This window comes from Besnoitia besnoiti, chromosome V, assembly GCF_002563875.1.
Source record: "Besnoitia besnoiti strain Bb-Ger1 chromosome V, whole genome shotgun sequence".
In the NCBI taxonomy this organism is placed as follows: Eukaryota; Apicomplexa; class Conoidasida; order Eucoccidiorida; family Sarcocystidae; genus Besnoitia; species Besnoitia besnoiti.
This window is the reverse complement of record NC_042360.1, coordinates 2402218-2623790: the sequence shown is the minus strand read 5'-3', so window position 1 is coordinate 2623790 and position 221573 is coordinate 2402218. Positions and strand designations below refer to the sequence as shown.

Genomic DNA, 221573 nt, shown 5'->3' with positions numbered 1-221573 from the left:
GGGCGGCTGATCTAACCTGTAGGACACACCTATTCACGCAGTGGAAGGGGGTTAACGCCGGGTATTTCCAGGCTTATTCCCACGATGCTAACGATGGAGCCATCCTACGTCACGCCGAATACGGTACCGTTAGGTTTTGTTGCCGAAGAAGAGAATGCCGGTGTGCCAAGGAGGCCACGTGAGATAAACAGTCCGAGAAGGCAAGGACGCATCTAGAGATTGCCTCTCGACAGTTCTTCGCCACCAAACTGTTCCCTGTCAGCTCACGAGCGAAATCAGGAAATAGCGCGGCACGGACAATCTCGCGCCGAACTCACCTACAGACCTGGAACCCATCGGCTCCGCTTCTGGCTCAGGTTCTTCCATGCCTGCTGGAGTACGATGGACGTTGGCAACACGACTATATATACTAACTTCGTATTCCGTTCACCGCCCCGAGTATCACGAGGCTTCCTGTCTTCGCAGTATCGAATTTACCAGCCATTCAGTAAAGCCCATCACGGCAGCCTGAAGGCCTGGCCTGGGCCCCCCTGAGAGGTTGTGGAAGTCGTGGTGATAGGAAATACTCTCTAACAAGATCAGCTGGATAGGATATGTTTCTTCTGCGAGAATGCTGGGAGCGAGGCATTTCGTGCGGCAGGGGTGTGCGACATGCGTTTGCGGGGCTCGTCGCAGCCAAACCGAGAAAACCCATTACCTGTAAAAAGCTGCAAACTCGTTCCGCTACTTCTGCGTGAGGCGCTGCAAACGCATGGTAATAAGCCTATTCTCTAGAAAAGGCAATGGATAGCGGCGTCGCGTGTGGTTTTCCCTCCCGGTTTGCTCTCCTGACTATCGAGACTTGCTGCTCACGCTCGCATGCACATACGGTGATCAAACTGCCATTGGCTGCCCGCGGAACGCTCGAGCCTTGTAACTCCCTCTCTAACGGAACTACGAAATTCATACGGGACAGCCCGCGCTGCCACACTCGAAAATACGTGTGTCTTTCTTCAGTGAATCATTCCGAAGTCTCTGACCGTAGACGGCCACCCAAACTGTGCGGCGGTCGACGGCCTCCGATGCGTTTCGGTGAAACTGCAACCCAATCTTTCGTTGATCTCGTACGTTTTTTTTGTCCGTTGCCGATAAATTGGCTCGCCCCGAGACGGTTTAGTCATCTCCTGTTCACCTCTTCGATTCAAGAGGGAGAATCTGTGTCGAGACCCGCTGCGTTTGTGCGAAAGCACCGCACGCCGTCACACACCTGTCGCACAGAACTCCACTTCTCTTGTGTATTTCCTCCGAGTTTCCAGTCTGAACTGGACAGGCGAATTCCATCGGGCGGGCCTGCTTGCTGGAAGAATGGACGGCTCGAGGTCACTCGGCAGAGACGCGGGCGAGCTGAGCCCAGCGGCCTCCATGGCGCCTGCTGGCTCCGCCGCTGTCTCTCCTTCGCCGATCCTTCTGCCTGAAGGGAGCTTGACTGCGTCCGAAGGCCCCGGCGCACGTGGAAAGTGCTCTTCGCGTCAACGCCTCGAGCTGTCTGCTTCAGCTTCCGCCACCCTCTCTTCGCCCTCCTCGTCTTCGCCCTCGTCCTCCTCTAGCAGTAGTCACTCTTCTTCGTCCTCGTCTTCGTCATCCACCTCCCCTTCGCTTTCTTCGCAGTCTTCTCCGCAGTCGACACTGTCATCACCCACTTCGTGGAACGCAGTCTTCGCACCCTCGCTTCCCTCGTCCGCCTCGCCCGACGTGGCGGCCTCGCTGGCGCTCGGGGCGTCTCCGTCTGCGCCAGACTCCGGACTCCCCCGCACCGAGCCGCGGTCGCCGAGCTCTTCGCTGTCTTCCGCTCCAGGCGTTCACTTCCCCCTTTTGCCTTCCTTTGCGCAAGCAGGCTCTCCCGCGGCGCCCAGCGCTGCCCGGGCACAGATGCAGCGCCCCAGCGCTTCTTCTGACCCGTCGACGAGCCCTGCGGGGAGGATGGCGGGCGAGAGGCTTCGCGGCAGACCGCAGGTGAATGATCCAATGCAGCGCCACGCGGCAGCCGAAGGGCAACAGCCGCTCGGTTCGGGAGCCAAGCGAGAGAGCGATCTCTGCTCCCGTGCGGGGGAGCGCAGCGCTCCAGGCACACCCGGCAAGATCGCACGCAAATCGATCGCGGAGTCCAAGAAAACGCCGTCGGAGCAAACGCTGGCGGCACTCGAGGCGGTGTCTGCAGCTCGAGCATCGCCCCACAAGACTCCGCCTGACGCGTCAAAACACCCTTCTGGGACTTCACCGTCGGCTGCGTCCCCCTCGGGAACTGCCGACTCCGGGGTGGATCTTACTGTCGCCTCGGAGCGGCTGGACGGCAGTCGGTCGAGACTCTGCGACACTTTGGCTACCGAGCTTGCGCAGCAGCTGGAGATGATTGTGGAAGACACGCCTGGGCTCTTGTCAACGCTGAATCAAGACGCGACAGACAAGAGCGACGCCCTTCCCATTGAGCTCGAAATTGAAGGACGCCTCGGTGTGTTGATCGATCTGGACACGGGCTCCCGACTGCGTCTTCCGCTGTCTTCTCTGGCCCTCCTCAGTTCGAGCTTTTGCTCTGGGGGCGGCGGGGCCCCCTCTGGATCGTCCGGCCTCCGCTTTGAGGCTGGCGTCAGCCAGAAACAGTTTACGTCTATCCAGGAGTTTATCGTGGACACAGTTGTTGGGAAGGCCGCACCGGGGCAGACCGGCGGGGCGGGTGCGCAGACAGCCGGGATGCCCAGGGCGGCGGGACAGTCCCCTGGCGGGCAAAAGAGAACCCGCGACCAGATCGCCTCGAATGCGCGGGCCTATTCCAGTGGAGTAAGGTCGCAGGCGCCGGAGGAGGAGGACTATCTAAGCGACTGGGCGTCGTTGATTGACGACGACTCGAGCAGTGAAGACGACGCAGACGGCAGGGCCTCGTCGCGACTTCGGCAGAGGAAGCGGGGCAAGCTGCGTGTGCGGCGAGAGAGATCGCCTTCGCGGGCCGTCGCGTCAGCTCCGCCGCCGGAGGCCGCCGCGTGGGTCCAGTTGCCGATTCAAGCGACGGAAGAAGAATATCACAGTCTGTCCTGCATGCCGGACACAGCGATTCGTGTGTCGTATCCTCACCCGCGGTCGCTTCCAGGCAGCCTTCTTCCACTAGGCGCCATTTGGAAAAGCAATCAGATGACTTGGAACCTGTACGCGGGTCAAGACAGCGAGCAGGAGTGGGCCGACGACGCGGCTCGCGGCGGCGGTCCCGACGAGGGGTGCTCTGCGTGGGGGGACGACGACAGCGGAAGACGGCGCGTCGACTGCAGGCTGGCGATCAACATTGAGCACCACCCGAACCTGAGAGAAGTCGTGCGCGATTTGGAGCGGAGAAGCAAAATGGGCGGCAGGCCCCTCACGGGGCAAGGAAGCCAGGGCCCCGTGATGCGCAGAATTCGAAAGCGACAGAGCTTCGTCCATCCCTGCGGAGTGCGAATCGATCTCACCGAAGTCCGCATGGACATGGGCGGCGGTGGCAAGGGCCCTGGAGGCAAAGGCAGAGAGCGGCTGCTTTTCGAAGTTGAAACGGAGTTGAACTCCGTTCTTGTCCTTCAGGTTCGTAAGCGCCGCCGCAAAGACTCGCGCGCGAAAGACAGAGGAGCGGCGGGGCGCGCACGCCGGAGAATAGTGACGCGGAAAGCAAAGCGCCGGCCTTGCCCTCAGTGCGACACATCACAGCAGTGTCGAGTTTACCCGGGCAAACCGCAACTGATCGAAGCATGTAGCGTGATGTTTTTTGCTCTGCGGCCTCCTTCTGTGCAACGCATGCGGCTCGCGAGGGGCCCGTCCCACCCTGTAAATCTCGGTGTTGACAGGGGTTTTTGGCTAACGAGCAGCCAGGTAGCCGCGCACCCTGGCTTCCAGTGATGGCGCACTATACTCACAGAACGAGGCGTTGGGGGGCGTGATCTTTTCACTCGAAGGCCAGGACTGTGTGTCTCTGCAGCAGGGCGACCTGCGTGGCCGCATGCTCCACTCTCTGTTGTACTACCTATTGCAGAGGCTGTCTCTGTGAGGAGTTTCCATTTTTTGAGAGTGTGTACGATTTTGTTGGTGGCTGTGTGTGTGCTGTTTGTCTCTTCTGTCCACAGGCCATACAGTATAAACAAATGACAGGGGACAGTCTGCCCCTGCTTTCGCTCTGCGTCTCATTCCTTACGGTTTTGGAGGATTTGTCTGTGCACCTAAACGCAGTGCTTGTCGCTGCGTCGTCCGGTTCAGGGAGCTTCTCTCAAGCCGCCGGGTTGTTGACAGGTCCTGCCTTGTCGCCAGCTGGTGAGCCGCGCTTCGCAGATCTCTCTCAGTGTTTCCCTCCGTCTCCGTCGGTGGCCTTATTCAAAGAGTATTTGTCGCCGTGTCTGCCTCTCATCGGAGATTACGCGTTCCGAGCTGTGGCCAAGGAGCTCGCGAAGAAGGGAGAGGAGAGGCTGCAAGACTACCTCACGAAAATTGACGTGGATGAGAAATCGCTCTACACAAATGACACGGTGAGTCGCAGACAGCGAGCCCCGAAACGGGCGCACAACACACCGCCGTCGGGCCTTCCTTCGAAAGAAATCGTAGATGCGGCGAGGCCAACAGAGTTTTGACCGCGTGCACCAAGGGGAGACTGATCTCCGCCAACCGCATGCGGGCCGACTTGCGTCGGCGACCTTCCTTTGAATATTTTCTGGGAGCCAGAGCCTAGGGGGTGGCTGTTTCGCGTCGCGAATGAAGGCTTTTTCTACATTGTCCACGAGGCCCTCCGCCTTGCAAACGCGCCCTGTCGAGTGCGGGGCGGTTTCTTGGGATTAGACAGCACCGCGAGGGCAGCACACATGTTGCGGATCGCGCCGTGGGAGTTGCAGCTGATTCGTCCACGCGTGCATTTCAATCGCACGGGACGTGCAGTGCGACTCCTCTTTGCCTTTCTGTGTCTTGCGCGTCTCAGGTGACCATCGTCGGGCCCTGGGTGCCGTGCCTCAACGAGGAGGGTCGCCTGGAATTCGCTGTCCCTGTCGCGCGCCCGAGCCAGCCGTGAGTGGGCAAGACTCTGTGGGGTTGCCTTTGCTCGAGCGTTTTTCCTCCTACTGTCAAAGTGAATTCTAGACGTTTAGGACCCCCGGGGGGGGGGGGGGGGGGGGGGGGGGGGGGGAACGCGTAAATCAGATAGTGGGTTTTCGCTTCATGGGCGGCGAACTGGCTCCGCTCGCGAGCGCGCTTGTGCGGGTCGACGCCAAGGTTTTGTGTGGTCGGTGCTTGGCGGACTCACGACAACTTTTTGTTTTTCTGCCACTAAAATTGTAATTTCTGAGTGTCAGGGCTATGAGGAATGAGCGCAACGGTTTCGGCTGTTGACGCTTCCCTGAGCCGCGCGCGGTGCCTTTCGCGATTCGAGTGCAAACGCCCGCGAGCCCGATCGCCACTGTGGCAGCACACGTTAGGATTGCTGTTTCTGCTCCAGCGTGTGATTTTTGGAGTTCACACCATTTTCAAAGAACAGAATCCATTGAAGGCACAACACGGCATGCATCTCAGCCGACAGGCGCGACCGTGGGTTCGAATATGTTGCCGCGTGTGTCCACGTGAATCCAAACGAAATATGGAAACCCGCCGCACTGGCGGGATCGTCCGATCGTAATGATCGAAAGGGAAACATCCACAGATGGAGGGTATAGTCACCAAGGAAACAAGTCGATAGTGACTCCAAGCGCTCACTCAAGAGTCGAGTTAGCACGACCGCTGTTTGGCACTGGACTTACGGTTTAGGGTGCAAACGACATCGCCGCTCTGCAGACACAACACAAAAAGACCCCGTGCTTCCTAGAAACGACTGCGAACTCCTTCATGTACAGGGCCTGGGAAAATAAAGCTTACATGCTTGCAAAGCAGCCGCATAACGCCAGCGGCACAAACGCGTCACCGAAACAGCGAAGTCACAGTTTTCATGAGCTGTCCCAGAGGACATGAGCGTAACGCCATAGATTTCGGGGGACTTGTGTTGCGCCGCGAGACTCGGGGCTCCCCATCGATCTGCAAGAATCGACATTTACCAGAAACGCGAGTTTCGGTGGGGGCTATCCCGCGTCTTTTCTCCTGTACTCGCTTCCACGGTCACACACACACGTGACCGCCTGACCAGAATGCTGCTCCGAAGAGGTGGACTCAGCCTCCCTCCCTCCATGTACGCTTGCGCATTCAACTCTGAAGAGGGGCCCCCAGAAATGCGTCTCCTCCGCGGTTAGAAAATGAGATTACATTTCGCTGACAAGCGGTTCGAGTGGCGGTTGTTGCTCCCCCCCTTCGGGAAGTTCAATAGCTGGTACGAGATGCGGTAGCAGCGACACAAAGGAAGCAAGCGCATATCATTAGGACGAGTATCCACGATGGGATAGCATCGGTGGAAAGCAGCCAAAGCGAAATCAGATGCCAGAGACAAAATTTGTGAAGTCGGTCGCTCCGTCGAAACGAAACTGAGCGGTCTTTCCCTCGAGTGCGCGCGTCAGACAGCGGCGCTCCACGCTCGCGACTGCGAAAAGTGAAGATCGACACTGGTGCTGGGAGCACTGTATCAGAAACAAGACAGGAATGGAAATCTGTTCCAATCGAAATACGTTGCCGTCTGGGTGCTGCGGTGTTGCCCTTCGTGGCTCGCGCTGCATGTAGTGATCCATGTGTGAGTAATTTACACGTGCCTGCAGCGATGCGAGAGGCGTGAGTTGCGCCTCAGTCGCATCCCCAGAAACTGCTAGATTTCTGCTTGACTAACGAAGCCGCGCGCAGCAGTGACGGCGCAAACGGGAGCAGCGAGCCAGATACGTGCGGCCGTGTGAGATTGCCCAGCCACGTGAAGAGGCAGTTTTTCTTCTGTGGCTCTTCCGGCCTTCCTGGGTTAGACCGCCTTGAAGCGTGTTTCTCACAAATCCCACCAAGCTGCTGTTTTCACCCATACGCCCTTCAGACAAAGCAGGCCGCGTTGTGGCGGTGTCTCTATCTGTTGCGTTACTGCGTCTGGCTTCCCCCCCGTGCGCGCCTTCATCGCCGATGAACCTCTGCTGTGACGCGGTCTAGCGCGACGTTGAGATAGCGGAGCATGGAGCCCACAACAGCCCGGTAGTCGAGGAGGGGCGTGGCTCTGGCTGGCGGCGCCTGCGTGCCGACCGCGGGGACACTCTCGAGGAGCTGCCGGACGCGTTCTTTGCATGCTTCGGGGCTGAAGGTACTGCAGTCCAGGGGAACCCCCAGATTCGTGCTTGCGCTTGACTGGCGCCCGCCCCGCGCTCCCGCCGGATCTTTTCTGCCGGCCTCCTTGCCGCCTCCTCCCCGTTGTTGAGGAGACTCGTCGCCCGCGGCCTGATTCGGAAGGAGCTCGGGAAGGCGCGGAAGGTGCGGGACCGCAGCACCAGGCGCCCCCGACGCGCTCGTATGCGCCAGCAGATGCCTTCGCCTTCTGCTCTTGGTAGAGATTCCCTTCCCTCCTCCCCCGTCCGCGCTGCGTGTCTGGCCTGCGAAGACGACCCGTCTCTCGCGAGGCTGCCGTGGCCTCTGCGAAGCGCCTCGCTCTCCACCGCCCTCGGATCCCTTCGCGTCCCCTGCGCTCGTTTCACTCTGCACGGAGACTCCGTCGCCCCCCGCCCCGTGGTCCTCAGAGCCTGGGCTCGCCCCCACGCCGGGCGCAGCCTGCGAGAACAACCGCTTCAACGAGGCGAGCTGCTCTTGAACTCGACAGGCGGCGGCTGCGTCTTGACTTCCTTCCGGCGCGTCGGTCGCAGGCCCCGAGGCCCCGACAACTCCCCCCCCGCTTTCGTCCGCTCCGCCCCCCTCCGCTCGCTTTCGGGACGGCGAGGAGTCCCCTCCAAAGTCACTGTCGCTGCTGCTGCTGGCGCTGTCGTCGCTGCTGTCGTAGCTGCTTGACGAGGTGCCGCTGCCGCTCTCCTCGCCGTCCGAAGTCGCTCCATCGCTAGAGTCACTCGACCCGCCCGAGCTGCTGCTGCTGCCGCTCTCGTGCAGGCGGACGCGTTCTCTCTTGTGCTTCGCCTTCCCCTGGCGGCCCTTCTCAACGGCAATGACTGGAGGTGCCGGCTCTGACGCCGGAGGCGACGACTGAAGGAAATCCGAGTCCTCGAGGACGGGCTCGATGCCCTTGTGCGTCTTGCGCAGACGCGCCAAGGCCGTCACGGGCGTCTCATGCAGAAGAACTGCTTGCCGGAAGTGGCGTTCACGCTCCTCCTCACGTTCCTTCCGCACAAACGAAGGGGCGAGCTCGGCGGACTCCATCGTGACCAAGCGGTTGACGGAAATCTGACCCGTCAGCACTTTCTTCCTGAGCTCCTGGTTGTTTTCTCGCTTCAAGTTCGAGAGAAGCTCGAAGAACCGCTGCTTCTGTCGGCGCGAATTCAAAGTCCTGTGCTGAGACATGAAGGCCGCATTCACGGCCTTCGCGCACGCCTCCCCAGTAGAGAAACGGAGGCCCCGCAGCATCCTTGCGACAGGATCTTCTGTCTCGGACGCCTTGGCTCCGCCGTCGGTCGATTCAGAGGAAGCGGAGTCTCCTGTCCTGCTTTCTGCTGCAGCGCCTCCGTCGTCTTGCACCTTGACGACTGGGGCGACTTCTTCTTTGGCCGCCGCCCCCGGCGTTGCGGACGCCTTCGCGCGGCCTGCGCCGGCCGCAGCGGCCTTCGCCTCCTGCGCGAGCTCTCGAATCCCCAGGCGAAACGCTTCTGCGAGGCGATCAACGCGCGCCTGGTTGCCTGCGTGCCAGTCCGTGGAAGCGGGTTTTCGAGGCACTCCCGCTGAAGCGGCGACGCTGGACGCCGCCGCACCGCTAGATGGCCTGCGCGACGAGGTGGCTGCCGAGGCCTTGACCCGCGACCCTGACGCGGTCGCTGCAGAGGCCCCGGCAGTCGAGGCCCCGGCAGTCGAGGCCCCGGCAGTCGAGGCCCCGTTCGTCATCCCTCCGTCTTTCCTGACTTTTCGAGAGAGGAAGGGGGCAGAGAGGCCGTCTGCGTGCCCTGTCGATCCTCCTTGGCGGACTGGGCGCTTGGATTTCTCGTGGTCGCGATCCTCCGTTGGCGCGTGCTCGGGTTGCACGCCTTCGCCGCCACTTTCCTCGTCGCTCTCCGCGACAAAGTCTCCATCTGAATCCTCTTTCTGCCCTGCATCGCTCGAAGAGGAAGCCTCTGCGGCCATCGCGGCTGCTGCGGCTCGCGCGACGCCACGCGCTGCCTTCCGACGCTTCCGTCCCCGCTCGGCCTCGGTTCCATCTTGCCGCTTCCTCGACTCCTGCGTCGTTTTTTCTGCATCGGTGTCGTCGCCGCTACGCGCGTTTTCACTGGCGCTCCCCGTCGCCGCCTCGCCTTCCGCTTCACGTCGCCGTTTCTGCGCGCGCGACGGCGAGCCCTCCTCCTTATCCTGGCGCTCTGAAAGCGTCTTCTTCAGCAGCCGCCCAGCATCTCGCTGCTGCGACTCCGAACGAGGGCCCTTCTCGCCTCCAGAGGCGCCGCCTCGCCGCGCGTCGCCCCCTGCCGCATCCACCTCGTCGGCCGAGTCGTCTCGGCGCTTCCTTCGGCTGACCACACCGCTCTTTCGTTCCGCGCGCGGCGTCTCGGATTCCCGCCTCGGTTTCAGCTTCTCCGTCACGCCTTCGCGCTTCCGGCGCCGCTTGCCTTTGCACTTCCAGCAGAGAATGGTGAAGTCGCCCTCCGCAGGGAACCGCCTCCAGACGAAAGGGAGCTGCGCGGGCGCGAGGACGCGGACGGGCGCCTCGTCTGTCGACTGAAGGAATTCAGCCAGCGGCAGGAGCTCGAGTTCGGGGAGCGGCGGGCTCGTTCCGCCCGCTGGCGCAACCAAGGCGGGGTGGTACGACGCCGCCGGACCATGAGACCCCGGGCCCCCCCCCGCCTCCCCCTCGGGCCACGCCGGAGGCGAGATGTCGTCCGGAGGCGCGAAGGTGCTTTGACAGTGGCAACAGAAGAAATGCCGCACGTCGGGATTCCGCGCACACTGGTACCTGCGGTAGGCGGGCACAGCGGAGCGACTCCCCCCCCCTTCAGGCACGCCGCTTCCGGTCGCGAGCGCCGATCCCTGCTCGCCTTCCTCGGCGCACAAGTCAATCACCGGCGCCTTCGCGACCCCGCCGGGGAACTCCGCCGCTGAACCTGGAGAGGGCAACTGTGGAATAGGTGAGTCTCCCGTGGTCGGCGAGGCCGCTGCCGCGGAGAGAGAACGACTGATTCCCTTGAACCGATAGACGTCTGCCAAAAGCGAGGGATGGAAGCCGGTCTCGATCTCGTGGCAGTGCCGAAAAAACAGAACGGAGGGCATTCCCGCGCGGCCTGCTTCCTCCGGTGCGGACGCGGCACCGGCGCTCTCTCGAGCCGCGTGCTTCTCTTCATCCTCTTCGTCTGCCGCGCAGCGAACGAGGGGCGGATACGAGGTCCGAAGCCTCCACTTCTCGTAGCGCTCCACGCGGACCTTGGCCTTGATGCTTTGAATGGGGTTTTCGTCGCAAAAGTTGATCGCCGGGATGACCTCGAAACGGCTGTAGGATTGCAGCGGCAACGCCGGGCAGGCCTCCTTTCGAAGATCCCGAGGATCCCAGCCCCACCGACACAGAATGCGGCCTCCGCCGCCGCTCTCGCCGTCTGCATCCTCCGCGCCATCCCCTAAGTCACTCGCGTCTGACCCTGGAAAGTATGCGACGATCTGCGCCACCCAGTCTCGCTCGCCCGAGCTCTTAAGGCGAACCCAGTCCCCGAGATAAAACGTCTCGCCAGCTAGCTGAAACAGACACACGGGGGGGCTTCTGGCGCCCCGACCTGATCCCGCTACTTCTCCGGGCGACGGGGGCGAGGACGGGGACTCTGGAGCCTCCAAAGTCGGTCCCGTCAAGTCCTCCACCTCAGGGCCATCTGTCCCGCCAGACTCAGCTGGGGGGAGGTCGCGCTCCGGCCGAAAACCGGGAGGCAAGAGCTCGCGTGCAGGGGCGACCTGACACCCATAATTCTGTGAACCGAGCATGGGGACCTCCAGCTGCTGCGGCGCCGCATACGGGGCCTGAAGAGACACGGCCGCCGGCTGCCCAGGAATGGAAGGCCCCGCCGCGAGCCCGCCAGGAATCATCGGCGGAGAAGAGGAGCGAGCCACGTATTGCAGCGGAAGCTGCGCTTGCCCAGCGACGAAATGGACAGATGAAGGCGCTTCAGTCTGCATAGGCGGAGGCAGAGGCGCTGAGCACACGAGCAACTGAAAGAAGAAGACTGGCTGGATCGAGAAGCGGCGCTGAGGCACGGGAAGGTGGTGCTGTCATCCCTGACGAGGATCAGACGGTGAGCCGCGACTTCATCTTATTCTGGCAGATTCGTCCCGGTTTTGGCTCGCGTGGCCTCACGAGTAAGCTCTAGCCCCCAGTCAGATGCCGGAAGAAATCTGCACTCGGTCAGGGCTTCGAGGCTTAATTCAGTCGCGAGTACGAGCCAACCCGCGAGAGGTTCCTTCGCCAAACTTGCTGCGTCTTCCATGCAACGTTCTCACAACGGCAGCTTCCAGGGGTTGAAACAACTCCGAGACGCAGCGAACCCGCCCAAACTGTTCACCAGCCATGCTCGAGCTGAGAAGTCTGAGCAACCGTCCTCGAAGCCACCAGACAACTGGGGCTGCGCCCGTGTTGAAAACAAAGCGATTCAAGGTGTGTGCGGGTCGGCCAGAGGACCGGAGAAAAATTGCCGTTCGCAAAGTCTCTTTCCTCGGTGGCAGCAAAAAGCTACGTCGCTCTCTGTCCCTTAACAGGGTGGATGGACTTTTCGCTGGAAGGTGTCACCAACTGAAGGAGGACTGAGAGATGTTAAATGCGTCGGAGGCGCCGTAATCTGTTTTCTCCCCTCCCTCCTGTCCGCGTCTCCAGCACTCCACTATGGCGACGTTCGGTGCCTGCAATGCTACACAGCAGTTTCCAGCTGTAAAATACGCCGAACCAAACTTGCGTGCTTTCCAGGGGAGCAAAGCGCAAAACTGACAAAAAAAAAGAGGAACTTATCTCTGGTTTCCGCTCTGCCCCACCTTTTCTTCAGTTCAGGCGGGCCGACACCACGCAGCAGTCGGCAAGCTCTCCCACTTCAGCCGTTGCTGCCAGGTGCGAAGGAACCGGTTCCTTGGCGGGCTTCGAAAAGCCGGCCACGCGTGCCATGGTCCCTCGCGTGAAACTGTGCTGTTTCCTGTCATACGATGGCAAATCCTTAAACGCCCTTAAGACATGAACAGAGATTTGCATGTTCCTCTGGCCTTGTCAATACACCTCATATTCGCGTGCAGTAAAGGCTCTTGTCTGGCCTGGGAACGCCGTCGGCGGTCCGAACTGAGATTTTTGCTGTGCATGCCAGTCGCATGCCGTTTGACGGATGAAGAAGCCATGTCATCAACCATCGTTTTTGGTGAACCCGGATGGAAGTGAAGCCCCCGTCTCAAGCTTTTCAGTTATGATCCTGCTGAGGTGTACGGACACTTCAGTCTGTGCGGTACGCAACACGCTCGTGTGAAAAAAAATCGGCTCCGCGCGACGCTTCATTTTCAAATACGTGCTCTGCTGAGTGAGGTGTGAGAGCCCAGCTTGCGGCTTGAGATCTCTCTGCCTCCTGCTTACTGTGAGAGTGCTACGAAGCTCTCTGCATGCCGACAAGCCAGGTTTCCAGCCGCCTGTGCGGAGTGTGCGTGACCAAGAAACTCCCGAGAGCGCCTGGGCTAGGTTATGGGGCGAGAGTTGGCTCTCGCGCAGCAGGTTTCACCACGAGCCGTGTTCGCTGTGGCCTCTTTTGTGCCGCACGGCTGCAGGTCAGAAGTCAGCCATGACGCCTGTGGCGGAACTCCAGCTCCTGGAGCGCAGCTCGAGATCGTGCCGTCTAATTCCCCCATCCCCTGCGGAACTGCGTCTGTCGGTCGTCCGCTTGACAGCGTCCACGCCCGGTAATATGTCTCGTGCGCACGCGCGATGGAAAACTTAAACACGCCTCCAATGGGGCGAGCCAAACCAGAGATGGTGGGCGGCTCGCCTTCCGGCTCCGCACCGGAGCAGCAATTACTTCTTAAGAAGCTCATGCTGCAGATGCAGGAACAGCAGCGGCAGCTGCAACAGCAGATGCAACAGATTCAGCGCCTGCAGGTGGAGCTTGCTGAAAGATCTCAGAACTCTCCCGGGGAGAGTGACAGCTGTCGCGCCGGTCACACTGCCGACTCGCCCCAGGGTGGTGCTGGAGGGTCGTCTACATCGTCGGCGCCTTCGGCGAACTGTGTAGGATCTGCTTCCTCTGCAACGGCGAGCGCTTTCGGGACAGCCCTCCCACGTAAAGACGCGTCCGCCGCTCCAAGAGAACTCGGCAGTGCAGCATTGCTGACAGACGTGGCTGCTGCGCGTGGCGGTCACCGCAGTCCCAATCTGCAGCACCATGCCCTTCCAGCGTCGTTGCCTCGGCATCCAGGAGTTCCTCTCCGACCGCTTTCTAGACAGCAGTTCGTTGCAGATGTGGTCGCCGCGACGGCCTCAGCAGCAGCGCCTGCGGCCCTGAGCCCCAGGCATTCAGAGGCCGCGTCCGTGTCCGGACCCCGGATGATGTCCGCCGTCCGCCTTTGGAGGCCTCCCTTGACCGCCCCTGTCTGCATCTCGTTTGTGGCGCCAGCCTCTTCTGCTTTCGAAGCTCAGGAAACGACCTCGGCAGCCTCGTCAGCCTCTTCTGGCCGCATCCCGCCGATGCCGCTGTCTGCTTCTTCAAACAGCTCCTCGCAGGAGATTGCGTCCTGCGCGCCACCCGCCGCGTCCTGCGCGCCACCCGCCGCGTCCTGCGCGCCACCCGCCGCGTCCTGCGCGCCACCCGCCGCGTCCTGCGCGCCACCCGCCGCGTCCTGCGCGCCACCCACCGCGTCCTGCGCGCCACCCGCCGCGTCCTGCGCGCCACCCGCCGCGTCCTACGCGCCACCCGCCGCGTCTCGTACAGCCCTCCGCGACCTGCGTAGCGACCGTCCCCGGTCGCAGGGCCCGTCGTGCGTGCCGCCAGCTAAGGCGACGGACGAAAGAATCCTTCCGCGTGTGGGCCTTGCCCACGACGCCCTACAGCGGGCGCCCTCCGCAACCGTGACCGGCGCGCCGGCTGTCGCAGGCCGCACAGTCCTCCTCTCGGCAGAACTTGTGCGCGGAGCTGAGGGGGGCCAGAGCCTGCAGTGCCAGAGTCTGCAGTCGTCTGCCACAGGGGGACTGCCTTCGCGAGCACTTCCACAAGGCACAGGCGCTTGTCGCGCCGCCGCGGGGGGAGCCACAGGCCGCTCCTCCACGGCGACTCCGCCTTCTGCGGCGCCTCAGGGGTGCCCGCCTTCCGGCTTCCGGCCGTCTTCCCTCGCAGGTCGAGCCCCCCTCCGCGTTCCCCGCCTGCCCCCGGGCCTCCGGCGGCGCTCAGCAGGGCCCTTGGTGGCCCTGCGACGCCCCGTCAGGCGCCGCCCTGCGCGCCGGAGGAGGCGGAGACAGGAGAATGTGCCCGCTCGCCAAATGGATCGAGAACGCAGCGCGGCGAGTCTCGTTCTGAGCAAACCGCGAGGGCGCGCAACGCTCGGCCTGCGCAGCAGCAGCGTGTCGCTTCCCGAGACTCGCCTGCTGTGGACGCGGAGGCCACCAAAAGTGAGTCAGGGTGTCTGGAGCGGAGGACCCTCCCTGCAGAGTTTGGCGCGGATTTCGAGCTGGTTGAAGAAGTGCTGAAGGAAGCCAGGGCCTGTCTCTCTGATTCCCCGCCCGCTGCGGTCGCGGGCCGACACCAGGAGGAGGACGCAGACTGCGACACGCTCCTCCAGGAGCTGCTGGGTGGCGTTCCAGGCTCCGTGGAGAAGGAGAAGAAGCCGCGCGCGCGGCGGATGACGGAGAAGAAGGAACCTAAGGGGCGCGGATGCACGAAGGGCGACAAGAAACGCGAGGAGACTCCGGAGCTTGGGGAGGGGAGAGAGCCCCGCGACAGAGACCCTGAAACACGCGCGGAGGAAGGCGGTCAAGCCTGTCGAAGGACCCGGAGAGGAAAGCCAGCTGTTTCCAAGACAAAAGATGAGGCAGCACGCGACGGGCAGGCTGCAGAAGCTGAGTCGATGCTGCACTTGCCTGAGGTGACCTCGGGGCCTGCCTCAGAGACAGCGAAGCCGGCGACTCCGGGCGGGACGACTGCCCTCTCGAGGCCGTCGGACGACGCAGATGAAGATGCGGAGGAGTTCCTTACGTTCATTGGGGCGTCGCCGGCGCGACCGAGTTGCCGCGGGCGAGCGGCAAACGCGTGGAGAGGCCACCCATACCCTCTCTGTCCTGTGGCCGCTCCGGCTACACGCCACCGAGTCGACTCTAGGCGTCAGGCCGTGTGCATGTGCAGAGGAGACAACGGCTCCTCGTCTCCTTTGTCATCCTTGGGGCCTTCATACTTCTGTCTCCCCCTGCGCGGGCCTGCTCACCACGGCCCGGGGGCGTCTCGCGGCGTACCGCGGGGGCGGCGCGGCCGGCTCCACGACCGCAGTCGGAGTGCTTCTCCAGCGGTATGCAGTTCGCGGTATTCCCTTCCGTGCTCGCCCCTCGTACGAGAGGAGCTAAGCTCACGCGTGTCTCCTTTTCCGCCTCAGCCCCCGTGCTGTCCCTTGGGTGCCCTGGTTCCCTCCGCTGCGTCGCCGTCGTCCTGCCTCTCGCCTTTGCCTATTTCAGCGTCTTCTTCGGGCCTCCGCCCCGGCGTGGCTCGCCGCGGCGGCAGCGGGACTGACCTTGCCTGCGCGGGTGCCGCTCCACTCGCCAGGAAGGGCCCCGCCCCGGTCTTCGGGCGATGTCCGGGCGGGCACGCTGTCTCTTCGCCCAGAAGAGAGAACGAGTCTTTTTCGCCGCGTCCTCGCGGGGCTTCAGGCCGCGGAGGGCCGAGGGACTTCCCCAGACGTGGAGTGGGACGAGGAAGGGCCTGGCGCAGGGAGGAGAGGCGCCGTCACCACGCGTCGTTGCGTCCTCAACAAAGAAGCAGGAGCTGCAGCCCTGCGCGACACGCGCGCGATTCCTCTCCGTCCTCCCCCTCTTCCTCTTTCCGTTTCCCGGCGGCACGCGACTTTGCAGGCAGCCGGGCGCCGGCGGTGGCGCCGACCGCCGGGACCGACCTCAGCGTCTCCGCCCCCCCTCTGTTTCATCTTTCTGCCCTCGAGACTACGTCCACCTCTGCAGGGGGGCTTGGAGCGTTCCCCGCCTCGACTTCGGGATCCCCACAGGTGAATGAAGAATGCGGCATGGAGGAGGACAGCAAAATGCAGGTCCTCCGCCACGAGCTGAGGATCGCGCTAGCGGCCTCGTCGAGCGTCAAATCTGAAGCTGCGTGTGCAGCGTCTGCTTCGCTCTCGCGGGCTCCGGAGTCCCCCGACAAACGTGAACAAACCATAAACCCTTCAAAGCTCAGTCCATCTCGGCATGCGCCGTCGAAAACGACAAAGGCAGGTGCACCAGTGAATGCTTTTTCCGCTGTGCCTTCTGCCTTAGGGAGTGTGACCGCTGCTGCAACGGCTCGGAAGGCTGAGACGGCTGAGCAACACGCGGCTGCGACATCCTCAGCAGCTGCCGACGCCTCGCAGAGTGCCTCAGCTAGCTCGCCGCCACCACCGCCGGGGCAAGGTGCTGCTGAGAGCGGATGTGGGGCTGTGGAGGTCGAGAGAGACCGCGCGAGCGGATCTACTCGCACAGTTGTCGATGCAGAAAAGAGGCCGGGCGCCCCGCGACCGAAGGCAAGGGCGCCTGCGCCCGAGCGTGAGCCTCTGTCCGCCCCGGGGGACGACGCTGGAGCCGCTCAACGGAGCGCCGGCGAGACAGAGCGAACGTCGCCGCCGAGCCGCGACAAGACTCCTGATGGTTTGCGTGGTGTACCTACGCCCCACGCGGCGCCGCGCTGTGCATCGACAGTTCGCTGCGGCGAAGGCCGGGGCGCGCGCGTGAGGCCTTCGGCGGGGCGCCCTGCGGCAGGCCTTGGGCCGGTGAGCAGTGAAGCGTCGAGAGAGAGCCGAGGTTACCTCCTCTCTGCGGATGCGCGCTTGCGCTCGCGAGGGGAGGACGGACTGAATGCATCCGTGCGTCCAGCGCAGAAGTGCGAGGCTTCGCGGCCTCCTCTCGCCCAGGCTCGAGAGGAAGCCGCGAAGAGACAGCCCTGCGCGGAGGCTGCGCCGCACGTGTCGCCCGACCTTCTGGCGTATGCGTCTCCTTCGCTCACCTCCTTGTCGCCTTCTCGTTCTCCTGAGGCGGCCTCACGCGACTCTCTCTCTCCCTCGAGCAGACCAGCGGGGGAAGTCCAAGAGGCACACGTCGAAATGGCGAAAGGAGAAGGCAACGCAGGGGTTCGAGGTGCGGCGACCGAGGGGGACACCCGCGACGGAACGCGGAATGATTCTCCTCTGGTCTCCACAGCTCTCTCGCCTTGCCGGCATGTGCCTCCGCCGCCGGAGCGTGAGGCTACGGGGTCGGTGGAGGAGGAAGCATCCGTGGACGGGAGTCAAGAGTTCATTCCGGGGGAGGGAAGCAGCCCACGCACCCAAGAAGGGGAGTATCGAAGTGCGCGAGGCGTGCCTCCTGAAGCTTCCACTGCGAATGCATGCACTTTGCCGCAGAGCCAAGCGAGGGCGACTCTCTCGGGGAAGGCGCCTGCGCCGGCGGACGCCCAGCCGCGCAGGAACAACCAGAGAACCGGCGAGCGCACTGCGAATGAAGCAGAGGGGAGCGACGCATGCGGGCGTGCATCGCCGCATGCGACGGGCGACAGCGAGGCGGGGCGGAGATCTCCAACTGGAAGCCAAGACGTGAAGACCTCGAATAAACGGAGTGATGCGAGGTCTGTACCGGCGGCTGAGAGAGACACCGAGACGCAGAAACGCGATGAGCCGGTCACGCAGCGAGAGAGACCGGTGCGGGCCGCCAAAGAATCGAGCGAGCAAACTGTCGACGCGTCTGCGGCCATGCAACTGTACCATCGGGAGTTGATGCGAGAAGTCGACTCTTGTCTGCAGGCCGGCCGCAGTGTATCTGCATCCTCAGCTTGGGCGCCGCCGTCCGCGTCCTCCGCGGCCCTGATTCTCGACTCCCAGCCCTCAGCGACTTCGCATTCGGCGGCTTCCTCCCACCTCGCTTCATCTTCCTCGGCCCTGCCCTCCTCTTCATTTACTTCTTCCTTGTCTTCTACTTCTTCCTCATCACCTGCGACGCCCTTCGGTCGCGATACCTTGCGAGCAGCGGCTGATCCCGACAGCATGGCCTCCGCGACGCGGCAGAGCCTCTCGGCGGCACCCGTCCAGCCGCTGTCTCCTCCACAGCCGGCGGCGAGGGCTGTGTATCCGCTGTCTCCGCTGGCGGCGAAGGAGCTCGCAGCGGGGGGCGCGGGGAGTGGAGGCCTGTCTCCATCCGCGCGTGCGGGCACCGCGGCCGCCGAAGCGGATGCGCAGGGAGACTCCGCTGGGCGGAGTGCGTCGGCGACGCGGCAGGAAGACCAGCGGCAGGAACATAGCCGGAACAAAGCAGACGTGGATGGCGACCCTGAAGAGAAGGCGGCGGTCGCGACGCCCTCGCATGGAGGAGAGCGCACGCAAGAGACTGGCGAGACGACGTGGGGTCGCGTAGGCCGTGTTGCACAGGGCGGCGCAGCGGAGAAGAGGAAGGGAAGAAAAGAAGAGGAGACACAGGCAAACGGGGCTGCCTCGCTGGAGCAGGAAACGACAACGAACTTAGTGAACAAGAAGAGAAAAGAGAGGGAAGACGGAGGAGAGAAAGCGCGACCGCACGGGAAGGCACCCAGGAGCTACAAAGAAGCAGACGCGGTGGCGAGGGAGCTCGCAAGGTCGTCAGAGGGCGAGAGAGACCGGGGCCCTCACAGTCAGACTGGAGCACCCGCGAGGGACGCCACCGCGGCGGAGAGGACTCAGAGAGAAGGGTGCGCTATCGAAACAGAAATGCAGCAAGGTGTGCTCAATGTAGGCAGCAATGTGGGATCCAAGTCTCGCACGAAACGGACAGCAGAACGTAGCCACGAGAACGCAGAGTCGAAAGGACTCCGGAAGACCAAGATGGCCAAGAGAGACGGGCACGGCAGAGGACAGGCAGGAAGCCACGCAGCGGGAGAGGGGCCCCGCGAGGAACTGGAGGCCCCGAATGGCGCTGGCGACACGAAGGGCAGCAAATCCGTGGAGTCGAAACGCGGACGCGCGGTCAAGAAAGAGGGACGCGGCAAGCGACAGCGAGCCCCCGGGGTGGACTGCGCTGGAGATGGAGAGAGAAAGCCTCAGGGTGAGGGAGAGCGAGGAAAGCGAGACAAGGCCGAGGCAGGAGGCGGCAGGAAAGAGGCTGGCAGAGTTCCTGTCCGCGTTATCGAAGACGATGACTCTCACGTCAGCGGCGATGCGACACACGAGCCTGAGAGACGGGGGACTCAAGCGCATGTGCGGTTTCAAAATGGCACGGCCGCGCATCCGCCCGCGGCCAAGGAGGTGATTGTCATCGATGAGGACTCTCCGGACATGCCAGAACTCCGCGCTGAGCCGAGTTTGCCGGCCTCCTCCCAGCGGGCGAAAGTCCGAAGCAAAACTGGATCTGTAGCACACAAGGCGGCGGCCGCTGCGGAGCTCGCGCACAGTAGAGATCCCTCTGCGGTTGTGGGCTGGTCGTCGGCGAGCGCCAAACCGCCGGGCACTGGTCTTCCGGGGGGGACTGTCCCTTCGTCGCCCGTTTTGTCCGGCAGCCCGTTCAAACGAACCTTTTTCCCGTCTCCTAGAGTCCCTGGCGGCTTCCGCCTGGATGTGCCGGAGGGCGAGGCGGCTTTTTGCTTGGTGTGGGGTGCCCACCCTGCGGAGGCGCGGCCGGGGCCTTCAGCCCCCGACGGCGTGCCGTCGGGGAGGCCGAGCGCGACCCCTGGCAGCGACGACGCAGGAGCGCCGGCGTCGCCGTCCGCCCCTCAGAGCGGCTCGGGGGGCGTCTGCCCCCTGCACGGGCCCAGCGCCGGGGCGGCAGCGGCCGGCGGCAGGCGAGCGGGAGAGCGGAGGGCGTCGGCGGCGGCGGAGACAGGGCGGGACGCGGCGGCCGAGCGACGACGAGCCGAGGAGGCTGGGCCCAAGACACCCGGAGGGAGCTCCTGTTCCTCCTGCTTAAAGATCGTCAGTCTGTTCAGGTGAGGGCGCCGGAAATTCGAATCCGCGCTTTTTTTCAAGCGCTAAATTCGAACAAAACACTCTCCTCTGTTCGCCTGAACTGGGAGGCGACGGCCCTCCCTGCGTGTGTGTGCGTGCGCCGCGGCGTCTGGAGGCAGGTGACTTTCCATGCATGTAGGCATATTCCTTTTTTCCATGCATGCGTGCGAATGACGTGCGCGTGCATGCCTTCACAAAAGCAGGCGCCTGTGAGTTATATGCGCCGCGCATGCTATGACACGCGAGTTTGCCTCGACCAACGCGTTTGTTACAAGCCGTGTTAGACTGGCGGCAGAGCCGCGCGCGGCAAGTCTCTCGCGTCTGGCGGTGTCTCCTCATTCTCCCCTCCTGCCTGGTGTCTCTTCTCTGACAGGCAATTTTGTTTCGCTCGGCGTGCGCCCGACGGCTCTCTCCAGCCACTTGGCCTGGCAGCCGCTTCCTCGCAGCCGGCCCCGTCGAGCCCCACCCGCCGCGCGTCGTCCTCAGCTTTCCCTCCTCTTTCCTCCTCCGTTTCTGTCCCCTCGTCGACTCCACCCTCGCCCCCCGGCTGGTCGCGCTGGGTGTTCTCGCCGCGGCAGAAGGCCCTCGTGCGGAGAGGTTCGCTGCTGCATGTGCATTGGCGCTTCGCCAGCGGAGAGCCGAAAGCAGGGCTGGGGCTGGCGCCGCTGTCTGGCAAGGGTCGAGAGGCGCGGAGTGAGCGGGCCTCCAGTCGCGCGCAGGGACCCGAGGCTGGCGTCGCTGCAGAGACGGCTCCTCCGCGGGACCCTGCCTCTGCGTGCGCGAGGACAAAGCAAAGCGGAGGCGCATCGCGAAAAGGAGGGGCTGAGTCAGGGGCCGCGGAAGGCGGGGGGGGCGGGGTGACGGTCTCGCGTGCCGCTCCATCCGACTCGCAGAGAGGCAACACTCCGTTGGGCGAGGCCGAAGAGGGGCGAGAAAAACCAGGCGCGCCTGAGTCGCCTCTGAAGCTTTCCAGCCTCGTCGCAGGCTGGAGCGCCACATACACCTGCCTGGAGGGGCACCTTTTTGACCGCGCCTACGATGAGCTCGAAGCTGGACGATGGTAGGCTGACGCGCGGCATTTTCTGTCTCCACAGAGTCGTGGAAGGCGCGCGCCTCGTCTGCGGAGTCTCCGCGCAGGGAGCGGCGCAGACACGCGGTTTCAGCGGGCGTTGCAGCGCCAGGGAATGCAGGGGGTGGGGCGGTATGCGCGGCGATGTGTCTCGAGACAAGGTTGAGAAAAGGAGGAGGAAGGGGAGGGTGACGTTGTCGAGGTGCCAGGGGCGGAAACGGGACATCCAGGGACGCGCGGGGGAGGGGGGGGGCGTCGGCTCACACGGGCTCGGGGCAGAGGCACATGCCTCAGTCGCACAGAGGTTCCGGTGCGATTCGTCTGCCGGTGTTGCGTCAGGCCGACAGCGAATCCGTAGAAGAGCGCCTGCCTCAACAGGCCTTGGGAGCCTGGAGCGGAAACCGTTTGTTCTTCGCGTCTGTGGTGTGTGTCTCGCTGCAGGTGTTCAGTCTGCAGTGCAGCGGCGCTGCTGACCTCAGCGGCGAAGCGGCGGGCGATGCGCCACGACCGGCATGTGAGGACCCCCAAGCCACGGAAATTTGAGCACGGCAGACACTGGCGGGAGTCCTTCGGCCGAGACAGGCAGGCTCGCCTTCCTTAGGCGAGAACGAACCCTCCAAACGAGCTGTATGCGACGGATTTCTTCGCAGACGACACCTCGTAATAATGGCTGCACTTATTTGACTTGTCTGCGTCTGCCCTTTCAGGTTGAAGAGAAGTTTCGGGAGAGACAGCAGAAACTCATTCAAGAGGCGCACCAGCAGTTCGCAGCGACAGCGGCAGTCATCTCCGGCACTCCAGGTGAGGCTGAGGATACCGCTTTCTCGTCCATGCCGATTTTGCGAGAAGGGCCTGGACGGTGAATGGGGCGTGAGGAGGGGGACGGCGGTGCCTCTTCCTGGTAAGACTCTGAGGCACGGGGAGTCGGCCTCACGTCCACATAAGTCACAGACCTAACACAGGCAGTCTAAATCCATTTTCACGCCTCCTGGGAGCCCCATAGCTGAATCATCTGGAGTAAATGTGTAGGGTGTCGTTTCGTCTTGGTATATGCAGCGGGGCGTTCTGTCTCTGCTTTTTTGTTCGGCGATACCTTGACGCCCATGAGCGTGGCGGGGGGCGAACAGCTGTGAGGTATATTTTTTTCTACGTGCATTGCTTTGCTCGAAGGCCTTTCGGTCCTCCGCGATTTTTTTGCATTGCTGCTTTCTTCTCTGTGCTGGCCGTCGATGTGCTTTGATACGCCGTGTGCACTACCTCGACGCGTCCTCTCTCTTGTGCTGGGGTGCCTCTTGTGCTGCAGGGACCGGTGGCTCAGGAGGCTCGCGGCCGATTCCTCCGTGCATGGCCAGACGGCGAGGCGTCGCTGGCGCGGTCCCCTTTGCGACCGCGGTCGGCCAGGGCCCGGCGCATGCGACCGGGCGAGGTGGAGCCTCCAGGACGGAGGCCAGCGCCGAGTGTTTCCGGCACCTGTTCGCGGGACTTGACAAGGATGTGCAAGGTGAGAGAGAAAGATCCGCCGTCGATGTCTACGCCGTTCATCTCCTTGTCATGAAGCAGCGATGCCTTTTTTGTGTGCGCGCCTCGCTTGGCGCTGGCAGCAACCTCGTCGCGCGGCGTCGGCGCGGGCAACGTTGGTGGTTTAGCTCCGCGGGCATCTGGGCAGGAATAGCTCAGAAAGCGGCTCTTCACACAGGGGTGTCGCTTTATTGCCCCTCACTCTCTCATGGCATTCTGCCAGGCTGCTTTCGCGGCCAGGCCGGTTGGCGAGGTGTTATGGACCCTCACGGAGTTTGCGGGGTTTTGGCTACTTCTCGTGTTTCGTGTCACAGCGGAGTTCCTCAACTCGGTGGCCTATCTCGACAAAGAATCGATTTACGACGTCGCCTGCCTTGCCTGCTTGTTGTGTCTCCTTTGTCCTCTGTTTTTCGTTCGCGTGCGTCTTGCTCAGAGCGGCTGCGAATGCAGGCCCAGGAGGATGTACGTCTCTTCTCCTCTTCTTCTGGCAGGCGCAAGGAAGCGGCGAAGCCTCCAGGCAGTCCCATTGTGTCCTATGCCACGCAGTACCCACCAACTGTCTCTGCGGCGGCCGCCGCGACCGCAGCGGCGTTTGCAGCCCGGGCGGCCGGAGGCGCGGCCACGGTCGGAGGCGAGGGGTGCGCGGGTGCGGGGCGACGAGACGCCGCCGGCGCAGAGAGCACGCATGGCGGCTCGGGCGAGCCCGCGGCTGCGTGTTCAGGCAAGACGAAAACAAGCAAAGACGAAGGGACAAGTTCGCTTCATCCTGCTGCGAGGGAAGGCTCCGGAGGCGAGGGCGGCGAAGACAGGGGAAGCGCGTCCGGAAAAGCACTCACAGAAGAACAAGCTCTGGCTGTTCGTCGGGTACTCGCATGCAAGCAGAACAGTGCTTGGTACATTTTGCAGGTAAAATCATTGAAGGCATTCCTACCCCTTTCCGACATGTGGATATCTAGCGTCCTTCTGTTTTTGCTGTCCTATTGGCTTATTCATTCTTGCTCGATGAGGCCTCCGTCGTATGAGGAACCGGCTTCAAAAGCGAATGCAGGCGTGAGCAAGGATGAGGGGCTTTTTGTCTTTGTATGTGGTTCAGATTGAGCAGCCCTCCAAAGAGACGGCGCCGCACGTTCTCAGAAGTCAGGCTCGGGCCGCGTTCCGACATCTCGCACTCCTTGTTCACCCAGACAAAAATCCGCACCCCAGAGTAAGCTACCCAGAGGTGAAAACATAAAATGCTGGTTTCCTGTATCGACGTATGAGTCTGTGTGACGTCGTCGCACGCGTAGCTTTAAATCCTTGCGCCCGTAGATCTTCCTCCGGATGCATGTATGCGTAGAAGTCGACGGGGGAGCCTGCTGTACGGATGCGGTTTCGGGAAGGAACAAATGCGGAGTGCATCGAGGAGCCGGTGACGCTGGGCGTCGGTCCTGAGCTTTCTGAAGAGCGCAGGTAGCGGTAACACAAAATTTGGCGGACATCCTCTCATATGTTTAAGTGTTCCATGCTTCGTCTTTTCTTGCCTCCCAGGCAGCAGACGCAATGCGTGCGGTGACCGGCGCGTTCCAGCAGATCGCTGGCAAGCGATGAGAAGGCGCTTTGAAGGTCTTTTTGGTTGCGCCTTGGATGCCAGGACCTCAAGTACCAGCTTTTACTAGCTTTTTGTCTTCTTTTCGTATTCTGAATGGTGTAGCATTTGGAGTGGGAAACCTGTTCACGCGGTGCTTCGTCAAGTCGAGCGTAGAAGATGCGTAGCCTCCGTCAAAAGAGGAAACAGGCCAGCAGGGAAAAACATATTTGTTTCGCCGTTTATGACCGACCTAGTCATGTTTTGTTTGTTCTGTCGTATTCACGGAAACAGGGGACACGAGTTCTGTACTTACACTTACTTGTATGTTGTATATAGTGTGTGTATACACCCCCGTCTGCGTGTTTGGGTCTAACTGGTTTTTGACGGGATGCACAGAGACGGCGTGCTTTGTTACAAAAGCCATTTTTGAAGCGTTTTGCGGCTTTGGGAATTCTCAACATACTCTTATTCAGCGATCAAGTTTTGGTCTCCGACTTCGATCTCGCCCTGCGCGCGTCGCCTGGCGTTGCCACATACGCACGTGTATTCATGTTTATATTTGGTGATATGTGCGCATATATTCGTGAATACATAAAGCCGTATGAAGTGTCTCACTCACGGCCCAGCGTCCTCCGGACTATATTTGCTCTGCGGGCGCCCCGGCGCTCTTCTGAAAGGGAGACAGTCAGGCGGCCGCAAGTTTCAGCGTTCCCGGTTTCGCCGACCTAGCCGCCGAAGAAGGAGAGCACAGCCAGTACAGAGTACTTTCAATGCTTCTGTGCAACACCGACACTGCGTGGAGCATCATGCCATGCTTAGCATGCAAGGAGCCGTGAGTTGCATCGAGTTGCACGCATACGCAGAGCCCGCCAGAGTTGTGAGGCACATTGCGCTGAACGTTTACGTATGCTTATATACACTTGTATTTAGAATGATGAGAGGGGGATATGGCATATACCGGTTAACGGACACATCAGGATATGCAGCACATGCGCGCGAGCAGAGAACCGTAAACGAATAGATCGATGAAGTCCCCCCCTTCCGAACGCCTTCTGTAGCGCGACGGCGCTGGGACTCACAGTTGTACTTCCTGTGGCATGTCGAAGAGGGCGTTTCGTGCATGGCTAGCTCTCTAAGCAAGGACGGTTTATGTCGTAAGTTCTTGGTTGCCCCGGCGTGCTAGGGGGGGCTCCGTCTTCATCATCTCCGACCGGCGAACTAGCTGCTGGGGGGGCCTTGAAGCTTCCGCTGATAGCTATCGGAGGTCTCCAGACGCTCAAACTCAGCGTGGCAGCGCCTAGGCTCTCGAGTGCTTTTCTAGTATTCGCTATCCTTGATCCCCGGACGGATCTCTTCCCCCGAATCGTTTCTGGATTTTGCTGAAATAGTGACGATATGCACCACCACCGTAGAGTACACAGGACGCGCACAGAAAAAACATCGTCAATGCAGGATTTATGCGAGAACTCAGGTCATAAGCGGTGCATCTGTCGTTGAAGTTTCTCCAGCTGTTGAAGGTATCGAGACCAACAGAATGATATGCATATTTGCAAGGAAGTCCGTTGTAAAGTGCTCTTCGCTCGTCAAATACAGCTAACGTCGTGTCATATGTGGTCAGAAAAGACCGTGACATGGTGCACCCGACCAATGATCTTGCTCACTGTCTAACAATATCATTGGTTCAGCCACGTTGCTCAGAGTTTCCCAGCGTTTGTATGTTCTTGAGATAATGGCATGACCCTTGTTGCCGAACCGAAGGCGATATCTTCTGTTCGGCTGCACGTCTAACTCAACACGTGGAAATAAAAGCAAAACCACCATAAAGGCCTGCTGGAGTCTCCTGTTGCTCCATCGCCTGTTAAGCTCCAATAATCCTCCATGCATCTAGACGTCCCTGCATATGAATACGTTTATTTGTGTATTCACGTAATAATATATATATACATGCATTTCGCGAGGAAGGAATGATTAGCGAGAGACCGGTTGCCGTAATCTCCGGGATACAACGATTCAATTCGCTTGTTTACTCTGCTGCATGCTCGCATCTAAAATCCACGAAATTCCCTTTTTTCCCCGGTTCCCTGACACAAGGGAAGGGTACACGCAAGTCCCAAGTTGTCTGTGGAAGTGTTCTGCCGCTGCTAAGGCAGCTTCGGACTAACAGAGTTCTGCGCAGTTTCCAGAGAGTGGAGTTTTTGTTTCGTCTGTTTAGAGGCGGCGGCAGGCCACGTAATGCCGCGTTAGCTCTATCGCAAACCTGCGGACCCAGAAGTTCTGAGGTATTGAATGAATTTCTATTTCCTTCGCTCGTCCGTGCAACTATCATCTCTTGCCTTGAAAAGGAGAAGGAAGAGTTGAGAGCAAGTTTTTCGCAAGAATTTGTGATGTTCGCGCTTGCAAGTGGTAAACCTAGTGTACCTCAATATGCCCTGTATTTCAAATTCCTGTTCCAGTCAAATGCCCTCTTGCTAGGGCTCTTCACACCGGTTGCTTAAGTTTCACGGTACAGCAGGTTGAGCTGTTGTGAGTCTGCCGCCTGCCTGTTAGTTATCCCCGAGTCCCATTTCAGAGTTTTCTTTCTAGACGGCGTTAGTGTGGGCAAGCTCCCAAGCAAATTGAGGAGTCTGGCCAGCGTGCAAAACCAGAAAGGAGGTGTCTGTTCTCTTAACAGCACGCGCCTCTCATGTGCCTCTCACGTTCTTTAACTTTCTCTTAAAATCCCTGCTTCCAACTTTTTGTCAAGTTTGTCGTCGCTCCTCTCCAGCCATTCGTCACCCGGAGAACAGGGCGTGAGAACCTGGGTTGTCAGCGGATGCGGATCCGTGTGTGGTGTATGTGCTTTCACCAGTGTACAAGCACGTCACATTTGTCTGTTTTCGGTTTGAGCGGGCAGCACGTGCTCCCTATTGCCTCAGGCAGTACGGTTAACTTGAGTGCGTGTGCTGTTACATGCACATCTCACGCCACGAAAGCGGCTTCACAACGTCTGAAGACGCGTGAAGTCCTCGCTTTCCCCCGATCTCGGCAGCGCCTGCTCCCACATGAGTTCTTGTATGTGCACGTATCTATGAGGTTAATATAACAATATATATATATATATATATATATTTATATGTTGTATGTTAAGTCGTGGAGACATGCGTGCGCGCGAAGCCGACGTGTGTGTTTTCAGTGGGGGGCACGCACGGCTTGAGCTGCTGCCGGTTTGAAAGGACTGTGAGCAGATGCGATTCCACATGCGCCGTGATGGAGATTTTGAACTTTGGGCGTTCTCCAGTAGTGGATAGAAAGCGACGGCATGGCGCGACGTCTTTCTCAGTGAGGGGCTGGACATGCGGAGACACAACAATGGGTGTTGCCCGGAAACATACGAACCCTGCAGTCAAGCGGACGCCGCAGGAAGACCGAAGGTTACAGGGAAACAGATTTCTCAAGGCGAAGAGTCGGGTCGCTCGGTCGTTGCCTCTGCTGGTTTTTGCTCTCGTGCTTGTCTTTCCTTTTGGCGTCAACGGGAAAGAGAAAAAACACGAAGAGACTGACGTCGAGTTTGATGTCGCCGCGCCTCAGCTCTCGCTGCCGTCATGCCCAGATGGATTCGCCTTCGACCGAGAGACGGTCAGTCTCAACCGGCGGTATCGGACACTCGTGCGCATTTATGTACACATACCGGTCTCCGCGTGTGCGGGCATGCGTGTTGAACCGTTCCTTCTAAACACGTGCTTGCATTCTCACGCATGCGTGGACTCGCCCGTAGCCAGACGTGTCGAGTTGAGTTTCAGCGCCTACAGAGAGTCGTGGATTCGTATTTGCCGGCATGCTTGAGTACGCACGACACTACTTCCCGGCAGAGGGCCTCTCAAGGGAGGCGCCTGTGTGGCAGGGGAAGCGGAGCTTCCTAGCCATCCTTCTCGTTTCAGTCTGGACTCGTGGTTTCCCAATGACAACGTGGTGTTTACCCTCTCGCCCTGTTGCAGTTCAGATGCGTTCAAGTCGTCTCCCATCGGCCTCTGAAGAAATGCGTCGTCGGAGTCCTCAACGAAGACAAGTGCCTCCACTTCGTCCATCCGCTCTCCAAGACCTGTCCCCCGGGCTACCACGAGAAGTTCGTCGGCGACAGCACTCCGAAGTGCGCCAAAGTTAACTACGCACAAAAGCTTCTTGGGTGTCATCCGCAAGAAGACATGATAGACGGCCTCTGCATCCGCGTAAGGCTCCGCGCTGCTAGAAACTAAAAATCGAGAGCAGAGTCAACCGAACGATTCTCCTGCGCACAGGCAGGGACGGCCAGGCACCCGCCCCCGTCTTCACGGTATCGCTGGCGACTTTTTCCCCTATACATACACATGCATGAAACGACAAATATACGCACATGGGTACTCCCCCACTTTCGTTTCATATGCGACAGGGGTTGGCTCCTTTCCGCAGTGTTGGCTATGCGTTTGCGTCTCTCAGCGAACCTACAAGGAGATCGGTTACGTCTGCAGAAAGGGGCACTTGGACCCTGAAAACCGATGCGTTCTCAAGCAGCTCCTCCCTCCGGTGCTCACGTGCCCTGAAGACTACAAGGTCCTCGACGGCGCGTGTGTGCTGTATAAGGCGATTTCTTGCGCAGGCGAGGGCGTGAAGGTGGAACCCGCCGCTGTGGCGTCGTCGCGCGAGGAGATTCTTGGGCACCTTCCCTCCGGTTCGCCTCACCCGCTCGCGCAGGCCTCTCTGCCTTCTCAACCCGGGTCGCCGCCCTCGCGAGCAGCGGACAGCGCACACGCGCTCAGTGTCGAAGAGGCTGCGAGCGTCTCCCCCCACAGGCAAGCGGGACGCCGTGGGCGTCTCGTTTCTATCGAAACTAGTGCAGAGAGAGACGGGCGCGCAGCCCACTCGCCCGGCGGCGCGACCTCACTTGCGCCGAGCTCCCTCAGCCTCCACCGCGAGGGAGTTCCAGCTGGCCGTCCTATGGCAGGCAGCTTCACGGGCCCCCCATCCGTGCCGTATGGCTCTCACTTCGAGGAGGCGAGCCACGAGGCGATCGCGCATGTGCATTCCGCAGACCTGCGCGGTTGGCGCGCGACGGAGGCGCCGGCGCGTGAGTTTCTTCCCGGAGACTTTGCACCGCACGAAGGCGACCACGAGCTGTACGACGCACACTCTGACGCACAGCCGGCGGCCCTGCCCCCCTTTCACGCCACGGCCAGTCTTTCCTTCTCCCTTGAGGGCGGGTCGGCGTCCGCCAGCCCCTCCTTCGGCAGCGACCTCCCTGTCTGGCCGTCGCCGCGCGCGGCGGACGGGCTAGGGTTCAGCAGCGACAGCCCTGCGGGTTTGTCAGTCTTGACGCTGTTGAGGGACGGGAGTGTGGAGGAGAGTCTCGTCCCTCTTGTGTCTCTGCATGACTCTACTTCCGAGGCGCTGCTCTTACCGGACGCGCCTTACCTCGTTCAGGAGCGAGCTCCGGCGGCCGGCGCCGAGAAATTGGACTCTCGGGAGTCCTCTCTTTGGCTCGCGCCTTCGCAGTCCACGGCGGCGTCGCCGCATGCTTTTCTCGCGCGGCCGTCAGCTGTGCGGAGGGCGGAAGCGGCGCCAAGCCGCGAGGACGACCAGAGAGGAGTGCTGGTTCAAGAGAAAAGCGGCGTGTCTCTGCGTGAGCGAACGAGGCCGGCGGACGCCACGCGACAGAGCTCCAGTGGAGCCACGGCGGCGCCGACACGCAGAGAAGAGACTTCGAGAACACGCCAGGGGCGGGAGAGCAAGTCGCTGCTGGAAATCTTAAAAAAGACAACGGAAAGCGGCTTGCCCAGGCGCCTCTTGGGCGGGCCTTTGCATACGCCGTCCACTCTGGACGACCACTGCTTCGAGGTAGGAGACTTTATGAATAACTGAGCGTTCGCTTTCGGATTTGAAGTGGCGACTGAAAGAAAACCGAAGGCGGAGCGCTCACGCGCGTCTTCGTATGCAGACGCACCAGCGCCACTCATCAACCCGCGAGAGACATATCCGCATATATACATATATATACATATACATGTATACTTGTATATGCTTTTATATATTTCAATGCTTGGTGTGTGTCATATGGGCATGTGTTCGCGCCTGTCCTTTAGCCCCTGGCGCCCCTCGGTTTTTCCCGTGGTGCGCCGATCCGCGGTGGGGCCGTATTTTGTATTGTCCTTTCGCCCTCTTTTCTGGCTCGTTTTAGATCACTCGCGTAGACGCAAGCCGGAAGTGCCCGTATGATTTCACTCTGGAGATCTACAAAGACGACACGATGAATTCGCCGGTCCTGGTGTGCCTGGGGTCGCGGATTTTGCCTTCGGAGGCCGTATGCGCCGGCAGGATTGTGGGATCGAGGTGTCTCGTCGAGGTAAGCAAACCCTTTTTTCGAACGGAGAGAGAGGAAGAAAGAGGCGATTCATACGCTGCAAGGCAGAGCCACTTCGGCTAGTGCCTTCAGATTTGGTTATTGAAGTCACTCCGAGGCACACCACAGAGCCAGAAACCCTGGTTGGGTTTGGGGTCCTCTGCATTGCACGCCTCTCGTTCGACACTCCGCTTTGACGCTAGAAGAACGGCAGAGGCAGTCGGGTATCCCACAGGACTGATGCCCGGAAAGTCCTCTCCACCTGATCCAAGTTATCTTGTGCTTTTGATGACCATCATTTGAGTGCATTCAAGGCCTGGATAGACTCAAGAGGGATCAGTACATTATCGGGGAACGCTGCCTCCGTGCGCCATCAACAACTGCTTGGTGCAGCGTCAACTCCACCTAGAAATAAGCACAATTCAACATGTACTCTGCGTGCGGAAAACCCCGCTAACATGTTTTCGACCCTCGACGACGCGTTCGGAGTCTCTCTTTTCCTTTGCAGACGCGAACGCACGCAAAGTGGTTTTGTCCCCTGGACGTCCACACCGAGGAACCGCCGAAGGCGAAGAAACCGAAACGTAAGGGTCGCAACTCTCCCGCTGCGTCCCTTTCCCTGTCTCAGAGATCGCTGCAAGGCTGCCATACCTCTGTGCGCCTCTTTTGTCTTTGGCATCTACGTCTACATATATATATATATATATATATGCATATATATTTTTTTTTATTTGTAGGGACGGATGAGAGGAGAGCCCGTGATACATGTTCGGAAACACTTCACCCTCCAGTAGAGCAGCTGCTCCCTGTGTGAACCTGCACTGATGAATCGAGATGGTATCTCTCTGCATTCTGCGAAGCTCTGTTAGTGGCGCGTGCGACAGCCTCTCCCTGGCTCTGACTGACTGGTGCTGCACGTACACGAATATATAGGGGGTGTCCATGCCGCAGGACTCATCTTCAGTTTTTTAGGATCTAAAATGTTGTTGTTTATTCGGTTTGATGTATACAGCACTGGCGCGATTTTCTCGCCATTTAGAGGCATCTAGAGCGTCTGTGTCAGCTCTCTGTTTTGTGCTCCGCGTGATTTTCCAGCGCTCCCTCCTCCATCCCCGCCAGCGCCTGAGGATTCGAAGAAAGCGCCGGCAAGTCACACGGGCAAACGGCCGGAGAGAATGGAGGCGAAGGAAGTTCCAGGCAAAGATAAATCAGACAAGGAGGAAGCTTCCGTGCCCTCTTCAGAGAAAAAGCGGGGCTCATCGCCGACTTTTGCGGAGGTGAAGACCACAGACAAATCGCCGAAAACCGCCGGAACCGCGACAACGAACAAGGAGAGAGCGGAAACGCCGAATTTGGAGGAGAGGGAGCGCGAGCAGACCGAGGGCGACCCGAAGGGCCGCCATTTGGCATCTACAGAAAGGCCGAGCCAGAATGGAGGAGGGGAAACGGGTACAGGAGAAGGGAGGGCTGCACAGAAAGATAGTCAGCGGGGCGCGAGTCACGAGGAAGGAGACGGCGGCGAAGACGACGACGAGGCGTCGCGCCGCCAGGTGGAGCAGACGTCTTTGTCGTCCTCTCTTCGGCAGCTTGGTCGCTTGCCGTTCGCTCTGCTTCTCATGGAGATTAACGAGCGGCGGAGAACGTCGGACCCGAAACAGCGGATGAAGGAGGAAGTCGAGCAAATGAAGCAAGCGAGGCACGCTGGCGCGGCAGTGGTGCGTCCTTCGCCCCCGCCCAGCCTCCCGCCGGGCATGCTTCCGTTTCTGGGAGAGAATGAAAAAAAGACGAAAGACTTAAAGACCAAAAAGCTCACCGACACCGTGGAAGCTCCGCCAACCGGTCTCTGCTACAGAGAACAAATCGTGGATCAGATTGTCGTCTGCCCAAACGGATACAACGTCACGCCCGCACAAGTCTGCGCAGCAGTCAGTGCCCCGGTGCTCACTTGCCACGCGGTAAGCCAAAAGAAAAGGTCATCTTTCAGACTCGAGAGAAAAGGGGAGACAGAGAGGAAAAGGGGGCCTTTACAATGCTTCCATTGTGTTTGCACATCTGATTCCTCCCGGGCTCACACAGGCATCAAAGGGGGACGCCTGGCTTCCTAGTACCGGTGGTGACTGTTTAATCCGAACTCCCGGTGGGTGAGGCCAACTCGAGAAACCGTAGGTATATATATATATATATATGAAATATTGCATGCATGGGCTAATCGGTGTTTCCGTGCGAGGAGCGACGGAGAAAAAAGGGCCGTGGCCGCGGAGATACCTGCCTGAACCTCTTTAGGGGTTGCTTGCTTGTCTGCCACGATGGCGAACGGAGACGGTCGCCCGATGAACGCGCCTGATTGAGCGCATCCCCTTTTTTCGCAGGGTTTCAAGTACCTTCCGGAAGGTCTATGCGTGCAATATGTGTATTCTGAGCTAGTCGACATCCTAGGACTTCATGAGCCCAATGAGACGAAGCCAAAAATCCTCAATAAGCTGAAGAAAAGTTGAGATGCGCATGGGAGCCACGTGACTCGGCGAAAAGCTTGGTTTCTGCAATGAAAGGGCAAGGCTGCCTCTCTGTAGAGTCGAAAACCAGGCGACGCCCCTCTCAGTGTTTCTAAGTTGATACGTGCCTGTGGATTTATGTGTAGTGGCACGTAGGGGTGGCGCATGTGGTGCCTCCTCATACGTATGCACGAGCGTCTGTCCTTTGTCAGCCAGGCTTCGCTCGCTTCTCTAAGTGAGGTAGTCTGCCCCCCCCTTCCCCCATCTCCTCCTCGTCGTGCCAGTTGCGGACTCTGCACGTATCCTCGCCTGTTGTCGTGCTTTGCCTCTTAGCAATGGTCCCTTGGCACTGCAGTGTAATCGCCTGCAGCCACACACTCGTTTGAACCCTTGCACGTTAGCAGCCGCCTCAGTGCCCTCTAACGAGGGTGTCTGCCGGCAACGCCGTCTCCCGCGGCAGTCTGATAAGCGGAAGACCAGCAAGAATAGTGCTGCTACAGCGAGCTGCCTTCGTACATCAACGCATAGGCTTCCTGCCTTCTTCAGGAATTGTATCGACCGAAGAAAGCCGCCAGAGGACTCTCAGCACGCGCTGTCGTGCCTGCTCCCTCCGCTCTCTTTTCCGCGTCCTGCGCCGAGAAACACCTGGGTGCTGCAGCCACCCTGACACTCTATCCCTGACTTCGCGCGGCTGCCCAGAAAGGGACGACACTGAACCCGCTGCGCTGTTTCTCTGGAATAGCGAAAAGATATTACTAAATCTTCAGCGAGTCCAGCAAGTGTTTTGACTAGCGTGATCGACTTCCCTTCCCATTGTGGTGACTCCCCCAGTGAACAGTAGTCCATGTAGACTATATTTGTATGTTATTCGCCTTCCGTCCTCATATGCATCTGCTGACGATCGAAGCGCACTTGGAATCGTCCCGGAGTCGTCAGCACGCAAGGCATGGATAGCCTGGGCCTGTCCTACGTACCGAATAGAAGAAAGAAGGGCGTCTAATGTGGCTTCGGCACTCATCCGGTCGACGCGATGCTTGGCAGCAAGCTACAATCAGCGGTTGCTCAAGCGATAGAGCCTCATACCAGCAGCAGCCGCACAGTGCCTACAGTACTGGCACTCACGTAAGGCTACCCAACGGGAAGATTTTCTCTCGGCGGCAACACGGCCATGAAAGTGGAAAATATGTCTGCTGCCTCATTTTTGAAGACGCAGTGCGGGTCGCGACGCTGCGATTCTCATATAGTCAACAGAAAGATACGGGCACCTTGGTTTGTCAATTTCCGCGCATTCCGTACGCAGCACCTTGTACACTCAACCCATCCGGTGTTTCTGTCCCTCTCCAAGTAAGTGAATCTTGCACCGCAGACAACGCAACCAACGCGGAAGCGTCTCCGAAAGAGTGTCTGCCTGCTTCTTTTCGACTCAGTCAGCCACGTTATGCTGTCTCTGCCACATGGTTTTCAGAAAAAAGCAAATGAGTCATAAGAAGACTCATTTGCTCCCTTGCAACACATAGAGGCCCCTCGTTGTCTTGTGACGTAGGTTAGGACACGCGAACCGCACGCGCGCGGCTTGACGGGTCTCTTTTCAGTGGAAACCACGGGGAACAGCAAAGGAATTACGGTCAAGAGCCGGTGAAGGGCCGAGAAAAAGCCGGAAAGACGCGCAACACGGGGTAAAGGGAATAGAGGGGCGTGGGCGGCAGTATCCGCCGAAGCATGTGCAAGTGTCGCAGAGCAAAGTTCGTTGCGCATTTGAGACCGGGCGTCGAGCGATCGCGTTGCCGCATAGCTTGCTCAAGGTCTGCTGTGCGTTTTCTCATGTCGCTTTCGAATCGGACATGAGAATACCGTGCGAGGCCTATTTTGCCCATATTTTTCCTTCACAGGCGCAAAAAACCGGCGACTTCGTTATCCATCGACTCCCTTGTTCGTATATATATTTCCGCACCCAGCTGTCTTCAAATGCGAGTGTCGACTTCGACGCGCGCCCTTCCGGATTTGTATCCATTTTGTCGTGTGTTCCTGTGCTCATGCGCCGAATTTTTCGCGGGCACTTTGGCATTTGTTTCCTCTGGTTTTCGGTCTCCAATCGCTTGTTAAGACCTCTGAGAAACTCGAGTTTCGTGCCGTTGCAGCGCCGCGCCGCCATGCCGGAGTGGACGGGGTGAATCGATGCTCGAGAGCGGACGACTTTTGCGTTGAGTCTCAGGCACCTGCGCGTTTTCGTCGTTTCCACCGAATGAAGAAGCTAGTTCCAAGGGAGGTTTGATTTGCCATTTTCTACGTAACTGCTGTCGATCCGGGCGTCGGATGCCGAGCTCCATTTCTTCCCTACGCCGCCACAGGCCTCGTCCATGATTGAGCCAGTCTCTTGCTAGGCTCTCTTTTCTCTCGGGAAGAGGGCGTTCCTAAGCTCTCAGGTCAGCACTCCAGATTCGGTTGGCTGTTTATCCAGGGTGATTCTCTCTCTTTTTTTTCGCCAAGTCGTCACCCTCAGGCGTCTTGGCTCGACGCGGTGAAGTCTGCTTCGGAGATCTTGTCCTCGTTTTTAGCGGCGCGAGCTTGCCTCGGTCTGCGCGGGCGCAACCGTCCCCGCCGTTCCCCCCAGCCCACAGGCCCGCCGCGGCCTTGGAGGTTTGCGTGGCCTCAGCTATTTAATGCAGTTGGAGAGGCGTTCAGGCTGTCGCCCTCTCCTCTCAAGGCGTTCGACGCAGCGCCACCCACAGAGTGCCTTCAAGGCTGCTGTCCGACTCGTCTCCCGCACCGAGGATGGCCTGACTGCTCACATCTATACAGGCGCGAGTCAAGTAGCTCATGCAGCACAGTGTGGTGGCACACACGTGACGGAAACGTGCATGCAGCAAGAGCGCGTAACGTTTCAGGAATGGAGCGGGAAACTCTGGACCCGTGACGCGTCGTGCACTTCGTTAATTCGACTTTGTCCATTCTCATGTGGAGAGACTCAGTTTGTTGTGTTCCTATTTTTTTCTCTGTGAAGGTCTATGGCGCGTCGCCTCGTGCTGGCCCCCTGCGTCCACTTCCTTCTCTCCGCACCCTACACCTGAGGGATCTGCGTAGATCCTGTTAGAGGACGCGGACAATGCTTACGAACGAGTGACACGTCTTCAGATCTCGAGCATTACAGTTAAGGAAGCTGACCGCGTATCATGTCTGAGTCTCCTGTGGCCAGGAGAAATCATCGTGCAACTCTGGTGTGCCAAGCTGCTCACTCCAACTCGGAGCCTCAATGTCTTTCGCACGACTCGCTGGACGTCCACTCTCCGCCTGAATCTGTCTACTGTTCGAAGAACTGCGACGCGTTTTCTAGGTCCTCTCTGTCTGTGGAGGCCTCTAACTATAACGGATCAGGTTCTCCTGGTGTCTGTTCCTTGTCTCCGAGCCTGGATCAGTCTGCTCTTGAATCCTCAACTTCGTCGCCTCTCGATTTGAGGTCGTCCGACTCTGGGAAGCAGCCGTTCTCGCCTCCGCGCAGCCCCTCGCTGCGTCAGCGAACCTCGGGGCTCGTCTCGCCGCGTTTCATCGGGAGCCACGAGGACGGCTGCCGTGCCTCTCGCGTCTCTGCGTCGGTGCGGTCGACAGTGTCCTCAGAGGGCCCTGCTCGCCCGGGGCTGGAGTCGTCCTCGCGGAGGGCGAGCCATTCACATCCCACGTATTCTTTCGACGCTTACCCGCCAGAGGTCTTCTCGCGCTGGAAAGGGAGAGACCGCACAGGAGCATCCTGTGGACTGGCGCCTGCTGCGAAGAGCCGCGGCAGGTCGCCCGCCCCCTCAGGTCTGTCTCCCACGTCAATTCTCCGCTGCGGTCCGGCAAGTCACGCAGAGCTCTCCCCGTCTCCGGAGCCTCGCCTGCAGTCTTCCGGTTCGCCTACGGCGCTCCCGTCTCCGCTGTCGCAACCCAAGTCCTACGCGGAAGAGGGGAGTGTCGCGCGACAGACTCAGCCTAGCTATCTGGCAACGCCCGAAGAGCTCGGCCGGCGTTCTGCGCCTCGTCTTGTACTCGCCTCCTTTCCTGCTATCCCGCCAAGCGCCAGTCGTCCTCCCCTACAGCCCACCGAGAGAGCGAGCGAGCCGCAGCCTGTGGATGAACCGCGGGCGCTCATCGAGTACAGCACTCGGGGCCTGAGTAGCATAGTGGTTACCGATATCGGCGGCAGCCAGCTTCGTGTGTCGCCGTATTCGGAGACGCTGCCTCGCAGTGCTCACCCGCTAGTCCTTCCAGCCCCCCCAAGAGGGGCCTCGTCCGTGGCAGCCTGTTCGGGCGGGAGCCCAGAGAAAACAGGCTCAGGCACTCGAGCACACAGGGACTCGCTGCATTCAGACGGCGGAGCGGATCTGGCGGCTGGTGCGGGCGTCGCATTACCCCGCGGATGTCCCGAAGAAAGAATCGCTTCCGAATCCGAGCTTCAGTCTCATTCGCGCGCTTACAGCGGAAAACACGTGCCTCTAGCTGCCGTCCCCTTCTGTGGTGCCGCTGGAGTTCTCAGCGGGCTGCGTCAAGGAGACAGAATCCGTGCGGCGGACTCGAGCGTGCGCTGTTTCCAGCAGACTCTTCGTTCCGCTTCTGCGTCTGCCCGCCAAGCTGACCCTGCCGCGGCCTCACGATCCAAGCAGACGCCGAGGGCCGACAAGGAGCGCCTCGCCCTGATTCCTGCGCACAGGCAGCCTCGTGGGCTGTCCGACGTCCCTATCGGGCGCCGCGACAGCATGGCCTCAGCTCGAGGCGGAGTCGCACCGCCCACCTGCGCAGGCTCGCGATCGCTGCGGCATGATGCGGCAGTGCTTCGTCAGGAGGGAATCCGACTCAGTCAGCGAGACCCCACTGTGTTGAGGAGTGCTGGGGCGGGACGAGTTGGTGCGGCACAGACAGCGCAGAGAGGTACCTCGAAATGTCGACGCCCTTTCGATTCTGGCTCACTAGGTTATACGATGCAGGGGGGCGGCGAGGAGCGACAGAGGGGTCGAGGCTTTCTCCCCTTTTCCACAACGTCTGGCTACTCGGGGACGCCCTTCGGAGCCCACGGGGGGCAAGTGAACAGTGGCCTCCCCAGGGGTTTCGCAGGGTCGGCCTCACGCGTTAAGTTGCCGAAGTGGATGCACGATTACGGCGTCGCGGATCCCTCCCTTCAAACCAATCGCCACAGCTGGCAAGACACCAGCAACTCTTTGCGAGACACGAGCTCGTATAATTCGCACGACGCCCTCCTCCCGCAGGCGCGCCCCACGCCTGACTTGGCGCTTCCGTACAGAGAGGGACCTTTTGTGTGCGGAGCGCGAGCTGGCGGGAGCGACGACCAGGGCGGCGCTGCTGTGTGCGTTGCAGATCCCTCGTGTTTCGCGCCGCAACTCGCCGATGCCTATCCGAGCAGCCTCAGGGGCGTCTCACGAGGCAGCGCTGTTGCGCCTGGCTCCTACCCGTCTCCCCAGTCCTGTGGCTTCGCGTGCGGCAACCCTTCTGCTGTCGGCTTTCCGGTTGCTCACTTCATCTGCAGCAATTGTGGTGCCTCTGCGGTGCCTCCGCACTGCCCCGTCTGTGGGGCCTTCATCATTCAGGTCGACGGGGCGCTTCCCCCGCCGAGCACGGCGCATCTGGTGAATGACGCGTCTCTCCGAGGCTCTGGGTCCCAGCCAAGTCTGCGCGACAGCGCCAGGCCTCGCCGAGGCGACGTCGAGGACGAGCCTCAGGGTCGCCCCTACGCGCCCTACGACCTTTCCCCGCCGCGATGCCGAGGCGCCCCAGTGCCGCGCCGTCCTCATAAACTCGGAGAAGACGCGCAGGAGCGCCCGCGCGGCCTTTCAAGCGCAGTCCTGCGGGCCTCCGTCACTGCCACCACACACACCGGGGCAGACGAGCCCTTGAAGGGGGAGAAGAGCAGCCCGCCGGCTAAACAACAGTCCACGTCTTCTTCGACTTCTCGTCTGCTGTCGACCAAAAACCTCGCAGCTCAGGTGTGGGGCTCGCCCCGGGTCTGTGCTCTCCTCTGCTCGTTCCTCCGTCTCCCTCAACTCCTTGTCATTCGGCGCTGCAACAAGAATCTCCTTGTGGCTGCGCAGTTCGAAATGCGGTATGTCCTCTACGCGACGTTACAGCACCGGCTTCGCGAAGAGGAGCGAACTGAGAGGCCGATCAGAAGTCCGCGGCCAAAGAGCTGTGAGCCCTCGAGTCCCTGCGAGCGAGAGGGGGAGCGTGGAAGAGGCTTGACGCCAGGCGGGCCTCTCGTTCGTCAGAAGCGCAACCAGTCTCTGCCCGCCTGTCCCTTCAACGCGGAGACTCTCACACGGCTCCTGCAGCTGTCAGAGACGGAGCTGAACGCGCTGAAGAGCGGAAAACTACCAGAGCGGCGAGCCGCAGACGCCAACACGCCAAGAAAGGAGGAGCTTCGAGCTCGGGCTCGTCGTTTCCTGAGCGACCGAGATGAGTGGCTTGAAGCACACCGGAAGCGTAAACCCGCGAAGAGTCTCCCACAACTGTCAGACAGCGACAAGGCGCCTCTCGAGCGAGGTCTGGATGAAGAGATCCAGCTGCGTCGAGAGATACAGCTCCAGCACGAGGAAGAACTGCGTCGGCGGGAGCAAAAACTCCAACAGCAGGAACGCGAGCTCCTTCAGAAGGAACAGGCTCTCTGGCTACAGGAAAACCAGCAGCGCCTTCAGCAGCAAGCGGTTCGTGGGATACCGCCGCGTTTTTCTAGGGAGCAGGCTGCTGGCTTCGTGGGCGCATGGCCTTACGAAAGTGTCCCTCCGCTGTGTGGCGCTGGTCCGCACAGCAATTACTTTGAAGAAGAAAGCGACCAGAATGCCGCACCAGTGTAAGAAACCTTTCGCGATGGGGGGGCGTCCCTGAACATGGGATTTGGGGCCTACTTTTCGCAGTCTTGCAGAGCAGGCAACGCCACTCGTGCTGCCAAAAGGTCTGAGCAGATGGCATCTACGGACTGCGAGGAGGGCGCTGTAGAACCTTTCGAGATATTTTCAGGTATGGGGTCTAGGGCGTGAAACAAAGTGCAAATACGCATGTCATCCATAGTGCACTAGCAAGGTATTTGATCAGTCTATGCCGTGCCGCCGCAAAGCCGAAGTTGTGTATCTACGGAGATGGCTGGTCGGCGATCTGTTTCCTGCATCAGTATAGACGTGTGCTGTTTCTCGCGCTGGACTCTGTGGCGCCAGGATCGACTACGAGGCCGAGCCGCCAACATTTCGCCGACTGCGCCACGCCTTCCTCAAGCTCTGGAACTACAACGATGCTCAGTTCAAGTGAGTCTTTCACAGTCCGGTTCCTCCATGCTGGATCGTAGTTGCGTGCCTACCTTCATACGAGAGTCTGCGCCTAGCCTGCCCACGCCCCCCCCCCCCCCCCCCCGCGCCCCTCTCCGCCCTAGTCACAAGGGGGCGCTCACAGGCCGAGAGCGCCTGGATGCACTGCCACGGGAACTTGTGTCCCCTAAAAAACGGTGTGGGGGTCGAAGACCCTCGACAAACACCGGGATGAGGCGGCAAGTAACCCATCGGCTTCGACATGTGTGACCGCTACATGCTTCTCCGCATACGCTTTTCAGTGCGAGTGCACGCAAAATCAAGTGGCCCGCGCGAATAAATTAATGCAGTTGTGGACGACAGGCAGTGCCGCTGCGTCCGCTGAAGTGACAGCGACGGAAGGAAGCCTTTGCCAGATTGCTACATCACGCGGTCGTCTTTCAGGAGCGCGTCTCCTCGACTTTGTCTTGTCCTGACTCTCTTCTGGTGTGCATGGCGTTGCTGCTGTTCACAGGGCTGCTCTTTACCGGCACGCCTTCTCCTCCTTCCCAGCGTACAGCTACGACACCGCGGCCATTCTGTGTCGCTGTGTCTACCAGCTGTGCGCGGACGCGACGTCCTCGTTGCCTCTCAACTCGATTCTCCTTCTCCTCACGGACCGTCAGTCGTACCTCTGGCGTCGCATGGCGCGCCTGTCCGGCTACCTGCTCAGCTCGTTTGTCGTAGAAGGCTCGCGGCGGGAGTTTGTCTCGGGCGCTTCCCCAGCGATTCAGCGCGTGACGCCTATATTCCTGGGAAGCGACGGCTTCGGGGACTCGCCCGTGCGCACAGCCGACCCGGGATTGCATGTGAGAAGCAGGGGTGGATATGGCTCTGCTGGACGCCCTGCAGCGAGTTCGAGTGCGAACGACGCTCTTGAAGAAGCGACTTCGCCGTGCACGTTGGCGCGGGGCGTTCGAGGGGCAGTTCTTGAGTCGATGGAGCTGAAACTGGCGAAACTCTCTCCAGAGTTCATCGACGAATTCGTGCTCTACGGGCGCCAGCAGGTGCTCTTCACACAGCTGCAGGCTACGGAGGGAGGCGCCGACCGAGCGCTACTCGCCACGACGTTTCGGCGGTTTCGCAAACAAGCTGAAGACCGCTACGTGCTGATGGACCTCTACGAATGGCTTGCTGCGGCGTTGACATTCGCACAAAAATGCATGAAAGTGAAGCAGATGGCAACGCGACAGGCCTCGCCCGCTCGGGGCCGCCCCAGACGCACAGCCGCCGGCGGGCTGGCCTATGAGAGCGCCGGCGGCACCAGAGAGCGATTTACGACTCCCGACGAGGGCGCGGGGTCGCGATGGCGATCCGGAGATCCACGGGGGCGGGAAACGCCTGGAGCCACGGGGGCCACGCTACGAGGAAGTGAGTCCCCAACATGAGATAGGCATCTAGGGTGCTTTTCACGTAGGGCTGGTCGTCTGTAGGGAGCCTCCATCTCGAGGCGACCAGATCTTCACGCATGGGGGAGTAGGTCGTGGGGCGAGGCCAGCGTTTGTTAACGATGTTGAGCATCAGGGAAGTTGCAGCAGAGACGGACATATCGCTAGGCGTGCATTTCCCCATGTGTTTTCGCGCTCCCCTTCGAACCCGGACCGCTTATGGCTCAAACGTGCGCTTGTTGATATGGCATGAAGCCGACGTCTGTCTCGAGCCTCTGCAGCGCGAAATGTACGGGGACTTGGCGGACCGGTGTCTGAGCGCAGACCCGGAGTTTGCGTACTGTTTAGCGCAGGCGGTCTCAGAGTGACCTATTCAGCGCCTCGAGCTCTGTCTCTTATTCTGTAGGAAGTGTCTCGCGGGCTCCCGCAGCTGCCGGTCGAAGCTTCGGCTCCGACAAAAGAGACTCTTCTCAGGTGGTCCACGGCTACTGCGTTCGCAGCAGGGAGCAAGAAGACGCCGCCACCAGGAGGAAGAGGACACCCGGTAAGCAGAGGGGCCATGAGGCGTGAAGATTCGGTTCTAGAACGCGAGGTCTCGAACCAGGTGCTGTACTGTTCTGCGTCTGTCTGCCACCGCGCGTGTCTGGCATAGGGGAGACGTTCGCAGCCATCATCTGCCCACTGACAGCAATCCCTGAGGAGCCGCCGTTGCGCAAGGTGAACCGCCTCATCGTGTCTGTGGCTGTATCTTGTAAAGTAGTATAGAGTTATTTTCTTGTGCTGAGGCGCTGGCGAGTGACTGTTGGGTGTCGCCTCCTGCTGTGTCTACCAATGCGTGACTGTAGGCAGAGGCACGGAGGCTGCGACGCGATCCCGCTCAATCCTACGCGGAACGGGGACGGCAGAGTGTCAACGGGCCATGCTGGGGCGCGTACCTTTCGCCTCGCCGGCGCAGGGAAGGTCTGTAACCTTTCGCGGGCGAACTGAAGCCCGCCCGGCGTCTGGGCCCCGGATGAGGAGCGGCGGAGTCTCCAGAGAGCGGCTGGTGCCGGCGACCGCAAACTGTCTGACGGCTAAAGAGGTGAGAGAACGATGTCTCGCACGAGTGTAGCGCACACCTGACTTGTTGCAGAAATTGCTTGGAAGTGGTCCGAAATCTTTGTGGGGGGAAACATCGATAGTCGGAGCTCTCTCTATGTAGCGTGGCGCTTCATTTTTAGAAACCGATGATAACAGGGGACTGGAGGCACGTGGTATGACAAACTCCAAGCTGCGTCGAAAGTGAATCGGGTGCCTGCATATTCGGTTGGCTCTGTGCTTGCCCCTTTGTTTTCTTCGCCCAAACTCCACATCCGTGCGGGGGTTCCGGCCCTCCCGAGGCTCGTGCACGAGGCGGAGAAGATGAGTGATAGCGGCTACACGGGGGTGGCGGAGGTGTCTCATTGACGGTCAACTTCTACTAACTGAGGCTGCCTGAAAACGACAAACATAGACTCAGCAGAATATATTTGCACTGCCACGTGAGCATTTCCAGTTGCCTGGACTCGCAGACGCCGGCGCATGTGTGCTCATGTCGTCGGTCGAGTGTGCTCTGTACAGGCCGCGACCCTGTGCAAGCTTCTGCAGAGCCAGGGGGAAATTCTTGACGAAGTCAAACAGATTCTGAAGCACATGGCTGCGCCGGGATCTAAGGCAGCTCGCGGGCCGTAGCGCTCTGCCTCGCCTGAATGCATGGAGGTGAACGCGGAGCTGTGTACTCTCAGTCCACTGCAGGCCAACGAGAGAGTGCATCGTGAAAACGAGATGACCCACGAAAAATAAGCAACACAAAGAGGAAATTTCAAGATGCGTTTTCGCGGTAGCAGCAGGATGATCAAGTAGCCGTTTTCCTCATATATGTGTTTCATACAGCAGGTACATAGCCGGTGTACAATGTATGGGAAGGATTCGTTTGTACTAAAGAACCGCAAGCGGCTCCCGCCTCTGACCGGTTTCGTTCTTGCGGATTCCTGCATCTCAGTCAGCCGGAACGGAGGGGCGGGGGTGGAAGGCAGGATGGCAGGCTTTTTCTGACCACCTAATGGAGGATATTCTGTTGTAAGTCCCCGTAGATGACTGGTAATATGAAGCTCACAAAGGAGCGTGGCGTCGGTAGGGCACGCGCGAGCCCTGCATGTCTAAAAGTATACACCCGCCCTGTTCGTTCTCAGGCCGCACAGGCATTGTGTGGAGGCTTTTTCTTTTAAAAGCATTCAATTTTTTCAATTGTGTGGAACAGTCCCTTTTCAACGTCGTGCAAACGCACTGATGGCTGCTGGATAACGATGTGTACCGACGTTCCCGTGAAGGGGAGCGGAGCCGTCACTCACGTATGAACGGCTCGCCTCCCGTTGTCAGGGAAGCTGAATTCCGAGGGAATCAACACTTTACGCGCTCGTGCAAAGAAGCTGCACTGAACAAGCACGACACACTTCGTCACAGCTTCTTTGAGCACCAAGTACACACACAAGTAGACATGCGTCACGTACGCACAGGGCAAAGTGCTGTTCACTGCTCTACGCATGAAGAACAGGAGAGGAGAGCTTCCAACAGAATACGCAACGGCTGCAGTTGGAGCTTACCCTTTGCATTCTGTGTGTCTGTAATGTATTGAGAAATCGCCGTAACGTACCTGTTTCGCCGCATGTGACTTGGGGAACTCAGCCGGTGACTTCACCGGCGCGGGGCGTTCGGCTCACACCACATCTCCACGTAGAAGCTGAGAGTCCTACTCATTTTTCCTGTCTTGCACGAAGCCTGACGAGTCAGTCTTTGAAGCTACAGTTTGAGGAACTGGCTGAGGAAGGAGACGGCAATAAGAGCAAGTCAAAGGCTGTACCATCACAGTCCGCTTACGAGCATCAACTAGCCACGGGTCGGAATCAAGGCTCAGTTCTGAGGCATGTACGAGTCGCACGGTGCTAGCAATGGGTAATATAAAGTTCACGCGTGCCTGCACTAAAATGCTGCTCGGCCCGTTAGCCAGTTTCCTCTTCTACCAGATGACGAGGGCGTGGAAATCGTTATGGCTACGTCATCATCCTGTCAGCGAGGATAACGCCCAAGTCGAGTGTGCACGGGCGTGCAGACGATGGCGGCGGGTTCGAGGGTTTTCGGAGGAGTCTAGATCTCCCCACATATAGTTTTTCTCGTTAAAAGTCGTAGTCGGAGCGCCTGTCATTGTTTATTAGTGAAATCCCGTTCCTCCGAGGTCAGGTTTGCAGGACACTTTCCCGCTGTATTGCTGTTCTCACAACCTGCAGCTGGCTCTGAACTCCTCGTTACGTGGAGCATGAGCCCATTGAGTTCACCAGTTCAGGTTGCCACGCAGAAGTTCACTACGCGTTTTGACGCTTTTCTCCCGTCAGGTGTACGCGTAATTTGGTGACGCCATCTGAGGGTCTCACCTTACACGCTTCAAACAGCGTTACCCATTTGTCCAGTGAGTGATGCGCAACCCCGACTACGCCAAAATGTGTATCAGACCAAACCGAGCATCGGGTTTGGTCGCCATAGCCGTCCTCTCTTTAATGAGGGGCGTGGCGGCACAAATAATGATTGTAGAACCTGCTGGTGCTGTTCGGAAAAACAATGCAACAATGATCGAAGGTTCAACAGCCTCATTTGGAGCTCCAGTAAGTGTGCGTTCCTTCCGTCTGAATGCTGCTACCATTTGAAACAGAGCAGTCTTCGGGCCCTCGCACCTTCCCACCAATCTCATACAGGACGTGAAGGCACGATTTGTTTTGTTCGCGACCAAGAGGCGGCTCCTCGTCCATAGCGCGGATCCATCACTCCACAATACTAGTCATGGACTTCCCACCTGTTCATATTCTGCCTCCTCTACTTCCTTGCGCAGTTCTACGGGGAACGCGTCGAAGGAGAGTTGCTGTTTTTCGATACCACCGGATGCCACGACGACCAGTACGAACTACCTAGCGAGGCTGTGAACGTGACAGATGCGAGGCCTGCGTCGCCTATCATCGTCATGGTTCGACGCGGCGGGTGTAACTTTGTTAACAAGGTCAAAGTTGCTCAGAGGAAAGGTGCTAAAGCTGTGATTGTGGCAGACACGAAGGGCTCGCTATCTTCCAAGAAAGACGTGAAGAAGGTCATTGTCTCGGACGGTAAGAACACAGAGTAATCTTCACGCGGGTTCAGGATGGCGGCATCCCCACGTTAAACGCTGCCTCAAACCACGATTTGATGCGAGAAAGGACTCGAGAAACTTCATGCGCCATTCTCGGAAAGAGGGATTATACACCAAGAGCAAACGTGCGGTAACTCTAGGAGACGCAAACGGGGCTGGCATTCACATCGCGTCAAGCCTCCTTCGGACGCCGGATTCTTTGGCGTCGCGCAGCGCGTGTGAATCACTTGAGAAGCGCGGACATGTTCAAAGAAGTCAGCAGGTCCTCCCTTGCATGAGTCGCGGGTTCTTAACCATGGCTCTGCTACCCCTAAATTCTTAAGGCTTCGCAAGACGGCAACTGCCTTCTCCGCTGGCAATATTAACGTTTGAGGCGTGTGCCCTGCGTATTTCCTCGCAGATGGCTGGGGAGAATCTGTGAAGATTCCGTCGCTTCTACTGAGCGAGGAAGACTCCAACTTCTTGATTTCTGCGGGAGATGGTCTTTTTGAAGATGATGTCACAGACGTGGCTCGACCAACCCGCGACGGTGGCAGAGGTCGGAAAACTGTCATCATCGAACTCGTGTGGTCGCTGCCGAAGGACCACGCAGTTCAAATTGACGTTTGGTCAACGCCCTCTAGTACCCAGTCGACCAAGTTTCTCAAGGAGTTTGCTCCGTACGCGCATGCGTTCAAGGACAAGGTATGTGTCGGTATTCCTCCAAGACGCACACCTGTGCATGGGCGTGGGGCTTCCACACCGACAGAACTGCACCTGTGTTCTCCGCAGAGCTTCTAGAGCGCGCTAGCGACTTCCTCTTTGGCGTTGTGCGTACCTCAGTTCTGTCGCATCTCACGCAAAACTCCGAGATATTCGTGTGCTGTCGCTCACGCCCGGACCGTCACTAACTTGCCCAAAATGTGCTGTTCTTTGAACCCCCGGTCTTCAGATCGACTTTCAGCCTCATTACTGGGTCATGTCGATGGCAAGGGATTTCCACGAAATGTGCACGGATGCAACTGCGGATTTCTGCGCATTCGACCCCGACTTTGGTGGCAAGACGACAGGGAAAATGGTTTTGCAGGAGTCAGTGAGGTGAGCGTCTTGGCGGGGAGGACGTATAGCACAGAAGCCTGAATGCGCCACGAACTGTGTATCGCGGCCTCTTCATACCGAAAAAGTTTTACGAGGTCGTAATGGTGGTCACTTATGTCGGTGTGTCCCTTTCGGTTTCCCGCGATTCACTCCAGACAATTGTGTCTCTGGGACACCACGAAGAAGCTGCATCCTGAGAACCCGCACAGCGGTTTCTACAGCGCTGAATGGTGGTCCTACATGGAAGCCGTCCCAGACCACTGCCCGCATGAGGATACGGATGACGAGCATCGGTTCGGCGAAGCATGCAGCTACAAGCTCATGGAGTCTCTAAACGTTAACACTCGGCAGGTGAAGAAGTGCTTCGACGAGAAGTTCAACACGATCCTCGCACATGAGCTTGTCAACCGCGCTTGGGCTCCCAATGCAATTATTATCAATAAGACACGATACAGTGGATCTCTCGACCCCGAGCTCGTCACACGCGCCATCTGCACGGGTAAGGTCCATGGAGCTGAGCCGGCTCCACCTCAGTTTGTTTTGCGATACGGTTGACCTGCCGCAGCATGTGGCATCTAGAATGAGTTGCCGGGAGACTGCTACCATTCCCCGGGCTCGGCTGCACGGGGGCTTGCAGTGTAGTAAGCGTAGATCCTGAAAGCGCATCTGTAGGCTACGGTAGTTCTGTATCACCACCTCGTATGTGAGCAGCCTATCGAAGTCCCTTCACCTGTTAAAGACGTTCTGTCTGGTCCGGCGCCCATGTTCTCAGCTTTTGCCACGACGCAGCCGGAGTGCGAAAACTTTCTGAAGAATGGTCAGCTGATAATGATGGAAGGGCAGGGTCTCACCGAGCGCCAGATCTTCCTCATCGCTGCAGGCGTAGTCCTGGTCTTCGGCACACTGTGTTTCTTCCTTGTCTGGTGCTTAATACTACCCTACGCGAAGCACCGATGGCGCGGAGCCTATGCGATGTTCGGAAGGGGAAGGACGGCAACAGACTCTTCGAACGCGCCACCTACAGCTGTCTACTTGTCTGAACAGACAGATTCTACCTCTTCGGATCGAGTACTTCCAATGCCTAAAGTCTGAACGAGAGCTCTGCGGCAAGGAAAGAGACTGGGGTGGTGTCCAAGTCGAGTATGCTTGATGCGTGACTTGCATCTTAATCTTGAGTTCGAGATTTGCACTGTGGGGTCTTTGTAGGATGTGTAAGGAGAGTACGGCGTCTCAGCCTTTCATTTCAAACAGACAACATCCTGTCCAGTCAAGATCGCAGTAGAAGAACCCAATGTGTATTAAGCCGTTCAGTGACCGAGTTCCGCTCTGAAGACGGTCCTACTACTCATCTGCGGCTGGAGCTTCAGCAAAAAGCTGATGAGACCACCGGGCGCCTGTTTAGATCTCCATAGCCCTCTCTTTCATCGAATAATAAAGCCAGCGCGTGAGGACTGTGTGCAGCACCCCGCACACAGGTTCTTCAGAGGGAGTCACCTCGGTGTAGCGTTTGCGAGACTCGTGGAAGTCTCTTCCACGTTCGCAGAAACAAGCTGGTTGCTTCATCCTTTCCGCTGCGTGAGATCTGTGCTTGTGAGAAGGAGCGCGAAATCTGCGCATTTCACTGAGTTGGAGACAGTAATCGATACAGGGAACTACTCCAGCACCCCAGTGTCTTGAGTCGCTGCTGGCAGGCCGGGACAGGAATGGTGAAGGTGCTGATCAAGATGTGTACGGCGAGGCCCAAAGTCCTTCTTAGACAGAGTTACAGTTGTGCGTTTGATTGCAGCTCTTCTTGAGAACTCATTTCTTGTTTGCGGGTGCGGGTACATCCTCCTCGCGCCGACTCCGCTTGCGCAGGAGAGGTGCTCTTGAGGCAGACGCTACCTGTGCGCGTGGAATGTTCAGGTGCGCTTGGCATTTTACTTCCTCTTGTCCGGGTCTTTCTCGCCCCGTGCCCATGCGAAACCGCCGACTCTACGTGTGTCGCAGACAAACGTGCACACGCTGCGAAGCAGTGGAGGCAAGCTTCGATTCCTCCTGGCTTTTTCCCCCTCCAGTCGCGTTTAAAGAAGCAAGAGATGCCATGGCCTTTCTTGTTTCAGCTGGGTTTATGGCACTAGAAAAAGTACGGCAGACAATGGACTCCCGTTCTTGGTTGTACGCTGTCGAGGCAACTGAATTCACATCGGGTGTTGCTGTGCCTTTCTCCAGCTCGTCTTTTTTTCGCGGATTCGCATGCCCCTTCCACTTGGTCATGTTCGATAAGACCGCCGGTCGCATCCATCTATCGTCTCTTGTGGATACAGAGAGAATTTCTTTCCCTTTTATGTATCTGTGAATTCCCGCTTTTCGCTTTTGGCAGCGAGCCATTCGCCGCTTCCGCTCGGTGGAATATTTTTGTATAGAAAGGCGCCCCGGGGCGCAATTGTTGATTCCGTTTTCGATCCCTTTCTGCTGCGTTTTCCTTTGCTAGAATTCGTGGCAGGGTCTGCAGTTTGTTTCAAATAGCAGTGTTTCCGCGTTTTCGTGCCACATGCATTTTTCCCTCTGGAGGAACACCTCCCGCCTCTCGACGGCGTATCATCCTGTTCGTGTTCCCTTCTGTAGTTTTGTCTTCGCAGCAGAGTGAAATTCACGCTCTGCTTCTTAGTTGAACACAGACTCTTGTGAACTGTCCTTTGATGTTTGGCGCGTAGATTCCGGGTTTTTCTCGCATGATGTCTGGCGCAGTCTAAGTTTCGCTCCACGCTCTCTGGGGACTCAAACGGCGCTCCGCTTCTCCTCTCAAGTCCGGTGTGCGCTCCTTCTGTATGGGCCTGCTTTTGTGCGTCGTATTTCCTTTCCTTTTACATTCGTGCTGGGGCTCTGTTGCGGGCCTTATTCCTTTCTATGGCAGCCGGTCTATAGTTCTTATCTCTCATGCGTCCGGCGGCTGACCTCCGCTGCCTCGTAGACAAGCCAGCAAGCGCCGGTCCCTCGCTTTTGCCTTCTTTGCGGAGTCCCGGTCTCAGGTTCCTGAGTCAGACACGCAGCGAACGAACCGCCTAACGCAGCAGCTGCCCCCCCTCCGTCGATTCCTTGCGTGAGCCCCTGTAACGACCAGGCCACGGCGTGCTCGCCTTTTTCTGTCTGCCTGCCTGTCCTTTGTTTTTGTCTCCGCCGTCTCCCGAGGTCGGTCCCCAGGTTTCGCGCCCGTCAGCGAAGCTATGGAGATGCCGTACGGGCTGCCGCCAGGCTTCGAATTCCCGCCTGGCGCGCTCGCGCCCTCGCCAGCCGCGAGCAATCCTTCTCTGATGCAGATGCCGCCCTCCTTTGCGCAGCAGGACGGGCATCCGCCGCACTTTGCTTTCTCTGGATACCCACCCCTCCACCTGGCGGCTGCTGGGGCAGGCATGCCGCTGCCGGTCGCCGGCAGGCCGGTGGGTGTCGCAGCCGCGCATCCGCTGGCGGCAGCCGGCGCAGTGCCAGAGGCAGAAGCCGCCGCCTCGAAACAACAAAACGCTCACCACAGCACAGCTGCCGGCGGCAGACCGCACGAGGACCGCGACAGCAGAGACGGCGGGCGGCACGAAGGCCGAGGGGGTGGCGGCAGAAGAGAGGAGCGAGAGAGGCCGCTGGGGCCGGAAGGCGCGCGGAATCTGTACATCCACAACGTCCCGCGGGATGCTTCTGAGGACGACGTGCGACAGTTCTTCTCAAAGTGCGGAGAAGTCGAAAACGTCTTCTTGAGAGTCAACCAAAAAATCGGGCCAAACGCTGTCTACGCCTTCGTCCTGTACAGACACCCCGAAGACGCGCGGAGGTGCTTCGATACCATGAACGGCGCTCAGTTCGGTGAGGCGCATCTTTTTCCGAAGACACCTCCGCGGCTCCTGTGTGCAGACAAATTGCGTCGTTGAGTCGCTGTCACGAAGCACGACAACGACAACCCTGCGACGGCGATCGCACACTCAACCTGCGTAGCTGCGTCACATATATATGTATATACTTATTTATTGCGTGAGTAGAGCTCGACATGCATGTTTCATGGCGGATGTGCTTCACTGTCCCGGGTTGCCGCTATGAGTCATACCTCGATTCTGGAGGCGCGAGATCCGCTAGAAGATACGCACGCCAGCGTGGCAAAGAGATGCATGTGTCCGGTGTCATCCTCTCTTTTTCTTTCTTGTTTGAGGGCGTGGATTTGCTTTTGCCCTCGTACGTGGTTTTTCTTTGGAGGTTCGTTGCGCGTGTTGAAGTCTCCTTGCTGCGTTGCGTCGCTTCGTGTCTCCTTTTTCAGGCGGTCGCTGCATCCGCGTAGAGTATCAGAGAGGGCGGCGAGGAGGCGCGGGGGCGGGGCAAGACGGTCACCACGCGGGAAGCAAAGACAACGACGCGGGCAACTCGAGCGCGGGCAGGAACGATCACGACTACCATCGGTCCTCTGAGTATGCCTCGCGGGAGTCTTGGAACCGCAGCGACCGCGAACGCGACAGAGGCGACGGCGGCAGCGACAGCCGCTGGCGCCCGACGCCGAGTGGGCGCGGCGCGGGCGGCGACCGGGACGACAGCCGGAGGTCCCAGGAGCCTCGAGGCGGCAGGGGCGGCGACAGAGGCGCCAGCAGCCGAGACGACGATGGCCGCGGAAGCAGATATGCAGATGAGCACGGTCGCCGCGGGTCACGCAGAGGCACGACGACGGATCGCGCAAGTCGCGACAGAGAAGTGAGTCGCCCCACGAGCTCGCGCGAGTTTGGGTTTTACCAGCTGAAGCTGTCACGTCTACTTACGCGTCTACACATGTAGAGGCGTGGGGGTCATGCTCTCTGCGCATGAGAAATGCGCGTGTCGCCGCGGGGGCGGAAAGATTCAAGAGCGGCTTTGCTTGCGTGCGACGACACGTGCGACGCCGGTTTCCCACAGTTTCTCGCGTGCAGGGGTGCGTTGTCCGGATGTCTTTCCTTTGTTCTCTGTAGACAACGCAGGGCGGCGCGTGGGCGCGGCAGCCGCTTTACCTCAGTGCGCTTCTGCAAGAGCGAAAGCCTCACCTGCGCATTCCGTCTATGGGCGGCAAAGGTGCGCCGGCGCCGACCCTCGCGGGCGTCCCACCAAGCAGTCCGCCGCCGGCGAGCACAGGCTTCGGAGGCGCCAGGACCCCCGAGGGCCCGCAGGCAGCGGCAGACCGACCGCCCGCGAGCCAGCCTCTCGCGCCGCAACTCCCTCCTGCGACGGCCGGCGCCTCGGTGCTGGGTAGCGCCTGGGAGTGGACCCTGGGGCGGAACGACAAACGAAGAGTTCAAGTTCGCGCATCTCTCTGCCGCGGAGAAGTCCCCGCTTCTCTAGTGCACGTGAGTCCGCAGGTGGCGTGGTGTGGGGGGGGAGGGGGGGGAAGGAGAGAGGGGGAGAGAAGGCAGCTCCTCTCCTCAGCTTCGCTGCAAGGCGAAACGCGGTCGCGTCGCCTGCGCGCGCTGAGTGCTCTCCTGCAGGGGCGTGCGTGGCTCCACTTGCGCTGGCTGCCGGCCGCAGAAGGAAGCCAGGCTGCTGGCCCGTATTCAGTTCTGCAAGCGTGAACGTGAACTCGGATATCGGCTCTGTCTCTTCCTGCTTTCTGCAGCTCTCGGGCTTGTTGAACGTGAGTCACCGCAGCAAGTGGGAAGAAGTGGCGGCCAAGACCATCCACGCGGTTGTGACTCTCGAAGCTGCGCACCCTGACCAGCAGGTCGCTCTCGACGAATACATCAGTTACTTCACCTCCAAGGAACGCGTAAGACGCACACGAGAGAGGGACGCAGACGATCGCGAGAAGAACTCGATGTGTGTCGAGGGCCTCCCGCTTCGAACGACGCTTGGACACGGGACGTGCAGAAAAGAAGTGCACTCGCGCGTGTCGGGAGGGGGGGGGAGAGAGGGGCGGACTGATGCACGAGGAAGGCGTGCATCATCGTGTGAGTGTTGAGAGTGTGGCTGCAACGCCGTCCATCGCGCTGTGAAGCTCTTTGCAGAGATGGGGGCAGCAGTTTCCGTGCCGGAGGGCGAGTCGGCCTGCTCCCTGTTCTCCGTGTGCGCGCCTGGGAATAGCTAGGCAAGTCGAATGGTCGTGTAGACGGCCGGTCAGCAGACTTCATCCGCTTTCTTTTACGTTTTTTAGAGGTTGGGGCCAGCCTGTTTTTCAGAGGACAACGCGAGGTCAGACTCTCTTGCAAAGAGAAGGATTTGTCGTGCGCTTCCGTTGCCTTCAGGCTGGCGTCGCCAACGCGAGCACGCACTACGTTTACCTCGTGCCGCCCAGCTGCAGTCTCTTCGCGCGCTACAAATGCGTCCTGCCCGCTCGCCTGCAGCAGGCCACAAACTTGTGAGTATCGTTGGAGCCTGAACTCGCAGTCGCGCTACCGTATATATATATATATATATATATATATATATATATATATATATATATATATATATATATACGTGGAAATGACTGTTCGAAATTGCTCTGCATGCGCATGTGCTAACGTGTGTCTCTCCCTCTCCACACCTACATTTGTACGATGTATATATATATATATATATATATGTATGTACAAGTGATTGGTTCTGCCCGGGGCTGGGCAGGGGGACAAGCGCCGGCGTTTCCGCGTCTGCGTGTCGATATTCTTTTCTGTCGGCGAAGCGACCAGGCGAGACGCGCAGTGCTTTTGCTTTCCATTGTCCCGGGCGGCGTGTCTTTCTGCTGTTTTGTTTGTTCTTTACAGCCTTCTCGGGCTCGTCGGGCCGCAGTACAGTTCGGCAGCCCCCAGCGCGCCGGCGGTCGCGGAGGGCGCGCAGCCCGCGCCTGCTGCGGCCGCGCCGCAGCCGCCGCATGCGGCTCAGCATGCCTTCTCAGAGTTCCAGGGCGGCGTGGCGTATGCGCCAGCAGCGAGCTCGGCCAACGCGCAGTCAGCGAGCTTGATGGGTTTGCCGCCGTCGCACCAGCTGCCTGTCCACCCCGCCCCCAGCGCGGCAGCGGCCCTTCCCACGACGACCCCAGCTCTTGACGCTTCCTTCGCCGCGCCTCAGCAGCCAGCGCCAGCTCCCGCTGCGGCCGCTTCAGGTAATGCACAGGGTGCTCGTCTCGAATGCACGTCTCTTTTTTCGGCGGCAGGCGTGCACGGGATTCCTCACACAGCGCTGAGCGTAGCTGTCGGAGGCTTCCACTCTTGCCGCTGCTGCGCCGCGTCTCGCCCTCGCACGGGGCCTGCGCCCGCTGCGGCCGCGGCCTCCGCTCCGTGTCATCCCTCACCGTCCTGGTTCTGCTTTCTTTGGATTTTTTCGTGCTCTGGCCGTGGAAAAGCGTGGCGCGTTCTCTGGTCGGGTGCATGTGTGTTCGTAGGAGCGGGCGGCGTGCCTCTCGCTGGCCTAGGTCAGGGGGCGACCGCGAACTGGATGCAGCAGCTGAGCACCATGGCGGCCTTCCTGGGGGGAAAGAAGTAGAGGCGCCGAAGCAGAGACTTCGAAGATTTACAGTCTTCGAAGAAGCAGAGGCTGCGCGCGAGGAGACTCAAACTTGGTTCAAGCCTCGCTGGCGGCGTGGGCACGCAGACTCACGCAACGCAGGGCACACAGTCCACAGACCCACCTTTCGCTGTCGGCGGTCGGCTGTAGCGATCGGTGTGTAGACAGGCAAAGTAGCTGTCTTCATGGAAAGCAGAAGGCAAGCGACGAAAGCAGCGGAAAACGAGCAGCCAGTCTGGGTGCCGCCAGCTGCCCGCGTGTGGTGTCTCGTGTGCATATTTTCTTGTGGTGCGTGTGTCTCTGTTCGAATGTATACTTGTATATATGTATATGCATATGTATATGCATATATCATATATGTGCGCGTCTTTGCCGCGGTTGCTCCCGAGGGAAGGAGGAACAAGAACTGAGGCGTCGTGGAGAGGAGCGTGTGCTCACGGGAAGGGTTAGCAGCGGCTGAGGCGTCTACGCCTGTGTCGCTGGAAAGCGTCCCTGGCACCGCAGGAGAGAAGGCGAGAAGGCGAGGCTGGTGCCCTGGGGCCCTCCGGTTCTCCTTCAGGGTCGTAGCCGTCGCCCCCCAGCGCCTGTTTATATTGCGTTTGCGCCAGGCGGAGGTGCGCATTGAGTAGCAAGAAGCGAAAATTCAGCGTTAGGAGGAGGAATCGCACGCATCACTGTGGCTGGCTAGGAGACAGCCTCTAGCCAGGGGTAGCAGCACTTGACGCACGCATCTGTCTGCGTCGAGAAGAGCGAGGGAAGGACTACACACACTTCTGCCACGCTACAAAAGCTGCGGAGAGTGCGTTCACGCGGAGACGGAAAAAGGGAGGAAACGCGAAGTTCTCTGTGAGGAGAGGGCAGCGCCCTGCGGTCTGCGCAGCAGGGAAGAAAGAGGAGGACGGAACGTGGGAGCGAGAGAGGACGTTCCCTAGGCTGAATCCAAACACATTAGAGAGACAGAACGCGCTTCCTTCGATGTAGACACACGAGAAAGCGCAGCAGCTGCTGCTCCAAAAACGCTGCAGAGACACTAACTGCGCCCTCTAGGCTCCGGGAGTAGGGTTGCGCCCACGAAGCAAACGGTGAGCAGCGGAGAGAGCCATGTCGGCTAGAAGCGGAGGGCCCGTCAGGGCGCAGGCTCGCACCGCTGCGCCCCACCCCACATGTGGAGACTGCGACTTCAGAGTTCCTTCAGTTGCGTCGCATTTGCCGCGCTTTTCCCTCTCGCCTCTTGAGGGCAAAGGGATACTGCCTCTGAGCTGTCTGCCCATCGGTGACTTGAAATTCGAAGAAAACGGCCCCAAGCGAGTGCCCGAAGAGGGCGCGACTCGCCGCTGCTGATCGCGTGCTCCACCCTCCTCTGGCGATAGATTTCCCAGAAGTGCGAGGAAGCAGGTCTCGCCTGAAGTTGGTCGCAGACACGCTGTCCATTGGGGCATACAAGCGACTCGCTCCTGTTCCAGCCTCTTGAATACGTAGGCACACGTAGACGCATGAATATGGATGTCGCTCGCTGTTGATACACCGTAGCTACGTGAATCGGGCGCCTTCGGGTAAGCGAACCCGCGCGTGGCTCTAAGCGGCTCCACAGCAGCGTGGCGGAAACTACGGGTAAACACTCCTACCGCCGAATGCGCCTACAGTAACCTGAAAAGCGTCCACGTGGCTTCCTCGCCTGTTGGCTTGTCCAGGACTTCATTGAGCTCATATGCTGCCTACCTTCGGTGGGCGTATACTTGAATAATTGCGTATGTCTGTCGGAGGGCACGCCCGCCAACAAAGGGGGGGGTGTAGGGGCTAGAGAACTCGAGTGATGGCTGTTCGCGAAAGGCTGCTCTGAGGATCGCTGGTTCAGTGGACAGGCTGGTGCAGCCGCAGAGAGACACGCGAAGGGAAGACTGAGACAAACTTGAGTCTTGAATCTGGACATCCGAGGGGGGAAAAGCAGTTCGCGCTTAGCAGAAGTTGGCTGGGGGGGAAAGGAAGCTCGGAATATCTAGATTTGTCAACGGGGAGTTTTCACGAAAACAGCGGCTGATGGAACAGCCGTTTTTTATCTTTCTTGACTCAGTCAAGCTTGTTTCTAGCGGCCTCTTCAAGCACCTCCTTGGCGACAATGAGCCCAACGTCGGAGAGCGAATCCCGCAGTTCCCGCTTAAGCGGCTGCGCAGCTGCTTCAAGCCATTTTTCGTACCTGCGCAGGAAGCCGGAGAAAACTCTCAAACATACTACCCGATGGACTATACCCGCACATATAGATATATAATTCCTATGAAAATTTACACAAGTATATAAAAAGATATATATAAATCGACCCAAGGCACGCACGGGCAGCACACTCGGCGGCCGGCGGAGTCTGTCGCCGAAAAAAATCGATGAGCGAAACAGGAATCGTGTCGGACGCGTTGGTCCTTTGCTGGACGTCGCGGATGAGGAAAGGCGGGCACAAAAGAGATGAGGTTGACAGAGCCCTCATCCCGCGCATCTGTGCAGACGTCACGTCGAGTGCGAAGGATCCCAAGTTTTCCTCACATTAAATAATACCCGAACATATAACGCCTCGAAGACACGCCGAAGGTGCACTGCGCTCGCTGAGCGCGCCGCCGTTTCGTCCGATCCCCCCTCAAGACTTCAAAATGCAAATACGAGATGCGACGAAAACAGAGAAACGAAGGCCGCGGCGGTAACTTTTTCGCACGTCCCTGGTCACGTAGCAAATGTAGAGTCGTCCTGTGAACTATTTTTGTCAACAGCTGATCTCCGAAGAGGTCACAGTACACACTTCCTAAAGAGAACTTACATCTGAAAAACGAGGCCCTCGTTCTGCGCGACAACTGCCTTCTCAAAGGCTGTCGGCTCGTTAGAAACCTCGCCCTGGTGCCTCGCCGGAGACGCGCTGACAGACTCTGAGCAGGCAGCAGCGCTTGCCTCCTCTCTCTCGCCATCTCCAGAAGAGCCTGCTGCCTCCACATGACCTTCAGAAGAGGCTGCCAAGGGAGAAGGGGACGAAGGCGAACTTGAAAAAGACTGTGAGGAGGTAGAAGGGGCAGCTGCACTTTCAGACGGCAGACCTGCGTCGCCTGCCTGCTCTGCAGCTATGACGAGGGCGTCAAAGTCGTCGGGTGCCGCGGCTGCGAAGCTCGCTTCCCAGAAACGCCCTTCATCGCTTGTCTGCATTTGAACACACATTCAGATCAGAAGGAAGGAGGCGACGCGCACGCTTGTCGCGGAAGGGCGATGTCTAAAGTACAAAACGCGAAACTAGATGCGCATGCGCCTGCGGCGCCATTCACGCTGGCACGCGAGCGGAGAAGGCAAAAACAAAACTGGGAGAAGGACCCCCCGCTACTGCAAACGTGTGGGCGGCACCAGCCGCGAGAAAGTACATTCATGCACGTCAGAACGTGTCGCTGGGCTCGCAGCCTCACGCGGAGAGCAGCCGCTGCTTCCAACTTGTCGGCGAGATCTGAGTCAAAGTCCGCGATAAAATCCTGAAAATAACAAAAAACTTACGAAAAATGTAAACATAAAACGGACGGACACCGCATTGCTGGCCGCGCAGCGCGCAAGGGAGATGAAAGAAAGGAAACACGGGGCGGTGTCCAGCAAGGCGCGAATACTTCCTTGTTGTGCACGCGCGCAGACACGTAACTTCGCATAGGCATTTGTGCGTTCTTCTCAGTCTTCTTTCCTCGCCCATATAGACCTGTAAATCTGCACGTCGAACTGCCTCAATGCAGATCTCAAGATATCTCCTCTCCAGGTCACCTGGACTTCCTGCAGCCACGGTTCGAAGTCTTCCTCCGCCGTCGCCTGCGCCACGCGAAGCAGCGCGGTGTTGTCTGTTCCAGCGTGTTCGACCTCTGCACGCCGGAAGAGAAGACAACGCATTCGCAGGCAATCGCCACACGGCGTGTTGAGATTCACCCTGCCCTCAGCACATCGGTTCCGCGCCAACGAACCAGCGCGCGTGTGAGTCTGTTTGTAGGACTAACTACGCGCGGCACGGGATCGAAAGGGGTGAAATAAATCCTCTCCTGCATCACGCAAAGCACACATATAGCTCCATATATATATATATATATATATATATATATATATGCTCATACCGATATTTCCAATTTCTGCCTGGTAGCATCTTGGAGGTCGTCGAGGCATGCCAGGTCGCCCCTTCAAACTCTTCCCTAAGAAGGCACAGCGACACCCCGCGTGACTGGAGTGTCTACACGTATGAGTCGATGTCTGTCTGCATCGTGGATCACTCTGCGCAGCAGAAATGACCGCGTGAGAGGGAGGGGCCTTCATCTTGCCTTTAAGGCGCAGCGCACAGGCGCAGCAGAGAAAAAATTCGCCGAGCTTCGCTTGCGCCTCGGAGTTCACAATCATGCCTGCCGGCTGAAAAGAAACCGACAGAAAACGCTTCGCTGTGAGGAATTCGGATGAAAATGTCCACAGCGGTGTAAGATGCTGACACGAATCTACACAAAGACCAGAAAAAAGAAAGCAGTGAAGTGCTGTGTAAGGAAGAAAGAGTCACCTGCGCAGAAGACTGCGCGCTGCAGCAGCCGAGAGCGCTAATTTCCAGATTCTTGTCTCTTATTAATTCAAAGGAAATACGGGCAACTGCACGGGTACATATGTATTTCTATCTATGCGCGTGTCTATCCAACTGTATCTATTTATTTGCCTATCTATATATGTTTCCATCTACCTTTCTGTGCATCTATCTATCAGTCTATCTATCTTTATATTTGTAAATATATATATATATATATATGTTTCTGTAAGCTTGCCAACGTATACGGCCTGTATGCGCTGCTGCGGCGTGCAAGGCTGCGCATAGACGCGACAGCAGACAAAGCAGAGTACAGGTTCAATCCGGACACGCCTCCCACCGTGCGTGGTGGAGTACAGCCACAGACAGAGAGACATGCTTTCTGTTTGTGTCTGTATTCTGGCGAGAGACGGTCTCGCGTGTCGCGGGGCACTACTGCTCCGTGCTGCATGCCTTCCCCTGCACGTTCGTGTCCTTAGAAATATCGTCTCTTCACGTTGGCTGTCTGCCTTGCGAGTCACTTTACGAGGTTCGCGGGCGCGGCTGTCTTCCGTCGTTCGCTTGTCCCTCCGGGTCCGCTCTCCACGTGTGTCGCTGGCTTCCGCAGCGAAGTTCCTCTGCGTTTTCGCCTTTGCTGCGCCCGTCTCGCTCTCACCTTGAAGTCAGCTTTGTCCATGGCGCCGAGGACCTCTCGGTAGATCGGGAAGCAGGGTTGGAGTTTATGGAGCATGGGAAAGTGCCGCTCTTCGCAAGCTGCCGCCCAGCGCGGCTTCTGCAGGGGGTTCACCAGCTCCGTAACGGCGCTCTGGGTCGCAGAGACTGCCGGCGCAGCGAGGCGCGCGCGCGCCGCTTGCGCAGCCGCGAGAGCGAGGCGCGGTCTGCAGATACCCGCCATCCTCGTCGTAGGCTAGAGAAGCGGAATGAAGGGCGACAGAATGCCAAGGCGGCGCGTTGGGCGGTCTCCGCAGCGGGCGCAGAGGAGAGGTGGAAGGAAGGAGAGGAAGTTATACGGCCAAAAATCGACAAGGAAAAGCAGGGCGACAAGAACGAAGAAGCGACGGTGATTTCTATATTGATGGATACGAAATACGTGGTGTATGTACACCGAGCACTCGACGAATGCATGCACACGTTGGCAGCGATCGAAGTCAACGGATCTTTCAACGTGACTTCTCTCTCCTCAGGAAAGCCTTTTCAACGTTTGGGTTTCGTCCCCTTCGCCAGATGGTATTGTTTTGTTCCCGAAGGAAACGATACTTTTTGTTCCCATTCCGTTCTGCGCATGACGTTGCGCATCGACGCGCGTGCATGCACAGTATCTTTCCGCGAGAAAAGAAGACCGTTGCGACTACACACTAGACCGTTTACACCATAAGCAAGGAGGCCGAAACCATTGACCGAGTTTCTTTCATGTCTCGCTTTTTTTCCAACCGGTTGACTTTGCGTCGTCTGCCTCTTCTTGTCTCGTCTCTCAGCAGCCAGGCGCCGTCGCTGTCTGTTCTCTCAAGGCGAGTTGAGAAGTCGCGCGCAGTTGAGCCGCGGTCAGGCATTGCTTTTTCTCCGCATTCGCTTGTCGTTTCTCTTCTTTTCCTAAATTTTTTGCCGCATTCGTGGCCTCCAACTTGTTGCCTTCCGTCGAGTTCGGTCTCTCACTCTGATGGTCGCCTCGCTGCCCTGGCTAAGCGTCTGCCTCCACTCCTCGTTTTCTCGGGTTCTTTTGCGCATCTCGCCCGAATCTGCGAGTCCACTCGCTTCCAATTCTTTGTCTCGAGGGCCCCTTGTGCAGCGAGAGACCGGCATCGAGGGAACAGCTGAAGCGAGAGGAAGGCTCCTTGACGCTGCGGCTGTCGGCGCGTGTGCTGGTTTCTCTTGCGAGAAAGATACCTCTACTATCTCTTTCGGCAGTTCGTTTTCTCAGCTCCTTCGTTCCGCTCTTTCGGCAGCATGAGGGAGAGGGAGAGCGAGGAGTTGAGCAACTCCGAGAGTAGTGAACAGAAGCGAAGAAAGAGAGACAGCAGCGACGAAACGGAGAGCAGCGACAGCTCGTCTGACTCCAGTAGCGATGAGGACAAGAGAAAGAAGAAGAGGAAGCAGGGAAAGAAGAGCAAGAAGAAGGAGAAAAAGGAGAAGAAGAAAAAGAAGCAGAAAAAGGGAAAAAAGAAAAAGGCGAAGAAAGAAAAGGAGAAAGCCGAGGAGGTGGAAGCTTTTGACGTCGCTGCTGTAAGGATTTCTTCTCCTTCGTGCGTTCCCGGGTCCACCCTGCGTAGGCATTTGCACATCGGCAACTTAGTGAACCTCCATTGAAAACGCTCACCTCGTCTCTACTTGTGCGACCCGTCCTCTTTTTTGCATTATCTCGTCTCCTTCCACGAGCCTTCCCTGTCTGTATGCGGAGTGCTCCACTTCCCGCTCTTTGCTCTGCTTAGTTTTGCGTCTCCCTCTTTCTGCGGTTTTTTTCGCGGAGCCATCGCCGGGATCCATCTTTTTTTCCTCTGTTTGCTGCTCTCTGACGCGTTCAAAGAGAGGTAGCATCCTCAAGGAAACGCGCATTTATACACCCGACACGTATCTGATACCCTACCTGCGGTGCTCGGGCGCAGTGCCTCAGAGGCCGTGTGTCGCGGATGCAGCTTTTATTTCGAGTGTTTGAAGGTTCCAGATTTCAATCCGGCTGCGGTTCCATGCCTCTTGCCTTCTTGGCGACGTCGAGGATGAATCGAGGCGTTGCGTGGTGACTGAGTTATTCATCTGTTTGCAATAAAGGGCATGGTGCACGTATATACGAGAGCTGATTACTAAGTTAATCGAAGTCCATAACATATTTTCAGCTTTCTAGTGCTAACATCATTTGGTAGGCCGCAAGGCGTATTCGGATCCGCCGTCACGCGTTTTTCGTTCTTCGCGGTGCGGAGGCTCCTGCGGCCGCCTCCGTGGTGTCGTGCGTGCGTGTGTAAAAGGTATCTCTAGATGTGAAGCGCCCGTGCGAGGTCCATTTCAGCAGATCCGCTTTCTGAATCTCTTCAGCTTTTTCGTTTGCGGGAGTCCGCTTGCGGTGTGTGCAGCCGCAGCTCTACGACGAATTCGAAGTGCGGCGGCTCCTTACGAATTTGCTGACAAAGAGTCGCTCTCTCGATACAGAGGTAAGCATCTTTTAACTTGTCTCAATCGCGGCGCCGTCTTTCTTCTGTTCCATGTGTGGGTTTTCCTCCCATTCGCCGCGCCTGTCTCAGAGGTATTCGTCTCCTTTGATTGATTTCACGCATCGCGGCCGGTGTTTCGCTATCCTTCGGCTCTGAGAAAACAGCAAGGGGGGCGGAGGCGACTTGTGAGTGGCTTCGTTTTCTCTCTCTCCCCGCGAGAGTCCTCAGTCGTCGCAACTCTCGTCGCGCGCTGCTGCCTGGCGCCTGCGCGAGGCGTCGCTGACAGCCTTTTTCGCAACGCGCGCGTGTCGCCTTTGTCTTTTTTCAGAGCGCCGCGTGTGTATGTGTCTCTCTGTGTGTATGCGGGATTTGCTTGCAGCTCGAGTCTCTCTTCAGCAACCTCGACGAGAAGCAAACTGTTTTTTTGGATGGCCTGCCTGACGCGACGCTCCGCAAGAAACTCCGCCACCTCTTCAGGGCCCTGAATCTCACGGGAGTACGCGGAGGCCTTTTTCAATCCCACAGCGCCGCGAAGACACTCTTCCGCGCTGCAGCACTCACACGCACACCTTCTTGGAGGCTGTTGCCTGCCGGTGTCTGCCCACGTAGATGAATGAATCTGTATCTCTGTACAAATATGTCTATGAATACACGCGCGCGCTTACGAGTCATATGCGTACTTTCATCTGCGTCACGCCCGTGCTTCCCTGGGAGTTTTGCGAGGAGAAAAAGTTTTTTATTCGGCCGACGCGCCGTTTCTCCTTTTGGGGCACTCGCGTGCACTCCTCCGGCGCTCACTTCGTCCCAAAGTTTTCATACCTGCACAAAACATGTATATGTGTACGTGTATTGGCTCAACGCGTCGGTTTACTCCGGCGTCTTTTTGCGCCTTCGTAGCGCCACAGACGCCTGGAGAAAGGTCTTCTTTGCTCGCGTGTGACTGTGCCTCAACGTTTCGCTCTTCCCGCATCAGGTCTTCTCACGAGTGCGAATCGCTTCGTTGCAGTCTCCCTACGCAGCCGGCTGGCGAGCTCCTGGTTGATTCCTTTGTCGCTGGTGTGCCTGCAGGTGAAGGAGGAGGCGAGCGTTGGCTTCAAGAAAGGCAAGGCGCTCTCTTCGCTGTCTCTGCGTCGCCTCGTGCGGTCGCTCTGCCGAGAAATCAAGGCGGAGCTGCCACCGCCGACCGGGCTGCCGCCGGCAGCCGAGACTCCGCCTCAGCAGCTTACTGAAGAGGAGCTGAGGAGGCTGCGGCGCGGGGACAGCCCAGTCATCGTTGACGCCGCGGAGCTCGCGGGCGCCGCTGCTCCGGTGGGGCCTGCGCCGCCTCCAGGCCGCGAAGGCGGACAAGACAAGGGGAAGCGAGAGGCGTGCCGACAACGCGACGCAGAGCGAAGCGCCGAAGACGCCATCGAGACGTGGCGCAGGAGCGCGCCGACGGGCGCCCATGCGCTACCCGAGAGCCTCTTTTGGGGGCGAGCCGACGAAGCTCGCGCCAAGTCTGAAAACGACGGAGACGACGTAAGTGCGGCCGCCGCGAAACGGCCGGAGGATTTTGACGGGTGAGGAGGGCGCAGAAAGCGAAGAAAAAGAAGAAAGCAAAAGGGGGGAGAGAGGAGGCAGAGGGGTTGGGCGACGAGCTGAGGTGGTCGCGGAGGCCTCGCCAATCAAGCACAGGAGGGGGAGGGCGGTTGAAGGGTGAAGACGCGCCTTTGCGTCCCCAAAAGAGTGCTATGTCACACACAGCTGAACTCTGAGGAGTATAACCGACGAAGACGACGCGTCAGTCGATGCGCAAGAACGAATCGGGCTTACAGCAACAGCCTGCCCGCAGCGAGCGACGGACGGGCGCGTTACTCGCGGGAGTGGCAATCCCGCGGAGAACTCTCTCGTCTGTTTCGCGTGGTCTCCGCGTTTCTCTCCACGCTTCTCTATCAGCGGCGTCTGGGGGTGCGTCTCTCTCTCGACTTTCGTCCGCTTGCTGCAGGCCGGCCCGTCTCCTCTCGACGCAGACGAGGCGAGCCGCAAGCGCGGCCGCGAGGAGTGGATGCTCGAGGCTCCGGCGTACTTGAAGAAGGCTTTCACAGCGAACAGCAGGATGGAGAGTGAGACGCACCCGCGAACTCGACAGTGGCAGCCGCCGCCAGACGAAGTGGCTACAAGAGAAGTCGAGAGGTTCTTCGAGAGTGCAGAAAGAGGGGGCGAACGAGCAATTGGCGCGCGAGGGAGGATAGAAGAGCAGATCAGCCAGCTGCAAGGAAGCTAGAACCTGAGTGGAGAGCGCGGTAGAGGATGATGCGGTGCCAGGATTGGCGCGAGCCTCTGGCGTTGACCTCGTCTTTCTCCGCATCGGTCGTTTGCATCGCAGAGTTTTCGTGGACTGTATGAGCTTCTGCCGTGTTCGCAGGAACCAGCCCAGCGTTTTTTCTTTTTGTCGTTTGACGTTTCAGAGATGTTGGAGCAGAAGCGGCGAGAGGACGCCGAGGCTGAGCAGATGCGCGCTGCGATGGAAGAATGGAACCGCAAGCACCGCGCCAGGAGCCTCAGGGAAATGACCGCATCAGGTTTGTCGTCTCTTTCTTCTCTCCTCTCTGCTTTTTACTCCGACTCCCACTATCTCTCTTCTGCGTAGTGCTCGCTCTCCAGTTGCTGGCGTGTCTCTGTTTCGTTCTACAGTGTGCTGTCTTTTGACAGTCTGTTTTTTCCTAGGTTTTACGCTGCGTTTCGCTTCTCGTCGCATTGCCTTTTTCGTTTTTGTCTCTGTTCGCTAATCGCTCTCGCAACTTCGTCTGCGTCGCGGCTTGAGGCTGCATGCCGCTGCTGCGCGGTGCGCCGCGAATGGCAACGAGAGAGAAAGACGCCGGCATCCGATCTGTGAAAGAAAGCAAAGAGCAAGAAAGAGCAAGAAACCCGCGCACTGAGGAACACATCATGCCCCTGTTTCGTGGCTTTGGAGCGACACTTTCCGCCGTTTCCTCTTTGCTCGTCTTTTTCTCTCGTTTGGTTCCTCCCTCTCTTTGGGGATGTAGCTCCGGGGCTCTGGACGCTTGCACGTGTGCCTCAGGAGACCTCCGCGGCAACGGATTTTCTTGATTTGTGTAATTTTTTCGTCTGTGTTTTCAGGCGAAATCAAAGATGCGCAGGAAACGTACAAGAAGTGGAAACAGGCCATGTGGGCTCAGAACCTCTGGGGGAAGTCCGCCGCGGAGCAGCGCGCCATCGAGGAGGGAGTAAGCGAGGCAGCGGGGATGTCTTTCGCTTTTAAGGAGCGAAACGCAAGTGAATGTTCAAATAGCGTTTTTTTAGGCCGCAAAACACGAGTTTTCCCGGCGCTGAAGGCGCGTTTGGATGCAAACATTTGTTCAAATACTGATGCATACATGCGCAAGTAGATAGACCGATTCTTCTACTTTTAGAATCGTGGATACATCGCACCTAGGCCGATTGAAGCCCCGCTGTTTTTCGGCATGAACGCTTAGGCTGGTATCGCCCCTTGCAGGGGGGGTCGTCGGCGTACTCTCTCTGCTATATATATATATATATATATATATATATATATATATATATATATATATATATATATATATATATGCGAGCAGGTATGTCTTCGTGTATGTATGTATGTATGTGTATGCGTATATATGTATATGTATGCGCATGTATGTATGTGTATGTGTGGATGTATGCGTATGTGTGCCTGAGCATGCATATGCGTATGCACCTGACTGCGTAGAGCGACCATCAGACTCTTCTTGTGTCTGTTTCTTGCTGTGTTTGCGTGCGCAGAAGGGTGAAGAGAATGCTGGTCAGCCCTGGAGGCGCTTCGATCGCGAGCGAGATCTCGACGTGAGTTCTTTTTCCTGTTTGACTGGCAGATGCCGTCCCACGCAGAACTGCTGCTGAAAGCAAAAGTCTCCGCAGAGTTCGCACCTGGATTCCGGTGATGCGCGATTGGCTTCCTAAGCCGAGACGCATGCATGCCCTCCATGTAGTTAAATGTCAGCATATATACACATATATATGAATATATGGAGCAGTGTGAATTTGATGGCGCACGCAAAGTTGGGTGTCTCTCGAGGCCTTCGTTGGAGCCAGCGGCAGTCCTGTTGAGCCGCCAGTCGCCCTAGGTGCGGCGTATGCGAGCGCGCCTACGGAGCCGTGCAGACGCCCAGGCGTCAGCGGCGGAAAGGCTCTTCTGTTTTTTCATTTTCAGACGCGGCAAACGACGCGCGAAGACTACAACAAGTTGGTGAGTTTCCTCTGATACTCGACACGCGACGCGAGAGCATCCGTTCGTCTCAGCGGCGCTCGGATGCAGGGAAATGCGAAAGCATGGCTCCCGCGAAGCCTGTGGGCGTGCCCACGGCGAGACGCTGGTGCTGGGGGAGGAGGGAGGCTGGCAGATGCATGTGACCGCATGCATGCGCCTCCCGTCGCCTGGAGTGCAGATTCGTGGCTGAGAGAGCGGAGCGGAGACTCTCATGCGCAGCATGCCCCCCTGATTTTTGCGCAGGGGGCTGGCGCTTAATGTCTCAATCGCGCCAAGCGTGTCTCCAGTCTTTTCCAAGCGGCTGAACAGGCGCCGTGTGGATGCCTCTGCGGAGACTGAGCGTTACCTGCGGCGCGGAGTTGGAGCTAAACACTTTCTTTGTTGCAGGCGCCTTTGTACTCGAAATACTTACAGGTATCACTTTAGCGTTCCAATATACTGAAGCATGTGCATCACATACATATCTATTGCCCCGTGCGGACTTGCGCGTCCCGCGATTGATTTTTACGTGTCATCTTCGCGAGCTGCGTTCTCCGGCAGGCTCCTTGTCCTCCGTTGCGCCTCTCCAGACGCACACGTCAAGACACCCGCATATTTGTGTCCAAGAATAGCTCTTCCTGCTAGGGACTCGCTGCATATCCATATAAATATACATATATATATATCTGTGTTGGATTTCCGCAGCCGTTCTGTGTCTGTGGTCTGATTTTTGGGTGTAGGTGGCGAAGGCGTCCGAGCTCAATAACCGCTTTCACTCGACTTGGCAGTCCAGCTTCTTGTAAATTTATTTTGAAAAACTCTCTTTTCTCTGTGCAGTGCGGCCTTTGACGATTCTTCTCTGTTTCGTGTTCTTTTGCATTGCGGCTAAACGTCTCTGTGCATGCCGCTTTCTAAGAACAGCTCCGCGTGGGTGCGTCCTGTCTGGTGTCAGTGCCCTGGGTATTCAACAGTCTTGGCTTCCTCTCCCTTTTCTTTGCTTTCCCCGTTGTGTTGGCTCTCTGTTTTCTTTCCTCGTTTCTGCCTGGCGAGTCTCGCTCAAGCACAGCTCCCAACGCGTGCAAATGGAGAGGCGATTGCCGGCGGAATGTTGGTTTCTTGTCTTTTCTGTTTCATTTTTCTCCCAGTTTTTCCTTCGTCTCCACCGTCTTTCGCACGGCTCTCAGGCGGCTTTCCTGCGCTGCCTGGCGTGATTTGTGTCTTTCTCGCTTCTGGCTGCCGTCTTTTTGCGTTTCGAAAAAATCCTTCGAAATAGTTCCTAGCGCGAGCCACAGTGCAAGGCCGCCTGCGTGGTGCACACAAGAGTCCTCCTGGCATACTCTTCGATCTGCAGACCTGGGCATTGTCAAGAAGATGCCTTCCAGCTCGAATCGACAGGCATGGTCCTGCGAGCTGTCTTCGCCTCCATGCAAAGGCACTGCCTAGCGTATTCAGAACGCGAGCTCCTTTTGGGAGTGCTGCGTGGTTTTAGTGTGGCTTCTCACCACGCCGCGCCGCTACGGATCTTTCAGGTGCGACTCCTCGAGCTGTGCTGGCAGCCACGATGCCATAGGCTGAACCCTTCACTGGATATGTGTTATACGCTCATTTTAGAGCGGTGTTGCTGTGTCCCTGTAGGCGAAGTGTGGTCGAGGATCCACACTCCAGTCTACTACTATTTCTAGGTATACACTCGACGGTGGTGCCGCGCTGGAAAACCATTATGTGACGCGAACCAGACTCGCTGCCGTCCTCTAGAGTCATACACTGGTTTCCAAGGGCCCCTGCCAGCAAGGACATGGATGCAGAGACGATACAGGCGAACTGGAGGATGATTTCGTTTTGACTAGTTGACGGGTTTCTGTTGCAGAGCGACGGAGAGTCGCGCGCAAGGCGTAGATAAAATACGAATACTCTGTCTCCTCCGCGTTTCACAGGAGTCCACAGATTCTGAGGCACCAGTCAACCTAAAATTCGCATGTTTGACTGACATTTAGCTGCTCATATACAGTCATCCAAGATATATTTATCTATCGCAGGTTCGGTCTAAAGGATGCCTGAAGGGTGTTGAGTTGAAGGCGCAGAGGTGGAATTGCCGTGGCGAGGCTCTGCGGTAGCGGCGAGACCCCTGTCTAGCGAGGGAGTTTGCCTCATCCCTGTGTATAGGCATGCGAACTAAAGACTGGGCATGAGGTCAGACGCCATGACAGCACGAGTGCCCTCCGGTACCAACAGCTGCTGCCATAAAGGGCGTTTTCTCCCTTGGTCGTGCGCGAGCTTCACGAGGCTCTACAAGGTTGTTGCAGCCAAGCGGTATGCGCCAGCGGACGCACTGCCACGGTCGACGACAGGGTAACGGAGGAAAAACTGGACTGAAGTTACGGAGTGCGTAACTGATTCCAGGCTTTTCGCAGTCGTCTTCGGTACACGGATTCGCTTTCTTTGCCACTTTCACTTCACCTTGACTGAAAACTCCAAATCGTGACTGCACAAGCTGGCGGCGAGCGAGCTCGCGAGACTTTGTCGGTGGCCTCCGCATGTCGCTTGGCTGCTGCATTAGGTAGGGCGCGCTCCCCGTTGCAAAATCTCTCTTTGTCAGCAGCCTCTGTGATCGATAATGCTGGGCGCAAAAGCAGAAACAACTGGAGCAGCTGATTCGTCTGGATCTCCGTGAAAAGAGGCTTTTTACGAAGCGGCTCGCCACTCCTCCCTCCCTTCACGAAGTCTCTCGCGGACGCCGAGTGCGCGTGGGTCGGGCGTACGTACACCCCACACTGCGGAGCGGCGCGCGTTGGGGAGGCTTTCCGCCGGTTTCTCCAGTTCCAGGTCGAGAAAAAAGACCGCGGCACACTTTTCCGGGGGCACAGCCAACGATTTTGCGATCTTTCGCAGGTTCGACCTGCTACAGACGCTGTGGAGCGGTTCCGCTAGCTGCTTCTACCGGCTTTTCTCCTGTCGTCGTGACACTACACACTGCTGTCGACGGCGTTCGCGATCCCCTTCCTTTCCTTGCTTTCCTATTTAACCTGTTTTTCTGGACTTTGCCGCGGTTAGCTGACGCTCCCTGCTAGGAGCTTCCCAACCTTTCGAAGCTGCCGGCGCTTTCGTTGCTTCTGCAGAGAAAGACCCTTTCCAGCGTCGCTTCGGGCGGCTCCCTGGCGTGGATATCCAACCCGGCCACGGCGGTGGCGAACGAAGTCTAGCGAAAGCCGCCTTTTTCTATGCAGCGGCTGTCCTTCTCTTTGCCGAAGAAACGGCATCTTTCATGTGCGGGCAGTCCAGCTTGGCGTACTTTTTCCGAGGCTCTCACGCTTCTCCCTCCAGGAGCTGCTGTTACTGGGCGCTGTCCTCTAAGACAACAGAGTGACTGGCCCTTCTTTCGTTCAGCGGTGCGGTGGAAAAGAATTTTCGCTGCAAAGACTTCCCGCTCGTGGAGAAGACGGCGACGAGCCTGTGAAATCTAACTCGTCGTTTGCTCGGTTTGTGTATGCTCCTTTCGCTCCAGACGCCGCCGCACACCCCCCTACCACGCCCACGTACTTTACTTACACAAAGCTTTCTGCAACGTCTTCTTTTCCGTCGCGGTTTGAACGTCTCATCAATTCGAGGGAGGCGTAGCCGTCACTCTTTTTCCCCAGTCTTTGCTCAGCCGCCGTATAGAGTCTGCTTCCGAGTGGAGCGCCACGTCCCGACGTGCCGCCCTGTTGTTGGACGGTTGATTTTGCGCTAGTTCTGTTCCTGTCGCTGTGCGTGAGCATTTGGAGGGACAGCTGAAGGGCTCTCGATCTCCTGCATGCGGCGGCGATCCTCCCTTTTCTGGGTTTTTACCCGAAAAACTGGAGTTTCTGTCGCAAGCGGGGAGCGCCCAGCGGCGAAACCCGGCTGGACTTCGGCGCACTCGTCAGAGGTGCCCGGGATTGCGTTGAGCTGTAGTTCTGTTTGAAGGGACTTTCGTGCTTCTTCCTCGGCCTCCCGTCTGCTTTTCTGGTAGACGCAACGGCCGTTTGTCTGCGCACAGAGACTGCGAGCTCTTGCCCCGTTTCTTCTCTCGTCTTCCGCGTATTGAGTTCTCCCTCCCTCTGTAGTCTTCCCTGCCTCCCTCGTCGCTTGCTTGCAAAGCAGCATCCATCTCTGTTTTCATTATCTTCATTTCTTCTGTCTAGAAACTCTTCTTGTGGCAGCGTTCTGCTCTGTCCGCCGTCCTCCCGGTTGCGTGAGTTGCCTTCTCTCTACTCGCGTCCTGAGTCTCGCTCCGCGCGACGTTTCTGGCATTCCTTGCGGCATTTGTTTCGAGTCCGTGTGTCATTCTCTCTTTGCTGCGTGCGTCGCGTTTCTTGGTACGATGGCGGACGACATGGACGGCGACTACGGCGGCAACACGCCGATCCTGTATCACCTGTCGTTCTTCCACGACCTGCTCAACTACTGCACCGCTGTGCTGTGGCTGTTTGCGTACGTGGCTCTGATGATGAAGGTGCATCGCGAGCGAAACGCGTATGGTCTCTCCTTCCAGTCGCTGTTTGCCTTGGTGTGGGTCGAGGTCAGCAACGTGCTTCTAATCATCTCCCTGCTGCTGTATCACGACAAGGCCGTGCACATGGAGTTCTTTGTCGTGGACTGCTCTTCTGCGCTCGTGTCGCTCGGCGTTTTCCTCTATATCAACCGGTACTTCAGCTCGACGTACGAGAGTCAGCGCGACAACTTTGGCAAGCGCTTCTGCCGCGGCCTATGCGGCGACCGCTACGGCTGGGCCTTCCTCTACCTCGTCGCCTTCGCGCTCTCCTGTCCGATGTTCCTGCTCCGCCGATCCAAGTACGCGACGCCTCTCACCACCCTCGCGAGTCGAGGCAGCTTCCGCGCGCTTCTCGCCACGCTGCTGTCCTTCTGGGAATGCTACAACGACAGCGTCCTCGCCCTCGCGCTCGTCCCCCAGCTCTTCATGTTCTACAATAAACGCCCGCGAAAAGTCACCAACCTCCTCGGAACCTTCGTCGCACTCCTCTTCTTCGCACGCGTCTTCGCCTTCCTATACTGGTAAGGCCCGCGCTTATGAAAAAAAAAAAAAACTTTCGAAAAGCGATTTCTCTAAGCGCAGACCCACCCGGTTTAGGGTTACCCTACAGTATGCCTATGCGGGCCTAAGTCATGCAAATTCAGTATCCATCTACCTATATACATATATATTTACGTAGATATATATATATATATACATCTACGTATAGATGCACATCTCTATTCACAAATCTATGTATATAGATGTATGTATAAACATGTAGGTAAGCATGTGGAGGATAGCAGTGCCCGACTGAACGACGAAGGGCGGCTGAGCTTTGAGAGGTCTCTGTTGGGTTTTGAGGCTTTTTTTCGTGTCTGTATTGCTTCGCAGGATCACTTTCCTCTGGTTTCATCCTGTGCTGCCTTCGGGTCGCGGCGTTCATCTCGTGACTGAGGCGCTGAACATCCTGATTCTCCTGGACTTCCTCTATCACTACATTCGCGCGAAACTCGCGGGAGAGCGAGACATCTCGCTGCCGATCTAAGAGCTTCACCTCGCTGCTGCGGCGTTCCGAACCTCTCAGCGCCGCCGGCAGAGCGGCCTGAGTTTGGCCTGCGGTGTCTTCGCCTCCGCAGAAAGGCTTTCTTAACCAGAGTCACGCGCGTGCGTGGCTCTCTTTTCGCAGCGAGGGGGTGGGAGGAAGGGCCTCGAAAAGGCGCGAGACAGTTTTGTGAACATCTGTTCGGTGCCGCTAGACTGCGAGAGGGGCAGCGTGTGGGTGATGCCCTCTCTCTGGTCCCCCCCCCCCCCCCCCCCCTCTCGCGTATCAGGAATTCGAGCTCTGCGAATGTGGTCTCCAAGCAGCAGATAGGGAGAGTCGCCGCGCGTGTGTGTTCAGGGTTTTATGGAAGAAATCAAAGGTAGCCATCGTTCAGGGAAACTGTCGTCTCGTCCCTGCTGCCTGGACATGGCTGCGAGCCGCGCAGAAGCTGTTATTGCATTTGGGCTTCCAAAGGGTTGGCCGTGCTGTTCGTGCACCCCGTGTAAGGCGAACGCGTTTCATGCATTGTTTTCAATCTTTTGAACGCACCGAAACACACGCAGACACGCTGTGCCTCGCCGAAACGTGTCCGCGGCCCGGGAAAGATTCACCTCGTTGGCCTTTACTCCAGACATATATATGTATGTATATCGAGAGAGAGAGACTGCGACGCAGAGCATACACATGCGCACATATACGCAGGCGGAATAGAGAGGTTGACAGACGCACCCGTGGAGAGTGCACGCATGGAGAGGTTTGCCTGTATATATATTTATGTATGTGCTGCGTCCATTGGTGTGAGTTCGTACTTCAGTGCCTTTCCTGAATAGACCATGTGGTAGACTGAGAGAGGCTGTAGTAGTCGCGGAAGCTTTCCGGAGAGTGAGACTCTTGCATGCAAAAAGCGTGCGGCGAGTGCCTTCGTTTCCCTCGGTATCCTTTCGGTTCGCTTTCTCTCGTGATTCTTCTGTCGCGCTTCTCACGCCGCAAATCCCGCAGAGCCGGAAGCTAACTTCAAAAGGCACAGGAGACGATTCGCGACCGTAGAAGCCGCGGACGGAGCAGCAGAAAGAAGTCTGGGCAGGCACGGGAGACGCGGTAGGTTGTAAACCAGACGGACCCTGTGACGCCTTCAGGCACCCAGCCTCATCGGTTCGGCGTAGACACACATACAGCTTTTAGAGAGTTTCGTGGAAAAAAAGAGCGCTTCCCCGAGAGACTCTCCTACCCAAAGGGCAGCAAACGGAACATCGCACGCCTCTGAAGGGTAGTGAAAGATCTATTTTTTCGTATACAGGAGATTCAACTCGGTCGTTCGCTGCCAGCGGGGAGCGAGGAAATAGAAACGTTGCACGCGTACGGGTACGCGCGAATGCGCCTCTCTGCACTCCGCCGCCAGGCTCCTACGGAAGAAGCACTCCATGCACGCACATGCGCATGTGCGTAAATACTTCCGGTGCCTCTCACGTAGATGAATACGCAGTCATCTATCGGGCACACGTCTGCCAACACGCCGCCAAAAAAACATAAAAATCTATATATATATACATAAGTTGTATGTAACTCCAAATATATGTATGTCATACGGTATATATATATATATATATATATGCGCCCAGTACATATCCATGTGTCTGCATATATCCACCCCTATCTATAAATATATGTATATATATGTTTTCTCGCGGCTCCTCTGAAGAGGCTGCGTCACTGCCCCTTCCCCCCCCCCCCCCCCCCCCCCCCCCCCCCCCACAAAGCGTGTTGCACGACTTCTGGTCTCGCTCGGCGGCTCGTGTCTCGAAGATTTTGATTTTTTTCAGAGGCCGCGGGCGTCGCGCCCGGCGAGGCCGACCCAGACTTCGCCGCGCAAGTCCCAGCCGCACTTGCGGCTCTCTTCGAGGTGACGCTTCATCTCCGGAGACTTGAGCGCCGCTCGCGCGGCGAGCGGATTCAGCCATTCCTCGAACATCAGCACCTCGAGGGCGACGGGGTCGGGCGCGGGCGGAACCGCTGCGTCGGTTGAAAAAACCTCGCGTGTGTAGATCGAGTGAGACAGGAAGCCGCTCTGACGCGTGTTGAAGGCCGCAAGCGCATTCAGAACCCCGGCGAACGCATGCAACTCAGAAGAAGGCACCACCAGTCGGCGCGTCACCAACAAACCACGCTCAGAAGGAAAGGGAGATGAAGATGAAGAAAAAGGAGGGGAAGGAGGAGAAGAAGAAGGAGAGGAAGAGGGGGGTGCAGCAGGCTCCTGGGGAGGAACGGGAGAGGCAGGCGACGCCGCAGGGAAGGGGCGAGAGGCCTCAGCGAGCGTCTGTCGGCAGTGCCAGCCGCCGAGGAAGGAGAGACCTGCCGCACCGAGAATTCTGCCCAAGGCGAAGCGAGGAGGCGCGCGAGCGGCAACCATGGTGTCTGCGTAGGCGGGAGACTAATGGGTTCGACTGCTTGTTCGCGTCTGACGCACCTGTGAGCAGAGAATTGCTCCCTTTCCAGCCATACACATGCGAAGGCACCCTTGCGGCGCTGCTGTGTCGTCAACCTATCCCCGAGTGAAGCCTGAAAGCCCTGAAATTCTCACCAAACTTTGTAGAAGAATAGCCATATCTACGAGTCCGCGTACTGGCGAAGTGGAAAAATTGGAGAAAAATAAAGAGCTCAGCACCGCGGTAGGCTTCCGCGTTCACACAGGGAGCCCCTCCTCACGCGGGGAGAAACTCTTGACCCTTCTTCTCGCGGGACGGCAACCAACTTGGAAAAGCTCGAAAAGAAACTGCGGCTGCAGACTCGTCTCGGCTTCACATTTCAAACGGCATGCAGTTAGCGAGGCCTGAGGGCGGAGACAGCTCCCACGAGCATTTGTAGAAACTGAGCAACAGAAGCTAAAAAGGAGTCTCCTCGGCTTAGCAAGAAGGCATGAGACATGAAAAGAAAGCAGAATCGAAGAGAGTGCCTCGCCGCAGGGGGCACACTGAACTGAGGAGCTACCTCTGTTCTATTGACACATGGTGTTCAGTGGGTTCTCTATCCACAATAGTTATCATCTTAACTATGCTCTGCTAATGTACTTCACACAATGGTCATGAAAAGCGCAAAAGAACTTGGATCTGGTAAACAAAGACCTTCAAGATCTACACCAGTAGTCCAACTCGTAGTATATAGTTCCCAGAAGAGCATGCGATGAAAACGCGCGCATGCAGCTGGTTTCGCCGCTTGGCTGCGGTTGCGGCGAAAAATTCACGAAAAAGAAAACTGGTTCCCATTGAAAAAAGTTTGGAATATTTCAGAGCCCTCTGTAACCCCGTTCGCGCTTCATCTCGTCTGTCTCCTGCCTTCTGGGCCGCGCTCTCAGCCGCGTAAGACTCTTCTCTGCTCATGCACCGCGCGGCTGAGTTTCGCGGCCCGGAGGGCGTCCTCGCAGACGGCAATCGATAGGCGCACCTTCCGTGATCCTCCTTTACTCTCTGAACCTCGAAGTCCAATGACTACCTGTCTCGAAGGTGCCTTCGTCCGACGCATTCAGCGTTCTGCTCGTGCGTACCGCCGGTATTCGTGTGTACTATATATATGTATATCTTTGTATGCATATGTTCACGAGTAGATACATGAATATTGATTTACGTTCAGGAAGCTGCTTACGCACGCGTGCAGCCTGCGATAGATTCCTTAGTCTGTAGCCCTGTATTCCTGCCACAGCGGCGTGTTCTGAGACTCGAGCGGGAGTCTCCTTGCTTCCCTGCGTGACTGCTGTATACCTACCGATCTACAAATAAACGTGTACGTATTAGTATGTATATGTATGTATATGTACACTTATTGGTGGAAATGGTTTTTATTCAAGGGGAATTTGAAAGATTGTTTGCCTGTTTCTGGCGCATGTGCCTCCGGAGGATCAGGTCACCCCCCAGCTAAGAAGGCCGTGCGAGCGAGAACCGCAGAGGGCGCCCGACCTGACGGGAGACGAGAGAGCGCCCTAGGGAGATCCTAAGCGGAGGGCGCGAGAAGACTGAAATGCAGAGTTCGGCGCCGAAAAAACCATCTCGATTTTCGAGGATACCTCTGTGGCGCGCAGCGGTGTTCTGTGCACTGTCGCTACCGTCTCTTTCTCTCTCCATCCCGCTCGCTGCGCCTTCTCCCTTGCTCCGCGTCGCTCCGCGCGCGTCTTCGTCTTCCTTTTTGTCTCCCTCGAACTGTGTTCTGTCGCCGGCGCTTCGCGCTCGGCGTGCGTCGTCTGCTGCACCGTCAGCATCTTCTTCTTCAGCAGTTTCCGGCGCGAGAACCGTCTTCGGCGGCCCCCGCCCGCGGGCGTTCGTCTCCGCCTCAAGGCGCCTTGGCGCTCTTCTTTCGAGCGCGATGGAGCCCCGCTTTGCACCTAATCGTCCGGCGTCGTGCGCCGCGTCGTCGTCGTCCGCCGCTCGCGCCTCAGCCTCGCCGTCTGAAGCGTCGGTTGCGGCAGCGGAAGAGGGCTCTGTCGCCTCGGGAGTTCTTCCAGTTTGTCGCGTCGGCAACCGAGTCCTCGCGCTCTTTTACAACGCGACTGGAGGCCGGAAGAAGCAGTATCTCATTGACTTTGGGGGACGCAAAGAGCTCGCTTCCTCGACGTCTGCGGGCGCGTCTGCCGGAGTTGCGCGCCAGCGAGAAGCGCTCGAGTCGCGCGACGGCGAGGGCGAGCGCGACGGCGAGGGCGAGCGCGACGGCGAGGGCGAGCGCGACGGCGAGGGCGAGCGCGACGGCGACGCTGCGACCCGAAAGCACGCAACCAAGCGGAAGCGTGAGGCGAAACTTCCTCCGCGCGAGGCTGCGCCGGCGGCCGAGGCCTCCGTCGGCGCAGAGGGCACTCGCGCTGAGCCGCGAGGCAGAACCTGCGAGGAGCTCGCAGGAAAGGAGCGACGCGAGGGCGAACCGACGCCCCTGTCGGCCGCTTTCGAAGTGGCCTCGCGTGCCGGTGCGTCCCACAGCGGCACTCCAGGTTCTTCCCCAGAGGCGCTTGCCTGCGCCGCGACTGCAGGCGCCCACGCGGCTGCCTCTTTTTCGCCTTCGCCCGCTGTTTCGCCATCTCCGCTGGAAGCGAGCCGTTTGCAAGCCGCGCGCAAGCCGCCACGAGGCAGGAAGCAGGGCCCTGAGTGGGAGGCGGACGAGGCGTGTGCGGCGCGCGAAGTCTGGGAGGAGACCGGGGAGTTGTGGGGTCTTGTCTCCAAGTGTCTCCTCGCCCCCGCACTGTCTCCATCGCAGGGCCCGGGAAGGCCCGATCGCGGCCGAGACGCAGAAGAGGCGTCGCGAGGGCGAGAGCTGGCAGACGGCCGAGAGGCGCCGAGGCAGGGAGACCCCGAGGATCTAGCGGAGACGGAGAAGCAGCGATGGAGAATGAACGTCGTGTCCTCGTGGATTGCTTCCCTTCCCACGGTGAGAACTTGGCTTGGGGGGGTCCGCCTTCGCTTGCCTGCTGCGAAACGCCGTTGGCGGTGGTCTTGGAGCTCTCAGCGCATCAATTTCGTGTGTGTGTGTATCGCCGTCGAGAGAATGGCATTTCTTCTTTTTTCCCGCTGCCTAGCTTCGTTTCACACGCGTCCAAAGACATCCTTTCCGCTTCGCTGCAGCTCTATGCAGCTGCCTGTTCGTTGCAAGCGGCGGACTTACGAGGCGGAGGAGTTTTCGGCGTTCCCAGACAATCCGGCTGCGCTTGGCAGACGCGTCTTTCCCCGCAGGCGTCACCTGCGTGGTTCCGAGTGTCGTCTCTTTGTCTTTCCTTCCAGGTTGCCTCGTTCAGCCACTCCAAATACCGCGTGTTTGTCAAGGAATTTCCCGTGTTTTTCCCGCTGCTCTTCATCAACTTGCGCGGGGAAGAAGGCGCCGGCCTCGAGCGGAACCGGCGCTTCGTGTGGGTCGATCTCGACGTCTTCCTCGCCGCGGAGGACGCGCGAGAGAGAGAAAAAACAAGCGAACGAGACAACGCGCGCGAGAACGGGAACGCGCGCGACGAGGCCGCGACGGAGGCGACAGAGAAGGCGCGCAGTGCAGAGGTCCAGGGGCACGGGGAGAGGCCCCGTGAAACCCCGCGCCACGGGGGGTCCGATGCCCTCGCCACAGAAAAGGCCGAGGCGCTCGTAGCCCACTCGCACGCTACCGCAGGGAAGGACGGGGGCTTGCAAAGGGCGGGAGGCGAAGAGATCTCTCCCCCTCTACACGTGGCATTTTCGTCTCTCCCTCCCCTTCATCACCGGCTGAGACATCCGCGACTCGGCGCCATTCTCCGCGGCGTCAGAGACAAACTGCTGCTCCACGCACGAGAGACGGAGCCCGCGTCTGGATCTTCTGCGTCGCGCAATCTGCCTCTCGATGCGTCTCGTCCAGCGGCGTCGGCGCCTTCCTGCGCGTCCGTGGATCCTCTCTCTGCGCCTGAGTCCCTCCTCGCGCTCTTGCTTCCGTCGCGTCTGCGGGCTCTCGAGAGCTCCGCAGCGCTCGAAACATATCTCTTGGCTCACGTCAACGGCCTGCTCGCTCGGTGCCGCGCACTATGCCCCTCCAAACCGCGCGAAGGCAGGCGAACCGACCCCCCCCGCGCAGCAGAGAACGCCGCTCCCGCGAAGAGAGAGACGCTCGACAGGCAGGAGAGAGAGGCGGGCGAGGACGGAAGGGAGAAGAGAGACGCCGCAGGTACGAGGGCGGCGACTTCCGCGTCCGGAGGGACGGACTCGCGCGCGCGGCAGAGCGAACAGCAGGCGAGCCACAGAGAAGAAGAACACGGCGAGGGAGACGGCATACGAAACGCAGGCGACGCAGAGAAGGACGCGTTGCCGCGCGGCGAAGGAAAGGAGGGAAATGGAGACGCAAGCGCAGAATTTCCGAACTTCCACGGCGCAGAAACGGCGCTTGCCAGGCTCATGGCGACGGAGGCATGGTACTGCGACACCGAGAAGACCAAGAAGGAACCTCGCGTCGACCGATAGTGAATAGACTAGATAAAGAGACTGTCTTTTTCTCTCTTCGTGCGGAGAAGAGATGGACTCGAGCCTCAGGGCACCTTTCAATCTCATATAGGATCGTGCTTCGGACCTGACTCGCGCGTCTTGGTCGCCTGTGCTGCGTGTTCCTTCTTCTGTCTCGCCTGGATCGTTCGTTCCGTCCTTTTCTTCCGGCGTCTGCTGCACCTCTTTGCAGTCTGCTTTTGTTTTTTAGGCTGTGGTTTCATCTTCTTTTTTCCATCTTTTCTTCTGCTTGCAGGCGAACAGCCTCCGTTGTGTGGTTAGAGCCGGGGCTGCCAGGAAGGGAGGCGCTTCAGAGCGGCTCTTTGATCGGTCGACACGGGCGGCGGTGCCTTGAGGAGAAGAGTGAGTCTCTCCGGTCTGCTCGAGTTAGCCGGACTCTGTGCCCGCTTGCTCTCGTGGCTGCACACGTGCTTGGTTTACAGTCTCCTCTCGGCTTTCTGCCGCCGTTCTCGCCTCGCTCGTCTCTACAAGTGTCCCTCTCTACTCAGTTGCGTTTCCTTCTGTGGTCCGCATATGTGCCTGGTGCGCCTTCTCCAGTTTTTCCGCTCAGCCTCTCTTTCGCTCGCCGGCTGGCCTCTGCCGCCGTGTGTCTGTGTGTTTTTCGCTGTTCTTTCTTGTCTTATTCTCGTCTCTTTGTGCACTTCGTTTCCTCATGTGGAGCCGTGTGTCCCGTGATCCTGCGTTGCAGCCTTCCTCTCCCTTTTTTCGTTCTGGAAGCCGGTTCTTGCGGGAGAAGCAGAACGCGAGGCGAACGGCGAAACCAAGGAAGCTGAGTGTTTGCCTTCCTCGCCAGCCTCAGTCGACCGCCAGACGAGACAGCGTTTATTGGTGATGGAAGCGAGGGAGGCAAGTGACGGCCGCGTCGTCCTACGGGTTCGAGAAGAACGTCCAGTGGAGGAGCTGCAGAGTCTGCGCGGTGAGGAGTTGTCCAGTTTATCGGGCGTCTTCTGTTTGTCTTGCGCAGCCACATGAGCGTAGGATTCTACGGACTTGCGCATATCCGGTGTCTCAGGCGCTTCTGTAGGCATGATACAATTTCCTTTCTCTCAATTGCTTTCCGCACTCGTCGAGTCTCTCATCTTTCTCCGAGCTCAGTTTGCTGTGCGGATGCCTCACCCAAGAGTTTTGTCGAGTTTCCTTAACCTCGACCCGGGGGGGGGGAGGGGCGCAGGCTGCAAGGTGTCTCATCTCATTTTTCTTGGTTTTTTCGGGTTTTGCCTTCCCCTTGGGGTTGGTGTCCGTGCGAAGCCTTGTGTGGTTTCTGCATCCTCGGATGCGTCGTTCTTGCCATCTGGAGTCTTCTTCTGTTGCCGGTCTCTGCTTCCCGGCCTCGTCACGTGAAGTGCCTGCGTGGGTTCTCAGTGCGGACTGGCGGACGTTTCCCTCTGCTCCCGGTTTTTTCCTCGGCTGTTTCTCGGATTTGTGAGTGACTCTTTCCCTCCGTTATTAGCTTGCGTTCCTCCGCTCTTTTTTCTCCAATATCGTTTGCTTTTTTCCCATGTTCTCTGTTTTGGCGTGCGAGACCAGTGGACTTGGCTGTTGTCGGCTGCGGCGCGGTGACTCCGGACGGCCTCGCGCTGGGGCGCCCGCGCGACATCGGTCAGCTGAGAAGGCAGGGAGAGAGAAGGAGAAAACGAGTTTGAGCAAAGACGCAGAGGCCACCAAACAACACGAACTGGGAAGAGACGCTCAAGACAGCTACAGCTTGAGAGCCTGGAATCGAGCCTTGCAGCCTCTCCTCATAGAGAGAACATACAGAAACGTGAAGGATCGAGGGAGCGATTGGAGACGGAAGGTGCAACTTTCGAAAACCAGAAAAGAAGGCAGTGCAGTGCATCAAGAGCTCAAAGATTTTACAAACCAGGCGATAGCTGAACCGTTTTGTAGGGGTGTTACTCGTGAATCTCAATAAATCCTTCTGATTTGTCAAAAGGGTTCGATGCAGCGTCGGCTCGCTCCCGTATGACTGATCATAGCGCTTCGTCTCGATTTTTCATTTTTTTCTTGTCTCTCGTTTCAGGTCCTCGTGCGCCGGCTGCCGTGTGGACTGTCGCCCACGACTTGCAGGTAGGTAGAGCGGGCAATGCTTCCAAGCTTCCAGCTTTTTCCGCGTATGACGACGACGGAGCGAGGCCGCTCACAGCAGTGAGTGGCCTTTTTCGCATGCGTTTCTGAACTTGTTTCGCTTCTGAGGTAGTAATACGTGAGTTTCCGCGACCCTTCCCGAAAGAAGGCTGCGGAAAGGGAAGCAGTGCATCGTGGAAAGAAAGCTACGCCTGCAGAAATTTCAGAGGGGAAAGTGAAAAAACAGAGCCAGACTGAGAGTTCAGGGTATGCCTGGAGGCATCCTAGGCGGGCACAGAGTCGTGCTGCAGTAGCTTGCCTCTGTGCTCACGATCTTTCCGCTTTAGTCCAGTTGCGCTCCTCTCTCTCTCTCGTTTTCTCCGCACGTGACTGACTGTCTAAGCGCAGCGGTGCCGCGCTTGTTTTCTTTGGCTAGCGCCTTTCGACGTCTTTCTCGAATTCCGCTCTCCCCCTGTCTCTCTCATTTCCTACGTGGCGAGTGGCGTGTTTAATACCTCGTCATTCGTCTCCGCTTGAGTCTGCCTGTGTATTGTCGGCGCGCTCCCCGCAATTGGCTGAGCTGCGAGGAGGTGTTTCGTCGCCACGCTCACCCACTCATAGACTTTTTGCGTGCCTTTCTTTCTGCGTGTCTCTCTGAAACAACGCCTGCGCTGCCTCGGCCCCTTCAGTGTATCCTCGCGGGTTCCACGCGTTTTCTTTTTCTCCCTCTCGGCGCCTCTTTCCTGTGTCCGCCCCTCGTCCTGGTCTCACGCGCGCCCTTCTCCCTCAGAAGAGCCTGTGTGGCTCCTCTTCTTGCACCAGCAGAACCGTCTCCCGCTGCTTCCTTTTTTGAGATATACGATTACCCCTAAAAGCCTCAGCTATTATAGTTTCAAAACCAAATTCTTCACATGAAGAAGTATCCAAAATACGCTGGTTTTCGGTTGCGGTCTATTTCTATGGACCACTCAGACATTCTTTCATATATATATATATTATATAGTGTATAAATATTTATTCTATATCTATTATTCGATTTACCGTGGTTTCCTCTCCCTCGCACCTTTCAGGTTCTGGAAGGCTTCTTTCCCCTTTCGGCCTCTCTTCTCCCACAGTCCTCGACGGACTGCCAGCGCCAAGAGGCAAAGGCCGGAGAAGCCTCACCAGACAGGCGCGAAGAAGGGGAGCGTGGCAGCCTCGCCCGCGAGCAAGCCGCGGAAGAGGAGGACCGAGGCGCCCGCCACGAGTGCCGCGTGGGCAACGGGAGGGCCGAGGTGAAGGCGCCGATACATGCTGGAGCGGCAGACGCGTCCGCGACAGTCGCGCGGCGTTCCGTCGCTGCCGCTCCCCAAGCAGCAACTGACGGCAACGGCTGCGTCCTCAGTCTCCTCACGCGGGCTCTCCGGCAGCTGAACCGAGAGCTGAAGCACGCTCTGGCTTTCGGGGAAGGCGCGAGTGACAGCGAGAAACGCGAGAGGGTGCAAGATGAGGAGAAAAGGGACAGCCGGACGCTGAAAGTCCATGGCATTGCGACACCTTCGCGGTGCTGGGCGACATGAGCAAGGCTGGGGGCGAGGCACACCCAGCGGCCAGCCACGGATAGCAAGCAAGGCGTTAAACAGAAAGAGAAGAGACACGCAAGAAAGAAACCAAGTTCACCCCGAAATCCCGCTTCCGGTATGCCTACAGATGTGTCTCCGGGTATTCTTGTTTCGCGTAGCGCCGCAGCTTGGCAAAGTGTTCGTTTCCCCTTCTCTCATTTCCGCGTGACTCGGTGTTTTTGTATCGGCCGCTTTATGCTCATCTCTTCTGCCATTCCACGACATCTTTTCTCTTTCCCGCAGACTCGGTTTTCTGTTTCGGTATTCGGTTCACTCAAACTGCTGAGTTCGGCGCAGCTGCCTTCAATCTCACTGCATACGTGTATATATATATATATATATATATATTTATTTATACATAGTTATATATGCCAATTTGCTTTTCGGTTAAATGTGTATCCGCGCGCTCGCCTGTGTCTGCTTCTCTCTGTATCTCGAGGTACAAATCGCACCTGTATACTCGAGAGCGGGGGCGAGCACCAGTAGAAATCAAAAACTGCGTGTGTCTACTTACTTACATACGAAGATGTATGAGAGAAGGGGCGCCGAAGGCAGGCCGACGGAGTTGATGACGCGTGGCTCCGCTAGAGTCTGTAGCTGAGCTTGCGAGCAGACAGCTGCGGCGTACATGGATTCTTTTTAATGAAACCGGAGAAAAAAACAAGCAGATAGGTGACCGAGCTTAACGATAGACAGCTGCACCAGCAGGACAGCGTAGCGAAATGAATAACTCCGCGCACTAACAGTTATCTCGCGCACTTTATACTGCGGCTTCCGTATATCTGTTTATTTATATGTCGATATACATATATATATATATATATATATATATATATATATATATATATATATATATATATATATATATATAAATATGAATACATGAATATATTCGCGTGCGTGTGTAAAGACTCTCATGTAGGCAGACTGAAGAAAGAGGCCTACGGAGTGTCGTTGAGTGTAACCACAGGCAGAGGAAGGCGATTTATGTGCGATGACACGCTAGCAACAGCGACGGGAGAGTCGCGACGAGCCAATGGCCCGAGAGCGGCGGAAAGTGAGACACAGACAGCTGCCGTCAATTCTAGACGCGCAGCCACCGAAACGAACAAGGTCTGAAAAGCAACTAGCTGCCGGGTGTGCGAAAGAGCAGCACTCCTCCGCATCAGCCACAGAAAACGACAGCAAGCACTGTTGGGACTTCACGGCCGCGCACGAAAACGAAACTCGCTGTGTTCTGTCTCGAAGAAGAGAATGAGCACAAATGTGAGGTAAAGCTTTCAAAAGAATACATGAAAAAAACGAACCTTCCCAAGTGGCTGACAGGCGACTTGTACTCCCAGGAACGGGGCGGAAAAAAAGGAGAAAAAAGACGCTGAACCTCTCTTCTCACAAGCACTGACGAACACAAGTACGGAAATGCACCTTGACCGTCCTGACACAACTGTCCAAAGCTAATGTGTTGAAACCTCAGGTTTTCTAGTAATACCTCGGCACACGCAGATATATAAATATATATATGCATATATGTGTATATATGTATATCTCTGCGTACGGGCTAGGTAGATATTTGAAGATGGGAGGTACAGATCTCGTTCTGCCTGTTTAGAGAAGGCGTTCATCCCTCACGCAAATTTCTTGACTGGGGGAGCCTAGTCGAGAAATTCACCTTCTCGTCTCCCTCTTCCCTACGTTCCCTGTGTCTCCCTGGCCCCACCACAAGTGCGCATGCAGGGAGAGAGAGTGAAGAGACAAGACACGTCCCCGAGCGCAAGAGCTCTCTACCGGCTGCAGTCGAGAGACGGGCGAAACGTCGGCGCGAAAACGCGAATATCCAGTGTGCAGCCACTGACAAGATCTGTTTCCTTGGCTGTTTGAAAGGCATCCCTCGAAAACACGACTTTGCGGTGGACAGAGGGACTCCCACGCTGCGCAAACAAAGAAACGCGTCGCCGCTTCGGCGCTAGAAAGCTCAGAAGGCATGCCTAGCCCTTGCCATCCTCCTCATGTATCTCACGCCGCCACGCATGCAAACGAAGAGAAACCCACGTCCGTGTGTTTATACGAGTGGGATGCGTATATGCTGCTTCGCAGTCTACGCCAGGAAGTACATCACGCTGTGCGCAGCGGGGCGCAGACGAATGTGTTTTTCGCGCGCGAATCCAAACATGAACTGCCGGCTACCTGTGAGAAAAGGCAGAGAGGCACTCGCGCTCAAACAAACCGAGCATCGCGCACCCAAATGCACGCTGTGCGCCGCGAAGGACTGCGTCTCGCACACCGAGACGCGGAAACCCTGTTCACAGAGACGACTAGATATAGATATCTTGCCGCGTACCGTCCAACGCGGAAGCTTCCACACCGCGTCAGGGATCACACATGCAGACAAATACATGAGTAAACAATTCGGCGCGCGTAACGAGCCGTACAGGCGGTCTACAAATCTCAAGAGAGACAGTTGATATCCCCATCCCTCCGCGCACATGCCACGCGCCTTCGCGGCAGGCTGGGCAAGGCACCGTGCGCGCGTCCTCTGAGGAGTTTCCGCTTCTGTCACCGCGCTCAAAGTCACCTCTTGGGGTCCCATCCCTCTGTGTGCACACTCTCCCGTTCTTGTCCGCTATGAGTCACTCGTTCGCCCTCGCTCCCGCGAATCGCCTTTTGCAAGCGCGGGGAGCCGGCTACAGATATGCGACGCATGTGCTCGTTTCTTGAGACTTCGCGTGTCGTGCTGCTTGCGGCGCCGTGAAAAGAGGGAGAGAGCGACGGCAGACAAGAGACAGGCGCCGGCGGCCACGGGTCTACCTAGCGGATCCGCGATGCGCGCAGAGAACGTGAAAACAGCGTAACTAAAGTCTCCACAGAGATGAAAAGATTTCTCGCTCGCGGAGACCGCGGAAAAGTCCGCGCCGTCTATATGAAATGCAGGAATAGGCGAGTCTCAAACGGGACAAGGAAAAACACAAAGGGCCGTCGCCTCCGCAGCTGCCGAGCTGCCTGTATAATGAACGCGGAGAAGAAGCGACGAGGAAGGAGAGAGCCAAGGCTAGGCGGCAGCGCGAAACGAAAAAAATGCAGTAGTCAAGAAGGGAAAACGCGTCTACTTCTTGTGTGGAAACGAATCCTTGTCGCGCACCGTAACCAGGGACTCGAACATCTTGATTTCAGATCGACCCCCTCTCTTCGGCCGCTGCGGAGGTCTGCCGAGGAACCCACAGAAAGGCAAGCGCCATTCGGAAATGAAGAAAAGCGCCACGTCCACGCAAAACTCGAACGAGTCGACGTGCAGACAAATCTGGACTACCACGGACAGTCACTCCCCGCTCGCCCTGCCTCTCACGTCTCTCAGCCTCTGTGATGCAGTGACACACTGACAGCAGCCCCCTCGTCGGGAACCGCTTTTCGCGACCTTCGCATGCAACTGAGTATGAGGACAGGCGCGCAGACACACTTGTCTGCTGACTCTCCGTACACCGTGCACATGCAGAACCATTCACTTTTTCTCAAATTCCGTTTTTTCCCAAGTTATCCAACCAGGAAATGCGAGCGCGGAAGAAATACTGGGACACTTGCGCAGATACGATAAGAATTTCAGACTTGCATGGGCTACCATCCTGCAAACAGGCGAATGCGCACCGCACATAAACCTAGATAAAGTCATGTATGCGACGACGCGCCGCCTGCAGGCGACCTAGGTGGTGTGTCAAACAGGCATAGGCACTTTTTTTCACAGGCACACGTCGCACAGCCGTCGATTCTCCCTCAAGTTCCTCAACTCACTCATCGAACGAGTTCGATTCGCGCGAAGCGTCTTTCCGGAGGCTGCTGGAGTCTGAGGATTCGTAGCTGCTGTCTTCGTTGTCGGAGTAATCTAAAAACAAGCAGCGCACCGCGAAATGCCAACCGCCTTATCCGCGGGCGCGTACGCCTTCCGCACGCACCACGCGTTCGCATCCACAGAGTGGAGACGGCGCTCTTTCCAACGTGGTGCATTTGAGCCACAAGCTACACGTGAACAGCTCACGCAGGAGGACGGGAGAAGAGCAGTGACAACACGAATGAGGACGGAATGGCCCCCGTGCATCCAGCAGAGGACGCGTCAAAGAGAGGGAATGCGGCGCGTGGCTGTTTCGAGCGACGCAGCGGCACGTATTTCCAGTCTCTGCTCCTCCGCGGCCCTGGGGTGTTTTCTGACTTACCTCCGTGGAAGCTCACGCGGGGCGCCTCTTTGGACGAGCCCTTGCTCTGCTGTCGAGAGCCCTGCGCGCTCTCGGACGCGGCGGAGCTCTCGCGGGTCTGCGACTTAGCCTTTTCAGCGCCTTCCGCGCGTCGACTCGCGACGGCAACGCGCTGCTCTTCTTCGAAGTTGCTCGAGCTCGCGGCGAGGCTCGTGCCGCGCACGGTGTCTCCAGGCCCGCTGGAGCTGAAGGTCCCGAAGCGGCTCTGCGAGGTCCGCGGCGTGTCGGGGACCGTCACTGTGTCTGAGGCGGCGAACGTGAGGTTCAAGCCCGCGTTCGAGGCCCGCCCGTTGCTGCCGGAGGAGACCGTGCTTGGGAGTGACTCGCGCGCCGGCGCGCTCGCGGGGCGCTGGCTGTTCGCGTCTTGGCTGAACTCGACTGATTTCTCGCGCTGCTCGCCGTCGGGCTTTGCATGCTCGCCCTCCTTCGAGTCCGGCTCCGCAAGGTGCTTTCGAATCACATCGGGCACAGAGGAGACCGTGTGCAGCATCGTGCGGCTGCGCCCGGGTTCTGTCTTCTTCGCGTCCTCCGGGCCGGAGGCCGCCGCGTTCGACGCCGGCAGAGTCCGTTTCGGGTGCCCGCGAAGGCCTGCGATCCTGCGGACTGCGTACATCGTGACCGTGTTCTTCTCCGCGCCGTCGAGTGCGGTGTGAGGCGTCAGCTGGATCTCGACGCCCTCTGCCTGAAGTGCAGTCCACTTCTTGGTGTTGATCTCAATGTTTGCGGAAATCTCCGCGCTGCAGAGGCAAACACGCACATCCGCGTCAACCAATCGCTGAGCCAGGAATCACCGCACGCCCCGAAGTCGCCCGACCAAGACGCGCGCCACGACCCACACAAAACCACACCACACAGGCTTGGAAGCAGAGCCGACTGCATGCACCCATATATCACAAATATTCACACACATCAGTCCACTAACGTTCACGTGTTTCCCTCGGCTTCCAGATTCACAAATTGGAGGGCCGGCCGCGCGCAAGCAAGTGAGTGCTCGTATGTCCAGAGACAAGACGATAAAGCACCACACGCCTGCGGAGACAAACCCAGGTTCAACCGTCGGATTCCAACGCACGCGGAGGCGCAGAAGCGGGCGAGCATCCTCGCAACGAAAAAACCACGGCACCAAACGTAAGCACGTGCGCGCGCGCGCGGGGGGGGGGGGGGGGGGGGGGGGGGGGGGGGGGTTGGGGTTTAAGCAGCGCTTCCACTTCACTCGATGCCCGTGTGTCCTGCGTGGACGCGAACGCCATTACGTGAACTCAGTTCAGATTTAAGGTCCCAGAGCCCCGCACTCACGCAACGCGGCCGAATGGATCGATTTCCTCCAGTTCCTTGATCAGCGGCTTGACGACGAACTCCAAGAAACCGCCCTGCGACTTGGCCATGTCCATGTGCTTCTCGCGGTCGCAGAGAGGCGAGACAGCCATGCCCTGAAAAGCAACAACCGGACAGAAGCCGCGAATACGGAGGAAGGTGAGTCTGCCGGAACTGCCAACACACAGCAGACGTCCACCGGAGAAAGAGACGCAGAGGCCTCTGCGAACGTCGCTGGGCTTCAAGCCAGAAACACTGGCTGAGCAGAAACAAAGCGAAATCTAAGAAAACAGGGGCGCGACAAAGGAGAAACTGACAAAAACTGACGCAGGCTTCCCTCAACTGCGCCAAGGCTGAGCCGGAGGGCTCTATCCATACCTCTACGCAGACAAGCAAACGTGCACATAAGGCCACACTCGCACTCCGAGCGACATTCAGCGAAGCATCAAACACGACAGAAAATTCACGTGGAGAAATATGCGCACGCAGACAAGCGTAGACCAGTGGAAACGACTCGCCCGTTGAGTCCTTTCCCTGGACGACATGGGTGTCGATCCGACTGCCTCTCGCATGCTAAGCGAGCGCTCTACCATTTGAGCTAGACGCCCTCTCCGGTAGTTCGAGTTGCCGCGCGAAGTTCTCAGCGCCAGCACTCCACGCGATTCGCACGCTCGAAGCCGCCGCGCCTGACCGCTCTAAACGCGTCCTCGTGCGTGAAGAAACGAGGCAGACACGAGTCGACACGCACCTTGGCGTCGAGCCTTCCTCTCAGCGGAGTTGCATCGCACTACCACATACGCAGACGCGGCCGCGCAGGCCCAGTTTTACACAGACAGAGCGCCAGCACCCCTCCAGGCGTCTCCTCACCTTGGCGCGTTCTTCGTCACCCTGCAGATAGAACTCCTCAACTACTCGGCAGGACCAGTCAAAGTGCTGCGGCCACGGCACGCTGGAGTGTCCTATGTCGGCGACCTTCACGCACATTCGGGCAACCAGCCAGCGATCTTCGACGTTTTTCACGTAGTTGAACTCGGGAGAGCTTCGCCGAATCTGGACAGAGCCAAGAAAATCGCGCCATTGGGAGAGACAAACTTAGAACGGGTTGGGGTCAGGGGGTACGACAGAGCATGAGGCAGGACAAACTCGCGACACGAGGCGAGAAAAACGGCCAACGCAACATACCGACGCGCAGAAACATAAAACAGTGAACAGAAACATAAAAAAGTGAACAGACACGAAAAAAACGTGAATGGAGAGCCAGAGACATGAGACAGTGTGACCGACAGGCTGGAACACTGATGAGAGCTACAACCAAAAAACAAGCAGAATCTGCCGCGAACCAGACAATCGCAAGCACATGTCTCAAACTAGTGGACTGCGCTACTGTTTCGACGCCCTCTTCCACAATGCATAGTTGAAGGTTAGGGCTAAGCATGAGCACCAGTGCAAAGACACGCCTGCACCACGCCCGTACACAGAAAGCATGAATACTCTGTATGAACATATGTTTGCGTATAGCGCGCTGCGAAGGATCGAGAAAAGTTTCTCAACCCAAGAATACAGGCGAGCATCGGTGGCTGGTCTCTTGTTCACCTACGCGAAAACGGGAGATACTCTCGAAGTGTTGCTTCATGTCCGTGGCGAGGATGCACTCGATGAGGTACTGCCGCACGTATCGGAAGTCCTGTAGGCGCGCGCACATTCGAAGGAAAAACAACGCAGATGGTGAAAAGCCTGGTGCCTCAGCTCGACGCGTACGCGCACAGAAGCATACGTATAAATAAACATATATATATATATATATAGTTGAAGCCGTTTTTGAAGTAAATTAACATACATCTTTTGTGAGAGATATAGACATAAACTGCACTGTCTTCTTCGGATCCTGTCTGTTCAGCGGCAACGCAGCGATTGGACAAACTTGGGCACTCAAACACTCGCGAACGCATGTGCGCATCTCTCTGTGTGCGCCTGAGACTTTTACTCTCACAGGGGCTCGTCCCGCCGCACACGCATACACATGCGCACATGGAGGCGGCACACCAAATAAAATATCCCTTCTCAGCTGAAACGTGGACGCGGGGCTCTGTGCTCACGCTGTCTTCGAGGTTGGAGAAAATATTGCATTCCTTGTTTTCCAGCGTCCTGAAGGTCAAGCAGCTGTGAAAGTTCTCGAGTACGGCAATGTCGTTGTAAATGACGGCCTGTGAAGATTCACGCACACGCAGCGACCAGAAAATGCGCCGGGGGTAAGCATAGCGCTCGCCACATAGCGGCAAAAAGCGCCGCAGATACCGCGCGCGAGCGAATAAACAGCGGCACTTCTAAGTACACACCGGCATATACTGTATACCACGCACAAGTGCCAGCATTCGCACGAATGGGTCGATCGGTAGGCGCATTGGCTCTGCGTAATGGCTGAGTCGCGGCACGCGTGCGGAGGAAACAAACTCGGTCGCGAGGGTCTCGAAAGCCTCCGCATGCGCAGAATTGTTTCGCAAAGCAGAAAAAGTAGGTGCAGACTCTGCAGGAAAGCCAGGTAGGCATGCATACGAGGTGTTTACCAGAGGATCGAAGGCGTTGATGAAAAACTGATTATTCCTTCCGGGATGTCCAACGTCGTGGCAAATCGACGCCACAGTTAGGGTGACTTTGTCGACGGAGTTCATGCTGGAAATGCGCATAAGAAACCAAGAAGCAAGCCTGTGAACCCGCGAGGCACCGTGAGGCAAGCGTCGCCTCTCATATGCACTCTCGTCGCGCTCCCTCTCCTCGCCATCCACACGGCGCCCGTAGCTGCTCGTTTTCTTCGCCCTCGCCTGTGTGTCGTCTGTGCCCCTTCCCCCCCTCGTCTGCCGATTTTAGTTCAGCCGCTCCCCCACGCATTTTTCCGCAGTTCTTCGCGTGGCGCGAGTCTCACTTTCTCTGTGCGTTCAGCATTCGCGTGAGGCACTCGGTGAGATGCGCGACTTCGGCGCCGTGGATTTTGTTGTGGTACGGATTTGTGAGGTACTGCGACTGAATCGATGTCAGGAAGCGAATGAGGCGCACGTCCTCGCAGCCCCAGTCCGTGACGAGTCTGCAGAGCAGGGCGTAGCCGACCTCGACGATGATGTTTTCGGTTTCTTGACTCAGCTTGAGCATGTCAAAGTCCCAGTCAATTCCGACAGTTGTGAGCAAAAGATTCGTCTGCTCGGGCATCGGCAGCGTCTTGAAGACCAAGCTGGAAGACCCGCTATCGTGGACGCTAGTCAGCGCGTCGAAGCCTGAGCTGAACTCCAAGCCTGGAAAAGGCACACACGCCGTGAAAACGCGGGGTTACCCCAAGGGGACGAAAGGGGAAGGCACCACCGACGCAGGCCGCAAAACGGCCGCAAAGAGGCAGTGAAGCTCGGGAGCCAGAGCCCGCTCGCGCGAACGTTTCGATGCGCCAACGAGCAGACGTGCGTAGCCCCGTGAAAGGGCGCAGCATTCCCCGAGAGCAGGGACGGCGCCGCGCTCGGGTCAGTTGGCCCAAGCGCGAAGCCCCGAAGAAGCCCTGAACCAGAGAGCAGTCCCCGTCTTCTGCAAGCCACTCGAAACCGCCGCCCGCCCCGTCCCTGCGTGTTCACGCTCGCGCTCTTCTCCGCCCTCATAGCGGAGACAGCCACCGCGGCAGCACTCACCCATTACGGGCCCTGTGGCGCTGCCCTTCGGGCCCACCAGGCCTTGAGAGTCTCCAGTCGGCGTGCTCATTTGACTCGAAATCGCCTGCAAGCCTCCAGAGTTAATGGAAGACCACAGCGAGTCCGGTGCGGCGGAGGCGAGGCGCTTCTGTGCGCCTTTCAGCGTCGACGCCTGAATGAGCTGCGGCCGGCGCTTGTCTGGGTTGTGGTACAGCTCAATGAACTGGCGTTGCACCTCCTGAGAGAGACGGCAAAAACCGATGGGAAACACTCGCGTGAGGGCGAGAAACGCCGCGAGTGGCTAGCGAAAAGGGAGAGAAGGGACACGCAGCAACGCAGAATCGCGGCTGCAGACGCAGAGAAACCAACAAAAAGAGCCTGCAGCGAGCTGGCGACTGGAAGCGGAACAGAGAATCGAGACGGAGAAACGCTTCTCTCGCGCTAGCGTTCCCGGCTGTCGCTACTTGCATGCAAGACCCCGCGACGCGACTCCTTCCCCTTCCTTTTCAGAACGCCCCCCGCCGCGGCACTCTTTTGGGGGGGTGCTTCGAAAGGCCAGCGAAAATAGCCTGACAGATCGACTTCGCACTGGGAGGAGCGTCTTCGCCTTACGTTCGTGCGGGCGTCATCAGTGAACTTAACAGAGTACAAGTTGTCCGTCTGCGTCAGCGTCTCCAGAATGCTGCAAAACACACACGAAAGCCAAGGCTGAGCGTGAGCACGCGGAAAAGAGAGAGATTCAACCTTTCGATGTGTGCCGGGGGGATCCTTACGCGACAAACGAAAAACGGAATCGAAGCGGTCTGCGGCAGACGAAAGTCCGCAAACCTTGCGGTAAATGTAGAAAGTGAGAGACGCCCACAACACACAGGGGACGGCGGCAGGCTGCTGCCCGGTCCCGCTTGCCACCTCCACACTCCCAAGCGAGAAGCAAATGAAAAAAGAGAAAAATCAGCTCCACGGCGAACCACTCCACAAAATGACAGAGACGTGCGCGAAGAAGAAAAAGAGCATTTTCCGCCGTTCGTCGACTTTACCCTTCAAGGAGCTTCTCCATCTGAACGAGCTCCTCCATGACGTCCGCCCGACGCCCGCGGCTCCTCGCCATCGCACACAGTCCTTGGCACTGAAAAAAAAACACGCACACATACCTCTACCAAGTTGATATCTATAGAGGAGTCTGTCGAGTCGCCCATCGTCCATCTGTTTTATCTTATTTACTCGAAACACAAAAAGTAAAGTACAGTTACGGGCTTGAAATCAAATTTAGAATTGTTTAGCAGTTCAAATCACTTCACAAATTAAAGAAATATGTCAGTTGAATGCGAGTACAGTTTGGAGGACAGATGGCAAAGCCAAGACGCACAAACGAAGGTGCATGCGCGCAGCCTCACGCCACGCCTATGCACAATGCACAGAAGTATTTGTCGCAAGCATTGAGGGAGTGCCTTGGCAGAGGGGAGAGCCGCGAGTACAAATGGGCTGCGTGTTCAGCGAAAAAAAAAGACGATTCCCCCCAAGTTTACCTCTTTGACTTGAGAGATGAGTTCCTCCACGGCTGTAGAGCTTTTCTTCTGCTTTTTCTGCTGCTTTATCTTATCGTGCAGCGCCGACAGCCGCTTGCTGGTCACCTGCGGACAGCAGACGAGATAAAGCCACGTATTCATCGGAGTGTTTTTTCACACGGACACCTTGCGGCAAAACATGTGCCCGCCGCATTCGCAGTTACAGACGCAAGGCACGCTACAGAGCACAGAAAATGCTGCGAGAAGGAAAGCTCGACTCTACACGCGAGTCTGTGAACGGTGCTTATACGTATATATGTACTCCTATACGTGTTCGCTAGCGAGAAGGAAGACCTCAGCCACCTGCGGTCCCTGGTATGCGTAGCGAGGCGCACTGACACGCGAATTGCATGTGCGATCCGCCTTACACGCCACGTGCAGATGAGAAGCCGATGTTGAAATTCCTGCGCGTAGCGCCCAGCATAGCCGGCTAACGCGACAAACGTAAAGGAAAAAAAGAAAAGCATCCTGCAGACACGCACAGCTGGCACACATCGTGTGAAGTCAAAAGCGTCCACGCGCAAGGACTCGGCGCACGATCGACCGCTGAAACGAAATGAGCCTACGGATCTGCACGGATCTACGCACGCAGCCGAGCACGCACGCCAGGACTGCAAGGACGCATACATCCGTCGATCCATACGTGCAAAGTTTGAGGAACAGATGCATCACATGTTGTGTCTGCGTGTGTGTTTGTGTGGCCCTGTGTGTGGCTCTGCTCGACGTCTCCCTCACGTGCCAAAGGATCGCCTTCTCTGATAAGCCTGCCTCCCCCCCTTGCCCCCTCGTCCCTTTACCCCCCCCCCCCCCCGGCAGTTGACCACACGGCAGCTTACGCCTCTTGGACGGGAATGATCGTGGGATACGTGGACTGGAGGATAATGAAGGGCAGAGCGCAGATCGGCACCACGATGACGTGCAAGACGACGGTTAATTTCGTGCGCGAGGGCGACAAGCTGTCCATGAACATCATGCCCGTTCCAAAGTGAATGATGATCAACGCGAGCGCGATAATCGGGACCTTGAAAACGTGCAGCGTGCGCTTGATGTATGTAATGTACATGGCGAAGGGCAGCCACAGCGCGTCGTTGATATTGTCCAAAATGCGTTGATCCTCTGCATACGAAGACGCCGCCCAGAACAACCACAGATGTGTGCACACAAAAAGCGTAAACCCTAAAACGAGAAGTCGCCGCCGCGCGCGAGCACGCCTCGAGGGTGAAGGACCCGCAGTGCAGCTCATCAGCCATCGGCGGGAACGCAGGCAGGGAGGAGGAGAGCGGGAAGCGACATGCAACGCAGCGCAACGGCGAAGAAGCGACGTGGCATCCACCGCCAGAAGAGTTTTGGGTCTGGCGAGGCATTTCCCGCGAGAGCCCCGGCAAGCGAAAATGGCGACAACAGTCCCCAAGCAGATACAAGTTTACACATAGGACGCTTGCCAACGGTGAGAGCCCGGGCAGATGCGTCAGCGCAGCGCCGCCCGGATTCGGGGCGGCGCGGCACGCGAAAGTGAAGCCGATACACGAGGACGGTCGCGGGTGTTTCAGACGAGAGCCTTACTAATAAAGAAGTACTGTTGGCGGCAGCTCTTGGCGTTGAGAGAGACGAGTTCGAAGGCGCCCGAGAGGCACGTCGGATCCCTTACGCACGTTTGGACCTCCTCTGCGAAGTTCTCTGGAAATTCTCCCACAGATTCAACGAAGCTCCCGAGGGCCTGGTTCCCTCTCAGCACACGACAGGGCGGCGCGAGCTGAACGACCTCCTGCGCCAGTTGGCTGTGTGTGTCGCCGAACAAGAGTTCGCGCGGTTCGGGCGCCGTCACGAGCTTGGGGAACGTGGCCATGACCACCATCAGCACCGACATCCACTGAGACGCGACGCAGAAACCAGACGCACGCAGAACAGTCTCAGAGCGCCCCACCGGACATGTGAACGCGCGGCGGCGCACACGCACAGAGGCTGCCACGGAGGCCGGGTGTCTCGCCGCTCTCGACGCTGTGCTGCGTCGGCGCGCGCACGGGGAAGGCGCCATTAGGCATGCGTAGAGCACGTAAGGGACTCGCAGGCTGAAGGAACGAGATGAGAGGCGTTGTCAGCTAGGCGCGAACGGAAAGATGGACGCCACGCCCCCCGCGGACACTTCCACCTCTCCAGTGGAGTCCTCGAATCCCACAAAAAGCACGGACACACGCCAGGGGCACGGCTCTACCACGTATAGATAGATAGATCTAGATAGATAGATCTAGATGGATAGATCTAGATAGATAGATAGATCTAGATAGATAGATATAGATATAGATATAGATATATAGATTGATAGATAAAGATAAATATAGATGAATAGAAATAGATAGATATAGATTTGGCCGTATGTCGGCTAGCAGAATAGGGAGGCAGAGAAGTTGCGCGGACACTCTGGCGCGGGGCAGGAGCAGGGAAAAAACGGGGTGTCGCAGAGGCCTCAACCCCTTCTGCAACTATCAGGTGACTACACCGTGTGCACGTGTGTGGTCGGCGATGCACGCGCCGTGCTCGGTCACGATTCCGTCGTCGACTGGATGTCTTTGCTAAAATCCACGGACCTGGCAGCTGGGCGTTCCCGCCTTGACTGATGAGCATCTGCGGATTTCGAATCTGTCGCGCTCTCTGTCTGTCTGTCTCGCCGCGTTTTTTCGAGACGTACCAGGAAGACAAGGATGTACGAGAAGGATTCGTAGTGGCCGCGCGTGCAGGAGCAAATCCCTGGAAAGAGGATCATCAAGAGGGAACCAAGACTGACCCCCAGGTTGACGGCGCAGGCGGCATGGAAGGCAATCCAGGCGCCGGAGGAGTGGTCGCGCAGTTCGATGGAGTCAAAGCAGTAGGAGCCGAGGTACCAAGCCACGGGGATGATGACGAACGTCGTGAAGCAGAGCACGAGGAAGTCGCGTCCGATGAAGAGGTGACCGCATATTTGCCCGTACTCCGTCTCCAAGTTACGGTCTCTGAACCGCAGCGGACAGAGGTGCAAGTACTTCTTGGACGCGCCCGTGCCCCCAGTTTCCGTCCGAGACATCGAGTTGCTAAGGCCCATGGTGCGCGCTTGCGCATGCGTGTACGCTGTGTCGAAGTCCATTTCACTTCGGAAAATATCTAGCAGAAACGCCTGGACGCGCTCACAGATGCGGCCCATACATCCCCGCGCACAGAGGGACTTGGGCGCCGGCGCCGGCGCGCGCGAGGAAAAGCAGCTCATCTCATCGAAGCCGTCGCGAGAGGCGACGTTGACGTTCGTGTCGGAGTTGCCAAAGTCGTCCGCCACGCGCTGCCTCTCCTTCAGTTTGGTGTTTTCGTCTGGCGCGGCGTCGCCGCCTGATTCCAGGCGCGCCCCCATCTCGACGTCCTCCATGTCTCCACGGTCGCCGGCACTCTTCTCGGCGGAAGAGGCCACAGATCTGTGCCGTCCCGGCATGGTCGTGAACGCGCAATTTTCTCCCCTTCTCTCTATTCGACGAAAGGCGGAACCAAACCGTGTCCCAAGCGAAAACGCCGAACTCAACGTGCATTCAAAAGGCCGACTCTCGTTCAGAAGCAAAGGGCCCTCGAAAGCGGGTGCCGCCGCCCGCGATATCCGAAGCGATCGGTCGCGCACCGACGTCGGGGAGAGTTTCTGTCTCCAGGCGCAGCCGCAATCCGCAGAACGCGAGTAACGTACGCTTAACATTCAATCGTAAGAAGCGAGTGAGAGGCAGTATTCATGTACGCGGGAAAAACGCGAGAGGGAGCTGCGTCAAAAGGTGCGATCGAGACAACTGGACAAAGGCTACGCACCCCGATTTTTGGAAACGTGCGCAAGCGAATGAGGGAGTGATGACTCAAGACTGCGGCGCATTTCAAAAAGATATAAGCACACGGTGACGCAGAGCGGAAGCGCTGTCACACAACCCCCGTGCATGTACGATTTACCCACAACAGCGCATCGAACCCACCGAAACAAGCGACTGCCGGCGACGCTGCGGAAGATCCATTCGAAAGGAGACAAGGCATTCCTCTCGACGGCGAAAAAGACATGCAACCAGGAACTACCTGGAGGCCCGTGCGAAGACGGAAGCAAACACCGAAAAAAGAAAACCGTTACATGTCATTACATCACCCTTCGAGATGCAGATCATAGATTTTAACATCTGATGAGTGCGAAGGCCTGTTCTGGCGGTGTTGTCCTTGAAGCAAAAACGAAGCAAAGGAAAAAACGAGCTTCGTACGACTCCGAAACGCCTACGGGAATCTCTCTGACGTATTTCTCCTTTGACATGGGACGCAGATCGCACCTACATCCAATGTGCAGAAGAGATGAGAGATGCGTGGACCTCCTGCGTTTCCAGAGGGCGGCTGCGGCTTTGAAGACAGGCTAAACGTTGTCTGAGTTTATCTCAACGGTGCAAGCAGCGTACAGCTGGCGAGCGCGTCTAAGCAACAAGTTGGAACAGGCTTCCAGAAATGACGATCCATACGCCGCGCCCCGCCGCACCCGAAAAAGGCAGTTCGTTCCCAGAACGATAAGCTTTACACAAGTAAAATTGCGCATACGTCGAGGCGCAAAAGGACGGCGCGACGGCTAAATACCTACAGGACCAGACCCCGGTCAGACGACGAAGACGGGTGCGGCGCGCCAAAAGGAGGGCACGTGGAGTCCTTCAGAGCACGCAGCCAAGAAGCATAGGAGTTCTTGAAGCATGGAGGAAAGAAGGCGAAACCATCGAAAAGTTCATTAGAGGTTTGGCGCGGATGCCGCCGCAATCGAAAGGTGGTCACATGCGTGGTGGCCTCCATCTCTCCGCTCGCACGTTTTCGGCGACATCATTCCGCTTCTTGGTGAAGAAGAGGTTGCGACACGTCTAAGAAAAGATGGACTCGAAAATTCAAATATCGGAGCTTGTGGCGAGACACAGTTTGACGACTGGAAGGGGCTTGGCTGCCCCCCCCCCCGCGAGCGATCCTTCGTACCGACATCAGCGCGCTCGCGGGCTACCCCATCGCCGGTCTGAAAAGAATCAGTGGAGAAAAACACAGTATTTCAGTCGGTGCAAGATGGTAAACGGATGACAGTTCACTATTGGAAAAGGGGAAGAGGGGTCAAAATTTAGATTCAGCCAGTTGCTGTTTTACGGGAACCTGCGAAAAAAGTCCGCGAGCCACCGCGTAGTCTTTCAGTACGTTCCTGCTGATTAGCCGTCCATGTAGCCACGCAGGTGGGACTCCGGGAAGAACACGGGATTGCGACGGAGGCAAACAGAGGAAAAAGACGTGCAGACAAGGCAGGCACTCGCAAAGCTTACATGCGTAGGTCCTCCTATCAATACCAACACCACTTTGGAACAAAGTGAAACGCAGAAAAACCTATTTGCGCACGCAGTGAAAAGTCTAGACAGTGGGTCAGGAGGCATTCACCAGTCGCCGGGCACTCACGGCTTCGGTCTGCAACGTTCGGCCCAGGCATATCGCAAACAGATACACATTTGCATCTGTTCTTCCCGACAACATATTTTTTAAGACCATCCAGAGTCCAGTTCTCCTATAGACAGCTGGCTCTGCGGGTAGGGAGTGCGGAAAACGGCGAGAGGGTTTGCTCGTTGGATGCAACCTTTGCACATTTCCTTGATGCAAACATCCGCAGTAAAGTTACTATGAATATGGTCCGACAGGCGCCTACCGCCTTTCTCAATAGTGTCGCGTTCGTTTTGTACGTGAAGAAGGCTTGGCACAGTGCAGAAGCGTAATGCAAGGCATGAGATGCAGTCTAGAAGCAACCGAGACGCTGTGGTCGTGCGCACCGAGAATCGTAATCAGCAACAATCGGCCTGACGGGAAGTACAGAGCAATCCGGTACTTATTTTCTGCAGGAGAAAAGGGATTCAGCTTGTGATCTTTCGGGAAAAGCTGGGAGAGGAGGTGCTGCCTCCGGCTACGACCCAGCGCTGGCCCTGATAGGTTCAGGAGTGTCCTCGCCTATATTCTTTGTTAAGAGAGCTTCACTGTACACTGATGTTTCTTCGCACCCTGTAGTGAGCACAAGGGTGCGCTTTTGTGGTTGAAATTGCCTTCTTTGGGGCTTTTTCGGTTCGGTTGGCAACGGTATTGAGCCAGGGGCAGCGGACGAGGACGGGGTTACAGAAGTCCTGGAGCGCGCAGCACTGGGAAGAGGCTGTAGCCATCTCGTCCGTAAAACTGGGGCTAGCCTTGTCTGCCAGGCTGTTGCGAGGGAGGAATCATTCGCACGAAGTGGCAAGAAATACAGTCATGTGAACCCGTCCCCATTTGTGTTCCGTGGTACACGGTGTCCATTTTGAACGAGTCACAGGGATATCTTCGTTCAGGCAATCATCGATTATGTGTACCTGTAATGGAGAGAGCATCTCTGTCACGGAAAGCAACCCAAGTGTGAGCCGTTATCCCACCCTCTCCCTCTTCTGACGCTACGCGGTTCAGCATTGGGCACCACCTCGTCGTCCGCCAAGGAACTACCGCCCCCGCGGCAGCTTGTGAACGTTACAGTCAGGCTCTGAACTGTCTCATCAGCCTCACGCACTTACAGATACAGTGTTAATCAGAAGATCGCACTGTGACCAGGAGTGCCAGGCCTTTTGACGGGGGCAAGCTGCCTAACCCTATGTGCAGCTAGTGAATGAATAGAGGAGCACTGTAAACGGGGTGCGGCTGCCTCATCTTTCCGCTGGATGGCAAGGAAAGACAAGCCCTAAAATTCGCCCCGTGGTCAGGTTTATATGCAGCAAGCATATTGTGCAATCTGGTCGGCAGGTGCCATTCGTCTCCAGTGTGCCATTTTAGAGCAGGAAGTGTATATGCATGCAATCCTCCCGAAGCAACGTGACATAACAAGCTTTCTGGCTCGCAGACAGAGTTGCAACGCCGATGCATGCGATACTCTGGATTCGAACGAGTGCGTGAGTTTATTGATGTGGCGTAGTCATGTACTGACACGAGAAGCGTGTTCATGAGAGCCATGGCTCTATCTCCGCAGAAGGATTATTCTCGGCCAGGGGCAGTTTCTCCTACGGCCCGTTTTACCGCTAGAAAGCGGAATAGAAGAACATAGCGTATTTCGCAAGCAAGAGTGACCGGGAAAAACGAGGTCTGTCCGAGAGGACGGCGCGAAAGATTCGAAGGCTAACAAAGTGGCTCTGAGCTGTCCAGAAACATGATGTGACCTGTGTCTCGGGATATGCAAATATAACCCTTGATACTTGCCGTAAAAACAAACAAGGAACGTGACGCCGAGTTCTTTCTGGAATTTTCACTGAACGATTGTAACGGGTTACACAACAATCAGTTATCGTGTCGAGGGGAACGGAAGAAGTAAATCTTCGGTTACTACCTCATCCCACCAAACAACGAGCTTCAGTGAGCTGAGCCGTGGCATCGAAGGCGAGAACACTGACAGTGTTAGCACTGTATAAACTGCGGTATCTTCAGTATTGAATGGACGTGCTGTAGCCCCATCGTATCTACGCTTACCGAGGATGAGACTCTTCATCCAGCCATCCGTCCCTCTTGTTCCTGTTTAAGTCACTACTAGAGTACTGATGGTCTGGTCTACAAAGAGACGACAACAATTATGATGAGATAGCGTGGATACATACCCGCTTGCGTGTGCCCCGACTGCAGCCGTTGTGGGGCCGGCCCCAGTAATGCTGCCCCACGAGCGAATTCGGGGCTCCCTGAATCCCCTAGATCGCGATTCGAGTGCCTTCAGGCAACAGCGCGCGAGCATTAAAACGGGAATCGCATACACGGTGGAGAAGACATGCCCGTGGGCTTCTTCTTCACCATGGCTGCGTGTGTCGTATGCTGTGAGATCTACCTTTGATGCTTGGGTTGCCCGCCGTAGCCGTTCTTCGTGGAACTGAGACTAGCATACATTCACGAAAACGGTCTCACTGTCGAGTGGTAGAGGGACCTTCCCTCAAACTCCACCACTGAAGGAACTCCACGAAAGAGCAAGGTGCAACTTCGCCGAGGCCCCAAAAATGCTGCCCGTCACTTACACGCTCAACAAGCACAATGGAGGAGGCGTTCTTCCAGCCGACCCTCGTGCCAAAGTTACTGCGGCGATACACGGCGGCATGCTGGATTCACGGCTGCGGGTCCGGGACATGAACGCATATCGGACCTCTTATGCGGATATGACTCAGGGTGTAAGTGGGGGGACCTCTCCTATTCTTTCACGTCGTCCCCGGAGAGAGGGGCAGACCCGGCTGCCCTTCTTGGACGTGTTTCCCTTATCGTACACAACGCATTTTACAGGCGCTTGTTTGTATCTTAGCCAGGCGATCTACCTCTGTGAGCGTTTGTGTGGCTGCCGTCCCACGCGATGGCTGAACACAAGCTGTGTTTAAACAAGGGACGCACAAGCTCATTTTCTGAGTAAGCGATGCGATACGCTAATTCGCACACCTGAAAAACTACGTTCTCTGGTGTCTCTAGGGTACTCAGCAAGGTTACTGGACGACGCACTTGTGGAATACATTCTTGGGTCTCGCTCTATCACTCGCCATAGGAATTTCTCTGTACATAGAGATGTTCGGCAACCGTGGAGCCTCCCTCGCATTTGCTGTTTGCACTGGAACGGTGCTTGCATAATCCACTGCATTAATTTCCCTTGTACATGCTTTTAGCGGGAAACTCACGTAAAAAGCAACATGCCTTCGGGGTACGGCGGCAACATCCCGACAATACGACATGACGTTCTCCACCGGAACACCCAGTTCCATAAGAGACTTCACGAACTTGCCCATGATCCCAACAGAGACACCTTTGGTGATTTCGAGGCAAATATTCAAGGCATTTCGTACGTTACAAAGAACCCGAGGTAGGACGCAAATACATTGTTCGACTTTGGTTAAAGCAATGGGGCTGAAGCAGATTCAGCCCTCAGACATTGGAATCATTCTATCCAGCCTTAGGAATGACACAAGAGGAAGCCATGCAGCGTACAACTGGGCCATCAAGCAATAAAGGTGCCTTACCACCGAATTAATTGACCATGTTGCGGTCCCTACCGCGTTTTTTTTTCTGTGCTGTACCCTTTTTCGTATTGCGTCTAGGGTGCTGGGGACGAATCCGACGAAGGGATGCTTCCCGACCGGCTTCGTTGTGCCTCCGTGGGCCGTTCTGCAGCCCTTACGGCCGCTCCCCAACTACGTCAACGCACAAGTTATCACAAAGAAAACACTGGAACTGTTCGGCAGAGACCGATCGAATGCATACCACATGACTGCGGACGGTCGCAACGAGGCGCATCACGCATCTTAAGCGGCATTGGGATGTCGCCTGTTTCTGCAAAGGCGCACGGCTCATTCGTGCGTGTATGATTGATCGCTGGTTTCTGTTCCCGTACTGAGCTTCACACGCAGCTGGACAGTGCTTCTCAAAGACTAATTGGACTGTGAGTTGCTTCATAGTGGGGTCATATGACCCAAATGGGCCGCAGCAATCCCACAGTGCCTTGAAAAGGAGGACTGAACGCACTGGGGAGGTTGCTAGCTGCGAGCAGCTCAGCAGCGACCGCCGCCTCACTTGTTTCGAGCGTCAGCATCTTGGGGGACTAGGGCACATTGTTGATGCATGAACCTCCAGGCGAATTCTGGATAGTGGTGGAATTTATGGGTTAGATGGTTTGACAGCGACGTTGTATCAGCAGAGGCACACGCGACGCTTGCGGTCGTGCAGCCGTCGATGCAGACGCATATGCTGGGAAAGAAGTTGTTCCCTTTAGTTGCCCACTGCCAGCCAGAGTTAGCCCAAAGGACCGCCGGTATGATACTCGAGATCGACAACGCCGAGCTTCTCTTTCTTTTGCGCACTATGGTGCTCCATGACACTGGCGACGCCATTCGCTGATTCCCTCCAAAAGGAGTGAATCGGGTGCGTGCAGTCGGGCCACCTGCAAAACACACTCGGCACGTGACTGCTGCCCGTATCCGTTGAGGAAATCGCACCATAGAAATAGCGATGCCAACGTCCCAACCGGCTTCGGTCTTGCGTAATTTCACAGGGTAGGTACGGGGATGGGGGAGGGCAGTCTGAACGGGCACTGAGAAATATGCAGTAGCTGACTTCTTGATGTTGGCGAAAGCGGGAGCACTGCACTCCGCAATGTAGCAATGACGCTGCGTTGCTTTCATACAGCTTAGTGCACATAGTGGCACCGAACAGGGTCACTAGGCAAACGAGTAACACACCACTCGGCTAGTGGGTGACGCAGAATCCCGATTGCCGACACGTAGAGCAGAGTTGCACGCTTCGACAGCTTTCGCCACCATGATCCTTCGCACCGGCTGTCTCTCCTCCCCGAGGACGTGCTCAAGCACTGAGGTGTCGAATTTCGTGCTCCCCCCTTTTCCGCTGACTGCTACTAACACGATGCACTGCCCTGCCATCATTACGACTGCACGTAACCGTGCTCTGGGACGCCATGTCACAGCTCCGCTGAAATGCTAGGAAAGCCGGGGACCGATAATCGCAACGTGAAAGGAGAGACGTTACTCTGTTCTGCGAGAAGAGATGAGGCGAACAGCGAACTGATGTATCGGCATTGCGGACAGGATGCACATCAATCAGCCTCGATTGAGTACGCCTGCTAGGGAATCTCCGGAAAGTGGTTCCGCTGTTTTACAACTTGAAGGCCCATCACGTGGTGCCGACGCACCGGAGTTGTCTGTTTTGCTTCCAAAGACGGCGGAAAACGTCATACTTTCCCGCAACGCAAACGAAACGTGGAACTCGAACGACTCTGAGAGAGCCGGGTAATCTCGCTTCTCTGGCTCCTTTTACCGGGGCTCCCTGCCACGAGGAATGGCCCAGCTCACAGACAACCTACACGCACTTACAGTCGGCGAAATAGAATCGTCCCTCGGCCGCACGACCACTCGACACAGAAATTCAACTGATAGGTGAATAGGAACACGTGCTTACAATGGCGGAAGAAAAGAGACTAGGGAGATGCGGAACTCTCAACCTCGATACTGATAGATCTTGTCTCGTCCTTGCAAGTGTCTGACTCACACACACCAGGTTGCTCTCCGCTGTCGTGGTCCCGTTGCACGAATGATGGTGATCCACGCTGGCCCGAATAAAACAACCCCTCGCCAACCGTTCGCGCGATTTCCTTGCCCCTTTCCCGTTGTCCCGTACGGTACCCACGAAACCGTCTTTCGCTTGCTGTTGCTCCAATCTTCCTTCGACTAAGGCACTCTTGCCCAGTGCTCGACCCGGCGCACACATGCTGGCGACCTGCACTGTCGTCCCACCGGTAGCCCCTCCCATGACAATGGAACAACAATGAACAGTGAGAGAAGAGCCTCGGACCCCTCCAAAGGCTCTCTGCTACAAAACAAACAGCTGAAAGAGAACGACAGTCTACGGCTCTGACTGCGAGCGCGTGTCGCCCGCGAAAACTCTACTTCACTGTCCCATGACCCGATCATCGCTGGACCACACACAGTGAGTTCGTTTACCGGGACACAAGCGACAGGCAGACAGAATCGGTCGTCCTTCTCTCCACCAAAACACTCCCTTTTCGCCAACAGAACCGGTCTTCTACACTTGAGTGGCACGCTCGAGGCGGACGCACACACTGATGCCCAGTCCAGCGCATCGCTGTTGGCATGAATGACCCCACACAGATTCACCGCTGCTCGGCGTCTGTCTCTCTACGCCACGGTCTCAACCTCGACAGGCAGCTTACACTCAGAGGCGGGAGTACCGACACGAATTTCTCCGCCCCGACAGCCCACCGCCCGCGACATCCGCGTCCGCTCCACATCGAATAGCTGCCCGGAACGCGGCGACACCCCCGGGAACGCGAAAGCGCCGCCCACCACACGCGAGCCTCTTCTCTCGCTGTGCGGCTCTGCGTCAAGCAGAAGACTGCTTGTCTTACGTGCCCAAAAGGCCATCCTTAAAGCACACGAACGCCTCGACACCGAGACGCCTCGTCAGCGGCTCCAAAGAGCGTCCCTCTCTTCCCTCGTCCGCCCTCTACTTCGTCGCAGGGGAGGTACGTTCAGCTGGCCTGCTGGAGCACTCTCAGGGCTTCGTCGACCTTGGCCTTGAGCTGCGCCTCGCTCTCCAGGAGAATGAGAAGCTCGGCGTTGTCCATCTCGAGCATCATACCGGTGATCTTCCCAGCCAACTCCGGCTGGTAGCGGGCAATCAGAGGGAACAGCTTCTCTCCGAGCATCTGCTTCTGCATCGACGGCTGCGCGGCTGCAAGAGCTGCAGCGGTCAGCGGCGCGTCGGGGTTCATGAGGAGCTGCTGAGATTGCTCCATCATGACCGCATGATGGTTATGCGGCGCAGCGGCTGCGGCCGGCGGCGGATGCTGCATCTGCTGGTCGAGTCTCTGGTTCCTCACCTGCGGCGTGAACTTGAAGCTGCCGCCCTGAGGCTGCTGCTGCTGGCCCGCGCCGGGCTTCGGACCCATCATGTGCGGCTTGTTCCCATTCAGAACGGGGGCTCCCCCCTGGCGACCCATGCCGCGGTGGCCTCCCCGCTGCTGCTGCTGGAGCATCTGCATCGGCGGACCGCCCGCCGCAGCGTGCATGCCAGCGGCGACTGCTGCCGCGTTCGTCTGGCCGTAGAGGTGCTGCAGAGTGCCGACCTGCGGGCGCATCGGCACGCCCTGGGCGAACTGCGCACCCGCGGCGGCCGCCTGCTGCTGTCTCCACGGCAGCATGGCCGCGGTGACCTGGTGCGGGTGAGGAGAGAATCCCATCAAGGGACGCGGCGCATACATCGCGCCGGGGCCTCCTGCGAAGCCTTGGAGCTGCGGCGCGCCGCCGTACTGGAGCTGCGCAGCTGCCGCCGCGGCCGCGACGTTGCCCGGAAGGGCTGCAGCGGGGCGCAGAGCCGACCCGCGGAAGCGCTGCTGCAGACGCATCAATCGCTGCTCGCGGCGCTCCGCCAGCCCGACGTAGAGGGGCTTGCCCTTGACCAGTTTCAGGTGCATTTCTGTGACGGCCTTGGTCGCCTCCTCCGGGGACATGAAGCAGACGAAGCCGAAGCAGCGGGAGACGCCGCGCTCGTCGCGCATAACCTTGGCGCTGGTGATGGAGCCGAAGGGCTCGAAGAGCTGGCGCAGCTTCTCGTCGTCGATGCTGTCGTCCATGTTCTTGATGTACAGGTTCACGCCCTGGAACCGCTCGTTACGGTCGTGGTTCATCTGCTCGAACTTGGCGCGCAGCATGGCCGAGCGATGAGCCTTGCTCTGGTGGGGCCCAACGAACAAGATCTGCTCGCCCTCGCGCGTGCGCTTGTTCCCCTCCTCGTCCTTCTCCTCTTCCTCGGTCTCTGCGCCCTCCTTGAACACGCCGGCGTCAGTCACGCGCTTGCCGTTCAGCGCCTCGACAGCGGCCTTCGCCGTGGCGTGGTCTGCGTAGTTGCAGAAGGCGAAGAGTCGGCCCTTGGCGTCCTTGCGGACGACCAAGGACGTGATGGAGCCGTATTTGGCCAGGATCTCGCGCAGACGCGCCTCATCTTCCCAGACTGCGGGCATGTTTTTGATATACACATTCGTGTACTTTGTCTCCGCGAGGTTGTCGCGTTCCGCCCTGCGGATGAAGGGGCCGACGTAGACCGTCTTGCCGCCAATCAACATGCCGTTCACCTTCTCGATGGCTGAGCGTGCGCTCTCCTCGTTCTCGTAGTGGACAAAGCCGTATCCCTTGCTCTGGCCGCTCTCGTCGACGGCGACCTTGCAAGACAAAATGTTCCCAAAGAGGCTGAACGTGTCGTAGAGCGCCTTGTTGTCGATGTTCTTGTCCAGGTTCTTGACAAAGATGTTGCCGTTCCCGCTCTTCCGCAGCGACGGGTCGCGGTGACACCACATGATGCGGCAGGGCTGCCCCTTGATCACAGTATAGTTCAGCGTGTCCAGCGACCGCTCCGCGTCCTGGATGCTCTGGTAGTTCACATACGCGTACCCCAAGCTGCGCCGGGTGACCGTGTCGCGGCACACGCGAATGCTGGTCACCGGGCCCACTGAGTTGAATACCTCGAAGAGCATTGCCTCAGTCACGTCCTGGTGCAGGTCGCCCACGTACAGAGACGGAGAGACGAAGCTCGCCGCCGCTGCTGCGCCGCCAACGGTGGCGTTCGCTGCTGTGTGGTCTGCCGCTTGGTGCGCCGACGCGCCCGCCACCACCGGGCCCTCTGCAGTCGGCATCGTGTTGGGCTGTGCGGGCGGTGCCGCCGGAGAGGACGGCGTGACAACGGGCGACGCAGTGGCCATCCTGTCCGAGGCTGAACAGGTCCGAAGAATCTGTCAAGAAGGCCCGCGTAACGAACGCGAGATGTGAGCTCCCACGAAGCGGGCGGCGCGGCGCGCAAGACGCGCAAGGACTACCGCAAACGACCGGGAAGGAGTCACCGAAAAGACTCCCGAAAGCTCCCTGCAACGAGACGAAGGGAACTTGGACCCGAAAGGCAGACAGAAACGAATCCACAACGCGGGGAGGAGGAGAAACGGCGGAACCAGACGGACAAATGAGAGAAGGCGACGCACGAAACCGACGAGACGAGCAGCGCCAAAAACACACAAACCGGGTTTTTGGACAAAGAGCAACCAAATGCGACCACGCCTGCTGTTTACAACAACACAGGGGTGTCTGCTCTCTCGTCTCCTAGATGTGCGTGCGGGAGACAGCCGCGACGAGGCAACGGAAAAACGCACGACAAACGCAAAAGCTTCACTGAAAAACTGCAACCAGTTTTTCCTTCCGTCCAAAATCCGCGACGAACGGGAGACTTGGACGACGTGGGGCCGCTCGTTTTTGGAACGGCAAAAGGCCCCGCGAAGACGAAAGTGCAGGAGATGCCGGCGAATCCAGAATGGGGCGGCGGTGGGAAGGAGCCCTTCACGTTCGGGAAGAAAAAAGGGAGGAAAAAGCGCCAACAAAAGGAATGTAAAGACGCAAGAATTCCTCTTCGACGCTTCAGGGACACCGGATAGACGTCCAACGAGAAATATCTCGCATGAGTCCGGCCAAAAAAGCCGACGGGAAACCACCTATGGGGCAAAAAGAGAGCCACACGATCCCGCGCTTTTGATCCTTTTTGGGTATTTCCTTCGCCAACAGAAAGTTCCGCAGTGTGAACTGGTGAGAGAACCCGACGAGAGACGAGGCGCAACGAGAACGGCGAATTGTCGTGCAGAACGAACGGGAGGGGCGCGTGAACCGCAAAGAACACGAGGGGAAGGAGAGGGGGAGGGGGAGGAGGGCCGACACAAAAGGGCAGAGAGGCGGATTTGTTGAAGGGAATTTCACCCTCCAGCAAGACGAGAAGAAATATATCTCTCTATATATCTCTGTCTCTATCTTCGACGTCGCCCGCAGGTGCCGCAGAACACTGCCGTTCTCTGCGTTCCAAAACTTGCGCAGGAAAAGCCACACAGAGCGAGTGGGGCGAAGCAACTCCGCGCGACCCGTTCTGCCGCTGCGGTGACCAAATAATTCGGCTGCTGCAGGCCAGGACCTCGCGTTCGCCGTCCGAAGAACCGCAAGCCCGACAGCGGAGGCGAGGCGGCGCCACTGCACGCTCACGCTTTCTGTTTCCCAATCCCCGCCACGGAGGCCGCACGCCCCCAATAAAAGCTTGCGCAGGGGCTCGCGCGCCCGCTTGAAACCAAAATGCCCACGAAACGGCAGCCTCAGAGGAGATCCGAACGCGCTTCAATCGCCGGGAAGTTGAGTTGATGCGCCTTTGCATTCGACGACCGAAATGACGCGTCCTCAGTTGGAATTCCCTGACAGAACCGCATGAATCCCACATCAAACACTAACGAATCAATGCCGACTGCCCCGTACAGTCGCGGGTCCTGTGTAAGAAAACCGACGCGCACCTTCCAGCTAAACCCTACAAATGTCGACTTCCCTGGCTCATTTATCGAACGTAACACAGTGAAGCGAATGCTCTAACTCATACACACACTTATCTTCAGAAACGCGCGAAACCCGCAGCTCGTGCAGGAAACCGCGACGAGCGTTCCTCAATCGATACTCGGAAACACGCGCCACGAATTGCGTCGCTGTGCCCAAAGCCCACGCAAAACACCAGTAAACGCATCCCTAAAACGCCTGGAACAAACCCCATCTCCTCGGAACTTTGGTAGCGGCCAGAGAAAGGGTTTGACGAGCGACGCTAGAGAGACTGTCGAGGAGTAACCCCGCACGACTGGGCACGCGCGTTTATAAGCCGAAAGAGAGGCTGCAGGGGGCGTTGAGCGAGCGGGGGCACACCGATCGTATGAGCCACTAGTTACACACGCAACAGAGCTCGTCACAATCACTGGAATCTATTTCTACACAGACTTGTTAACTATAACTGGCACATTTGCCCCTTCATGGCCATCCGCAGCGCGGGAGAAACACTCCGTGGACAAAGCCTCTGCTTGCCGACTAGAAATTCAATATCGACGAGCCCTCTCCGTGGTCGGAGACGCCGCACATCACACGAAAAAATAGGTCAATGAGGCCTTAGATTCGGCTCATTTTGGCGTGAAAAGAGTCGTGAACCATGCAGTCCGACCACCGTCGGACTACGATTCGATACACGCTTTGGCTGTCTGCAGTTTGCTCTATAGAGTCGACTGACCAGTTGCTGCGTCCCTCTGTTCGAGCTCCTTAGTGAACCATGACCATAGCGAACCAGCACACGATAACAAACCACGTGGACTCACAGTTCGTAGTCCTGCATATGGCTTCCGCGGGTGGGGCTGCCTTCTCCTACAGAGGCACTGACGTCTCCCCTGGTCGTCCCTCGGACGAACCGAGCCACCAACTGTTTAACTCTCGACACCTAATGCATTTGAATCGGTAGTATTTTCATTTGTGCCTTTTCCCAACACCTTTCTGTGGAGAGCCTCAAACGGCATCCCTTGACCTTACCAGCGAGGTCTTTCGCGCTTCGAAGACACGTAAGCGCCCACACAGCCTTTCTCCGCACCAAAAGTGAATGTTCAGCCGGTTGTCGGGAACAAGCAATCACGAAGCGTGAAGAAATTTCCCTACATTAATCGACGGACGTGAATGTATTTATTGCCTAAAGAAGAGCCTGTAGATAGACATCATGCCCATACCAGACGACGATGACAATGATCGCGAGCTCCAACGAATGAATAGGAGAGAGAATGAACGAAATGAAGACGGGGAAGCTCCGCCAGCGGCTCTTCATCCTTACGCACCATTCAGAGTAGTTCTAATGAAACATTCGACGAAACAACACAAACAAATGCGACTCAACAGACTTGGAAAGTCAACGTGTCTCCCTCCGGTATATGCACACCATCTTTGAACAGTAACATACAAATACATATTTGGTATTGGGAGCATGAGCTCCTGTCCAGCGCGCCGACGACGGTGGAAATGTGCAGAGTAGCACACACGGAGGAAGCATAAAAACACGTTTGCAATGCGGTTGCTCCGATACGACTCGAGAATGTGCATGTACATATATATTCAGGAAGCCTCAAATGACCACCCCGACTACCGCCAGAAGACGGTTTGGCTCCGAATGGAGGTCGGCAGCAAATACAATGGGAAGTCAGCTTTGCATGACGGAGAAAACTACAGCAGAAGTATGGGTCACACAGACAAACACGCGTATCACATCCTGGAGTCCTCCTCAAGACTTCTTGCTCATGCGAACGTGAAAATTTGATCCACGCCTCATGCTGACTGCAGCACGAGTCAGCAAGATAGTCTTACATGAGTCGTGCTGTGCCTTCTATAGAAAGCGCCTGTAAGGATGCTGGCAAGCGCTTGTGGCTGTTTGTGTCCTGGATCGCGCAATGACTGCACCGATTGTAGTAAAACGTGCTAGCGAATGCCAGAGACACACAGCCATAAAGTGGAAAAGCGGAATAGCGAAGTGACACATCACACAATATGTATGTACACTGCAAGACATTGCAAAATGCCGTTAATCACACAGGCAACAGTGTAGCTGAAAGCTAGGCGGAACTCGGGGCAAATCACTCGGAAACCCACGATGCCACGGTCCAGATCCACTTACACACACCAAAGCGTGTACACATTGAGCACAGACCTGCGCAAAGCTACCGCCTTGGCGTGGAAAGGGCTCGGTTTCGTAAACACTGACGGCGGACACCGTTGCTGCCTCGTCCGTTGTCTTGCGTTAGGAGGAAGACGCCGGGACTTCCTCGAGGAGTTTTTTGCGTCGCCTCTTCACACGACGCAAACGTGCGGTGGAACGGAAAGAGAAAAGCATGTAAAAGCTTGCTGAGCGAAGCGAGGAAAAAGGTAGCCGATGGAATGCGGAGGGATTTTGGCGCGAAAACGGAACTTCGACACGAGGCACGTAGGCAACGATTTTTCCTTGATGCATAGGCACGACTCGAGGAAAAAGATGGGAAAGAATACGCAAGCCGAAACCGAAATCGCTAGTTTCTTCTATATTTCCGCATCCTCAACACGAGGGTCGCTGACTTACTTTTTCCAGCTTTGGACTCCCGCTGTCTGCGAGTCAACGTAACATAGTGGTTGAGGCGCGCCGTCGCCCCGACACAACGTATGCACAGGCCATGCATGCCTACCTGCTCTCATCCTCCGGAAAGATGCTAGACGCAGAACCCTTTACAGACACCGCACGACCCTTCGCTACACACCGCAGCACGGGACAGACATAAAACTAGGGTAGCTGGGTGTGGAAAGCCTTTTCTGTTGAGTCGCTGCGATCGTTTCCGTTCCGAAAAATTACCTTCAGACAAGCAAACAACTTGTACTTCCGCGCCATTAAAGCCGGCAGCGGACTCAGACAGCGTCCTGCCCATGGGGCCCCGGTTGTTAAGCAGCTGTGCGCTGTGCGTGAAACCAGATTCTTGCATGCTCGATTTGCAATGAGCAGTAAAAACGCTCATTATTTAAAACAGAACAGGGACACCTGACAGTTCCAGCTGTCTCGAAAGTCGATTGCAGCTCCCTGCTTGCCAGATGTTCGGGGTCTTCCAGTCCCAGGTCAACGGCGTGTCTTTCCCTATACCCCTTTTGACCTTCGCTTCATTGCGGAATCCCCTGAAAAAGCTTGGTACCCAACGTACTGCGTATTGGCGCTACACAGCAAAGGATATGGACACAGTAAGGCATGCAGAGCCGCGCAGTGGGCTGGCGTTGCAGACCGACATTACCGGCGTAGGGGCTTATGCCCGACACGCGGAGTCATTCCTCTTCCCCGTCCTGCGGAGAAACCCTTTGGCCTATTCGTATATTATTCACTTGTGAATGCGGATTTAATGCGCAGATGCGATAGGTACTTGCAATATAGGTGGCAGCACCCGGTCCAACTAAGGCAAGTCTCAGTGCCGATTGCATACGGAGGAGGATTACCTCCTCCGCGCCTTCTTTGTGGCAGCACCTATTGGGCTTGGCTTTCTAAAATTGCAAGGAAGCAGACTTGCAATAGAGTTTCTGAGACGTGTCCGTGGTGGGCATGCGCTGAAGATGCCTGCGGAGTCGCAAACTTGGCACGGAGATCTGCAGGCCCCGAGAGCCCAGCCTGCTTCGCACTTGCCTTCATGCAATGAGTTATCTAGACTTCAACTCTCGATAGAGAATGTCGAGGTTGTGGCGTCTTGAAAGCCTATTTTCGCGGACTCGGCAAGTGAACCGACGTGCGACACGGGGTGAGCGAGGTAGAAAACTCCAGAGACGCACAGCCAATTCCTAGGGCTCATCGTCCACAACGAAAGGAAGATGCGGTCCGTGCGCGCAAACTCACTGTGGTGGTGCGAGAAAGGAAGCGACTCTTCGACCGCAAGAACGCTAGTGGGCAATCTCCTACGCCTCTCACGCTGTATGAATGGTAACTGGCGAAAGCGCGTAGGCGGAGGGTACCAGCCTGGTAACAACAGGAACTCTTGTTGCCACCCGTGCCTTTCACACCGGTAGGCTTCCGGTGGATAACAAATCCATAGTACACACAGACCTCAATCTTCTACTCGGTTGTGATGAAGCAGAAGACACCAGGTATGAAGAACGTTTTCCAGCCGTCAAGTGTTTCAGGCCATGTGGAGAAAGTCACCTAGTACGTGCACCCAATAGTGCGTACGTTTAGGTAAAGAAGCTGAGATATATCAACACAAGACACTATTTTGGTACATTCTGAGAAATGATGACTGACTGAACGGACGACAAAATGGTGAAACCGGATTTCGCCTGAAGGGTTGTTAGGTGGACATCATTGGTGGGAATTTGAGTTAAGATGGCGCTTCCGCTGAGAGATCAGGCATCCGAAGCAGTCATCGAGCGTACGCCAGAGGCTTCTTTTTAGCCATTGTAGTGAAACTATTTCCATCGTCTCACAATCCTGGTTCGCAGGTGAAGGCGAATGAGATAAGGATTACAGATGCGCTTCCTAAAACTAAACCTGTTCATTCTGACATCGAGGGAGATTATTTTTGAGAAAAATCCCTATCTGTCCGCATTAACATCTTCTGCGGCTACGATAGTTCGCGTCTCAACAACCATGTTGATGCAGGGAAAACGAACGTATTCCATGTTTTTACGAATTTCGCACACTTGGGAATAGAGGGGTCGCAGAGCAACGCGGTGAGCAACGGGCGACTACGGCTTCTTAACGAAAGCCGGATATCAGGAGCGCAGGTGATGAGCTATACAGTTCTGGATCGCGGATATTTGCTCGGCGTTATAGAACTTGTAGGCAGTCAGTAACTAAAGAACTGTACACACGTTGAGTGAAGAAAATGCATGGACACACTTAGCACCCGTTGAATCGGTGAAAACGCCTAAAGAGAAGGAAGTAGATCTGATTTCGTGTCTCTGAGAGGATGCCAAAGCGACACCACGCAGAAGGGCATTCGTGCCAGTACAGTCCTCACTTCACACCGGACTCGACTATGCCGGGGGGTGGAGTGAGAGGGTACGAACTGATAGAAAACGACATCTGACTTCTTGACCTTATTTGCTGAACTTCGAGACGGAATAATCGTTTTTGTGCTGGGACAGAAGGAGACTCTTTGCGTGTGTGACCGCTTTTCTCGCTGGTGAATTGACGTGACGCGCATGCGCATGCAGGTACGAGTTTTTCAGTGAGCATACACGCCATCAGCGAACACATGCGGGTATTTTCTTCAGCAAACGGAACACAAAGGCGAGGAAAAAAGAGCTGGAAGGTATCCAAGACCTTAATCGGTGACTAAGTTGCTTACCTTCAATTCCTTCTCCAGAATGACCTGGGTTGCGCAGCCCGTCCAGAGGGCCGCGTACTCAGCCTGCCTTTCCGCCTCGTTTTATTTAGATAAAACAGTTATCTGACGATGTGAGTTGAAGCCCTTCTTTGTAAGGCTCTCCTTCCAGGCTTCTCGTTCGCTGGGCAAGCGCTCATTCGTGAAAAGCATGGGAATTTTTCCTTCTTGGATACCCTCACCAAGGATTCCAGCATCCCGTAGGCTGGGGGAATGAAGTTGACTCACCTGTCTGCGCGCTGCCGTCGGCTTCACTCGACACGTTTCCTGAGTGCGCAATTCGCAGTTCATGTGCTTCTTTGCAGACGTGAATTCCTCTATTGCCTATTCGAGGCCTTCTGGCTTCTGACTGCCGTGGTGCGTGGTTTTCTCGCTCGGAGTCGCCGCGTTTCCTATTGATCGACGGGGTCTGGCCTCAGGCGAGGCTGGAAGCGTCATGTAGCTAGGCATTCGTGCGCCGCAAGCAAGACGGTGTGCATAGGAAGGAGCTTTCACGCTTTGTCTCTCCCACGCTGCGGGAGAGGCGCTGGTCACCCTGGCGGCATTTGTGTGTGTCGCAGGAGACGCTTTGTCCTTTCAGCAGATGCCCTGTTCGCGTTCGCCCTTCTTGCTGGATTCTGCGTCTGCTAGAGTCGCCTCTGCTCCTTTTTTTCCTCCTCTTCTCTCGTCTCTGTCTGCGCTCGTTTGCCTCCGCGATGGCTGACCTCTCCCCTGCCGCGTTTCCGCCCTTAGGCGCTGCAGGCGCCGCCACTCGGCGCCCCCTTGCTTCTCAGACACCGCGCGGAGAAAAAAAGCGAACGTGGGGCGAAGCTATGCGTTGTTCTTCAGCATTCGAGAGCAAGACTTTCCGCGCGGCGCTCCCAGGCCTCGACGTCGTCGTCCCGGGGCAGCAGATTGTCGTTGAAGAGGGCTGCATGCGCGGCCACGGAACCTACGAGAAAGGCGGTAAAATCTACGCGGCCGTGTGTGGCATCCTGGAAAAGGTAAATCCAACGCGCGCCCATTGCCCGCTCACTTCCTCAAAACCGATTTCTAGCGTCTCACAGCTCTGAACCATCACGCACAACTGCAGCCGAAGGCGCACTTGCTAGCAGCTCTAGAGACACGTCCGCGCGAAAGGATCTTCGTGCCTACACACCGGTTGGGCGTAGATGCAAACACAATTCACATGAAGGAAACACGAATGCACATGCAAGCAGTCACATACATATTTATTTTTATACATATATATAAAAATACAGGTGTGTGTCTATATCTACTAGGCTAGATCGGCACATGTATGCACATGCGTTTTGCTAAGCACTAGGTGATGCGGGGATCGTGTTGCCACTTTTGTCTTCGTCTGCCTGTTTTCTTCCAGGTGAATAAACTCGTCTACATCCGTCCTCTTCGATCTCGCTACGAGGGCAGCGTCGGCGACGTCGTCGTGGGACGTGTCACCGACATTCTCAACGGAAAGGTGCGCCAGTTTCGCTGAAGACTGTTCTTAGCGAAAGCAGCGTGGCTGATGTGTGTCTCGATGGTCCTCTTTCACAAATGGTCGCGACTCGAGGGTCTATTTCCCAGTTTCAAGTTCGATTCCCATCTCACACTCCACCAGAAACCCGACAGGCGGCCCCTTCTCGTGCGCTATCAAAGTGCAGACGCATGCAGTGGATCTCCTCATTTATGAGTAAACGTATGTATGTAGGTATGTATGTATATATATATGTATGCGTGTATACATATGACAATATTTGTGTACAAACATGTGTATAAGAATGCTGGGATGCCTACTCGCCTCTTTGGCGGGAGGCCTGCAGAGCAGAGCCCCCCTCCCCCCTCAGGCGTGGGGGTTGGCTCAGAGTCAATACCTGCACGGTCACTAGGACTGTTTAAATGTAAATGGAAGATTCGTGAGCACCTGTCTTCCTCAGGGTGTCTGCGTAGACGTGTCAAGACACATGCGTAGATGCAGCTGCACTGCGTCTCCCTGGTCAGCTGTCCTTTTCCTCTGTTTGTGCGCACAGTGGCTGGTGGATGTGAACGCAGGACAGGCGGCGTCTTTGGCTCTCGCGGCGATTTCGCTGCCCGAGCAGCGCCGGCGGCTCGACGATGACATGCTTGAGATGCAGACCTTTTTCGTCCCTAGTGACGTCATCTGCTGCGAAGTCCAGCGCGTCGCAGTGAGTCAGCCACACAGTCCAGCACGCCCTGCTGCCCAAGCCCCAGCGCAGCCGGAGTGCAGCTCAACGGTCTTCTCGCGAGCCCCCTGTCTGGTTCCTCTCCCATGCGAGCGACCGATCACGTGCACGCCTTTAGAAGCGTCTCTGCGTCTTCACTTGTGCAAGCACACAAACTTCTTGCGGTGGGCACTCGCGCTTCTCGCTGCTCCCAGCCACCCTGAGGTTGCTCGGTGGCGCTAATAGACTCGCGACAGGTGTAGTTCAAACGGGCCTGTGAGCGTGGTTGCCTCTCCTACGCACGCCACGCGATGCACACGCAAGAAGACTGCACACAATGTCTCTAGCCGGGACTGAGGATAGGGCTGCTCCTGCGCGCTCTTCAGCTGTCCCCCGCACGTCGGATCTGAGGCTTTCGGCCCGCGCCGCCCGCGCAGCTCTCTCTGCTTTCTTCGGCGTGCCGTTCTGCCTGGCGGCAATGTGATGTGGGCGCTTAAGCGGGGTTTTTCGTTTCCGCAGGCGGACGGCCAGATTCTTCTGCACACTCGCAGTGCGCGCTACGGCCGCTTGCTGAACGGCGTCTTCCTCGCCGTCGCGCCGCAGCAGATCAAGCGGCAGAGTCACCACATTGCCCAGCTCACCTGCGGCATTCAAATCGTCCTCGGCCTCAACGGTACGCGAGAAGCGCGCCCACGCAGTTTTTGTGTCACGCGCATGCAGGGGTGTGCCTAGACTTTGTCAACACGCATTTCATATACTCGCCATCTGTCTATTCAGACCACGACGGAACCTGGTCCATATAGATATGTATGCATTTCGATATACGTGTCGAACATGGTGCTCGGAAGGGCATACGAAGTCGTTAGATCTCTATCAACTCATATATATATATATATATGCGTGCAAATATATATATCTGTAGCGAAGTGAATGCGCGCTTATACGAGTGCTTGCGTGTGGATGTTCGCCAGTCGCAGATCGCCTACGAGCCAAGGCACAGGCCTGCTGTTTCCTCGTTCGCATTTCTTTTATCTTGCAGATGCTACCTTTTCGAGTTTTTGCATGCTTCAATGGGGCGTTTTCGTTAAGGTGTGCGCGCCTGTGCGTCGTTTTCAGGCTACATTTGGATTTCGCTGCCAGCCAAGACGTCCACGAAAGACTCGTTGAACTACGCGCATGTGCAGACCACGCACGAGAGCGTCTCGAAGGAGAGACGACTTGCCATCAGCCGCGTCCGCAACATCATTCTCTGTTTGGCGAAGAGCAACTTCGACATTTCCATCGCTGCCATTGAGCGCATGTACGAGATCTCGGGGTCGCGGGGCTGGGAAGCCAAGGACCTGACTGACCCGCTGATCATGGAACAGCTGGTTGAGGCGTTTCTCGCGTCTAGACTGGGGGACAACGTATAGATCCTCCGCAGAGTCTGCGCCATCAAACTTTTTGTCTGTCTCAACTTGCCGTGCTCGCGGCCCTTCTCCATAGTTGTAAACGCCGGCCTGGCGTCGGCGCCGTGAGTCAGATCTATGGACTACTCTTGGTTTTATCTGCTGCTTCGCTTCTTGGTCTGCGCCGCTCTATCCCTACTGTGCTATAAAACATTTTTCCTCCCTCATAAAGCTTGATCGCGGCTTTGCGTGCTGCGCGTCGTCTGCACACAGCCCCGCCGCTTGGCACCCGCCCCAGTGGCTTCCGTTTCGCGTCGTCTGGCAGTGTTTTTGAAAATAGATTGACTTGGCTCTTGCCGGCGCTCTGCTGCCGGACTTTCCATCTTTCACTCCTCGTCTCTCCGCCCACTGCGCCTGTTTTCGTCTCCCTCGCGTTTAGCAATGGAGAGCCACTACGCACTACAGCAGCTGGAGTGCACGCGAGTCGCGCCAGGCATCGGAGTGGCTGCTGTGACATAATACTCGTACAGCTACTCAGCTAGTGCTCGGAAGTTGAAACAAGGTAGCTGACGGTGCCTGATGTGGAAGCGTGGGGCGTTCTGCGCTGGCCAGGAGTCGTGCTATTTCGCAGGGCCCTGCGGCCTTCTTTCTTGCGGATATCAACACGCCTCCCGTCCGCTTTGCGGTCGCGTGCCCGGTGTTCTGTATTGCGTGGAGCTCCCCCTGCTGCACACAGCTGCCATGTGTGGTGAGCCGAAAAAAGCGGGTCTGAACGCGACCACTTTTGTAACGGCAGCTGCATTGGACCGCGAGCTGGTTGCGCGTGGGCGGAGTTTCGTGCCTTCGGCGGAAGGGCGAGCAACCCCGCCTTCACTGAGGCGACCCGCTAGTTTAGTCGCCAAGACCTTCCAACTCAAGCTGCCTGCCGCAACCGCGATCTGAACTCTCCCTGCAGAGCGCGGCTGCAGAAGTCGCTACCGAGTTACGCGCCTCGGGAGGAGGAAGTCGCGCGGCTGACCCGCCGCCAGCTGAGCTCCAAGCGCTGCGACACCATCGCCGGCGCACGCGCGTCTCACAAGGACGCCGCTCCTCTGAAGAGGCAGGCCGTTCCCACAAGTTCCTTTCACAGCCATTTCTCGCCCTTAGCCTTTCATTTGGGGAGACGACTCCCCGTGACTCCGTCGGCAGCACAGACTGGCGCTCTCGAACAGATATCAAGCCGCAAATCCTATGCCAGGCAGCTAACGTCATCCGCGCATGCGTGCGCTAACGGCCGTACATAGATGCTATAGGACAACCCTTACGTAAACAGATGCAGAAACAAGTCTTTCTGCGGCATGCCCGTTGAACTTGGATGCTGGCGACGGCGCCAAATCACACAGCCGCGCTCACTTGCACTTCGTCTCCACTCAACACAGACGTCCGGGTAGGCGACCATATTCACAAGAAAATTCCAAACGAGGCACGCATATGCCGCGCGCCCTTTCCGACGCCACCGGCTTCAAAGAGTATACATAGGTTGACTGCAAATGGTCATACATATGTATACATATCTATATAACATATACATATATATATACTAGGCCTCCACGCTAGTGCGCGTGTCGGACCACGCCGCAGGCCCGTCGGCGGCGGCCGGAGGTTGCGCGCCGCTTTTCTTGCCCTCTTTCTGTGCAGCCTGGGCACTCGCGCCTCGGTCCGCAGGCCCGCCCGCACTGGCTGAGGGCTGCGGCGCCTCGCCGGCGCCCGCCGCCATGCGGTTGAGTCGCCCGTGCACGCGGAGAAACCCTGCGGGAGGATACAGCGAGGCGTCGTCCACGATCTCGCAGGTCTCTGCTGTCACGTCCGCGAAGGACGGCCCGAGCAGACGGCAAAACTGAGCGCACAGCGCACCATATTCAGCGATCCACGCGGCTGTGCGCACGCTAGAAATCAGGACACTCTTCTTTCTTTTCCAATAGAAGGATTTACGTACACCCGAATATATACTGCACGTGTGGTCGGATGAATGCATATGGCTCGCCGCCGCATCCACGGTGAGCGGAGAGCGCGAAGCCACGACCGGGAAAAGAGCGAACCGAGCACCGACGCGAGAGGAAGGGCGAGTCAGGACTCACGCGAACGAACTCCTGTTCAGGTACACTATATTCGGCGCGTATCACAACGCGCACTCGCTTCCTATCTATCCATTTCCAGGCGTAAGTCTGCACAGCCCTAAACCGTCTATTTTGTCTGTGTATAGAAGTCTCGACTGCTGAATATGGATCAGCGCAGAGACTGCAAAAAGACGACAAGGCCACCTGAGCGACGCCGCCAATCTCCGAAAAGGCAAGTGCCCCCGTGTGCACGGAGAGCCTACGCAGGGGCCGAGCGGCGCGCTGCGCTGAGATCACCCCCCCTCCTCCCCCGGGGAGCTGCATCTTGGAAGGCGGGCTTTGCGAGGGGCCTACCTGGAGCCGGAGTTCGAGGTTTTCTACGCCGTGGACGAGGAGATCCTTCATGCTGCTCACGCACCGGTCTCGAAATTTCTCGCCGATTTCCTCGGCGAGCGTCTCCGCCTCGGCCGGGGCCCGCCCCGCGGCGCACGCGCGGCGAATCTCGCCCAAGACGCCCGAGGGCCGGAAGGTGTAGACGCCGAAGTCAAAGTCGGCAGCCGCGGTGAAAAAGGAGGCGCGCGGCGGAGGGGCGGGGGAGGCGGCAGCGCGCGGAGACACGCCTGGCGACCCGGCACGGGCGTCGACAGCGTACTCCTGGACGCCTGCGACGGCAGGGAGGCCGAGGTCGACGTTCTTTCCAAGGAAGCGAGCCCGCAGAACGTCTGCAGCCACGCGCCGCTCGCCACAGCCTGTCGCCACGGAGGGGGAGGAGGGCGACGCGCCCTCGTCGCCACGAGACGACGACGTCCGCCCTGCGCCTGGCGCAGATCCTTGGCTGCCCTCCTCGAGCCGAGGCCTCTCGCGCCACCCCGCGGGAGACGAAGAGGGCGAGGCGCTGTCCAGGCCCTCGCCACGTCTCCGGCCTCGCAAGTCGAGGGCCGCCTGGGGCAAATCGCCATTTCCAGACTCTGTCTCTGTCCACCGCGCGGTGTCTCCTTCGTCGCCAACCGCCGATGAGGCCCACACCGCGACCGCGCCGGACCCTCGGGCCCGGCTCTCTTCCTGCTTCGAAGTCCCCTGGGGGCTGCCCTGCACCTGGCGACCCCCAAAACCTCGGCGTTGGCCGCCGATGTTGGAAGCCTCCCCAACCATGGGAGCCGCTCGGTGTCCGTCTGCTGTTTGCCAGACTGCAGACTCCGCCGCGCCGCCTCGTCCAGAGAGCCGCTTGTCCTCGTTACATCCGCTGTCGTCCTGGGCGTCTCGATTGACCGCCGCCGGGTGCCGCGGAGACGCTTTCTCGCCTTGCAGGTCTCTCTCTGCGTGTCGGGCGTCGAGGGCGACGAGCACGAGACCTGAAGAACTTTCTGCAATTTTTCTCGGTCTTCCGCGTGCGGAGTCTCCCTCGCCTCGTGGGCTGGACGACTCGCCGCCCTGCTGAAGAGACGCGGGCGACGACGCCGCCTTCTCCGGGTCCGCGCCTCCCCCGCCGAACTCGGCTAGAAAAAGGCGCACGACCGCGGCCATGATTTCGTTCCCAAAGCCCCCCGTCTTCCACAAACTGGACTCGGCTACCGCGCACGCGGATCTCCTCCCGTGGCAGCGCCTCTCCCCTTCCTCAGCGCTGTCTCCAGCGTCGCTCTGCGACGGAGGCGGGGTTCTGCTTCGCGCGCCTTCGGCCGCCTGCTCGGCGACAAATGGAGCCGCGCCGGCGCGCCGAGAAGCCCCCCCGGGCGGCGCGCGACCCCCGCCCCCGAGGCTCTGCAGCTGCTCTCGATAGTGCGGGTCGCCGCGGAGGACGCAGTGCCGAAAAATTGCCCGAGGCCACGCCGCGTTCACGACGCCGCCGTAGATGTGGTCGTAGGCCTGGACGGCACACAAAGGGGCAAAAAACAAGAGCTGAATGCGCAGAAAACCATACGAGATCGACGCATACCAAGGATTCAGCCGGGACTGCCGGCGGCCACCTACACCCACACACCACATCTGCATCTGCTTAGACTGCTGTCTACCGCCCCTCTCTCTGTTTTCTTCTCGTTCTTATACGTAATCCAACGACAACAGTATGTAAAGGAGATTCTAAAAGCATACGCGCAGAGCAACCTTCACAATGAATCACAATTGAATTTTCAGATAAACTGCCAATGTTCTCCAAATCTTCTCGACTTTTTTTGCCGAACAGTCAATACTTGTCTCTGCCTCTGTGTCTCTTCGAATCTCGTCTGGCTGGCTATGGGCGGCGAGCTGCAGGTGGAAAGGCAGATTTGTTCTGAGGTTTTCCGCGGCTTCGCTTCTCGCCTTTTGCGACTCCCTTATGCGTTGCAAGCCTCCCCTTACTCTTGCGACGATGACGCTCGCCATGGCGTCGGGATGGACTTCGATGAAGAGAAGAACTTCCTTAAGCGACAGGTGAACGACCTTGAAGGGACTCAGGAGCGTGTCGCCGGCGCCTTTCTCGCGCGCCAGCAGGGCGGTGATGGTGCGGCCGTCATCGTCGTCTACAGCGCCTTCACAGCGGACCTTATCGCACTGGCGGTAGTCTCCCGCGCCCATTCTTCCTGCCCCCCCTGGCTGAACCCCGGAGCTCGTGCGCTCGCCGCTCTGCAGCGACGGGAGAGAGCCTCGGCGCGCCAAGCTGTCCCTCCGCGTCTGCTGAAAGCCGCCGCTGGTGCCGGACGAGGCAAAGAGTGCAGCGCGGCCGCGCTCCGGCCTCCTCTCCCAGATGCCGGCGTCTCTAGCGGCGCAAGAGGCAAGCGAAGGAGCGCCACCAGAGGCCTCCCTGGCCTCCTCCAGCTGAGTCGCGTCGGCGCTCCGCATCGTCGCCTCTTCGCAGCTGAGTTCAAACAGGAGCGTCTGAACGAGGTCGCCTAGAGGCGGAGTCTGGGACGAAGGCGCGAGCTCTGAGACGTTGGAGGCCGCGCCTCCCTCGAGCCACGCGCTGCCGTCTTGCCCCCCGACTCCTCCCTCGAACGCGTCTCTCGTCAAGGCGGTGCGAGAGACCGGCGGCGCATCCGCGCTTTGCCTTGGCTCGCGCTTAGTGGCCTCGTCGCCGCAGAAGACAGCCGGCGTCTCGGCGGCGCCGGCGGAACTTGGCCGCGGCACGCGATCGAGAAGTCGGAGAATTCGCGCGCGGCGCGCGAGGTCGTGTTCGCGAACTTTCCGCGCCAGACAACGCAGCGAAAGAAAAAACTCCACCGCCTTCAACTGGAGCGCCACCAGCGCCGCCAAGCGATTCACAGTCAGATGCAGCTGCAGGCACCCCGCCGCCAGGAAGAAACGCGAGCTCTCCAAGAAAAGCTGAAAAAAACAACACAGGGAAAGTGACATAAGAATATAACACAACGCGCCACCCACTGCGACCGCCACATAAAACAAATACATCATATACCTACTACATATCAATATACATATATACATATACCTATATATATGAGATGAAAATACCCATGGAAGGAGAGGAAACCCGAAGACCTACACCAGTATACGAACGTATATGCATATATATGTATTCATGTATGCACATCCACAGACATATGCAACCCGCTTCGCAGGCGCCCCTGCATAGAGGGAAGGAGGGGATGTTGTGGCTTTCGCCACACACCCGACATGTGCGAGGAAAAGACCTTTTTCAGCGAACAGATCTACTTCACGTGACTGTCTCTCGCCCGCGGAGACGAACGCGTGTGCGGACCTGGAGAGTGAGGAGGAGACAGTCTTCCCCGGCCTCGGAGTAAAGAACGTCAATGTCTCGGCCGATGCACTCCATGCAGCGGAACGCTTCCTCTTGCAGCAGCGAGCTGAGAAGAAAAAATCCGAGGCATGCACAGACCTACGCGATGCAAGTCAGCTGTAGACCGCAGACGCCAGCCACGCAATAAAACAAAAACAAACGAAGTACAGACATGCGTGAGTGCAGAGAGCGATGCACACAGAAAGGTAACAGGCGAGAGACCGCAGAAGTCGACAGCGAAACACACGCTAGGGCACAAGAATGTGAAGGAGTTTCACGCGCCCAAGGCAGGCATCAGCAGATGGCAGTTGAGATGCAGCAGCGCATGTACTGGCGTCCCTTATCGCTCGTCCACTGCGCGAACGCCGTCAGATTCTCTCCCTTTTTTTGGCATGCGACTTACGCAAGTTCGCTCGTAAGGCCGAGTTGGACGTGGGCTTTGACGAGGACGTCGAGCTGCACGCGTTTCTTCTCGGTGCTTTCGCCCCGCGCCTCTCCCAGGGCGTCTGGAAGCAGGCACATACGCCGATGCAGATGCGAAACGATGGCGAGCGCGAGGCTCTCTGCAATGCTGCGCTCGTCGCTCCATGGCAGCGCATGCGCCTTCGCGGCCTCTCCGCTCGCGAAAGCGACAGAAGGAGACGCAGAAGGCGTGGAGACGGGCACAGACGTGTGCGCACCCAGAGAGACGAGGAGGCCCAACGAGGCGTCCAAGGCGCTCGCGCGGGAGCCGGGCGCGAGAGCGTCCGCAGGCGCAGCCTCGGCGGAGCCGCGCGAGGCGGAGAAGACAGAAGACTCCAGCGAAGAAGCCAGGGAAGACCGGCAAGCCGAGGGCGCCAGCGGAGCGCCGCTGCGCAAACGTGGCGCGCGAGGAAGCGAGAGGGAGAACTGACAGCAGCGAAGAAGGTCGTCGAGGTGGTCGTGCTCTAAGAGAAGACTGAGGAAGGCAACCGGCACATCACAGCCGCGCGCAGCACGCGAAATGAAGGACCCCATGGACACACGTCGATGCGAAGACGATCCTGACTTCCGGCTGAAGCACCTCGTCGCAAAACGCACCAGAAGCGCACGTATAGACACACACGCAGTTGTGCTTGAGCACGTATATTGGTGTATGCATCCCCACGCAGCCTCCAGACCTCTGCGCCCTTGGACTGCTTGCACGCCACAGGATGAAAAACGCCCACGCCAGCCTGTTGTTGTCTGCTTCGCCCGTCGGTCTTCGCTTACTCGAGGGCGCGCTCGAGGCCCTGGAAGGCCGGGACGGCGGTGAGGAGTCGGCAGAGCAGGTAGAAGCGCCCCGAGTCGACGTAGACGTCCAGCCTCCCGTCGAGGAGCTTGAGGAGCTCGGCGACGCCTGCGAAGGCGCTGCTGCTGGCGAATGCGGAATAGGCGAGAATCGCCAGTTCGACTTCGCACTCCAGCGGCAGCGGCTGCGAAGGCAGACGCGCCGCGGTCCAGTCGCTCGCGTGAGCGCAGGCGTCGTCCTCCGCTCGAGTGTCTTCTTCGCCGTCACTGCAGCCTCCGTCGTTCCAGCAGCGCCACAGCGTGACTTGCCGGCGCAGCACGCGGAGGGCTTCGTCGCCGACGCCCTTGCCGCTGCCGCCGACAGCGAGGAACTGATGCAGCAGACTCAGGGGCCATTCGAACCACTCGATCGCCACTTCCTCTTCGTCCAGGTCTTCGCTATCGTCGCCCGCGCACTCCTCGACTTCCTCCTGCTCTTTGTCTTCCTCGTCTGGCGCGGGTAGGCGCCGCGAGCTCTCGCGGAACTCCTGCTGCTGGTGGGCGACGAAGGCGCAGACCACGGCCTGCGCGACCGCCTGGGAGGACAGGCTCTGCGCAGAGACATCTAGGTAGTGGCGACAGAGGGCGAGCCGCGGCTTCGGGGCAGTCGGAACGCCCACACGCTGGAGAAGGGCGAGCAGCAGCGCCGCCGGCGACTCCTGATTCTGCTTGACGACTGCGGCGAGCGGCCAGCGCAGCAGGCGTGCGACCGCCAGACACACCAGCAGCCGCGTGGAAAACGGGAGAGTCGCCGCGCTGCAGCGCCGCAGCAACTGCTCAAGAAGCCCCAGACACTCGCGCCGACGTCCAGAAGGCAACGACGCGGCGAGGGACGAGCACCAGGAAACCGACGTGGAGGCCTTGGAAGCAGAGGGGCCTGCCTCTGCTGCAGCGGCCGCCTGAGAGAGCGCGGCGCCACCCGCCGGATGAGCTTCTTCTTCCATCAAAAGCTCAAAGAGCTCCAGCTGATGCGGCAGAAGAGCCGGCAGCTCCTCTCGCCAGCGGTGCGAGAAGCACGCAGCACCCGCGATGGCTTCTTTGAGCGCGCGCAGCTCCTCCGCGTGCTCCGCCGCTCCAGCCTCGTTCGCCGCTTCTCCACCCTCCAGGTTCTCTCGCGCGTCGGCGTCGAGCTCCCTATTAGCCAGCAGGCGCTCCGCGCCCTCGCCGCTGGGGAGGCTGAGGCCCTCAGCGGGGCGTCGTGACTCCGCCAGCTCGAGACTGAAGACTTTGACTGCGCGCAGAAGCAACTCCGCGAGCGCGACGTCGTCTGCAAGCAGCTGCAGCTGCGCCTGCAGATCGTCGACAGCGCCTCCTCCGTCGACCGCGGGTTTGTCCCGCTCGCTCTCTGGCTCTTCGCGCCTCTCGGCTTCGTCCCCGGGGCTCTCGTTGGAGTCTTTTCGGCTTCCCTCTTGAGAAGGCCCTCCACTCTCTCTCCGCGTCTTCGATCGGCTCGTGGGACTTCGGCTGTCGCGCCCGTCGCCCTTCCCCTTCCGCAGAGCGTCTTGACTGCCTCTTCGCTTCTCTCTTCCTATTCCCCCGCCAGTCTCGCCGTCGTTGCGATCTTTTGTCGGCCATCTGGCGCTCACCGCGTTGCGCGACATGCCTCCACTTCTGCCGTACTGCCCTCTCTCTTCGGCGCCATCGCGCTCGCATCTGCTCAGTCGCTCTCCTTTCTCCTCCTCTCCGCGCTGGAGCCTTCGCGAGATGCAGGGTGAGAAGCGCGCGACAAGGCACTTGGCAGCCAGCACGCGGTTGGAGTTGATCAGATTCGACGATGCCCGCTGCAGGAACCTAAGCAGCGTCGCGGTCTCGAAAAACCCGCGCGACGAGCAGGCGGCGACCGCAGGCGCCGCAGCGAACGGCGCCGCCCACGGAGGCGGCAAGGAGGAGAAGGAACCGTCTGGGGGGGGCATGCACGCAGCTGCGGCCGCGGCGGGCGAAGAGAAGAAGCGCGACGAGCCGAGGAGAAGCGTTGCACACGAGGCTCCCCACACGCACGGCACGGGCCTGTCACCATCTGCGAGAGCTTCAGCAGAGGCGGGGGAAGGGGTGGGCGAAGACGCGCCCGCACAGAGAGCGGCCTCGATGCGGAAGGGCAGCGCCGGCAGATGCGCTGGCAGTAGCGCCTCGACTCTCTCGCGGAGGTCGTCGTAGCTATCGAAGGCGAGGGGATGATGGAAAGCGAGCGAGTTTAACGCAGCGTCCTGGTCTGCTAAGGGGCGACGCAGCCCGTCCGAGCTCGCTTGCTCGCTCGCCTGTTCGAGAGGCCTGATAAACGGCGTCACGGCTGCCTCTGCCGCCGCGATGGACTGCGCGGCCAGCAGCAGCAACAAACGCGACGCAATGTCCTGAAGGAGAGGGAGAGACACCACTGCCGCAGACTCCCAGACAGCCTCCGCTTCCTTGCCATCGCTCTCGCCATCACTATCTCCGCGGGCGTCTCCCGGGCGTCCCTGTGGCCCGACGAGTGTCTCCTCGAGCCCCTCGTCCGCTCGGTCCTCGCCCCCCCCAGCGACTTTGGAGCGCCAGAAGGAAGCGACGCGTCGGCGCCCGCGACTGTGAGTCTTGAACACGCACGCCAGCTCCCACGGCTGCAGTGGCAGACACGAGAGCAAAGTGGCGGACTGAGACTCCGCGCCGGCAGCCGCGGGGGAAGAGGCGCTCGCAGGCGGCGCCGCAAACGACGACGCGAGGCACGACGACAGCAGGGAAGACGAAGGGAGAGAAGAAGAAAAAAACGCGGGAAATGGAGCAGAAAAGGGAGCAGAAGGCGGACAATCCACTCCGCCTTGCTCGCTGCTCGGATCGCGCTCCGAGGCGGCGCCGGCTTGGAGAGGCGACGCTTGCCTTCGGCCCTCCATGCCCGCGTCGAGCTCTCGCGCAGAGAAAACGCAGCGACTGAGGTAAAAGACCAACGCCTCCCGCGAACAGAGGCCTGCGTCGGCAGCACCCGACGCAGGCGAACTGGGCGACGCCGCGGCGCTCAGAAGCAGCTGCAGCGCCATGGCCAGCAGCATGGCTTGGTCTCTGTGCAGGCGACAGACAGAGGACAGGCGAAGGACGGGATGGGAGTGAGCGCCGACAGGCAAACTGAAAAATGGAAAACGCGGAGATGAAAGCGGCGGAAACTCACACGCGAGACGAAGGGACGGGAGATACCCCAGGGTAGAACAATTAAGCCTCAAATCGCAAGGCAGACCGCACCAAAAGACACCCGAAAGACGAGGAAAGACAAGGTGTCCGAGTCAGTGGAAGCATCGACGCGACAGGTGCGGCGAGGGAGAGGAGACAAACAACGCGTCCCAGAAGATCGCCACGTCTCAAAGAGAGAAAACGCAGACGAGCAAGCAGCGAAGTGAGCAGATCAACTGCAAAGGAGAGAAGCCACACAAAACAGACGAAACGAACACACATGATGGCCCGAGAGAGAGGGAAGCGGGGAAAGCGCACCTGGCGAACAGCTCCTGCTCCAGCTTGGCGGCGACATCCAAAAGGAACAGCGCCGCGAGGGCCCCGGGGAACCTGAAGGAAAACGATCCGAGAAATGTACCCGAAATAACGAGGCATACGAGAGAGAGAACGAGAAGCAACCGAGACGAGAAGCCAGCCGCTTTCTGAAGTCAGGCCCCGTACCCTGACAGCGTTTTTTACACGATGCAGTAAACAGATACAAGCACATACAAGCATACATGCCTGTGGACTTTTCGAAGACTTCTAGCAGAGCGCCTCCCGCGGAACAGGAAAGATACTCAAAACCAGACGAAAAATCTCTATAAAATCGGCGTTAGGATGCATGCGCATGCAACAAACACAAACTCATGGTGCAGGTAAACCACATGCAGATCGGTGTCGAGAGCGGGCCATACACGCGTCGCTGTGTCTGAGCTGAGAAACAATACTTTTAAGAACTCACCCGTGGAGTTTGAAGAGCTCATAGCTTCTTATCCAGGTCTTGAGGCGCTCGCGGCCGTCAGCCCAGCAGCCTCCCTCCTTGAAAGACGCGAGGAGATGCGTGACTTCGTGAACAGTTATGAAAATATCCAAACTCGGGCGCAGACCTGAAAAGACCCTCGCAAAAAAATTAGGCAACGCAGCAAATGCATCCACCTCTCACTCACACACACATATACACCTATATATATTTTATATTTATATATATGCATATATATATATGCACATAGTTTGCTCGATTGCAGGCGCCAGCACACCACACTCACGCGCACATGCGATGCAGCGCGTGGCGGTGGAATGCGTTTTTTCACCATGACCAATATGTGTATATAAATATATACGAATATCAATTGTACGCAGCCGGGGGCACCACCACGCACACGTGTCCAATGTATATCAATATGTATGTATAAATATATGTACACACGTATATGTACAGATATACATATATATACGGCCACATGCCTGCATGGGCGACTGCATCTTCTGCTTGCGCGACGCCGCCCAGCCCCTAAACTTGCTTTCGCGCGCTCTGCGCGACAGGCTCGTGGATCCGACCTGTGAGGCGCCTCCATCGGCGGGCGTCAGCGTATTTATGGCAAGAAATCAGCGCATCCAGCAGCTCGCCACAGTCGCTGCGGAAGTCGAGAGGCGCGGGCAGGCGATGCTCCTCAAGCAGTACATAGGCATGGAACAGGAGAGAGAGCGAGGAACAGTACGCAGCCTCGTGAAGCTGCGCCAACAGCTGCCGCCTGAGCAAGAGCACAACAAACCAAGCACTGCTTTTTGGAGTAGAACAGTCAAACGCGTCGACTGAGTAGAACGTTTGGTGACTAAAGAGTCGACGCAGCCCTCCTCTCTGAAGCAGACGGCGAGCAGACGAAAGAGATGCAGCTGAAGGCCATCCGCGGCTGAGGCGCGTTGCCTTACCCGAGCGCCGTGAGAGGCAGCCACCCACGCGGAGGCGGCGCGATGAAAACGCTCAGACAAAAAGCTTTAACATCAAGACAGAGAGAAGAAAGAAAGGCAACGCCTATACATACACAGGCATACCGATAGATCTATACATACATAAAGGTATATATATGTATATAAGCGTATGCAGGTGCGATGCGTAGGGACACGATTCATTGAAAAAGTCGCATGCACATGTATTGGCGGGAAGACGTATGGTTGCTTTCTTCTGCGTGTGCAGTGGACCGGCAACTGGATACAGATACCGCGGTGCATGCGTTTTTGCGTGTTTCCTTTCTGTACCTGAAGAGCGGATGCTTGTTCAGGAGGAAGTGAATAAGCGCATCGGCGAGTCGAAGTCCATGAGGCACGAGCGGCAGACCGGCTTGCCTGTCGCGAAGTTCGTCAACTTCTCTTTTCTCGTCTCTACTCCGCGTCTCGTCGCTTTCTCTCGAGTCTCCACTTCTTCGCTTTCTTTTGTTTTTGCTCTCCAACTCGGCCTTGCTCTCCGCGTCTGCGCCGCCCTTGGCCAGCAGCGCGTCGCGGCGCCGCACGAAGCGACGGAGGAGGCGCTCCGAGGCGTCGAATCGACACTGGAGGAAGGCCCTGGAAAAGAAAATAAAAGAACTCACGAGGCAGCGCCATAATGCCAGACTAATACAGTTTTGGAAATATTGTTTCAGACTTAAAATTGAAACAACTTTGTAGATCAATCAGTCTTTCATAATGTTAATAGTTTCAAGAGACGCCCTCGGAGAAGCAGACGCACAACAGCGAGGCGACAGCGGACTCGCGCAGAGGCTGGACACCAGGAGCCTAACTCGCGTCTGTCGGCACACGCGCAGTGACGCCGAAGCGAATCCATCTGCATATGAATCCGCGCGGCGTACCCGCCTGCCTGCATGCGCCGATGTGGTTTTCTTCAAATAGAGACACACACGCGAAGCTGGAGGCCTGTACACTCGCGCGCCAGACGCCATGCATCTACAAGCACCCTTGCAACGCCGTGTATGAATGTATGAATAGTCACATCCATCAACACATCGATGCACGTTTATTCATATTTGCATCCTCATGCATGCGTATGCATGTGTGAGGCCGATGAAGAAAGGCACTAGGCTATGTGAAAGCTGATATGGATATCGTGTCCTGTGCGTTTTTGCGCGATGCGCTCGCTGCGTCTCTTTCCCACCTGAAGAAGAGAAGCACGTCAAGGACGACGGCACGCTCGTCAAACAGTCGAAACGCGCGGATAACCAGCGAGCAGAGCCCGGTTTCGCACAGCCACAAGACGAGATCTCCTGCGTGCCGGGGGTCGCGCAGCCAAAGGAGGAGGTCTTCTTCGTGGCCAGCCGGCGCGGTCGGAAAGAAGGCGGGGGCGACGAGGCCTTCCCTGTCTGTCTCGACCCCCAGTGCGAACCCTGTGGCGGCTCTGTCCGCCGCAACGACCTGAAACAGATCCCTTTTCCCACTCGAAGCCGCGAGCGCCGTCCTCCGGGGGCCTCTGTCGGGCTCCGCCTGGCCAGCGGAGGGCTCCGGGCCTTCCCTGTCCCCCCGTCCCCCGCCCCTGGCGAGGGTCTGGGAGGCTCCGCCCCCTCCCCGTCTCTTTCCTCTGTTTTCGCGGCCGCGCCTCGCCTCGCGCCCGCTGCGCGCCTCAAGAGTCTCCATTTGGTACAGTCCAAGCAGAGTGAGCTCGAGGAGACTCGACTGGCGCTCGCCGTTCGGGCCGGTGGGGACGTCCCCTAGGCCCTCGAGGCCCTCGAGCGTCGACGGCAGTCTTCGTCCCTCTCGCGCCTGAGTGCGGCGCGCGGCGCCGCGGGGGAGCAGTACGCGCGCGTCTTCCTCGTCTGCGCCTCGTCGCTTGGCGCTTCCGCCGAAAGCGCCCGCCTCCTCCTCCTCTTCTGCCTCCGCCTCCTGTGCGTCGCTGAGTGGGAGGCGCTCGCGGGCGCGCTGCGCGCGGTAGGCGGCCAGTAGGAGCAGCAGCCGCGTCTGCATGTAGAGCCAGGCGTTGAGGCACGCGTGCGCGTCTGCGTCGGCGAAGCACGCGGCGTAGACCGAGAGCCGCGGGCTGCAGACCTTCAGCGCATGCAGCAGCAGCTGCTGCCCGACGCCTGCCGCCGGCGCGAAGTCGAGCGCGAGCGAGGAGACCGGCGGAGACCCCAGCGCAGGCGCCGGAGACTCGGCGAACCCTGGCGCAGGAGACGCGGACGACGCGCCGCGGGCGCTCACGCGCGACTGCAAGAAAAACAGTGCAGAGGCGCACAGAGACACGCACGGCTGCAGGCAGGCGGCTGGCGAGGCTTCAGGGTGGGGGACAGACGAACGAGCGACGAAGACGAGACGCAAACCGGCTGATCCTGATGCGACGGCAGAGGACTTGGGAAGTCTGCGACTGCGCAGACAATGTGAAGGAACTGCGGACGATCGTGTGAACTGTCGCGCGCAGGGAGACGAGACACAGGAAAGCAGGGACGGGCGAAGCGCCCAGCGTTGAAAGACAGCTGGCGACCATATACCGCCTGCAGAGGGCGACACAGAAGACCGAGGACGAAGACAGACAATGCGAGGACTCCCAAGGAGCGGCTCAGAACCACGCCAAAGAGAAAAACCCGCGACGTGTGCAGCGCGTGCGTCCGCATTACCTTGAGTAGAACCGACATGACGTCGGCGCCGTTCGCCAGCTCGAGACTCGCGGCGGCGTCGCGGGGCCCCTCTGTCTCCTCGCCTGTCTCCGTCAGCCGCAAGGTTGCGCCGTGGAGGCCCGTGGGGCTCGTACCGGCGCTTCGCGCCTTGCCCGCCCGCGGGTCGCTCGGGGCTTCGCCGGGGCGGCCCGCGAGGCCCCCCTCCTGCCTCTCCTGCGCCTGTCCCTCGAACGCCGGCGCCGGACGGGTTTCCTCCTCGGCGACGAAAAAGAGCGACGTCGCGCCGACAGCCGTGTAAGCCTCCAGAGAGAGAGGCGCCTCGGGCGCGGCGGGCGACGCAGCAGAGCCGGGCGCGGGAGCGGATGCCGCCAGCGGCAGGCCGAGGAGAGCGCCTGCGCCAGCGTCGCGGTCTTCCTCGAGGTCAGACAGCAACGCACTTGCAGGCACGCGAGACAGACGCCAAAACCGGGCGGTGGAAGGCGCAGTCGGGCGCTCCACGCTGCGCACGACAATCCGCAGGTGGTGGCGCAAAGGCGCCTCCCGGAAGTACCTAAAAAGAAAAAAGAAGACGCGAAGCGCCGGCAAGGAAGAGAGAGACATCAGCCGGCGAACCGGAGAAGGACGGCAAACAGGCGGCAGACAGACAGCGAGCTACCTACACACACATGTGCGTACGCAGATATGAATATCCATCCATACACATATACATGGTACATACATGTGCAGAGTGTCCATATGTGCACGGATTGAGGCTGCATCGGCATAGGGCTTGCTGCTGGACCAGAGAGAGGCAGCGGCAGGCCTCACACTCAAAGCGCTGCGCACGTAACAGAGCGGCGTGATTCAGATGGAAAGCAAACGAGACAGCAAACCGGGGCTGCGAACTGACCCGTCGATGATGTTGGTCATTGTCTGGGGAGGACACTGCTGCAGGTCTCCTTCATGGAGAAACAGCAACCAGTCGTCGTTCCGCGCTAACTCGTGGAGCAGCGTCAGCGACCGAGGGAGTTGATGAACTCTGAAAAAGGAACCCCAGTACACAAACAGACACGCGAAGACACCTCCAGACAACGCGGAAAGCCGCGTGGAGGGTCGCCTGTCGATGCACGTACCTCACGCCCGCCCTAGCCGCAAACCGAGGCCACCGCGGAGGGGGGGGGGGGGCGGGCTCGGCACTGGCGTGCGCCTTTCGCCTCTTGTGCGTCTGCCTGCTGCTATTGCCTCTCAGCGTCCTCCCTGGCCTCATTGTGCGACCACGGATAAGGACCACAGCATCTTCTTGATGCTCGTCTGTGCGGAATGCCCATCTGACTGACTTGGCTTCGTTGCCTTTTCACTCTCCCCACGAACTCGCGCACAACTCATCCCTTTCCGGCCGCGGGTTTTGCTTGTCCAGCCATTCCGCACCTCCTGGAGGAGGCGTCTCAGGACGCACGAGCGCCTGTAACCTGCCTTCCCTTCGGTTTCTGTTTGCTGTTGATTCACCGCGTTTTACCAGCTCTCGGCGCGCGCCCGGCTTTTTAAAACATTTTATTCCAATTTTTTGAGATTTCCGGAATTTTTTAATTTTTGTGCCTACCTGCAGAAGAGGCCGACGAGGTGCCAGGGCGAGTCGAGACTGAGCGGCGTCGCTGCGGCGGCCTGCGTCGTCGCGAGGTTCGGGTCGAGTGACCAGGTTGCCTCCTCGAGCATTCTGAGTGCCGCAAGCAGGTGAGGCGACGAAATTCCCGCAGAGCTTTCTTCTTCGTCCGCCTCGTCTTTCTCAGCCTTCTTCCTTTTCTCTGCGCCCTCGCTTCGTGCGGCTCGCGCGTCCGCGCCGCGCCCTCGCGCCCCGTCAGCTCCGCTCTCGGTGCCTGAGTTGCCCGCCTTGAGAGCCGCGTCACCCTCCTCGAGGGCCGTTGTCGTTGCAACGCGTTTTTTCGGTTTTGGGAATGAGAGAAAGAGATCAATGACTCTTGCTGCCTCGACGTCTGGTACCGCGTCTGCTTCGCTCTCGTCTTCGTCGTCCTCTTCAACCTCAGTCGTCGCGTCCTCCGCGTCGCTGCTCTCTTCACTCTTCTCGCGTCCCCCCACCCCTTCACTGCGGCTGGCTGTCTCTGATTGGTCTCCCTCGTCTGTCTTCGCCGTGGCGTGGTGCCCGTCGCCGTCCTCGCGGCGGCTGTCCCGCGCGCGCTCGCCTTCGTTCGCGCCTGCCTCCTTCTCTCCCTCCGCACCGTCTGCCTTCGTCTCTGCGGTGCCTCGCTGCGTCTCCTCTGCAGCTCGTCTTGCGCTCGCGCCCTTCTTTTCTTTCCGCGGTCTCCGGGGTCGGGGAGTTCTGCTAGTATAAGCCGAAGCCTGCGCCTGGAGCCCCTTGCGGTGGAGGTAGATTTGCCTGGCGGAGAGCGCGTCGACTCGCACGCGCTCGGTCTCGAGGCCGCAGAGTTCAAGGAAGCAGAGGGCGGCGGCGACCACACCGTCGTTCAACATGTTGTGCAGCGCGACTGTGAGCGCGACGTCGTGGAGCAGCTCCTGCTCCTCTTCAGACAGATTCAGACTCACTGAGTCCGCGGCCCGCTGCGCCCAGCGCGACAGGGCCTCGGCGACCGTCAGCGAGGCTGCGGCGGGGTCCGTCGGCGAGGAGGAGGCGGCGCGCAGGGCGAAGAGAAGATGAAACGCCATCGCGGGGCGCCCCTGGGCGATGTAGTACGCGATGCTGAGACCCTCAGCGGTACAAGCCGAGGCAGCCTCGCTCACGGCTGGCGAGTGAAGCAGCGCGAGTGCGCCGCCCGGCGACGTGTCTGCGCGGTCGGCTGCGTGAGTGGAGATGTCTTCCCCGCCGCCCTCTCTCGCCGCCGGATCGGCTTTGATGGACGAGAAGGCGCGACCCGACCTGAACCAAGCCTGCAGCACTCGCTCGCCTTCCGCCTCCTCTTGCCGGCTCACGGCTTCCTCTCGGGCGCGCCGCAGCCGGTCGCCCCCCTCGCTCGTCCCCAAGGCGGCGGCCTGCGCGGCGCAGAACGACCTCAGGCGGCGGCGTCTCTGTCTGTCGCGCTGGATCTTGAAGAGCCGCTCAAATAGAGGCAGCGGCCGCAGCAACCTCGCCGCGTCCATGCCCGTGATGTCTGACAGAAGCGTGAAAAGCGAGACATCGCCGCGCCACGTGGCCAGGGCCAGAGCAGACAACTCGCCTCCCTGGGACCCCGCGGAGACGACGCACGGCGGCAGCAGCCCTTCGAGACTCTCCACGCCTTCGCTCTCGCATTCTGGGTCGCGAGGGCGAACGCCGCTTGGCTTCTCTCCGCTCCGCGAACGCACAGCAGAGAAGACTGGCGTCTTGTTGGGTGAGGGCAGTTCGTCCCTGCCGCGGCGGCCCGGCTCCAGAGCCGCGTCGCCTTTGACGCCGCCGCTCCGCGACAGGCCTTCCGCGCAGCTGATCGCCGCGCCCGTCCAGCTGGCGCCGTCGTTTCCTCCTCCGCCTTCTCGCCCTCGCAGGGGCAGTCCCTCCATGCGCTGCTTGTGCTGCTGGCAAAGCACCAGCTCGAAGAGAGGCAGCGACAGACGTCCGCGCGAGCGTCTGCCGTCGCCCAGGTTGTCTCCGTCCAGGCTCTCGGTGCCTCGCGCTGACGCAAGGCGCGGCCCTGCGCATGACAGAGGAGAAAGGTACGAGAGAGACGAGGAAGTCGAGGCCGACGACGGAACGCCGCTGAACCGCGGCTGCGCTTCATCGGGGTAGTACGCGGCGAACAAGTCAGGAAAGTCTTCAATGGCGGCCCTGAGGGAGAAAAAGACGAAAGTGCGACACAAAAGACTGCATTTGTTAAAGCATGCGGTGCGTGCAAGACTGAAGGCCTGACGGATTTCCCTTCCAAAAACGCGTCCTCTTTTTGCTGCTGTTGTCTCCGTCGTGGCGATCTTTTCCCTCCTTCTGTCTGTCCTCGATCCTCGCCTTTGACACAGCTACTCTCAAAGTAGTTGGCACACGCTCGTTCGTCTTCCTTCTCTTCACTTTCCTGTCATCGCTGCGCCTCTCCCTCGCCTCTCCCTCTGTTGAGTCCTCCTCGTTGTCCTGCGCTCACTCAGCGTCTTCAGTGAGACGAGTACTCGCCTCTACGCCCCGGTGTGCCCTGTCGAATTTGCGCCCAGCGTTTCTTTACGTCTCTTTTTCCCTTTTCGCGCGGCCCTTCCTGTCCTTCGCTGCGCTGCGAGCTCCGTAGGCTCTTCTGTGCTGGACCGCAGAGACAGCGAGGGGCACCTTCGGAGTTCTCACCTCAAAGTTTCCTCCTGGAGACGCCAGGGCATGTCTGCGTCTGCGTGGACTGCGTCGAGAGCCGAAGCCAGTGGAAGCAGCATGAGCGAGGCGAGAAAAAGAAGCGGCCGCCCGACGAACGCGAGGGAATTGAGCGAAATAAACCCGACGTGCTCGCTGTCGTACGCGACAAGCTGGCGCAGAGAGAGGCCTGGTCGCTCGCCTTCCGCGTCCCTATTCCATCCTCTTTCTCCGACGCCTCCTCTTTGCTGCCCTATTCTCCACCCCCCGCGACGAGCGTGAGGCTCCCGGCCGTCGCCTGCGGGCGACTGTCCTCTCTCGCTGCTTCCGTGTGGCGGAAGCTCTCCACTCTCAAGCGGAGAGGATGAAATCGTCTGCTGCGTGCGCTCTGCTCACAGCGACGCGCAGAAGGCAGAGGAGAGGCGCGCGTAAGAAGCTAAAGCCCCGGTGCCCACACGCAGAAGCAATCCGTTCTGATCGATGGACGCAGGAGCGCAAGGGACCAAAGAACGCAACAAAAAGAGCCGAAACACGATTTTCAGGCAGAGAAACCCCAAACTTCCACGCCACAAAGCCAAGATACGCCTGCGTAGAACCAGACACATTCGCCCCATCTTACCATGCAGACAGACAAATATCTGCGTCCAAATATATATACATATAACGCTAGTTACAAATATATACTAATATGTACATGAGCAGATGCGTGGGAGGCAGCAACGTGCGTATCTGAAGTCTGCCGCGCCGGCGCACCACAGAGAGGCGAGGCTGCTTGAGCTGCAGAGGGCACGTAACTCCGTCTGACTCCGCGCTCGTCTATCGCAGCGCGGCGTTTCCTACCTTCCTTGAGCAGCAGCCACGCGGCCTGATGCAGCGCCGTCGCGAAGAGCGCGCTGTTTCCTAACCGCCCTAAAAGCAACACCGTGGGCCAGTACGCGCTGCTGCCCCCCCCAACGGCGCCCCAGCTGCCTGCTCCCGCGCTGTCGACGTCGAGACGCCCTTCCCTCCCTGCTTCGTTCGGCTCTTCGCCGTCCTCTGCCGCCCGCGCCGAAAGACTCGAAGAGACAGACGTCGCGCGCCAGCCAGAAGCGGCGCCCGCGCGAAGACGACGCGAGGTCTCTCGCAGGGCGCGCTTCAACTCGCGCACGGCTGCATACGTGCACCCGAGGCGGAAGACCTACTCCACAGCGGAGAGAAGACGAGGCGTTCCCAGCATATGAATACATACATATATGAATCAACAACTCGAACACTTTGCCTACGCGCTCACAGATGCACACGCCCGCCTTGACCTCCGCAAGCGTACGTCCACGCACTCGAGGTGACGCGCGAAGACGCTGCACGTGCAGTCTACCTCTCTCTCTAAGTCTATCTATCTATCTATCTATCTATCTATCTATCTATCTATCTATCTATCTATCTATCTATCTATCTATCTATCTATCTATCTATCTATCTATCTATCTATCTATCTATCTATCTCAATTTAGTTATCTATCTGTCCATCTATTTCTATCTACCTATCTAGCGAAAATTGATACAAGTCACAGGGAAGGAGTGACAGTGTGGCGGGCAATCCACGTTCTTCGCTTTTTCTTCCCAACCGCGAAACGAGGTCATTCTTTGTTTCGCTATCGCTCGCTTTGCTGCCGCTCGCTTCGCTGCCGCTGCCCGATTGCTCACCTGCAGGTGCGCGCTGACCAGCCCGGGGACTTCGTTGGCGATGAAGAGCAGCAGAAGGAAGCAGTGGAAGGGCGACACTCGGCGGAGCGGCATGAATGCGCGACTCAGCGACAGAAAAGGCTGTTCGTCCTCACGTCGATTCGCTTGCTTGAGGCGTCTTCTCGCCTCTCCCTCGCTCGCCTCGCCGCCCTCTGCTTCCTGCTCGCTCGCGACGTTGAAGAGGATCCCCGCCTTGGCGAGTCGCCGAAGCAGAAGAGGAAACCCAGCGAGGTCGCCGGTGCTTTCGCAGAGGACGCCTCGGACGGCCAGCTCCTGAAGGAGGATGTCTCGAATATAGGGCGAACAGGCGTCGAGGCCTCGACGCGCGAGGCGCGCGAGAAGACGCGGCACGAGAGACGCAGTCCCCCCCCAGAAGGTGCTGGGACAGAGAAACGTGAAGAAGAAGATGCCGAGGAGGATGAAGACGCCCCTGAACAACAGAGGCCATACTCGTTCACGTAGAGGTGCTCAAGAGGTAGCTTTCTCACCCAGAGAGACACGCCGCGCCAGTCGTGATGGCTGATGAAGTAGTCCAGCGCGTGCCGCCAGAGGCCGAAGGATCTTCCGTGGAGACTGAGAGACGAAGCAATAATCGAAAACACGGTTTTCTTCTTCCCTTCACCTTGGGGGCGATGCGAACTGACTTGCAAGGAGGAGGGCCTGCTGCCCCTGCCCTCTCGCGACCGCTTCAGCCCGTCAGCTTGCTTGTCTCTTCGCCTCTCTCCTTCCCTGCCTCGCTTGCTGGGCCTTCTCGTTTGGCGTGCTCTGCTGTCGCATGTCTTTTCTTCCTCTTCTTCTCCCTCTTCTGAGGAGGCCTTCCATCCATGCTCGCCGTTCCCCGCAGCGAAACCCGCCTTCCGCGCCCTGTCTGGCGCTTCTCTCTCTCTCTCATCGTCACCGAGATCTGTTCGCGCGCTCTTCATCTCTCGCTTCTTCTCTCTCTCGACAGCGTTTTCGCCTCTCCCGTCTCCGCCCTCCCCCGCTGCCTTCCTGCGGCGCGTTCGGCTCCGCTCCTCTCGTGGCTTTCTCTCCTCGGGCTCAACAGACCTCAGCTCGTCCAGCAGCGAGACGTAGCGGCGCTCGAGGAGAATCCGCAGAGACGTTCCACGGCTCCAGCGCGCCATCCAGGCGAGCTTCACGCAGAGGTAGCCGCTGAGAATCGACCGCTTGGGAAGGCGCATCTCGAGAGCCTCGAGAAACGAAGAATACGAGGGCAAATTTTCCGCCTCAGGGTTTCTCAGGCGACGACGCGACACGCCGACGTCCGCCGCTCCCGATTGTCTGTCGCCCTCCACAGGCTGCGCCTCGTGTGCAGCGTCCTCGTCGCGGTCAGTCCAGTCAGAATTCGACAGCTCGAGACCCACGGCATCCTCTGGCGTGGGCGATCTCTTCCGCGATGCTCTGCGTCTCGCTGCCTCTCCCTCCGCCCCTCGAGGTTCTCCGTCGTCCTGCCCGCTCTCGGCGTGAGCAGATCGAGCCGCGCGCGGCCGCCGCGAAGACCTCTTATTCCTCTCTTCGCCTCCTCGTCGAGATTCCTCCAAAGCTCGCCTGCGGTGACCCAGTCCCCTCCAGGGCAGGCGAACCGAAGCGCGGCAGAAAGAGAAATCCAAGTCGCGAATGTCCGCGTGGCGACAGTGCCAGCATATGCCCCTGCACCCCACACAAAAAAGAAAAAAAACTGGGAATGCCGCACCGAGTCGAGTTTCACCGGAAGCCGCGTACGAGACCATTCGGCCTAGATCCAAACCCCGTCCGTTTATCTTCTCGTCGGTCGGTTTTCACTCTCCCATTTCATTCGCTGTTCTCACTGAGGCATCTGTTAACCATCTAACTCTTATATCGTGACTATCACAAGCATACGGCCCAGGGGAACCCCTCTGTCTGCACTGGGCCTGTGTGTGTCTCAGTCTGTCGTGGCGAGTTTAGCTGCTTTCTCTCCCTGTCTTTATGCGTGATACGCCCCTCCACCTGAATCTTTTCTCTCCGAAGTGACTGAGAACACCCCACACGTTGATGTCTATCGCGTGGCACGTTTTCTTCTGCGGCGCGCACTCCCCCCCCCCTCCCCCCCGCCTCTGAAGGTACGCCCATCTGTGCGCATGCGATACCTCATCTTCATCAGGCGCGTTTCTTCGGCGAGCTGTCCGGATCTTTCCTCTGCGTGGTGCCCGCCAAAATCTTTTCGCCGCCTCCTTCTCACTCCGCCGTCATGCTGTCCTCTCCTCGCCGGGCTCGCAACCAGCGGACTCGACAGAGAGGCGCTTCCGTCGTTGGCCTTTTGAGGGAGACTCTTCTGCTCGGCGGCCGACTCTCGTGGAGGATCTCCAGCGGGCCACCTCTCTTCGTCGGTGAACGTCCTGTCCTTCGCTCCTGCGCGGCCGCCGTCGTCTCCTTCCAGCTCCTTAACTGCATCGTCGTCCTCTCTTCTCTCTCTCTCGCGCTTTGCCCCTTCCTCTCTGGCTTCCTCCCGTCGGCTTTCGTTGCCTCGCTCGCCTCTCTCCCCGGATCTTTTGGCAGTCTGCCGCTTCCTTGTCAGCAGCTTCGCCTCCTTCTCTGCCTTCTTCTCCGCCTCGACGCGCGGCGTCTTCCCCCCCCCGTCCCAAGCCGCAGCAGTCCCCGCGAGCTTCTTCGCGCGCCTCCTCAGCGCCGGCGCGTCCGCGCCGCGCGGCTGGTCCCCTGTCTCCTGTCTCAGCGGCTCGTGGGTTTGGGCGGCATCCCCGCCGTCGAGGCCCGTCGCGGCGCTGAGCGCCTCGTTCAGCGCCGCGGCGGCGGCCGCCGTGTGCGAGTCGAGCCCCTCGCCGGTCGCCGCGGAGCCCGCGCCCGTGGAGAGATTGTGGGGAAAGGCCGGGACTCCAAACATACGCGCACACGACAGATCGTCCACGTCGCCAACCTCCAGGTGCGCCCAGGCCTGCGGCGGAAGTAGAGCCGAAGGGGGAGACATGCCCACGAGATGCAAAACGCGAAGGCGAGCGAGAGGCGAGAGGGTAGGCAAAGCCCAGACGCCCCACCCCACAGGCGCGCCACATCGGCACGGACCGACGCAAGTGGATGAACTAGAGGCAGGAAAAAAGATACGCCGGTGAGCTGCATTCGAAGGCACGCGCTACACGCCTATACATGCAAAATTATACAAATATGCTCCTTTTTCAGCCGCGGCAAAGTCCCCCCCCTTCCGGCGAGCAGCGAGCGCACGCGTCGCGGCAAGCTGAAGCGCCTGCTGACGTTCCCCTGTGTGTCGCTCACCGTCACAGCGTCGTTTGAGTAGTGCGAGATGAGCGCCGCGGTCTGCGTCATGTCCTGGGGCGTCGCGGAGGCGCCTGGAGAGCCGGCGCGCCCGGCGGTCGGCTCGCGCCGGCCGGGGGCTCCAAGCGCTGGCGGGGAGGAGGCAGCGCCGTCCTGCAGAGAGAGCATCGTGTAGTCGCGGTCTTCGTCTGAGAGGGAGTGCGACGCCACCACGCGGTCGCCGCAGAGCTCGAAGTCCTCGCGGCCTGAGGTGCGGCGAGGCGAGACGCAAACGGATCAACGGATTGAATTGAACGAGACGCAAAAACGCCGGGCCTCGCATGCAGGCAGAGACCTCTTGCGACACATCTTTCTTCTTCTACCTATCTTCATCTACCAGCCTGTTTATCTATCTAGATTCATCACAACTACCTACCTACCTATCCATCTGCCTACCTGTATTTATCTGTATCTATCTATCTACCTATGTATCTCTCTATAAATATCTATCGATCTGTCTACCTATCTGTATCTATGTATCTACGTATCTATCTATCTAGGCGAAGAGCTCAGAGAGACTGTGTGCTGGCGCACAAACCAGGCATCCACGCAGACGCACGTCTACGTAAATATACATATATGTATGCATCTGCATGCTTGCCGGTTCCTCCGCGGAGTGCCTGTGCGCGCGTATCTCCTCTTTTCGCTGCAGAGACCGAGGCGCGCGCGAGTTAGGCAGCTCCGCTCCCCCCCGTTCGCTCCTACCTCGCCCGTCTTCGCGCTGGCGCGTCGCTTGAAGGAAAGCCTGCAGGCGCTTGCTGCAGAGTTTCCGCTCGCTGCCCTCGCACTCGCGGGGGTCTTCAAACAGAAAGAAGGGTGCCAGGCGCGCGAGGAGAGCGGCCTTCGTCTCCGCGCCGACGATCCCCGCGCAGTCGAGGCTCATCCAGAGCGCAGGGAACCCGCCAGGCGGCCACACCGCGACGCCCGCGACTCTCCCGCTCAGCGGAGGGAAGACGAACTCCTCGGCGAGCGCCTCATGCTCTCCTCTCGCGGCTGCGCGCCGCTTCGGTGAGGGCGAGGTGGAGCGCGAGGGCGCCGAGGCCGCGCCGTCGTCGTGCCGCTTCGAAGGTTTCAGAGGCAGGGAGAGAAGAGAAGAAAGCGGCGGAACTGAGTCAAGAATGTGAACAGGCTGCTGCAAAGTCAGCGACAGCGTCACCTGCCGATTGAACTCGGCCGTGTAACACGGATTCGTGAACTCTTGCTCCAACACCTGCGCAGAAACAGACGCGCAAACCGGAAACCTCCAAGACGTGGGAACATGCGCCGAAAGAAGGGTGGGCGGGTGCCTAGATGAAGGACGACGCACCAGAAACGCGGGGTCGCCACGAGGCAGAGAAGAAATAGTAAAAAAATGAAAGGAAAGGCAAGGATGCGCGAAGAACAGCGACCAGCCAAAGGTCGAGATATACAAAGAAGGAAATATATGTATAAGTATTTATAATTGTTCAGAAGGGGAATACAACAGCACACGATAGCTGCGTCTAGGCATGGGTACGAGAGTATAGGCACTGCGGAGGCGGGGGCACTGAGACACGCAACGGGTGCCAGAAGAGACAAAACCCGGCGATAAGGCACAAGTATCCGCGGAAGAAGGGGAAGGGAGCACGACGCCCAGAAAGGATCGTGGACTCCACGCGGCCGTGGGCAAAGCGCGCTCCGCCTGCAGCCACTGCAGAGAGACGATCGGCTGTGCAGTGAAGCGCGTACCTGAAGGAAGTCGATGAGCCGCAGCTGCGCGCGGCTGAGACGCCCCATGTGCCTCAGGTGACGCAGCAGGCGCCGACGCACCAGCGGCCGCGTTGTGGAGAAGGCCGCCGCCATGCAGAAGGCAGGCACGTTCACCTGAGCAGACGCAGAGAGTCCGCGCGCGCATTTTCACACAATTCCACCCACAATCAGAGCGGTTTAACGCATCTAACTTGACACTAGACTAAAAGCGTTTCGTGAGGTCGAATCCCATTCTCTCTATCAGGCTTTAAAAATGTTTTCATATATACGTATATTTATATATTCATGCACGAACTGAGAGCCACATATGTTGGTTCACAGGAATAGGGGAGTATACACACCCAGACAGAGCACAAGCAACCGGCCCGCATATACAAAAACTCACAAGTGAATAAAAATATATTCAAATATACATGTAAATAGATATGAATAAGTGTGAGAGTAAGCGGGGCTTCGAGAGGGACAGGAGGTCACCATAACGAATTAAACAGCAGCGGCAAAAGGCGACCGACGCGCCGTGCAGAATCCAGTAGTCTCTCGCTGGAAACAGCGCCGCGGGGAGGAAGTCGGGCAAGAGGACGACGAGAAGGCGTTAGCGAAACGCCACAGAAAACACCAGAGTCTACGAGAGAAGAGAAAGCAACTGAGCACAGCACATGCACATCACATAGCCTTCCTGACAGCACGAAAAAGGAGTTTCGTGTCTCCGTACCCCGAGTTGCCTGAGCATCTGCATGCCGACGAAGAAGAATTCAATTTGCTGGTTGCAAAAGAGCTGGAAAGCCATCCGCCTCCCGATTTTCTGCAGCGTCTCCATAGCCGTCTCGTCTGTCTCCTCCCCGAGTTCGCTGCCTTCCACGCTCCGCCTCCTATCCTCTTGTTTCTCTCCCCCTCCATATTCTTCTCCACCGTCTCGCTTGTCGTTCTGCGGCCGCTCCAGCCAACGCGATCGGGGCGCCGCGGCCGCGGCAGTCCCCCGTCGAGACTTCTCTGCGATTCGCTCGTCGGCAGAGAGCGAGCCGCAGGAGTGCGCGTCTGTCTCAAGAAATGCCCGCTTTTTTGCGCATGCAGCGGCTCGCCGGCGCTCCAGCCACACGAGCGCAGAGCTCACGCGCCCGGTGAGAAAGCCGTCGCGAATCACCGCCTCGACGTCTGCGTCCGCAGGCCACAAGTTCTCTCGAATGCTGCAGGAGGTGACGGCAGCTGCGAGAGCAGTCGCCTCGGCTCGCGCTGCCGAGAGATGGCGAGCGACCTGCCTCTGTTCCTTCTCCTCGCGCCTCCCTTTCCCCGTCTTCTCTCGTTCCTCCCCCTGTTCGGCCTGGACCGCCGCGGCCTCCTCTTCCCCCCCGGCGACAGCAGCGGAGGTCGCGCCGCCCGCCTGAGACACCAGAGAAAAGGAGATTCGTTCGCCGCGTGGCTCGCGCTCCTGCTGCTCGCCGCGAGGAGAAGAGAAAGGGCGCGGCGAGGGGGGCGTGGAGCGCGGACGCGCCGCGTCGTCTTCACTGGGCTCTTGCGCAGTCTCGTCGTCGCTATCCGTCTCGCGCGTCTGTTCAGGAAGCCGAGCCCCGCGGAGCCTGCGAGCTTTTCGCTTGCAGGAGGGGGCCCGAAGAGGAGCGGAAGCGGCCTCACGCGTCGCCTCCCTTTCTTCCTCGCTCTCGAGCTCCTCGACATCTCGTCTCAACGTTCTTCGCTGGTAGTCCGTTTCCTTTGCTCGCGGGGGGCGTTCCTGTCCGCGTACGAACTCCGCTGAGGAAGTGCGTCGCGTGGCCGCGAACGCCTGGCGCTGAGAGAAGTGTGCGGCGGAGAGGCGGCAGACCCTGGCAGACGGGAGAGAGACAATGAGCGCCTGCTGCAGCGCGCGAATGAACTGGAGATAGGCGGTCAGCTCCGAGAGCTCCTCTGTCACTTGCTGAGCTCTCTTCTCTGCGCTCATCTCCGCTTCCTCCCCCAGGCCTCCAGGATCGCAAAGCCCCTCCTCTATGGGCTCTGCAGAGGCTGCAGTCGGCGGTGACCCGCCGCCCGGGCACGAGGCGGAAGATGCACAGACGCGCCAGGGAGCCGCGAGCCGAGAGGCCCTCTCCCGTCTACGCGTCCGGTCTTCGCAGATCTGAATCTTGCGCATGACGCGGCGCCCGATGAGTGCGTTGATGAACTGCAGAATGATCGCCAGCAGGCGCGACCCGAAGGCGCGATCGACGGCCAGAAGCGAAGACGCTGCCGCAGCCGCGGCCGCCGCGCCCGCCTCGAGAAGGAGCCTCTCTTGGCGCTTCCCCTCCGCGGACGCTTCGCCGGAACGCCCTCGCGCGGACGCAGAGGAAGGCGCTCCCACCGCGGCGCAGCTGGAAGGAGCCGCAGGGACGCCACTCCGCTCGCCCCCGCCTGCGCCGAAGGCCGAGACGAGGCTCGAGGCACTCGCCGACGCCCCGGTAGTCCAGTGGGAGGCGCCCGCAGGAGAAGACCCTGCGCCCGAAGGCGCCTCCGGGCGCGCGAGACTTCGATCTCCGAAGAGCAAGAGGACATTCGAGACAGCTGGGTCGCTGAATAGGCGCGGGGAGAAGGGCGCTGAAGCTCCGCCGAGTGCAGAAAGCGCGGAAGAGGGGAGAGACGCGCCGCGATTCAGCGACGCGGCCGCGAGCGCCATGCACCGCGCGGCGGCCGCGCGGGCGCGCTCGATGGCCTCCGCCGCCAGGAAGGGAAACTGGAGCCCCACGAGGGCGGGCGAGATGCCCGGAGTCTCGGGCCCGCACGGTCCGAGACGCGGGTCGGCGCCGTCGGACAGAGTGCCGAGCGAGGGGGAGGGAGACAGCCTGGCGTCTCGAGGGTGCGTCGCCTCGCGCAGTTGACCCGTAGGCGCATGCGGGGCAAGGATGCAAATCGCCGGAAGCGGAAAGCCGTCCTTCGCCGCGAAAGGCGCGCGGCCGCGATGTACGCCGGCGAGCACAGAGGCGCGTCGCACCTTCCGGACCGCATCACGCGCAGCAGCAGGGGCTGAGGCAGGAGCTGAGGCAGCAGCAGAGGCACCGCCCCCCTGAAGAAAGCCGGCGTTCGCGCGGGCGGACTCCGACGCACACGAAGCGCAGGACGACGAGGGGGGGGGCGGTGGCACCGTCCCGCTGGACGGAAGCGCCTCGAGAGCTGCGCACTGCAGACTGGGCGGCGAGCTTGTCCTCACAGCGTTGCCGTTGAGTAGGGGCCGCCCCGCGGTGCTCCAGGCCCGGGGCTGGGTAGGGAGACAACCGAGCGTAGCTGAGGGAGGAAGGAGAGGGCTCTGCGCGTTCGCGGATAACGCCGGATAGAGGCTCGAGGCAGAAGGCAGCAGGCACTCGCGCGAGGGAGAGTGAAGCAGATCCAGCAGATAGACCACTGTCGCATACAGTCCTGGGGCGACAGCAGTGTAGAAATCCGCTTCATGCTCGAGGGGGGCGGCGCAGCTGCCGCCAGCGTCGTCTCTCCAGGTCTCCCTTCCCGCGGAGGCCACGACCTCGCGACGAGCGCCGCAGGCCGCCCCCCACTCCTCGCCAGCCTCTGCAGGCGCCGCTCCGGTCTCCGACCCCGTCGGCTCCAGGTCTGCGCCTCGGGCGTCGGGCTCTGGAGCCGTCGCGTGAAGCCCAGCGGAGGAAGAAGGAGGAAGCGAGGAGGCGAGGGACAGGTCGGAGGCAGGCGGGAGGCGAACCGGCACAACGAGGCGCTCCGTGCTGTACCCGTGGAGAACGTACAGGATAAGCATGCGGACGGCGACCATTTGCTGCGGCTCGGGCAGGAAGCCGAGCGCAAACTTGACCTTTTCCAGCTTTCGGTACCTCAGGCCGACAAAGAGGAGCAGGTGACACAGCGACTTGAGGGCGACGCCGTTCGCGGCGGCGAACGCGGCGGCGGAGGTCACCCCTTCGAAGATGGCGAGGTTGAGAAGCACTGAGAGCGGGCTCTGCGAGGGCGAGAGCGTGAAGAGCGACAAGGCCGAGAAGAGGTAGAACGCCTGGTCGCTCACGCAGAGGCCTTTCCAGGGCGACAGCACGCGGCTGGCGAACAGCTGCCACCGAAGCGAGCGACTCACACTCAGCCTCCTCGTCGCCGCCGCAGCGCGGCGCGCCGAGGAGGCCGCGGCGTCCGTCCGCACGGCGCTGGGCGGGTCTCGCCCCGCAGGCGTTGTGGACCCTGCCCACGCGGCCCCATGATCTGGCGCCCGCAGCGGTGAGGCATAAGGGAAGCCGAGAGACAGCTCACCTTCTTCCTCCGGGATATGCGGCCAATGCAACAGCCAAAGAAGGTGGTGAGGAGACGCGGGCCCCATCGAGGAAGAAGAAGCGGAGCCAGACCAGCGAGCGGCGCGGCAGGGAGACGCTTGCAGGGGAGAGTGCCGGGGCTCAAGGCGCTGACCCTGAGCCCCCGCTGCAGACTTACACTCTCGCGCTGCTCTATCTGCACTCGCCTCCGTCTCCGGCGCGTCGGGCGGACAGGCGCACGCGTAGGACGCTTCGACTGCAATGAAATGGAGAGACAGATGAACTTGCATCAGGGTGACGCCGCACTGTGTGTCGTTGTCGGACCACCTTGCGTGCCGGCATGTGCTCCCTCCGCTTCCCGGTCTCGCGCCTCCTGGGCTGGGCACACTCCCCGCAAGCGCCCCCGGAGACCCCCTGCCGGCGGGGGCTGGAGGCCCCAGGCCCGAGCCAGCCTTCGGGGTGGGCCAGCGAGAACGGTCGTCGAGTTCGTCGCTCCACGCGTCGCAGCCTGAGTCCTCGCTCCCGCCAGTCGATGCCCAGCTCTCTAGAGAGCTCGAATCTTCTACGTGGTTTTCCCCAGCAGGCCTCCAGGCGCACGCCTCGGGCCGCGCACTCAGCACGGGGGAAGGATCATACGGTTTCTCCGTATCGAGTAAGGAAACCGAAAGTGCGTCGTCGGGAGCGTTACGCATGTCCGCCGAGCCCCGCGTCTCGACGCGCCTCTCCGTATCCAGGAGGGTCGCCTGTGACGCCTCCTGCCCCGTGGCGTGGCCAGAATGGAAGTGGCACCCTCGGGCCGCGACCGCGTGACGCCCGTGCCGCTGGAAGGAGTCACCAAGGGACGAGACTGCCTCACGCGTGTCTCCCTCGCGTCGCCGCGAGGACGCGGCCCGTGCGCGCCGCGTCTCTTGCTCTCTCAGCAGATCGACGCCGCCGGCGAATCCTCGCTCCAGCCACGCCGCGGCAACCAGTGGGCGACAGCTGATAAGCCGCGACGAGGTAGATGGAGACTCGTTCGCTCCAGCGACAGGCTCCATGCGCACCCCCGCCGTCGAGGCCGCACGCCTCGCACTGCAGGCGGAGACCGACCGCACGACCGAGGTCGCGACGCTGGAGGCCGAGGCGCCAAGTCCGGAGGCCCACGAGGCCCCCGAGCTGACGCTGGAGACGCTCTCGTGCGGCCTGGAGCGGCTCCACCCGCCACGGGGCCCCACAGGCCCCCCCCTGGAGCCCGCCTCAGTCCCCGTTGAGGTACGTCCGCCCCGCAGCGCGTCGTCGCTCGGCCGCTTCGTGCGCGCGCGGCGACAGCCGCAGCAGAAAAGGGGCAGGCGCGCGCCCGTGAGCCAGGAAGGCAAGATCGCAGGCCCCAGACATGCGGCGCACCCACACGCAGGCGATTCAGAGACCTCATGCCAACTCTCGGCGTCCTCGCGACTGGATAGACGCGCCGACCACGACCGCTGCTGGGTGCTGAAGGGGCATGGCACATCTTCTTCGTCAGAGCCGCTCGCCGACGCGAGCAGCAGGGGCAGAAGATGCTCCTGAGCGCCCGGCGGCAGCGCCGCGGACAGGAGCGCGAAGAGGTCTTCGGCTGCTGCGCTGGGTTCCCCCGTGCGCAGGCCCGCGGGGCTGAAGGACCCCGAGGGGAACGGCGAGCCCCCCGTGGGCGCCTCTCGCCAGGGCAGGCCCTCGTGCGCTGGGAAGGCGCCCAAAGAATCCTGAAAACGCCGAAGGACGATTCAAACATAACCGATTTGGCGGGTAATCTCCATGTACCGAGACATTTACGTCCAACGCTTTTCGCACAGGTTTCCCTACACCACAAAAAAGGTCCAGTTGACTCCGAGTGCCTCTCCTTTCTTAACGGCATCCCTCTGTGCGAGCGAAGGGGGACAGTTCAACGCTTTTTTCGCACACAAACAGCTGGTCACAACACGGGCGGTGCGTCTGGTGTGTCTGTTGTGACCGCTTTTTAGACACAGCAGTTACTGCAGCCGTAGACGAATGGAGAATCTAGAGTAGCTCTCCTAATGCACTCCAGAACATATGCATGCTCCGTCCAACAAGCGGTAGTGAACTCTTTTGGCCTGATCCTAGGGACGCAGTGAGCTAGCTAGCGATAAGGAACTTGAACGCCTGCTGCGGATACTGTTTCCTCTCTGATCGAGGCAACCTACCCCAGCAGCCAAGGCAGCATCGGCCTCTCTGCGCATTCGCAGCTTCATGAGGGCGCCGCTGCTGCGATCCATGAAGGTGTCGAGCTCCAGGAGCATGACCGAGGCGTCGCTGCTCCAGCCGAGCGGCCCGCCTCGGCGCGCACCTCCACCGGCATTCACGTTGGAGGCGAAGAACTGCGCAGGCGAACTAAAAAGTAGACGGTCTCGAATGTCGTCGTCTTCCGTTGCCCGCTCTTCGCCGACCAGGCTGCCGTCGCCTGCTCCCGCAAGCGACGCGAGCTGCCCCCCGAAGAAGCTCGCGCTGTACGTCGCCTGGCCTGAGGTTCCTGAGATGCTGCTGGCGCCGAAGGCCCCGTACAACGGCGGAGGGACCGCCCCGCTCCCCACGCCCCACAAGGCCCCGGGATTCGAGACCCAGGACCCGGGGGCGCTCGGGGCGACGAGTCGCAGCACCGCGTTGCCGCCGCTCTGCAAGTGAGAGAGCAGAAGTCGCTGATGGCGCACCTGCTGAGGCGACGCACCCCCAGCCGCATGCGATGGGGGGGGGGACCCCAAAGACAGCTCGAGAAGTTCTTCGGGCTTGGGGCGCTCAAACCAGCGCCGACGAGGGCGCCCAGCGTCCTCCTGGAGCCCACAGCGGCTGTCACTCGCGGCGAGCCCGGAGCCGGCGAGACCCTGGGGCGCTCCACTCAGGGACTCAAGCCACGGCCGGCCCGATAGGGCCCCCAGGCGGTAAGACGAAGCAGAGACGAAGGGAGTCTCAAGCACCTGAGAAACGCCCCCGCTGGGCTCAGTGCCGGCCGGACACGCATGCGGGGCCCTGTCCCCAGACGCGTCCCGGAAGCGCCCCTCGGGCGCGAGCGCCGCGCGCCTGTCGTGCACCGGCGGCGCGCAGACGGCCCTCGAGGCGCGAAGAAGGGACAGCGCGAGGAGGTCAGCCAGCGCCGCCCTCGGCGGCGCGGGAGACGGGGACCCGCCGCGGCGCGTGAGGGCGGTCAGCCCAGTCTGCGCCGTCTCTCCCAGGGAGCGAGGCAACTGGAGAGAGCCTATCGAGGACAGCCGCGAACTCTGAGCGGTCGCCGGCGAGCGAGACCGAGGCTTGGAGTCCCGCTGCTGAGCTGACAGACGGCCAGCTTGGTTCCTCGCTAGGAACGTCTCCACCTGCAGCTCTGCGGGTGTCGCGAAGACGACGACTGCAGGAGGTGTCCCGTCAGGTCCGGATACCAGGCGCCAGGGCTCTGCGGATCCGCCTGTGAAGAGAAGAAAGTCGTCTGTCTCACTGTCTTGTCTTTCTTCCGCTACGTCCCCATCGGTCCACAGACCGTCGCGCGTGTAGACACCTTGCTCTCGCGCGGCTCCAGCCCTCGCACGGAAATCGTCGCCTCTGCCGCAGCCTCCGCGACGCGCCTCTGCGTCGCCTCTCAGCTCGGCCTCTCTTCTGAATGCGAAGTGAAGTGCCCGTCCGCCGCCCGCTCCAGGAGCCTGTCGCTTCCGCGGGCCTGTCTCGCCAGGCTTCGCAAACTCCTCCGCGTGGTCGGAAGCAGTCCGCCAGGCCGCCTCTCCCCTCTCAGGGTGCGACTGAGCCTCTTCTGCAAAAAGCGATGACTGCCGGCTGTGCTCCTGCGGCGACATCGGGAAGGCTGGCGGGGTTGTCTCTCGATGCGCAATCGACCGCAGGGAGCCTCCTCCAGGCGCACCGGTGCCGAGAGGAAGGTGCCGCCGTCCCGTTGAGGCCTCCGCGGGTCTCCAGAGGGCCTGAGGGACGATGGGCACGGCGCCCAGGTCGCGGGTGAAGAACACAGAGAGATTGACTCGACTGCACTCCGCGAGGAGATCGTCAAACGCCTCCGCCGGCGTCGCGGGCAGCTCGGCGGGGCGCTGGGGCACTGACCGCGCGCCCTGAGGCCGTCCGGTATGCGGGCGCGGAGACGGACAAGAGCTGGGCCGCGACGACGCGCGCGGACTCTTAAAGCTGTCTCCACGCAGAAGATCATTGGGGTCGTCGATGCCCGCGGGCGAGGACAGACGGGGCGAGCTTCGCAGCAGGCTGCTCGAGGGAGTTAGGCGCGAGCATTCAACCCGCAACCGACTCTGAGACGGCTCTTCGTCCTCCGCAGCGCCGTTCAGAAAGGGCGGAGTCGGGCCGTTGCACTGGTTGACCGCGATCGCGTGTTGGCTACCACCGGCACCCGTTGCAGGCGAGGCCTCTCTCTGAGCAGATTTCCGCTCGTCGGCGCCTCGCGCTTGGCTTACTCCGGCGCGGCTGGCGTCCTCAAAAGGCCTCACGCATGAACCAGAAGCCGCGAGGGTGCCGCCTAGGCAGCTCGGGGCGTCAGGGCCGTCCGCGCGCTTGAGTGAAATGACGAGAGGAAGGAGATTGAAGGCTGACGGGAAAGCCGACAGAGAGGCAGAGACATGGTGGAGCTGGGTCGCCCAGGAGAGACTCTCAGCCAGACGCCGACGGTCTTCCAACACCGCGACCCACGACGGACCGGAGGCCCCCCCGGCCCCCCCTGGGGCTCCAAAAGGCCCGCAGGACGGTGACGAAGGTCGCGCGGAGCCGCGCGACGAGGAGGAAGACGAAAGCGAGGGCGGGAAGAACTTGGAAGCTGCAGACGGCGGCAGAAGCGCGCTCACAGCAGTCGCACAGAGGTAGCTCGCCGACGCGCCCCCCGGCGGAGACGTCGAGTCTCCAGCGCCGCTCGGTTGCCAAAGCGAAGAAGGCGACGAGAGGCCCGACAGCGAAGACAGGCGAAGGCCCCTAGAGGGTGACGACGACGCGAGAAGATGGCTGGCGGTCTCCAGCGGAGAAGAGGCAAAGTAGGCGTCCAGGTCGATGCACCAGACGCCCTGATCGCTGTCAGTCAGAACCGCGTAGGCGCAGTCGACCCTGACCTGCAGAGAAAGAAAGACAGGACATCGCACGCAAGGGCGACGCGCCCCGGCCAAATGCTTCTGGTGGGCTCTCCACGGCCCCGAGAGCCACGCGACAGCGTCCCCTCGCCGACGCCGATGCGCCTGCTCTGGTCCCCGAGGAGACGCCCGGTCGCCTTCGCCGAGAAGCTCCTCCGCTGCCGCCTCGCCTTTCTCTTCGCGCGCCCGCTCACGTTCTCCTCGCCAGCTGTTCCCCCCCGCCTCCCACATCGAGCCGGCGGTGGACGCTGCGGCTGACAGCGACGACACCGCAACCCCGTGGAGCGCCCCCGCGTCCGCGCATGCGGCCGCGTCTCGCGCGTCGGCTGTAAAAATCCGAGGAGGCGACTCTGATCTCCTCCTCAGCGCCGCGTGGGTGTAGTCTCTTGAGGGGGAGAGAGAGGGACTCAGAACTGGGGCGAAAGCAGGCACGGGCGTCGCGGAGAGAGGAGAGTAGCTGTGCAGTGTCACGGCGTAGAGCGCGACGCCGCAGAGCGACCAGATGAGCAGATGCTGCCTCGGCGGAGCCGTGAGAGCAAACAGAAGATCATTACGTGAGGCGAGAGAGAGGATCTGCACTGGCGCCAAGGCGTGCGTGCGCGCCTTCCAGAGAGACGAGGCGAAAGAAGGCAGCGACGGCGAGTCCTGAGACGTCGATGACAGATTGCGCTCATACACACTGAAGCCCAGACTGCGTTGGAGCCAAAAACGGCGTTTCACAAACAGACCGCGATGCGAAACCGAGCACCAGAGGGCGACGGAGTAGTTCCAGACAATGACGATTTCATCTGGTTTCGAGGTGGCGCAGAATTGGAGGCGAAAACAGCCGTGGGCGCGGGCGTCGCTCTCGGTGCCCCCCCACGCACGCCGCGCCGTGGGGGGAGCGGGAGCTCTGCGCTGACTAAGAGGAGACAGCGAATCGGCCTCCTGCTGGTGCTCTGCCACACGATCGCTCTCCTGATGCCAAGGCGACCCCCCTCTGGCGCGTCGCTCCACCTGCCCAGTGCTTTTCTTCGCAGCCAGCCGGCCTTTCCGCTTCTTGACTGTGACGAACGGGACGAAGGCCGTCAGGGGCACGCGAAAGCGGCGAATCGAGTTCTCAGCATCCGTGCTGAACCAACTCGCAGGCGACGCCACACGGCCGCCACAACCGTGGGCAGTGGCTGCAGCGTCGGCAACGTGCGAGAGCGGGAAAAGCCCTGCCTCACTCCCCCAGCATGCCCCAGGCCCTGGCGCGTGGGGCGGCCCGGGGGGGACACCAGCCGCGTCTCGCCAGTCGCTGCGAGGCGAGCCGAGAGCAGGCTCCCCCACAGAGTACCCCAGAGAAGAAGGCGCCCGTGAACTCGAGGACGAGAGAAAACTGTCTTCGTCAGCCTCTTCCGAGTCGTCCGTCCTAAATTCGGAGAACGACGGCGTGGCTGCGAACCCGGCGCCCAGCGCGGCGGCGGCGAGATCTTGAGGCGCGCGGGGCTTCTGCCACCACCATCTGTCCCACTCGATGAGCCACGGGGACATCTTAGTGCGCGCGGAGGCCCCGTGCCCGTGTGCCTCTGCGTCTCCCTCTCGCAGCCGCGTTTCGTCGGAGAAAGCGCGGCTTTTCGGGCACGCGCAGAGCGCCTCGGCAAGGTGTCGCTGCCCCCAGGGCCCGCCAAGGTAGCCATTCGGCAGTTCGCCCTGCGCCGAAGAAGCCGCGCCGCCGGCAGGCCCCCAAGCGCACCAGTCCTCGTAGCAGCAGTCCACGAGCGGGGCCTCCGCGGAGGAGATGCGATCGAAGAGGAAGAAGTCGACGGAGGCGTCCGCGAGGGCGACCAGCACAGGGACGCTGGGGAGCTTGAGAAAGCGCTCCTCTTCGTCTTCCTCGCCTGCACTGAACGCGCTGGGCAGCGGCGCGTAGAACAGATCGCATGCAGCACTAACCACGTTTTCCCCCGCCATGCGAGAGCGAGCGCCCCTGCGACCGCTCACCACGCGTCGCCGCGGACGCGCGTGACGATCGCCCTCAGGCGATGGCGCGCAGGCCGCCTCCTGCTGGCGTTGCCGCAGGAGCAACAAGCGAGGCTCCGGAACTTGGAGCCACAGCATGTCCCAGGTGACATCCGAGAGGCGGCCGTCGCCTCTGCGAAGAAGCCCCGCGTGCGTCGCCGGGCGCTGCGACGCAACCCTCTGCACCGAAGAAGAGGAAGCAGCGTGCGAAGTCAGAGACGAGGCCCGCGAGAGCGGAGGCCACGGCAGGGCCGCAGCGGACTCCCGCGCGCACGACGAGGCCGCCACGCGCCGCGGCCCCACCCAGACAGCCCCGCCACACCGCGACGCGAGCTCGTTCAGGCACGAGAAGTCCGACAGAGGAGACAAACCCTCCGCCTCGGCTTTAGGGCCTGCCGAGGCCTCCACATCGGAGGCCTCGGCAGGCCGACCCTTCACGCTGCAGAGGTAACATAACATCGAGCGGACGGGGGCGGCGTGCTCTAGCGAGGCGCGCGCCAGCGCGGAGAGGGCCGTGGGGGGAGACGCCTCGCCGCCGCCAGCGCCTGCGCTCCCCTCCTCACGGCGCTCCGGCGGCCCTCTGCGGCGCGAAGCATCTGACTCGGAATCGACCTCAGAGTCCTTCGCCTGCGGCTCTAGCAGGACCCCACAGCCCCCGTGCCCAGCTTCGCCGTGCGGGAGGCCGCTCGCGGCTGGCGGAGAGCAGGCCGCCAAGTCCTCAGGTGTGACGAAGGCGTCGCCTGGCTTCCTCGGGCGCCGCAGTCCACGGCGCCGCTCCCTAGGCTCCAGAACAATCAAGACACTGCGGTCTAGTGAGATGCGCACAGTTGCGTCACTCGCGGACCTCCCAAGAGGCAGAGGTTCGTCGAACGCCCTCACGCGCGAGAGGCAGAAGCGCTGCGGGCTCCCTTCGAAGGGGAACTCGCTGCACTCTGCGCGCGGCCGCTGCGAGCAGGCCTCTGGGGGGCACTGGAAGCACATGTCTGCTTCCTCACAGCCCGCCTCGGTGTTGAGTGCGGCGGACGGCGGCGCAGCGAAATCCATGGTGCAGACACGTGCGTGGACCTGGCAAATCAACAGACATGTTTCGAGAGGGCGGCGTTACCGTCTCGAAACGGCCTACCCGAACAGGGATACAATTTATACACGACGCATGGATGGAAACAAAAGGTATAGGAACTGGTACGGTGGCAAACAAACGGGTCGCCGACGTCGTGGCAGTGGAACTGGCAGGAACGACGAAGTCATGGAAAGCGTTAAACCGAAAGATGACAGAAGATAAGAGAGGAAACTGAGTTGTAATGTGTCGACCGGGACTGGCGTCGTCAGCCTTGTAAGCCCCCGCACACCTGCCCTCGATGCGGTTCGCTCCTACGGACGAGGTGTGATACAACGGATGGACGGAAAAGCAGGCAGTTCTAGAGCTCGTATGGTCTTCCAAGCCTCTTTCATGTCCACTATGACGCGGTAGGCAGCGGCGAAGCCGTGGGAAGGTCCAGAGAGGGAAATTTATTCACGCTTCGACTGCAGGAGACAGAAAGCATACTCGGATTGCCCCTGCGTGTTTAAAACAGAATCATCTGCTGACAAGAGTGCAGGAACATGCCAAAGAAAAAAGCCGAGCGACTGACGATTTGCCTACGAGAAGGAGAATCACAGTCGGAGACGGCAGGTGCCTGCGAGGTCACCAGAACATATCAGGCTCGCAAACCACATCACTGCAGAACTGCTTCAGGAATGCGACTATGATACAATACGTTTTAAGCCGCTTTCTTCATGTCTGCAAGGAACCAGAGAGAATGCTTGCTCGCTTGTTGAGTCGAGATCAGAAGTCGAAGCCTTTCCGACGTTTCTGGTCACAGCTTGACGACAGGCCGACTTTCCGCACCTGCATGCAGATGCTTTTGGCTCCGTCCGCACAACGATTGGCAGGTCAAACGCGTTGTCAAGAGACAATACTATATTACAATGTTGTGCGTACTCAACCTTCCGAGCGCTCAGAGGTCATGATTGCAGGAAGGATCGGCATCCTTGCGAGGAGTGTTTCTTTTTTGTGTGGATAAATACGGTATTCCACATCGAGGCTGCATGCGCCCAAGACAAGGTAGACGACAAGGCAGAGACACTGTTCAGAACCATTGCCGCCTACCTATAGAATCCAAATGTAATAGCTCGGTTAGATTATTTACTTCACCGAGCGGACAAGCGTATGGATCCTTTAGCTGCTACCGACCGTATGCGAAGCTTACGCTAGTAAGCGTTTCAGCCGAGCGCACAGACCTAGCGCGAGCGTGTCACGACATCCGTGCGCCCGCCTCACAGGTCTTCTTTACGTGACGCAGTAGTTGCGTTATTCATCACGTCTTGCCTACCCTTAGCTGAGGAACGAAGATGGTGCCCTTTAGCTCATCCGCCTGCGAAAAATCAACGAGTTTGTACCGTGCTGCAGAACGACCCCACTGCATGTAGTCCTCCTGCTGCCCGATTGCATAGTGGGCGAAGTGAAGCGCTTGGACTGGAGCCGAAAATTGCCGCTTCTCTGCGACTCAGTGTTGTTTTCTGCTGAGGGTGTTGGCTTGTATTCCATCCCCAAATAGTCAGAGTGGCGCCTTTCATCTCTGGAGAAGCCAAGTCCGCAGACTTCTCATGGCCCGCGCTGGAGCAAACGAAATCAGCACTGTCTTCCTTTTCTCCTAGCTACCCCAAGCGCCTAGTATACCGTGAACACATTTTTGGTTATGCGATGGCTCTCATTCGCCGATGGTGCCCTCAGTTTACAACCTACGCAGGAGTAACTAACCGAAGCAAAGGTGCAACTGTGTTGGAAGTAGAGAAAGGGCTCACGGGGGTCGAGGGGTCGTTGGAGGTTGGAATCTCACTCTCTACTGTTTAAACTGGCTGAGTAATAGGGATCAAACCCTTGTACTGAATTATGTCACCTCTTTCGTCGCGCAATGGTAGCGTTGTCATCTGCGCAATGGCCGCTGTGTCCGTAGTCCCCCCCCCTCCCCCCACCGACCGCGACGCGCACTGTACTTGCATCGCGGTCCCTAGGCCTCGACAACCAAACGGGAACTCTTCAATGGATCAGACGCCGCTTGGGAGCCCGCAAGCTGCCCACGTGTGTTTAGCGGAGGTGTCCAAGACGCCATCGGAGCGTTTCCCTACTGCCGGTCGAACACCGTAGAAGAAAGGAATGAATGCCGACATTGTTTGCGTGTCGGGACTGACGTGCTCTTCTGGCGAGGGAGGCGGCAGTAGCCGTGTCATGTCGCGTGAGTATCTTCCGAAGTCAGGAAATCCATGGATTGCTTCCTCAACCGCCGCGTGAGAGACTGCGCACTAGGGAATGCCTCCCGTATGCATCGAGTTTCGATAAGAAAGCTTAGAACGGTAAGGCAGGACCGTCTGGTGTGAAATATATGATGTGGCCACCAGATAATTGAATCCTTACGTGATCAGTGCCGTCTGCCGTGAAGGAGTGACGAATACTGGCGGCGCTGGGTCTCGACGTCTCAATAAAGACCACCCGCGTGGAACGTGACGATCAATTTGAAAGCTAAGTGTGTCATCACACTCGTGAGAGCGAACATTTTCCAAAAAGCCGCTGCAAAGGCTGATAAACGTAACTCCCGAGCGGAACATAGGTGGCAAAGAGCAAGCATTCTGGTGCTTGGTCTGTCCGCTGCACCAACTCTTGCAGCCGAAACAAATAGCTCCGCACGCTCTACGGGCAGCTGTGTGACCGAATGTGCAACCTTCCAACCGCACTTTGACACCGAGCAGAACCGTCACCCTCGGGCTCAAACGTTCCTCGTCGATGGATCAGTCGTTTGCCTCGAAAGTTGGACACGCCAATCTGAGCGCGGGCATCGCTTGCGTGTAGATTAAGACATGGAACTCGTCAACACACTTAGGCGTGTCTAAAGGACCGATGGTGAGGGCAGAACGAATTCAAAGTTCTGCGAGCGAACCTATATCCTGTGCACCGCCGCGTTCCGTTATGCGCAGCGAGCTGCGTTCGATTCCACCCGGGGATACCCGAGGCCCGGTTCCGCCCTTTTGAAGCTTGGGCTCGACTTGCCTGGCGGCCGTATCTCCGTTGCTGGTGCGTTACAGACTCTTAATAATGCTACTGCGAAGACGCGTAGCGAAATATACAAACACATCTGAGAAAAACAGAGAAGAGATCTGCTCTGGCCCTCTCCAGGTTTTGGGCGATTCCGACTTCCCGGCCCTACTCGACGTGACGGCGGCTTTTTCAGATGCGACCTTCCACTAGTTCGTTGGCCCGTCGCTTACATGCGGTAACGATCGCCTGAAGGAAATTCCTTGTGTCCCTCTAGTACCATCAATCAGGTGCCGATTGAGGAGAACTGCGTAGACGCGTGTCGCTTGCGAGGCATGCCAACGAGTCACTTGAAGGGAAAGACTGTAAAGCCTCATTCCCATCCATAGAGCAACTCAGCAAGTTTCCACAAAGCTGGAAGGTCGTTTGAGGTGTGATTGCTCGGAGTCACGCTGGCAGGTACCGACCGAAAACTTTAACCCGCAACAGATAAAGGCGTCACGGGCGTTCTCGTTACCAAAAAGTGTCTTAGGGAACTGCGCAGCATAGTGTGTGTCACCGCAAACAAGGCATTTGCGACACGGTAAAACCGGTGGTCGCTGCGCTCTTCTTTTCTTAATCCATAGCGTTTTCTTCGCTTGTCACGCCTTTAATTGCTGTGCCTTTGCTTCTACCTTACTGATGGTGGCAAAGTGGTTTCGCTCGTTCGCGAGTTGAAGGTCCTTGCACATGAACTGCATATCCGCATACAGGCCCAGTTGTATGTGGGCTATCGACAGGGAAAATGGCTTGATTCAACTGCGCAAGCTTTAACTCTGCTCCTTATTGAGCGCCACTACCTGGTGGCCTTCAATTCTGTCTTGACTCTAATAGAAGTGAATGGACTTCTGCTGTATATTTCCGGTTGATGGCTTGTCCTTGCTGTGGTGCCGGCACTGCGAAGACGTCAACAAGAAACTTATTTCATCACACTATCTTCATTTTTTTCTGGTGTGGATTCGTTTCCTGATCGCGGCTCCGCTTCTTGGGTCCTGTCGATTTCCACTGGCCCGGCCAGGACTTCGTATGTCTTACCTCGTCAGGTGGTGCTGCTGCGTCGTCCGCACACGATGGACCCCCTAGCAGATGCTTCGGGAAGCCACTCCGAGGAGGAGGATTCCCCCCATTCATCTCCTGCCTCGCACAGCGAGACTCAGTCGGGCGCCTCCCCTATCAAGAATAGCGCATGTTTGTCGTCTGTGATGGCGCCAGTGCGTCTCACAGCAGAGACGCTAGTCTCGGGCTCAAATCTGCTGGGAACTCCAGGCCGGAAGCAAGGCGGCGGGTCTTCAATTGCAGGAGCCGGGGCTGATGCGAGCATGTGCGCGACGGACGGGGGGGATTGTGAAATTGAAAGCAGTGTCGGTGGCCCCTGTTGCTCAACGCATGGACTGGGAGAACACAGAGGGAACCGTCTCGGCGTAGACGAATCCGACACACTACGTGGTGTATCGGAAGGGGAAATCTTTGAGGAAGCGGATGCTTCTGGAAAGGGGGAAGGAGAGCCGGCCGCAGACGATGTTGCTGAGGCTGGCATGCGTGGCAAGGCGCAGTGGTCGCTCGAAGGGGAATCAGAGTGGGCTGGGAAGAAGAAGAGAGACGACAGGGAAGAAGGGAAACTTGCTGCACGCGTTCGCTCCCTCGAGGGCTGCAAGCCTATACTTGTAAGTATTTCCGCTGCAGATCGCGACCGCCTGCTTCTTGATACTGGAGTGAGCTTGGAGGAAGCAGAGGAACGCTGGTGGAAAGGCTTTTTCCAGGATCACGAAGCTGTTACACAGCTTGCAAAAATTGGTGTATGCTCTCTTGCCGACTGGGTTCAACATGCTGCAGTGGATGGGGGGGAGCACCCGTTCCTCATCTGCCCCGAGACGAAAGCTTCTCTCTCGTACCGCAGTGTGAACGAGCGCAGCAACGCCGTCGCCGTATGGGCACACAAAGATCGCCGAGGCATTGGGACGTTAGAGGCTTCCCTTCGAGAGGGCGTGAAGAAACTCGATGTCAACCCTGCAGCAACGGAAACGGCGAGCCCCAGAGCTCGCGCAGAACATGCGAACGAACGGGACAAGGGGGTTAAAACCGCACGCGAAAGCAGACCCCAGCGTGACGCAGAACACGTGGCATTGGAGCGACTAGAGGGCCAGCGGCGAAAGGACAGTTGGGAAATGGTCCCGAGCCCTGCAGAGTCGAGAAGTGCCGGAAGTGCTAAGGACTGCTCAGACGACGGAGGCATGGTGAACAGGAGTGTGACGGGTGATATTTCCCCTGAAAGAGCCCCATTGCAAGAAGGCAGCGTCGTCGCCCTGTTCATGTCTACAAAAATTGAGTCCATTATCGTGCTTCTTGGATTGCTCAAGGCCTCTCTCGTTGTCGCGCTGATTCCCTCACACCTCAGAGGCCACAAACTCTTTCAGGCCCTCGCGGCCGCGAAGCCCACTAGCGTATTTGTTGATGGTGAGACGCTGCTTGCGCTGCGAGAGCTGTACGACATGCCAGAGCAAGACGAAGGGCATGCTGCGCGTGCAGCTGCGTTTGCAGAAACGGTGGAGGGTGAGAAAGAGAGAGAGCCAGGTCAATCGACAGGCGGCAAAACGACTAGATCGCTATGGGAGAAAACGTTTGTGCCCGTATGGTGCGGCGGGGAAGGAAACGGGAAGGCAGAGAAGCAAGCTCGAAGAGCGGGGGTTGACAGTGACGCCTTTCCGGTCTTTGTGTATGGCGAGGCCCCCCTGACAGAGCGCTGTCCCGCGAACACGCGGGAGCGGAATCTTATCGCAGAGATTCGGAAAGCCATTTGCGCCTGCGTCGCCTGTGTCGGGTCTCCACTTGAGTTGGGGTGTTCTGACGTGCCTGTTTCACCGGTTGAAGACACGCTTCGCTGCGATGCATCGGGTTTCCAGCTTTCTTCCCCTGGAGCCGCGGGAAGAAGGCGGCACAGCAGCCTGAATGGCCTTCTGCTCCCTCCGTGTTCTCCATCTCTGGGCGTGGTCTTCAATCTCCCGTCTAGAACGAGCGTGTCCGCCCCCCTCTGCTGGGCGTGTCTCGAGCCAGGAGACGCGGAGGTGTCACGAATAGCAGATACGAACGACGCATTAGTCGCTTCTGAGCGGGCGCGGGCTCGCCAAGCACCACCGGCAGCCATCTGGGGCGGTGGAAACAGCCGTGCGCCTTACTCCTGTGCAGTTTGCGGCCAAGTGGGGGAGGGCGAGAAATGCATCATCCGGCCTGCACTGTACGCCTACGTCTCGGTTCCGTCTCCATCCACTGTAGGCGTGGAGGAATGCAGAGGAGGGTACGACAGCGAGGGAACTCACAGCGGCTCTGTGAGGAAGGTTAACCAGCGGCTGGAACCAGTCAAACTCAGTGATAAAACCGTTATGAGGTTTGGCATCACCTGGGCGCGGCACATGGACTTAGCGGCGAAAGATGTGGTGTACTGTCCGCTCGATATTCAAGAAGAAAGTGGAGGTCTAGCCATTTTTGCGGCCGTAGTTCAGGCCCGCGCCAGCCTTGTGCTTCCTCGTCGCGTGCCGCCTTCGGCCACCGCTTTTTGGACAGACATCGATCAGTTCAAGTGTACGTACACCGCGTATTGCCCGGCAATGCTGAAAACCCTGTTTTCTGAGCCACGTCCACAGCAAGGGAGCGACCAAGACGATCGTTCGACGGTGGCCGCGCGATCGTCTGGAGCTGCTGGGACCGCTTCCCCTTCTCCGTCACGCCATCTACGAGGTTGTGTGGGGCATGGAATGACTTGCTTTTTCTGGTCTCGATTGAAACAGAAGGCAGGCGAAAATCTCAAGGTGTGCGTGGAGCATTACTACCGACCTCACTGGCCGATTTCTTCTCCTCTTATCAACTCTCTTGGCAAAATGGGCCCGTGTGGGTTCATCCCAAATACGGTTCAAGGAGAACGTGGGACAGCCCGACTTGCGCGGTTCGACGAACCGAAGCAAGAAATCGTCCGAGGCCCGCACACAGGCTTGTGCCTTGACGCCGAGTTGCGAAGCACTGATGATCAGCGGCGTGGTGAGAACTCTCTTAAGCGCGGCAGCACCAGATGGAGTTCCTGGGATTCTGCGATACTCGGCCTGTTGTTTATTGCGCGTTTCTCAATGTCAGCGCAGGCTTATGTATACCTATGCATACAGTTGTACGGCTCTACCTCCGTATTTGCGAGGTAAATATGTGAATGATGGTGTCTGTACTCTTGTGAGCCTGCACGTGTTCACTCACACAGGTTTCTCTGAGACGGTCGATGTGTGTATTGCTTTTCAGGCGAAGCGATTGTGAGCCTCGCAGGCCGCGAAGAGTGGCTGGGTTTTGTGAACGACGACGTTACGCGGGCTATGGTGTACCGCAATGCGTTCCGCCAAGGAGACGCTTGGTGCCGGTCTGGAGACTTGATGAGCGTCGATCGCCTGGGATTCTTCTACTTCCTCAGCCGCATCGGTCGTTGGAAAAGCCAACAAAATGACGCGGGTGCTGAATAGACAGGAAGTGCTAAAACGCGGGCAGTCTTGGTCGTGCTTTGTTGTAATATAGGAGGTGTTTCGCATTTCCACCGTAGAGGGACGATGACTTACCTCTTGGGGGGGGTATGCGCTTACAAGGCAGATGCTATAGGTTACACACGAGTTTATTTGCCGCGCAGTTAAATGTGCGGTGGATATTTTTCACAACTGCAGAAGATATGTGACAGAGGGCTTTTCCTCTGCGTTGTGCGTGATACCTTACTGTGACGGCATGTGTATTTCGTGTGTGCCTCTGCAGGATCATCGGCCTACACGACGGGTGAACGAACTTGAGAATCGTCTGATATTCGACGCGTCGCGGGCTCCCTAGCGTCGGATTCGCTAACACAAGACACGTGCGTATGCGGGCGCCATTCCCCCGTCGCCGACCGTTCCTGACACCATTAGTTTCACCTGCTGCTTCATCCCTTGGTTGTTCGTCCGGTGTTTCATTAGCGTGAGCGAGCACAAGGGGGGCTTGCTTTGTAGGGGCGTGATGCTCATCAACGAGGACACAAGCTTTATGCCATTGAAATGGAAGAAAGGGGGCACGAAGAGATGGAAAGCAGGGCTGAACACACAAAATAAAGCCCCTAACCCTAAATGCCCCTAAGTCGTGTTCGCAGGGAAAGGTGAGGAACCTGGGAAATTTTCTTGGGAATGATACTTAGCATGTGGACGTTTTCGTGACAGTTCGCTTCTTCTGTGAGGATGCGCGGCCTGTTGCTGTGACACAAGAGGTCGGCTGTCTCTTGGAACCGTGTGTTTTGCTTGCTGCACACCACACGCATCATGATTTCAGATTCGGTTCCAAATTGCGTGAACGTTTGAAAGTGCGTCCCTTATGATAGTTGAGCGCAGAGAGGCTTCTGCGGGTCTAGATACGAGGTCCGACGTCGGGACCATGCGATCAGCATAGTGCGTTTTCCAGTAAGCCGTCATTGACGGCTTCCATCTTCTCCGAATTCGAAATGCGTGAAAATGAGATGCAAAAGTACGAACAACGACCCCCTGGAAAGGGGGGAGATATAGGAGAGGACCCACGGCTGCGGCGCTGACCGGGCGGCTGGAATTCTTGAATTTTCCGTCTCCCTAGATGAATGCTGGTTCGCCGGAGCCCCGGCAGGGGCCCTGCAATACCTGAACACGCAGACTTCGGTGCGCACTGTACATGATATCTTGCATCGCCGGAGCGCACTTTGTCAGTAGCTGAGAGTGAAAAGCGAACGGACAGGAAGGAACACTCAGTGGACGTGCACATTCCGTCCAGCGGGGGCGTTTAGTAGCGACTTTTTAGCACTCGTTGGAAGCGTGTCTACCCATGCAAGTGTCTGACAAGAATGTGCTTCTTTTCTATCCGATGGATTTCACTTGTTGCACGTCAGGTGATTCATGCTGTCGCGGGGATAACACATAGTCACACATGAAGAACCGACGTCTGTCTGATCTAGAAGTACCTTGGCGGAAAAGGTTCAGTCTGAGTAAATATTGAAGGGCTCTGTAGTGCGTCCACTAGAAATAAACTCTTTATGAAAAGAATGAAATCATGCACCCTTTTTGAAGAAAGCTGCCACAGAATGGTCACTAGGGGGCGGAAGCATGTTGATTGAGGCAGCTATTCGACTCCTACCTTCTGTCAGTACATGCATGCGCTGGTCGTCCGTACGCAAAAGACGATAGCACGCGCTCCCCTCCTGGTTCCCCTGTGCTTCAGCAGGGTGTGAAAACCTTTAGCCGGGAGCAAATGGATGGTCAGACAGAGGACAAGGACGGCAAGGTACATATTTGTGCGATGTACCATTGCCTGGCCTCTCGGATGCGTGGTGCTTCCCGCACTGAAGCCAGACTCGGGGGGAATAGGGGGAGGCCTGCGCTAGCAGAGGGAGGACATTTTCGTTGGACGGTTCGATGGTGGGCTGACTGGGGATCTCCACTCCCGCGCCCGCCGAGATGTTATGACTCTAATGAGATGCCCATGGACAGAGATACGTTTCAACGAAGGTACTGAAGTCTTCCTGTTGCGGCTGTCGTCCACACTAAACGTCGAAGCGATCGCTCGCGCAGGCTTGATCCACACGAAGTCCCTACTGGCATACGCAGCTGTTCGTGGAAACGTTCAGCACTCAGCAGCAGTGCCACAATTCACTCATCCTGTAGCAAGTAGCCAGTCCATCCCCACGTGGGGACACGGGAAGCTAGCCTGAAAGCCACATGCGTCTGCGACAGTGGGAAGCTTGTGGATCATCCACGTACCACCCGTACTCTCAAAGTGTCTCTCTTCGTGAATCGGTCATAGGGCGATCAATCTCACTGTCTGAAGATGCCTCAGGTCCAGCCGTATGCCGGGTTGTGCATGCGAGGTCATGGTGATTGCACGGTGAGTCTCAAAGCGAAAACTTCTTCAGCGGACGGTGCGACTCATGATCAGAACTCGGTATACAGCACAGCTTGCGCCGAACAATCGCCACGCCTTTCTGGCGATCAAGCAAGCTGCAAAATTAAATACGCGTAAATATGCTCTCGCGGTGGGGGGCCGTTTCTCCCGTCGTCTCCTCTTTTGTGGACGCCAGAGGTTGTTTTTCACCAAGACTTTTGCAGGAGGAGCTGGTTTTCGGGTTCACCGACACGAAACACGCCAATGGAAAAACAGAATTACAAAAGGCGCTGTTCAAGCGGGTCCGACCCCTAGATAACATGAGCACTGTTGCGGTGTTTGGCAAGAGACATTTCCACCAACCCAGGGCAGCGCCAAGAGCTCTCACGCGGCGTCCACGTCTGAAAATCTTCAGTCGTTTTCCTGGGAGGGCACTTCATTAACCTCGGGACGTCGTGCCTGCGAGCGCGAGGCACACTTTACATGCGCGGGAGGATCCGGAGCCGCCAGGCGTGATCAAGAAACGACTGTGCATGATTCTTTGACACACGTATTCGCCCCTAAATGGCCTCTCCGCGCCGGGTTCCCTGTGGAAAAGGAGTGTGTCAGTGGAGCCGGAGTGGCTGCCGCTCCGAGAGCTTCGCGCATGCCCGCGGCCCCCAGTCGCAAAGTCCCGGCGCCTGCTGGCCTTCCCTTCCAGAAGCTGCGTTTTCCCAGACTATAGAAAAAAGAGTCTCTGGGAGCATCCGCTGCGCGACCGCCACGCCGAGACGTCCAACCCCGCAGGCAACGTGCCGCTTGTTGCTGTTTCTCTACACACTCGAGCAGCGCGCTCCGAGGATCTCTCTCGTATTGCCCTCTCGCCTCAGAAATCTCCTGTATCTCCTGTGTTTGACTGAAACCCCTCCCCACGACCGCACACATCATCGCGCATCGCGTTGGCAAGACGGACTCGCGCGCGAGTCGAAAGTCCCGCCGCCGCAGACGCGTCCTTATGTGTGCAGCGCCAAAGATAGCTCTTTGCAACGGAGCGGGCTCGATTTAACCGAAGAACGACTTGTGGTGCTTGCCGACAAAGTCGTACATCTCCTTCGTGACAGCCGTCGACTCCTTCGAGGCGTCCATCTTGTACAGCATACCCAACTTCGCGTAGTGCTCGATCACGGGGACCGTGTCCTTATGGAAGACAGCCAGGCGCTTCTTCAGCGTCGCTTCGTTGTCGTCCTTTCTGTGGTGGAGGGGCTCTCCAGTGACCTGCGCGATGACGGACAGACAGAGCAAAAAGCACAACTTTGCAACTGCAACGGCCAGCAGAGAAAAACGCATTACCGGGACCGTTCCTCAGCAGCAGCGCCGCGGGCTTCGGGGGCTGCACGCCTCACGCGCAAGCGCCTAGACAAAAGGACAGACACGCATTTCGTCAGAAGACGCGGACTCTTGACGCGGGCTGCCGCTCTCTCTGTGGGCTTAGAGCGCCGCACACATTCACGCAGCATCTTGCCCGCCATGCACAGCCCAAACGCATGCTGCGGTATGAACCAAAGAGACTGCTTGAGCCGGGCGGCCAGCGCGACAGGGCCTCCATGCAAGAGTCGATTCGCACCGCCGCAGTTGACTTCCCAGACGACAGCCCAGTTTAGCCTCAGTGCTGCAGAAACGCCACCGGATCCCTGAAGCGACGAAGGATGAGATTTCCAGCAAGCTGCTGCGTCCGCCGAATCGACAGCGTCCCATGACCCGCGACGCCCGAGGCAGGGCCGCTGCCCTGCGAACCGGTAAGGTGGAATTCCAGAGGAGGAGGTTCAGAGGGGCGGCCCCTCTGAACCTCCTCCTCTGGAATTCCACCTTCCAGGCAGCCGCCGTCGTTTCCGTTGCCCCAGGCCGTCACACAGGCGTTTCCCCTTTACGGAAGGGGTGCGCGAGTCCAATCAAACTAAGTCTTACGTCATCGAGGCCCGCGACCTTGGGGGGGTGATAGTTGACGTGGTAGACGCGACCGGACGGCAGGTGGACGCGGCGACCGCACACGCGCTCGACAAGGACGTCATCAGGGACATCAAAGTAGAGGACGCCATCCAGCTTCTGGTTGTTCTTCTTCAGGAGATTGTCAAGCTGGAGCAGACGAGGAGACGAGAAAAAACGCGCCGTGTTGTGAAGAGAGAAGCCCGCCACCGTCACGAGCCAGCCCCGGAGCGATGCCCCTCGACAAGAGAGACACCCGCCACCCCACAAACAACGCGAACGCACGGCGCGACCCCGTCTGCGCACGACAGCAGAAACCAACGAGAGACTGCTGCACATACGACCATCTAACACACAGACAGGGTTGACACGCCCGTCGCTCATCACCCAAGCAGTCTTAGGCAACCGGGTACTCCCTGAGCAGACACTTAGAAGGCACAGACACTCCTCAACGAGAGAGCAACACAGAGAGGAAGCGGACGAAAAGTCCTTACTCCGTTGGCCTGCGAGACGTTGCGCGGGAAGCCGTCCATGATGAAGCCGCGCCGGCACTCTGGAGTCTTCAGCTTCTCGTCGATCATGCCGAGAACGATGTCGTCGCTGACGAGCTCGCCAGCATCCATCTTGGCCTTCGCCTGACACGCACAGACCCCAAAGAGAAGAAAACTGATGTCCGCCCTCCTCCGGATCTGCGTGCGCCTCGGTCAGGCATCTCGCTCATGCGGCTAACACCTGCGGCCGCCGAGCCCGTGGCCCCCGATACGCTGTGGCTGGTGCACGGCATTATACTCATATCTGCATATATACATACATGTATCTACATGCACGCCTATATATATATATATATATATATATATATATATATATATATATATATATATATATATATATACGTATGCATCTACGCCACTTTGTTAAACCCGGCTGCCGGTATGCGCATGCATGTCTGAGACTGTCGGCCGTTGCTGCGAGCAGCACGACGCTTCTTCTCGCCCGCCGTCTCCTCTTAGTTCCTCTGGCATCCTTTCTCAAGGGCGGAATCGCGCAGGTCGTCTGTTTGTCCAGCTGACTGAATCGAGAGCGGGAGCCCGTTGCTTGCCTTCTCACCTGCTTGCCGTATTCCGTGCCCATGGCGACGGCCTCACGGAGCATGTCACCGGTGCTCAGGTGGCAGAGGCAGTGGCTTTTCTTCAGTTTCAAACTCTGAGTTCCCTTGCCCGAGCCGGGCGCGCCGACAAAGATGTAGCGGCCTTCAGGCTTCGCCAAGCACGCATACCGTCTCTTCAGCTCCTCCAGGAGCTCGACGGTCGCGACATTTTCGAGATCGACGCCATTCTTTTGCGGCGCAGCCATGCTGGCGGTGAAGAGGGCGGAGACGCGAAACGCGGAAAGCGGAGTACGCGGTGGCGCGGGGTGAACGGCACGCAGGCAAACTACCCAATGCGGGAGACAGTCACGGAGCGAAGGGCAACTGCTTGGATCACACACGTGTGTACGCGTTTTTGCGAGGATCGTCAGCGGGGAGACAGCTATCAGAACGCGCGAAACGAGACACAGGACAACGGAAAACGACGGACGAGGGAAAAGGGCGGGCAGACGCCGCAGGACTAGAAGCATCGACCCGAAAAAAATGCATGCGACACGCGACTTGGCCGTCCCCCACAATAGACTCGCTACCGGTGAGACGTTCCCAGACTGAGGAGACACACCGAACCTCGGGTGTTTCCGGCGACAAGCGCGGCGCATCAGATTTCGCCGGCTTCGAGAATAATAAAATCTGGAAAAAGACGAACAACTCGCGTCCTATCTTTCAAAGAGAAGACACGCCACCGGGACTGTCCGCACTGCGCGAGACCGGTGAGGCTCAGAGGCCTCGCGTGAGTTCGACGAGAACGCAAACGAAAGGGGCACCAGAGTCATTTTTCAGGCATTGCCAGAGATCTCGGTCAGTAATCGTTCAAAATAAACACGCCTATGCAGGTGTGTGCGGCCATGCCGCGTGCTGTGTCGAGGCGATGCCTCCTCAGCGCTACAGTCCGCCAGCCTCAAAGATACCGTCGCTGTCATGTTGTAAACAGAATAAACACAGCTGGCCAAGCAGAGGATCGTATCGCGCGCGCCTACGCGAATTCGATTGCAGTCGCATTGACCTCCGGGCAACCATAGTCTCTAGCGGTACCCAGGCGCGGCACCGACTGCGTCGCGGAACTGCTGCAAAATGAACGCAAGGGGTGGAAGAAGTGAGGAGAGGGTCGAGAGACTGCAGCTGTTCCAATAGGTGCGGTGAACACGGCACTGGAGCGGCAGTGATACGTGTCGTTGACATCGCACGCGGTATTTTTGCCAAGGTGTCGAGGCGAATTACTTCAGTGTCTCGTGCGAAAGTCAGCACATACGAGGCACGCGCTAGCAACACGACGAGTCCCGGCAAACGGACGTGCCCCTATGCGGCACACAGACTGAGTCTGGAAGACTATCATGTGTCTATGCACCTCTGCGAAAGTAAGGTACCGCGCATTGTTGCTCGACTGCGAAATCCTATCTCTATTTACACGTACACAGACGCTTGAGCACGGCAGCTTCGCAGAACGACACGCGCGCGCGATTCGTACGACTGTAAAGACATTGTCCGCATATATGTGCCGAACGATCTTCAAACCCAGTAGTGACAACCGAGTGAGCTGGTGCAGAATAGCGTCGGGGCATACCTATTTGCTTTCGAGCCGAAGTCTCGGACGGCAAAACGCGTCCCGTCAACGGCACGCTGCGAAGAGCCTATGCAGTCTAGATGGCGCTGTTGGCGTGAGGCGACACCTTGACACACGAATTCACCTTTTGGTGCTAGTTGAAGAAACCAGAAAATCCCCGAAAGCCGGCATAATCGTGTGATGTGTTGGCTGATGCGCCCAGGCTCAGGCACTTGGCGGCCCAAATCCGGTGTGCATATAGGTATCGAAATGCGTCTGCAGGGAGTGAATACATGAAGCGACCTGCCGGTTAGTTGTTCACTGGTGTTTCCCCTTGGGGAAACCTCTAGAAATCATTTTTCATCTTGCTGTCGTGTTTCCCTTATTCACTATTGGCTTTGCAGCCCTGCGGAATTCATTTTTGACTGATAGCGTGCGCAAGCTGTCGAGCGATGTCAGCTCGGCTATGACAGCCGCAAACCTTGACGGTACATCCTTCAGTCAACAGGCCCTACTAATAGCTTTTATGCATTGGCAAATTACGCTGCAATAGATGGGGATGCGGTTCAGTGTCGCTGGCCCCATATATACAAAAGTTTGCCTCAACTACCGGCGGATGAGCACCGGAGATGCGGCATTCTGCATTATCGCGGCGTTTCGCGAAACACCTCTGCTGATGTTTCGGGGCCGCTGCCAAAACAAGAACGAGGCTACCAAGACTGATATATTTTGGCTCCCAGTGTGCGCCAGACAGGGATGTATTGCCGGCCCCACGTCGCGCATGTGGTTTTCGATTTTGCACGATTCTCGTGGCGCGCGGACCGCAGTTTCGCTTCTGGACGTCGCGAGCAGGCGAATGAAATTCTGCTGCTCGACCTGCAAAACCTACTCTGGCTGCAGCCGAGCCAGTGTAAGAGTGCGCAGCTTCAACCTCGAATTAGACGCTTGACTGCTCGTCACTGGGAAGCGGGGCGGGGAGACACTTCCGCGCCTGAGTTTCCTGTTCAGCCATCTTAGGAATACAAATTGAAATCTATGGGGACGAGTAACTGACAAAGAGCGTCACCGAGCTCTGTTCGTCATACATTCTCCATTAGAACTTGAGTCACGCCTTGCTGCGAAACGGTCTTGGCGGGCTCAAGCGAACACAAATAGAGAGCCCCGTTTCAGACGGCTCGCGAAAAACGTATATTTTTTTTCAATCGCTTCCTCTGACTTCTGATGTCGTTGCTCGGCTTCATTCTACTGATTCCGCCCCTCTCTTCTTGTCTCGAGCGCAGCCGGCCCTTTTGCTGCGCTATGTGGGAATCTGACAGTGTGCTCACGTAAAACGACATACGCTTTGATCACCAATGTGTAAGCCAGGATATGTTTCGGAGTCTCAGCCCTCATCGTTTGCTTCCGTCTGAGGAGTACTTTCTGTTCAAGCGGCGCCAAACATGCAATCAGCGCAATCCCAGATCACCTCACCGCAGCCGTCGTCGGGTTCCCCGCGAGCCGCGGCTGAGCATGTGTCTCTAGAGTCTCCTCGAACGACGTTACTCACTCCGACGAGCGGTTCAGGACTGAAACAGAGAATTCGGGAGCTCGAAACCATCATCGACTCGGAGCTAAAGTCTCTGCATCGCGAAGTCCAGATGTACCTCAACCAGAAAGTCGTTCAAGTTAGTCACATGTATGAGGGCAACTCTCGTCGTCCACATGCACCGACCTTCGAGGAAGGAGCGCGGAGAGGGGACTCTATCTGGCTATGCAGTCGAGAACTCCATTTACAAAGTAATCGAGTGCCAATGCGCAGTCCGGCAGAGCGGCCAGTTACGAACAAGAAGCGGCGGCGATTGCGATAGAGCTCGAAGGCGTCCCCCGCCTATCCATGTCGTGTCTGTGTATCTGCTGCGGGGTGTTTCTTTAGACCAGCACGTGCGAGGCGCTTGTGGAGGATGCAAAGCGAGATCTCGTGGACTGCCTGGAGCGCTCAAAGATGGAACTGAAAGAGTTCTTCGTTCAGCAGCGGAGTGAAAACCTGCGTCTCCATGACCTCGTCAAAACACTGCGCGATGAGAATGCGCTGCTGCAACAGACGCAGCTGCAGCTCCAGCACCGCTTGCAGGCCCTCGAGGAAGACGTGGGACAGTGATCTAAGAACAGAGAGGGGAGACTACCAAGTCGCCTCGCCTGCCAGCTCGATTTCTGGCAGATCTCGTTCACCTTCCAACGCTGAAGTGTGGCTGGCCATGACAGGGACGCGCCGCCCTATACGCTGTTCGTCATAAAACCCTTCAGAGGCGTAGCGTTATTTGGATTGGAGTGGGCTGGCTAACTCGACGCATACACGATGTCGTTTTTGAATGAAATAGTCTCCACACCACTTGCCGTTTCTCGTCTTTCAAACAGCCGTTTGTTGATTTCGTGAAGTACGCGCATGTTCCCTTCACTGCTTCGTTTTTCCGCCAGGAGCTCCGCGCCTCACAGAAGACGCGAATCTGCTCCCTATCCGTCTTCCTGTTACCAGACAACCGACACGCACATTCACTCTCCCGTGGCGGGACTGGCAGCTGAAAGGACGATGAGCACCATTTTCACAAGCTATCGAACGAGTCCTACGCGCAGAGCACTGCACCACAGCAAGCAAACAGGCCCCCAAAATACAATCAGTGAACGCTCTTTTGATTTCCATGAACGGAGTTACATATTAGATTGGCAGTTTCCTCACGATTTCGAAATCACCACGGATCCACTCTTACAGCGAATGCTCTTCCAGCGCGCCTGTGTGTCTGTTCGTTAGCGCTTCAACAACACAGCCCGATGCATCACAGCGTCAGCCGCATTTTGTGTTTCCATGCATCACCCACCATTGCATGCTGTGAGCCTTAATCCCAAAAACGTACTAGGCTAGACTCGCAAAAAGGGCAGGCGACACGTCACGCACAGCACGCTGTTCATCCTTGTTCGCGAAACACATTAGGTGAAGCCGCGTGCCCGCGAGTCACAGGTGATCTGCTGATGCAACGTGCCTCGAGTTCTGGCGTCTTTCTAGAGTCTTCCTGACTATTTTGCGCAGTTCACCTTTCATATCAAGAGCGGTGCGGCTGCCGTTCGAGCTCCGACGCGAGCCTAACATTATTGGTGCCTGCTAACTAGCTTTGCGATCTTATTGGACTGTGTGTGTGTGTGTGTGTGTGGGTCGCCTATGCGAATGCGAAAAAGCTTCAAAAACCAATCGTCGCGAACTGCGTGCGAGGGAGCAGAGACTTTAGGAACTGAACCGACTGTCTATCGTCACGCGGAGGCACGCGCCACCGTCTGCGAACATCTAACGCTCCCCTCCTAGATATATGCAGAGTTGCATGTATATACGTATATATATATATATATATATACACACTGTTTTAAGACTGATACCATTCCAAGCGCGCTTGCCCGGCGCACCTATCCTGGCCCGTACTGGCGGGCATTTCCACTCGCATGCAAATGCATGTCTCTCTCAACACGTACGCAGGCATACACAGAAGCCCGATATAAATATCTGTGTATTTACGTATGTATGTAGATGGGTATGCGTACAGGGCTTTCGCTAGGAGAACCCAGTCAGCAAAGCAGCTTGGTCGAAGACGACAGAGGTCACGGGGGAGCGACGCCGAGTCCTGCTTGCAGTTGACGGGTATACGCCACGCATTTGACGTCTCAGTGCTTCGCTTGCGTGTTGCGCCGCACCCAGTCGAGGTAGGGCTGCATAAGAAGACAAAGACAAAACACGAAACGCCGCCTTCTACTGCGCTACGGCGCAAGCCCTTGCGCACCCCCTCCCCTCACGCCCCTGTGTGAGGCCGGCGCGCCGTCGCAGACTCTGCTTGCTGAATGCCCCAGCCAGCATAGCAGAAGTAGACGCATTTCCTTTTTTCTGGTGAGTAAGCCCTTCGCAGGTCGCCTTCGGCTTCTCGCTCGCTTACCTCGTTGCCGCCGACCACGTCGAGGAAGACCACCTCCGAAAGTCGCCGAAAGGAAAAAAAACACAACAGAAACATGCACAGAGACAGACGAGGCTACACCGAGCCCGGCAATCTTTCCTCGCTTCCTCGCTGCGCGTGGTGAGAGAAGGCAAAGCGCTTCTTTCGTGACCTCTGCGACCATCTATATGCTTTCAGCACTCACACAGCTGTCAGGCGAGCGCGGTTTGTCGCGTGCCTGAGGCCTCCACAAACTTAAAGTCGGTGAGCAAAGACCTTCAGGATCTAAACCAGCATTCCAACTCCGGGTCTATACGCCCCAGAAAAAGGGCCGTCTCACCTCCGGAACGTCGTAAGAGTGCAGCTGCCGGACGGCGGCAACCAACTCGGCCGCGAACTCTTTTCGCGTCTTGACGATGAGAAGGACTTCCTCGTCTTTCTGCATGCGTTCGTGCGACAGAAAAAAGAAAGAAGGAATTCGCGCGGCTCACAAAAGACTCCGCACGCTCAAGCGAAGGCTCGAACCGCGAAGAAAGGAGGTGGAGATCGAAACCAAGACACGGCGCCCACTGTCTCGCGAATTCGAAAGGAAATCCCTAGTTTCACTACACAGAAAATTGCACAGCCTGGAATTCACCAAGGAAAAGTAGACACTCGCGGCGAGTTCTCTGACTCGGCTTCGATCGAGGGAGGCATCGCAAAACTCCCACACACCAACGCATCGGAGCAGAAAACCAAGTAACCTTCCTCCTCATTCGAGGAGACTCGAAATTCGAACAGGAGAGAAAAGGAACTGAGAAACGACACGCCTGGAGGCAAGAGCGGCAAAAACGCTCGGGCTGCATCTCGCCTGCGCGTGCAAAATGCCACAAATGGTGATTTTATGATCCCAGGCTGGTTTCACGAGCCTGAGCTTAGCCGCGAGTTCGCGTCTACACTACACAACCGATGATCTGAGCTTAGACGGCAACGAAGAACGAGGCGAGTGCGGTAAACCCCAAAACCGAGCCCGCCGGAAGACAAAGACGATGAGGCTCTGGGCAGACGCAACGCCTTCGTTCCAGCCAAACGAGTCCTCGCCACCAACTTTGAAAGATAAACTCGAAACGCCTCCTCTGCTCCGCACCTGCATCTTGCCTTCCCACTCGTAGACGCTCGTGATGCCCGGCACGATGTTCACGCACGCGGCCAGGCGAGAGGCGACCAGCTTGGAGGCGACCTGAAAAATGGAAAAAAGCGGCAAAAAACGAGAAGAATACGCACGTAAACGCAGAGTCAACGCGCCGCTAAGACCGTTAGTGAACAGCGTATGCGACACTTGCAGCAAGCAGCCTCTCGCGGTTTCCCTGAAAAAAAAACGAGCCAACGAAACCGCGACACCGGGGTCATCCGCCACTCCCCATCACACAGAGCCCGTTCCCCCCCTCCAGACGAGTTTTCTTCTCCTCTCCAATTTCTTCCCATCTACGCCGCAGACTCCCAAAATCCGGCGCGGCTCTCCGGCTCTGCCTGGCTCGCCCTTCGCGATTTCGCGTTGGCGCTTCGCTGCGCGCCTGGCTCACCTCTTCGGCCTGCGTCTTGTCTTTGCAGGTGACATACGCGACCTGAATCTGATCAGGCGCGTTCCCCGCGTCCGGCTGCGGCTGCGCCATGGCGGGCACCCTCTCCTCAGAGACGGCTGACCGATTGAGGCTGTGGCTGAGCTCGCCAGCTGCGTCTGCGCGCGCGCCCGCGGGCGTCAGGCTCTGAGGCGAAGCGGCGCTGCGGCGGTCGGAGGTGAGGGAGGCGCCTGCGGACGCGCGAGCTAGGTGCGACGCGAAGGCGTGAGCAGAGAGGGACGCAGGCGAGCGAGAGGGCGAAGCGCTGGCACAAGAGGGGGAAGACAGCGACGCGCAGGAGACTCGACAGAAAGCCGCAGAGAAGACGAGGAAGCAGCACGAAACAAGGCAACTGCGGAGCGCGAGGAGATGCCCAGCACGCTGCGAAGAAGGAGAAGAAAGGACAGACAACGAACAGAGAGAAGCGGAGCGAGAGAGGGAGAGCGAGCTGCTGACGAGAGGCGCGGCGGCGCGAGGAGCTGAAGGACGTCTGCGCGAAGGAGAGAAGGGAGAGACAGAGGAAGCGAACCGCGGCTTTGAAAGATATGCACGCGGCACTGGGGATGGCGGTGAAGCAGCTCGAGAGAGAGAAAACGCGAAAGACAACGCGCTTTCTTTCATTGCATGCGGAGACAAGAAGAAAGAAAGAACGCCGCTCTGCGTCTCACTCTCAACGAAGCGCGAAGGAAGCGCCTGCCAACACGCTAGGGAGAAGCATTTATACTCTGCACAATGTGGAGCGTTTCTTTTCAATCTCGAGGGAGAGACAACGCTAAGTGACGGTTGTTGCGACATGCGTTCGACTGTTCCAACTCACCGAGTAGCAGCTGACGTCCTTGAGGTACATCTGGGCAGTTTGCTATCGCCTCTCTTTCTTGACACTTTGCTCTCTCTTCTCGAGTTGGAAAGCACACCCCTCCTCTCTGGTGTACACTTTGATCTGACGACGGATGCGCGGAGATCCAATACTCCCGGAGCAAAAAAGTGACAATTTTTTGCGCCTTGTCTTGTGAGACGACAGCTACAAACCCCAAAGACGTGTGCATGCGACTTCTCTCCCTTCGGACACTGCGACAGTCTGCGATCCTCTTCTTTCTTTCCGCGTCCTCTCTCTTCCACTCGCTTTCGTCTCTCTTGTCTCTTTCTTGCTATACTAGCAGCGCGGAGAGAAACAGTTGTCGCATTTGACTTCCCCGGGCATGTGTAGGCGACAGGAGTCGCGGCGCCCGCTTTCGCAGTGTCTTCCGCCGGCAAAGCGCGGTCTTCTCGCAGGATTTCGATGGGAGGCTCCTCGCTTTTAGATCTTTATCGTTTCCGAGAAGCAGAGAGGCGTTTAGCCGTCCTGCACCACCGCATCTTTGCCTCGGTTTTTGCCCGTTTCCCTCAGAGACGTTTTACATGTCTTGCGCACGCCCGCCTCGCAGCCGCGAATCTCGCTGAGTTTTGCTTTCAAAAACCGCTCTCGGGGTGATTCAACTTCTTGAGTTCTTACACGTTTATGCAGAGATATTCGCATTTATGTCACGATTTCCATGCAGAGGCCAAAGTTCCGGCTGCGGCGATCGCGGCCCCGCCCAGGTGCCCAAGCCGCGCACACTGCTCGGTCTGTACACGTGAAAACTCACTAAAAACTCACCTTCTTGTCAAACGAATTCGTATGCATTTTTTTCTTGTCTGTGTGTTTCTTCGTAGACGGCGTTTGTGGGTTGTTTCTTGAGAATGGCGCACCTTGTTTCGTCATGCCTGTGCAGGTGAGCGAATCCGAGAGGCCTCCTTTCTGGGTGTCGCATTTCCTGTTTTTGTCTGTTTTTGCGCAAAGATGGCTGCCATCCCCCAGTTCTCAAGATATCCGTCGCCCCCCGCTCTCCCAGCGCTCTGGCTGCCGCTGCTCCTTCTCTGCGGCGTCGGCGCGTTGCTCAGCGGAGCCACGTTCTTCTTCCTGAAGGGGTTTTTCCTCTCGCGCATCCAGCTGGAACAGTTTTCTTCCCCCGAAGTTCTCCCCTTCCCTCCGCTCTTTGCTCACCTCCACCCTGCACACGCGCCGGCGGAGCGACCCGACGCAGAGCGCGCCTCGTGGGAAACGCCGCGCCAAGAGGAAGAAAACCCGCAGCGAACCCCAAATGCACACACTCCATCTCGAAATGCCTCCTCTAGTTCTTCGTCTCTTTCGTCGTCCTCTTCTTCATCTCCTGGATCTGCTTCCTCGGGTTCCTCGGGTTGGGTGTCAGTCTATCCGTACGAGCATCTCGTGCTGCTCCTCGTGGACGCTCTTCGCTTCGATTTCGCTTTCTGGGATCCTGGCAAGAAACCGCCGACGCTGCCGCCGCGCTTGGAAGCCTCGCCGCGCTTTTCGCTCTCTCCAGCGAACCCCGACCTCCACACCAAAGGGGCTCAACATGGGCCTTCTTCTTCCTCTGCTTCGTCTTTTAGCTCTCTGGCGGAGCCTCAGTCCTCCTCCTCGGCGGCCTGGGCGGTGCCTCGCGATCTGCGTTTCTTTTCGCGCTTCTTCGGCGAGAGCTCGTTGCCGGCGGGGGTCGGCGGCGAAGATGGCAAAAACGCAGAGGGCGTAGAGGCCGCGGAGGGCGCAGAGGCCGCGGAGGCGCCCGCGCACCACAACAACATGGAGGCGCTTCACTTTTTGCTTTCCCACGACAGGAAGCTCGATTCGCGCTCGCCCTTCTCGTCGCGGCTCTTCGTCTTTGAGGCCGACGCCCCAACCGCAACCACGCAGCGACTCAAGGCCCTTGCGTCCGGGACTCTTCCAACGTTCTTCGAGGTGTGTGTCGGCCCCAAAGTCTTTCGAAAAGCCCAAAGAGCGCCCAGCTCTCGCGCGGGGATTGCTTGTATTCTCCGTGCCTCGACTCGCCGCGAGCATACCTTCGATTTGAGTGCTTCTGCGCTCGGCAGTCCTTTTCGTGAGACTCAGAAGAACTCCGCTGTCTCTATCGAGGTAGATTAAACCTGCTTGCCGGCGCGTGCGTAGAGAAAGCAGTGACTCGCCTGTTTGCTTCATCTCGTCTCTGCGGCGCACGTACCGGCCTTCATCTCTCTCCGTGCCGGCGCTTTCGAGGCGTCGATTCACTGCGGTCGCGTGTGCGCCGCATCGAGCGCCCCCGCCGGTCGCGTTTACAGACGATGATTCGCTGCGCAAGCCGATCAAGCCGCGCGGCGCAGAGGACTCTGCGAAGGCGTCAAGCACCGGTTCTGTCGACTTTTTTCTGGGCTGCAGGTTCGCGAGTCGTTCGCCTCCTCGCGCGTGACGGAGGACAACCTGCTGCTGCAGCTGCGCAATCAAAGACGCGCATCCGTCGCCCTCGGTGAGGTTTTGCGAACGGCAGCCGCGACCACTGAAATTCGCGCAGAGTAGCAACCAGAGGAGACAGCTTGGAGGACAGCAGAAGAGAAAAATCGGGGAAAGGTGGGGTCGCTGCGGCGTCACGGGTAGAGCGAGATCAAACAGGGAAGTGAAGAAGCAACAGCCGAGGGAGGCAAAGAAAGAAAGGGTAAAGAGAGGCAGAAGCAGTTTAGCAAGCGTGGAGGGGCGACGCGAGCCGGTGGCCTGCAAACAGGAGAGAGTCAACCGCCGAAAATAAACAGCTGCGACGCCGCAGAAGACCGGAGCGTACCCGTTCTCTGCAAGCAGAGAGGCCGCAACCGGCAGGGGGCAGGAGCGGCGTGGCGACCGAAAGCGAGGCGAGCCTGAGAAGGCGAAGGTGCGTTCCCTAAACCCTAAACCCTGGAGTGTGTGCGTGCGTGTATTGTCTTTTTCGCAGGCGACGATACCTGGGAGAGTCTGTTTGGCCATCTGCTGACCGAGACGCGCTGCTTCCCCTCCTTTGACATCCACGACATCCACACAGTCGACGACGGTGTCCTGCGGCACTTGGGCACGTATCTGCCTGTGCACCACACGTGAGAAAAACTCTGAATAAATCGAGATGTGTAGCCTGAATAAGAGAGGCGTTGTTGCTGTTCGGTAGACTCGGACGACCCGCGCAGGCCTTGAAGTCCGCAAATACGGAAAAGAGGCGTCGTAATCTACTGTCAACAGAGAAGCAGCTTTTGCGAGAGAGAGAGCTCCGGGAGGCGCAGTTTGTCGCACACGCCGCACACGGCTGGGCATCGCCTCTCATTGTCTTGATTCCTGTCTGCGCTTGCTCTTCTTCACTCGGTTTCCAGGCCGCCCTCAGCCCCCAGAACGAACGGCGAAGGCACCGACCCCTCGCCTCCTTCCTCTCCGGTGAGGCCGTCTGCATCTTTTTCTTCTTCCTCTCCATCTTCCGCTACTTCCTTTTCTTCTTCCTCTTCTTCTCCGCCCTCTTCTTCGTCTTCTTCTCCGCCCTCTTCTTCGTCTTCTTCTTCGCCCTCTTCTTCGTCTTCTTCTCGCCTCTTCTTCGTCTTCTTCTCCGCCCTCTTCTTCGTCTTCTTCTCCGCCCTCTTCTTCGTCTTCTTCTCCGCCCTCTTCTTCGTCTTCTTCTCCGCCCTCTTCTTCGTCTTCTTCTCCGCCCTCTTCTTCGTCTTCTTCTCCGCCCTCTTCTTCGTCTTCTTCTCCGCCCTCTTCTTCGTCTTCTTCTCCGCCCTCTTCTTCGTCTTCTTCTCCGCCCTCTTCTTCGTCTTCTTCTCCGCCCTCTTCTTCGTCTTCTTCTCCGCCCTCTTCTTCGTCTTCTTCTCCGCCCTCTTCTTCGTCTTCTTCTCCGCCCTCTTCTTCGTCTTCTTCTCCGCCCTCTTCTTCGTCTTCTTCTCCGCCCTCTTCTTCGTCTTCTTCTCCGCCCTCTTCTTCGTCTTCTTCTCCGCCCTCTTCTTCGTCTTCTTCTCCGCCCTCTTCTTCGTCTTCTGCTCTGTCTTCTGCGCGTTCTCCTTGGTCGTTCGTGGCGGCGCATTTCCTTGGCGTGGACCACGTCGGTCACAAGGCGGAAGTTCGAAGTCCGCTGATGAGCGCAAAGCTGCGACAGATGGATCGAGTCCTTCTCAACGTCTCGGCCCATCTGCTGCAGGCGCAACGCGCTGCCGCAGCCGCCTCAAGCGAGCGAGGGGGCGGCGCCGACGCCGAGTCTACGGTCTCTTCCTCGCAGTCTCTCTCCGCGGCAGATCGCACACTCGTGATGATGATAGGAGACCATGGGATGACCGACGACGGCGCTCACGGCGGGCCGCTAAGTGAAGAAGTAAGCCTTTTTTCGGAAATCACGAGACTTCGCCTCTTTTCAACTCACCCCTCGACACTCAGAGAAAGGCGAAGACGCGTAGCACATGGTCCGTTCGGTAGGCATAAGACAGCGTTCGACGAAACGGTTCACGATTGGCGCTTTTTGATTGACGCGGGGTGTGGTGTGTTGAGTGTTTTTCAACTTGGCTCGCATCGTCGGCTAAACACGCAACGCGAGGGTGTTTTTTCTCTGAAAATTTTTTTTGTTCCGTCGTCTCGTCAGGTCGACGCGGCGCTTTTTGCGTTCTCCCTCTTGCCGTTTTCCTTCTCCTCTGCGGACGTCGAGAGTCTGCTCGGCGCTTCGCTTCCGCTGTTCGCCTCGCCGGCACCCCGCTACATGCGGCACCACTCGGGTTTCGCACCCGATTCCCCCCCCTCGTCTGCGTCCCCTCCTTCCTCCCCTCCCTCCTCTTCTTCCTCTTCATCTCCCTCTCCTTCTGCTTCTTCTCCATCGTCTCGCTCTTCTTATTCTGTCTCTTCTTCTCCGATTTGGCCTCGTCGCATTCGGCAGGTCGATTGGACGTCGACTGTGGCGCTGCTCCTCGGCCTGCCGATTCCCTTCTCTTCGCTCGGCGCGCTGATCCCAGACATCGTCCCGTCCCTTTCCTCCTTTGTGCCGGCGTGCGCGGCCGCCGCGACCATGCCCTCGCCTTCGCCTCCGCCGTCGTCTGCCCTCGCCTTCCGGTGCAGTGACTTGCTCTACGTGGCGCAGCTGCACCACGTGGTGGCGTGGGCGCAGCGGCGCGCGATCGACGCGTACGCGGAGGCGGCAGGCTGCGCGTCTGTCGTGGAGGCGCAGGACGTCCGCCGCGCCTGGCAGCGCCTCGCGGTGCTTTTCGACCGCCTCCAGGCTCTGGTCGCGCGCCTCCCGCAGGCGTTCCGCGCGCGCCTCTCCATGACGCCGGCGGAGGACGCGGAGGCCGCGGCGTCGCAGCGAGCAAGCGAAGATGAAGAGGACGGTCTGGCGGCAGACGAGAAGAAAGGAGCGGAGACCGCAACGCCGCCGCGAGAACCGTCGTCGCCTCTATCCCCGAACGAAGGCTGCCCTACCCTGTCCTCGTCGTCCGCACCTCCCTCTGCAGGCGATTTTGCCTCTCTGGAGGCACTCCTCGAGGAGATCGCCTCCGTCGCCGCGTCGTATACGGCGGCGTGTGCGGCCTTCTCGCGCGCGGTATTCGCGGCGAGCAAGCTGCAGTTCTCCACGTTTGATGAGGCCTCGATCTTTCTCGGCGTGGCGCTTTGCGCGGGCGCCGTGCTGCTCCTTCTCGCGCTCATGCGCCTGGCGCCCAGACGACGCAGCTGCGCGGAGGCCGAAGTCGCACGCCCCTCCGCGCGGCTGACGCCGCCAGCGCTTGGCGAGACGGCTCCCCTGGGAGGCGCGAGGTTCCACTCCCCCGCTGAGCAAGCGGGAGAGGCTGCATGCGCCGCGGAGCCTCCGAAGAGCGCAGCCACTTGCGACTTCAACGCCGACACAGACACGGAAGAAAAGGAGACACAGGAAGGCGATTCGACGCCCGAAGAGGCACAAACGGCGAGCCTCCCCCCTGCGGCGCGTCCTCAGGCTCTCCGCCGCCAGGAATTCGGCGGCGCAAGCCCCGTGATTCGCGCGGAGCCTCAGTTTTTTAGCCCTACGGGGCCGTTCACGATTTGTTTCATTCTCTCGAGAAAGGCCGCGGACGCGTTCGGCTCCTTCGCGGTCGGACCGCTGCTCGCGATTTTCCTCTTTAGCGATTGCTACTGCATGCGCGAGCACGCCGCAGTTCGCTTTCTTCTCTGCCTGTCGGTCCTCTTCGTCTTCGCCAGTCTCTGCTTCCTCGCGCAGACGCACGCGGGCGAACGTGTGGGCGAGCGGAGAAGGCGCGCAGCCTGCGAGAGGGAGACTGCGAAGAGAAGAAACTCTGTGTCGCAGAAGGGAGCTGCATCGGCTAAAGGACAAGCAGACGAAGCGAGGAGCGAGGTCGCGGACGCGAATCAAGCCAGAAACCTCCGCGGCGCAGCGGAGTCACGGCATGCCCACGATGCGGAGAAGGATGCCGAGATCGAAGAAGCGGAACGTTGGGCAGAGAGGAAAGAAGAAAGAAAGGCTACCCGCGCGGCCCTAGTCAGGTGAGCTGACGAGCTGAGCGCGCGACAGGAAAGGCCATCGCGTTATTCTGTAGACAAAGCGCATCTCGCTCGTGCGGGGGTCGCCGCGTACTCCAAGACAAGGCAGCGGTAGTGCGGATACCATGTGAGACTCTACAGCTGTATGCTGACGCTTTATGCACACAAGTTGTCACCTCTCGCATCCGCCTGTACGGATTCTTTGCCTGCTTGTTGGAGAAACTCGTGTGCAAAATTCGCTTCGTCTCATTACTTGAGTTTGTTTTGCTTCTCTCTCTCGCTTCTTCTTTCTCATCGCCGCCTGGCGTGTCTCCTCGGGTTTGCCTTACGTGTTTGCTCTGATTCTCAGAGCCTTTAGGATGATGGATGATGTGCTGCGTGTCTTCGTTTTTTACAGGGCTCTTTTGCTTCTGGTGCTTCTTCGCACTGACGCGCTCTGCGACCCTGTGGAGGCGCTCCCAGGCGAGCAGGCCGCGCCCGTCATCCTCGATTCCCCGCTGCTTTCGTCTTTCCTCCTTTTTCTCGTTTTTGCCTTCCTCGCGCCTCCGCGCCTTCGTACTCCCTGCGACAACTCCGCGGCGTCTCCTTGCGGCCGTCCCCCTTATTCTTCTACTCGTCCTTCTTCTTCTTCGTTTCTCTCCTCGCTGGCCTTCGGCGCTCGCGGCACGCCTGCGGCTTCTGCAGCGGGCTTCCCACGCGCCTCGACGAGCTGTTTCAGACGGCGTGTGGCGCGCGTCCTCGAGTCTCCCTTTGCGCTTCCGGCAGTCCTTCGAGATGTTCTGCTTCCCTGGGGGCTGTATGCTCAGTATGCGCTCCTCTCTATGTATTTTGTGGCGCAGCTGCTTGTCGCGTCTGCGCAGTTCACCCCTCCCTCCCTCTCGCCGTCGCCTGCGGCCGCGGCTCCATCCCTCCTGAGTAGTCTTTCGTCGGCTGTCTCGCACGCGTTCTACTTTTCTGAGCTGCCGTTTTTCTTGTCTTCCACGCATCTCCTTCCCAAAGTCCTCTCTCCGGTCTTTGCGATTCCGGCCCTCGTCGTCTCCCTCTTCCGATGTACGTACACTGCGCTCGAGGCGGGCGCGACTTGGCTCGGGGTCGCGGGCGGGCTGGCAACAGGCTCTGCGGGCGTGTCTCTGCTTGACCGCGCTTTGAGCGGAGGCCTTGACCTGGGGAGATTGGCGTTCACTGCAGAGGGAAACCTCAGACTTCTTTACGCGCTCCACGCAGGCCCCTGTCTCGAGAGCCTCCAACCGACTGCGCAGACACTGCTGCTCGTTCTCCCGAGATGCGTGTTTTTTCTCTCGCTGTTCACTTCGGTTTTCGCGATTGCTGGAGCACTCTCCGCAGTCGGGGCCGCCTCAGTTAGAGGAGGAAACGAGACAGGAAACAAACGAAAACGAGGAGCCTTTGAAGTTGGGGAATGCGGCTGTCCGGCGTGCGCGGCGGCGCAGCTCGCGAGTGCGGTGGTCGTCGGGTGTACGTACACCTTGATTTGCGCACTGCTTCCTGCGTTCGTTGCTCTCCTGGGGAATTCAAGGATGTTTCCGCTCTTCCTCGCGCTCGCAGAGGCGGCGCTGCTTCTCGATCTCCTTGTCACGGACTTTCGTCCTGTGCCGCCGAAACGTGCCCGCGTCTCGGGTGAGGCCGCCCCTCCTCTCTCCATCTCCTTCTCTCCTTCTTCGCCGTTTTCTTTCGCCTTCTTGGCGTCTTCTCCTCCACCATCTGGCGATCTTTCGGCTCCTCTTCTCGCGGGCGGGCAGCGTTCGCGGGCTGCGTGCGCTCCGTCTGGTGCGTCGCCTGCGTCTTCGCCTGCCGCATCTTCTTCCGCGGCGTCTCTCGTTCCCGAAGGCCTCGCCGCGGCTTCTCTCGTTCTTCTCGCCTTCCACGTTTTCTCGCTTACCGGCCACCGCATGACGTTCAACGACATCCCCGTGGATGCGGCTTTTGTTGGGCTCTCTTCGTTTCACGCGACGCTCTCGATCGTTCTCACGTTCCTCCACGTTTTCTTTCCTTTCCTCCTGCTTCCTCTACTTCTCGCACTCGTCCTCTTTCTTCGAACGGTGCCGCGGCTGGGGTCAAACGTGGCGTGCAGCGCGCCACGAGGCGCGCATGCAGACTCAGTGGAGCGAGGAGGAGGCGGCTCCGCCGCAGGCACTTGCCCCGAAAGCCGCGGCGGAGAGCGACAGACAGCGAGTCGCGCGGCAGTCTCCCGCGAAGATCCTGCCGCAGAGGCGCCTGCCTGCGCGGCGGCCATCGAGCGGCTTTTCACCCCTGCGCGCGTCTTCGTAGGGTAGGTGCTGCCGCTTGCGCGGGAACTGTGAAATCCCCCATGCGCAGAAAGAAGTGAAAACGCTGCGGAGTGAGTCGCGTCGCGCGCCTACCTTCTTCCCCGCGCGCCGGTCGTCTGCGACCTCAGGATCGAAGGCCTGCAGCCGACTGGAGGTCGCCTCTCGAGACCCACGCGCATCTACGATTTTCTCAAACCTGTTCAGCGGGTTTAGCTGTGAACACATCGACACCCCGGAGCTGCGTATACGCATCCCTATGCAGTCTCTGAAGGTGCTGGCGCGCTGTTGCGCAGTGACCGTTCGAGCGGAAGGGGGGGGGGTAGCGTCGCGAAGATGGTGGGGATGGATGTAGATGCCCTGCCAGACGACTGCATTTTACGAGTCCACGCGAAACGCATCATTCAAAATCTACTGCCCGGAATCCACATGTATGCAGATCTCTATATATTTGTATATATATGTATGCGTATATATATGTATAGATACATATACATGTGCACATAAATATACCCGCACATATACGCGTATGCTCTCGCGTCAGTTTTCTCTCCTTTTGTTTTTACATTATCTTCAGAGTCCTCGTCTTCGCGGCGGTGCGCCACGCATGCTCGATGCTTTCTCTTTTCGCGCTGCGGCGTCACCTCATGGTACCAGTTGAGAGAAACCAGAGTTTTCTAACTCGCTGCATAGCGGGAGAGATGGGAGAAGAGGGCTTCCTGAGCCTGTGGAAGTCCTGGTCGTTTCCGCCTGCGCACGCGGGTTGTCAGCGCCAGCGATATTTCCATTCCAGTCATCTCGAGGCGCCCCGAGGCCGCGTGTCTCCAGCGGAGTACCCTCTATCTGGTGTATCACGCTTAGCTACACATCTCCATGTCAAAGTAAATATATATACATATATAAGACGTACAATTATGTGTGCATGCATCTATATACTTTATCATGTATGTATAGATAGATGTTTATATATATATATATATATATATATGTATTTTACTAGTCAACATGCATATTACGAAGAGAAGCGCTAACGGCAACTGGGTAGAATTTTCTGCTTGATTTTGAGGCTCTATTTTCCATTTTTTTCGTGGTGGCGCTGCGCTGCGGCTTCAGGTCTGGTCTGTCTTCGCGCCCAAGTTCCTCTACGACATCCAAGGTCTCTTCACGGTGCATCTCCTCTTCTCCCTCTGCGTGGCGTTTTGCATTTTCATCGTTCGTGTGTGTCTCCATGCCTCGCACGTCGAGGCGAGCGCGAGGCAAGCGAGGCTTGCCAAGTAGCGCGACAAGAAACGCGAGATCATGCGAGATTTGCGCTAGAGACACGCAGAAGAAGCAAAACGCACGGGCGCCGTGTCACGACGAGAGGCCGCGGTGCCTGGGGGGAAGCACCGAAGACCAGCAGTCGACGACGATTTTATTTTTATAAATTTGTCTTTTTGAAGGCAAAAAGAAGACGCTTTCAGGGCCGTCAGGGCTGCCTGTGGGGTTGGACCGCAGCGGTGCGGAGCCGAAAGAAAGATAGCGAAAAACGAAAATAGGCAGCGAGTAAAACCTTCCCGAGCGAAGAGAGAAGGCAGTCTGGCAGGAGACAGCGGGCCGCAAGCGAAGGCTGAGAAGGCGACCGGCTCCTTAGACTTGTGTCGAGACGCGTACGCAGATTCAAACAGGTTCGAGGCCTGCCGGCGACCCAGAAAGAAAGAGGGAGCTGCAAGACACTTGCATGAGGAAGAGGAGCAGCGGAAAGACGCGCTGAACAACCGACTGCTGCGCGGGAGTGTCGCCGCTCTCCGTAGCCGTTTTCTTCTTCGTGTCAGTATCTGTATGAATCGGTTTGGGTGTAGTGCACGTCTTTTTCGTTTTTTTGTTTCTATGTGACAGCAGGGGTGTCTGTGTCTGTGGGCATTTTGATTGTGAAAAGGCGACGAAGGTGGATGTATGCTCGTCGTTTTGCTAACGTTTTTGTCTTCTCGCGCGTGGCGCCCACCCTCGCTCGCGCGATTGTCTTGGCAATTCTTGATTTTTTTTTCGCTGAAACCCCAAACAACCTGCCGCATCAACTAACCTCTATTTCGTGTGTAAGCGAACCACCGCACCGGATCCCGGAAGGCAGGGGCCTCCCGATGGGGGAGAGAAGTCCCGCGGCTTCTTTCGTTTCTTTTCCTGCCTGCGACTCTGCACAGGCGAGCTTCTGGCAGGCCTCTCCCTCGTCTTTTCTCGTTCCTCTTTTCAGGTCTGACCTGCTCTTTGCATTTTGTCTCTCCGCCCTTGGCTCCTGGGGCGTGTCTCTGGTCCGTCAGCATCTACCCACTTTCCCATATGCAGGATTGAGGCGTGACTGGCTCTTTCACTTTCATAGGCGGAAAGAAAGCCCACCGAAGCGTGCGGAAGTTGTGTTGAGCCGAAGCGCGCGGAGACGAGACCTCGAAAATAGTCCTCCGCCCAGGCGATCCGCTAGGAAGGCCTCCATTTCGCGAGCTCACCCGCGCCCGTTGGGATTTTTAATTCAGGGGAGTCGGAAGAATCGATCAGAGATAGAGGAGAATCGGTGCTGTCTCGTGTGCAGCTCGCGCAAGTCGCGTCGGAGAGCAGCGGCAGCTTGACACACTTGGAGCGAGGTTGCTGTGGAGAGAAGACAGCTGCTTCGCCCGGGGCCAGTTACTCTTCTTCTCCGAAAGGGTTGTAGAAGACGCAAATTTTCCTTCAAGAAATTCTACATGTGAATGACTTGCGCAACAAACCCGCGATCCGCCACCCGCAAGCGGTGAGCCGAGAGGGCGTCGCCCCCCAAGCAGCCATCGCCTTTTTTAACTTTATTCGGCATGCAGACTCGTATATCTCAAGTCGGCTACACAAAAGTAGTGTAGATCTTAGAGTCTGGGAGGTTTCTTTAGTCATGAAGTGCAGACAACCAAGTTATTGGTGACTGCAAAACGTCACCCCCCTGTGGATTGCTAGAGAGAACCAGAAGAGTTGTGATTCGATCTCACGGGAATCTGCTGAGGCTGCCTGTCCTCCGCACACTTTCCTTCAACGAGACATGCAGTACAAGCGACGCGGCTGTACAGCATCGAAGCAAACGCTTGCTGACTCAAAAAATCAGTCCGAGGCATTCACTTTTTCCAGGGAATTCCCTAAACCCAGTTGTGTTGAGCTGACAACATTCATAGACGCGGAGCCCCGAAAAACAAAACCAGCTGAGCGAAAAGACACGCACGCATGCAGACCCGAACGCCCGGTGCATGCGCTACGCAGGAACCTCGATTGCCTGTGAGTTTTTCACCTATCGTCGCGGTCACCCTTCTTTTTTCGGCATTTTTGCTTTCTCTCTGCTCTCATGACTCACTTAGCTGGCGACTGGACTCGAGAGCGAGGCGCCTCGCTGTGTTTGCTCGCCGCGGCGTGTCTCAGGGCTGCGACAGTGCCGCTGTGGGCGCCGCTGCCTGCATCGATCCTGTCTACGCAGTCCATCCTCAAATTTGTCTTCAGATGCACACACATGCAGTCTTTAGTCCACGTGGATGATGTCCTTTGGACGTGAGCAGATAGACATTGGGCACAGCTAGTCGATTGCAAGGCATAAACTCGCGCCTCAGGGCCCGCGCACCCGCATGCAACTCTGGAGCTGCTTCAATGGAGACTCGGTGCGAAGAGGCAGATGCGTTGCGGGATGACCTCAAAACTTTGGTCAGCGGAGCCGAGGAGGTGGATGGCAGCGACGACGCGGAGTCTGAGGACTACGTCGACGTCTGGGAACAGGAAGACCTGTCTTACGAAACGTTTCTCGAAAACTACCTGAGTGCGCGCAGGCCTGTGGTGATCCGCGGTGTATGTAAACCGTGGCCCGCCTTCCAAGAATGGACAGAGCGGCCTGACTCTGCTTCGGACGTGCTTGTTCCCGCAACTCTAGGCTCTGCACTCGCACCTGAACTCTCTTCTTCAGCTTCGTCCAGCGCGACGGCCTCTCCCCGCGTCTCTGCGTGCGCCACTCTGCATGACACGCTTCTCCGCCGCGCGCTCGAAAGGACTCGTCAGCTCCGAAGGAGACTCCGGCGAGGACGGCGAAGTCGCAGCAGCGCTTGTCAGCTGCCGAGAGACTCACGCGGGCCTCTCTCGCAGACCGAGGGGGTGGAATCACCGCTGCGCAGCGAATACGCCGTTTCGTGCGCGAGCGACGCAAAGGGGGAACGACAGCAGCCAGCGCGCCTTCATCCTCCCCCGCCGTCACTCTGCGCCTGCTGTCGCTGCTGCGACTTCTCCCCTCTGCCATCCTCAGCGGCAGTCTTCGGCCGCCCGCGCTTTAGCAGCCTGGCAAGCGCCTTTTTAGGCGAATGCCGAGCCGCGCGCGCCCCGCCTTCGCCAGCCAAAGAACGCGAAAGAAACACGACGCAGAAAGAGGCCCAAGAAGAAGGCGACGCATCGTGTGCCGGTCGCTGCATTCAACGCGAAGCTCCCCAGAACGCAGGCCCCGCCAGGCCCGCGAGCCCAGAAGCGCCTCCCAGGACGCGACGCGACGAAGCTGCGAAGGACGGAAACGACGAGATCGCGGAAAACGCGGCGCAGAAGGAGCGCGAGGAGGAAGAGGAAGCTAGGCGCGGGAGCGCGCTGTCCGTGCCCCTTGTGAACTGTCCATCTGAGACCGGGGAAACGACATGCAGCTGCGCATGCTTTCGGCCGCCGGCTGGAGCCCAACCGAGCGGCGGCGGCGCCGGGAGCGGCGGAGGCGGAGGCGCCAGAGCAGCGCAGGGCGGCAGGGAATGCAAAGACGACGACGAGGCGCGGGAAGCTGGGGCCTCGCCGCCGCCAGGTCTCTGCATGTCGGTTCCTTTCCGCGCCTTCTTGCACTACTGGCAAGCGAAGATGCAGGCCGAGAAGGACGCCGAGCACCAGGAGGCGCAGAACGCGGAGGAAGACGCAGCGGAAAAAACGTCCGCTGACGCCCCGTGCGGAGCGCACGGGCCCTGTCGAGGCGCCCAAGCCAGAGCGGGAGCGAGACGCCCCCTGCCCCCGTTTCCCCGCGCGGCGGAGGCCGCGCCGCCGCCGCAGAGTCACTCAGGCGATCGGCTGAGGTCTGCAGAGCCGCGCCGCGCTTCCCACCTCTTGCTGCCTTCGAGCGGGTGCCTCGTCGCGGAGTCTGTGCTGTCAGCAGAGGAGCGCGAGGCGGCCGCGGAGCTGCTGCGCGCGCCCGCGCCGTGGTACCTGAAGGACTGGCATTTTGTGACCGCGGAGCGCACGCAAACGAGAAGCGAACACGCGAAAGAAAGCTGCGCGGTGTCTCGCCGCTCCACGCGACGCCCCGTGCGAAGTGCTCCCCGCGAGGGCCTCAACGAGGCGCGCGCCGAGACGCAGAACGAGGCCTCTGCGAGTCGCGCTTTGCATCCGCAACAGCGCGAGAGACAGACAGAAGACGTTCACGGAGAAGGACGTGCGGAAGCCTTGCTGCGGCAGCGAGAGGCCCGTGAGGAAGCGAGCAGCGACGGAGAGAGCCGCGGACGCGCCGGAAGCGCCGCGCAGGCCTCGAGCGGCGTCGCGGAGTCAGGCGACGGTGAGGGCGCCGACGCCGAAGCGACATTGTATTTCTGCTCCAAGCACTACCGCGTGCCGGCGCATTTTCGGGATGACTGGTTGCTGAAGTGTCCCATCCGCGCAGGGGAGGATTACCGCTTTGCCTACCTGGGCGCGCGGGGGACGTACACCCCCTGGCACCGCGACGTTTTGGGAACCAGCAGCTGGTCAGCGAATCTCTGCGGCGTCAAGCGATGGGTTTTCGAGTCCACGAAGCGCGACTCGCGGCCGCAGCCTCCCTCCTCGCCGTCCTCTTCGCCCCCTTTTTCTGCCGCAGACTTGCGCGACGACGAAGGTCGCGCCCCGCGAGACGCAGAGCCGCCAGCGAGCCGAGACCCCAATGCGGAGGCCTGTCGCCAGCCGGTGCGCCCGCGCTGCCGCGCCTGTGGCGGCCGCCACGCGGCTCGCCAGAGAGTGTCTTCCTCTTCAAAGTCGCATCCGCCCCCTGCGCCGCTCGCTCTCGCCTCTGATTCACGGGCCTCTCCGCGATCTCCACTGCTCGGCTGTCCGCGGCCGCGCGCCGCGCTGCTTCAGTTCCCCGGCGAGTGCGTCTTCGTTCCTGCAGACCTCCGCCACCGAGTCTGCAACGTGACGGACTGCGTGGCTATAAACCACAACTGGTGCGACGCCGCGAACATCCTGCGGGTAAGAAGGAGAGGGAAGCCGCGGCCCAGACGCGTCCAATGAGGCACGCGAGTGAGTGTGGCAGCCGACCGAAGGCCTCGTTCAGCTTGCTGCGTTTTGTCCTCTCCTCGACGCCTCGCCGCACACATCCTCCCTCCACGCGCAGGCCGCGCGTGTGGAGGGCTGTGTGTAGGCATGAAGAGTGCGTTGCGCGCCGCTTTTCAGATTTCGGGTGTTCGGCGTGCCTTCTCTCTCTCGACCTGCAGGTCGCAGGCGCCCTGAAGGAGGATTTGGCCTCCGTGCGCGAGTTCTTGATCGAGGACTTCGGAGATGCGCGTCCGATCCTCCGCAGCCTCTCGCGTGGCGGCGCGCGCGGCCCGGCAGGGGGACGGGCAAGCGGCCCGCGCGAGGAAGGAGAGGCGCTCGCGTCGCTGTCTCAAACGGCGGCGGCTGCCTGTGCGCCGTTACTTCGCGCCTCATCCGCAGCTGCGCCAGCGTCTTTCCACGGTCGCTCGGACTCGCATGCGGCGCCGGCGTCTGGCCTGTCCTCGCCGAGCGACTCCGGGCCTCCTGACCGCCCCGTCGCCGCGCCGCTCTCCGCCGCGGAGCCGCCGCCCAGCTGTGCCTTCTGCGAGATCTGCGGAGGCGCACCGCTCGAAGTGTATCGGCGCGTAGGCGGGCGACACGAGCGAGAAGCGGCTACCAGCGACCCGCCCCTGGATCGCGTCCCTAAACTGAGGCCTTCCACGGCTGCCCCAGCAGGCGCGGAGGCCGGTCGCGGCGACGGGCCCCACGAAGCGAGCTGTCGTGTCGCTTCAGAGGATGGCGGACGGAGTCGCGGAGCGACACCTGCCGCGAGACTTTGCAGCTTGCAGGCAGAGGCCGCGACGCAGACTGAGCCAGCCTCTGAATGCTATCCGGCCTCCGCCTGCGTCTGCGCTCGCGTCCAAGGTCTGTGGCACGCGGGAGAGAGCAGAGAGCGCGCAGGAGGGGAGAAGACGCCCTTGGAAGGCGAGGAGCTCAGCAGGCGCGCGACGGGCGCGTACGCGGAGCTCGTGATGTGCGGCGAGAGGATTTTGTCGGCGAACTGCGGAGTCACCTTTTTCGACTTTTTCTTTTTTCTGCTCCGCGTCACACGCACCTTGCTGATTCCGAGGCTGAGCCGCCATGCACGCGCTGCACACATGCGGAGCGAGACACTAGAGACTGAGTCGAGTCCCTCGGAGCCGCGGAGGGACGGAGAGGCCAAAACAAAGTTCAGCCTGACGGCATGCGCCTTCGATGTGCTTGGTGCCCTCCGCGTCGCGCTCCTCCTTCGAGCCCTGTGCCGGGAAGGCTACGTAGCCCTCATCACGCGAGCGCAAGTTGAGCAGAGACTCCGCGGGGGAGCGGGTAAGACTTCTGCGACGGTGAAGTCAAGTGTGAGACTGCGCGCCGGCTCGCCACGCCGTCTTTCTTTGGGCTAGAGGTTTCCGCGTCACGACAGGGCTGGACGCGAAGAGAGACGGAAAAGCGTTTCTCATCAGCGCCATGAACAGCGCACAGAGCGGCGGAGGCGGCTCTTCACTCTGATCCGCACTTTCTACTAGAGAGCGCAAGCTGCGTTGCTGCAGCGAGGAATCCGCTGTGCCCGAACTTTAGAGAGGGCGCCCCGCAAGGAGATAAGGGTTATATGACATGGATTTGCGGACAGAAGAGAGAGATGCCGTCTACTCGTTTCGCTTCTGCAGCGGCTCTCTTCAGCTTCCCTAGAAGCCGCAGAAGGCACGCAAGCGAATCCGAAGTTCGTTTGCGCCACACACACGCTCGTGAGCAGCATGCCTCTCACCCAGTTCCCAGTCTACGCGCCGCAGCCTCTCTTCTCGTTATTTTGGACTGAGAAGCCCGGTCTGCTTATTTTGCGTGTGTATTGCAGGGGGAAACAGGGGGAACGCGTCCGGCAGACAAAGGGCTGACAGCTCAAAGACAGCTGCGGCGGAAGAGGCGAAGCCCCTCCCTGCGTGGCTCTGTGGAGAGGCCGAGAGTTTTTCCTTTTCCAGCGACACTGCGCGGGCGAACCTCGCCCTCATCCTCCGCGCGTCGCTTTCGCCCAGCGGGAGTGGGCTGGAATGCACCGACCCCGGCGCAGAAGAGAGCGTAGGCGCAGAGAAGGACGGCACAGGGGAGTGTCGGAGACAGAGGCTAGCCCTCGAGGAGTATCACGCGGCGCTGCAGGCGCTGCTGGAAGCTGTACTCGCTCTCGATGAAGCGCTGGGCGCAGCGCGGGGGAACTCTCTCCGCGAAGAGACTGTGGCTCGTCTCCGCAGACTGCTGCTCGCAGACACAGATGCAGCAGCGCTGTGCACGGAAGAGTCTGTCGAGTGCACAGTGCAAAAGGATGACTCAGAACGCGCTCGCGGTGAAGTGGCGAAGACAGAAAAGCGGAATGTCGATGGGACCTTCGGGTCCCCGAGAGCGCAGGCGGCCACGGCCGCCTGCGCAAGCCTCAGCGAACGCCGCTTTGACAGACGCGCGAACGGAGCAGCAGAGCCTCAGGCGCGCAAAGGTGTATGCGCGGAGCATGACCTGGCGCTGCGCAGTGCATGTGGGATGGAGTCGCTCCCGTCGCGTCAGTTGCCTAGCGGAGCGGCCGTCGATAGGTGCGAAGTCACTGAGTTGCTGTGGCGGCAAGCGTGCGACATAATGAAGTTCTCAGAACGCTGGGGAATCACGTCTTTGCAGCCGTGAACCAGCGAGCGCGGAACAATTTAGTGTCCATTCATTCAGATACTCCACCTCACTCGGGGCGGCCTGCGGTTTGACTAGTGGTCGCCACGGCCTGTGAGGTCGAGAAACAGGAGTAACAGGAAAACACCTTCGTAAGTGTTTCAAGCGCAGACTTCTCCACGCAGTGGGCTGCACATAGAACGAGTGGGGCAAGGCGAAACTGCCTCCGATGAGTCGCGGCCACGCGTTGTGAGCAAGTTCGTTTTGAGCACTTAGGCATCAATTGTTGTTGTCGAAACGCGTAGCCGGCAGCCCTTCACTGCGACTAAACTGGCAGCCTCGCAGGACAGGTACACACGACAGGCCTCTGCTCAGCTATGACTCGACTGTCAACTGAAGACACAGGTAGCCGTTCCCTCGTGAGCATCCCAGTACTCACCGAGTACTTCGCCGCTGATGTATGCGGGGTGAACTGCTCAGGGTGAACTTGAGATACCCGTCTAACCCAGTGCATCTTTTTGAGGAGCTTGGTCACTCCGCCTGTGACGACAGTGGCGACGCACCGATCAGTATTCAAGCCTGCAATTTCTCAGGTATAGCGGCCGTATTCGGCTTGAACTAGAGCCACGGTGCGCATCATTCGCGCTCGTTACACTCTGCGCCGACTCTTACGCGTGGTGCCAAGAAGAAAAGAGGAGCCCCGACAGAAGTCTCTGGGTCACATCGCCTGCTTTTCTTGCGAGACAAGGCAGCCAGATAAGCCCGTACAGCTAACGGACACTACTTACAGGCGTCGTGACCTGCCGTAAGGGCACTGCCTCCAGCAAAGATAAGCCCCCGTTCTGCTGCCGGCAAAAAAGTGGAATAGTAGACGCTCAGCGGAGCCAACGTGGAACGTTAGGAAAGCTGGCTGCCAGGTCGTCTGTCGCGCGCTCCCCCGGTTCGGGCTGACTCTTTCCAGTATCGTATCGCAGCCATGTTCTACGCACCCTCTGACCGTTGTACTCAGAGAAAAGGTAAGCTCGCCCGAGAATCACTCGGCTTGGACTTACCGGAAATACGTGTCAAGCGCGAATCTGCGTCGGTTTCCGGTATCAAGGGGGATAGCCAAACGTCGTAGACAAAGGCGCGCGGCAGCGGAAGTTTGAGACGTCATTTACGTCCGCTGCTTTTTTGCCGTCGAGCAAAGTTTCTAACTCGGCTCCGATGGAAGGCACACAATCCATAAATGATTGTAGACGGCTTTTTGGAGCAATCCACTCCGTTCCACTCTTGCGAGCCTTCCTTTTCGGTGAAGTCACGGCATTCGTGTTGTTGGTTATGTGTGCTGAGTCGACCGGTATATAGGGTACTGGCGACGTGAATTCTCACCTGAGACAGTCGCGTTGGGAACGGAGTTCGCTCGTGTCAATTCTCAACTACGTGCTATGTGTGCATGGCATTGGTTGTCTCCCATGGTAACTGCCTCCCTTACAGAGTGTCAGCTGGTCGAAATTTAGCGTATTCGCTGGAGGATTGTTTTGCGAGCTACTCTGGCAAGAGAATCCATTCGACATAGAGTTAGCGTCGCCTCCCGCTCGTTCTTCGTCTCTACAACCGTGGTCCTCCAGTCGATACCTCTGTATTGCTAAAAGTCGCGTGAAAGTGTTGTCGGCGAACGTCAGTTGTGCGACATCAGAATGGAGGCTGAACGCTTCTTCAGTCACAACTGCAGGGAGGAGCTACAGGGTCACGTAAGCTGCGCAAAGGTTTTTCTGGAGCAGCACGTTAAATTTGGCACACCCTACGCGCCTGGAAGCACAGATGGCGCTGATCCGTGTAAAACCGCGCGGTCCCTGTACATGGTAAGCCACACCTAGCGAGTATCCACTTTCACGTCGATACAAGGGACTGTGACCATTTGCGTCAGGCGTTTCGTGCCGTTAGCAGTGAAAGTCCAATTTCACTTCACCGGCGTACTCGATAGTGCAGTCTACGTCAGAGTTGCGCGGGTGTCGCAGCTGGCCACGCAACAGTGCTGCGCAGGTGTGTGTTGCCATCGTAACAGAAATGCATGCAACAGAGAAAGAAGGACGGCCTGGACGGGGATAAAGTTGCACTGAGCATGGCCCAGTTTTCAGTAAGCCGGCAGGTTTCGTCTGATTTCCGTCAAGCGGAGTTTCGGGGGATGGAACACCGGATCGTCAAGTGGTCATTGCCTCTGGAAGCCACTCACTGCATATTCGCGCTCTTCCAGGAGCACTGTTACCTGTGTCCTGTGTTTTGTCTATGTGGTGGATGCCAGTCGTAGAGCTAGCAGTCTTCTGTAATACCCTGCACCCAGATGTTCGGTTTCCGTATTGCAACCCCTATGATTCGCTTGCCCCCGCGTGTGTCTCTGTGCGCAGGGGCCACCGAAACCCTGTGAAATGGAGCTGTCTATGCACGGAAATTGCGTGGGGATCCAGCTGGAGCGCACGCAAAAGCTCGGCGAGAAGTACTGGACTCAGGGCGGTGAGGACAAGTGCTTGACAACCCGCGCCAACTATGAGGTGAGCGGCGACCTACTCGGGCAGTTCAGGGCTTAGCGGCAGCTCTTCCTCAGTGTATGATGAACCTGAGGTGATCTGGTATCTTGGATCAGCGAGTCGCGAGCAAGGAACAACTTGTTTCGGCGTGTTCACGCGATCATCATCTCAAAAGGTGCTGCATTAACCGACATTGTTTTCTTAGACTGGCTTTAAGCGGCGTTTCGCCCGTGCCTAAGTGATAGCTGTCCTGCAGCACCACTGCCTTTCGGCATCCAAACTTAGTCTCACCTAGTTAGGTGGCGGGGCCCGCCATAACTATTAGGAAACATCTCGACATTGCTTGACACGATTTCCCCCGGTTGCTTTATATTTTCTGGCTGGGTTGGCATACGAGGAGTCTTCCTGGTGCGGAGAACAACTGCACCACCTCGATTGCCTGGCTGAGGCGTGGCGCGTCGACATGTTGTTTCCTTGTGTCAATTTTCAGCAATGCATGTACCGCTCCATGCGTGGAGACACGGACTCCGGAAACGAGAGATGGGAGTCAGCTGAACTCGAAAGGAACATCGGCCACCTGCAAGTTCGGCTGCCCAACAAATAACCAGATATTTTTCACCTGAACGCTGCAAGATGTGAGCAAAAGGCAAGCAACCGTGCGAATCGACAAAATGTCGTTTATGTCTAGGAGATTGTGTGTCCGTATCCCCAGTGTGGTGGCGGTTCCATCGCAGAACGTGCGCGTATGTGTTGACCTGAGCGACTCAGCGATGGCTGATTTGTGAAAGACCCAAGCTCCCGTTCTCCGGGGCCATGTCTGAATTAACAAATCTCGTATTCTCGACAGACAATGATGCAACTGAGGCGGCCATAACAACTTCAGAGGGAGCTGCGCTTGAGGTACTCCACACCGGAGGTCAGGTGCCGTAGGTGCCGTATGGGAGGAACAAGACGCCAGCACCTTGTCATAGTAGTCTAGTCAGTCACGCAGCAGGTAGGCACGGCAGATTCTACACAGTCTGAGCCAGGCAGCGTGCGACTTATCGCAAAAGATGCGGATTCTTCATACGTGCTGACACTCCCATTGGCGCAATGCGCTGTCAACTCCTGCATGACTTGCCTCACCACTTCAGACTGAGGGCGTGTATGCTGCAAACTCGTGCTGGAATCTGCTAGAAAAGAGGGTCGAGATACGCTATCGTGTCTCGCAAAAGTGCTAGGCGCTGCGACGACAGCAACTCCTCAAACGTTTCCTGCCGTGACGATTGGGAGTGGAAAGCGTAGACACTCCTTCTTCAGTTCATCCGACGCTTTCATAATCCTCTGTCCTATCCCTACATAGTTGTTTCCCACATTTCTGCTGCATTCTACGAAAGACCCCTATCTCTCTAGCGTCGAACCACTCTTTGCGCAGCCTTGAAGCAACCCGACACTGCCGTGTGTCACCGGAGAACAAGAGAAGTTGCCTGATCGAGGAAGCAACGAACGATTCATGCCACGCACACCTCTCCTCAGTCTCCCCGCAAAGACCGTTACATCAAAAAACAGCCAAAAATGGACAGGCAACAGAATCACGGAGACGTGGACTCTGTACAGAAATCGTCAACGGCACAGCATGTAAAGCAGCCATCTGATGGAGAGAATGCCGGAACTGCACGGCGAGAAAAGAACTTACCGGAGCATATGCAAGCGGACACGGAAAAAAGGCACGCCTTTTTGAGCATACGCTACCTGACCAAAAACCCTTGGTAACGAAACGCGAAACCCGCGTGAAATGACAACCTGCGAAGTTAATCAAGCACGGTAGACAGTTGGAATGCCTCTCCGTGCGTCCCGGAGAGCGCCACGCGGGCCGCGGGCTCATGCTGCACACAAGCAGCCCACGCCACAGCCCGGGATACGTCTCGACAGCCAGAACTCGCCAAGATAAAGGAAAAAACAGGTGCAGCTGGTGGCACGAACTCGATATGGATTCACAGAGCTCTGAGAATTCAATGCTGGCCCGCAAGTCCTGTGGACGGCGTATAATTCCTAGATCACGCAGCACAACTACTGAATCACACCTAAGAGCCATCCGGAGGCATTAGTGATGCTCACAGCATAGTCCCCCGCGTATAGTCGTCCTTCACAGTTTGTGAACGGAAAAGACGAACGAAGAGTAACGCAGCCACAAGCGGCGTTACAAACAGACTCGCAAGCAGCATCAGCAGAAGGGCTGCTGCCGCGCCTGCTGTCCGCCACCAGAGCATTCGCAGATCCGTGCTACGCGCCGCCTCAAAGTTCTTCGCGAATTCGGTTTACGTTTGCGCACCCCAGACGTATCTCCCCCGTTCCTGAAAGTGGATTCTGCGCGTTGGGCGGAGCCCGGCAGTGGAAGCCGGCGGGTGCGTTGACCGCGACGAGGTGATTGGCGAGCTCTTGGAGGGACAGCTTTGTGTCTTCGTCCCAGGGAATGAAGCGGTTCTCCGGCGAGAGAAAGGACTGGATCTGAGCCTTGATTTCGCGCTCGACACCTTTCGTGATATTGGCTACCGTCACGTTGAACAGGCCAAGCACCGATTCGTTGACTTTGAGCGGAGAGACGTGAAAGTCCGTGACGTTGAACGCCGAAAAATACGTCGGCGGGGTGTCTGTACACCGCGCCTCCAGCTGCGCTGAAAACGTGATATTCTTTCCGCAGCAACTCGTTGTGTTGTCCCACAGCGTGTCGCACGTCGGCGCCTTCCACGCATCAGGCGTCATGCACTGACCGATCCGTAGAGACAAATTCAACTCCGATATGCGGCCGCCGATGTCGACAGTCAGCCTGCGGCGAATGCGGAACACAGCAGACGGCATCCAGTGACCATACAGTCGCCAAGCACGCACAGCGACAAATGCAAACGGGAAAAAATAGAGAGCACCTGCGTCCTTGCGCGTTCCGCGTCCTCGGCAGTTGCTCTCGCGTGCGGCGGCGCAGCCTTTTGGGCAGTCTGCGGTTTGCACAGCTCACACTCACCAGGTTTCGTCTTCACCGCCGGTAACCCAGCCTCCTTGTCGCAGCCGTGCAGGCCTCTCTTCAGCGTCTTCCCGGGCCCCGCAAAGCGCTGTCGGTTCCGCTTGCCGGTTGCTCAGCCGAATATACTCTATCTCAGTTGTGTTGACGCCCGTGATCCATCGCGCCGTGGCTTCGTAGTAAAAATTTCGAAAGTGGTACAGGATGTCGTGTCCGGCGCAAGGCTCTGGTGGGAGATCTGGCCCCGTCGCCGTGCAGTTTCCTACCGTCGCGGGAATGAGGGGCTTCACCCCTCGGGAGATGACTGGGTAGTACTTGCCCACTTTGTCGTTCTGAAAACAACACGCAAAAGAGAACGCGAAGCGAGGTGAGGGTGAAAATTCGCCAGCAATGGAGCCGCACTGTGAATCCACCTGCGGTAGCCACAGACTGTTACAAGAAATCCAAAAAACCGAACATTCAGAGGGCACAAGTACAAACCGTATATACAGCGGTACGTAGATATGGTGTGGATGATCTGACTGATGGCATTTTCACATGGAAGACAGAAACCAAGCCGCTGAGGACTGCGCAGCGTGGGCGCCTGCGTGGGCTCCCATTTTTTTCGCCCGCACCGATTTCACCTCCGGCGCAGACGCGTATTCATGCACTCACACACACGAGGCAAAGCAGACACGCTGAGGCAACGCACCTGCTGAAATGCCCCTCTACGGCGTGCATGTCGCCCAGCACAGCTGTGTCCCGGTGTCTCTTCGACTACGCTCGAGCGCGCAGACACATTCATATCCCTATAGTTGTATGTATAAATACATATATACAGGTATATATGCATCCAGGCGTCACCGCCATACATGGCTAGATATACACGGAAGAAAGCGACTCTCAAAGCATCCGTGAAAGTGTGACATATCGATGTCTGCTCACGATAATTTCGAGGTCGAGGATCCTGGGTTTCTCAATGGGCCACAGAAACAGCGCAGCCAAGAGAGCGACCACCGCCGTCAAGCGCGTGAGGACCTGCAAAGTGAGATACCGCCAATGAGTGGGTTTCCTTCTCTTCTCTGTCGACAGCCGGTTTTCATCCACCTGTGGCTTCCGCGAGCCACTCAGCGGATCTCTGACGAGCGCCAGCCGTCTTGTGTCGTCGGATGGAGTCCTCAGAAAAGGCGGAGCGAGCAGCGGCACAGTCCCCACCACCTCGTCAAGCGACTGGAAAAGAGACGCGCTTCCGTAGTCCCTCTCGTGCGCCTCATGAGGCAATGCGCAGTCACAGAGAGGCCGCTCAACTGGGGAATCAGCAGAGGCTCCTGAGCTGTCTTTCTTCTCTTCAGAGACGCGATCCTTGTCCTGGGAGAAAGCGGAGGGACTCTCTCCCAGAGCGGCGTTTTCAACGCCTCCCCTCCTGCTGGGTTTGGCCCCGTCGTCTCGTCTGCCGCGCGGCGCCTTGCGTGCACCATCGCTGCGTTCTCTCCTAAAAGACGTAGCCGAAACACTCTCCTCTGAAACGCTCGCCTCCAGCTGAGCTGTCTGCAGCCCCCCCTGTTGCGCGACGCATGCACCGCCGTCGCATTCGCTCGCAGACCGGACGTCCGCTGCACCGAGGCTCTGCGGGCCTTCGCCTTGTCGCCGCGCTGGAAAAAAACAAAGCAGCTCCTCGCCGCTGGCAGCAGCCGCCACGAAGGAAGAATGCGCCGACATGTCGCGCGGAAAAACGGCGGAGGTGGATGCAGAGAGGGAGCTGAAGAACCGCAGGTGCTCCGGCGCAGCCGCAGGCGTATGTACCCCCAGCAGCGGTGTCGAAAGCCGCGAGAGCTGCGACCGCTTTTCCCCGAATGAGGCGAGACCGCGCGCTTCGCACCTTTGTCCCTGCCTTCTTCGCCTGCACAGCCCTCCGCCGCGGAATGGGAGCAGTCGGCCTGTAGTCGCTGCGCCTTCCGCTTCCTCGCGCTCTGTCGGGGCGGCGGGGGGAGGCAGCGCGACGCAGACTGAGGGCGCAGAGGAGGAATAGGAGGCACGGGGGCCTGCGTTGACGTGGGACACGACCGCGGAGTCTCCCCCCGCCCTCAGCGAAAACATCTGAGCATGCTGCGCCTCCACTTCAGGATGCCGGCCACCTCCTCGCGGCGTTCGCGCGGCGGGCTCCGCTGCGGCGAGGAGCTTTTCGACGCGTGCGCGGGAGGGCAGGAGCTGATGCAGCTGGCAGGCCGCGGCGCCGAAGACCATGGAGGCCCAGAATCCGGATCGCGGCGCAAACGCGTCTGCGAGTGAGTTCAACAGAGCCGAGAGGCCCGCGGGAAGGAGACAGGAGGCGGCTGGAGGCGCAGACAAGAGGCTCGCGGCCGCGGGCGACGGCGCAGAGACAGAGGGAATGCTGGCCGCGAGGACGTGGACGGCGTTGAACGTGAAGTACGCAGTCAGGAGCCCAATTGCGAAGACGTCTGCCATCGCCCAGTCGGTCAGCAGGTGAACGACCGCGAGGAGAGAGGAGATGCAGCTTTTCAAAAACAGAGGCAGCGACTGGGATCGGCAGCACAGCCGCAAGAGCGGCGAGCGCCGCGTCCCTCGGCTTCTTCGGGATGCCGGTCCTCGCGCCGCCCGCATCTCCAGGTCTCCCTCTGCGCCGCCGGCGAGAGTTGCGTCCGTGTTGGGTCCGACGAGGAGCCGCAAGAGAAGCAGAAGGAACATCGCCAGGGCCGCGGCGAGGAGGTGAACAAACGCGCAGACGAGAGGGAAGAAGACGAGGACGACCATCGCCGGGAGAGCAACGCCCAGACACCAGGATTCCTCAACGAGCTGCGCGAACGACAGCACCTTGCTATCGAGGCCGATTTCCTTTTCTTCGCCGACGGAGACCGACACATGCAGCAGCGGCAGATCCCACGCGAGCCGGGCGCTGACGCCAGCAATTAACGTGAAAAAAAGCAGGAAGAACGACCGAAAAAAGCATTCGCCGACGCCGAGCTTCGCCGGCTCGCAGCTGGGGCGGCAGGAAGGCCGCGCAGAACCGCAGCCCACCGACAGGCGCGTGGTGGGGCGCGAACATGCGAGACACGCTGGAGACGCGTCTCCTAACTCTACGGAAGTCGCGTCGTCACTCGCCCAGAATCCGCCGGCATGCAGCGACGTCGCGGCCTGCTGCCGACGAGCGACGCCCACCGGCGCGGCGGAAACTGGAGCAGAGAACGGCCGATAGCGCCTGTGGCTGCAGCACCCCGACGGCGCTCCGGAGACCGTCGGTTGAAGCGCCGAGACAGGCGTCCCCTCTGTCTCCCCCTCGCTCTTGCGGTCGTCTCCTAGCTCGCCCGCGGGAACGGCTCCCACTCGGCACGCCTCCTCGGCTCGCTCTGGCGCCTTCGCTGGCGGCCCGCGGCGGTCGCCGAAAGTCTCCCCAGCTCGCGCCGCGGCCGCCACTGGAACTGTCGGCGCCGGCGGGCGATACCCCGACGCCCGGGCAGTCCAGGGAGCCTGCAGCGGTCGCGGCGGAAGACGAGAGGCCAACGACGACGGCGACTGAGGAGGAGGCGGCAGAGACGCCGTTGGCACGGGTGACGCGCTGCGGCTCGCTGTGTCTCGCGGGAATGCCGTGAAGACAAAGTAGAGGGACTCAGTCGCGAAGATCGAGAGGAGGCAGTAGGCGAGGAAGGAGAAGGCGGAGGGCAGCGGCGTGGCCCGGAGGAGCGCAAAGTGCAGGAAGACGACCATGAAAATGACGACGTAGACGTCAACCAGCTGGTACTTGGATATGAAGCGCAGACACCCCATAATGTGAAACCACAGTGCGCGTCGACGCGGGACACTCAGTCCCCCCCCCCCAGACACCAGCCGCGCCGCTCCCGCGCCTCCGCCTCTCCCCTCCTCTCCGCCTCGCTCTGCGACGAAAAAGAAGTCGGACGCAGGGAGAAAAACGCGTCCTCAGGGGGGCAGCCGAGGGACATGTCCGCACAGGAGCTTGCGCGGGAGAGACCTTCGCTCTCCACGCCCCTGCTGCATGCGCGACTCGGTGCAGCGCAGCGGGGCGGAGAGGCCGTCGTGTGCACGCCGTCCTGCGTCGCCTGCGTCGCGCGTGCCTCGCGCTCTCCGCCCCACAGGCGCCTGGTGTCTCCTGTCGCTGCTGCCGAGGCCGCCCGCAAGCGTCTGCGTCGCCTAAGAACTTCTTCGTCTCCGCCCGCGTCCAGTTCCTCCTCGCAGTCGCGCGGGTGACCAGCGACCGTGCTCACCTTCTCTGCCTCCGCGGGTTCGCCTGCCTCCTTCTGCAGCGAGGGCGGCGCGAAGACGACCGCCAGGCAGAAGAGGAGGAGCTTGAGGCAGGGCACGAAGAGAGAGAACGTGAAGATCAGTGCGACTGGGAGAATTTCCCTGTCCGCCCACAAGTTCTGCAGCGTCTCAGGCATCGTCATGCGCTGGTCTACAATGCCTGACCCCGGAATGGCGAAGCTCCCCGCTGCACACCGCGCATGAGAAAGCGCGAAAGAAAGCAAAGATAACGCGCTTGCACAAACTAGCGCAACAGTCTGCAGGGGGCGGATGGCGAGGCTCCACGCATGCAGTCCAGCGGCCACGCGCAGGCGCGAGAGACGCCCGCCGCGACAGCGCCAGCCGATAAACCCACCGTACATGCACGTATACAGATGCAGATACAGATGTATATACAGACGTAGATATACGTATGTATGTAGATAAGTAGATGAATAGAGAGATATATGCAGATGTAGATAGACATAGATAGATATGGATATACAGATGTGTATGGATGCGTGCTTGTAAACGCGTGAGTCCCGTCAGTTTTTTACGGAAACGGAAAGCGCCTGTTGCTTTCCAGCGCTCACCTTTGATATCCACTATGGGGTATAGGATGCCGTGGAAGAAGAAGAGGTAGGAGAGGAGGAAGAGCGACACGACGAGCGGGCGGAGGATGCGCCCGAGAAGGATGAATCTGGGAGACGCCTGCGCCTCCATGTTGCGAAAAAGCGTGAGACCTGTGCGCGGCTGCCGCGGAGGAAGCTGGAAAAGCAGAACTCAGGCAATAAGAGGAGGAAGCAGGACAACGCGAAAGCGTCGAAGGCCGGGCAGCGGGCCGCCTCGCAGCGATTGCAGCTGCTGGCTTTCGCCCTTTCACCTTCGTCTCGGCGGGAGGCGCCGCAGCGTGTTGGAGGACGAAAAAGAGTCCGCAAAAAAAAGGCGGGGCGATGGAGGCATCCATCGTCTGCGAGGGCATGCGAGTGCCGAGGGTCTGCCAGCCACCGAGAACTCAGCGTCCGCGTTTTTGGCTCACGCCGCGCATCTGTCGGGAGATTTGGAGAGGGGCTCCGGGCAACTAGAGTCTGCAAAACGGATGCCTTCGACGCAAGTCAGCGCATCCCAGCGGCCTAGGGTCGGGGAGAAGCAAGAGGAAGACTGCAGGACGCAGAAGGGAGCGAGCGACAAGAAGAAAGACAGAAACCTCCCTGCGACGACACCGGAGCTGAATGCGTGAGAAGTTGGTCTGTGTGAAAGCCAAATGCTTCACGGGCGAGGAGAGAAGCTCAGGCGGAGATGCGCAGCTGCAGCCCGAAAGGGGTGGGCGCGGGGCGTGGACGGCAGCCGTCAGCATCGATTTCGAACCCCAGAGAGAAACGAGGTGCCGCCAGTCAAGATGCAGGTAGCTCAGAGGGGAGGAATCGCGGAGATCGAGGAAACAAGGAGTTAAACCGCCTAGCGGCTCTGTCGCAAGAGATGAGATCACTCCCAGCCAGCCGCGCGCATCTCCAAGCGGGTGCTCGAAATTCCTTCAGTCGAAGAGCCAAGTGCCGCTGGAAAAAAATTCTCTTGGATGGAGGAGGCGACCGAGTGGCGAGCAGGGCTGAGGGAGTCTGTTTTTTAGACTCCCCGAGCGCTCCCACGGCAGCCACGCAGCGGAAAGAGAAAATGCCGATCTAGAAGGTTTCAGCCCAAAGCAGAAGGCAGGAAGGCCTGCGAAGAGCAAGGACGAGGACGAAGAGTGTCAAAAACGGGGGCGTTTAGTTGGGAAAAGAATCCCAAAAGGCTTGCGGTGGGGCGGCAACCGACGAGACAGCTCCGCGTCACTACTGCAGTCAGGCGGGAGGGAAGTCACGCTGCCACGTTTCGAATCGTTTCGCAGATGCCCGCTATGAGTCGGTATCTACAAGCCGGCGCGTTGGCATGGAACTAGACGCGGCGACCGGCAAGCTACGTGATGGAACCTCGGCGGAAAAATCGCGCGTTTGCCGTAGCTGGCGCGCCGACGGTTCAAGGGGAGCGGCGACACGAACACACCGCATGAGAAGTGGCTGAAAACTGGAGTCTGTATGAAGTGAATGCGAGACGTCTCTCTGTGGATCGCTGGACACAACGGCGAAAACAGATTCGAAACCATGTGCCTCAACGGGCCGTCTCGCTGGCAGAGCGTCGAGTGCGAATGAGCATCGCCGCGGGAGACGCGGACACGAAACTCTGCGGTGGCGTGCAAATCGCTCCGCATCGAAAGTTATGCACCAGAAAGGAGTTCCCCAGTGATAGGAAACCACGGAGGAAGGCACGAGATGTCTGTCCGTGCCGGGGGACACGGCGTTTTATGTCTGGCTTCGCCTCAACCAGCCGAAACTCGCGAATCGCGGTTTTCCGCGCCACGCCCGCCGCGATTTTTCCCGTCTCCCAGCCCGTCTCGCGAGGTGTGCGGCAAACAGGAACTAGAGTCACGGTTCACGCACTGAGACAGCTGGCGCGGTTTAGACGGCTCATCATGTGTCTGAGGGCAGAAAACTGGGGAATGAGCAATCCCCAAACTCAGTACGGAAGTGCGAAAGCTACTTTCTAGTGTCTGTGGTTCGATATGAGAGGCGCGGAAGCTTCCAGATCGGTATCACGTTCATGTGAACACAAGGTGCCCGGTTGTCGCGACCATGTTTGGATGTCCTGCACTCATGTGATCTTATTGTTGAGATGAAACACCCAGCTGAAACTACAGGCTTGCGCTGTTTTGAATGGATGCGTCAACTGAGCCGTGGAATGCGGCGCAGCCTCTCTCACTGAAGTGAGAAAACCCAGACGTGAGTTGTGGCGCTGAGCAACCGGTCGCTGCTCAGGGGGAGCGGGCAGGCGTTCATCTAATGTCGGTTTGCGCAGGACCGCCTCGCATAGAACAACAATCAGTGGCATTTTCACGACAGTTATCGCGGAAAGCCGGGGTCGCGGTAAGCTTGCTCGTCTCATTCGTTCTCACTTTCTGCATGTTGTGCATGTCCGCTGTCAACTGGCTACCAAAGGGGGGTACGTACGTATTCTGTGGAGTGGGCTACTCTGCTTGGAAACTCCCCAGCCCCTGTCTTTGGTGGATCGCGCGCACAGCAGCGGCAGATTTGCCGCAGTGTTGCAGACACTTTCGAGGCTCTGGCTGTCTCTCCCCTCCTGCGTAGGCGCCGTCGCGCCATGAGTCAGACGTGCGTCGTGTCTGTAGACACGCCAGAATTGAAGACAACGGAGGACGCAATAACGAAGGAGTCGGTGAAGTCAGCAGCATTAGACAGTGACTCTGCTGAAGAACACGAACGGAAATGGAAGGAGGCACTGAAGACCGCGCGCACATGTACGCAAGCGTATCAGGCGCAACGAAAAGGCTTCCGGATTCAGGTCTTTTCTATCTTGTCGGGTCGAGGGACACTCTGGAAAACAAAGCAATGAATAACGAATGCGAGTAGTATGAAGTTTGTTCACGAGCCGACAAAACAGCGGTGTTGACTTTTCAACTTTCGGAGGGAAGAGGCTTCGCCTGAACTCCGAAATTTCGGGCTGTCAGGATCAACACCTTCCGCCTGCTTCCTTGCCGCCGTTTCCGCGAGACAACAAGCGCAGCGGAAACTTACTGAAAGAGTGCGCATCACTCTCTTTGGTCCCTGCCTTGGCGCAAGCACCGAAGATCGTCATGCCGTGTGTGTAGGCGCATCGTCGCATGCAGCAGTTGCGTTGCATGCCCGCATTCCCAGTAGTTCTTGCCGAGCAAGAACAACCACCCACGCCTATCTACGGACACACATTCTTTTGCGCGTGTAGGGTCCTCACACGCATTCCCTTTCCCCTTGTCCAACTGCGGTCTCCATCTCCGCTACGGACGACTCGTGCGAACCACAAGGCCACGCATTTCTGAGACGACACACTAGCACGAGCAACACGTTCCAGCCAGAAATTCCGGGAGAACGACGAAGATCAGTTCGCATTGTTTCAGGGGTTATGACCACTGTTTACTTCCTGTCTCCGATTCGCTTAAACGGGGCACACGTCCTGCAGTGCTGATCGCCTGCCTCTCTGGGGAAGTCCCTCCCAGAGAAACCCTGCGACGCGACCAATACACTGTTCACTGTTATGACTTTACCATTACCGGGATGAAGCAACTACGAAAACCCAGCCCCGAAAGCTGTCCGCTTGTTGTTCCACTAAAAAACGCCCGAAGCCCAAGCACGCAAGATGAAAAAGGGCAACACCCCGAGCCACTATCCTTGACTCTTTGGTGAGATCCTCGAAGCCGGGGCAGGCACCGAGCCCTGCTTCACCTGCGAAGTTTTTGGAGCCTCGCACTTCCACAGACGACGATCCACGCCGCTGCGCCGCAGCCATGCCAGCACATACAGAAGCCCGGTCGCAACCAAGCAACGAACTGAAATACGAAATTACACACGCTTCTTCTGCCTGCTATGCTGGCTGGGCTTTGGGGAACCTGCTCACACCTGAGCAGCCTTATCTTTCACGAATCAAAATATAAAACATCATTGCGGTGGTATGCGCCTCGAGAGTAAAAAACGGCTTCTCCTTCGTCGAGTTTGGCACATCTTCCTGTTTAGCTGCCCCCTGAACTGAAATATGCGGGCCTGGTGAGCAGGTAGGGAAAGACCGTTGAACACTTTTCAGTCGAAACGGAACCTTCCGGAAAATGATGCATCCTCTACGGATCGCCGAGGCGGCCTGGGTGAGGAGGGCGGTACAGAAACCTGCACGGTAAATCGGCTTTTTCGCTGACAACTACGAGCCATTGACCTGCCACGAAAGCATGCATGCGGACTCGCCTGCCAACCTGGGAGGGATCACATTACCCACGCAGCGGCCGACGCATGCGCGGATCCACACGTCCCTCTCGACGCGCAGATTCCGCTCGCCTGGATTGTTTCGATGGATCCGCAGCACCGCCCCGCCGGTCGCCTAACCGTTCGCTCGCTACTTCCGCCATCTCCCATCTCCTCTGTTTCAATTCCTCATGGCATGAACTCGTCGCGCCTGGTGTGCGATTACACGACGCAGGCGACACTCCGCACGGAAAAAAAGCAAAGCACCAGTCTTGTTCATTGTATCCTGGCTGCACGCAGGCCAGAACATTATTCCATTCTTGCCACACACACACACACGAAATCCCTCGGCGAAGAAAGAAAGGAGTCAACAAGAGCTGCGATGATCCAGTACGGGCTACGAATCAATCGATAGCGCAGATACAGCACCTCGCCACAGCTCCCAGTCTCGTCACCAGCCAAGACGCTGCCCCCAGCGGAATGACACCTTTCGGGGGAAAGCTTTTTGAAATGGTCTCAGCTCGTCTGCAAATCGCATACTAGATAATGGATGACAGGCAACGCAGTGAAGCCGACGTGAGTTGCGTACGAAAAACTCTGCCGCGTCATGCAGGCAGAGACGGCTCAATTCTCGTATCGGCGATACAGCAGGGCGCGCGCGCGCGCAAGCGGCGACGCAGTCTCAGAGGCCTTTCTTTGCCTCCCCCGCATCATTCGCATGAACTCATCGAAGTCGATGCATCCGTCGTTGTTGGAATCGCCCTGAAAGAAAAACCACAACAAACAGCTTCTGGTGTCACCCCCGCTCTCAACAGGCCACTTTGCCGTCAGCCGCTCATTTGAGCCAAGACGTGTACCCCACCACGAGAGACGCCCCGAACCACACAGAACGAGCTTCAAAGAACTTAACAGGCATCGAGAGAGCCTCTATCCACACACCAAGTCAGGTCACGCCACCGGCCGCATAGCGCAACTCTCGTCAGTGCGCCTGGAACGAAGGTTGCGCGTTCAGTACTAACTGCCACTCTTCTCCTCTCTCTGCCCCGTAGTCCATTCGGTATCGTTGCTGTCTCACCTCTTTTAGCATTTCTGCCACGACTTCTTTGCTGAAAGCCTCCTGGACGCAGCGCGTCTCGAGGACTTTTTGAAGCTCGTCCCTGCGAAGACACCATCAATCACCGCCGCACGCAAGGATGCTGAGGAGGCTCGCGCAGACAGAAAAGAGTCTCACCCCCCTCCTAGGCTTTGCACGGGCGCAGGCACCGCACAGCGCCTGTCCCGGTCCGAGGCGAGAGCGCCCTCTTCTGCTCTCTCCGCTCCATTCATCCTTCCCCCTGCTCGCTTGACGAGCTTCACCCGGCTTGGGGTCTATGTGTGTGTGTCATCCTGTGGCGAGTTCGATCGAGCCTGCAGCCGAATCGCCTAAGCGGCTGGAAAGCTTACACAGTGATTTTTCCATCTCCGTCAAGGTCAAAGACCTTGAAGGCGGCCTGGCAAGCAGACTCTTGCTCGTATATCTTATGGTCGATGGAGGCGGCGATGAACTCGGTGTAGTCGATCGTGCCGTTTCCGTCCGTGTCCATTTCCTTCAGAATGTCGTTCATCTCGTCCCCAGCCACGCAGCACTGCTTGAGGCCCTGCTGAATCTCCGCGACGGTCAGGACGCCGTCCGCGTTGGTGTCGAGTGCCGCGAACGCGTCATGCAGCATGCCGATGTCGGCGTCGTTCAGCTGGTAGGCGACGCACGTGATTGCCATCTTCTTCAGCTTATGCAGGCGCTGGAAGGCCTTGAAGCGCTCAATCAGGTCGCCTCCCAGGCGCGCAGGAATCGGGCGCTCGGGTCGACCCGCGCCGGCGGTGTAGCACTGAATCCACGGATGCCTCAGAGCCTCCGCCGCCGTGATGCGCTTACCCGGCACGTAGGTGAGGCAGCGCTTCACGAGGTCCTTGGCGTGGTCAGACACTCGGCGCCAGTGCCGCGGATCGAAGCTGTACTCGCCCACCTGCACTTTCTTCAGGATCTCTTGATTGTCTTTCCCGTCTGCAGACAGACCGCGCAGCAGCAGCAGCACGGCGGGCGCTCAGGGTTCGCACACTTCCCAGAGTCGAGTGCTCATCCGCCGACACTTCTGTCGGCGGATGAGCGGCCCGGGGCTCGTCGCCTCATCGCCTTGAGGGCTATGGCCAAGCCCCCGCGGAACAGCCGGAAGCCGTGCGCATGCCGGTGGATGTTCGATCGACTCCAGACCGCGCAACCAACGCGTGGGGCGTTGGAAGCTAGGAGAGCGGAGGAGCGCACTTACGGAAGGGCGGGTAGCCGCAAAGCAGGATGTACAGAATCACGCCCGCGCTCCACATGTCGCACTCGCTTCCGTATTTCCCGAAGAGAACTTCCGGTGCGACGTAGTAAGGCGTGCCGACGACGCTGCTGAACTTGTGGCTCTTTCCGCAGCGCGCTGCGAAACCCCAATCTGAACGCACGGCCGCCGACAGAGAAAGACAGCGAATGCGATGAAAAGCAAGAAAAATGGCCCACAAGTCAGGCAGACCTCCACAGCCACCCCGCCACGGCCTTCCTGAGGCAGGGTTCCGGGTTATGCAGATGACGCTCCAGAAAAAAGGCGCGGGAACTCTAAACCCTAGATACGCACCGAGAAGTCACGTAAGGGGCTAAGCAGTATTCTGTGTATCCGCTTGTGCGAACGGCCCCTAACGTCGTTGCGCGAAATCAGAAACCCAGAAAGCTTGTCAAAGAGACTTATTCGCCGACGTGAAACCGAGGGCGTGAGCCCCTCTCCATCAGACGCACGACGCTGCAGGCGTCGCTCTTGGCGGAGCAAGAAGGAAACGCCGCCGGTTGCTCACCGATTACTTTGAGGGCCGAAAGCGGGGAGCTGTCTGCGTAGAGGAGATTTTCTGGCTTCAGGTCTCTGTGGATGACATTCTGCGAGTGACAGTAGGAGGCCGCAGAAAAAACCTGCTTCATGAGCGAGGCCGCATAGCGCTCAGAAAAATGCCCAGACTTCATAATTCTCTCAAACAGCTCTCCGCCGGTGCACAACTCCATGACCAAATACAGGTTCTTCGAGTCCTCGTACACCTCGAGCAGCTTGATGATGTTCGGATGGTCCAGGCGCTTCCTGTGAAGCGCCAATCAAACGAAGGCGTCCGCGGCAAAGTGAGAGTTCAAACGCAGTTGAGAAGCCGCCCTGCGCTGCTGCGCCCAGCATGTCGTCGATCCACGCAGAAGCAAACAACGTGCAGGCGTCATTCGTCACTCGTGCGCGGTCGCATGCGTGCAAGAAGCGCAGACACAGGAAACTGTGCGAACAAAGATGAACTCCTGAGCATGCGCCGGCAGCTCCCAGTCCCCCCCCGGCACCACCATCTGCCAGCCTGTGCGAAGCGGCTTCACGGAGCAGCAACGCGTTTATAGCTGAGACGGTCGACTGGAACAGATACACAGTTAGTGCAGACAAAAGAGTAAATATGTGGAGTCGCCAGCACGTGCCTGAATGCGTCTGTCTGCAGGTCGGCTAGGGCGCGCCTTGGCCGAGAGGGTGGAGCAGCGCGGGAGTTGTTGGCTTACATGATGAGAATCTCCCGTTTCAGCCGCGTCACATTGTCGATGCGAGGCTTGTAGACGACCTTGATCGCGCGCATAATCCCTGTTTTGATGTCTTTCGCCTTTACCACAGAGCCATACGAGCCCTTCCCTAAATTCGTGCCGTTCGGCGTGTCGTAGATGTCTGTGATTTGTCGCCCGTCTGGTCGCACGTAGACAGAAACAAAAGATCACAGCACGCGCCTTACTGAGACGAAGGAGGAAGGAAGTGCGGGACGAGGCGCGCCACTAGCGACTCTCGCGCTTGGGAAAAAGGCGCTACCTGGTGCCTTGGCACAACACACTTTCGCCGGGAGCGCCTATCTGGGCTCAGACGACCACGACGCGATCTGCACACTGTAGTGCCGCCTTGTTTTCCCGCAAGCATTCCCTCCGCCCACGCCTCTGTTGCGACCAGGTGGCAGGTCACGACCCTTCCTCCAGAATGCAATCCCGTCTTCCCGCTAGCCACTTTTTCCATTCCGTGCAAGCTGGCTCTCTCGCTGTGTCTCGAGCTGTCTCTTCTGTGTACCTTGGAGAAGCACTTCGTGAACGATCTTGGACCTGTCGAAGACAGGCTTGTCGGGCCTCGGCGAGACGGGGCGGCCGTCCCCCGCCTGAGAACCTGAGGCGCCCTCCCCGCCCGAGCGGCTGTTGCACTGCGTCTCGACTTCCCAGCGAGATGCCTCCGACGCGTTCACGAAGCTCTCGCTTCGAATAATCAGTCCGCGCACTGGCTCGCGCCGGTTTTGCTGAGACTTCTCCTGCAGCACACAGCGAAGACGCGACTTCCGTGCATGCAGTGAGCTGCAGACGCGTCGCCGGCGTTCATTTGAAAGTGAGACGCCGAGAGTGTGCCAAGACATACAGCTCGCACTGAGACACCTTCGCGGGGGACACACCGCTAAAGCCCTGTCAAGTCCCCCCTAAGGTCACGCACCCGCCGCCACACGCCGCGCCGCTGGCGTCCGGCGGCCGACGACGAGCTCTGCCGCGCATCACGCAGTCGACAGCCCTAGCGGTAACAGCCGTAAGGGGCGAGTCACCTCCGACTGGGGTTAGAGTTCAGCGCCGACACGCGCGCGCGCGCGTGTCCAACGCCTGCCCCCGAGCTTCTCCGGCGCCTCCATTTCGAGTGCAGTTCCTCAATCTTTTCGTCCCCCTGGCGTTGTTCGTCGCGGGCTGGGGATTCCGACTGGCTACGCACATCTGGCCTCTCTGTGCTTAACGTCAACGCGCGCAGTGACGTCTTCACTAGCTGCCCCTCAGCCGCGCTCCTCTGGCGCGTGCGTCGCTGCAGGCGCGATCTCTCCAGCGTGCGTTCTTTGTTTCCACTGTCCCAGTCTTCTCGCTGGAGCGGCGACTTGGGGACGTCTCCCTCATTCTTGCCTCCACTCGGAGCGCTTACCTTGCCTTCGTTGGCACATTTGGTGCAGAGGGAGAAGAAGTGCGGTTTGCTGGACGAGTCGCAGCAGTCGTCGCCCTTGCAGCCGTAGTCGACGTCGACGTCGTCGAAGCCGCGCTTGCCGTCGCCGCGGCATCCGGCGCCGTCGGCGTCTCTCGCCTTCTCCCGAGCGTCTCCGTTGTGCGCAAACACATCGCGCACCGCCGGAACGGCAGCCGCGGCCTTCTCGCTCAGCACCGCCTCGCTGTCGGCGCACACTGGTCGGCGGCCGCAGGCGACCGCCTCGATCGGGAGCGTGGGCGCCGGGGAGAGGCAGTTCGCCTTTGGCGCGGTGAGGTGCATCATTGTGGCGACGATCGCGATACAGAGGGGGTGTGTGAGAGACAAGCCCACTGGACGACGCGACTCTCCTCGTCGGCGTCCTCTTTGGTAAAACCCAGCGTGGAGTCCAGCTGATTCGCGCGCAAAACGGAAAATCCAAGAACCCTCCTCCCCGTCTCGTTGAGTCGAGCAACCGATTCAAAGCCAAGCGCGCCGCCCTCGACTGCGCGTCAGTCCTCCTCCAGAGTCACCGGTGCAGGCGGAGGGGGGGGTCGGCACGGAAGAGGACGTTGACGCAGTGTCGGACTGGGCGCAGACGCGAAGGCTGACAACCGGCCGCAGGGCCTGTAACGGCGCGAGGCGTCTCAGAAGTCGCTTGAGAGAGGAGAAGGGGGCGTTACGAAAACACGTAGAGAAGCAGCACGCGCGGAGGGTGATACAAGTGCCTCACCACGCGTCCCGACCGCGGCAAACGCCTTCAAAAAGAAGGACAGCGCGGCGATGGCGGAGGACGACTCGGTCATAACCTGTCGGGTGCGAGAGGCACTCGTCTCCTGACTCGGACCGCTACCAGCAGGTGTCGCCTGAGAGACTGAGTCGAAAATTTCGGCCGGCGCCCAGCGGCGCTTGAATCGCAGACGGCCGCGGGCGGATTTCGCGCAGCAGGAGGCTGCGCGCAGATCTCTGAGGAAGGGCTTTGCTTCTTCGAAGATTCGCTGTGGCGCTCCAAACTACTTGGAGACGAGAGTCTAGGTTTCTTTCACAGGGAGGAAATCCGCGGTGCTGCCCAACTCTTGAGCCCGCTTCTCGGTTTGAGACGAGGGTTCACGTCAGGCGTCGACGAGAGAAGACACGCGGCATCGAGAGGCTCGGCGCGCGGTGACTGGCAGCCAGGCGTAAAAGGAGATCCTCGCTCACAAAATCGACGACAGCGCCGGGAGGCACCGCGAAGTTTGCCAAAGGGGCCCCCGGAACCGCCTAAGAGAGCCCACAGTCGGAGAGGAGACACCTGCTGAGATCTCGGGGGAGACGAGGAAGAAGAGACGTGGCACCCAAATCACCAAAAACGGCCGCGTCGAGTCTCACCGCCCCGTGGTTCCCGCGGCCGCTCTCTGCTTCATCCGCAGGTCGCCAGGCCAGAGCCTTGAGAAGTCGGGAAAAACCAAGCCTAGACACCTTCGGGCACCGGGGATGCTTCCTCGATGTCTGCCAAAGCTTGTCCTGCTAGTTCGCGCGATGGCCTGCTAGGGGGCTTCGCGGATAACTCGCCCCTCTGTGTCAACGGGTTTACGTGGCTCTACAGGTGTCCCCGTCGATTCGCATCGCGCTGCGCGCGATGGTGTGGAGACTGTAGAACTGAAAAGCTTGTTTCGCGGGGAGATACACCGGACGAGCAGTGCTCCGACGAGGGGGAAGAGAAAAACGTGACGGGAAAAAACACATGGGACTCGAGATGGGGATTTGCCCCTACAAAAAAGTACTGGGGACCCGGCTAGGATGCCTGCCGCGTTGGATGGCGGCAGCAAGCAGTGAGGAGGGGCGAGGAGAGTTATTCATGGTTCACACCCAGATGGCGTGAACCGTTATTCTCTCCTAGGGCATGCAACCCACAACACGTATGAAAAGGGCACCTTTTGTAGTGAGGAAGCCGAAGCATACTGCTGAACCTCCCCCCCTACCGCAGAAGGAGACGGACCGCTGGAGGGAACGCCGCGGAAAAATCGACTAGTGCGCTCAGGCACAACGGCGCAGCGCCAGTGCTGCGATGTCGCCGGCGGAACCTCCCCGCATTCTCCGCGCGCCGCCTTGCCTCTCCCGAGCAGATAGTCCGCTGTCACCTTGCGCACTGCACGAACTGCAGTTTTCGCTTCACGCGATGTGAAACAAGGTGTCGGAGCGGAGGCGACGGGCCGAAAAAGAGTTTGTAGGCGAGCGAGCGCATTTGGGCCGTTGAAACAGACCGGGCTGGTCTATGTGCAAGCGTGCCAGCCCAATGCAAACCGCGGGAGGCTCCTTCGTCGGGACTGCGTGGAAACAGCTCGACGGCGCCCCGTGGTGGCTGATGGCTGTGCACACGGATGCATGTGACGAAACCCGCGCTGTGACACTTCCAATACGGCGAGGAAGCGAACAGGTGTCTGAGTGGCGGGTTGTGTAGCCGAGTTTCCTGCAGCCACGAACTGCACGCGCCACGCAAACGTCGGCGTTGTGTCCCCCTCACCCCCCTCTTCTGCGGCACGTTCCTAAGAAAGAACTCGCCGACCGGCTGCGTCCGCAGCAACGCACGGGGATGTCTGTGCATGGAACGCAGCGGCTGGCCCCGTCGCGCCTCGCCAAACAGACGGGTACATGACGACGCTAGCATCTGCTCCTGCAAAACTTCCGTTGCGGACCAGCACGTGCCAAAGTTCGCAACTAAAGCGGCGACTGGAACAGGACGCTGCTGCGTCCTGCCCGTGTCTGTGCGGACTAAAGTAGAATGGAACTACAGTCGTAAGAGTTGCGTTAGAGTCGTAGGTTGGATCTCCTTTTCGGAGAGGCAGCAGGGGGTTTAGCCAGGACGCAGTGGGGTAGAGCTTGGGCGCAGGGCCCTTTGAAAGACACTTTCCCCCATAGATAGCAAAGCGGGCTGGTTGCCCCCCAACACCAAGTGGGGATATTGCTTCTCTTTGGTGGGAGAACGGAGCAGCTGGACGCGGAGATCCGCAGCAGCTAGGCTGAAGTCTCCTCGCGGCAGCGCCCGTCCCAGCGAGCTTTTGCTTCGTCCCATATGAAGTGCCTACGCCCCGACAGGGCGGTTCCATCAGACTAGGTTCTTTCGGGGGGTGCCGCTGGCGCAGAGGTGTGACCTCGTCAACAGTGTGGGGGACTACAGGCGGGCCCTCATCCGCAACGGCGCGGTGATGGGGTCGTTTTCCCAGCGGGGATCTGCGTGTCCTCATCGGGAAGAAGTAGCCGTCACTCGTTGGCGTCGCGTTGAATCACCTGTTTTCTAACGGGCTTTGTTAGAACTGCGTCAGGGATGCGTGCCCTTCCGCTCATGCGTGTCTCGGGCGTCGAGTCGACCAGGTTTCGCAGTCATTCTTGCACTGCGACTTGGGCATGGGGGGAGGAATCTCTGGGAAGCGGAGGAGATAACAAATCGGCGAATATCACACGTACCTATGCTGGCTGCTACGCATACAGTAGGACGGTCTCTGTGCGGGCTACGGTGCATGCCGTAGCAGCGGCGCCTGTTTAGACAACTTCAGGAAACTCCATAAGACACAACCGACGGGCAGTTCCGCTTAGCCACCCTTCGGTCTAAAATGGCCTCAAACATTCAAACCAGTAGTTCAACGCGATGCACGTAATCCCCAGGAAAAATCGCGCACAGTGTATCCGGAGCACATGCAGCATGATATACCTTTCCGCACTCGGCCCAAGCTTGTCAGTTCATGTGTCGCCGGTCACAGCAGACAGTCACGAGAGAGCCGGAGTTGACGGGCAAGACGGAAAACGAAATATCCTTCATGCCAGGGTGTTGTATGCCCTCTGCGACTGGACAGAGCTGTGGTGCTGCGACGAGCTCTGTGAGATGCAGAGGTGCCCCGGGGGGGGCGTGACCTGATTGCCGAGGACGAGTCAGAACACAAAGCTCAGAGGGGGGATATCTGACACATGCAGCGAAGTGCCCAGGGGGTTCAGCCGGCACCAACCGCAACATGTCCGCGAGCTTGCTTCCCTATATGATGGCAGTTTCACCATCGCATTCGCTCCTAGGCGCTATACTTGCCCCAGCCATATCCCCCGTCCGTGGAGAAGACCCTTGTTCGGCCGGGGCGCCCGGATCCGCGGCCTTGTCAGGGTCACGCGGCGAATTTTGGGGTAAAGCGCACATCTCTGCTATTCTCGCCTTAGGGCGAAGGCTCCAACGGTGCCATTCCTGTCCAGCGGTCCAGCTCTTCGATCCGGACGCTGTCTCGAAACATCTTGCGAGGTGGGCTAGCGAGAGGGCACGGAAGTGCGCCACTGGAGGATCGCGACTGAACCCAATCATCAGTCCGTTGTCCTGCGTACGTCGGCAGATGTTCTTCGTGCGTAACTCGTGATGGTGAGGCTTGACCCTGGGTAGAGGCCACGTTTTTACATGGAAGTCATCTGCAGTCCCGCGGCAAAGCACCGTACTAGGACTTTCGTCGACGGCGAAGCAATCAGCCATAGCAGTGTACTTTGATGAGCGGTGTCAAGGCACACTGTGAAGGAAATGAAGCACAACCTGCTGGTGTGTCGGTCGAGTCTACGTGCTTTCCTAGAGTGACATTCCTCTCTGGTCAGGCTTCAGCGGTCTCGAAAGGCTGGTCAGGCTTCAGCGGTCTCGAAAGGCTGGTCAGGCTTCAGCGGTCTCGAAAGGCTGGTCGACAGCACACGCGTCTAGCGTAGTAGAGCTCAACGGGCACGCAGGCTAGTCCATTGCCAGCCAGCAGTAGAACAGCAGCCAAGTCAGAACAGTGGGCGCATTTCCTTCTTGCAAGCACATAATAGTTGTTTGCGAGCTGGGGTAACGTCGTTTACTGCAGCCTACCAAGTTTGCGACACACGACACACTGGGCGTTCGCGTGAGACGCGGAGCAGAGGGAGGGCCCCGTCACGTGCGCACGCGGGCATGCGAATTCCTACCTAGTCAGCAGCGCAGCTGATGCAAGTCATCAGTCACTATCGAAGCAAACGCAATTTTGCTTGGGGAAGGAACCCTTGTTCTTGAAGTGTACATGTTTCAAAACAGTGGCGGATCTTTTGTAGACGCGCCAGCTTTCGTCTCGTTCGTGGAGGGCTCAAACATCGAACTCAATCTCAGTGCCTCGAGGGTCCTGCCGCCCTGGGACCCGGAAAACTTTATTCACGGCTGCTTGCCTTGCATGCCGTTCTGGGGTGGAGCAAGTCGTTCAAGACAAGATTCATTAAGATCAACGGATCACCAGGGCATCTTTTTTCAACGCTAGAGCTCAGGCCGCGGGGTTTCTCCCGACACGCTGCTGGAAGGCAGCGCTCGGTCGGTGCCGCCGGTCGACGACGGTTTATCGAACGAAAAGTAGTGGACTGACTCTCGCCACCCCTGATACGGTAAGATCGGATTATAAACATGGGCGTGGTAGCGCAATCCATTGCCGTGTGGAAGGCGTGCCGCCGCAATCCTATCGCGCTGCTGTGTCTTCTACTGGTCCTTCTCCTCGCCGTGAAGACGCTTTTTTTCTTGTTTCCCGACTATGACCCGGATCGCAGTCCAGTCGTGTGGAACGGGATACCACCCCGCTCTCTGTATGCGCGGGATAGTCTCCAGAATGGACTGAGGAAGGCAGGGCTACGAGGCCGGCAGCATCGCGCCGGTGAAGCGTAGCCGCACGAGTCACCTGTTGACTGGGCCGTGTACGTGTGGCTGGGGGAGACTCTTTTTCGTGTGACTCTCCAGCCCTTCCAGGAGGGCTGGAGAAGGTGTGGCTACAAAGAGTTTGGACGAGGAGGGTGTGTTGATGCGCTCAAGAACGAAGCAGATGTACTCACCGATTCCAGCGTATGGTGAATTTGTCTTCGTACGTATTGAACTGCCGCTTGGCAAGTTGTCACGCGATGTGCCTTTTTTTCCTCGTTGGCGCAATGAATTGTTCCTGATAACTCGGTTGCCGCCACTGACCGTATGAAAATACGCCATGTTTTGTGTGTGCATAGTCGGTAACTGGTTCATTCTCATGGTGGCAATTCCTCACGTTAAATGAACAAGACAAAAATCGCAATGAAGATTTCCATACAGTTTTTTAGAAAACCGCTATACCGTATTGTCGGTTCCGTTACACTCTTGCTACGTTGCAGCTCTTTGTGCGTGTGCGCTATTCGGGATGGAACAAAGTGATTGCACTCACTAGCTCTGGTCCTCCGTGGTTCACCCAAGCGCGGCCTGTCGGAGACATGGCGGTGTCGTCTTCCCCTTCCCTAGTGGTAAAACAGCAATCGAGTTGTGTGGCATTCGATGCAATTTTGATACGTTTTCCCTTCCTGCGGAAGACTCCCATTGGAGCTCCGCGCGATCTCACTGCTTCAGGCATCCGCGCAAGCCTGGGAAGGAAGCCACCGCGGCGACATCGGCTAGAAAGCCGCGTCCAGAAGGCCGTGGGGGAAAGTTTGCCTTCCTGGTGGTCGCCCTTTGCATGCTGGCGGCTGGAAATCTAGCAGCGTTTCTTTGCAGATTGTACTTCTGCACTCCATTGCTTGACTGCCCACACATCTAATCGATCCACCTCAGATGTTTTTGGTCTGCGTATCTCCACTCGCGGGAGCTACCTTGCTCCCCGCCTGACACGTCTGAGAGCTGGGCTGAGGCCTCGCGTGTAGGCCCTCGACGTCCATACGCCGAATCTCAGCGCTCGCCGCGTTTGCCTCTCGATACACGCGCTGAGCAGGTGATCAAACATGCGCGACCCCGTGAGCCGGCCTCAGTGCGAGTTCTGTAGTCGCGCACGTTTCCGTTGCTCAAAATTCAGTTAGACACGGGCTCGCACAAGGCTAAGTCCCACAATCAACGAAGAAATTCAAACGCTCACGGCAGCAGGTTGAACCTGCTGCTCACTCAGTTTCCCAAACGATCCATGCCGGCCGTAGCGCTGCAAACTTAGAGACAGTCAGCGACGGGGGCAGCGCATGCGGCCTTCAAGAATATTTCCTCATGTGCGGTCAGAAAGAGGCGCGTTCGCAGAAA

At 58.6% G+C, this 221573-nt stretch overlaps 28 protein-coding genes and 1 non-coding gene across 29 annotated transcripts; 16 read left to right on the top strand and 13 right to left on the bottom strand.

Annotated features, from left to right (window-relative positions):
• Window positions 1–1344: 1344 nt before the first annotated feature.
• On the top strand, window positions 1345–5047 carry BESB_061990 (mRNA capping enzyme, beta chain protein; the record flags this gene model as incomplete). Its single annotated transcript, XM_029364613.1, has 3 exons — window positions 1345–3582; window positions 4119–4514; window positions 4958–5047. The coding sequence occupies 3 exons, from the start codon at window positions 1345–1347 to the stop codon at window positions 5045–5047; spliced, it is 2724 nt and encodes a 907-aa protein (XP_029219321.1).
• A 1994-nt stretch (window positions 5048–7041) lies between these two features.
• Window positions 7042–11217, bottom strand: BESB_061980 (transcription factor s-ii (tfiis), central domain-containing protein; the record flags this gene model as incomplete). Its single annotated transcript, XM_029364612.1, has 1 exon — window positions 7042–11217. One exon carries the CDS (start codon window positions 11215–11217, stop codon window positions 7042–7044), a length of 4176 nt encoding a protein of 1391 aa, XP_029219320.1.
• A 1771-nt stretch (window positions 11218–12988) lies between these two features.
• Window positions 12989–24373, top strand: BESB_061970 (uncharacterized protein; the record flags this gene model as incomplete). The annotated part of the gene is made up of 9 exons (XM_029364611.1): window positions 12989–14473; window positions 14608–20180; window positions 20573–21259; window positions 21710–21782; window positions 21976–22069; window positions 22572–22769; window positions 23220–23692; window positions 23880–23990; window positions 24314–24373. The coding sequence occupies 9 exons, from the start codon at window positions 12989–12991 to the stop codon at window positions 24371–24373; spliced, it is 8754 nt and encodes a 2917-aa protein (XP_029219319.1).
• A 3328-nt stretch (window positions 24374–27701) lies between these two features.
• BESB_061960 (uncharacterized protein) lies at window positions 27702–33197 on the top strand (the record flags this gene model as incomplete). The annotated part of the gene is made up of 7 exons (XM_029364610.1): window positions 27702–27968; window positions 28328–28558; window positions 28806–30200; window positions 30541–30705; window positions 31211–31286; window positions 31798–32657; window positions 33072–33197. 7 exons carry the CDS (start codon window positions 27702–27704, stop codon window positions 33195–33197), a joined length of 3120 nt encoding a protein of 1039 aa, XP_029219318.1.
• A 3167-nt stretch (window positions 33198–36364) lies between these two features.
• On the top strand, window positions 36365–43608 carry BESB_061950 (uncharacterized protein; the record flags this gene model as incomplete). Its single annotated transcript, XM_029364609.1, has 6 exons — window positions 36365–40023; window positions 40385–40471; window positions 40986–41881; window positions 42305–42442; window positions 42744–42979; window positions 43498–43608. 6 exons carry the CDS (start codon window positions 36365–36367, stop codon window positions 43606–43608), a joined length of 5127 nt encoding a protein of 1708 aa, XP_029219317.1.
• Window positions 43609–45410: 1802 nt separating this feature from the next.
• Window positions 45411–48256, top strand: BESB_061940 (uncharacterized protein; the record flags this gene model as incomplete). The annotated part of the gene is made up of 6 exons (XM_029364608.1): window positions 45411–45572; window positions 45797–46064; window positions 46488–46771; window positions 47019–47164; window positions 47320–47663; window positions 47937–48256. The coding sequence occupies 6 exons, from the start codon at window positions 45411–45413 to the stop codon at window positions 48254–48256; spliced, it is 1524 nt and encodes a 507-aa protein (XP_029219316.1).
• Window positions 48257–50370: 2114 nt separating this feature from the next.
• Window positions 50371–54598, top strand: BESB_061930 (SPOC domain-containing protein; the record flags this gene model as incomplete). Its single annotated transcript, XM_029364607.1, has 7 exons — window positions 50371–50998; window positions 51444–51868; window positions 52120–52491; window positions 52758–52907; window positions 53383–53495; window positions 53881–54218; window positions 54498–54598. The coding sequence occupies 7 exons, from the start codon at window positions 50371–50373 to the stop codon at window positions 54596–54598; spliced, it is 2127 nt and encodes a 708-aa protein (XP_029219315.1).
• A 2088-nt stretch (window positions 54599–56686) lies between these two features.
• Window positions 56687–60069, bottom strand: BESB_061920 (uncharacterized protein; the record flags this gene model as incomplete). The annotated part of the gene is made up of 6 exons (XM_029364606.1): window positions 56687–56813; window positions 57420–57790; window positions 58048–58110; window positions 58388–58482; window positions 58930–59014; window positions 59830–60069. 6 exons carry the CDS (start codon window positions 60067–60069, stop codon window positions 56687–56689), a joined length of 981 nt encoding a protein of 326 aa, XP_029219314.1.
• Window positions 60070–61118: 1049 nt separating this feature from the next.
• Window positions 61119–67363, top strand: BESB_061910 (uncharacterized protein; the record flags this gene model as incomplete). Its single annotated transcript, XM_029364605.1, has 10 exons — window positions 61119–61370; window positions 62243–62314; window positions 62694–62810; window positions 63383–63729; window positions 64334–64416; window positions 64762–64875; window positions 65435–65541; window positions 66098–66157; window positions 66525–66560; window positions 67301–67363. 10 exons carry the CDS (start codon window positions 61119–61121, stop codon window positions 67361–67363), a joined length of 1251 nt encoding a protein of 416 aa, XP_029219313.1.
• A 3536-nt stretch (window positions 67364–70899) lies between these two features.
• Window positions 70900–72097, top strand: BESB_061900 (uncharacterized protein; the record flags this gene model as incomplete). Its single annotated transcript, XM_029364604.1, has 2 exons — window positions 70900–71591; window positions 71944–72097. The coding sequence occupies 2 exons, from the start codon at window positions 70900–70902 to the stop codon at window positions 72095–72097; spliced, it is 846 nt and encodes a 281-aa protein (XP_029219312.1).
• A 1813-nt stretch (window positions 72098–73910) lies between these two features.
• Window positions 73911–74501, bottom strand: BESB_061890 (uncharacterized protein; the record flags this gene model as incomplete). Its single annotated transcript, XM_029364603.1, has 1 exon — window positions 73911–74501. One exon carries the CDS (start codon window positions 74499–74501, stop codon window positions 73911–73913), a length of 591 nt encoding a protein of 196 aa, XP_029219311.1.
• A 1601-nt stretch (window positions 74502–76102) lies between these two features.
• On the top strand, window positions 76103–82700 carry BESB_061880 (uncharacterized protein; the record flags this gene model as incomplete). Its single annotated transcript, XM_029364602.1, has 7 exons — window positions 76103–77494; window positions 77845–78989; window positions 79313–79419; window positions 79766–79993; window positions 80605–80676; window positions 81098–81144; window positions 82212–82700. The coding sequence occupies 7 exons, from the start codon at window positions 76103–76105 to the stop codon at window positions 82698–82700; spliced, it is 3480 nt and encodes a 1159-aa protein (XP_029219310.1).
• A 3142-nt stretch (window positions 82701–85842) lies between these two features.
• BESB_061870 (3'5'-cyclic nucleotide phosphodiesterase domain-containing protein) lies at window positions 85843–96978 on the bottom strand (the record flags this gene model as incomplete). Its single annotated transcript, XM_029364601.1, has 17 exons — window positions 85843–85942; window positions 86523–86613; window positions 86942–87717; window positions 88277–88410; window positions 89162–89344; window positions 89892–89978; window positions 90391–90498; window positions 90859–90964; window positions 91215–91578; window positions 91960–92197; window positions 92572–92641; window positions 92997–93085; window positions 93486–93590; window positions 93893–93992; window positions 94361–94640; window positions 95088–95394; window positions 96211–96978. The coding sequence occupies 17 exons, from the start codon at window positions 96976–96978 to the stop codon at window positions 85843–85845; spliced, it is 3906 nt and encodes a 1301-aa protein (XP_029219309.1).
• Window positions 88830–88902, bottom strand: BESB_063790. Its single transcript has one exon. It is a non-coding gene; the product is annotated as a tRNA-Ala (tRNA).
• A 4573-nt stretch (window positions 96979–101551) lies between the features above and the next one.
• BESB_061860 (uncharacterized protein) lies at window positions 101552–102397 on the top strand (the record flags this gene model as incomplete). The annotated part of the gene is made up of 2 exons (XM_029364600.1): window positions 101552–101719; window positions 102200–102397. 2 exons carry the CDS (start codon window positions 101552–101554, stop codon window positions 102395–102397), a joined length of 366 nt encoding a protein of 121 aa, XP_029219308.1.
• Window positions 102398–105588: 3191 nt separating this feature from the next.
• On the bottom strand, window positions 105589–107814 carry BESB_061850 (putative polyadenylate binding protein; the record flags this gene model as incomplete). Its single annotated transcript, XM_029364599.1, has 1 exon — window positions 105589–107814. One exon carries the CDS (start codon window positions 107812–107814, stop codon window positions 105589–105591), a length of 2226 nt encoding a protein of 741 aa, XP_029219307.1.
• Window positions 107815–115499: 7685 nt separating this feature from the next.
• BESB_061840 (putative exosome component 2) lies at window positions 115500–118378 on the top strand (the record flags this gene model as incomplete). Its single annotated transcript, XM_029364598.1, has 5 exons — window positions 115500–115787; window positions 116165–116263; window positions 116814–116969; window positions 117486–117639; window positions 118083–118378. 5 exons carry the CDS (start codon window positions 115500–115502, stop codon window positions 118376–118378), a joined length of 993 nt encoding a protein of 330 aa, XP_029219306.1.
• Window positions 118379–119933: 1555 nt separating this feature from the next.
• On the bottom strand, window positions 119934–125173 carry BESB_061830 (uncharacterized protein; the record flags this gene model as incomplete). Its single annotated transcript, XM_029364597.1, has 5 exons — window positions 119934–120230; window positions 120805–122313; window positions 122785–123744; window positions 124139–124244; window positions 124581–125173. 5 exons carry the CDS (start codon window positions 125171–125173, stop codon window positions 119934–119936), a joined length of 3465 nt encoding a protein of 1154 aa, XP_029219305.1.
• A 230-nt stretch (window positions 125174–125403) lies between these two features.
• Window positions 125404–156332, bottom strand: BESB_061820 (uncharacterized protein; the record flags this gene model as incomplete). Its single annotated transcript, XM_029364596.1, has 20 exons — window positions 125404–128491; window positions 128915–128986; window positions 129378–129522; window positions 129974–130167; window positions 130673–130975; window positions 131562–132604; window positions 133012–133263; window positions 133312–133561; window positions 133901–134029; window positions 134591–136762; window positions 137258–137645; window positions 138098–138434; window positions 138941–139252; window positions 139468–140629; window positions 141088–141890; window positions 142226–142470; window positions 142970–143474; window positions 143972–144106; window positions 144705–149933; window positions 150393–156332. 20 exons carry the CDS (start codon window positions 156330–156332, stop codon window positions 125404–125406), a joined length of 22704 nt encoding a protein of 7567 aa, XP_029219304.1.
• A 4134-nt stretch (window positions 156333–160466) lies between these two features.
• On the top strand, window positions 160467–163889 carry BESB_061810 (uncharacterized protein; the record flags this gene model as incomplete). Its single annotated transcript, XM_029364595.1, has 2 exons — window positions 160467–163425; window positions 163675–163889. 2 exons carry the CDS (start codon window positions 160467–160469, stop codon window positions 163887–163889), a joined length of 3174 nt encoding a protein of 1057 aa, XP_029219303.1.
• Window positions 163890–167325: 3436 nt separating this feature from the next.
• BESB_061800 (putative adenylate kinase) lies at window positions 167326–169599 on the bottom strand (the record flags this gene model as incomplete). The annotated part of the gene is made up of 4 exons (XM_029364594.1): window positions 167326–167538; window positions 168229–168396; window positions 168741–168881; window positions 169354–169599. The coding sequence occupies 4 exons, from the start codon at window positions 169597–169599 to the stop codon at window positions 167326–167328; spliced, it is 768 nt and encodes a 255-aa protein (XP_029219302.1).
• Window positions 169600–172372: 2773 nt separating this feature from the next.
• On the top strand, window positions 172373–173070 carry BESB_061790 (uncharacterized protein; the record flags this gene model as incomplete). The annotated part of the gene is made up of 2 exons (XM_029364593.1): window positions 172373–172597; window positions 172846–173070. 2 exons carry the CDS (start codon window positions 172373–172375, stop codon window positions 173068–173070), a joined length of 450 nt encoding a protein of 149 aa, XP_029219301.1.
• Window positions 173071–174617: 1547 nt separating this feature from the next.
• Window positions 174618–177325, bottom strand: BESB_061780 (divalent cation tolerance protein, CutA1 family protein; the record flags this gene model as incomplete). The annotated part of the gene is made up of 6 exons (XM_029364592.1): window positions 174618–174662; window positions 174884–174916; window positions 175221–175319; window positions 176007–176099; window positions 176443–176859; window positions 177296–177325. 6 exons carry the CDS (start codon window positions 177323–177325, stop codon window positions 174618–174620), a joined length of 717 nt encoding a protein of 238 aa, XP_029219300.1.
• A 972-nt stretch (window positions 177326–178297) lies between these two features.
• On the top strand, window positions 178298–187347 carry BESB_061770 (uncharacterized protein; the record flags this gene model as incomplete). The annotated part of the gene is made up of 9 exons (XM_029364591.1): window positions 178298–179428; window positions 179708–179795; window positions 180252–180390; window positions 180459–180511; window positions 180724–181643; window positions 181908–183790; window positions 184185–186074; window positions 186647–186719; window positions 187183–187347. The coding sequence occupies 9 exons, from the start codon at window positions 178298–178300 to the stop codon at window positions 187345–187347; spliced, it is 6342 nt and encodes a 2113-aa protein (XP_029219299.1).
• Window positions 187348–189699: 2352 nt separating this feature from the next.
• On the top strand, window positions 189700–194982 carry BESB_061760 (uncharacterized protein; the record flags this gene model as incomplete). The annotated part of the gene is made up of 3 exons (XM_029364590.1): window positions 189700–192276; window positions 192522–193647; window positions 194171–194982. The coding sequence occupies 3 exons, from the start codon at window positions 189700–189702 to the stop codon at window positions 194980–194982; spliced, it is 4515 nt and encodes a 1504-aa protein (XP_029219298.1).
• Window positions 194983–196640: 1658 nt separating this feature from the next.
• Window positions 196641–198072, top strand: BESB_061750 (uncharacterized protein; the record flags this gene model as incomplete). Its single annotated transcript, XM_029364589.1, has 4 exons — window positions 196641–196805; window positions 197009–197080; window positions 197349–197492; window positions 197959–198072. The coding sequence occupies 4 exons, from the start codon at window positions 196641–196643 to the stop codon at window positions 198070–198072; spliced, it is 495 nt and encodes a 164-aa protein (XP_029219297.1).
• A 1670-nt stretch (window positions 198073–199742) lies between these two features.
• BESB_061740 (uncharacterized protein) lies at window positions 199743–204225 on the bottom strand (the record flags this gene model as incomplete). Its single annotated transcript, XM_029364588.1, has 3 exons — window positions 199743–200274; window positions 200467–200795; window positions 201388–204225. 3 exons carry the CDS (start codon window positions 204223–204225, stop codon window positions 199743–199745), a joined length of 3699 nt encoding a protein of 1232 aa, XP_029219296.1.
• Window positions 204226–204260: 35 nt separating this feature from the next.
• BESB_061730 (uncharacterized protein) lies at window positions 204261–205419 on the bottom strand (the record flags this gene model as incomplete). The annotated part of the gene is made up of 2 exons (XM_029364587.1): window positions 204261–204904; window positions 205290–205419. 2 exons carry the CDS (start codon window positions 205417–205419, stop codon window positions 204261–204263), a joined length of 774 nt encoding a protein of 257 aa, XP_029219295.1.
• Window positions 205420–210137: 4718 nt separating this feature from the next.
• On the bottom strand, window positions 210138–214867 carry BESB_061720 (calcium-dependent protein kinase CDPK5; the record flags this gene model as incomplete). Its single annotated transcript, XM_029364586.1, has 8 exons — window positions 210138–210275; window positions 210589–210670; window positions 210957–211554; window positions 211817–211984; window positions 212379–212653; window positions 213103–213280; window positions 213650–213881; window positions 214526–214867. The coding sequence occupies 8 exons, from the start codon at window positions 214865–214867 to the stop codon at window positions 210138–210140; spliced, it is 2013 nt and encodes a 670-aa protein (XP_029219294.1).
• Window positions 214868–221573: the final 6706 nt, after the last annotated feature.